The 288,358-nt window shown below is 44.4% G+C and overlaps 1 protein-coding gene and 1 pseudogene across 1 annotated transcript; both read right to left on the reverse strand.

Moving 5' to 3' along the window:
- Positions 1-51,819: 51,819 nt before the first annotated feature.
- On the reverse strand, positions 51,820-51,938 carry LOC147087191 (5S ribosomal RNA; annotated as a pseudogene).
- Positions 51,939-68,838: 16,900 nt separating this feature from the next.
- On the reverse strand, positions 68,839-239,182 carry LOC147087192 (putative G protein-coupled receptor 139). The gene is made up of 2 exons (XM_085978084.1): positions 238,296-239,182; positions 68,839-69,106 (listed from the first exon to the last, which is right to left on the reverse strand). Exons 1-2 carry the CDS (start codon positions 239,114-239,116, stop codon positions 68,839-68,841), a joined length of 1,089 nt encoding a protein of 362 aa, XP_085834210.1. The 5' UTR covers positions 239,117-239,182.
- Between the last annotated feature and the right edge of the window lie 49,176 nt (positions 239,183-288,358).

Here is a 288,358-nt window from a genome sequence, read left to right on the forward strand (position 1 = left end):
TACACTGACGTGTTTATTAACACAGTGAGCTGAAAAACCAGGGGAGAACTCAAAGTGTCAGACACGGAGCGCATTACACTGAGGTGTTCATAAACACAGTGAGCCGACACTCCAGGGGAGCGCTCACAGTGTCGGACACGGAGTGAATTACTCTGAAGTGTTTATAAACACAGTGATCTGACACAGCAGGGGAGAGATCACAGTGTTGGACACGGAGTGAATTACACTGATTTGTTTATAAACACAGTGAGCTGACACACCAGGGGAGAGCTCACACTGTTGGACACGGAGTGAATTACACTGAGGTGTTTATAAACACAGTGAGCTGACACACCAGGGGAGAGCTCACAGTGTAGGACACGGTGTGAAATACACTGAAGTGTTTGTAAACACAGTGAGTTGACACACCAGGGGACAGCTCAGACTGTTGGACACGGTGTGAATTACACTGAAGTATTTAAAAACACAGTGAGCTAACATACCAGGGGAGAGCTCACAGTGTTGGACAAGGAATGAATTACACGGAAGCGTTTATAAACACAGTGAGCTGACACACCAGGGGAGAGCTCACAGTGTTGGACACGGAGTGAATTACACTGATGTGTTTATAAACACAGTGATCTGACACACCAGGGGACTGCTCAGAGTGTTGGACACGGAGTGAAGTACACTTAACTGTATATAAACACAGTGATCTGACAAACCAGGGGAGAGCTCGCAGTGTTGGACACGGAGTGAAATACACTGAAGTGTTTATAAACACAGTGAGCTGACACACCAGGGGAGAACTCACAGTGTTGGACACGGATTGAATTATACTGAAGTGTTTATAAACACAGTGAGATGACACACCAGGGGAGCGCACACAGTGTGGGACATGGTGTGAATTAAACTGACGTGTATCTTAACACAGTGAGCCGACACACCAGCGGAGATTTCACACTGTCTGACACAGAGTGAATTACACTGAAGTGTTTATAAACACAGTTAGCTGACACACCACGGGAGAGCTCAATTTGTAAAGACACGGAGTGAATTACACGGAAGTGTTTATAAACACAGTGAGCTGGCACTCCAGGGGAGAGATCACAGTGTTGGACACGGAGTGAGTTACACTGAAGTATTTATAAAGACAGTGAGCTGACACACAAGGGGAGAGCTCACAGTGTTGGACACGGAGTGAATGACACTGAAGTATTTATAAGCAAAGTGAGCTGACACACCAGGGGTGCGCTCACAGTGTCGGACATGGTGTGAATTACACTGACGTGTTTATTAACACAGTCAGCTGACACTCCAGGGGAGCGCTCACAGTGTCGGAAACGGAGTGAATTACTCTGAAGTGTTTATAAACACAGTGAGCTGACACACCAGGGGAGAGATCATAGTGTTGGACACAGAGTGAATTACACTGAAGTGTTTATAAACACAGTGAGCTGACACACCAGGGGAGAGCTCACACTGTTGGACACGGAGTGAATTACACTGAGGTGTTTATAAACACAGTGAGCTGACACACCAGGGGAGAGCTCATAGTGTTGGACACGGTGTGAATTGCACTGAAGTGTTTACAAACACAGTGAGTTGACACACCAGGGGAGAGCTCACAGTGTTGGACACGGTGTGAATTGCACTGAAGTGTTTAAAAACACAGTGAGCTGACATACCAGGGGAGAGCTCACAGTGTTGGACACGGAATGAATTACACGGAAGCGTTTATAAACACAGTGAGCTGACGCACCAGGGGAGAGCTCACACTGTTGGACACGGTGAGAATTACACTGAAGTGTTTATAAACACAGTGAGCTGACACACCAGGGGAGAGCTCACAGTGTTGGACACTGAGAGAATTACACTGAAGTGTTTATAAACACAGTGAGCTGACACACCAGGGGAGAGCTCACAGTGTTAGTCACGGAGTGAATTACACTGAAGTGTTTATAAACACAGTGAGCTGACACACCAGTGTAGAGCTCACAGTGTTGGACATGGAGTGAGATAAACTGAAGTGTTAATAAACACAGTGAGCTGACATACCAGGGGAGAGCTCAAAGTGTTGGACACGGTGTGAATTACACTGATGTGTTTATAAACACAGTGAGCTGACACACCAGGGGAGTGCTCAGAGTGTTGGACACGGAGTGAAGTACACTGAAGTGTGTATAAACACAGGGAGCTGACAAACCAGGGGAGAGCTCGCATTGTTGGACACGGAGTGAAATACACTGAAGTGTTTTTAAACACAGTGAGCTGACACACCAGGGGAGAACTCACAGTGTTTGACACGGAGTGAATTATACTGAAGTGTTTATAAACACAGTGAGCTGACACACCAGGGGAGCGCACACAGTGTGGGACATGATGTGAATTACACTGATGTGTTTATTAACACAGTGAGCTGACACACCACGGGAGAGCTCAATTTGCTGGACACGGTGTGAATTACACTGAAGTGTTTATAAACACAGTGAGCTGGCACTCCAGGGGAGAGCTCACAGTGTTTTACACGGAGTGAATTACACTGAAGTATTTATAAAGACAGTGAGCTGACACACCAGGGGAGAGCTCACAGTGTTGGACACGGAGTGAATTACACTGAAGTATTTATGAAGACAGTGAGCTGACACACCAGGGGAGAGCTCACAGTGTTGGACACGGAGTGAATGACACTGAAGTATTTATCAGCACAGTGAACTGACACACCAGGGGAGCGCTCACAGTGTCGGACATGGTGTGAATTACACTGACGTGTTTATTAACACAGTGAGCTGACATACCAGGGGAGAGCTCACAGTGTTGGACAAGGAATGAATTACACTGAAGTTTTTATAAACACAGTGAGCTGACACACCAGGGGAGAGATCACACTGTTGGACACGGAGTGAATTACACTGAAGTGTTTATAAACACAGTGAGCTGACATACCAGGGGAGAGCTCACACTGTTGGACACGGAGTGAATTACACTGAGGTGTTTCTAAACACAGTGAGCTGACACACCAGGGGAGAGCTCACAGTTTAGGACACGGTGTGAAATACACTGAAGTATTTGTAAACACAGTGAGTTGACACACCAGGGGAGAGCTCACAGTGTTGGACACGGTGTGAATTACACTGAAGTGTTTAAAACAACAGTGAGCTGACATACCAGGGGAGAGCTCACAGTGTTGGACAAGGAATGAATTACATGGAAGCGTGTATAAACACAGTGAGCTGACACACCAGGGGAGAGCTCACACTGTTGGACCCGGTGAGAATTACACTGAAATGTTTATAAACACAGTGAGCTGACACACCAGGGGAGAGTTCACACTGTTGGACACGGAGTGAATTACACTGAGGTGTTTATAAACACAGTGAGCTGACACACCAGGGGAGAGCTCACAGTGTTGGACACGGTGAGAATTACACTGAAGTGTTTAAAACAACAGTGAGCTGACATACCAGGGGAGAGCTCACAGTGTTGGACACGGAGTGAAATACACTGAAGTGTTTATAAACATAGTGAGCTGACACACCAGGGGAGAACTCACAGTATTGGACACGGAGTGAATTACACTGATGTGTTTATAAACACAGTGAGCTGACACACCAGGGGAGTGCTCAGAGTGTTGGACACGGAGTGAAGTACACTGAAGTGTTTATAAACACAGTGATCTGACAAACCAGGGGAGAGCTCGCAGTGTTGGACACGGAGTGAAATACACTGAAGTGTTTATAAACACAGTGAGCTGACACACCAGGGGAGAACTCACAGTATTGGACACGGAGTGAATTATACTGAAGTGTTTATAAACACAGTGAGATGACACACCAGGGGAGCGCACACAGTATGGGATATGGTGTGAATTAAACTGACGTGTTTCTTAACACAGTGAGCTGACACACCAGGGGTGAGATCAAAGTGACGGAAACAGAGTGAATTACTTTGAAGTGTTTATAAACACAGTGAGCTTAAACACCAGGGGAGAGATCACAGTGTTGGACACGGAGTGACTTACACTGAAGTGTTTATAAGCACAGATAAGTGACACACCAGAGTAGAGATCACAATGATGGACACGGAGTGAATTACATTGAAGTGTTTATAAACACCGTGAGCTGACACACCAGGGGAGAGCTCACAGTGTTGGACATGTCGTGAATTACACTGAAGTGTTTAAACAACAGTGAGCTGACATACCAGGGGTGCGCTCACAGTGTTGGACACGGAATGAATTACACGGAAGCCTTTATAAACACAGTGAGCTGACACACCGCGGGGGAGCTCACAGTGTTTTACACGGAGTGAGTTATACTGAAGTATTTATAAAGACAGTGAGCTGACTCACCAGGGGAGAGCTCACAGTGTTGGACACGGAGTGAATGACACTGAAGTATTTATAAACACAGTGAGCTGACACACCAGGGGAGCGCTCACAGTGTCGGACATGGTGTGAAATAAACTGACGTGTTTATTATCACAGTGAGCTGACACACCAGGGGTGAGATCAAAGTGACGGAAACAGAGTGAATTACTCTGAAGTGTTTATAAACACAGTGAGCTGACACACCAGGGGAGAGATCACAGTGTTGGACACGGAGTGACTTACACTGAAGTGTTTATAAGGACAGATAAGTGACACACCAGAGTAGAGATCACAATGATGGACACGGAGTGAATTACATTGAAGTGTTTATAAACACCGTGAGCTGACACACCAGGGGAGAGCTCACAGTGTTGGACATGGCGTGAATTACACTGAAGTGTTTAAACAACAGTGAGCTGACATACCAGGGGTGCGCTCACAGTGTTGGACACGGAATGAATTACACGGAAGCCTTTATAAACACAGTGAGCTGACACACCGGGGGGGAGCTCACAGTGTTGGACACGGAGTGAATTACACTGATGTGTTTATAAACACAGTGAGCTGACACACCAGGAGAGAGCTCACAGTGTTGGACACGGAGTGAATTACACTGATGTGTTTATAAACACAGTGAGCTGACACACCAGGGGAGTGCTCAGAGTGTTGGACACGGAGTGAAGTACACTGAAGTATGTATAAACACAGTGATCTGACAAACCAGGGGAGAGCTCGCAGTGTTGGACACGGAGTGAAATACACTGAAGTGTTTATAAACACAGTGAGCTGACACACCAGGGGAGAACTCAGAGTGTTGGACACGGAGTGAATTATACTGAAGTGTTTATAAACACAGTGAGATGACACACCAGGGGAGCGCACACAGTGTGGGACATGGTGTGAATTAAACTGACGTGTTTCTTAACACAGTGAGCTGACAAACCAGCGGAGATTTCACACTGTCTGACACAGAGTGAATTACACTGAAGTGTTTATAAACACAGTTAGCTGACACACCACGGGAGAGCTCAATTTGCTGGACACGGAGTGAATTACACGGAAGTGTTTATGAACACAGTGAGCTGGCACTCCAGGGGAGAGCTCACAGTGTTGGACACGGAGTGAGTTACACTGAAGTATTTATGAAGACAGTGAGCTGACACACCAGGGGAGAGCTCACAGTGTTGGACACGTAGTGAATGACACTGAAGTATTTATAAACAAAGTGAGCTGACACACCAGGGGAGCGCTCACAGTGTCGGACATGGTGTGAATTACACTGACGTGTTTATTAACACAGTCAGCTGACACTCCAGGGGAGCGCTCACAGTGTCGGACACGGAGTGAATTACTCTGAAGTGTTTAGAAACACAGTGAGCTGACACACCAGGGGAGAGATCACAGTGTTGGACACGGAGAGAATTACACTGAAGTGTTTATAAACACAGTGAGCTGACACACCAGGGGAGAGCTCACACTGTTGGACACGGAGTGAATTACACTGAGGTGTTTATAAACACAGTGAGCTGACACACCAGGGGAGTGCTCATAGTGTAGGACACGGTGTGAAATACACTGAAGTGTTTATAAACACAGTGAGCTGACACACCAGGGGAGAGCACACAGTGTTGGACAAGGAATGAATTACACGGAAGCGTTTAAAAACACAGTGAGCTGACACACCAGGGGAGAGCACACAGTGTTGGACAAGGAGTGAATTACACTGAAGTGTTTGTAAACACAGTGAGCTGACACACCAGGGGAGAGTTCACACTGTTGGACACGGAGTGAACTACACTGAGGTGTTTATAAGCACAGTGAGCTGACACACCAGGGGAGAGCTCACAGTGTTGGACACGGAGTGAATTACACTGAAGTGTTTATAAACACAGTGAGCTGACATACCTGGGGAGAGCTCACAGTGTTGGACACGGAATGAATTACACGGAAGCGTTTATAAACAGTGAGCTGACGCACCAGGGGAGAGCTCACAGTGTTGGACACTGAGAGAATTACACTGAAGTGTTTATAATCACAGTGAGCTGACACACCAGGGGAGAGCTCACAGTGTTGGACAAGGAATGAATTACAAGGAAGCGTTTATAAACACAGTGAGCTGACACACCAGGGGAGAGCTCACAGTGTTGGACACGGAATGAATTACACGGAAGTGTTTATAAACACAGTGAGCTGACACACCAGGGGAGAGCTCATACTGTTGGACACGGAGTGAATTACACTGAAGTGTTTATAAACACAGTGAGCTGACACACCAGGGGAGAGCTCACAGTGTTGGATACGGAGTGAATTACACTGAAGTGTTTATAAACACAGTGAGCTGGCACACCAGGGGAGAGCTCACAGTGTTGGACACGGAGTGAATTACACTGAAGTGTTTATAAACACAGTGAGCTGACACACCAGGGGAGAGCTCACAGTGTTGGACACGGAGTGAATTACACTGATGTGTTTATAAACACAGTGAGCTGACACACCAGGGGAGTGCTCAGAGTGTTGGACACGGAGTGAAGTACACTGAAGTGTGTATAAACACAGCGATCTGACAAACCAGGGGAGAGCTCGCAGTGTTGGACACGGAGTGAAATACACTGAAGTGTTTATAAACACAGTGAGCTGACACACCAGGGGAGAACTCACAGTGTTGGACACGGAGTGAATTATACTGAAGTGTTTATAAACACAGTGAGATGACACACCAGGGGAGCGCACACAGTGTGGGACATGGTGTGAATTAAACTGACGTGTTTCTTAACACAGTGAGCTGACACACCAGCGGAGATTTCACACTGTCTGACACAGAGTGAATTACACTGAAGTGTTTATAAACACAGTTAGCTGACACACCACGGGAGAGCTCAATTTGCTGGACACGGAGTGAATTACACGGAAGTGTTTATAAAAACAGTGAGCTGGCACTCCAGGGGAGAGCTCACAGTGTTGGACACGGAGTGAGTTACACTGAAGTATTTATAAAGACAGTGAGCTGACACACCAGGGGAGAGCTCACAGTGTTGGACACGGAGTGAATTACTCTGAAGTGTTTATAAACACAGTGAGCTGACACACCAGGGGAGAGACCACAGTGTTCGACACGGAGAGTATGACACTGAAGTGTTTATAAACACAGTGAGCTGACACACCAGGGGAGAGCTCACACTGTTGGACACGGTGTGAATTACACTGAAGTGTTTAAAAACACAGTGAGCTGACATACCAGGGGAGAGCTCACAGTGTTGGACAAGGAATGAATTACACGGAAGCGTTTATAAACACAGTGAGCTGACACACCAGGGGAGAGTTCACACTGTTGGACACGGAGTGAACTACACTGAGGAGTTTATAAACACAGTGAGCTGACACCCCAGGGGAGAGCTCACAGTGTTGGACACGGAGTGAATTACACTGAAGTGTTTAAAACAACAGTGAGCTGACATACCAGGGGGGAGCTCACAGTGTTGGACACGGAATGAGTTACACGGAAGTGTTTATAAACACAATGAGCTGACACACCAGGGGAGAGATCACAATGATGGACACGGGGTGAATTACACTGAAGTGTTTGTAAACACAGTGAGCTGACGCACCAGGGGAGAGCTCACACTGTTGGACACAGTGAGAATTACACTGAAGTGATATAAACACAGTGAGCTGACACACCAGGGGAGAGCTCACAGTGTTGGACACGGAGTGAATTACACAGATGTGTTTATAAACACAGTGAGCTGACACACCAGTGTAGAGCTCACAGTGTTGGACATGGAGTGAAATAAACTGAAGTGTTAATAAACACAGTCAACTGACACACCAGGGGAGAGCTCACAGTGTTGGACACGGAGTGAATTACACTGATGTGTTTATAAACACAGTGAGCTGACACACCAGGGGAGTGCTCAGAGTGTTGGACATGGAGTGAAGTACACTGAAGTGTGTATAAACACAGTGATCTGACAAACCAGGGGAGAGCTCGCATTGTTGGACACGGAGTGAAATACACTGAAGTGTTTTTAAACACAGTGAGCTGACACACCAGGGGAGAACTCACAGTGTTTGTCACGGACTGAATTATACTGAAGTTTTTATAAACACAGTGAGCTGACACACCAGGGGAGCGCACACAGTGTGGGACATGGTGTGAATTACACTGACGTGTTTATTAACACAGTGAGCTGACAAACCAGCGGAGATTTCACACTGTCGGACACAGTGTGAATTACACTGAAGTGTTTATAAACACAGTTAGCTGACACACCACGGGTGAGCTCAATTTGCTGGACACGGTGTGAATTGCACTGAAGTGTTTATAAACACAGTGAGCTGGCACTCCAGGAGAGAGCTCACAGTGTTTTACACGGAGTGAGTTACACTGAAGTATTTATAAAGACAGTGAGCTGACTCACCAGGGGAGAGCTCACAGTGTTGGACACGGAGTGAATGACACTGAAGTATTTATAAACACAGTGAGCTGACGCACCAGGGGAGCGCTCACAGTGTCGGACATGGTGTGAAATAAACTGAAGTGTTTATAAACACAGTGAGCTGACACACCAGGGGTGAGATCAAAGTGACGGACACAGAGTGAATTACACGGAAGTGTTTATAAGCACAGATAGGTGACACACCAGAGTAGAGATCACAATGATGGACACGGAGTGAATTACATTGAAGTGTTTATAAACACCGTGAGCTGACACACCAGGGGAGAGCTCACAGTGTTGGACACGGCGTGAATTACACTGAAGTGTTTAAACAACAGTGAGCTGACATACCAGGGGAGCGCTCACAGTGTTGGACATGGAATGAATTACAAGGAAGCCTTTATAAACACAGTGAGCTGACACACCAGGGTGAGAGCTCACAGTGTTGGAGACGGTGAGCATTACACTGAAGTGTTTATAAACACAGTGAGCTGACACACCAGGGGAGAGCTCACACTGTTGGACACGGAGTGAATTACACTGAAGTGTTTATAAACACAGTGAGCTGACACACCAGGGGAGAGCTCACAGTGTTGGACACGGAGTGAATTACACTGAAGTGTTTATAAACACAGTGAGCTGACACACCAATGGAGAGCTCACAGTGTTGGACATGGAGTGAAATAAACTGAAGTGTTAAAAAACACAGTGAGCTGACACACCAGGGGAGAGCTCACAGTCTTGGACACGTAGTGAATTACACTGATGTGTTTATAAACACAGTGAGCTGACACACCAGGGGAGTGCTCAGAGTGTTGGACATGGAGTGAAGTACATTGAAGTGTGTATAAATACAGTGATCTGACAAACCAGGGGAGAGCTCGCAGTGTTGGACACGGAGTGAATTACACTGAAGTGTTTATAAACACAGTGAGCTGACACACCAGGGTAGAGCTCACAGTGTTGGAAACGGAGTGAATTATACTGAAGAGTTTATAAACACAATGAGCTGACACACCAGGGGAGCGCTCACAGTGTGGAACATGGTGTGAATTACACTGACGTGTTTATTAACATAGTGAGCTGACACACCAGCGGAGATTTCACAATGTTGGACACGGAGTGAATTACACTGAAGTGTTTCTAAACACAGTGAGCTGGCACTCCAGGGGAGAGCTCACAGTGTTGGACACGGAGTGAGGTACACTGAAGTATTTATAAAGACAGTGAGCTGACACACCAGGGGAGAGCTCACAGTGTTGGTCACGGAGTGAATGACACTGAAGTATTTATAAAGACAGTGAGCGGACACACCAGTGTAGAGCTCAAAGTGTTGGACATGGAGTGAAATAAACGGAAGTGTTAATAAACACAGTGAGCTGACACACCAGGGGAGAGCTCAAAGTGTTGGACAGGGAGTGAATTACACTGATGTGTTTATAAACACAGTGAGCTGACACACCAGGGGAGTGCTCAGAGTGTTGGACACGGTGTGAAGTACACTGAAGTGTGTATAAACACAGTGATCTGACAAACCAGGGGACAGCTCGCAGTGTTGGACACGGAGTGAATTACACTGAAGTGTTTATAAACACAGTGAGCTGACACACCAGGGTAGAGCTCACAGTGTTGGAAACGGAGTGAATTATACTGAAGAGTTTATAAACACAATGAGCTGACAGACCAGGGGAGCGCTCACACTGTGGGACATGGTGTGAATTACACTGACGTGTTTATTAACATAGTGAGCTGACACACCAGCGGAGATTTCACAATGTCGGACACGGAGTGAATTACACTGAAGTGTTTATAAACACAGTGAGCTGGCACTCCAGGAGAGAGCTCACAGTGTTGGACACGGAGTGAGTTACATTGAAGTATTTATAAAGACAGTGAGCTGACACACCAGGGGAGAGCTCACAGTGTTGGTCACGGAGTGAATGACACTGAAGTATTTATAAAGACAGTGAGCGGACACACCTGTGTAGAGCTCACAGTGTTGGACATGGAGTGAAATAAACTGAAGTGTTAATAAACACAGTGAGCTGACACACCAGGGGAGAGCTCACAGTGTTGGACACGGAGTGAATTACACTGATGTGTTTATAAACACAGTGAGCTGACACACCAGGGGAGTGCTCAGAGTGTTGGACACGGAGTGAAGTACACTGAAGTGTGTATAAACACAGTGATCTGACAAACCAGGGGAGAGCTCGCAGTGTTGGACACGGAATGAAATGCACTGAAGTGTTTATAAACACAGTGAGCTGACACACCAGGGGAGAACACACAGTGTTGGACACGGAGTGAATTATACTGAAGTGTTTATAAACACAGTGAGCTGACACACCAGGGGAGCGCACACAGTATGGGATATGGTGTGAATTACACTGACGTGTTTATTAACATAGTGAGCTGACACACCAGCGGAGATTTCACACTGTCGGACACAGAGTGAATTACACTGAAGTGTTTATAAACACAGTTAGCTGACACACCACGGGAGAGCTCAATTTGCTGGACACGGAGTGAATTTCACTGAAGTGTTTATAAACACAGTGAGCTGGCACTCCAGGGGAGAGCTCACAGTGTTGGACACGGAGTGAGTTACACTGAAGTATTTATAAAGACAGTGAGCTGACACACCAGGGGAGAGCTCACAGTGTTGCACACGGAGTGAATGACACTGAAGTATTTAAAAACACAGTGAGCTGACACACCAGGGGAGCGCTCACAGTGTCGGACATGTTGTGAATTACACTGACGTGTTTATTAACACAGTGAGCTGACAAAGCAGGGGCGAACTCAAAGTGTCGGAGATGGAGTGAATTATTCTGAAGTGTTTATAAACTCAGTGAGCTGACACACCGGGGGAGAGATCACACTGTTGGACACGGAGTGACTGACACTGAAATGATTATAAACACAGTGAGCTGACACACCGGGGGAGAGCTCACACTGTTGGACGCGGTGTCAATTACACTGAAGTGTTTATAAACACAGTGAGCTGACACACCAGGGGAGAGCTCACAGTTTTGGACACGGACTGAATTACACTGAAATGTTTATAAACACCGTGAGCTGACACACCAGGGGAGAGCTCACAGTGTTGGACACGGAGTGAATTACACTGAAGTGTTTAATAACACAGTGAGCTGACATACCAGTTAAGAGCTCACAGTGTTGGACACGGAATGAATTACACGGAAGCGTTTATAAACACAGTGAGCTGACACACCAGGGGAGAGCTCACACTGTTGGACATGGTGAGAATTACACTGAAGTGTTTATAAACACAGTGAGCTGACACACCAGGGGAGAGCTCACAGTGTTGGACACGGAGTGAAATACACTGAAGTGTTTATAAACACAGTGAGCTGACACACCAAGAGAGAGCACACAGTGTTGGACACGGAGTCAATTACACTGATGTGTTTATAAACACAGTGAGCTGACACACCAGGGAAGCGCTCACAGTGTCGGACACGGAGTGAATTAGACTGAAGTGTTTATAAACACAGTGAGCTGACACACCAGGGGAGAGCTCACAATGTTGGACACGGAGTGAACTACACTGAAATGTTTATAAATACCGTGAGCTGACACACCAGGGGAGAGCTCACAATGTTGGACATGGAGTGAATTACACTGAAGTGTTTAAAAACACAGTGAGCTGACATACCAGGGGAGAGCTCACAGTGTTGGGCAAGGAATGAATTACACGGAAGCGTTTATAAACACAGTGAGCTGGCACACCAGGGGAGAGCTCACACTGTTGGACACGGTGAGAATTACACTGAAGTGTTTATAAACACAGTGAGCTGACACACCAGGGGAGAGTTCACACTGTTGGGCAGGGAGTGAATTACACTGAGGTGTTTATAAACACAGTGAGCTGACACACCAGGGGAGAGCTCACAATGTTGGACATGGAGTGAATTACACTGAAGTGTTTATAAACACAGTGAGCTGACAAACCAGGGGAGAGTCACAGTGTTGGACACGGAGTGAAATACACTGTAGTGTTTATAAACACAGTGAGCTGACACACCAGGGGAGAGCTCACAGTGTTGGACACGGCGTGAATTACTCTGACGTGTTTATACACACAGTGAGCTGACACACCAGAGGAGTGCTCAGAGTGTTGGACACGGAGTGAAGTACACTGAAGTGTGTATAAACACAGTGATAGAGTCATAGAGTCATAGAGTCATAGAGTAATACAGCACGGATAGAGGCCCTTCGGCCCATCGTGTCCGCGCCGGCCATCAAGCCCTGTCTAATCTAATCCCATATTCCAGCATTTGGCCCGTAGCCTTGTATGCTATGGCATTTCAAGTGCACATCCAAATGCTTCTTAAATGTTGTGAGGGTTTCTGCCTCCACAACCCTTTCAGGCAGTGAGTTCCAGACTCCAACCACCCTCTGGGTGAAAAAGTTCTTTCTCAAATCCCCTCTAAACCTCCCGCCCTTTACCTTGAATCTATGCCCCCTAGTTATCGACCCCTCTACTAAGGGAAAAAGCTCCTCAGCATCCATCCTATCTATGCCCCTCATAATTTTGTACACCTCAATCATGTCACCCCTCAGCCTCCTCAGCTCCAAGGAAAACAAACCCAACCTGCCCAGTCTCTCTTCATAGCTGAAGCGCTCCAGCCCTGGTAACATCCTGGTGAAGCACCTCTGCACCCTCTCTAACGCGATCACATCCTTCCTGTAGTGTGGCGACCAGAACTGCACACAATATTCCAGCTGTGGCCTAACCAGAGTTTTATACAGCTCCATCATAACCTCCTTGCTCTTATATTCAATGCCTCGGCTAATGAAGGCAAGTATCCCATATGCCTTTTTTACCACCTTATCCACCTGTTCCGCCGCCTTCAGGGATCTGTGTACTTGCACACCCAGATCCCTCTGACCCTTCGTCTTGCCTAGGGTCTTTCCATTCATTGTGTATTCCTTTGCCTTGTTAGTCCCCCCAAAGTGCATCACCTCGCACTTTTCCGGGTTAAATTCCATTTGCCACTGTTCCGCCCATCTGACCAACCCATCTATATCGTCCTGCAGACTGAGGCTACCCTCCTCGCTATTTACCACCCTACCAATTTTTGTATCATCCGCGAACTTACTGATCATACCCTTTACATTCATATCCAAGTCATTAATGTAGACCACAAACAGCAAGGGACCCAGCACCGATCCCTGTGGTACCCCACTGGCCACAGGCTTCCAGTCACAAAAACACCTTCGACCATCACCCTCTGCCTTCTGCCACGAAGCCAGTTTTGTATCCAATGTGCCAAGGCACCCTGGAAGCCATGGGCTCTTACCTTCTTGACCAGTCTCCTGTGCGGGACTTTATCGAAGGCCTTACTGAAATCCATGTATACCACATCCACTGCGTTACCCTCATCCACACACCTAGTCACCCCCTCAAAAAATTCAATCAAATTAGTCAGACATGATCTTCCCTTGACAAAGCCATGTTGACTATCCCTGATTAATCCTTGCCTCTCCAAGTGGAGACAAATTTTGTCCCTCAGGATTTTTTCCAATAATTTTCCTACCACTGATGTTAGGCTCACTGGCCTGTAGTTCCCCGGTTTTTCCCTACTACCCTTCTTGAATAATGGTACTACATTAGCGGTTCTCCAGTCCTCTGGCACATCCCCTGTGGCCAGAGAGGTCCTGAATATATGTGTTAGAGCCCCCGCAATCTCCTCCTTTGCCTCACACAGCAGCCTGGGATACATTTCATCCGGGCCTGGGGATTTATCCATTTTTAGGCCAGCTAAAACCGCCAATACCTCCCCCCGCTCGATGTTAATATGTTCGAGCATATCACAGTCCCCCCGCCCTATTTTTATGTCTACATCGTCCTTCTCCATAGTGAAAACAGACGCAAAAAATTCATTCAGAACCCCTCCTACATCTTCCGGCTCCACACACAGATTGCCACTTTTGTCCCTAATGGGCCCTATTTTTTCCCTAGTTATCCTCTTAACCTTAATATACTTATAAAACATCTTCGGATTTTCCTTTATTTTGCTCGCCAGTGTTATTTCATGGCCCCTCCTTGATCTCCAATTTCTTTTTTAAGTATCCCCCTGCACTTTTTGTACTCCTCTAGGGCTTCCTCCGTCTTTAGCCTTTTGTATCTACCAGAAGCCCTCCTTTTTTTCCTAATCCATTCCCGTATATCCCCTGACATCCAAGGTTCCCTGTGGTTTTTGGAACCACCCTTGACCTTTACGGGAACATGTTGCCATTGTATGATCTCAATCTCCCTTCTGAAAGCCTCCCATTGCTCCGATGCGGATTTTCCTACAAGTAGCTGATCCCAGTCCATTTTGGCCAGATCCTGCCTTATCCTATCAAAATCGGCCTTCCCCCAATTTAGAACCATTATTTCCGGCCCATCCCTGTCCTTTTCCATGGCCACCTTAAATCTTACCATATTATGGTCACTATCACCAAAGTGCTCACCTACTAGCACTTTTTCCACTTGGCCGGCCACATTCCCTAGAATTAGGTCCAGTACCGCCCCCTCTCTTGTAGGACTTTCTACATGCTGGCTCAAAAAGCTCTCCTGGATGCACTTTAAGAATTCTACACCCTCTGAGCCTTTCACACTCTGACTATCCCAGTTAATATTGGGGAAGTTGAAATCCCCCATTATTATTACCCTATTATTTGCACATTTCTCTGAGATTTGCCTACATATCTGTTCCTCTATCTCCCCCTGACTGTTTGGAGGCCTATAGTACACTCCCAGCAAAGTGCTTGCCCCCTTTTTGTTTTTAAGCTCCACCCATATGGCCTCATTGGAGGACCCTGCTAATATATCATCCCTCCTTACTGCAGTAATTGACTCCTTAATTAATATTGCGACACCCCCTCCTCTTATACCTCCCCCTCTGTCTCGCCTGAAGATTCTGTACCCCGGAATATTGAGCTGCCAGTCTTGCCCTTCCCTCAACCATGTCTCCGTGATAGCAACAATATCATACTCCCATGTGTTTATCAACACCTTCAGTTCATCCACCTTATTCGCAAGACTCCTTGCATTAAAATAGATGCCATCCAGCCTTGCCCTTATATATTTGCCCTGTCTACCAAGCTGACTTGTTTTTTTCTCTATAATTGGCAGCACATCCCCCCCTATTTCAGCTCCCCTCTGTATCCCATCCCCCTGCCAAGTTAGTTTAAACCCCCCCCAACAGTGCTAGCAAATCTCCCCGCAAGGATATTTGTCCCGCTCTGGTTCAGGTGCAACCCGTCCGACTTGTACAAGTCCCACCTTTCCCAGAAGCAGGCCCAGTGATCCAGGAAAGTAAAACCCTCCCCCCTACACCAACTCTTTAGACACGCATTCATCTGCTCTATCCTCCCATTCCTATACTTACTAGCACGTGGCACTGGGAGTAATCCAGAGATTACAACCTTTGAGGTCCTGCTCTTTAATCTGTTACCTAGCTCCCTAAATTCTTGATGCAGGACCTCATCCCTCTTTTTACCTATGTCGTTGGTACCAATGTGGACCACGACCATTGCCTGTTCACCCTCCCCCTCCAGAATGCCCTGCAGCCGCTCAGTGACATCCTTGACCCTGGCACCAGGGAGGCAACAAACCATCCTGGATTCACGTCTACGGCCACAGAAACGCCTATCTGTTCCCCTTACTATAGAATCCCCTACCACTATTGCTCTCCCACTCTTTTTCCCCCCTTCCTGGGCAGCAGTAGCACCCCCAGTGCCAGGAAGTTGGCTGCTGCTGCCTTCCCCTGGTGAGTCATCCCCCTCAACAGTATCCAAAGCGGTATACTTGTTTGAAAGGGGGATGCCCGCAGGGGTTCCCTGCACTACCTGCCTGCCTTTGTTGCTCCGCCTGATGATCACCCCCTGTGCCGCCCTGCCCTGAGGCGTGAACAACTCGCTAAACGTGCTATCCACGAGCCTCTCAGCATCGCGCATGCTCCAAAATTCATCCACCTGCAGCTCGAGCGCCGCAATGCTGTCTGCAAGTAGCTGCAGCTGGATGCATTTCCCGCACACATGGTCGTCAGGGACACTGGCAGCTTCCCTGATTTCCCACATGGAGCAAGAGGAGCAGAACACGGGTCTGAGCTCTCCTCCCATGACTTACTCCTTTAATTAATTAAAAATTTTATTCAATACCCCAGTTACAGGTATACTCTCGGGCGTTTATTTACCAACTGTCCCCACTACACCACAGAAATGTAACACCACAGAATTCAAGCTTGTATTGAAAAGAGAGAAATACTCACCAACCAATCACTTACCTGCTCCCTGGTGACGTCACACTTGGATTACTTTTTACCTCTCTCCTCTGCTGTTGATTTGGTGTGCCTCTGCCTTGGCGCCGGTTTTTATACCGGGCTCACCTCCGCTGCTGCTGCTCTCCCCCGAACTGGTCGGGCCTCTGTCTTCGCGCCGGTTTTTATACCGGGCTCACCTCCGCTGCTGCTGCTCTCCCCCGAACTGGTCGGGCCTCTGCCTTCGCGCCGGTTTTTATACCGGGCTCACCTCCGCTGCTGCTGCTCTCCCCCGAACTGGTCGGGCCTCTGCCTTCGCGCCGGTTTTTATACCGGGCTCACCTCCGCTGCTGCTGCTCTCCCCCGAACTGGTCGGGCCTCTGCCTTCGCGCCGGTTTTTATACCGGGCTCACCTCCGCTGCTGCTGCTCTCCCCCGAACTGGTCGGGCCTCTGCCTTCGCGCCGGTTTTTATACCGGGCTCACCTCCGCTGCTGCTGCTCTCCCCCGAACTGGTCGGGCCTCTGCCTTCGCGCCGGTTTTTATACCGGGCTCACCTCCGCTGCTGCTGCTCTCCCCCGAACTGGTCGGGCCTCTGCCTTCGCGCCGGTTTTTATACCGGGTTCACCTCCGCTGCTGCTGCTCTCCCCCGAACTGGTCGGGCCTCTGCCTTCGCGCCGGTATTTGTACCGGGCTCACCTCCGCTGCTGCTGCTCTCCCCCGAACTGGTCGGGCCTCTGCCTTCGCGCCGGTTTTTATACCGGGCTCACCTCCGCTGCTGCTGCTCTCCCCCGAACAATCCAGCGAAGAGCTCACAGTGCTGGACACGGAGTGAATGACACTGAAGTGTTTATAAACACAGTGAGCAGACGCGCCAGGGGAGCACTCACAGTGTCGGACACGGTGTGAATTAAACTGACGTGTATATTATCACAGTGAGCTTACACACCAGGGGAGAGCTGAATGTGTCGGACATGGAGTGAATTACTCTGAAATGTTTATAAACACAGTGAGCTGACACACCAGGGGAGAGATCACAGTGTTGGACATGGAGTGACTTACACTGAAGTGTTTATAAACACAGTGAGCTGACACACCAGGGGAGAGCTCACAGTGTTGGACACGGAGTGAATTACACTGAAATGTTTATAAACACCGTGAGCTGACACACCAGGGGAGAGCTCACAATGTTGGACACGGAGTGAATTACACTGAAGTGTTTAAAAACACAGTGAGCTGGCATACCAGGGGAGAGCTCACAGTGTTGGACACGGAATGAATTACACGGAAGCGTTTATAAGCACTTTGAGCTGACACACCAGGGGAGAGCTCATAATGTTGGACACGGAGTGAACTACACTGAAATGTTTATAAATACCGTGAGCTGACACACCAGGGGAGAGCTCACAATGTTGGACATGGAGTGAATTACACTGAAGTGTTTAAAAACACAGTGAGCTGACATACCAGGGGAGAGCTCACAGTGTTGGACAAGGAATGAATTACACGGAAGCGTTTATAAACACAGTGAGCTGGCACACCAGGGGAGAGCTCACACTGTTGGACACGGTGAGAATTACACTGAAGTGTTTATAAACACAGTGAGCTGACACACCAGGGGAGAGTTCACACTGTTGGGCAGGGAGTGAATTACACTGAGGTGTTTATAAACACAGTGAGCTGACACACCAGGGGAGAGCTCACAGTGTTGGACACGGAGTGAATTACACTGAAGTGTTTATAAACACAGTGAGCTGACACACCAGGGGAGAGCTCACAGTGTTGGACACCGAGTGAAATACACTGTAGTGTTTATAAACACAGTGAGCTGACACACCAGGGGAGAGCTCACAGTTATGGACACGGAGTGAATTACTCTGACGTGTTTATACACACAGTGAGCTGACACACCAGAGGAGTGTTCAGAGTGTTGGACACGGAGTGAAGTACACTGAAGTGTGTATAAACACAGTGATCTGGCAATCCAGCGAAGAGCTCACAGTGCTGGACACGGAGTGAATGACACTGAAGTGTTTATAAACACAGTGAGCTGACGCGCCAGGGGAGCACTCACAGTGTCGGACACGGTGTGAATTAAACTGACGTGTATATTATCACAGTGAGCTTACACACCAGTGGAGAGCTGAATGTGTCGGACATGGAGTGAATTACTCTGAAATGTTTATAAACACAGTGAGCTGACACACCAGGGGAGAGATCACAGTGTTGGACATGGAGTGACTTACACTGAAGTGTTTATAAACACAGTGAGCTGACACACCAGGGGAGAGCTCACAGTGTTGGACACGGAGTGAATTACACTGAAGTGTTTATAAACACAGTGAGCTGACACACCAGGAGAGAGCTCACAGTATTGGACATGGAGTGAAATACACTGGAGTGTTTATAAACACAGTGAGCTGAAACACTAGGAGAGACTCACAGTGTTGGACACGGAGTGTATTACACTGATGTGTTTATAAACAGAGTGAGCTGACACAACAGGGGAGTGCTCAGAGTGTTGGACATGGAGTGAAGTACACTGAAGTGTGTATAAACACAGCGATCTGACAAACCAGGGGAGAGCTCACAGTGTTGGACACGGAATGAAATACACTGAAGTGTTCATAAACACAGTGAGCTGACACACCAGGGGAGAGCTCACAGTGTTGGACACGGAGTGAATTACACTGAAGTGTGTATAAACACAGTGACCTTACAAACCAGCGAAGAGCTCACAGTGTTGGACACGGAGTGAATTACACTGAATTGTTTATACAGACATTGAGCTGACACACCAGGGGAGAGCTCACAGTGCTGGACACGGGGTGAATGACACTGAAGTGTTTATAAACACAGTGAGCTGACACACCAGGGGAGAGATCACGGTGTTGAACATGGAGTGACTTACACTGAATCGTTTATAAACACAGAAACGTGACACACCAGGGGAGAGATCACACTGATGGACACGGAGTGAATTACACTGAAGTGTTTATAAACACAGAGAGCTGACACACCAGGGGAGAGCTCACAGTGTTGGACCCGGATTGAATTACGCTGAAATGATTATAAACACAGCGAACTGACACACCAGGCGAGAGCTCACACTGTTGGACGCGGTGTGAATTTCACTGAAGTGTTTATAAACACAGTGAGCTGACACACCAGGGGAGAGCTTACAGTGTTGGACAGGGAGTGAATTACACTGAAATGTTTATATACACCGTGAGCTGACAAACTAGGGGAGAGCTCACAGTGTTGGACACGGAGTGAATTACACTGAAGTATTTAAAAACACAGTGAGCTGACATACCAGGGGAGAGCTCACAGTGTTGGACACGGAATGAATTACACGGAAGCGTTTATAAACACATTGAGCTGACACACCAGGGGAGAGCTCACACTGTTGGACACGGTGAGAATTACACTGAAGTGTTTATAAACACAGTGAGCTGACACACCAGGGGAGTGCTCACAGTGTTGGACATGGAGTGAAATACACTGAAGTGTTTATAAACACAGTGAGCTGACACACTAGGAGAGAGCTCACAGTGTTGGACACGGAGTGAATTACACTGATGTGTTTATAAACACAGTGAGCTGACACAACAGGGGAGTTCTCAGAGTGTTGGACACGGAGTGAAGTACACTGAAGTGTGTATAAACATTGCAAAGGAATATCACTTCACAATATATTCTTAATTTGCAATGCAATAGAACATTGCAATGGACTATCACTTTGCAATTCAATAGTCATTTGCAATGCAACAGCACATCGCAATTGAATATAAATGAAGCATACTGTAGTCATTTGTAATTTAATAGGACATTGTGATTATGTATCACTTTTCAATGTATTCTTCATTTTTACTGCAATCGAACATTGCAATGGAATATAACTTTGTAATAGAATCGTCATATCCAATTCAATAGAACATTGCAATGGAATATCACTTTGCAATAGAATCACCACTTGCAAAGCAATAGAATATTGCAATGGAATATCACATTGCAATATAATAATCATTTGCAACGCATTAGGTCATTCTAATGGATTATCGGTTTGCAACATAATAGTCTATTGCAATGCAATAGCATAATGCAATGGGATATAACTTTGCAATATTGTCATTTGTACTGCAATAGCATATTGCAATGGAATATCGCTATGCAACATAAAAATTATTTCCAATGCCATAGATTGTTGCAATGGAATATCTGTTTGCAATATGACCGCCATTTGCAATGCAATACAACATTGCAATGGAATATCACTTTGCAATATAATAGGCATTTGCAATGCAAGAGCACATTGCAATGGAATTTCAGTTTGCAAAGTAAGTAATTTGCAATGCATTAGCACATTGCAAATAATTATCAATTAACAGCATATTAGTAATTTCTAATGCAATAGATCATTGCAATGGAATATCACTAAGCAATGTAATAGTCACTTGCAGTACAATAGCAAATTGCAATGGAAGATCGATTTGCAAAATAAGCGTTACTGCAATGCAATATAACATTGCAATGGAATATTACTTTACAATATAATAGTTATTTGCAAAGAAGTAAAACATTGCAATGTAATATCAATTTGAAATATAATAGTCATTTGCAATGCAAGAACACTTTGCAATGGCATTTCAGTTTGCAATGTAAGTCATTTGCAATGCATTGGTACATTGCAGTTAATTATCAATTAACACCATAGCTGTCATTGCAATGGAATATCAATGAGGAATGTAATAGTCACTTGCCATGCAATAACAGATTGCAAAGAAATATCGATTTGCAAAATAAGCGTTATTTGCAATGCAATATAAAATTGCAATGGAATATCACTTTTTAATATAATAGTATTATGCAATGCAATAGAATATTACAAAGGAATATCACTGCAATAAAAATCGTCATTTGCAACGCAATAGAACATTGTAATGGAATATCACTTTGTAATATAACAGACATTTGCAATGCAATAGCACATTGCAGTGGAATATCACTTATGAATATAGCAGTCATTTGTAATGCAATAGAAAATTGCAATGGAATATCCCTTTGCAATATATTCGTCCTTTGCAAAGCAAAAGAACATTGCAATTGAATATCACTTTGCAATATAGTTTTCATTTGCAAAGCAAACGAATATTGCAATGGAATATCTCTATGCAATTTAATAATCATTTGAAATGCAATAACATATTGCAATGGAATATCAATTAAGGATATAGTAGTCATTTGTAATGTAATAGGACATTTAAATAAAATATCACTTTGCAATGTATTCTTCATTTGCAATGTAATTGATCATTGCAATGGAATATAACTTTGCAAAAGAATCGGCATATCCAAAGCAATAGAACATGTCAATGGAATATCACTTTGCAATAGAACTGTCATTTGAAAAGTAGGAGAACATTGCAACGGAATTTCTCTTTCCACTGTAATAATAATATGAAATGCAATAGATTATTGCAATGGAATATCACTTAACAGTATCTCTTCTTCTTAGGCAGTCCCTCGGAACTGAGGATGATTTGCTTCCACATTACAAATGAGCTCTCAGGTGACTGATGAGTCCAATGCGGGACCTACAGTCTCTGTCACAGGTGGGGCAGACGGTGGTTGCAGGGGTGGGTGGGTGGGGTGCTTGGGTTGATGTGCGCTCCTTGTGCTTGGCTTCTGCTTGCTCCCGGCGAAGAGACTGGAGGTGTTCGGCGCCTTCCCGAATGATTCTCCTGCACTTTTTGCGGTCTTGGGCCAGGGATTCCCAGGTGTCGGTGGGGATGTTACACTTTTTCAAGGAGGCTTTGAGGAGATCCTTGAAGCATTTCCTCTGCCCACTTGGAGCTCTCTTGCCGTGCCGGAGCTCCAAGTAGAGTGCTTGTTTGGGAGTCTCGTATCGGGCATGCGGACAATGTGATACGTCCATCGGAGCTGATTGAGCATGGTCAGAAGTTCGATGCTGGGGATGTTGGCCTGAGCAAGAACACTGATGCTGGTGCGCCTATCCTGCCAATGGTTTTGCAGGATCTTGCGGAGGCAGCATTGATGGTACCTCTCCAATGCTTTGAGGTGTCTGCTGTACATGGTCCATGTCTCTGAGGCATACAGCAGGGCAGCTATCACTGCTGCCCTGTAGACCGTGAGCTTAGTGTCGGGCTTGAGGTGCTGGTCTTCAAACACTCTGTTCCTCATGCGACCGAAGGCTGCACTGCCAGTATAGTAGTAATTTGTAATGCAATAGAAAATTGCAATGCAATATCAGTCTGCAATATAATATTCATTTGCATTGCAAGAGCACATTGAAATGCAATTTCAGTTTGCAATGAAAGTCATTTGCAATGCATTAGTTCATTGCAATGAATTATCAATTAACAGCCTAGTAGTCATTTCTAATGCAATAGCATTTTGCAATGGAACATCACTTTGCAATGAAATAGTCATTTGCAATGCAATGGAACATTGCAATGGAACACAGCTTTAAATATAATAGTCATTGTAATGCAATAGAACATTGCAGAGAAATAGCAATTTAAATATAATAGTAATTGTAATACAATAGATAATTGCAGTGAAATATCACTTTGCAATATATTCCTTATTTACAAAGCAAAATAACATTGCAATGGAACAGCACATTGCAATATAATACCCATTTGCAATACAATGTAACATTGCAATGGAACTTAACTTTAAATATAATTGTCATTGTAATGCAATAGATCATTGCAATGGAATATCACTTTGCAATATATTAGTCATTTACAAAGCAATAGAAGATTACAATGGAATATCACTTTGCAATATATTAGTCATTTGCAAAGCAATGGAACATTGCAATGGAATATCACTTTGCAATATAATAATCATTTGCAACGCATTAGCTCATTCTAATGGATTATCATTTTGCAACATAATCGTCAATTGCAATGCAATAGCATATTGCAAAGGAATATCACTTTGCAATTTAATAGTCATTTGCAATGCAATGGCACATTGCAATGGAACATCATTTTAATTTAATAGTCATTGTAGTGCAATACGTCATTGCAATGCCAAATCACTTTTCAATATATTCGTCTTTTAGAAAGCAATAAAACATTGCAATGGAATATCACTTTGCAATGTAATAATCATTTGCAACGCATTATCTCATTCTAATTGATTATCGTTTTGCAACCTTATCGTCAATTGCAATGCAATAGCATATTGCAATGGAATATCACTTGGCAATGTAATAGTCATTAGCAATGCAATAGCACCTTGCAATGGAATATCACTTAAGAATATTGTAGACATTCGTATTGCAATAGTACATTTCAATGGAGTATCACTTCGCAATATAGCAGTTATTTCCAAACCGATAGAACATTGCAATGGAATATCGCTTTGCAATATGACCATAATTTGCAATGCAATAGATCATTGCAATGAAATAGCAACTTGCAATATAATAGTCATTTGTAATGCAAGAGCACTTTGCAATGGGATTTCAGTTTGCAATGTAGATTGTAGTGTCCGTGTGTTGATAAAGACACTGAAGACAGGAGTTGGTTCATAGGTATTTACTAAGCAAAGTCTGGGGGGGGGTTCTAAAGGATATACATAATACATAGGCTTATATAGCCCAAGTGGCAATTACCGGCATTACGCACACCTGGGGCTCTTAAAGGCAACTACACCAGAATTCCTCCCCTTTTAGCTAACCAGTACATCACATTTTAAGAAATTATTAATTACATGTTATATGCAAAATAATATACATTGCTGTAATTAATTAATTATAAGTTAGTCTCTCAGGAGGCTTCCTGACTCGGTCCAGATAACGCCTCGGGGGTGTAGTAGTTTCTGGTGGTGTAGTAGGTTCTTCTGGCAAGGCTGATTCGGCTACAATGCCAGTGTCGGGTTCATCGGTTCCAGTATCACTGGATCGGAGGTAGATATGGGTATCTCGACTTCATCATTAGATGTATAGCGTGGTGGTGTAGGTTGTCCCTTTTCGGATGACTTTATGATTTGTTCAGCATGGCGCCTTATTATGCTTTCTCTGATGTCCACGGTATACATCAGTGGTCCTAGTCATGTGCAGATAGTTCCAGGCTGCCATTTCTTGGTACGGTAGTCCTGGGCCAAAACCTGTTGGCCTATCTGGAAGGCCCTAGTTGGCCTTTCATTCATGCCTTGAAACTGCCGGTTCTCCACGTCCCTTCTGATGTTGGGCTTGACCAAATCCAGCCGGCATCTTAGGTTTCTATTGGTAACCATATGAGTTGCATTCCTGTATGCGAATAAGAAGTTATCCACCTTGAGCTGAAGTTTTATGTCTTCATTACCCATGGCCTTTATGGCCTTCTTGAAGGTCTGGACAATTCTTTCAGCCAATCCATTGGTGGCCGGATGGTATGGGGCGGACGTGTAGTGCTTTACCTCATTGTTTTTTAAGAACTTTCTGAATTATTCGGACACAAATTGCGGTCCATTATCAGAACATATCTGTTCTGGCAGCCCATTCCTGGCAAATATGGTCCTTAATTCTGTGATGGTTTTTTCTGTGGTGGTGGAGGACATCTTTATTACCTCTGGCCACTTGGAGTGTGCATCAACCGCGATTAAGAACATTGTGTCCATAAATGGACCTGCAAAGTCGATGTGCACCCTTTGCCAGGGAGATGAGGGCCACTCCCATGGATGTAGAGGGGCCTGTGGTGGAGCGTTTTGGACCTTCTGGCATCCTAGGCAGCTCCTGGTCATGTCTTCGATGTCTCCATCGATAACTGGCCACCATACAAACGCCCTAGCTAGGTTCTTCATTTTCACTCCACCCAGATGCCCCTCGTGAAGCTCCTTTAGCACTTTATCCTGGAGTTTGGGTGGAATCACCACTCTGGATCCACACATCAAGGTTCCTCGGCACACTGACAGCTGTTCTCTTCTTTGCGAGAATGCTGGCAACAGTGGTTCGCCATGTGCTGGCCATCCCTTCACTGTTAAATCATAGTCCCGTGAGAGAGTCGGGTCATTTCTTGTCTCCCTTTCATTGGCAGAATTTGTCACTGGTAGACATTCCACTATGGTAGAGTGGAATATCTCTACTGGGTCTACTGTAGGTGCCTCTTCTATCATTGGCAATGGTAGGTGCGATAAACCGTCAGCATTCCCATGCTGTTTTGATCCTTTGTATTCAATGTTGTATTGGTGTGCCCCTAGAAAAAGGGACCACCTCTGTAGCCTTTGTGCTGTCATAATGGGAACACCTTTTTTAGGGTTGAATATGGAGATGAGGGGTTGATGGTCAGTCAACAAGTTAAATTTTTGTGTGTGTAGGTAATGGTTGAATTTCTTCACTCCCCATACCAGGCTGAGTGCTTCCCTGTCTATTTGGGCATAGTTATGCTCAGCTGAGATTAATGAGCATGACGCAAAAGCTATCGGCCGTTCTGAGCCAACAGGGAATTTATGGGATTGTACTGCTCCTATGCCGTAAGGGGATGCATCGCACGCCAGTCTGATTGGTAGTGATGGGTTGTAACGAGCAAAAACTTCTTCGGATATGATTAAGTCTTTGCATTTATGGAAGGCACGTTTACAGTCTTCGTTCCATTTCCAAATCACTCCTATCTGTAGAAGTTCATTAAGAGGGTGTAGAAGAGTTGGTAAGTTCGGTAAAAATTTATGATAGTAATTTATTAATCCCAGGAATGACCTTAATTGTGAAACATTTTCAGGTGCTGGGGCTTTTATAACTGCTTCAATTTTTTCAGGTGACTTATGCAACCCTTCATTATTAATTATTTGGCCACAATATGATATCTGATTTTGGAAAAATTCGCACTTGGGGCGATTTGCTCGTAGGCCCCGTTCTTTCAGCCTAGTGAGCACCTGCTCCAAATTGGCAAGGTGCTCGTTGTCATTTTCACCTGTTATAAGGATGTCGTCTAGGTAGCATTGAGCCCCCGGAATGCCTTGCAGGACTTGCTCCATAGCTCTTTGCCAGATAGCTGGAGCTGATGCTACTCCAAAAACCAGTCGATTGTACTGGTACAGGCCTTTGTGTGTGTTTATTGTGAGATACTTTTTAGAGTCGTCCTCAACTTCCATCTGCAGATATGGCTGTGCCAAGTCAATTTTGGTGAAACGTTTCCCTCCGGATAGTGAGGTGAAAATATCTTCTATCCTCGGAAGAGGATACTGTACTGTGTGAAGGATCGGGTTTACAGTCACCTTGAAGTCTCCACAGATGCGAATTTTTCTCTGTTCTTCAGATTTATCATTATTCAATGCTAGTTTCTCTTGAAACAATTCTTTGGCGTTGGCCAGGATGTCTTTTAATCGTTCAGGTATGATGTCATCATTGTTTTTTTCCTTACTGGTCACCATCAGTGCCTGAATGGAGTGCCAGTCTAAACGTATCTTCCTGATCCATTCACGTCCCAACAACGGTGGACCACCATCTTGTAGAATGTATAAATACAACTTTTGTATTTCTTTGCCGTTGTATACAACAGGCACCCTTATTTTTCCTTTGGGGTATACTTTCTGCCCCGTATATGTTTTTAATTTAAAGGATGTGCCTTTTAGAGGTATATGCGAAAATAGCCTCTCGTAATCTCGTCGATTTATTACGGTTAGAGCTGACCCTGTATCTAGCTCCATTTCAACTGGGGACCCCGCTATTGTGAGGGTAACCCAAATGGTTTGGTAATCCTCGTTGGCAAGTACATTATGTAATTTGAGACAGCTTAGTCTCTTGTTTTTGAAGTCACTATCGCTCTTCTGGTCTTCGGAGCTACTGTCCGTCATCATTTGTACCTTCCTGTACTTTTCTTTATTGATTTTTTGTTTTCTGTCAGTGGATTTATTTTGTCCAGTTTGGCATACCCGTGCAATGTGTCCAATCTTCCCGCATTGCCTGCATGCTTTGTCCTTGAACCAGCAGTCCCTCTGGTTATGGGTGGATCTGCCGCAGCGATAACATCTTCCGAACCCATGTGTCATTTCATGGGTGCCGAAGTCCTGTGTCTCTTGTTGTATCTCTGCAGCTCCTTTTGCTGCTGCTTCGTATGATACAGCCATACTGAAAGCTTTGTCCAATGTTAAGTCTTTTTCAGAAAGCAGTCTTTTTTGTGTTCCTTCACTTAAGAGATTGCAAACGAATTTGTCTCGAAGATAATCTGATAGTCCTGCCCCAAATTGGCAGTACTTTGATAGCTTTCTTAATTCGGTTCGGTAATCAGCGTTACTTTCATTCTTGTGTTGATTTCTCTTGAAGAACTTGAATCGTTCCGCTATTAGCAGCGGTGTTGGGTTTAAGTGCTCCTGCAGGGTATCAACAATTTCTTTAAAATTCTTGTCCTTTGGTTTGGCTGGAGTGATTAAGTTTCATAACAGCACGTATGTCTTTGCGCCCATTAAGTTCAGAAGTACTGAAGCTTTTTTTTTAATCTTCTATTCCATTTGCAGTGCAATATACCTCTACTCTTTCCACATATGTGGTCCAATCCTCTATTTCGCTATCAAAAGCATCAATATTACCAGATTTAGGCATTTCAGAAAAGATATGGTGCTTCCCGCGCTTTTTTTTTCTGTAGCAAAGATATGGCGCTTCCCGCGCTTTCCCGCCGCTGCTGCCGATAACAACGCTGTTTTTACTGCAGTGTCCGTTTATTCACTGTTGGAGACTCGTTCCCGCAAAAGGTCTGAACGCTGACCTGCTTGCTGCGCCGGCCGTCTCCCGAGTGCTCCCTCCCAGTCCGTTATTGCTTGCCTCCGATGTCGCTGCCTGTCTCAGCTGTAGAGCCAGCCACTGGAGCCCCAGCCTGACGCCCAGGAAGGATTAGCGCAGTACCTGCCACCAGCTTGGCCAGCTGGTGAAACCACAGTTTCTCTCACTTCCTTGAGCCTTCTGGACGCCCGAGGAATCGATGTCCTTGAGGTGATGCCGAATTACAGATAAGTCTGTTTCCACTTCGTCGCCACTGTAGTGTCCGTGTGTTGATAAAGACACTGAAGACAAGAGTTGGTTCATAGGTTATTTACTAAGCAAAGTCTGGCAGGGGGTTCTAAAGGATATACACAGGCTTATATAGCCCAAGTGGCAATTACCGGCATTATGCACACCTGGGGCTCTTAAAGGCACATACACCACATAGATAATTTGCAATGCATTAGTAAACTGCAATTAATTATCAATTAACAACATAGTAGTCATTTGTAATGCAATAGATTATTGCAGTGGAATATCACTAAGCAATGTAATAGTCATTTACAATGCAAAAGCAAATTGCAATGGAATATCGATTTCCAAATTAAGCGTTATAGAAGATGGCAATCTAATATCATGTTGTGATATAAAATTCACTTGAAATGCAATTGCATTTAGTCATGGAATTTCACTTATCATTATAATAGTAATTTGCAATGCAACAGAATATTGCAATGGAATATCACTGCAATGTAATCGTCATTTGCAAAGCAATAGAACGTTGCAATGTGATATCACTTTGCAATATGATAGTCATTTGCAATCCATTGCCTCATTTTAAATCAAATCAAATCAAATCAAATCAACTTTTATTGTCATTGTTCATGCACAAGTGCAGTACAACGAAATGTAGGCTTGCGGCTCCTGAGAGTGTACAATTTGGATTAGGACACTTCAACATTTCAACATACATTTGTACATATATATTAGCATAAATATGACCATAATAAAGTGCAGTGGCAGATATGCAGGCTTTAGTGTTTATTTGTGGAGTTCAGTAGGATGACAGCCCTGGGAAAGAAGCTGTTCCTAAATCTGGTCGTATGGGTGTGAATGCATCTGTAGCTTCTTCCAGATGGTAGGAGGGCGAACAGGCTGTGGCTGGGGTGGGTAGGGTCTTTGATGATGGACCGTGCCCTCCGTAGGCAGCGTTTCTGATATATATGTTCTATGGTCAGTAGCCGGGTGCCGGTGATGCGTTGGGCAGTTTTGACTACCCGCTGCAGGGCTTTCCGGTCATGGGAGCTACAGCTGCTGTACCATACCGTGATACAGTTTGTCAGGATGTTCTCTATAGTGCAGCGGTAGAAGTTAGAGAGGATCGGGGGTGACAGATTACATCCCTTCAGCCTCCTCAAGAAATATAGGCGCTGCTGGGCCTTCTTCACCGGAGAGGAGTTGTTGAGGGACCAGGAGAGGTCTTCCGTGATGTGGACTCCGAGGAACTTAAAGCTGGCCACCCTTTCCACCTCCACCCCATTGATGTGGATGGGGATGTGACTTCCGCCTTTGGACTTCCTGAAGTCCACGATTATTTCCTTTGTTTTCATGGTGTGAAGGGCCAGGTTGTTGTCCGCGCACCACTTCACGAGATGCTGGACCTCCTCCCTGTAGGCTGACTCATCGTTGTTGGCGATCTGGCCTACTACCGTGGTGTCATCTGCGAACTTGATGATGGTGTTGGAACCATTAACAGCCACACAGTCGTGGATGAAGAGGGAGTAAAGGAGTGGGCTCAGCACACATCCTTGTGGGGCCCCCGTGTTCAGGGTCGGGGGGGGGAGGTGTGGTTACCTAATTTGACAGACTGGGGTCTGTTTGTTAGGAAGTCAAGGGTCCAGTTGCAGAGGGAAGTGTTCAGGCCAAGAGTTTGGAGTTTGGTGGCCAGCTTGTTGGGGACGATAGTGTTGAATGCTGAGCTGCAGTCTATAAACAACATTCTGATGTAGGTCTCCTTACCATCTAGGTGATTCAGTGCCGAGTGTAGAGCAGTTGTGATTGCATCCTCCGTTGATCTGTTTGCCCGATAGGCAAACTGGTGTTGGTCAAGGGAGGCAGGAACACTGGCTTTGATGTGGGCTAAGACCAGTCTCTCGAAACACTTCATTATGATGGGTGTGAGTGCGACAGGTCGATAGTCGTTCAGACACGTCACAGCCGCTTGTTTAGGCACAGGAATGATGGTGGCAGTCTTGAAGCATGTAGGGACTACTGCCTGGGCCAATGACAGGTTGAAGATGGCGGTGAAGACATCAGCCAGCTGATCAGCACATTCCTTGAGTACCCGTCCAGGGATGCTATCTGGTCCAGTAGCCTTTCATGTGTTCACTCTGCGTAGAGCGCCCCTTACGTTGGAGGTCGACAGAGTGAGCACCTGATCTTCCGGGGGTGGCAAGGCTTTGGTAGCCGGCTCCATGTTGTCCCTGTCGAAGCGAGCGTAGAAGTTGTTAAGCTCCTCCGGAAGGGAGGCGTCGCTGACCGGGGGACTGGTTTTTTTGCCCTTGTAGTCAGTGATCGACTGGATGCCTTGCCACATGCGCTGGGGGTCCGAGTTGTTGCGGAAGTGATCCTCTATCCGCAATGTCTGTTTCCATTTGGCATGGAATATCACTTTGAAGTGTCATAATCATTCGCAAAGCAAGAGCACATTTCAATGGAATTTCAGTTTGCAATGTAAGCCATTTGCAATGCAATAGTACATTCCAATGAATTATCAATTAACAGCATAGTATTCACTTGTAATGCAATAGAATATTGCAAAAAATATTGCTTTGCATTAAAATAGTCATTTGCAAAGCAATCGAACATTGCAATGGAATATTACTTTAGAATATAGTAGACATTTGCAATGCAATAGCGCATTGCATGGAATATCACGTAAGAATATAGCAGTAATTTGTAATGCAAAAGAACATTGCAATGGAATAACACTTTGCAATACATTCTTCATTTGCAATGCATACAATATTGCAATTGAATATCACTTTGCAATATAATAGACATTTGCAATGCTATAGCACAATACAATGGAATATCACTTAAGAATATAATAGTCATTTGTAATGCAATGGAATATTGCAATCTAATATCACGTTGTAATATAAAATTCACTTGAAATGCAATTGCATTTAGTAATGGAATTTCACTTTGCATTATAATAGTAATTTGTAATGCAACAGAATATTGCAAATGAACACCAATGCAATATAATCGTCATTGGCAATGCGATAGAACATTGCAATGGACTATCAGTTTGCAATCTAATATTCATTTAAAATGAAATGTCACCTGGCATTGGAATATTGCTTTAAAATATAACAGTCATTTGTAATGCATTGGAAGATTTCAATTGAATATAAATTTGCAATATAATAGTCATTTGCAATGCAATAGCACTTTGCAATGGAACATCGTTTTGCAATGTGACCTTCATTTGCAATGCGATACAACATTGCAATGGAATATCACTTTGCCTTATAATAGTCATTGGCAATGTAATAGAACATTTCAATTGAACATCCCTGCAACATAATCATCATTTGCAATGCGATAGAACATTTCAGTTTGCAATATGATAGTCATTTGCAGTGCAATTGAACATTGGAATGGAATTTAATTTTCCAATATAATTGTCATTTGCAATGCAATAGCAAATTTCAAGGCGATATCACTTTGCAGTATTATCGTCATTTGCTATGCAACAACACATGCAATGTAATGTCAGTTTGCATAGTAATACTCATTTGCAATGCATTAGAACATTGCAGTGAAATATCACATAATAGCCAAGTAGTCTGTTCCACTGCCATTGAACATTGCAATGGTAAATAACTTAGCTATTTATTAGTCACTTACAATGCAAAGCACATTGCAATGGAATATCACTTTGCAGTATAACAGTCATTTGGAATTCAATTTAACATTGCAATAGAATATCACATTGCAATATAATCGTCATTTTCAATGCAATAGAAGATTTCCATGGAATTTCGCATTGCAATATAATACTTATTTGCAATGCAATAGAACATTGCAATGGAAAATTACTTTAAAATAAAGCAGTCCTTTGCAATGCAATAGAGTATTGCAATGGAATATCACTTTCAAATATAATAGCCATTTGCAATGCAATACAACATTGCAATGGAATATCACTTTCCAATATGACAGTCATTTGCAACACATTAGCTCATTCTATGGAATATCGCTTTACAATATAATAATCATTAGCAATGCAAAAGCACATTGCAATGGAATTTCATATGGCAATGTAATATTCATTTGCAAAGCATTAGAACATGGCAATGAAATATCACTTAACAGCATATTAGCTAGTTGTGATACAATAGAACATTGCAATGGAATATCACTTAGCAATGTAATAGCCATATGCAATTCAAAGTAGCATTGCAGTGGAGTAAAAAGAAATGTTGTAGTGGTAGGGGATAATATCATTAGGGGGTAGATAGGGTTCTCTGCAGTCGAGAGCGGGAGTCCTGAAGGCTGTGTTGACTGCCTGGTGCCAAGGTTAAGGACATCTCTTCTGGGCTGTAAAGAAACTTGGAGTGGGAGGGGGAGTATCCAGTTGTCGTCGTCCATGTTGGTACAAATGACGTAGATAGGACAAGGAAGAAGGTTATGTTAAAGGAGTATGAACAGCTAGGGGTCAAAATTAAAAAGCAGGACCTCAAGGGTAATAAATTACCTGAGCCACGAGCGAATTTGGCTATGTTAAATAAAATTAGAGAGTTAAATGCATGGCTCCAAGTCTGGTGGGTGAAAAATGGGTTTTGCTTCTTGTGACAGTGGCACCAGTACTGGGACAAGAGGGAGCTGTTCCGTTGGGACAGACTTCACTTGGCTAGTGCTGGGACTAGAATCCTGGCGAATCATATAACTAGGGCGGTAGAGAGGGCTTTAAACTAATTAGTGGGTGGGAGGTTTCTAGAGAGCAAACAATAAAAATGAGAACGGAGAAGGTCATAGACTTAGGTAGCAGTGGGGGAATTAAAAAACAGAGTGTGTCAGGTACGGACAGAAGGTATGGAGTTAAAGGTAAAAAAGTAAAAGGGGAAAAAGCAGGAACTAAGTGTCACAATACATATTTGAAAGTTCTTTATCTGAATGCACGTAGCATTCATAACAAAATGGACGAGTTAACAGCATAAATAACTTCATATGGGTATGATCTTGTGGCCATTACAGAAACATGGCTGCAGGGTGACCATGACTGGGAATTAGATATACCAGGTTATTTAACAATCAGGAAGGACAGGCCGGAAGGAAGGGGAGGTGGGGTGGCTATGTTAATAAAGGAAGGAATCACTGTAATACAGAGAAATAATATTGGGTCAAAGGATCAGAATAGTGAAACAGTTTGGGTGGAGATAAAGAATAATAAGGGGGAAAAAAACTAGTGGGCATAGTATATAGGCCTCCGAACAGTTGCAGCTCTGTTGGACGGAGTATTAATCAGGAAATAGTTGAGGCTTGTAATAAGGGAACAGCTATAATTATGGAGGATTTGAACTAACATATTAACTGGACAAATCAAATTGGGCAGGGCAGTCTTGAGGATGAGTTCATTGAGTGTATTATGGATGAATTTCTTGAGCAGTATGTAACTGCACCGACGAGGGGGCAAGCAAACTTAGATTTGGTCCTGTGTAATGAGACAGAATTAATTAAAAATGTCCTAGTAAAGTATCCCCTTGGAGTGAGTGACCATAAAATGGTTGAATTCCATATTCAATTAGAGGGTGAGAAGGTTGGATCTTAAACAAGTGTGCTGAGCTTGAATTAAGGAGCCTATGAAGGTATGAGAGCGGAATTGATTAGAGTGGATTGGAAAATAGATTAAAGGGTAAGACGGTACATGATCAGTGGTGTACATTTAAGAATTTATTTTACAACTTCCAGAAAATATATATTCCAATGAGGAAAAAATGGTGTAAAAGAAAAGATTGCCATCCGTGGCTAAGTAAAGTAATTAAGTTTAGTATCCGACTAAAAACAAGGGCATATAAGGTAGCCAAGTCTAGTGGGAAGATAGAAGATTGGGAAGTCTTTAAAAGACAGCAAAAAATAACTAGAAGATTGATTAGGAAAGGGATGATAGATTATAAAAGTAAATTAGCAAAAAATATAAAAACAGGTAGCAACATTTTCTATAGTTATATAAAAATAAAAAAGGGTGGCTAAAGTAAATGTTGGTCCCTTAGAGAATGAGACCGGGAAGTTAATGGTAGGAAACATAGAGATGGCAAAAACGCTGAACAATTATTTTGTATCAGTCTTTACGGTAGAGGAAACTAAGAATATCCCAACACTGGACAAACAGGGCGCTCTAGCGGGGGAGGAGCTAAATACGATTAAAATCACTAAGGAAGTGGTACTTGTTAAAATAATGGGACTCAAGGTGGATAAATCCCCTGGACCTGATGGCTTACATCCTAGGGTCTTGAGGGGTGTGGCGGTAGGGATTGTGGATGCATTGGTAATAATGTTCCAAAACTCCCTGGACTCAGCAAAGGTCCCAGCAGATTGGAAAACTGCTAATGTAACACACTTATTTAAAAAGGGTAGTAGGCAGAAGGCTGGAAACTATCGACCTGTTAGCCTAAAATCTGTGGTTAGTAAAATTTTAGAGTCCATTATTAAGGAGACAGTAAACGGACATTTGGATTAACATAATTTAACAGGAAAAATTCAGCATGGTTTTATGAAGGGAAAGTCATGTTTAACAAATTTGCTTGAGTTCTTTGAGGAAGTAACATACAGGGTGGATAAAGGGTGAGCAGTGGACGTAGTGTATGTAGACTTCCAAAAGGCATTTGACAAGGTGCCACACAAGATTGTTGCTCAAGATATAAAATCATGGGACTGGGGGTAATATTCTGGCATGGGTGGAGGATTGGCTATCTAACAGAAAGCAGAGAGTTGGGATAAATGGTTCGCTCTCAGACTGGCAATCAGTAACTAGAGTTGTTCCGCAGGGGTCAGTGCTGGATCCCCAACTCTTTTCAATCTACATTAATGATTTGGAGGAGGGGACCGAGTGTACCATATCAAAGTTTGCAGATGATACAAAGATGGGAAGGAAAGTAATGAGTGAGGTGGACTTAAAAAACCTGCAAAGGGACATAGACAAGCTAAGTAAGTTGGCAGAGATTTGGCAGATGGAATACAATACTGGAATGTGTGAGGTTATGCAATTTTGCAGGAAAAATCATAGAGCAAGTTATTATCTTAATGGCAAGAACCTGGAAAGTGCTGTCGTACAAAGTGATCTGGGGGTCCTGGTGCACGAAACTCAAAGTTAGTATGCAGGTGCAGCAAGTGATCAAGAAGGCCAATGGAATGATGGCTTTGATTGCTAGGGGGATAGAATGGAAAAACAGGGAGTTATTGTTGCAGTTGTACAAGGTATTGGTGAGAACGCACCTGGAATACTGCATACAGTTTTGGTGTCCATACTTAAGAAAAGACACACTTGCTCTCGAGTCAGTACAAAGAAGGTTCACTCGGTTAATCCCGGGGATGATGGGGTGGACATCTGAGGAGAGGTTGAGTAGATTGGGACTCTACTCATTGGAGTTCAGAAGAATGAGAGGCGACCTTATTGTAACATATAAGATTGTGAAGGGGTTTGATCTGGTGGATGTGGTGAGGATGTTCCCAATGATGGGTGAAACTAGAACTAGGTGGCATAATCTTAGAATAAGGGGCTGCTCTTTCAAATCTGAGATGAAGAGAAACTTCTTCACTCAGAGGGTAGTAGGTCTGTGGAATTTGCTGCCCTAGAAAGCTGTGGAAGCAACATCGTTAAATAAATTTAAAACAGAAATAGACAGTTTCTTAGAAGTAAATGAAATTAGGGGTAACGGGGAGCGGGCAGGAAATTGGACATGAGTCTATGTTCAGAACGGTCACGACCCTGTGGGTAACGGAGCAGACCCAGGGGCCATGTAGCCTTGTTCTGCTCCTACTTCTTGTGCTCTAATTACGTGTAAGATTTCAGGAGATGGTTCTATTCCTGTTCCTGGCTGGGTTGGAGATCAACTTTTACAGAAGGTAAATACTGCAGAAAATATAGGGACAGTGATCTCCTGGACGAATTTCGATCACCTAGATGGGTCGGAGAGGAATTTCCCAGATTTTCTTTCCCCAAATTGGCCATTGGGTTTTTTATCTGGTTTTTCGCCTCTACCAGGAGATCACATGGGTTCAGGAGCGATGTAGAGTGAAAGTAGATTTGAGGTTAGGATCTGATCGGCCATGGTCTTATTGAGTGGTGGAGTTGGGGGGCTGATTGGCCTACTCCTTATCCTATTTCTTATGTTCTTATGTTATTATGTTATAGTAGGGTCACCACCAGTAATGATAGAGTAGATTCACCCCCAGTAATGTTAGAGTAGAATCTCCACCAGTAATTTTAGAGTAGGGGCACCACCTGTAACGTTAGAGTAGATTCCCCACCAGTAATGTTAGAGTAGATTCAACACCAGTAATGATGGAGTAGGGTCCCCACCAGTGATGTTAGTGCAGAGTCACCACCAGTGATAGTGAAGAGTCACCACCTGTAACGTTAGGGTAGAGTCAACACCTCTAATGTTAGAGTAGAGTCACCAACAGTAACGTTATAAATAGTCAACACCAGTAAAGTTAGAGTAGAGTCACCAACATTAATGTTAGAGTAGATTCACCACCAGTAATGTTAAAGTCGGGTCACCACCAGTAATGATAGAATAGTGTCAACACCAGTAACGTTACAGTAGAGTCATCACCAGTAATGTTATTGTAGATTCACCACCAGTAATATGAACTAGAGTCTCTACAAGTAATGTTACAGCAGGATCACCACCAGTAATTTTACAGCAGGATCACCACCAGTAATGTTAAATTAGGATCACCAACATTAATATGACAGTAGAGTCAACACCAGTAATGTTAGTATAGGGTCACCACCAGTAATGGTAGAGTAGAGTCAACATTAGAAATGTTAAAGGCGATTCACCACCAGTAATGTTTTAGTAGTGTCACAACCAGTAACGGTAGAGTAGAGTCTCCACCAGTAATGTTAGAGTAGAGTCTCCACCAGTAATGTTAAAGGAGAGTCACCACCAGTAATGTTAAAGCAGGGTCACCACCAGTAATGATACTGTAGGGCCACCACCAGTAATGTTAGAGTAGGTTCACCACCAGTTATGTTAGAGTAGAGTCACCACCAATAATGTTAGAGTAGGATCACCACCAGTAATGTTACAGTAGGGTTACCACGAGAAATGTTAGAGTAGGGTCACCACCAGTAATGTTAGAGCAGATTCACCACCAGTAATGTTAGCTTAGAGTCACCACCAGTAATGTTAGAGTAGAGTCACCACCAGTAATGTTAGAGTAGAGTCACCACCAGTAATGTTAGAGCAGATTCACCACCAGTAATGTTAGAGTAGGGTCACCACCAGTAATGTTAGAGCAGATTCACCACCAGTAATGTTAGCTTAGAGTCACCACCAGTAATGTTAGAGTAGAGTCACCACCAGTAATGTTAAAGGAGAGTCACCACCAGTAATGTTAAAGCAGGGTCAGCACCAGTAATGATACTGTAGGGTCACCACCAGTAATGTTAGAGTAGGGTCAACACCAGTTATGTTAGAGTAGATTCACCACCAATAATGTTAGAGTAGGATCACCAGCAGCAATGTTAGACTAGAGTCAACACCAGTAATGTTAATAGAGTCACCACAAGTAATGAAAGAGTAGAGTGAGACCCAATAACGTTAGAGTAGAGTCTCCACCAGTAATGTTGAGTAGGGTCACCACCAGTAATGATAGAGTAGAATCAACACCAGTAATGTTAGCATAGAATCACCATCAGTAATGTTAGAGTAGAGTCACCAGCAATGATGTTAGAGTAAATCACCACCAGTAATGTTAGAGTAGAGTCACCACCAGCAATGTTAGCGTAGAATCACCACCAGCAATGTTAGCGTAGAGTCACCACCAATAATGTTAGAGTACGGTCACCAGCAGCAATGTTAGACTAGAGTCAACACCAGTAATGTTAGAAGAATCACCACCAGTAATGAAAGAATAGAGTCAGCCCCAGTAACGTTAGAGGAGAGTCTCAACCAGTAATGTTGAGTAGGGTCACCACCAGTAATGATAGAGTAGAGTCACCACCAGTAATGAAAGCGTAGAGTCATCACCAGTAATGTTAGAAAACAGTCACCACCAGTAATGTTAGAGTAGGATCACCACCAGTAATGTTAGAGCAGATTCACCACCAGTAATGATAGAGTAGAGTCACCACCAGTAATGATAGCGTAGAGTCACCACCAGTAATGTTAGAAAACAGTCACCACCAGTAATGTTAGAGTAGGATCACCACCAGTAATGTTGGAGCAGAGTCACCACCAGTAATGTTAGAGTAGAGTCACCACCAGTAATGTTAGAGTAGAGTCACCACCAGTAATGTTAGAGTAGGGTCACCACCAGTTATGTTAGAGTAGAGTCACCACCAGTAATGTTAGAGTAGGGTCACCACTAGTTATGTTAGAATAGGGTCACCACCAGTAATGTTACAGTAGGGTTACCGCGAGTAATGTTAGAGTAGGGTCACCACCAGTAATGTTAGCTTAGAGTCACCGCCAGTAATGTTAGAGTAGGGTCACCACCATAATATTAGAGTAGAGACACCACCAGTAATGTTAGCATAGAGTCACCACCAGTAATGTGGTGTAGGGTCACCACCAGTAATGGTAGACTAGGGTAACCACCAGTAATGTTAGAGTAGAGTCAACACCAGTAATGTTGAGTAGGGTCACCACCAGAAAAGTTGATTAGGGTCACCACCCATAATGTTAGAGTAGAGTCACCACCAGTAATGTTAGAGTAGAGTCGACACCAGTAATGTTGAGTCGGGTCAGCACCAGTAATGTTGGGTATGATCAACAGCAGAAAGTGTAGAGTAGGATCACCACCAGTACTGTTAGAGTAGTGTCACCACCAGTAATGTTAGCATAGAGTGACCAGCAGTAATGTTGAGTAGAGTCACCACCAGTGATGTTAAGTAGGGTCACCACCAGTAATGTTAGAGTTGAGTCACCACCAGTAATGTTGAGTAGGATCACCACCAGTAATGTTAGAGTAGAGTCACCACCAGCAATGATAGAGTAGAGTCACCACCAGTAATGTTAGAGTAGAGTCACCAGCCGTGATGTTAGAGTAATGTCACCACCAGTAATGTTGGAGTAGCGTCGCCATCATTAACGTTACAGTAGTGTCATAGAAACATAGAAACATAGAAGATAGGATCAGTATTAGGCCAGTCGGCCCCTCCAGCCTGCTGCACCATTCGATGATATTATGGCTGATCATCCAAACTCACTACACCGTACCTTCCTTCTCCCCATATCCCTTGACACCTTTAGGTCTAAGAAATGTATCTAAGTCGTTCTTGAATATATTTAAGGACATGGCCTCGACCGCCTTCTCTGGTAGGGAATTCCACAGGTTCTCCACTCTCTGGGTGGGGAAATTCTTCCTCATCTCTGTCCAAAATGGCTTACCCCTTATCCGTAGACTATGACCCCTGGTTCTGGACTCTCCGACCATCGGGAACATTCTACCTGCAACTAGTTTGTCCAGACCTGTCAGAATTTTATAAGTTTCGATGAGATCCCCTCTCATTCTTCTAAACCCCAGCGAGTAAAAGCCCAATCGACCCAATTTCTCCTCATACGTCATTCCTGCCATCCCAGGAATCAGCGTTGTCATTCTTCACTGAACCCCTTCCATGGCAAGAACATCCTTCCTCAGATAAGGCGACCAAAACTGTACACAGTACTCAAGGTGTGGTCTCACCAAGTCCCTGTACAACTGCAGCAGGACATCCTTGCTCCTGTACTCAAACCCTTTCGCTATGAAGGACAACATAACATTTGCATTCTTCACCGCCTGCTGCATCTGCATGCTTACCTTCAGCGACTGGTGCACAAGGACACCCAGGTCTCGTTGCCCTTCCCCTTCTCCCAACCTATTGCCATTCAGATAATAGTCTGCCTTTCTGTTTTTGACATCAAAGTGGATAACCTCGCATTTATACACGTTATATTGCATCTGCCACGCTTCTGCCAAATCACCCAACCTGTCCAAATTATCCTGGAGTTTCTCGGTATCCTCCTTGCAGCACACACGCCCACCCAGCTTTGTGTCATCTGCAAACTTGGAGATATTACATCTAGTTCCCTTATCTAGATCATTAATGTATATTGTGAATAGCTGGGGTCGAAGGACCGATCCCTGCGGTTTTCCACTAGTCACTGCCTGCCACTCAGAAAAAGAACCATTAATTCCTACTCGCTGCTTTCTGTCCGCCAGCCAGTTCTCTATCCAAGTCAATACCTTGCCCCGAATCCCATGTGCTTTACTTTACACGCTAATGTCTTATGCGGGACCTTATCAAAAGCCACTTGAAACTCAAAATACACCACATCTACTGGTTCTTCCTTATCTATTTTCCCAGTTACATCCTCAAAAAATTCCAGTATGATTGTCAAGCACGATGTACCTTTTGTGAATCCATGATGACTTTGTCCGATCCTGTCACTGTTTTCCAAGTGCTCAGCTATTACATCCTTTATAATGGACTCTAGCATTTTCCCCACTACCGATGTCAGGCTTACCGGTCTGTAATTCCCCGCTTTATCTCTACCACCCTTTTTGAATAGTGGGAAAACATAAGCTACCCTGCAATCCATGGGTACAGTTCCAGATTCCAGTGAATTTTGGAAGATGATCAGCAATGCATCAACTATTTGTAGGGCCACCTCTTAAATAGCCTAGGATGTAGATTATCAGGCCCTGGGGATTTATCGGCCTTCAATCCCATCAATTTCCCTACAAATAATGATTTCTTTCAGTTCCTCCCTCTCATCATACCCTATGTTCTCCAACATCTCTGGGAGGTTATTTGTGTCCTACTTTGTGAAGACAGAACCAAAATATGCATTTAATTAGACTTCCATTTCTTTGTTCCCCATTATAACTTCCCCTGCTTCTCACTGCAAGGGACCTACACTTGATTTCACTAATCTTTTTCTCTTCACATATCTATAAAAGCTTTTAGTCAGTTTTTATGTTCCCTGCAAGCTTACTTTCATATTCTATTTTCCCCTTCTTAATTGATCCCTTTGTCATCCTTTGTTGAATACGAAACTGCTCCCAATCCTCAGGGTTACCGCTTTCTTGGCCAATTTATATGCCCTCTCCTTGGATCTTATGCTATCCCTAATTTCCCTTGTTAGGCATGGTTGAGTCACCCTTTTTGTTTTATTCTTATCCCAAACTGGGATGAACAACTTCTGTAGTTCATCCATGCGTTCATTTAATGTTTGCCATTGCCTATCCACCATCAACCCTTTGAGTGACATTCCCCAATCAATCCTACCCAATTCGCGCCTCATACCATCGCAGTTTCCTTTAATTAAATTCAGGACCCTAGTCTCCGAGTCAACTACTTCACTCTCCATCCTAATGAAGAATTCATCATATTATGATCGCTCTGACCCAAGGGGCCACCACCAGTAATGTTAGAGTAGAGTCAACACAATAATGTTAGAGTAGAGACACCACCAGTAACGTTAGAGTAGAGTCACCACCAGTAAAATTAGAGTAGTCACCACTAGTAGTGTTAGATTAGAATAACCACCAGTAATGTTAGAGTAAAGTCACCACTTTTAATGTAAGTGGAGAGTCACTACTAGTAATGTTAGTGTAGAGTCACCACCAGTAATGCTGAAGTACTGTCATCACCAGTAATGTTAGAGGAGAGTCACCACCAGTAACGGTGGAGCAGATTCACCGTCAGTAATGTTAGAATAGATTCGCTAACAGTAATTATAAAGTAGAGTCGTCAGCAGTAATGTTACAGCAGCGACTCCACCAGTAATGAAAGAGTAGGGTCCCCACCAGTAATGTTAGCGTAGAGTCACCACCAGTAATGTTAGAGTAGAGTCGCCACCAGTAATGTTATCGTAGTTTCACCATCAGTAATGGTAGAACACGGTCACCACCAGTAATGTTAGAGTAGAGTCACCACCAGCAATATTAAAGTAGAGTCATCACCAGTAATGTTAGAGAATGTCACCGCCAGTAATGTTAGAATATAGACACCAACAGTAATGATAGAGTAGGATCACCACCAGAAATGTTATCGTAGACTAACCAACATAACGTTAGAGTAGAGTCACCAGCAGTAATGTTAGCGTAGAGTGAACAACATTAAAGTTAGAGTAGAGACACCACCAGTAATTTAAGAGTAGGGTCATCACCAATGATGTTAGATTAGTGTCACCACCAGTAGTGTTAGAGTAGAGTCATCCTCTGTAATGTTAGTATAGAATCACCTCCAGTAATGTTGCAGGAGAGTCACCACCTGTAATGTTAGCGTAGCGTCACCACCAGTAGTGTTAGAGTAGAGTCACTTCCAGTAATGTTAGTGCAGAGTCACCACCAGTAACGTTAGGGCAGAGTCACCACCCGTAATGTAAGAGTAGAGTCAAAACCAGTGATATTAGAGGAGAGTCACCACCAGTAATGTTAGAGTAGGGTCACCACCAGTAATGATACTGTAGGGTTACCACCAGTAATGTTAGAGTAGTGTCACCACCAGTAATGTTAGCTTAGAATCATCACCAGTAGTGTTAGGCTAGAGTCAACACCTGCAATGTTGGGGTAGAATCACCAACAGTATTTTTACAGTAGATTCACCACCAGGAACGTTAGATTAAGGTCACCACCAGTATTGTTAAAAAAGAGTCAGCCCCAGTAACGTTAGAGTAGATTCACCACCAGTTACGATAAAGTAGGGACACCACCATTAATGTTAGTGTAGATTCACCACCAGTAATGTTAGAGTAGAGTCAACACCAGTAATGTTAGTGTAGAGTCACCATCAGTAATGTTAACGTAGGGTCTCCACCAGTAATGAAAGAGTAGAGTCATCACCAGTAATGTTAGTGCCATGTCACAACCAGTAATGTTAAAGTAGAGTCACCACCAGCAATGTTAGAGTAGAGTCACCACGAGTAATGAGAGTAGAGTCAACACCAGTAATGATAGATTAGGGTCACCACCAGTAAAGTTAGAATATAGTCACCACCAGCAATGTTACAGTAGGATCACAACCATTAACGGTAGAATAGATTCATCACCAGTAACGTTAGAGTCGAGTGACCACCAGTGATGTTAGAGTGGAGTCACAACCAGTAATGTTAGTGCAGAATCCCCACCAGTAATGTTAGAGTAGAGTCACCACCAGCGATGTTACAGTAGAGTCACCACCAGTAGTGGTAGAGTAGAGTCACCACCAGTAATGAGAGTAGATTCACCATCAGTAACATTTTAGTAGAGACACCAAGAGTAATATTAGGGTAACATCATCTCCAGTAATGTTAGAGTAGAGTCACCACCATTAATGTTAGCGTAGAGTCACCACCAGTAATGTTAGAGTAGGGTCATCACCAGTAACGTTAGAGTAGAGTCACCACCAGTAATGTTAGGGTAAGGTCACCACCAGTTATGTTGGGGTACAGTCACTACGATTAAGGTTAGACTAGAGTCACCACAAGCAATGTTAGCGTAGAGTCACCACCAATAACGTTAGAGTAGGGTCACCAGCAGCAATGTTAGACTAGAGTCAGCCCCAGTAACGTTAGAGTAGCATCTCCACCAGTAATTTTGGTTAGGGTCACCACCAGTAATGTAAGAGTAGATTCAACACCAGTAATGTTAGCATAGAGTCACCACCAGAAATGTTAGAGTAGAGTCACCACCAGTAATGTTAGAGTAGAGTCACCACCAGTAATGTTAGAGTAGAGTCACCACCAGTAATGTTAGAGTAGAGTCACCACCAGTAATGTTAGAGTAGAGTCACCAGCAGTGATGTCAGAGTAAAGTCACCAGCAGTAATGTTGGAGTAGAGTCGCCATCCGTAACGTTACAGTAGAGTCATAGAAACAAAGAAACATAGAAGATAGGAGCAGGAGTAGGCCATTCGGCCCCTCGAGCCTGCTCCGCCATTCAATGAGATTATGGCTGATCATCCAAACTCAGTACCCCGTACCTGCCTTCTCCCCATATCCCTTGATACTTTTAGCTCTAAGAAATGTATCTAACTCCTTCTTGAATATATTTAAAGACTTGGCCTCAACCGCCTTCTGTGGTAGGGAATTCCACAGGTTCACCACTCTCTGGGTGAGGAAATTCTTCCTCATCTCTGTCCTAAATGGCTTACCCCTTATCCGTAGACTATGACCCCTGGTTCTGGACTCTCCGACTATCGGGAACATTCTACCTGCATCTAGTTTGTCCAGACCTGTCATAATTTTATAAGTTTCGATGAGATCCCCTCTCATTCTTCTAAACTCCAGCGAGTATAAGCCCAATCGACCCAATCTCTCCTCATACGTCATTCCTGCCATCCCAGGGATCAGCGTTGTCAATCGTCGCTGAACTCCTTCCATGGCAAGAACATCCTTCTTCAGATAAGGCGACCAAAACTGTACACAGTACTCAAGGTGTGGTCTCACCAAGTCCCTGTACAACTGCAGCAGGGCATCCTTGCTCCTGTACTCAAACCCTTTCGCTATGAAGGCCAACATACCATATGCATTCTTGACCGCCTGCTGCACCTGCATGCTTACCTTCAGCGACTGGTGCACAAGGACACCCAGGTCTCGTTGCACTTCCCCTTCTCCCAATCTATTGCCATTCAGATAATAGTCTGCCTTTCTGTTTTTGACATCAAAGAGGATAATCTCGCATTTATCCACGTTATATTGCATCTGCCACGCTTCTGCCCAATCACCCAACCTGTCCAAATCATGCTGGAGTTTCTCGGTATACTCCTTGCAGCACACACGCCCACCCAGCTTTGTGTCATCTGCAAACTTGGAGATATTACAACTAGTTCCCTTATCTAGATCATTAATGTATATTGTGAATAGTTGGGGTCCAAGGACCGATCCCTGCGGTATCCCATTAGTCACTGCCTGCCACTCAGAAAAAGATCCGTTAATTGCTACTCGCTGCTTTCTGTCCGCCAACCAGTTCTCTATCCAAGTCAATTCCTTGCCCCCAATCCCATGTGCTTTACTTTACACGCTAATCTCTTATGCGGGACCTTATCAAAAGCCATTTGAAACACCAAGTAAACCACATCTACTGGTTCTCCCTTATCTATTTTCCCAGTTATATCCTCAAAAAATTCCAGTAGATTGTCAAGCACGATTTACCTTTTGTAAATCCATGTTGACTTTGTCCGATCCTGTCACTGTTTTCCAAGTGTTTAGCTATTACATCCTTTATAATGGACTCTAGCATTTTCCCCACTACCGATGTCAGGCTTACCGGTCGGTAATTCCCCGCTTTATCTCTACCACCCTTTTTGAATAGTGGGAAAACATAAGCTACCCTGCAATCCATGGGTACAGTTCCAGATTCCAGCGAATTTTGGAAGATGATCAGCAATGCATCTACTATTTGTAGGGCCACCTCCTTCAATAGCCTAGGATGTAGATTATCAGGCCCTGGGGATTTATCGGCCTTCAATCCTTTCAATTTCCCTACAAATACTGATTTCCTTCAGTCCTCCCTCTCATCAGACCCTATGTTCTCCAACATCTCTGGGAGGTTATTTGTGTTCTCCTTTGTGAAGACACAACCAAAATATGCATTTAATTGGACTTCCATTTCTTTGTTCCCCATTATAACTTCCCCTGCTTCTCACTGCAAGGGACCTACACTTGATATCACTAATCTTTTCTCTTCACATATCTATAAAATCTTTTAGTCAGTTTTTATGTTCCCTGCAAGCTTACTTTCATGTTCTATTTTCCCCTTCTTAATTGATCCCTTTGTCATCCTTTGTTGAATCCTAAACTGCTCCCAATCCTCAGGGTTACCGCTTTTTCTGGCCAATTTATATGCCCTCTCCTTGGATCATATGCTATCCCTAATTTCCCTTGTTAGCCACGGTTGAGTCACCCTTTTTGATTTATTCTCATCCCAAACTGGAATGAACAACTTCTGTAGTTCATCCATCCGGTCATTTAATGTTTGCCATTGCCTATCCACCGTCAACCCTTTGATTGACATTCCCCAATCAATCCTACCCAATTCGCGCCTCATACAATTGCAGTTTCTTTTATTTAAATTCAGGACCTTAGTGTCCGAATCAACGACTTCACTCTTCTTCCAAATGAAGAATTCATCATATTTTGATGGCTCTGACCCAAGGGGCCACCACCAATAATGTTAGAGTAGCGTCAACACAATAATGTAAGAGTAGACTCACCACAGTAACTTTAGAGTAGAATCACCACCAGTAATGTTAGAGTAGTCACCACTAGTAGTGTTAGATTAGAATAACCACCAGTAATGTAAGAGTAGAGTCACCACTTGTAATGTTAGTGGAGAGTCACTACTAGTAATGTTAGTGTAGAGTCACCAGCATTAATGCTAAATAAAGTCATCAACAGTAATGTTAGAGGAGAGTCACCACCAGTTACAGTGGAGCAGATTCACCGTCAGTAATGTTAGAATAGAATCGCCATCAGTAAATATAGAGTAGAGTTATCAGCAGTAATGTTACAGTAGCGACTCCACCAGTAATGTTAGATTAGGGTCACCACCAGTAATGTTGTAATGTTATATTAGGTTCACCACCAGTAATGAGAGAGTAGGGTCCCCGCCAGTAATGTTAGCGTAGAGTCACCACCAGTCATGTTAGAGTAAAGTCGCCACCAGTAATGATATAGTAGATTCACCACCAGTAATGGTAGAATACGGTCACCACCAGTAATGATATTGTAGAAACACCAACAATAATGATAGAGCAGATTCACCACCAGTAATGTTAGAGTAGAGTCACCACCAGCAATGTTAATGCAGAGTCATCACCAGTAATGTTAGAGAATGTCACCGCCAGTAATGTTAGAGTATAGACACCATCAGTAATGATAGAGTAGGATCACCATCAGAAATGTTATAGTAGAGTCACCAACATAACGTTAGAGTAGAGTCACCACCAGTTATGTTAGAGTAGAGTCACCACCAGTAACGTTAGAGTAGAGTCACCGCCAGTAACGTTAGAGTAGAGTCACCACCATTAATGTTAGAGTAGAGTCGCCACCAGTAATGTTAGAGTAGAGTCACCACCAGTAACGTTAGAGTAGAGTTACCACCTGTAATGTTAGAGTCGATTCACCACCAGTAACGTTAGAATAGACTCACCACCTGTAATGTTAGAGTAGAGTCTCCACCATTAATGTTAGAGTAGAGTCACCACCATTAATGTTAGAGTAGAGTCACCACCAGTAACGTTAGAGTAGAGTCACCACCAGTAACGTTAGAGTAGAGTCACCACCATTAACGTTAGAGTAGAGTCACCACCTGTAACGTTAGAGTAGAGTCACCACCATTAACGTTAGAATAGAGTCGCCATCGGTAATTATAGAGTAGAGTCATCACCAGTAACGTTAGAGTAGAGTCACCACCAGTAACGTTAGAGTAGAGTCACCACCTGTAATGTTAGAGTCGATTCACCACCAGTAACGTTAGAATAGACTCACCACCTGTAATGTTAGAGTAGGGTCTCCACCAATAATGATAGAGAAGGGTCACCACCAGTAATGTTAGAATAGAGTCGCCATCGGTAATTATAGAGTAGAGTCATCAGCAGTAATGTTACAGAAGCGTCTCCACCAGTAATCTTAGAGTAGGGTCAACATCAGGGATGTTAGAGAAGAGATTCCACCATTAATGTTAGAGTGTAGTCAACACCAGTAATGTTGGAAAAGTGTCCCCACCAATAATGTAGAGTAGGATCACCACCAGTAATGTAGAGTAGAGTCACACCTGTAATGTTAGAGTAGAGTCACCACCAGTAATGGTAGAGTGGAGTCACCATCAGTAATGATAGAGTAGAGTCACCACCAATAATGTTAAAGAAGGGTCACCACCAGTAAAGTTAGTGTAGAGTCACCACCAGTAAAGTTAGTGTAGAATCACCACCAGTAATGATGGAGTAGGTTTACCACCAGTAATGATGGAGTAGTGTCACCACCAGTAAAGTTAGTGTAGAGTCACCTCCAGTAAAGTTAGTGTAGAGTCACCACCAGTAATGTTAGTGTAGAGTCACCACCAGTAATAATGGAGTAGGTTTACCACCAGTAATGATGGAGTAGTGTCACCACCAGTAAAGTTAGTGTAGAGTCACCATCAGTAAAGTTAGTGTAGAATCACCACCAGTAATGATGGAGTAGGTTTACCACCAGTAATGATGGAGTAGTGTCACCACCAGTAAAGTTAGTGTAGAGTCACCATCAGTAAAGTTAGTGTAGAGTCACCACCAGTAATGTTAGTGTAGAGTCACCACCAGTAATAATGGAGTAGGGTCGCCACCAGCAATTTTAGAGTAGGGTCACCACCAGTAATGGTAAAGTGGAGTGACCATCAGTAATGTTAGAGTAGAGTCACCACCTCTAATACTAGAGTAGAGTATCTAACAGTAATGTTAGAGTAGGGATACCACCAGTGATGTTATAGTAGAGTCACCACCAGTAATGATGGAGTAGGTTCAGCATCAGTAATGGTAGAATGGAGTCACCAGTAGTAATGTTAGAGTGGAGTCACCACCAGCAATTTTAGACTAGGGTCACCACCAGTAATGTTAGAGTAGAGTCACCACCAGTAATGGTAGACTGGATTCACCACTAGTAATGTTAGAGTAGAGTCACCACCAATAACGTTAGAGTAGAGTCAACACCAGTAATGTTAGAGTATGCTCACCACCAGTAATGAGAGTACGGTCACCACCAGTAATGCTGATCTGTTTGCCGCTATGTCAATTTGTGCGTGGCTCAGGTAGCAATCCACAGACTATCACCTTTGAGGTTTTGCTTTAAAATTTGGATCATAGCTCCTCAAATTCCCTCATCAGAACCTCATTCCTTGTTCCACCTATGTTCTTGGATCCTACGTGGATCACCACAATTGGATCAAACCCCTTCCACATCCACGGTCTTCTCCAGCCACGAGGTGGTGTCTTTACCTGGCACTGGGCATGCAACACAACCGTTGGAACTTTCGGTCACGATGCAGAAAAAAATACCTACCCCCTGAATTTACTGTTGCCTACCACGACTACATTCCCTTTCACTTCTCCCACTTGAATTGCCTCCTACACATTGGTGTGAAGGTCAGCTTTCTCATCCATCCTGCAGATTTTCCCTCATTCACACAGGCAGCAAGAACTTGTTGAACATGTGCAAAGGCTGTGGCTCCTCCAGCACTGCACCTGGGCACTCCTCACCGGCCTGAGTTGCGGCCACATCCTCCTGTACCTGCCCACTAACCAGACCTGGAGCACTATCTAACTTAAGGGGTGTGACTGTCTTCTGGATCAAAGTGTCCTGGTAACTCTCCCCATCCCAGATGCCCCACAATGTCTGCAGCTCAGATTCCATTTCAAAAACTCTGAGCTGAATGTCCTCAAGATGCAGGCACTTACAGCAAAATTGATTGTCCGGGAAGACAATCATCTCCACAAACTACTAAATCTGAAGTTGTGGCTCATTACCCGCACTGCCATCCAATTTTGTTTTACTCATTTCTGGGATATTGCTGTCTGTGGCAAGGCCAGCATATATTTTTCATCACTAGTTGCACTATATGAGTTTGTTTTATCAAATTAAATTAACTTTGTAATTAGTTATCTTACCTAACAGTGTAGCTTGTTGATCGAGATTAATTTAAGGGTACTACCATCAAACATCTATCTGCAACACAAAGCACTATAAGTAGCGTCAGCAAAAAGCAACACCTCCTCCCCTCTCTTCTCCAAATTCCCACTCTTTCCAAATTCCCAAATAAAACACTCTGTTCAAGTCCACTCCACTTAATCCCTCTCTGTGCAGATCGCTCTGTGCTTTGCAGAAATGTTGAATTTTATACACTAGGAGCCTCCCCCAATTTAATAGTGCTGACTGGGCTCCCGTGCTCCTCGTCATTAGCGCTTATTCAAAACAAACACTTACAGATGACTGACAGTTAACTGACATTGGCAGGCAGCTTCTGTTAACTACACTTTCTACAGTTCTTCGTTGAAATCCAATTCTTCAACTAAGTTTCACTTTTTACAAATTCTACTTACACAATACTTTCCAGACATTTCCACTCTTTCCAAATTTCCGATTAAAACACGGTGTCCAATTTCACTCCGATTAATCCCGTTCTGTGACGACCAAGTTCAAACAGCTTTCTGCTGAGCCTGCATTGAAAATGGGCTGTGAGCATTCTGGGAATGGGTGACTTTAGGGGAAAGATAATAATAGGATGTGTAAGAGTCCCTCAGCCATATCTGAATGTGTCAACTTGATAATTCTGTTGAGGATGTATTGCGGCAAGAAAATAATTAGATGATTTGAGGGCCTGTTTTTTAGTTGATGTTGTTATTCTGTCGCATTTTTATGTACCATAATTTATTGGTAATATGCAATGAATGTAGTGATTAAAGGCAAAATTTAGTGTTTGAAATGTAAGGGAACACTGGTGAGCAACTCGCAGTGGAATCACGGAGAGAGTGTGTTTCAGCAGCTCTCAGGCTGGTTTGTCCAGTGTGAAAGAGACTTGTTAACTCATATTTTTTGTGAATAGCACGAGGTTTCAATAAAGGCCTGATCCTGCATTACAACAATTGAGAGTGTGTGCAATCTGACGTTTAAAGCAACGAAACGAAAAAGAACAGGAAAGCAGCACAACGCTGTGTCTCGACGTATTTCCTTCGTGAAGCAAATTGCAGCGAACAGATAGAGGGAGAGAGGGAGAGCGAGAGAAAGAGTGAGAGACAGAGAGAGTACTGCAAATAGTTTGATGATTGAAAGTAGCTTGAGTTTGCAGGGCTGAAAAAAGGACCAGCCGGCAAAAGAAGCCTACAGCACCTGGTATTCCCAGGCGGTCTCCCATCGAAGTACTAGCCAGACCTAACTCTGCTTTGCTTCCGAGATCAGACGAGATCGGGCTTGTCCAGAGTAACTCACCCGTAGGCGTCAGCTTTTCCTGGTTTTCCTCAGGTGACAGATTCCAGATTGATTTGCTGTTCTGTTTAGTGGTGCTGTGTCTCGACATCTACCTTTCGAGAAGCAAGTAACAGCGGACAGAAAGATGGAGAGAGAGAGAGAGCAATTCCAACAGTTTGGTGAGTGAACGCAGCATGATTTTTTTAGGGCAGCGAACTGCTTCTGCTGGCAAGAAAAGCCTAAAGCAAATGGTATTCCCATGCAGTCTCCCATCCAAGTACTAACTGGAGCTTGAGCTTGAGCACAGAAATTGGAGTTTCGCAAACGGAGTGCATTGCAATCAGAGTGAGGAATTTTATAATTGCAGGAATTGGTGATGAGGAGGAAGGTGGTGGAGATGTCTGTCTGAAAAGGAGGAGTGGAGCAACAGAACCCAAGATCTCTAAGTTAATAGACAGGAGAGCGGACCTGCATGACAGCGAGAGGAGCGGCTGCAGATAAAGGGATATCCGAGATCAGGGAGGGAGCGTGAGTGTTAAGGAGCGAGGGAAGTGACATCAGTGCAAGGGAAGGGGCTGATTGGTGAGAAGTTGGTCATTGTTTCTTTTAAGTCTTAAATTTATCACTCTAAGTTACTTTAAAAATAAGTTAGTTACTTGTCGAATAAATAAAACATGGCAGGGAAGCTCGGTCCAGCGGAATGCCCATCGTGTGCCGTGTGGGTAATTCAGGATGCTTCCCATGCCCTGGACAACCAGGTGCACAGGAGGTATCCTCAGATGGAGGGGCTCAAGCTCCGGTTTTGGCTCTTGAGCAATAGCTGGCGTCACTGAGGTACATCCGAGTGGCTGAGAGCTACTTGGATAGCATGTTTCAGGAGGTGGTCACCCAGCAGCTAAGGAGTGATCAGACAGAAAGGGAATGAGTGATTGTGAGACAAAAGAGGAGGACCAGGCAGACAGTGCAGGAGTCCCCTGAGTACATCACACTCTCGAACCAATATCCTGTTCTGAGACCTGATGAGGGTGATGTTCCTCTGTTAAGTAAAGCCTCTGGGGAATGAGGTAAAGCAAGTGGAGCAAATGTCAGTAGGGTAACATTTAGGGAACAGTGATCGTAGGTTTAGATTAGATACGGAAAAGGAGAGGGAGGAACCTGCAATAAAAATAATTGTGGAGGAAGACCAATTTCCATGTGTTGAGCACGGATCTGGCACGGTTAAATTGGAATCAAACATTGGCAGGCAAAACTAAATTAAACAGTAGTTTCCCTTAATGAGGAGATGGTTCGGGTACAGTGGGAAGGCATTCCCACTAGGCGAAAAGGTAGAGCAACTAAAGCCATAGATCACTGGATGATCAAAGGGATAGAGGAAGCTGAAGCAGAAAAAGAGCCCGTATGACAGATGTCATGTTGAGAATACAAGTGAGAGCCAGGCTGAATATAAAAAGTTCAGGGTGGAAGTGAGAAAGGAAATAAGAGGGGCAAAGAGAGAGCATGACAAAAGATTGGCAGCTAACATGAAAGGAAATTCAAACATGTTCTACAGACATGTAAATAATAAACGGGTAATAAGAGGAGGTGTGGGGTACTTTAGGGACAAAAAGGTGAACTACACATGAAGGCAGAACGCAAGTCTGAGCTACTAAGTGAGTAATTTGTATATGTCTTCACCAAGGAAGAATATGCTGCCAAATTCATAATGAAAGAGGAATTATTTGAGATATTGGATCGGAACATAATTGTTAAAGAGGAGATACTTGAAAGGCTGTCTGAACATAAATTTGATAAGTCCCCAGGACCAGATGAGATGCAACCTAGAATACCGAGGAAGGATAAGGAGGAAAACGCGGAGGTACTTGTCTCAATCTTCCAAGATACGGCTGTAAGAAAATAAGAAATAGCAGTAGGAGTAGGCCCTTCCGCCCTTCGAGCCTGCTCTGCTGTTCTATCAGATCATGGCTGATCTTCTGCCACAACTGCATTCACTAGCCCTATCGCCATATCCCTCGATGCCCTTACAAGTAAGAAATCTATAGACTTCTGTTTTGAATATACCCAATGATTGAGCCTCCACAACACTCCAGGGTTGAGAATTCTCCAGCCACTGTGTGAAGAAATTTCTTCTCATGTCAGGCCTGAAAGCCCTACCCTTTATCCTGAGGCTGTGGCCCCTGGTTCTAAAGTCACCAACCAATGGAAATTTTTTCCAGCATCCACCCTATCAAGCCCTTTAATGTAGGTGTATGCTTCATTGAGATCCCATCTCATTCTTCTGAATTCAAGAGAATATAGGCCTAGTTTATTCAATCTCTTCTCATATGACAGTCCCGCAATCCCAGGAATCAATCTCTTGAATCTTCGTTGCACTTTCCCTATGGCAAATATATCCTTCCTTTGGTAAGTAGACCAAAACTGCAGACAGCGATCACACCAAGGCCCTATATAAATGGAGTGAAATATCTTTACTCCTGTACCCAAATCCTCTTGTAATGAAGTCCAGCACACTATTTGCCTTCCTGATGGCTTGCTGCACCTGCACATTCACTTTCAGTGACTCATGCACAAGGACACCCAGGTTCGTTTGAGCATTCCCCAATCTTTAGAGTCATAGAGTCATAGAGTTATACAGCACAGAAAGAGGCCCTTCGGCCTATCACGTCTGCACCGGCCATCAAGCCCTGTCTATTTTAATCCCATTTTCCAGCATTTGGTCCGTAGCCTTGTATGCTATGGCATTTCATGTGCTCATCCAAATGGTATTGAATGTTGTGATGGTTCCTGCCTCTACCACCCTTTCAGGCAGTGAGTTCCAGAACCCAACCACCCTCTGGGTGAAAAAGTTCTTCCTCAAATCCCCTCTAAACCTCCTGCCCCTTACCTTGAATTTATGCCCCCTTGTTATTGACCCCTCTACTAAGGGAAAAAGTTCCTTTCTATCTATCCTATCTATGCCCCTCATAATTTTGTACAACTCAATCAGGTCCCCCCCTCAGCCTTCTCTGCTCCAAGGAAAACAACCCCAGCCTGTCCAGTCCTTCTTCACAGCTGAAGCGGTCCAGCCCAGGTAACATACGGGTGAATCTCCTCTGCACCCTCTCCAAAGCAATCACATCCTTTCTATAGTGTGGCGACCAGAACTGCACACAGTATTCCAGCTGTGGCCTAACCAGCGTTTTGTACATCTCCATCATAACCTCCCTGCTCTTATATTCTATGCCTCGGCTAATGAAGGCAAGTGTCCAATATGCCTTTTTAACCACCTTCTCCACCTGTTCTGCTGCCTTCAGGGATTCATGTCCATGCACACCAAGGTCCCTCTGATCCTCTGTCTTTCCTAGGGTCTTACCTTTCATCGTTTAGGAAATATTCTACCCTATTTTTTTACTACCAAAGTGGATAACTCCACATTTATCTACATTCGCTTCCTTCTGCCATGTTCTCGCCCACTCACTGAGCCTATCGTGATCCTCTTGAAGCCTCTTCACATCCACTTCACAACTGACTAGCTTTGTATTATCAGCAAATTTGGAAATGTTACATTTGGTCCCCTCATCCAAATCATTGATATAGATTGTGAATAGCTGAGGCCCAAACATCGATTCTTGCGGTATCCTACTAGTCACAGCCTGCCATCCTGAAACAGAACAGAGAGGTTTAATGTGGACAATATGGTTGAAGCAGTGTATATGGACTTTAGAAGGACATATGATATAGTGCCACATAATAGGCCTGTCAGTAAAGTTGAAGCCCATACACTAAAATGGATAGTGACAACATGGATACGAAATTTGCTAAGCGACATGAAACAGAGAGTAGTGGTGAACTCTTGTTTTTTGCACTGGAGGAATATTTACACCGTTGGAACCCTGGAGTCGGTACTAGGGCCACTGCTTTTCTTGATATATATTAATGATTTGGAAATGGGTATATCGGGGAAAAGTTCAAAATTTGCAGATGAAACAGAACTTTGAAGTACAGTGAATTGTTAGGTGGATAATGATAGATTTCAAAAAGATTCATGCAAATTTGTGAAATGGGCTGACAGGACGCAAGTGACATTTTATGCCGAAATGTGCGAGGTGAAAGATTTTGTTAGGAAGTACGAGGAGAGGCAATATAAACTAAAGGTTTCAATCCTAAAGGTTGTGCATGAAGAGAGAGACCTGGGGGGCGGGGGGGGGGCAGACATAATTGAAGGTGGCAGGGCAGGTTGAGAAAGCAGTTAAAAAGAAATACTGGATCCTTGCCTTCAACATATAGAATACAAGGCATAGAATCCAAAAGCATGGAACTTATGATGAACATTAATAAAACACTAGTTCGACCTCAACTGAAGTTCTATGCCCAATTATGGGCACCGAAATTTAGGAAGCATGTGAAGGTCTTAGAGAGGATTAATAAAAGATTTACGAGAATTATTGCAGGGATGAGAGACTTCAGTTACATGGATAAACTGGAGAAGCTGGAGTTTGAGAGGAGATGAGATTTGATCGAGGTATTGAAAGTCATGAGGGGACTAAACTGCGCAGAAAGATAGGTACTGTTCGCATTGGCAGAAGCGTCGAGAACCAGAGGACTCAGAATCAAGTTCATTGGCAGAAGAACCAAAGGCGATGTGAGGAAGAATTTGTTTACGCATCGAGTGGTTTGGATCTGGAACACCCTGCCTGAAAGCGTGGTGGATGCAGATTCAATCGTGGCTTTCAACGGGGAATTGGATAAGCAACTGAAAGAAAAAAAATATGCAGGGAATGGGTGGGGATGTGGGATTAGCTGATATGCTCTTGCAGAGAGCTGCCACGGGCTCGGCGGGTCGAATGGCCTCCTTCAGTGCTGTAACAATTCTATGATTCTATGAAGAGGAAAGATTGCCTCCTTGCTGCCTTGTTTCCATGGGAACGCTAGCTGTTTGAGATTCAGGACCAGGTCCGCTCCTTTGGGAAAGGCCCAGGTATTCCTGGGCTGATATAAATAGGTCATGGGCCCAGTGTTAATCATCTCCGATCTTACTTCCTGTCATTAACAGCAGGGGAGAATCAGCCCATTAATTTCCAGGTGTCAGGAGGTATCTACATAAAATTGTTGAAAGAAACCAGAGAGAAGCTGTACAGGGCTGCGGATACAGTAACGGATGGTTCATATATAATGAGCCCTAATTAACATAATATCCATTGGAATTCAGGGTAGCAGGCAGAACGAGTGAAGGAATTGGATTATAAACTAAGAAACAAGGAGTATTTATGAGAGGTGCAGCAGATCGATTTTGGAAGACCGCAGGCCCCGGTGAGGCCTCATGTACACAGGTGGAACAAAGCTCATGGGCCGGGCTTCCTGGGAGGTTGGAGGCAGCGTGGTTGAGAGATTTTGTAGGGTTCGTAAGAGCGCGGGTTCTGCGTGTCGATGGGTGGGCGAGTAGTTGGGGCAGGAAGCAAATCTGGCCGGGCAGGACGGCAGATGGGCAGCATTTCAAGCACTTGGGATGGGTGAGCAACGGGGCAGGAAGCCCCGAAACGGTTGGGAGGCCAGGAAGCTCTTGAAGTAATTGATGTGTGTAGAACCTCTCAGAATGGCCGGGTTGGTTGGACAAATCATAGAACGATAGAATTGTACAACACAGAAGGAGGGTATTCGGCCCATAGTGCCTGTGCCAGCCCTTTGAAAGTGATTTTCCAAATAATCCAGCTCCGCCTGCTCTTTCCCCATAGCCCTGCCAATTTTCCACTTCAAAATTTTAACCAATTCCTTTCTGAAATGCATTATTGAATCTCCTTCCACCGCCCTCTGAGGCAGTGCAGTCCAGACCACAGCAACTTGTTGCATAAAGAGTGTTTTCCACATGTTGCCTCTGGTTATTTGGCTATTAACCTTCAATCAGTGTCCTCAGGTTACCGACCATTCTGCCACTGGAAACAGTTTCTCCTTATGTATTAAAACATAAATTCTTGAGTTTATTTATGGTAAGTTTAAATAACAGTCTAATAATTAGAGGCATTTACTTTTGTTCATGTGTTTTCGTGTTTAGTGCAAGGTACTGTGCTAAAAAATGAAAACACTCTTAAGTAGGTATAAATAATATAAATATTCTAGACTATGTTATGGCCGAGCAGGTTTTGTGTCTGGACTGCAGTGTGTGGGTGTTTGTGGAGAGCGAGTCTGTCCCAAGCAAACACATCTGCAGTAGATGTCTCTGTGTCAAATCTCCCCGGCTCGAGCTGGAGCGCGAGTTCGGGTCACCCCAATGCATAAGGTAGGGAGAGGAGTTTCCTTTATGAGCTTATATTTTAAGCAGGATCCAGAGTCCCATATAGTATGTTGCCTAACTACTGCCACGGTGAGGGTCAGCTCGAACCAGATTGAAAATATATAGTAGAGGGGGGCAGGAGCCAGTCGTTGTGGTCCATGTTGGGACCAACAATGTAGAGAAGCGGAGGCAAGACCTCTTATTATTCTTTCCACGGATGTGGGCTTCCCTGGCTAGGCCAGTATTCATTGCCCATCCCTAATTGCCTTGGAAATGTGGTGGTGAGCCGCCCTCATGAAGCACTGTATTCCGTGTGGTGAAGGTTCTCCCACAGCACTGTTAGCGACGGAGTCCCAGGACTTTGACCCAGCGATGAGATGGTGTGTGACTTGGAGTAGAAATTGGAGGTGATGGAGTTCTCATGCGCCTGCTTACTTTGTTCTTCTAGGTGCTAGAATTTGCGGGTTTGGGAGGTGCTTTCGAAGAAACCTTGGCGAATTGCTGAAGTGCATAGATGGTACACACAGCAGCCAGGGAGCGAATGTTTCAGCTCGTGCATGGATGAACAAACAAGTGAGCTGCTTTTTCCTGGATGGCGTCGAGCTTCTTCAGTGTTGCTGGCGCTGCACTCATCCAGGCAAGTGAAGTGTATGCCATCAGACTCCGGACTGGTGCATTGTAGATGGCTTAGGGCAGTAAGGAGGTGAAACACACGCCACAGAATACCCAACCTCTGACCTGTTCTTGTGTCCACAATATTTATATGGCTGGTCCAGTTAAGCTTCTGGTCAATGGCGGGGGATTTGGCGATAGTAGTACTGTTGAATGTCAAGTGGTGGTGGTTCGCTGCTTCTCTTATTGGAGACTAGCTGGAGTGCCCGGCGGTGCCGAGGGAACTCAAGAACCCAGTGCCATGTTTATAATACTGTTTATGAGACAGTTGGATTTGAAGAACTCTTCCAAAGGACCCAGTCCTTTAACTTCGTTTTTTGTTAATGGACATCGCCAGTCACAAGTGATGCGTACAAGTCTGCTACGTTTTCTTGAGGGCATGCTGTTATGAAAAATGAAAAAAATAATTTTTATATATATAAATGAGCATGTCTGTGTGGGAAGAATAGAGAGAGAGAGGGAAAGAGATAGAGAGAGGGAAAGAGAGAGGGGGAGGGAGAGAGGGAGAGGAAAGGAGAGAGAGAGTGAGGGAAGGAGAGAGAGAGAGGGAAGGAGAGAGAGAGAGAGGGTAGGATAGAGAGAGGGAGAGGGAAAGAGATAGAGAGAGGGAAAGTGAGAGGGGGAGGGAGAGAGGGAGAGGAAAGGAGAGAGAGAGAGAGGGAAGGAGACAGAGGGGGGGGGAGGAGAGAGAGAGAGAGGGGGGAAGGAGAGTGTGAGAGAGGGGGAAGGAGAGAGTTAGGGGGAGAAGGAGAGAGAGAGGGGGAAGGAGAGAGAGAGAGAGGGGGAAGGAGAGAGAGAGGGCAGGAGAGAGATAGAGAGAGGGAAGAGGAGAGAGCGAGAGGGAAGGAGAGAGAGAGTGAGAGGGAAGGAGAGAGAGACAGAGAGAGAGGGAATGAGAGACAGATAGACAGAGAGGGAAGGAGAGAGAGAGAGAGGGAAGGAGAGAGAGAGAGGGGGAAGGAGAGAGAGAGAGAGAGGGAAGGAGAGAGCGAGAAGGAAGGAGAGATAGAGGGAGAGAGGGAATGAGAGATTGAGGGAAGGAGATAGAGAAGAGAGGAAGACACCCCAGGGAAGGGGCTGTACTCAGAGCCCGGCGGGTGAAGAAGTGCGGCCGCCATTTTTTGAGGTCGGCGGGAAGTTTGAATAGCGGCGGCCGAAGGAAGGAAGGAAGAAGGCGAGCTTGTGTGTTTAAAATTTAAAAAAAAGCATCCAGAGAGATGAGATGTAGGTGAAGCCGAAGGTTCTCATCGCTCGGGCTGAGTGTGTGTTGTGTGAGGAGATTGAGACTCCCTACCCGCGCTTCTTCTCTCCCTCCCTTTCCCACCACCTCACTCTTTCCCTCCTTCATGCACTCTCTCTCTCTCCCTCCCCCTCTCTCTCCCTCCCCCCTCTCTCTCCCTGCCCCTCTCTCTCTCCCCACTCACTCTCCCCTATCCCTCCCTCTCCACCCTCCCCTCCCTCCCCGCTCTCTGTCCCTCCCTCTCTCTCCCTCACTCCCCTCTCCCTATCTCTCCCCTCTCCCCCTCCGTCCCTGCTCTCTCTCCCTCCCTCCCCTCTCTCTCTCCCTCTCCCCTTCTCCTCTCCCTCCCTCTCTCACTCCCTCCCCCTTTCTCTCTCCCTACCCCTGACTCTCCCTCCCCCTCTCTCTCCCTCCCCCCTCTCTCTCCCTGCCCCTCTCTCTCTCCCCAGTCACTCTCCCCTATCTCTCTTTCTCCCCTCTACCCCTCTCTCTCCCTCCCTCTCTCTCCCTCACTCCCCTCTCCCTCTCTCTACCCTCTCCCCCTCCCTCCCTGCCCTCTCTCCCTCCCTCCCCACTATCTCTCTCTCCCTCTCCACCTCCACCTCTCCTCTCCCTCCCTCTCTCCCTCCCTGCCCCTCTCTCTCTCCGTAACCCTGACTCTCCCTCCCCCTCTCTCTCTCCCTCCCCCTGTTTTTCCCTCCTTTCCTCACTCTCCCTCCCTCCCTTCTCCCTCCCTAGTGCCTCAGGCCCGGATCGACTCACCTCAGCTGAGCTCCTGCCCCGGCCCGAGCCCCCGTGCGCAGCCTAGCTCCTCAGGCCCGACCCATCTCACCTCAGCTGAGCTCCCGTTCCGACCCGATACCTCGTGCGCGGCCTAGCGCCTCAGGCTCGGCCCGAGTGAGCACTGATGAGCTCCCACTGCGGGCCACCGATGCCTCTCCGCTGCTGGATTTATTTTGGGATTAGCCTGGAGAGAGAAGAGGGTAAGAACGCTTCAGGCCTGGCCCGATGGACCCCTGGTTTTTCGCACTCCCGCACTAACGGCAGGCTTTACAATTAGGCCCCGACCACACACACCATGAAACGCCCCCGTGAGGCAGCGTGCTCCCCCCGTAGGATTGGTCAAGCTTCACGTCACTCAACGCTAATGAGCCATAGGATTGGTCAACCACTAATGAGCGGTTTTGTCCGTTTTTTGAAAGTTTTTTCTCTAGTGACCGAACAATTTTTGTCTGACCAAAAAATAAATACGCCTATGACACACCCCTAATCATAAGCTTTCTTTTGATATAGCGTATGTGTAGGTATGCTCCATAACTTTGAGTTAACCGCGGACATACATACAGACAGACAGATAGACAGACAGACACCACCATCCTTTTATATCACAGAATCACAGAATCACAGAATCTACAGTGCAGATAGAGGCCATTTCGGCCCATTGAGCCTGCACCGACACATATCCCACCCTACCCCCGTAACCCCACGTATTTAATCCCCTAACACTAAGGGTCAATTTATCATAGCCAATCAACCTAACCTGCACATCTTTGGACTGTGGGAGGAAACCGGAGCACCCGGAGAAAACCCACGCAAACACGGGGAGAATGTGCAAACTCCACACAGTCGCCCGAGGCCAGATTTGAACCCGGGTCCCTGGCGCTGTGAGGCAACAGTGCTAACCACTATGCCATGCGTGGCACAAATATTACTTGCCACTTATCAGACCAAGCCTGAACATCGTCCATGTCTTGTTACATTCAGGCATGAAATGCTGCATTATCTAATTAGTTGTGAAAAGTAGTGAATACATTGCAATCATCGGCAGACAATCCCATATCTGTCATATGATGGAGGAAGGGTCAGTGATGGAGCAGTTGACGATGGTAGTGCCTCGGCGTCTGCCCTGAGGAACTACTGCAGTGATATTCTGGGGGTGTGGTGATTGGACTCCAAGAACCACAATCATCGTCCTTTGTGCTAGGTATGACTCCTGCCAGTGCAGAGCTTTCCCCTGATTCCCAATGACTGCGATTGTATTAGGTCTCCTCCATGCCACACTTAGTCAAATATTGCTCGATGTATAGGGCAGTCAATCTCACCTCACCTCTGGAATTCAGCTCTTTTGTCCATTTTTGGACCAAAGCTGTAATGAGGTCTGGAGTTGAGTGGTCCTGGCTGAACCCAAACTGATCACCGGTGAGCAAGTTATTGAGTTAATAATTGGTGCTCGACAGCACATTAGAACTTAAGGACAGGTTACGTTCTGTTGCTCAAATAACCATTCTTTATATCAAAGCACGGGGTATAAAGAATCAATTTACTGAACTGCAGGCGCAAATTCAACTTGGAAGATATGGCATGGTAGCCATGACTGAGTCATGGATGCCAGTCGGCCAGGACTGAGAACTAACTGAATCAGGTTATCAGTTATATAGGAAGGAAAAGGGAAATGTTGACGGGGAGCAGTAGCCTTTGTGATTGAGGATGAATTCACTTCAATGGTAAGAGAGGACATAACGAGAGATCGGCAGGCAGTGGATATTTTATGGATAGACTTAAGAAATAGAAACAGGTTTTAAGACTGTATACTGTGATGCGAGGTGTGTGCGGGCCTCCTAGTAGCTGCTGTGAAGTGCGGGATTGTATAAATGCAGTGATCAGAAAAGCGTGTAGTAAATGCAGTGTGCTTTAAATGGGCGATTTTATCTTTCATGTAGATTGGGATAGGCAGACTAGAACCTGTCAGAAAAGTAGTGAATTTCTTGAGTGTGCCCGGGACAGTTTTCTACAACAATATATCATAGAAGCTACTAGGGTTGAGCCGGATTAGGTGTAGTAATCAGTAATGAGCCAGATTTCTTTAACTGCCTAACTGTGTGAACATTTAACGAACAGCGATCATAACATGATCGACATCAAAGTAGCTTTTGAAAGGGAAAAGAGCAAAGCAGCTAATGTTCTAGATTTGAGTAAGACCGACTTCAAAGCGATGAGACAGAGACTGTCCACTGTAAACAGGGCCAATCTGTTTATCGGTAAAACGGGAACGGAGCATAGTGGTAATGTCACTGGGCTAGTAATCCAGTGACCTGGGCTATTGATCCACAGACGTGAATTCACATCCTGCCACGGCAGCTGCGGAATTTAAATTCAGTTAATTAGATAAATTTGGAATCATCATTACGAGTATCTGTAATGGTAACCATGGAACTATCAGACTGCCATACAAACCCATCTGGTTCACTTTAGGGAAGGAAATCTGTCATACTTAACTGGTCTGGCGTATATATGACTCCAGACCCAGAGCAATGTGGTTGACTCTTAATTGCCCTCTGAAATGACCTAAGAAGCTACGAAACAAAATACTAAAAATGAAACCGGCTTCAGGTCAAGCATGGGCAAGGTTACCAGCTACCGCCCTCCCGCAGCGAATGAATCAATACTCCTCCATGTTGAACACCACTTGGAAGAAGCACTGAGAGTAGCAAGGGCACAGAATGTACACAGGGCAGGGGACTTCAATGTCCATCACCTAAGAGATGCTCGGTAGCATCACTACTGGTCGAGTCCTGAAGAAAATAACTGCCAGTTTGGGCCTGCAACAGTTGGTGGGAGATCCAACACGAGGGGAAAACCTGTCGCAGATGCATTTGTCCATGACAGCATTGGTATCACTGGCCACCACACCGTCATTGTGGAGACGAAATTCCACCTTCATGTTGAAGACACCCTCCATCGTGTTGTGTGACACTGCCACCGTGCTAAATCGGATAGATTCAGGGCAGATCAATTTGGGTATCAATGAGAGACTGTGAGCCATCATCAGCAGCAGAATTTTATTCCACAACAATCTGTAACCTCATGGCCCGGCACATGCGTCACAGTACCATAAAAATCAAGCCAAAGGACCAATAAGGATTGTAGAAGACCATGCAAGGAAAAGCACCAGGCGTAGCTAAAAATGTTGTGCCAATCTGGGGAAGACGCAACACAGGATTACAAGCATTCTAAAAAGCGGAAACAGCACAGTATAGACAGGGTTAAGCAATCCCACAATCAACGGATCAGATCAAAGCTCTGCAGTCCTGCCACATCCAGTCGTGAATGGTGGTGGACCTATAAACAACTAACGGGAGGAGGAGGCTCCAAGAAAATCCCCATCCTTAATGATGGTGGAGCCCAGCACGTCAGTGCAGAAGACAAAGCTGAAGCGTTTGCAACCATCTTCAGCCAGAAAAGCTGAGTGGATGGTCCATATCGGATTCCTCCTACGGTCCCCAGCTGTCTTCAGCCAATTCGATTCACTCCACGTGATATCCAGAAACGGCTGGGTGCACTGGATAAAACACATGCTAAGGGCCCTGGCAACATCCCGGCTATCGAGCTGGAGACTTGTACTCCAGAACTAGACCCGCCTCTAGCCAAGCTGGTCCATAAAATCTAAAACACTGGCATCTAACTCACAAAGTGGATAACTGCCCAGGTGTGTCCCGTTCACAAAAAGCCGGACAGATCAAAACCAGTCAACTACTGCCCCAGCAGTCTAATCTCAATCATCAGCTAACTGATGACGGTGTCATCGACAGTGCTATCAAGCGGCACTAACTCACCAGTAACTTGCTCACTGATGCTTAGTTTGGATTCCACCAAGACCACTTAGCTGCCGAACTCGTTACAGTCTGGTTCCAAACATGGACAAAGGAGCTGAATTCCAGAGCTCAGGTGAGAGTGGCTGCTCTTGACATCAAGGCAGCATTTGACCGAGTTTGGCATGAAGGAGCCCTAGTAAAACGGACGTCATTGTGAATCGAGGAGAAATCTCTGCATTGGCTCTACTCATACCTAGCACAAAGGAAGATGCTTGTGGTAATTGAAGGTCAATCTTCACAGCCCCAGGTGCTCGCTGCAGGAGTTCCTCAGGGCAGTGCCCTATGTCTAACCATCTTCAGCTGCTTTATCAATGACATTACTTCCAACATAAGGTCAGAATTCGCGATGTTCGCTGATGACTGCAAAGTGTTCAGTGCCATTCAAAACCCCTCAGATAACGAATCAGTCCATGCCCGGATGCAAAAAGACCTGGATGACGTTCAGCCTTGGGCTGATTAGTGGCAGGTAACTTTCCCGCAACAGACGTGCCAGGCAATGATTATCTCCAACACGCAAGATGCTAAACACTGGCCCTTGACATTCAATGGCATTGCCATCACCGAATCCCCAAGCATCAACAAACTGGAGGTTATCATTGACAAGAAAATTAACCGGACCAGCTACATAAATAATGCAGCAACAAGAGAAGCTCAGAGGTTAGGTACTCTGCAGCGAGTGTCCCCACTTCTGACTCCCCAATTCCTTTCTACCGTCTACAAGGTACAAGTAAGGAATGTTTTGGAATGCACTCCACTTACCTGGATGATTGCAGCTCCAACAACACTCAAGAAGCTCGACACCATCCAGGACAAAGCAGCCCGCTTGATTGGCACCTCATCCACCACCGTAAACATTCACTCCATCCACCACTGGCGCACTGTGGCTGCAGAGTGTACCATCCACAAGATGCACTGCAGCAACTCGAGAAGGCTTCTTCAGCAGCACCTCCCAATCCCGCGACCTCTTCCACCAAGAAGGACAAGGGCAGCAGACGCATGGGAACTCCACCTCCTCCAGGTTCCCCTCCTAGTCATATGTCATCCTGACTTGGAAGTATATAGCTGACACTTCATCAGCGCTGGGTCAAAATCCAGGAACACCCAACCTAACAGCAATGTGGGAGTACCTTCACCACATGGACTGCAGCGTTTCAAGAAGGCAGCTCACCACCACCTTCTCAAGGGAAATTCGTTAATACTCCATCATCACATAAAAACGAAAAATTACAAAAAACGAGAGAAGATCAGTGGGAAATGTTCAAAAATCTTTTAACGTGAAACATAACTAGTTTATACCCCTGAGGGGCAAGAGCTCTACTTGCCCAGAAACAGTAAAGAACGGCAAACGAGGAAAGGGTCGGCTAACAACTCAATGAAAGTCATACAAAAATGCCAAAAGTTGCACAGATACTGGCGAATGAGAAAGGTGCCAAAAAAACAAAGCATAACATAGCCGACAATTAGAGCTACAAAAAGGAGTATGAAACAAAACCTGCAATGAATATCAAATTCAGCAGAAAATGTTTTTACAATTATTTTAATCACAAGTGTGTATTCAGGAGCAATGTTGGGATCTGATAAACTGAAACGGCGATGTTATCAATGATAATATGGAAATGGCAGACGTTTCAATTAGTTAATTTGCATCAGTATCTACAGGAGAGGAAGATAATAGTATGCCAGGAATCCCACAAAAACGAAATTAGAGAGAGGGACACAATAAAATTACCGCAAGTAAAATAACATTAATGAAGAATATTATTGTACAAAGGAGTGAAAAATCCCAAGGACCAGATGGTTTCCATCCCAGGATTTAAAAGGAATAAAATCTGCCTAACTATAATCTTTAAAAGCTCCGTCGATTCAGAAACCATTCCTTTAGATTGGCAAATTGTGCATGTCACGATATTCATGGAACATTCTCCTGCTTGTCGCTGTTTAATTGTACAACACCATTCATGACCGGATGTGACAGGACTGCAGAGCTTTGATCGGATCCGTTCATTTTGGAATCGCTCAGCTCTCTCTATAGCATACTGCTTCATAGAAACATAAAAATATTGAAGATAGGAGCAGGTGTAGGCCATTCGGCCCCTCGAGCCTGCTCCGCAATTCAATGTGATCATGTCTGATCAGTCAAGTTTAGTACACTGTCCCTGCTTTCTCCCCATATCCCTTGATCCTTTTAGCCTTAAGAAATATATCCAACTCCTTCTTGAATATATTTAATGAATTGGCCTCTACTGCCTTCTGTGGTAGAGAAATCCACAGGTTCACCACTCTCTGGGTGAAGAAATTATTCCTCATCTCTGTCCAAAATGGATTACCCCTTATCCTTATACTGTGACCCCTGGTTCTGGACTCCGTTACCATCGGGAACATCCTTCCTGCATCTAGTCTTTCTAGTCCTGTTAGAATTTTCCAAGTTTCAAAGAGATCCCCTCTAATTCTTCTAAACTCCAGCGACTACAAGTCCAATCGACCCAATCTCTCCTCATACATCATTCCTGCAATCCCAGGTGTCAGCCTGGTGAATCTATGTTGCACTCCTTCCGTGGCAAGAACATCCTTCCTCAGAAAAACGACCAAAACTGCACAGAATACTCAAGATGCGGGCTCACCAAGGCCCTGTACAGCTGCAGCAAGACATCCTTGTTCCTGTACTCAAACCCTCTCGCTACAAAGGTCAACATGGCATTTGCCTTCTTAACCGCCTGTTGCACCTGCATGCTTACCTTCAGCGAATGGCGCACAAGGACGCCCAGGTCTAGTTGCACTTCCCATTCTCCCAATCTATTGCCATTCAGATAATAATCTGCCTTCTTGCCTTTGACACCAAAGTGGATAACCTCGCATTTATCCACGTTATGTTGCATCTGCCATGCTTCGGCCAATCACCAAACCTGCCCAAATCATACTGGATTTTCTCGGCATCCTCCTCACTGCACACAGGCCCACCCAGCTTTGTGTCATCTGCAAAATTGGAGTTATTTCCTCTAGTTCCCTTGTCTAGATCATTAATACATATTGTGAACAGCTGGGGTCCAAGGAACAATCCCTGTGGTACCCCACTAGTCACTGCCTGCCACTCGGAAAAAGTGCCATTTATTCCAACCCTTTGCTTTCTGTCTGCCAACCAGTTCTCTATTCAAGTCAATACCTTGCCCCCAATCCCATGTGCCTTAACTTTACACGCTAATCTCTTATGCGGGACCTTATCGAAAGCCTTTTGAAATGCCAAATACACCACATCCATTGGGTCTCTCTTACCTATTTTACCAGTTAAATCCTCCATAAATTCCAGTGGATTAGTCAAGCACTATTTACCTTTTGTAAATCCATGTTGACTTTGTCTGATCCGGTCACTGTTTTCCAAGTGCTCTGCTCTTTCATCTTTTATAATGGACTCTAGCATTTTCCCCACTACCGATGTCAGGTTTACCAGTCTGTAATTCCCCATTTTCTCTCTACCTCCTTTTTTGAACATTAACTGCCCAGCAATCCATGGATACTGTTCCAGATGCTATCGAATTTTGGAAGATGACCAGCAATGCATCTACTATTTCTCGGGCCACTTCATTTATTACGCTAGGACGCAGATTATCTGGTGGTGCTCATGTTGGAGATGGATGCCCCTATTCTCTGACCATTTGCAGACATTGTGGCTGAAAACGATGCCAGAAATTTAAGCAATTATTGCTGCCCCTTCAAGATGACCCACTTTCTGGATGTCCCCCGAGCTTCAGGGTCTGCATGGAGCTCACCAGAGTTTGGAGCGTCCTGGGCCCTCCGGCGAGGAGTCTCCACTGCTATCCCTGCCAACACAACCTGCTCTTGCTCACTTGTGAATTGTGAGATACCAGGTGACAACTCGACATTATGGCGCAAAGGACCCAGTGATGTGTCTGCGCTGGTGCTGGCTCAGCTTGTACCTTCTGACGGTGAACCCTCAGAGGCTGGAGGTTCCTCGAAGGTGTCGTCCTCCCCCACAGGCAGGTCAGTTGAGCGTGAGCACTTGATGGACCGGTGGAAGGGTAAACAGATGAATTAGAAGTGAAATAATAAGAATGATTAAAGTTAACATAATGAATACGAAACATTTCATTGGCTGATGTTAATCGTCACCATGTGGCTTTATCGGACGTTATTCTCTCACCAGGTTGCTGGATTGTTTGCCTTTCTCTGTCTCCCACTGCCAGTGTCTTTCGAGGTCCTGGAATTTCCAGAGCCGCCTCCTCTGCTGCTGTAAGATGTACAATTACTGGTGGGCCACCTCCAGTTCGCTCCTTCTCAAAGTTGTTTTGGCACTCTTCCCCTGCAAGGAGGGAAACATGACAAGTTTGAGTGAGATTATTAGAAGGATCATCAAATGAGTTGAAGTGCGTTGAACTAAATAACAAAAAAGTGGAAATCACACTGCTGGAATTGTACTATAGACACCCAAATAGTCAGAGGAAAATAGAAGAAAATATATGTAGGCAAATTTGTGAGGTGTTCAATAACAAAATGTCAATGATAGTAGGGGATTTCAACTGTCCCAATAGAAGCTGGAATAGAATCCGTGTGAAAGGTACAGAGGATGCATAAATCTTATAATAATTCAGGAGAACGTTTTTATCCTATAGTTAGCAAGCCCAGCAAGAAAGCACAGTATATGGTGTGGATGGGAGCAGAAAGTTGCAATGGGACATTCATTAAGTGAGTGAGAAATAACTGCGGCAGATGGACTTGTTGCCCTTTATCTCAAGTCGCTGGAATACAAAAGATTGGAAGTTTTGTTACTGTTGCATAAAACACCGGCTAGACACCATTTAGAGTATTGTGTTCAGTTCAGGGCACGGCAGAGTCTGCAGAATGATACCGGGACTGAAAGCATTAAATTATGAGGCCAGATTACACAGACTGTGCTTTTATTCCCTTGAGTACAGAAGGTTAAACAGTGATCAAATTGAAGTGTTTAGGATGATCAAAAGGTGCTCGGAGTGTAGCTTGAGAGAAAGATTTGCTGCTGCTGGAAGATTCGAGATCAAGGGTGCATAATTTGACAAACTAATTACAGATTTTGAGTTTGTAACTAGCAGGGTAGATAAAGGAGATGTAATATATTTCATTTTTGGAAAAGCATTCGATAATGTGACTCATAAAATGCTGTTCCGCAAGCTAAGCACTCATGGAGTTGGGTTATATATTAGCATGTATAACGGATTGGTTAGCAGACAGAAAACAGAGAGGTGGGATTAATGGATCCTTTTCAGGTTGGCAGGCTGTAACTAGTGGTGTGCCGCAGGCATCAATTTTTGGACTTCAGCTACTCACATTCTCCATAAATTAGGTAGAGGAAGGCACCGAGTGCAAGGTATCTGGAGCTGAGTGGTGGACCTGTGAGAGGCAAGATTCAGCGAGCGGACTAGAGAATTAAAAAGTATTCGAAGTGTGACTTCACCAGAAAGAAGGTAAGTGATTGGTTGGTGATTATTTCTCTCTTTCTCACCTTTTCCAAACTTAAATTTTGTGGTTTACAGTTTCTGGGGTCTCTGTTGTTTAGCCGGGACTGCTGGTAAATAAGGTCCCGTGTGTATATCATTTAATAGTAGGGTGGGATTAATTTGATTTAATTTTATTTTAATAATAAAAGGTTAACTCATGGCAGCACAGCTCGGCGCTGTGGTATGCCCCTCCTGCACTATGTGGGAAACCAGGGACACTTCCTGTGTCCCTGCTGATCATGTGTGTGGGGAGTTTTTCCAGCTGCAGCTACTGGCAGAATGCATTGCAGCGCTGGAGCTGCGAATGGATACATACTGGAGCATTCGCGATGCTGTGGACGTCATGGATATCACGTTTAATGAGTGGGTCACAACACAGGAAGTCAATTGGTGACCACCAGGCAGAGTAGTAGGCACAGTCAGGTAGTGCAGGGGTCCCCAGTAGCCGTCCACCTCTCAAACAGATATACCGCTTTGAACGTTGTTTGGGGGAGATGGCTTATCAGGGGAAGACAGCGGCAGCCAACTTTCTGGAAGCATGGGTGGTTCTGCTGCACAGGACGGGAGGAAAAAGAGTGGGAGAGCTATAGTAATAGGGGATTCTATTTTAAGAGGATTAGATAGGCGTTTCTGCAGCCGCAAATGAGACTCCAGGATGCTATGTTGCCTCCCTGGTGCAAGGGTCAAGGATGTCTCAGAGCGGTTGCAGAGCATTTTGGAGGGGGAGGATAAAAAGCCAGTAGTCGTGGTGCATATAGGTACCAAAAATATAGGTAAAAAACGGGTTGACGTCCTAAAAGCTGAATATAGGGAATTAGGAGGTAAATTAAAAATAGGACCTCAAAGGTAGTAAACTCAGGATTGCTGCCAGTGCCACATGCTAATCAGTGTAGAAATAGAAGGATATTTCAACTGAATATATGGCTAGAGGAATGGAGCAAGGCGGAGGGATTCAAATTCCTGGGACATTGGAACCGGTTCTGGGGGATGTGGGACCAGTACAAACTGGACGGTTTGCACCTGGGCAGGACCAGGACCGATGTCTTAGGTGGAGTGTTTGCTAATGCTGTGGGGGAGGGTATAAACTAAAATGGCATCTGGTTTGGTACCTGTGCAGGAAGACAGAGGAAAGGTAAACAAGGATAGAAGCAAAAGACAGGAAGGAGAAAAGCAAAAGTGGCAGTCAGAGAAATCAAGGGAGTAGATTAATCATGGCCACTGTAAATAATAATTCTAAATGGTCTAAGGGTGTTAAAAAAAACAAGCCTGAATGCTTGTGTCTTAATGCGAGGAGCGTTCGTAATGAGGTGAATGAATTATCACAGAAATCACAGAAACCACACAGTGCAGATAGAGGCCATTTCGGCCCATCGAGCCTGCACCGACACATATCCCACCTGATCCCCGTAACCCCTACACCAACACATATCCCACCCTATCCCTGTAACCCCACGTATTTAATCCCCCCAACACTAAGGGTCAATTTATCATAGCCAATCAACCTAACCCGCACATCTTTGGACTGTGGGAGGAAACCGGAGCACCCGGAGTAAACCCACGCAAACACGGGGAGAATGTGCAAACTCCACACAGACAGTCGCCCGAGGCTGGATTCGAACCCGGGTCCCTGGCGCTGTGAGGCAACAGTGCTAACCACTATGCCACCGCAAATAGATGTAAACGGAAATTATATGATTGGGATCACAGAAACATGGCTCCAGGATGACCAAGGCTGGGAAATCAACATCAAGGTGTATTCAATTTTCAGGAAAGACAGGCAAAAAGGAAAAGGAGGTTGGGTAGCATTGCTGTTTAAAGAGGAGATTAACACAATTGTAAGGAAGGATATTAGCTCTGATGATGTGGAATCTGCATGGGTAGAGCTGAGAAATACCAAGGGGCAGAAAATGTTAGTGGGATATGTATACAGACCCCCAAACAGTAATGCGGGCGTTGGGGATGGCATTAATCGGGAAATGAGAGATGCGTGCATTAAGTGCACAGCAATTATCATGGGTGACTTTAATCTACATATCGATTGGGCTAACCAAATTAGTATCAATATTGTGCAAGAGAAAATCCTGGAGTGTATACGGCATGGATTCCTGGACCAATATCTCGAGGAACCAACTGGAGATCAGGCCATCTTAGACTGGGTATTGTCTAATGAGAAAGGAATAATTAGCAATCTTGTTGTGCGAGGCCCCTTGGGGCGGAGCGATCATTGAATGATAGAGAGTGAAGTATTTGACTCAGAGACGAGGGTCCTGAATTTAAATAAAGGAAATTACGATGGTATGAGGTGCGAGTTGGGTAGGATGGATTGGGGAAAGTTACTCAAAGGGTTGACGGTGGATATGCAATGGCAAACATTTAAAGATCGCATGGATGAAGTACAGAATGTGTTCATCACCGTTTGGCATAAAAATAACACAATAAAGGTGATTATACCGTGGCTAACAAGGGAAATTAGGGATAGCATAAGATCTAAGGGAGGACATATAAATTGGCCATAAAAAGCATCAAACCTGATGATTGGGAGCAATTCAGGATTCAGCAAAGGAGGACACAGGGGTTAATTATGAAGGGGAAATAGAGTATGAGTGCAAGGTTGCAGGGAACATAAAAACTGTAAGTATAAACTTCTATGGATATGTTAAGATAAAAAGATTGGTGACGTCAAGCATAGGTCCCTTGCAGTCAGAATCAGGGGAATTTATAATGGGGAACAAAGAAATGGACGCCAATTAAGTACATGCTTTGGTTCTGTCTTCACAAAGGAGAACAAAAATAACCTTGCAGAGATGTCAGGGAAGATAGAGTTTACCGAGAAAGAGGAACTAAAAGAAATCAGCATTTGTAGGGAAATGGTGTTAGGGAAATTGACGGGAGTGAATGCCGATAAATCCCCAGGGCATGATAATCTACATCCTAGGGTACTTAAGGAAGTGGTCCCAGAAATAATAGATGCATTGCTGGTCACCTTCCAAAATTCTATCGACTCTGGAACAGTTCCCATGGATTGGGGAGTAGCTAATGTTTCCCCACTATTCAAAAGGGTTGGTAGAGAGAAAACGGGGAACTTACTTCCTTACTTCTGTAGTGGGGAAAATGGTAGAGTCCATTACAAAAGATGTAATAGCAGACCACTTGGAAAACGGTGACAGGATCGGACAATGTCAACATGAATTTACAAAAAGTAAATCGTGCTTGACTAATCTACTGGAATTTTTTGAGGATGTAACTGGTAGAAGTGATAAGGGAGAACCAGTGCATGTGGTGTATTTGGACTTTCAGAAGGCTTTCGATAATGTCAAGCATAAGAGATTAGCGTGTAAAAATAAGGCACATGGGGTTGGGGGCAAGGTAATGACTTGCATAGAGAACAGTTTGGCAGATAGGAAGCAAAGAGTTGGAATAAACGGGTCTTTTTCCGAGTTGCATTCAGTGACTAATTGGGAACCGCAGGGATCGGTCCTAGGACCCCAACTATTCACAATATATATTAATGATATAGACGAGGGAATTGGTGTAATATCTCCAAGTTTGCAGACGGCACAATGCTGTGTGGGCATGTGTGCTGTGAGGAGGATGCTGAGAAACTCCATTATGAATTGGACATGTTGTGTGATTGGGCAGTTGCATGGCAGATGCAGTATAATTTGGATAAATGCGACGTTATCCACTTTGGTAGCAAAAACAGGAAGGCAGATTATTACTTGAACGGCAATAGATTAGGAGAAGGGGAAGTGCAAAGAGACCTGGGTGTCCTTGTACACCAGTCGCTGAAGGGTAGTATGCATGTGCAGCAGGCGGTTAAGAAGGCAACTTGTATTGTGGCCTTCGTAGCGACAGGATTCGAGTACAGGAACAAGGATGTCTTGCTGCAGTTGTACAGGGCCTTGTTGAGACGACAACTTGAGTGTTGTGTGCAGTTCTGTTCGCCCTATTTGAGGAAGTATTTTCTTGCCATGAAGGGCGTGCAACGAAGATTCACCAAACTAATACCTGGGATGGCAGGAATGACGTATGTGGAGAGATTGTGTCGATTGGGCTTATACTATCTGGAGTTTAGAAGAATGAGAGGGGATCTCATTGAAACTTATAAAATTCTAACAGGACTAGAAAGACTAGATGCAGGAAGGATGTTCCCGATGGCCGGGGAGTCCAGAACCAGGGGTCGCAGTCTAAGGATAAGTGGTAAGCCATTTAGGACAGAGATGAAGGGGAATTTCTTCACCCAGAGAGTGGTGAACCTGTGGAATTCTCTACCACAGAAGGCAGTTGAGGCCAATTCATTAAATATATTCAAGAAGGAATTCGATATATTTCTTAAGGCTAAAGGGATCATGGGATATGGGGAGAAGGCAGCGACAGGGTGCTGTGTTTGGATGATCAACCATGATCATGTTGAATGGCGGAGCAGGCTCGAAGGGCCGAATGACCTACTCCTGCTCCTATCTTCCATGTTTCCATGTTTCTATCCAAATTTGCTGACGATAGAAAGCTAGGTGGGAAAGTAAACTGTGAGAAGAACGCAAACAGCCGGCAAAGGGATGTAGTCAGGTTTATTGAGTGGGCAATACGGTGGCAGATAGAGTATATTGTGGCATATGTGAGTTTACTCACTTTGCTGGGATTATAGGTAAACAGAATATTTTAAATAGTGAGAAACAATTAAACTGTTGGTGTTCAAAGAGATATCGGAGTCATAATAAAAGAAGAATGGAGAGTTAGCATGCAGGTACAGCAATCAATTAGGAAGGAAAATGGCATGTTGTTCTTTATTGGGAGAGGGTTGGAATACAAGGCTACAGTTGTACAGGGCCTTGGTGTGACCAGGCTGGAGTACTGTATACGGTATTTTTCTGTTTATCTAAGGGATGACAGACTTGCCGTAGAGGTGGTGCAACAAATGTTCACTTCCTTGTTCCCTGGGATGAGAGGAATGTCCTATGAGCAGAGGTTGAGTAGATTAGGCCTATATCCTCTGGAGTTTTGAATAATGAGAGGTGATCTCAATGAAACAGATAACATTCTGAGATGATTGGCAGGATAGATGCTGAGAGATTGTTTCCTTTGACTCGAGAGACTCAGGATAATGTGTCGGCCTTTCAATGCTGATATTGTGACGGATTTCTTCACTCAGAGGATTGTGAATATTTGGAATGTTCTGCCCCAATGTTGTTGCTGATTAATCGTTGAATATATTCAAGGCTGAGATGGATAGATTTCTGAACTGTAGTGGAATAGAGGGAGATGGGGTTAGGGCATGCATTGTGGGATTGAGATCAATGTTCAGCCATGATCTCACAGATTGTCGGAGCAGGCTCGAGTGGCCGTATGGCCGATTCCTTCAGCTAATTCTTATATTCTTTTAATCTCATAATTAGAGCGGGTATATTCCAGAGTGATGACAGGAAGCAGTTCTTCACACAAAGGCGAGTGAAATCTAAAACTCTCAACTCAAAACTCTGATGAGGCTATGTTATTGAAAATATAAAAATGTTGGTAGATTATTGTTAGGCACATCTGTTAATGGGTATGGAATCAAGGCGAGTAAATGGAATTAAGACAGACGTTTATCTTGCAATCACAGCAGGAACAATCGTTTTATGTGAATCAAGTCCATATATTCCTCTTCTATGCGCTGGGGGATGCTTAGATCCAGTTGCAAAGGAGAGGAAATTATGCAGAGATATTGGGAGATGGGGAAATTGAAGAGTGCGACCTCATATTGGGGAGTTAGAATGGAAGAATCATAAAACCTACTGTTGGAGACTTTGCTCTCTGCCTTAGGCGCCATTGGCCGGGAGCGGGGCTCGAAGCCAGGGCCATAGATTAATGGACCAATTCTGCAACGTATGCTGCAATCCAATATGGCTGCATCAGGAGCAGACCCTGGCCATATCACACGAACATACTGCCAGTGGGCGGGGACTGCGCTGGCTGCTGTTTGACTGGCTGATGGCTCCTTTGTGATGTTACCTGGAGACTGGTATAAGCCCCTGGTTATAATTCATCAGTTGTAGTTACCGTGGGCACGTACTGGAGTTGGCGGCTGACACGTCATATATGGACAGGAGGGGGAATCGGTGGACATGAGACAGAGCCGAATCTTGCTCTTCTATGGGACTGGAAAATGTCTAGTTCTCGGTGGCAAAGGCAAGAAAAGGGGTGGAGCCTCTTGATGTTGCCCTTCACCCTGGGATTCTCAACGATTCCCCTGGGGATGTGGAGTGGAACATTTGTGCCCACAACATGCACAGACATTGTAATGACAGGAAAATGTTTTGAAGGTGCCAAATGGTCCCTGCCAGATAATGATTCTTCAGTTCGGGGCCCAGTTGGAAGGGTGCCTGTTAAACTGCCAGTTGCCATTCTCTCTGCTCCACTCTGATTGGGCGTTCTGAGAGGGACTGGCAACATTGAAAAGGAGGTCTGAAATTGTAAGTGTATGTTTTCTCGTGGCTGGAATGCAGGAGATCTTTGGTGATGTGTAAAAACAGCAGCCATAATTCTTCAACCCCGAGGTTGGAGTTAATGGGTTGTAAAGACAAAGTACTCACACTTTTAACAATCACTGACACACTGACGGCAGGCACTCCAGCACATTAGTGGATAAATTCCATTCATTCTTCAGTGCAAACATTTTGTTTTCCACGAAATTCTTTCTCCATCTCGTGATAACATTGATTTTTTCCCGCTACATTGGACCTCTAGTATTTGTCCCAAAGATCTATGGGGTTCATGTTGGATTCTGCAGCAAATCAGGCTGGTTCTGTACATCGCTGGAGGAAAATAAGGGCAGTAGCAGCAAGGATATAAAATTGGCTTATAGATAGAAACAAAGAGTTTCGGGGAGTCGCTGTTTTTGAACAGGAGGGAGCTATACTTTGGTGTTCCCCGGGGTTCTGTGCAAAGACCACTGCTGCTTTGATATACATTAATGATTGGACTTGGGGGTCAAGGGCACATTATCAAAATTTGCAGATGACACGAAACATTGTAATGTAGTAACAGATGAGTGAGCGGGTAATAGAATTCAAGAGGAAATAGACAGGCTCGTGGGATGGGTGGACAGGTGGCAGATGTAATTCGATGCAGAAAGGTGTGAGGTGATACATTTTGGTAGGAACAATGGGGAGAGACAGTACAAGCTAAATGTTACAATTATAATTTGAGTGCAATAACTGAGAGACCTGGGGGTGCTTTTGCACAAGTTTTTGAACGTGGCAGGGAAGGTTAACAAACCAGTTAATAAAGTGTTATGTATTTTGTGTTCCATTGTGTGTTCTCCTCCCACCTGTGGTGGCGCTGTCACAGGAGATAAATGGTTGGGTGTTGTCTGTTAAGTTTAGCTCTCTTTGTTCGGAACCTGCCAGAACTTCCTTTCCTTCCAATAAAGCACTTCATGTTTGAATCTCTGAATTCTGTGTCCTAAATTGTGTCTAGGTAGAAAGGTACCGACACAATGAGTGGCAACGAGGAGCGGATGTTACGGGTGCAGTGAGTAAACAGAATTTTTTATTTGAAACGTGAGATGGCTACTATATTAGGAAACATCGGTGGTTTTGATGAAAATGTGGAGCAATGGAGCGCATATACGGAACATTTTGACCTGTACCCGTACGCACCCATACGACCAGATTTAGAAACAGCTTCTTTCCCAGGGCTGTCATCCTACTGATCTCCACAAAAAAACTCTAAATCCTGCACATCTGTCAATGCACTTTATTATGGTTATGTTTATGTTAATGTATTACAAGCCAAATGTATGGTGAATGTTTAAATGTCTTAATCTAAATGTACACTCTCGGGAGCTGCAAGCTTACATTTCATTGTACTGCACTTGTGCACTAACAATGACAATAAAGTTGATTATTATTATTATTAATATTATTATTTTGTATTGGCGAATGCAGTGGCAAATGAAACGTTTGTGCCTACCTTTTTGAGTGTAATCGGGTCGAAGACATTCAATTTATTTTGCAGCCTCATGAAGCCAGATAAGCCAGGAACTAAAACATATAAGCAACTAGTGGAAATTCTTGGAGCACATTTTTCACCAAAACCTCTGGTTATTGATGAGAGATTTAGATTTCACAAACGGAATCAAGAGGAGGGGGAATCATTGACGATGTTTATTGCTGCTTTAAAAATGTTATCAGAACACTGCGAGTTCAAGGAGGTGCTGAAGGACACCATTAGAGAAAGACTCCTGTGTGGTCTGCAAAATGCAGCCACAAAGAAGCGCCTTCTTACTGAGGACAACCATACTCTTGAAAAGGCCATTGAAGTTAGTGTCTCCATGGAGCTGGCGGAAAAGGAGGCTCACCAGTTGAGTTCAACAGGGAGAGTTCACAAGGTGTCGTCTGAGCCTAAAGGTGCACAGAACGGCACGTGTTACCGTTGTGGGAAAACGGGCCATCATGCTAATGACTGCTGGTGTACAGAGCTGGAATGCCGAAATTGTGGCAAAAAGGGTAACATTGAACGCGCCTGTAAAGGTATAAAAGAACAGACAGAGCTGGGAAGCATGGAAGCAAAATGTCTGTATTTGGACAAGAGAGGAAAAAGAGTGCTCATTCAGTGCAGTATGATGGACAAGCAAAACAGAGGGGAGCGACACCTCTGAGGAGGAAGAGCTGCACATACTGACGGTTGCAGGTGATTCAAATGGCTACTGGGTGTCACCACTGGTGGAGGGACAATCAGTGCGGATGGAGGTGGACACAGGAATGGCTGTGTCCCTTGTTTCAGACACTGTCTACAACAAAATGTTAAAGCATCTTACCCTTCAGCCAAAAACATTGTGCTAAACATGTATACCAGCGAACCTGTGGCCATGAGAGGCGTCATTGAGGTGACAGTTAAATTGAACAGACAGACTGCAAATCTGCCACTATATGTGGTAAAGGGAAATTACCCATCGCTACTGGGAGGTGCGTGGCTAGAGAAAATCACGCTGGACTGGCTTGCATTCCGCATGATGTCAAAAGGGGAGTCAGGTCTGACTGCAGTGTGAAACAAACATGCAGAACTCTTCAATGGGGAACTTGGAAGCATGAAAAAGATCAGCGTGAGACTGGACATTAAACCTGACAGCAAGCCGAAGTTTCACAAAGCCCGAACTGTACCCTATGCAATTAGGCCAAAAGTTGAGGCTAACTTGGAGGCCTTAGACGGGAATGGAGTCCTGGACCCTGTGAGTGTGAGCAAATGGGCCACACCCATTGTTCCGTTCCTGGAAAAGAATGGGTCTGTTCGAATCAGCTGGGATTTTAAAGTGACTATTAATCCGGTGCTGTCTGCAGAATAATACCCTCTTCCCCTCATTGATGATCTTTTTACGGGCCTGGCCGGAGGGCAAAAGTTCAGCAAAATAGACTTATGCCAGGCTTATCTGCAAATGCAAGTCGATGACGAATCAAAGGAGCTGCTGACAATTGTGACACACAAGGGGCTATACAGGCACTGCCGCCTTCCATTTGGAGTTAATTCGGCCCCTGCTCTATTCCAAAGGGCAATGGATCAGATTTTGAATGGACTGCCAGGAGTCCAGTGCTACCTGGACGACATCCTTCTCACTGAGACAAATGAGGAGAATCATCTTCTGAACTTGGATGCGACACTACAACGACTGAAAGAGTACGGACTCAGAGTTCGTAAAGACAAATGAGAATTCTTTCAGTCTTCAGTTGAGCATCTGGGGCATGTGATAGACGCTACTGGCCTGCATAAGGCGCCGTCAAAGGTCAAGGCGATCGTGGAGGCCCCAGCACCCCAGAATGTGATCCAGTTACGTTCATTTCTGGGGCTACTTAACAACAATGGGTAGTTTATTCCAGACTTAGCAACATTGCTGAAGCTGTTACATCAGTTGCTATGTTAAGGCAAAACATGGAAATGGACTGAAATGTGCAACGAAGCTTCTGCCCAAGCAAAGAAAGCATTGCTGAAATGGGAGGTCCTGACACACTTCGACCCAAAGCTACACGTGCAGCTAGCATGTGATTCATCACCATATGGTGTGGGAGCAGTCACATCCCACATCATGCCTTCGGGTGAAGAGAAACCTATCGCCTTCACATCACGCACCTTGACCAAGGCCGAGAGTAACTATGCGCAGATCGAGCGCGAGGCCTTGGGAATCGTTTTGGAATTCGAAAATTTCATCAGTACCTGTTTGGGAGAAGGTTCACACTCCTGACGGACCACCGTCCATTGACTGCAATCTTCGGGCACCACACCGGAATTCCGTCTCTCGCTGCAAGCAGGATGCAAAGGCGGGCTTTGCTGTTGTCAGGACAAACATACGACATCAAATATCGCAAATCAGACTTGCACGGCAACGCAGACGGTCTCTCGAGGCTACCCTTGCCTGTTACTCCCCCAGAGCATCGTCAGATAGAAATCTTCTACTTTAGACAAGTGGAGGGAGCACCTGTCACTGCAGTTCAGGTGCGAAGGTACACCCGCAACGATCAAGTCCTGTCTGAAGTAATGGACGATGTCATTCGAGGGAGAGCTATAGGAGATTCTCCTAGTTTGAAATCTTACGTTTCAAAAAGAAATGAGCTCTCCATCCAGGCAGGTTGTCTTATTTGGGGACGCCGTGTCATCATTCCGCCACCTCTGAGGGAACCTATACTGCAACAACTTCATGCAGGCCACAGTGGGATGGTTCGGATGAAGGAAATGGCAAGAAGCTACTTCTGGTGGCCAGGTCTCGATGGGAATATTGAGGAGAAAGCCAAAACATATTCCCCATGTCAAAGGGTCCGGAATGTTCCACAGCTGGCAAACCTACACCCCTGGGATTGGCCTGCAGAAGTGTGGCAGCGAGTACATGTGGACTTCGCTGGTCCTTTCGAAGAGAAGTTGTTTATGGTGGTTGTAGACGCTCGTAGCAAGTGGCTGGAGGTCGCTGTGATGAGGTCTACCACGGCAGAGAAAACAATTGAGAAACTTGGTGAGATGTTCAGCCGTTATGGCTCACCGGAACAACTCGTAAGTGACAACGGTCCACAAATTGTATCACAGGAGTTTGCAACCTTCCTGCATGTGAGTGGTGTCCAACACATCAGGTATGCACCCTATCATCCCTCTAATAACGGCCAGGCAGAAAGGTTCGTGCAAACTTTGAAGCACGCCTTGAAGGCATTGCAAGGTCAGGGCTCAATCCACCAACGTCTGAGCAGCTTCCTGTTGTCCTACAGGAACGAGCCGCACGCCACAACCAAAACTTCCACCGCTTCGCTCATGATGAAGAGGCAGTTGCGGACAAGTTTTGACTTACTCAAACCTCCAAGGGCAGAGCAGGTTGTCCATCGTCAACAACAAGCTCAAGTTGAAAAGAGAGAGAAAAGAGCCAAGGAGAGACGGTTTCATCCAGGAGAGCACGTCCTAGCTGGAAACTACAACACTGGACCGAAATGGGTTCCTGCTATGGTGATCGTGCAGACGGGCACTGTGTCTTATGCGGTTGAGACTGCCGAGGACGTCGTCTGGAGAAGACACACAGCTCAACTGTTGCTAGGAGCAGAGACAGCCACCGAGGCTCCAACGGCTGGTTGGCCTGAACTGTTTCCGGATGATACCGCAAACCAGCATCCTTTGCCACAGTGCTCTTCTCCAACACAGGAAGTCAAAGAGACTGTTGCACCTGTGCAAACTCCTGACTTTCGACTGACACAGGCACCTTCTCCATCCAGGCCTGCGTCAATGCCTACTGCTGTGGAAGCCAGCGATGACCGCCGGTATCCTGTCAGAGAGTGGCGGCCTCCAAGACGCTTGGATCTGTAGGCTTAGTGACTTAACCACAAGACTGGGGCTGAATAAACCCCAGGGTAAAGTCAGGGGTTGAGGCAGTCTACCTCTACCCTAGGTTCGTTGAGTGCATTGAAAGTAACTTACCTGTTGAGCAATAATCTGGACCTTCCATTTAAGAGGGGAGGAAATGTTATGTACTTTGTGTTCTATTGTGTGTTCTCCTCCCACCTGTGGTGGCGCTGTCACAGGAGATAAATGGTTGGGTGTTCTCTGTTAAGTTTAGCTCTCTTTGTTCGGAACTTGCCAGAACTTCCTTTCCTTCCAATAAAGCATTTCATGTTTGAATTTCTGAGTTCTGAGTCCTAAATTGTGTCTAGGTAGAAAGGTACAGACACAAAATAAAGCATACCGGATCCTGCTCTTTTCAAATAGAGGCATCAAGTACAAAAGCCTGGAAGTTATTCTAAACGTATAAAAAACACTAGTTGGGCAGCCAGCTGGAATATTGGCCCATAAATCCCGTTCCCTGCGGGTGTACACGTGCTGTGTACTAACCGGAGGGCCAAAGGAAGTGCCGGTTTCATGCATGCACTGCGCATGTGCTGGAAACTGAAACTTCCGTTCTCTGATAAAGGGGTTCACAGGTCAAAAGCCTGCACTGGAGAGAGAGCGTGTACGCCGGGAACTTCCATTTTTTTTGAGCTTGATGCAGTCCGGGTAAGTCGGTAGCAGCTGCGCCTGGAAAAGCAGGTGCAAGGCCTGCTTTTAACAAGCTATGAGGTGATATCAGCAAAATATTTTTTAACACTTATTTATCATTTTAAAATAATTTACAAAAAGGTAAGTTTATTTTTAGCCCCGTTAAAAACTTCAATTATTTTTTTCAAGAATTTAAATTTTTGTTTCAAATATTAATTTACGTAATTTATAGTCATTTTAAAAATGTGATTATATTTTAAATTTATTTGAAATGTTACTAAAGTTTTGAGGGTGATCTCTATTGATAGATTTGACAGGTCTTCCTGTCAAATCTATGAAGGCGATTCCCTGCTCTGATTGGCTCCCCATGGCCCCCGGGATCTCAGGGATGCTGCGAACTAGCTGCGCCCCTGGGATATGTGTGCCCTGCACACCGGCAGTTTAAGGAGGCACATCAATGGAATTCCATGCCAGCGCAGGACATTACAGTCGGCACGGTGCATTTGAGCAGGTCGGGTGCCTACGCCCACGGGAAGCCTCCGACCGGAATTTCAGGGCAATTGTGTCCAATTCTGGTCACCACATTTTAAAAAGGACGGCAAGGCTTTGGAGAGGGTACAGAAGAGATTTACCATGATATTTCGAAGGCTGAGGGATTGCAATTAGGTGGATAGAGTGATGAAGCTGGGGTTATGCTACTAAGAGCATAGAGCACTAAGAAGGGAATTGATGGAGGTGCTTAAAATCATGAATTCTTTAGACAGAGTAAATAAAGAGAAACAGTTTCCAATGGCTGAAATGTCAATAACCAGAGAGGAAAGACTTAAGTTGATTGGCAGCATAACCAAAGGCGACATGAGGTAAACATTTTCACATAGCGAGTGGTTAGGGTTTTGAATTCACTGCCTGAAAGAGGGTTGGGTACAGTTTCAATAGTAGCCTTCAAAAGGGAATTGGATAAATGCTAGAAGGAAAGTCATTACAGGGATATGGAGAAAGAGTGTGGGAGTGGAAATAACAGAATGTCTCCTATGAAAGAGTAGACGTAGACTCCAGGGGCCGAATGGCCTTGTTCTGACAGAAAGACAGACTTTCATTTCAATAACGCCTGTCACGACCTCAGGATGCCCCAAAGCGCTTTACAGCTAATCAAGTACTTTTCAAGTGTAGTCACTTTGGTAAGGTAGGAAAAGCAGGGTAATTATGCACACAGCAAGCTGCGACAAACAACAATGTGATAATGACCAGATGATGTGTTTGTTAGGGTTTTTTATTCATTCACTTGAGTGGCCGTCGCTTGCAAGGCCGGCATATATTGCTAATCCCATCTGCCCTTGAGTAGGTGGTGGCGAGCTGCCTTATGAACCGCTGGAGTCCATTTGGTGAAGGTACTCCCACATTTCTGATTTTCTCGTAGCGATTTGGTACAGCTGAATGTCTTCTGAGGCCATTTCAGGGGGCAGTTAAGATTCAAACACATTGCTGTGGGTCAGGAGTCATATATAGGCCAGACCAGGTAAGGACGGCAGATTTCTTTGCCTAAAGGACATTATGTAGCAGATGGGCTTTTAAAAAATCCACTAGTTTCATTTAGACCATTACTAAAACTCACTTTTATATTTCCAATTTATTTAATGAACCGAATTGAAAATCCCCTGCTACCAGGGAGAGACTTGGACTCATGTCTCCAGGTTATTGGTCTTGGCCCCTGGATTACTAGTCATGGAAAAGGACAAAGCAGGACTGGAAATAAATGTTCTAATTTGGGGGATCTGGCCAAAGTGGACTTCGATCAGCTACTTGCAGGAAAATCTACATCCTAGTAGTGGGAGTCTTTCAGAAAGGAAATAGAGAGTACAATGCCAACATGTACCCGTAAAGGTCATGCGTGGGACCAACATGCCGAGGGAACCCAGGATGTGAAGGGATATACAAGAATGTACAACGAAAAAGGGAGGCTTTTGTCAGATACAAAGGACTAAAAACAGTGGAAGCTCCAGAGGAGTGTAGAAAGTTCAGGGGGTATTTAAAAAAGAAATTACGAGAGCGAAGTTGGGGCATGGAAAAACACTGGAGGGCAAAATAAAGAAAATCCCAAGGTGTTTTATAAGTATATTAACGGCAAGAGGATAACCGGGGAAAGAGTAGTGCCCAATACGGAACAAAGTCGCAATCTGTGCGTAGAGCAAGAAGATGTAGGTGAGGTGTTAAATGGACGTTTTGCATCTGAGTTCACTATAGAGAAGGACGATGTAGGCATAGAAATCAAGCAGGGGTATTGTGATATACTTGAACAAATTAGTATTGAGAGGGAGGAGGTACTAGCGGTTTTAACGGGCTTAAATGTGGAAGAATCCCCAGGGCCAAATGAGATGTATCCCAGGCTTCTTTGTGAGGCAAGAGAGGAGATTGCAAGGGCTTTGACACACATTTTCAGAACCTTTCTGGCCACAGAGAACGTGCCAGACGACTGGAGACCAGCTAACGTAGTACCATTATTCAAGGGTAGGAGGGATGAACCAGGGAATTACAGGCCAGTGAGCCAAATATCAGTGGTAGGGAAATTATTGGAAAACATTCTGAGGGACAGAATTAGTCTCCACTTGGAGAGGCAAGGATTAATCAGGAATAGTCAGCATGGCTTTGTCAAGGGAAGATCATGCCTGACTAAATTGATTGAATTATTCGAGGGGGTGACTAGGTGCGTGGATGAGGGTAGTGCAGTGGATGTGGTATACATGGATTTTAGTAAGTCTTTCAATGAAGTCCCGCATAGGACACTGGTCAAGAAGGTAAGATCCCATGGGATCCAGGGTGCCTTGGCACATTGGATCCAAAACTGGCTTTGTGGCAGAAGGCAGAGGGTGATGATCGAAGGTTGTTTTTGTGACTGGAAGCCTGTGTCCAGTATTGTACCGCAGGGATCGGTGCTGGGTCCTTTGTTGGTTGTAGTGTACATTAATTATTTAGAGATGAATTTAGGATGTATGAACACTAAGTTCGCAGATGACACAAAAATTGGTGGAGTGGGAAATAGCGAGCACGGCAGCCTTAGGCTACAGGACGATGCAGATGGGTTGGTTAGATGGGCAGAACAGTAGCAAATGGAATTTCACCATGAAAAGTGTGAGGTGATGCGTTTTGGGAGGAATAAAAAGGCAAGGGAATATACAATGATTGGTAGGAACCTAGGAAAGACAGAGGATCAGAGCGTCCTTGGTGCACATGTACATAGATCACTGAATGCAGCAGGACAGGTAGATAACGTGGTTAGAAAGGCATACGGGATACTTGCCTTCATTAGCCAAGGCATAAAATATAAGAGCCGGGGTGTTATGATGGAGCTGTACAACACGCTAGTTAGGCCACAGCTGGAATACTGTGTGCAGTTCTGGTCGGCACATTATAGGACGGATGTGATTGTATTGCAGATGGTGCAGAGGAGAGTCACCAGGATGTTACCTGGGCTGGAGCGCTTCAGCTATGAAGAGAGACTGGACAGGCTGGGGTTGTTTTCCTTAGAGCAGAGAAGGCTGGGGGGGACCTGATTGAGGTGTACACAATTATGAGGTGCATAGATAGGGTCGATAGAAAGGAATACTTCCCCTTAGTAGAGGGGTCAATAACCAAGGGACATAGTTTCAAGCTAAGGGGCAGGAGGTTTAGAATCTTTTTCACCAAGAGGATGGATGGAACCTTGAACTCACTGCCTGAAAGGGAGGTAGAGGCAGGAACCCTCACAACATTCAAGAAGCGATTAGATGAGCATTTGAAACGCTGTCACTTACAAGGCTACTGATCAAGTGTTGGAAATGGTCTTAGAATAGACAGGGCTTGATGACCGGCGTGGAAACGATGGGCCGAAGGGCCACTTTCTATGCTGTATATCTCTATGACTCTATCTTTAAATCTATCAACATAACCTTCTGTTCCCTTTTCCCTCATGTGCTTATCCAGCCTCGCCATAAATTCATCTGTATTATTTTCCTCAACCACTCCCGGTGGAAGCTGGGTAAAGTAGCTTCCTTTACTCGCTGGGTAAAGTAGCTTCTTCTGGATTCACTATTTGATTTCTTGGTGAATATCTTATACTTAAGGCCTGTAGGTTTTCTCTTCCGCACATCTGGAAACACTCTCTCCTTAGCTACGCTATCATAAACTTCCATCATTTTAAATACCTCAATTAGGTCACACATCAACCTACTCTTTACAACAGTAAAGAGACACAGCCTGTTCATCATATCCTGACAGTTATAAGCTGGCATTTCTGGTATCATCCTTGTAACTCTTTTTTATAAATCCTTTTCCTGATTCTATATTATTTTTCTAATATGCCGACCAGAACTAAACATCCTAGTCCAGGTGTGGTTTAGCCAAGGTTTGATACGAGTTTCGCTTAACTTCTCTACTTTTCATTACTATCCCTTTAGTAATAAACCTTAGCACGTGGTTTGCTTTGTATGATTTATTAAACTGTGCCTCTAATTTAACGATCTGTGTATTTGTACTCCCAGATCGCTTTGTTTCACTATCCTACTTAGATTCTTATTTGCCAAGTAATATATGACCTCCTTAATTTTCTTCACAATATATAATGCATCACACTTACCTTGCTGAAATGTGTTTGACAATTATGCACACATTTTGCAAGTTTGAGGTGCTGAATTCATTTTAGGAGTTTTGTTCCTTTGAGGTGCTGAATTAGTTTGATGTGCTGTATTACGTTGATGTGCTGCATTTGTTTGAGATGGTGCATTAGTTTCAGATATTGAATTCCTATGAACGGCTGTATTAGTTTGAGGAGCTGCATTAGTTTGAAGTGCTGCATTAGATTTATGGGCTGTGTTTCGTTGAGCAATAGACATGTACGGGTATTCATGTGACGTGATTCTTAATTAGAAATACAATAATTCTTTATTATGAAATTGCAGAATCTTATAAGGATTGGTAAGGCGGTTTAATTCTCCAGATCAGAGAATCAGACACTGTAATTTCAGCTGAAAATTAAATTGCACCAACTAAGTTGATCACACCAAAACAGAAATACAGTAAACAGCCACGAGAGAGGAACAAAAAAATGAAATAGGCTTTTGACTTAACACAGAAGGGTGCAGAACATCACGGAAGAATGTGAGGGCAACTGAGCAGCCCCAACTTGGTGAAATAAACAACATATTGCAGCGATAAAATTTACAATAGATCCCGAATATTATCATGAATAATCCAGCCTTTTGGGCTTTCATCACAGCAGGGAGTCAAATCGGTAACAAATATTTTTTTGAACAACAAGAGCTCAGTTAAAATATGTTGTTACCCGACAATCCCAGTGGAAATCCTGCAGTGTATAAATGGAAGGTTCTGGGAATGGATTGCCACAGAGATTAATTAAGAGAGATTAACTGCAGCACGAAGGGACAGATCGCTTCAGATAGAAAATGTTGGCAGCACTTTACACCATCAGAAATATATACTACATCATCCTTGCAGTCACTGGTGTTCCAGGTGAGTGACTAAAATCAATTGATCTTGGTAAGTCTGTGTGCTTTGTACTCGGAGTTTGGCTATTAGCTTGACTTGCTGTATTAGATTGAAGTGCTGTATTAGATTGAAGTGATGTATTAGATTGAAGTGCTGTATTAGATTGAAGTGTTGTATTAGATTGAAGTGCCGTATTATATTGAAGTGCTGTATTAGATTGAAGTGCTGTATAAGATTGAAGTGCTGCATTAAATTGAAGTGTTGTATTAGATTCAAGTGTTGTATTAGATTGAAGTGCTGTATTAGATTGAAGTGCTGTATTAGATTCAAGTGCAGTATTAGATTGAAGTGGTGTATTAGGTTGAAGTGCTGTATCAGATTGAAGTGCTGTAGTGGATTAAAGTTCTGTATTAGATTGAAGTGCTGAATTAGATTGAAGGGCTGTATGAGAAGGAAGTGCTGTATTAGATTGAAGTGCTGTACTAGATTGAAGTTCTGCATTAGATTGAAGTGCTGAATTAGATTAAAGGGCTGTATCAGATTGAAGTGCTGTATTAGATTGAAGTGCTGTATTCAATTGAAGTATTATATTAGATTGAAGTGCTGTATTATATTGAAGTGTTGTATTAGATTCAAGTGCAGTATCAGATTGAAGTGCTGTATTTGATTGAAGTGCTGTATTAGATTGAAGTGCTGTATTATATTGAAGTACTGTATTAGATTGAAGTGCTGTATTAGATTGAAGTGCAGTATTAGATTGAAGTGCTGTATTAGATTCAATTGCTGTATTAGTTTGAACTTCTGTATTAGATTGAAGTGCTGCATTAGGTTGAAGTGCTAAATTAGATGTAAGTTCTGTGTTAGATTGAAGTGCTGTATTAGATTGAAGTGCTGTATTAGATTGAAGTGCTGTATTAGATTGAAGTGTTGTATTAGATTAAGTTGTTGTATTAGATTGAAGTGCTGTATTAGATTGAGGTGCAGTATTAGATTGAAGAGCAGTATTAGATTAAAGGTTTGTATTAGATTGAATTGTTGTATTAGATTGAAGTGCGGTATTAGATTGAAGTGCTGTATTAGATTGAAGTGCTGTATTGGATTGAAGTGTTGTATTAGATTGAAGTGCGCTATTTGATTGAAGGGCTGTAAAGATTGAAGTGCTGTATTAGATTGAAGTGCTGTATTAGTTTGAAGTACTGTATTAGATTGAAGTCCTGTATTAGATTGAAGCGCAGTATTAGATTGAAGTGTTGTATTAGATTGAATTGTTGTATTAGATTGAAGTGCTGTATTAGGTTGAAGTGCTGTATTAGATTGAAGTGCTGTATTAGATTGAAGTGCTGTATTAGGTTGAAGTGCTGTATTAGATTGAAGTGTTGTGCTAAATTGAAGTGCTGTATTCGATTGAACTTGTGTATTAGATTGAAGTGCTGTATTAGGTTGAAGTGCTGTAATAGATTGATGTGGTGTATTAGATTGAAGTGCTGTGTTAGATTGAAATGCTGTATTAGATTGAAGTGCTGTATTAGATTGAAGTGCTGTAGTAGATTGAAGTGCTGCGTTAGATTGAAGTGCTGTATTAGATTGAAGTGCAGTATTATATTGAAAGTTCGTATTACATTGAAGTGGTGTATTAGGTTGAAGTGCTGTATTAGATTGAAGTGCTGTACTAGATTGAAGTGCTGTATTAGATTGAAGTGCTGTATTAGATAGAAGTGCTGTATTAGATGGTAGTGCTGTATTAGATTGAAGTGCTATATTAGATTGAAATGCTGTATTAGATAAAAGTTTGTATTAGATTGAAGTGCTCTATTAAACTAAAGTGCTGTATCAGATTGAAGTGCTGTATTAGATTGAAGTGCTGTATTAGATTGAAGTGCTGTATTAGATTGAAGTGTTGTATTAGATTGAAGGGCTGTATTAGATTGAAGTGCTGTATTAGATTGAAGTGGTGTATAATATTGAAGTGCTTTATTAGATTGAAGTGCTGTATTAGATTGAAGTGCGGTATTAGATTAAAGTGCTGTATTTGATTGAAGTGCTGTATTGATTGAAGTGCTGTATTAGATTGAAGTGCTGTATTAGATTGAAGTGCTGTATTAGATTGAAGTGCTGTATTAGATTGAAATACTGCATTAGATTGAAGGGCTGTATTACATTGAAGTGCTTTATTAGATTGAAGTGCTGTATTAGATTGAAGTGCTGTATTAGACTGAAGTGCTGTATTAGATTGAAGAGCTGTATTAGATTCAATTGTTGTATTTCATTTAAGCGCTATATTAGATTGATGTGCTGTATTAGATTTAAGTGCTGTACTAGGTTCAAGTACTGTATTAGATTGAAGTGTTGTATTAGATTGAAGTGTTGTATTAGATTGAAGTGCTGTATTAGATAGAAGTGCTGTATTAGATTGAAGTGTTGTATTAGATTGAAGTGCTGTATTAGATTGAAGTGCTGTATTAGATTGAAGTTCTGTATTAGATTGAAGTGGTGTAACAGATTGAAGTGTTGTATCACATTGAAGATCTGTATTAGATTGAAGTGCTGTATTAGATTGAAGTGCTGTATAAGATTGAAGTGCTGTATTAGATTGAAGTGTTGTGTTAGATTGAAGTGCTGTATTAGATTGAAGTGCTGTATTAGATTGAAGTGCTGTATTAGATTGAAGTGTTGTATTAGATTGAAGTGCTGTATTAGACTGAAGTGCTGTATTAGATTGAAGTGCTGTATTAGATTGAAGTGCTGTATTAGATTGAACTGCCATATTATATTGAGGAGCTGTATTAGATTTATGTGCTATATTAGATTGACGTGCTGCATTAGATAGATGGGCTGTATTACATTGAAGTGCTGTATTAGATTGAAGAGCTGTATTAGATTGAAGTGCTGTATTAGATTGAAGTGCTGTATTAGATTGAAGTGCTGCATTAGATTGAATTGCTGCATTAGATTGAAGTGCTGAGTTAGATTGAAGTGCTGTAGTAGATTGAAGTGCTGCATTAAATTGACGTGCTGTATTAGATTGAAGTGCAGTATTATATTGAAAGTCCGTATTAGATTGAAGTGTTGTATTAGATTGAAGTGCTGTATTAGACTGAAGTGCTGTATTAGATTGAAGTGCTGTATTAGATTGAAGTGCTGTATTAGATTGAACTGCCATATTATATTGAGGAGCTGTATTAGATTTATGTGCTATATTAGATTGACGTGCTGTATTAGATAGATGGGCTGTATTACATTGAAGTTCTGTATTAGATTGAAGAGCTGTATTAGATTGAAGTGCTGTATTAGATTGACGTGCTGTATTAGATTGAAGTGCAGTATTATATTGAAAGTCCGTATTAGCTTGAAGTGCTGTATCAGATTTAAGTGCTGTATTAGATTGAAGTGCTGTATTAGATTGAAGGGCTGCATTCGATTGAAGGTCCATATTAGATTGAAGTTCTTTATTAGATTGAATTGTTGTATTAGATTGAAGTGCTGCATTAGATTGAAGTGCTGTATTAGATTGAAGGTCCGTATTAGATTGAAGGTCCGTATTAGATTGAAGGTCCGTCTAAGATTGAATTTCTGTATTTTATTTAAGTGCTGTATTAGACTGAAGTGCTGTGTTAGATTGTAGTGTTGTATTTGATTGAAGAGCTGTATTAGATTGAAGTGCTGTATTAGATTGAAGTGCTGTATTAGATTGAATTGCTGTATTAGATTGAACTTCTGTATTAGATTGAAGTGCTGCATCAGGTTGAAGTGCTAAATTAGATGTAAGTTCTGTGTTAGATTGAAATGCTGTATTAGATTGAAGTGCTGTATTAGATTGAAGTGCTGCATTAGGTTGAAGTGCTGTATTAGATTGAAGTGCTGTACTAGATTGAAGTGCTGTATTAGATAGAAGTGCTGTATTAGATGGTAGTGCTGTATTAGATTGAAGTGCTATATTAGATTGAAGTGCTGTACTGGTTGAAGCGTTGTATTAGATTGAAGTTCTGTATTAATTTGAAGTGCTGCAGTAGATTGAAGTGCTGAATTAGATTGAAGCGCTGTATTAGATTGAAGTGCTGTATTAGATTGAAGTGTTGTATTAGATTGAAGTGCTGTATTAGATTGAAGTGCTGTATTAGATTGAAGTGCTGTATTAGATTGAAGTGCTGTATTAGATTGAAGTGCTTTGTTCGATTGAAGTGCTGTATTAGAATGAAGTGATGTATTAGATTGAAGAGCTGTATTAGATTGAAGTGCTGTATTAGATAGAAGTGCTGTATTAGATGGTAGTGCTGTATTAGATTGAAGTGCTATATTAGATTGAAGTGCTGTATTAGATTAAAGTTTTGTATCAGATTGAAGTGCTGCATTAAACTGAAGTGCTGTATTAGATTGAAGTGCTGTATTAGATTGAAGTGCTGTATTAGATTTAAGTGCTGTATTAGATTGAAGTGTTGTATGAGATTGAAGGGCTGTATTAGATTGAAGTGCTGTATTAGATTGAAGTGCTGTATAATATTGAAGTGCTTTATTAGTTTGAAGTGCTGTATTAGGTTGAAGTGCGGTATTAGCTTAAAGTGCTGTATTTGATTGAAGTGCTGTACTGATTGAAGTGCTGTATTAGATTGAAGTGCTGTATTAGATTGAAGTGCTGTATTAGATTGAAGTGCTGTAAAAGATTGAAATACTGCATTAGATTGAAGGGCTGTATTATATTGAAGTGCTGTATTAGATTGAAGTGCTGTATTCGATTGAAGTGCTGTATTAGATTGAATTGCTGTATTAGATTGAAGTGCTGTATTAGATTGAAGTGCTGTATTAGATTGAAGTGCTGTATTAGATTGAAGTGCTGTATTAGATTGAATTGCTGTATTAGATTGAAGTGCTGCATTAGGTTGAAGTGCTAAATTAGATGTAAGTTCTGTGTTAGATTGAAATGCTGTATTAGATTGAAGTGCTGTATTAGATTGCAGTGCTGCATTAGGTTGAAGTGCTGTATTAGATTGAAGTGCTGTACTAGATTGAAGTGCTGTATTAGATTGAAGTACTGTATGAGATAGAAGTGCTGTATTAGATGGCAGTGCTGTATTAGATGGAGTGCTATATTAGATTGAAGTGCTGTACTGGTTGAAGCGTTGTATTAGATTGAAGTTCTGTATTAAATTGAAGTGCTGCAGTAGATTGAATTGCTGAATTAGATTGAAGTGCTGTAATAGAATAAAGTGCTGTATTAGATTGAAGTGTTGTATTAGATTGAAGTGCTGTATTAGATTGAAGTGCTGTATTAGATAGAAGTGCTGTATTAGATTGAAGTGCTGTATTAGATTGAAGTGCTTTGTTCGATTGAAGTACTGTATTAGACTGAAGTGATGTATTAGATTGAAGAGCTGTATTAGATTGAAGTGTTGTATTCGATTGAAGTGCTGTATTAGATTGAAGTGCTGTATTAGATTGAAGTGCTGTATTAGATTGAAGTGTTGTATTAGATTGAAGTGCTGTATTAGATTGAAGTGCTGTATTAGGTTGAAGTGTTGTATTGGATTGAAGTGCTGCTTTAGATTGAAGTGCTGTATTAGATTGAAGTGCTGTATTAGATTGAATTGCTGTATTAGATTGAACTTCTGTATTAGATTGAAGTGCTGCATTAGGTTGAAGTGCTAAATTAGATGTAAGTTCTGTGTTAGATTGAAGTGCTGTATTAGATTGAAGTGCTGTATTAGATTGAAGTGCTGCATTAGGTTGAAGTGCTGTATTAGATAGAAGTGCTGTACTAGATTGAAGTGCTGTATTAGATTGAAGTGCTGTATTAGATAGAAGTCCTGTATTAGATGGTAGTGCTGTATTAGATTGAAGTTCTGTATTAAATTGAAGTGCTGCAGTAGATTGAAGTGCTGAATTAGATTGAAGTGATGTATTAGATTGAAGTGCTGTATTAGATTGAAGTGCTGTATTAGATTGAAGTGCTGCATTAGGTTGAAGTTCTGTATTAGATTGAAGTGCTGTACTAGATTGAAGTGCTGTATTAGATTGAAGTGCTGTATTAGATAGAAGTGCTGTATTAGATGGTAGTGCTGTATTATTGAAGTGCTCTATTAGATTGAAGTGCTGTACTGGTTGAAGCGTTGTATTAGATTGAAGTTCTGTATTAAATTGAAGTGCTGCAGTAGATTGAAGTGCTGAATTAGATTGAAGTGCTGTATTAGATTGAAATGCTGTATTAGATTGAAGTGTTGTATTAGATTGAAGTGCTGTATTAGATTGAAGTGCTGTATTAGATTGAAGTGCTGTATTAGATTGAAGTGCTGTATTAGATTGAAGTGCTTTGTTCGATTGAAGAGCTGTATTAGACTGAAGTGATGTATTAGATTGAAGAGCTGTATTAGATTGAAGTGCTGTATTAGATAGAAGTGCTGTATTAGATGGTAGTGCTGTATTAGATTGAAGTGATATATTAGATTGAAGTGCTGTATTAGATTAAAGTTTTGTATTAGATTGAAGTGCTGTATTAAACTGAAGTGCTGTATTAGATTGAAGTGCTGTATTAGATTGAAGTGCTGTATTAGATTGAAGTGCTGTATAATATTGAAGTGCTTTATTAGATTGAAGTGCTGTATTAGGTTGAAGTGCGGTATTAGATTAAAGTGCTGTATTTGATTGAAGTGCTGTATTGATTGAAGTGCTGTATTAGATTGAAGTGCTGTATTAGATTGAAGTGCTGTATTAGATTGAAGTGCTGTATTAGATTGAAGTGCTTTATTAGATTGAAGTGCTGTATTAGACTGAAGTGCTGTATTAGATTGAAGAGTTGTATTAGATTCAAGAGTTGTATTACATTTAAGTGCTATATTAGATTGATGTGCTGTATTAGATTGAAGTGCTGTATTAGGTTCAAGTACTGTATTAGATTGAAGTGTTGTATTAGATTGAAGTGTTGTATTAGATTGAAGTGCTGTATTAGATAGAAGTGCTGTATTAGATTGAAGTGTTGTATTAGATTGAAGTGCTGTATAAGATTGAAGTGCTGTATTAGATTGAAGTTCTGTATTAGATTGAAGTGGTGTAACAGATTGAAGTGTTGTATCACATTGAAGATCTGTATTAGATTGAAGTGCTGTATTAGATTGAAGTGCTGTATAAGATTGAAGTGCTGTATTAGATTGAAGTGTTGTGTTAGATTGAAGTGCTGTATTAGATTGAAGTGCTGTATTAGATTGAAGTGCTGTATCAGATTGAAGTGTTGTATTAGATTGAAGTGTTGTATTAGACTGAAGTGCTGTATTAGATTGAAGTGCTGTATTAGATTGAAGTGCTGTATTAGATTGAACTGCCATATTATATTGAGGAGCTGTATTAGATTTATGTGCTATATTAGATTGACGTGCTGTATTAGATAGACGGGCTGTATTACATTGAAGTGCTGTATTAGATTGAAGTGCTGCATTAGATTGAAGTGCTGTAATAGATTGAAATACTGCATTAGATTGAAGGGCTGTATTATATTGAAGTGCTGTATTAGATTGAAGTGCTGTATTAGATTGAAGTGCTGTATTAGATTGAATTGCTGTATTAGATTGAAGTGCTGTATTAGATTGAAGTGCTGTATTAGATTGAAGTGCTGTATTAGATTGAATTGCTGTATTAGATTGAAGTGCTGCATTAGGTTGAAGTGCTAAATTAGATGTAAGTTCTGTGTTAGATTGAAATGCTGTATTAGATTGAAGTGCTGTATTAGATTGAAGTGCTGCATTAGGTTGAAGTGCTGTATTAGATTGAAGTGCTGTACTAGATTGAAGTGCTGTATTAGATTGAAGTACTGTATTAGATAGAAGTGCTGTATTAGATGGCAGTGCTGTATTAGATGGAGTGCTATATTAGATTGAAGTGCTGTACTGGTTGAAGCGTTGTATTAGATTGAAGTTCTGTATTAAATTGAAGTGCTGCAGTAGATTGAATTGCTGAATTAGATTGAAGTGCTGTAATAGATTGAAGTGCTGTATCAGATTGAAGTGTTGTATTAGATTGAAGTGCTGTATTAGATTGAAGTGCTGTATTAGATTGAAGTGCTGTATTAGATTGAAGTGCTGTATTAGATTGAAGTGCTTTGTTCGATTGAAGTACTGTATTAGACTGAAGTGATGTATTAGATTGAAGAGCTGTATTAGATTGAAGTGTTGTATTAGATTGAAGTGCTGTATTAGATTGAAGTGCTGTATTAGATTGAAGTGCTGTATTAGATTGAAGTGTTGTATTAGATTGAAGTGCTGTATTAGATTGAAGTGCTGTATTAGGTTGAAGTGTTGTATTAGATTGAAGTGCTGCATTAGATTGAAGTGCTGTATTAGATTGAAGTGCTGTATTAGATTGAATTGCTGTATTAGATTGAACTTCTGTATTAGATTGAAGTGCTGCATTAGGTTGAAGTGCTAAATTAGATGTAAGTTATGTGTTAGATTGAAGTGCTGTATTAGATTGAAGTGCTGTATTAGATTGAAGTGCTGCATTAGGTTGAAGTGCTGTATTAGATAGAAGTGCTGTACTAGATTGAAGTGCTGTATTAGATTGAAGTGCTGTATTAGATAGAAGTGCTGTATTAGATGGTAGTGCTGTATTAGATTGAAGTTCTGTATTAAATTGAAGTGCTGCAGTAGATTGAAGTGCTGTATTAGATAGAAGTGCTGTATTAGATGGTAGTGCTGCATTAGGTTGAAGTGCTGTATTAGATTGAAGTGCTGTACTAGATTGAAGTGCTGTATTAGATTGAAGTGCTGTATTAGATAGAAGTGCTGTATTAGATGGTAGTGCTGTATTATTGAAGTGCTCTATTAGATTGAAGTGCTCTACTGATTGAAGCGTTGTATTAGATTGAAGTTCTGTATTAAATTGAAGTGCTGCAGTAGATTGAAGTGCTGAATTAGATTGAAGTGCTGTATTAGATTGAAATGCTGTATTAGATTGAAGTGTTGTATTAGATTGAAGTGCTGTATTAGATTGAAGTGCTGTATTAGATTGAAGTGCTGTATTAGATTGAAGTGCTGTATTAGATTGAAGTGCTGTATTAGATTGAAGTGCTTTGTTCGATTGAAGTGCTGTATTAGACTGAAGTGATGTATTAGATTGAAGAGCTGTATTAGATTGAAGTGCTGTATTAGATAGAAGTGCTGTATTAGATGGTAGTGCTGTATTAGATTGAAGTGATATATTAGATTGAAGTGCTGTATTAGATTAAAGTTTTGTATTAGATTGAAGTGCTGTATTAAACTGAAGTGCTGTATTAGATTGAAGTGCTGTATTAGATTGAAGTGCTGTATTAGATTGAAGTGCTGTATAATATTGAAGTGCTTTATTAGATTGAAGTGCTGTATTAGGTTGAAGTGCGGTATTATTTTAAAGTGCTGTATTTGATTGAAGTGCTGTATTGATTGAAGTGCTGTATTAGATTGAAGTGCTGTTTTAGATTGAAGTACTGTATTAGATTGAAGTGCTGTATTAGATTGAAGTGCTTTATTAGATTGAAGTGCTGTATTAGACTGAAGTGCTGTATTAGATTGAAGAGTTGTATTAGATTCAAGAGTTGTATTACATTTAAGTGCTATATTAGATTGATGTGCTGTATTAGATTGAAGTGCTGTATTAGGTTCAAGTACTGTATTAGATTGAAGTGTTGTATTAGATTGAAGTGTTGTATTAGATTGAAGTGCTGTATTAGATAGAAGTGCTGTATTAGATTGAAGTGTTGTATTAGATTGAAGTGCTGTATAAGATTGAAGTGCTGTATTAGATTGAAGTTCTGTATTAGATTGAAGTGGTGTAACAGATTGAAGTGTTGTATCACATTGAAGATCTGTATTAGATTGAAGTGCTGTATTAGATTGAAGTGCTGTATAAGATTGAAGTGCTGTATTAGATTGAAGTGTTGTGTTAGATTGAAGTGCTGTATTAGATTGAAGTGCTGTATTAGATTGAAGTGCTGTATCAGATTGAAATGTTGTATTAGATTGAAGTGTTGAATTAGACTGAAGTGCTGTATTAGATTGAAGTGCTGTATTAGATTGAAGTGCTGTATTAGATTGAACTGCCATATTATATTGAGGAGCAGTATTAGATTTATGTGCTATATTAGATTGACGTGCTGTATTAGATAGACGGGCTGTATTACATTGAAGTGCTGTATTAGATTGAAGAGCTGTATTAGATTGAAGTGCTGTATTAGATTGAAGTGCTGTATTAGATTGAAGTGCTGCATTAAATTGAATTGCTGCATTAGATTGAAGTGCTGAGTAAGATTGAAGTGCTGTATTAGATTGAAGTGCTGTATTAGATTGAAGTGCTGTGGTAGATTGAAGTGCTGCATTAAATTGACGTGCTGTATTAGATTGAAGTGCAGTATTATATTGAAAGTCCGTATTAGATTGAAGTGCTGTATCAGATTTAAGTGCTGTATTAGATTGAAGTGCTGTATTAGATTGAAGGGCTGCATTAGATTGAAGGTCCATATTAGATTGAAGTTCTTTATTAGATTGAATTGTTGTATTAGATTGAAGTGCTGTATTAGATTGAAGGTCCGTATTAGATTGAAGGTCCGTATTCGATTGAAGGTCCGTCTAAGATTGAATTTCTGTATTTTATTTAAGTGCTGTATTAGATTGAAGTGCTGTGTTAGATTGTAGTTTTGTATTAGATTGAAGAGCTGTATTAGATTGAAGTGCTGTATTAGATTGAAGTGCTGTATTAGATTGAATTGCTGTATTAGATTGAACTTCTGTATTAGATTGAAGTGCTGCATTAGGTTGAAGTGCTAAATTAGATGTAAGTTCTGTGTTAGATTGAAATGCTGTATTAGATTGAAGTGCTGTACTGGTTGAAGCGTTGTATTAGATTGAAGTTCTGTATTAAATTGAAGTGCTGCAGTAGATTGAAGTGCTGAATTAGATTGAAGTGCTGTATTAGATTGAAATGCTGTATTAGATTGAAGTGTTGTATTAGATTGAAGTGCTGTATTAGATTGAAGTGCTGTATTAGATTGAAGTGCTGTATTAGATTGAAGTGCTTTGTTCGATTGAAGTGCTGTATTAGACTGAAGTGATGTATTAGATTGAAGAGCTGTATTAGATTGAAGTGCTGTTTTAGATAGAAGTGCTGTATTAGATGGTAGTGCTGTATTAGATTGAAGTGATATATTAGATTGAAGTGCTGTATTAGATTAAAGTTTTGTATTAGATTGAAGTGCTGTATTAAACTGAAGTGCTGTATTAGATTGAAGTGCTGTATTAGATTGAAGTGCTGTATTAGATTGAAGTGCTGTATAATATTGAAGTGCTTTATTAGATTGAAGTGCTGTATTAGGTTGAAGTGCGGTATTAGATTAAAGTGCTGTATTTGATTGAAGTGCTGTATTGACTGAAGTGCTGTATTAGATTGAAGTGCGGTATTAGATTGAAGTGCTGTATTAGATTGAAGTGCTGTATTAGATTGAAGTGCTTTATTAGATTGAAGTGCTGTATTAGACTGAAGTGCTGTATTAGATTGAAGAGTTGTATTAGATTCAAGAGTTGTATTACATTTAAGTGCTATATTAGATTGATGTGCTGTATTAGATTGAAGTGCTGTATTAGGTTCAAGTACTGTATTAGATTGAAGTTTTGTATTAGATTGAAGTGTTGTATTAGATTGAAGTGCTGTATTAGATAGAAGTGCTGTATTAGATTGAAGTGTTGTATTAGATTGAAGTGCTGTATAAGATTGAAGTGCTGTATTAGATTGAAGTTCTGTATTAGATTGAAGTGGTGTAACAGATTGAAGTGTTGTATCACATTGAAGATCTGTATTAGATTGAAGTGCTGTATTAGATTGAAGTGCTGTATAAGATTGAAGTGCTGTATTAGATTGAAGTGTTGTGTTAGATTGAAGTGCTGTATTAGATTGAAGTGCTGTATTAGATTGAAGTGCTGTATCAGATTGAAATGTTGTATTAGATTGAAGTGTTGAATTAGACTGAAGTGCTGTATTAGATTGAAGTGCTGTATTAGATTGAAGTGCTGTATTAGATTGAACTGCCATATTATATTGAGGAGCAGTATTAGATTTATGTGCTTTATTAGATTGACGTGCTGTATTAGATAGACGGGCTGTATTACATTGAAGTGCTGTATTAGATTGAAGAGCTGTATTAGATTGAAGTGCTGTATTAGATTGAAGTGCTGTATTAGATTGAAGTGCTGCATTAGATTGAATTGCTGCATTAGATTGAAGTGCTGAGTAAGATTGAAGTGCTGTATTAGATTGAAGTGCTGTATTAGATTGAAGTGCTGTAGTAGATTGAAGTGCTGCATTAAATTGACGTGCTGTATTAGATTGAAGTGCAGTATTATATTGAAAGTCCGTATTAGATTGAAGTGCTGTATCAGATTTAAGTGCTGTATTAGATTGAAGTGCTGTATTAGATTGAAGGGCTGCATTAGATTGAAGGTCCATATTAGATTGAAGTTCTTTATTAGATTGAATTGTTGTATTAGATTGAAGTGCTGTATTAGATTGAAGGTCCGTATTAGATTGAAGGTCCGTATTCGATTGAAGGTCCGTCTAAGATTGAATTTCTGTATTTTATTTAAGTGCTGTATTAGATTGAAGTGCTGTGTTAGATTGTAGTGTTGTATTAGATTGAAGAGCTGTATTAGATTGAAGTGCTGTATTAGATTGAAGTGCTGTATTAGATTGAATTGCTGTATTAGATTGAACTTCTGTATTAGATTGAAGTGCTGCATTAGGTTGAAGTGCTAAATTAGATGTAAGTTCTGTGTTAGATTGAAATGCTGTATTAGATTGAAGTGCTGTATTAGATTGAAGTGCTGCATTAGGTTGAAGTGCTGTATCAGATTGAAGTGCTGTACTGGATTGAAGTGCTGTATTAGATTAAAGTGCTGTATTAGACAGAAGTGCTGTATTAGATGGTAGTGCTCTATTAGAGTGAAGTGCTATATTAGATTGAAGTGCTGTACTGGTTGAAGCGTTGTATTAGATTGAAGTTCTGTATTAAATTGAAGTGCTGTATTAGATTGAAGTGTTGTATTAGATTGAAGTGCTGTATTAGATTGAAGTGCTGTATTAGATTGAAGTGCTGTATTAGATTGAATTGCTGCATTAGATTGAAGTGCTGCATTAGATTGAAGTGCTTTGTTCGATTGAAGTGCTGTATTAGACTGAAGTGATGTATTAGATTGAAGAGCTGTATTAGATTGAAGTGTTGTATTAGATTGAAGTGTTGTATTAGATTGAAGTGCTGTATTAGATTGAAGTGCTGTATTAGATTGAAGTGTTGTATTAGATTGAAGTGCTGCATTAGATTGAAGTGCTGTATTAGATTGAAGTGCTGTATTAGATTGAATTGCTGTATTAGATTGAACTTCTGTATTAGATTGAAGTGCTGCATTAGGTTGAAGTGCTAAATTAGATGTAAGTTCAGTGTTAGATTGAAGTGCTGTATTAGATTAAAGAGCTGTATTAGATTGAAGTGCTGCATTAAGTTGTAGTGCTGTATTAGATAGAAGTGCTGTACTAGATTGAAGTGCTGTATTAGATTGAAGTGCTGTATTCGATAGAAGTGCTGTATTAGATTGAAGTGCTGTGTTAGATTGAAGTGCTGTATTAGATTGAAGTGCTGTATTAGATTGAAGTGCTTTATTCGATTGAAGTGCTGTATTAGACTGAAGTGATGTATTAGATTGAAGAGCTGTATTAGATTGAAGTGCTGTATTAGATTGAAGTGCAGTATTATATTGAAAGTCCGTATTAGATTGAAGTGCTGTATCAGATTGAAGTGCTGTATTAGATTGAAGTGCTGCATTATGTTGTAGTGCTGTATTAAATAGAAGTGCTGTAATAGATTGAAGTTCTGTATTAAATTGAAGTGCTGCAGTAGATTGAAGTGTTGTATTAGATTGAAGTGTTGTATTAGATTGAAGTGCTGTATTAGATTGAAGTGCTGTATTAGACTGAAGTGTTGTATTAGATTGAAGTGCTGCATTAGATTGAAGTGCTGTATTAGATGGAAGTGCTGTATTAGATTGAATTGCTGTATTAGATTGAACTTCTGTATTAGATTGAAGTGCTGCATTAGGTTGAAGTGCTAAATTAGATGTAAGTTCTGTGTTAGATTGAAGTGCTGTATTAGATTGAAGTGCTGTATTAGATTGAAGTGCTGCATTAGGTTGTAGTGCTTTATTAGATAGAAGTGCTGTACTAGATTGAAGTGCTGTATTAGATTGAAGTGCTGTATTAGATAGAAGTGCTGTATTAGATGGTAGTGCTGTATTAGATTGAATCTCTGTATTAAATTGAAGTGCTGCAGTAGATTGAAGTGCTGAATTTGATTGAAGTGATGTATTAGATTGAAGTGCTGCATTAGATTGAAGTGCTGTGTTAGATTGAAGTGCTGTATTAGATTGAAGTGCTGTATTAGATTGAAGTGCTGTATTAGATTTAAGTGCTGTATTAGATTGAAGTGCTTTATTCGATTGAAGTGCTGTATTAGACTGAAGTGATGTATTAGATTGAAGAGCTGTATTAGATTGAAGTGCTGTATTAGATTGAAGTGCAGTATTATATTGAAAGTCCGTATTAGATTGAAGTGCTGTATCAGATTTAAGTGCTGTATTAGATTGAAGTGCTGTATTAGATTGAAGGGCTGCAGTAGATTGAAGGTCCATATTAGATTGAAGTTCTTTATTTGATTGAATTGTTGTATTAGATTGAAGTGCTGTATTAGATTGAAGTGCTGTATTAGATTGAAGGTCCGTATTAGATTGAAGGTCCGTATTAGATTGAAGGTCCATCTAAGATTGAATTTCTGTATTTTATTTAAGTGCTGTATTAGATTGAAGTGCTGTGTTAGATTGTAGTGTTGTATTAGATTGAAGAGCTGTATTAGATTGAAGTGCTGTATTAGGTTGAAGTGCTGTATTAGATTGAAGTGCTGTCCTAGATTGAAGTGCTGAATTAGATTGAAGTGCTGTATTAGATTGAAGTGCTGTATTAGATTGAAGTGTTGTATTAGATTGAAGTGCTGTATTAGATTGAAGTGCTGTATTAGATTGAAGTGCTGTATTAGATTGAAGTGCTGTATTAGATTGAAGTGCTGTATTAGATTGAAGTGCTGTATTAGATTGAAGTGCTTTATTCGATTGAAGTGCTGTATTAGACTGAAGTGATGTATTAGATTGAAGAGCTGTATTAGATTGAAGTGTTGTATTAGATTAAAGTGCTGTATTAGATTGAAGTGCTGTATTAGATTGAAGTGCTGTATTAGATTGAAGTGTTGTATTAGATTGAAGTGCTGTATTAGATTGAAGTGCTGTATTAGATTGAAGTTTTGTATTAGATTGAAGTGCTGCATTAGATTGAAGTGCTGTATTAGATTGAAGTGCTGTATTAGATTGAATTGCTGTATTAGATTGAACTTCTGCATTAGATTGAAGTGCTGCATTAGGTTGAAGTGCTAAATTAGATTGAAGTGCTGCATTAGGTTGAAGTGCTGTATTAGATAGAAGTGCTGTACCAGATTGAAGTGCTGTATTAGATTGAAGTGCTGTATAAGACAGAAGTGCTGTATTAGATGGTAGTGCTGTATTAGATTGAAGTGCTGTATTAGATTGAAGTGCTGTATTAGATTGAAGCTTTGTATTAGATTGAAGTGCTGTATTAAATTTAAGTGCTGCAGTAGATTGAAGTGCTGAATTAGATTGAAGTGCTGTATTAGATTGAAGTGCTGTATTAGGTTGAAGTTTTGTATTTGATTGAAGTGCTGTATCAGATTGAAGTGCTGTATTAGATTGAAGTGCTGCATTAGATTGAAGCGCTGTATTAGATTGAAGTGCAGTATTAGATTGAAGTGCTGTATTAGGTTGAAGTGCTTTATTCGATTGAAGTGCTGTATTCGATTGAAGTGCTGTATGAGATTGAAGTGCTGTATTAGATTGAAGTGCTGTATTAGATAGAAGTGCTGTATTAGATGGTAGTGCTGTATTAGATTGAAGTTGTGTATTAAATTGAAGTGCTGCAGTAGATTGAAGTGCTGAATTAGATTGAAGTGATGTATTAGATTGAAGTGCTGTATTAGATTGAAGTGCTGTATTAGATTGAAGTGCTGTGTTAGATTGAAGTGCTGTATTAGATTGAAGTGCTGTATTAGATTTAAGTGCTGTATTAGATTGAAGTGCTTTATTCGATTGAAGTGCTGTATTAGACTGAAATGATGTATTAGATTGAAAGTCCGTATTAGATTGAAGTGCTGTATTAGATTGAAGTATTGTATTAGATTGAAGTGCTGTATTAGATTGAAGTGCTGTATTAGATTGAAGTGCTGTATTAGATTGAAGTGTTGTATTAGATTGAAGTGCAGTATTAGATTGAAGTGCTGTATTAAATTTAAGTGCTGCAGTAGATTGAAGTGCTGAATTAGATTGAAGTGCTGTATTAGATTGAAGTTCTGTATTAGGTTGAAGTGTTGTATTAGATTGAAGTGCTGTATTAGATTGAAGTGCTGTATTAGATTGAAGTGCTGTATTAGATTGAAGTGCTGTATTAGATTGAAGTGCAGTATTAGATTGAAGTGCTGTAATAGGTTGAAGTGCTTTATTCGATTGATGTGTTGTATTAGATAGAAGTGCTGAATTAGATTGAATTGTTTTATTAGGTTTAAGTGCTGTATTAGATTGAAGTGCTGTATTAGATTGAAGTGTTTTATTAGATTGAAGTGCTGTATTAGATTGAAGTGCTGTATGAGATTGAAGTGCTGTATTAGATTGAAGTGTTGTATTAGATTGAAGTGCTGTATTAGATTGAAGTGCTGTATGAGATTGAAGTGCTGTATTAGATTGAAGCTTTGTATTAGATTGAAGTGCTGTATTAGATTGAAGTGCTGTATTAGATTGAAGTGCAGTATTATATTGAAAGTCCGTATTAGATTGAAGTGCTGTATCAGATTTAAGTGCTGTATTAGATTGAAGTGCTGTATTAGATTGAAGGGCTGCAGTAGATTGAAGGTCCATCTTAGAATGAAGTTCTTTATTTGATTGAATTGTTGTATTAGATTGAAGTGCTGTATTAGATTGAAGTGCTGTATTAGATTGAAGGTCCGTATTAGATTGAAGGTCCGTATTAGATTGAAGGTCCATCTAAGATTGAATTTCTGTATTTTATTTAAGTGCTGTATTAGGTTGAAGTGCTGTATTAGATTGAAGTGCTGTACTAGATTGAAGTGCTGTATTAGATTGAAGTGCTGTACTGGATAGAAGTGCTGTATTAGATGGTAGTGCTGTATTAGATTGAAGTGCTATATTAGACTGAAGTGCTGTACTGGTTGAAGCGTTGTATTAGATTGAAGTTCTGCATTAAATTGAAGTGCTGCAGTAGATTGAAGTGCTGAATTAGATTGAAGCGCTGTATTAGATTGAAGTGCTGTATTAGATTGAAGTGTTGTATTAGATTGAAGTGCTGTATTAGATTGAAGTGCTGTATTAGATGGTAGTGCTGTATTAGATTGAAGTGCTATATTAGACTGAAGTGCTGTACTGGTTGAAGCGTTGTATTAGATTGAAGTTCTGCATTAAATTGAAGTGCTGCAGTAGATTGAAGTGCTGAATTAGATTGAAGTGCTGTATTAGATTGAAGTGCTGTATTAGATTGAAGTGCTGTATTAGATTGAAGTGCTGTAATAGATTGAAGTGCTTTATTCGATTGAAGTGCTGTGTTAGACTGAAGTGATGTATTAGATTGAAGAGCTGTATTAGATTGAAGTGCTGTATTAGGTTGAAGTGCTTTATTCGATTGAAGTGCTGTATTAGACTGAGGTGATGTATTAGATTGAAGAGCTGTATTAGATTGAAGTGTTTTATTAGATTGAAGTGCTGTATTAGATTGAAGTGCTGTATTAGATTGAAGTGCTGTATTAGATTAAAGTGTTGTATTAGATTGAAGTGCTGTATTAGATTGAAGTGCTGTATTAGATTGAAGTGTTTTATTAGATTGAAGTGCTGTATTAGATTGAAGTGCTGTATTAGATTGAAGTGCTGTATTAGATTAAAGTGTTGTATTAGATTGAAGTGCTGTATTAGATTGAAGTGCTGTATTAGATGGAAGTGTTGTATAAGATTGAAGTGCTGCATTAGATTGAATTGCTGTATTAGATTGAAGTGTTGTATGAGATTGAAGTGCTGTATTAGATTGAAATGCTGTATTAGATTGAAGTGCTGTATTAGATTGATGTTCTGTATTAGCTTGAATAGTGTAATAGGTTGAAGTGTTGTATCACATTGAAGTGCTGTATTAGATTGAAGTGCTGTATTATATTGAAGTGCTGTATTAGATTGAAGTGTTGTATTAGATTGAAGTGCTGTATTAGATTGAAGTGCTGTATTAGATTGAAGTGCTGTATTAGATTGAATTGTTGTATTAGATTGAAGTGCTGTATTCGACTGAAGTGCTGTATTAAATTGAAGTGCTGTATTAGATTGAAGTGCTGTATTAGATTGAAGTGCTGTATTAGATTGAAGTGCTGTATTAGATTGTACTGCCATATTATGTTGACGAGCTGTATTAGATAGAAGGGCTGTATTACATTGAAGTGCTGCATTAGATTGAAGTGCTGCATTAGATTGAAGTGCTGTATTAGATTGAAGTGCTGTATTAGATTGAAGTGCTGTAGTAGATTGAAGTGCTGCATTAGATTGAAGTGCTGTATTAGATTGAAGTGCAGTATTATATTGAAAGTCCGTATTAGATTGAATTTTTGTATTAGCTTGAAGTGCTGTATTAGATTGAAGTGCAGTATTAGATTGAAGGTCCGTATTAGATTGAAGGTCCGTATTCGATTGAATTTCTGTATTTGAGTTAAGTGCAGTATTAGATTGAAGTGCTGTGTTAGATTGTAGTGCTGCATTAGATTGAAGTGCTGTATTAGATTGAATTTCTGTATTAGATTGAACTTCTGTATTAGATTGAAGTGCTGCATTAGGTTGAAGTGGTAAATTAGATGTAAATTCTGTGTTAGATTGAAGTGCTATATTAGATTGAAGTGCTGTATTAGATTGAAGTGCTGTATTAGGTTGAAGTGCTGTATTAGATTGAACTGCTGTACTAGATTGAAGTGCTGTATTAGATTGAAGTGCTGCATTAGATTGACGTGCTGTATTAGATTGAAGTGCAGTATTATATTGAAAGTCCGTATCAGATTGAAGTGCTGTATTAGATTTAAGTGCTGTATTAGATTGAAGGGCTGCATTACATTGAAGGTCCATATTAGATTGAAGTTCTTTATTAGATTGAATTGTTGTATTAGATTGAAGTGCTATATTAGATTGAAGTGCTGAATTAGATTGAAGTGCTCTATTAGATAGCAGGCTGTATAAGATTGAAGTGCAGTATTAGATTGAAGGTCCGTATTAGATTGAATTTTGTATTTGATTAAAGTGCTGTATTAGATTGAAGTGCTGTGTTAGATTGTAGTGTTGTATTAGATTGAATTGCTGTATTAGATTGAACTTCTATATTAGATTGAAGTTCTGTGTTAAATTGAAGTGCTGTAGTAGATTGAAGGGCTGAATTAGATTGAAGTGCTGTATTATATTGAAGTGCTGTATTAGATTGAAGTATTGTATTAGATTGAAGTGCTGTATTAGATTGAAGTGCTGTATTAGATTGAAGTGCTGTATTAGATTGAAGTGCTGTATTAGATTGAAGTGCAGTATTAGATTGAAGTGCTGTATTAGATTGAAGTGCTTTATTCGATTGAAGTGCTGTAATATACTGAAGTGATGTATTAGATTGTAGAGCTGTATTAGATTGAAGTGTTGTATTAGATTGAAGTGCTGTATTAGATTGAAGTGCTGTATTAGATTGAAGTGCTGTATTAGATTGAAGTGTTGTATTAGATTGATGTGCTGTATTAGATTGAAGTGCTGTATCAGATTGAAGTGTTGTATTAGATTGAAGTGCTGCATTCGATTGAATTGCTGTATTAGATTGAAGTGTTGTATTAGATTGAAGTGCTGCATTAGATTGAAATGCTGTATTAGATTGAAGTGCTGCATTAGATTGATGTTCTGTATTAGATTGAATAGTGTAATTGGTTGAAGTGTTGTATCACATTGAAGTGCTGTATTAAATTGAAGTGCTGTATTATATTGAAGTGCTGTATTAGATTGAAGTGTTGTATTGGATTGAAGTGCTGTATTAGATTGAAGTGCTGTATTAGATTGAAGTGCTGCATTAGATTGAAGTGTTGTATTAGGTTGAAGTGCCGTATTAGATTGAATTTCTGTATTTGATTGAACTTCTGTATTAGATTGAAGTGCTGCATTAGGTTGAAGTGCTGTATTAGATTGAAGTGCTGTACTAGATTGAAGTGCTGTATTAGATTGAAGTGCTGTATTACATAGAAGTGCAGTATTAGATTGAAGTGTTGTATTAGATTGAAGTGCCGCATTAGATTGAATTGCTGTATTAGATTGAAGTGTTGTATTAGATTGAAGTGCTGTATTAGATTGAAATGCTGTATTAGATTGAAGTGCTGTATTAGATTGATGTTCTGTATTAGATTGAATAGTGTAATAGGTTGAATTGTTGTATCACATTGAAGTGCTGTATTAGATTGAAGCTTTGTATTAGATTGAAGTTCTGTGTTAAATTGAAGTGCTGTCGTAGATTGAAGTGCTGAATTAGATTGACGCGCTGTATTAGATTGAAGTGCTGTATTAGATTGAAGTGTTGTATTAGATTGAAGTGCTGTATTAGATTGAAGTGCTGTATTAGATTGAAGTGCTGTATTACATTGAAGTGCTTTATTAGATTGAAGTGCAGTGTTAGATAGAAGTGCTGTATTAGATTGAAGTGCTTTATTCGATTGAAGTGCTGTATCAGACTGAAGTGATGTATTAGATTGAAGAGCTGTATTAGATTGAATTGTTGTATTAGATTGAAGTGCTGTATTAGATTGAAGTGCTGTATTATATTGAAGTGCTGTATTAGATTGAAGTGTTGTATTAGATTGAAGTGTTGTATTAGATTGAAGTGCTGTATTAGGTTGAAGTGCTGTGTTAGATTGAAGTCTTGTATTAGATTGAAGTGCTGTATTAGATTGAAGTGCTGTATTAGATTGAAGTGCTGTATTAGATTGAAGTGTTGTATTAGATTGAAGTGCTGTATTAGACTGAAGTGCTGTATTAGATTGAAGTGTTGTATTAGATTGAAGTGCTGTATTAGATTGAAGTGCTGTATTAGATTGAAGTGCTGTATTCGATTGAATTTCTGTATTAGATTGAACTTCTGTATTAGATTGAAGTGCTGTATTAGATTGAAGTGCTGTATTAGATTGAAGTGCTGTACTAGATTGAAGTGCTCTATTAGATTGAAGTGCTGTATTAGATCGAAGTGCAGTATTAGATTGAAGTGTTGTATTAGATTGAAGTGCTGCATTAGATTGAATTGCTGTATTAGATTGAAGTGTTGTATTAGACTGAAGTGCTGTATTAGATTGAAATGCTGTATTAGATTGAAGTGCTATATTAGATTGATGTTCTGTATTAGATTGAATAGTGTAATAGGTTGAAGTGTTGTATCACATTGAAGTGCTGTATTAGATTGAAGTGCTGTATTATATTGAAGTGCTGTATTAGATTGAAGTCTTGTATTAGATTGAAGTGCTGTATTAGGTTGAAGTGCTGTATTAGATTGAAGTGCTGTATTAGATTGAAGTGTTGTATTAGATTGAAGTCCTGTATTAGACTGAAGTGCTGTATTAGATTGAAGTGCTGTATTAGATTGAAGTGCTGTATTAGATTGAGGTGCTGTATTAGATTGAAGTGCCATATTATATTGACGAGCTGTATTAGATTTATGTGCTATATTAGATTGACGTGCTGTATTAGATAGAAGGGCTGTATTACGTTGAAGTGCTGTATTAGATTGAAGTGCTGTATTAGATTTAAGTGCTGTATTAGATTGAAGGGCTGCATTAGATTGAAGGTCCATATTAGATTGAAGTTCTTTATTAGATTGAATTGTTGTATTAGATTGAAGTGCTATATTAGATTGAAGTGCTGAATTAGATTGAAGTGCTGTATTAGATAGCAGGCTGTATAAGATTGAAGTGCAGTATTAGATTGATGGTCCGTATTAGATTGAATTTCTGTATTTCATTAAAGTGCTGTATTAGATTGAACTTCTGTACTAGATTGAAGTTCTGTGTTAAATTGAAGTGCTGTAGTAGATTGAAGGGCTGAATTAGATTGAAGTGCTGTATTATATTGAAGTGCTGTATTAGATTGAAGTATTGTATTAGATTGAAGTGCTGTATTAGATTGAAGTGCTGAATTAGATTGAAGTGCTGTATTAGATTGAAGTGCAGTATTAGATTGAAGTGCTGTATTAGATTGAAGTGCTTTATTCGATTGAAGTGCTGTAATAGACTGAAGTGATGTATTAGATTGTAGAGCTGTATTAGATTGAAGTTTTGTATTAGATTGAAGTGCTGTATTAGATTGAAGTGCTGTATTAGATTGAAGTGCTGTATTAGATTGAAGTGTTGTATTAGATTGAAGTGCTGTATAAGATTGAAGTGCTGTATTAGATTGAAGTGTTGTATTAGATTGAAGTGCTGTATTAGATTGAAGTGCTGTATTAGATTGAAGTGCTGTAATAGATTGAAGTGCTTTATTCGATTGAAGTGCTGTATTAGACTGAAGTGATGTATTAGATTGAAGAGCTGTATTAGATTGAAGTGTTGTATTAGATTAAAGTGCTGTATTAGATTGAAGTGCTGTATTAGATTGAAGTGCTGTATTAGATTGAAGTGTTGTATTAGATTGAAGTGCTGTATTAGATTGAAGTGCTGTATTAGATTGAAGTTTTGTATTAGATTGAAGTGCTGCATTAGATTGAAGTGCTGCATTAGATTGAAGTGCTGTATTAGATTGAATTGCTGTATTAGATTGAACTTCTGCATTAGATTGAAGTGCTGCATTAGGTTGAAGTGCTAAATTAGATTGAAGTGCTGCATTAGGTTGAAGTGCTGTATTAGATACAAGTGCTGTACTAGATTGAAGTGCTGTATTAGATTGAAGTGCTGTATTAGATAGAAGTGCTGTATTAGATGGTAGTGCTGTATTAGATTGAAGTGCTGTATTAGATTGAAGTGCTGTATTAGATTGAAGCTTTGTATTAGATTGAAGTGCTGTATTAAATTTAAGTGCTGCAGTAGATTGAAGTGCTGAATTAGATTGAAGTGCTGTATTAGATTGAAGTGTTGTATTAGATTGAAGTGCTTTATTAGATTGAAGTGCTGTATTAGATTGAAGTGCTCTATTAGATTGATGTTCTGTATTAGCTTGAATAGTGTAATAGGTTGAAGTGTTGTATCACATTGAAGTGCTGTATTAGATTGAAGTGCTGTATTAGATTGAAGTATTGTATTAGATTGAAGTGCTGTATTAGATTGAAGTGCTGTATTAGATTGAAGTGCTGTATTAGATTGAAGTGTTGTATTAGATTGAAGTGCAGTATTAGATTGAAGTGCTGTATTAAATTTAAGTGCTGCAGTAGATTGAAGTGCTGAATTAGATTGAAGTGCTGTATTAGATTGAAGTTCTGTATTAGGTTGAAGTGTTGTATTAGATTGAAGTGCTGTATTAGATTGAAGTGCTGTATTAGATTGAAGTGCTGTATTAGATTGAAGTGCTGTATTAGATTGAAGTGCAGTATTAGATTGAAGTGCTGTAATAGGTTGAAGTGCTTTATTCGATTGATGTGTTGTATTAGATAGAAGTGCTGAATTAGATTGAAGTGTTTTATTAGATTTAAGTGCTGTATTAGATTGAAGTGCTGTATTAGATTGAAGTGTTTTATTAGATTGAAGTGCTGTATTAGATTGAAGTGCTGTATGAGATTGAAGTGCTGTATTAGATTGAAGTGTTGTATTAGATTGAAGTGCTGTATTAGATTGAAGTGCTGTATGAGATTGAAGTGCTGTATTAGATTGAAGCTTTGTATTAGATTGAAGTGCTGTATTAGATTGAAGTGCTGTATTAGATTGAAGTGCAGTATTATATTGAAAGTCCGTATTAGATTGAAGTGCTGTATCAGATTTAAGTGCTGTATTAGATTGAAGTGCTGTATTAGATTGAAGGGCTGCAGTAGATTGAAGGTCCATATTAGAATGAAGTTCTTTATTTGATTGAATTGTTGTATTAGATTGAAGTGCTGTATTAGATTGAAGTGCTGTATTAGATTGAAGGTCCGTATTAGATTGAAGGTCCGTATTAGATTGAAGGTCCATCTAAGATTGAATTTCTGTATTTTATTTAAGTGCTGTATTAGGTTGAAGTGCTGTATTAGATTGAAGTGCTGTACTAGATTGAAGTGCTGTATTAGATTGAAGTGCTGTACTGGATAGAAGTGCTGTATTAGATGGTAGTGCTGTATTAGATTGAAGTGCTATATTAGACTGAAGTGCTGTACTGGTTGAAGCGTTGTATTAGATTGAAGTTCTGCATTAATTTGAAGTGCTGCAGTAGATTGAAGTGCTGAATTAGATTGAAGCGCTGTATTAGATTGAAGTGCTGTATTAGATTGAAGTGTTGTATTAGATTGAAGTGCTGTATTAGATTGAAGTGCTGTATTAGATGGTAGTGCTGTATTAGATTGAAGTGCTATATTAGACTGAAGTGCTGTACTGGTTGAAGCGTTGTATTAGATTGAAGTTCTGCATTAAATTGAAGTGCTGCAGTAGATTGAAGTGCTGAATTAGATTGAAGTGCTGTATTAGATTGAAGTGCTGTATTAGATTGAAGTGCTGTATTAGATTGAAGTGCTGTAATAGATTGAAGTGCTTTATTCGATTGAAGTGCTGTGTTAGACTGAAGTGATGTATTAGATTGAAGAGCTGTATTAGATTGAAGTGCTGTATTAGGTTGAAGTGCTTTATTCGATTGAAGTGCTGTATTAGACTGAGGTGATGTATTAGATTGAAGAGCTGTATTAGATTGAAGTGTTTTATTCGATTGAAGTGCTGTATTAGATTGAAGTGCTGTATTAGATTGAAGTGCTGTATTAGATTAAAGTGTTGTATTAGATTGAAGTGCTGTATTAGATTGAAGTGCTGTATTAGATTGAATTGTTGTATTAGATTAAAGTGTTGTATTAGATTGAAGTGCTGTATTAGATTGAAGTGCTGTATTAGATTGAAGTGTTTTATTAGATTGAAGTGCTGTATTAGATTGAAGTGCTGTATTAGATTGAAGTGCTGTATTAGATTAAAGTGTTGTATTAGATTGAAGTTCTGTATTAGATTGAAGTGCTGTATTAGATGGAAGTGTTGTATAAGATTGAAGTGCTGCATTAGATTGAATTGCTGTATTAGATTGAAGTGTTGTATGAGATTGAAGTGCTGTATTAGATTGAAATGCTGTATTAGATTGAAGTGCTGTATTAGATTGATGTTCTGTATTAGCTTGAATAGTGTAATAGGTTGAAGTGTTGTATCACATTGAAGTGCTGTATTAGATTGAAGTGCTGTATTATATTGAAGTGCTGTATTAGATTGAAGTGTTGTATTAGATTGAAGTGCTGTATTAGATTGAAGTGCTGTATTAGATTGAAGTGCTGTATTAGATTGTACTGCCATATTATGTTGACGAGCTGTATTAGATAGAAGGGCTGTATTACATTGAAGTGCTGCATTAGATTGAAGTGCTGCATTAGATTGAAGTGCTGTATTAGATTGAAGTGCTGTATTAGATTGAAGTGCTGTAGTAGATTGAAGTGCTGCATTAGATTGAAGTGCTGTATTAGATTGAAGTGCAGTATTATATTGAAAGTCCGTATTAGATTGAATTTTTGTATTAGCTTGAAGTGCTGTATTAGATTGAAGTGCAGTATTAGATTGAAGGTCCGTATTAGATTGAAGGTCCGTATTCGATTGAATTTCTGTATTTGAGTTAAGTGCAGTATTAGATTGAAGTGCTGTGTTAGATTGTAGTGCTGCATTAGATTGAAGTGCTGTATTAGATTGAATTTCTGTATTAGATTGAACTTCTGTATTAGATTGAAGTGCTGCATTAGGTTGAAGTGGTAAATTAGATGTAAATTCTGTGTTAGATTGAAGTGCTATATTAGATTGAAGTGCTGTATTAGATTGAAGTGCTGTATTAGGTTGAAATGCTGTATTAGATTGAACTGCTGTACTAGATTGAAGTGCTGTATTAGATTGAAGTGCTGCATTAGATTGACGTGCTGTATTAGATTGAAGTGCAGTATTATATTGAAAGTCCGTATCAGATTGAAGTGCTGTATTAGATTTCAGTGCTGTATTAGATTGAAGGGCTGCATTACATTGAAGGTCCATATTAGATTGAAGTTCTTTATTAGATTGAATTGTTGTATTAGATTGAAGTGCTATATTAGATTGAAGTGCTGAATTAGATTGAAGTGCTCTATTAGATAGCAGGCTGTATAAGATTGAAGTGCAGTATTAGATTGAAGGTCCGTATTAGATTGAATTTTGTATTTGATTAAAGTGCTGTATTAGATTGAAGTGCTGTGTTAGATTGTAGTGTTGTATTAGATTGAATTGCTGTATTAGATTGAACTTCTATATTAGATTGAAGTTCTGTGTTAAATTGAAGTGCTGTAGTAGATTGAAGGGCTGAATTAGATTGAAGTGCTGTATTATATTGAAGTGCTGTATTAGATTGAAGTATTGTATTAGATTGAAGTGCTGTATTAGATTGAAGTGCTGTATTAGATTGAAGTGCTGTATTAGATTGAAGTGCTGTATTAGATTGAAGTGCAGTATTAGATTGAAGTGCTGTATTAGATTGAAGTGCTTTATTCGATTGAAGTGCTGTAATATACTGAAGTGATGTATTAGATTGTAGAGCTGTATTAGATTGAAGTGTTGTATTAGATTGAAGTGCTGTATTAGATTGAAGTGCTGTATTAGATTGAAGTGCTGTATTAGATTGAAGTGTTGTATTAGATTGATGTGCTGTATTAGATTGAAGTGCTGTATCAGATTGAAGTGTTGTATTAGATTGAAGTGCTGCATTCGATTGAATTGCTGTATTAGATTGAAGTGTTGTATTAGATTGAAGTGCTGCATTAGATTGAAATGCTGTATTAGATTGAAGTGCTGCATTAGATTGATGTTCTGTATTAGATTGAATAGTGTAATTGGTTGAAGTGTTGTATCACATTGAAGTGCTGTATTAGATTGAAGTGCTGTATTATATTGAAGTGCTGTATTAGATTGAAGTGTTGTATTGGATTGAAGTGCTGTATTAGATTGAAGTGCTGTATTAGATTGAAGTGCTGCATTAGATTGAAGTGTTGTATTAGGTTGAAGTGCCGTATTAGATTGAATTTCTGTATTTGATTGAACTTCTGTATTAGATTGAAGTGCTGCATTAGGTTGAAGTGCTGTATTAGATTGAAGTGCTGTATTACATAGAAGTGCAGTATTAGATTGAAGTGTTGTATTAGATTGAAGTGCCGCATTAGATTGAATTGCTGTATTAGATTGAAGTGTTGTATTAGATTGAAGTGCTGTATTAGATTGAAATGCTGTATTAGATTGAAGTGCTGTATTAGATTGATGTTCTGTATTAGATTGAATAGTGTAATAGGTTGAATTGTTGTATCACATTGAAGTGCTGTATTAGATTGAAGCTTTGTATTAGATTGAAGTTCTGTGTTAAATTGTAGTGCTGTCGTAGATTGAAGTGCTGAATTAGATTGACGCGCTGTATTAGATTGAAGTGCTGTATTAGATTGAAGTGTTGTATTAGATTGAAGTGCTGTATTAGATTGAAGTGCTGTATTAGATTGAAGTGCTGTATTACATTGAAGTGCTGTATTAGATTGAAGTGCAGTGTTAGATTGAAGTGCTGTATTAGATTGAAGTGCTTTATTCGATTGAAGTGCTGTATCAGACTGAAGTGATGTATTAGATTGAAGAGCTGTATTAGATTGAATTGTTGTATTAGATTGAAGTGCTGTATTAGATTGAAGTGCTGTATTATATTGAAGTGCTGTATTAGATTGAAGTGTTGTATTAGATTGAAGTGTTGTATTAGATTGAAGTGCTGTATTAGGTTGAAGTGCTGTGTTAGATTGAAGTCTTGTATTAGATTGAAGTGCTGTATTAAATTGAAGTGCTGTATTAGATTGAAGTGCTGTATTAGATTGAAGTGTTGTATTAGATTGAAGTGCTGTATTAGACTGAAGTGCTGTATTAGATTGAAGTGTTGTATTAGATTGAAGTGCTGTATTAGATTGAAGTGCTGTATTAGATTGAAGTGCTGTATTCGATTGAATTTCTGTATTAGATTGAACTTCTGTATTAGATTGAAGTGCTGTATTAGATTGAAGTGCTGTATTAGATTGAAGTGCTGTACTAGATTGAAGTGCTGTATTAGATTGAAGTGCTGTATTAGATCGAAGTGCAGTATTAGATTGAAGTGTTGTATTAGATTGAAGTGCTGCATTAGATTGAATTGCTGTATTAGATTGAAGTGTTGTATTAGACTGAAGTGCTGTATTAGATTGAAATGCTGTATTAGATTGAAGTGCTATATTAGATTGATGTTCTGTATTAGATTGAATAGTGTAATAGGTTGAAGTGTTGTATCACATTGAAGTGCTGTATTAGATTGAAGTGCTGTATTATATTGAAGTGCTGTATTAGATTGAAGTCTTGTATTAGATTGAAGTGCTGTATTAGGTTGAAGTGCTGTATTAGATTGAAGTGCTGTATTAGATTGAAGTGTTGTATTAGATTGAAGTCCTGTATTAGACTGAAGTGCTGTATTAGATTGAAGTGCTGTATTAGATTGAAGTGCTGTATTAGATTGAGGTGCTGTATTAGATTGAAGTGCCATATTATATTGACGAGCTGTATTAGATTTATGTGCTATATTAGATTGACGTGCTGTATTAGATAGAAGGGCTGTATTACGTTGAAGTGCTGTATTAGATTGAAGTGCTGTATTAGATTTAAGTGCTGTATTAGATTGAAGGGCTGCATTAGATTGAAGGTCCATATTAGATTGAAGTTCTTTATTAGATTGAATTGTTGTATTAGATTGAAGTGCTATATTAGATTGAAGTGCTGAATTAGATTGAAGTGCTGTATTAGATAGCAGGCTGTATAAGATTGAAGTGCAGTATTAGATTGATGGTCCGTATTAGATTGAATTTCTGTATTTCATTAAAGTGCTGTATTAGATTGAACTTCTGTACTAGATTGAAGTTCTGTGTTAAATTGAAGTGCTGTAGTAGATTGAAGGGCTGAATTAGATTGAAGTGCTGTATTATATTGAAGTGCTGTATTAGATTGAAGTATTGTATTAGATTGAAGTGCTGTATTAGATTGAAGTGCTGAATTAGATAGAAGTGCTGTATTAGATTGAAGTGCAGTATTAGATTGAAGTGCTGTATTAGATTGAAGTGCTTTATTCGATTGAAGTGCTGTAATAGACTGAAGTGATGTATTAGATTGTAGAGCTGTATTAGATTGAAGTTTTGTATTAGATTGAAGTGCTGTATTAGATTGAAGTGCTGTATTAGATTGAAGTGCTGTATTAGATTGAAGTGTTGTATTAGATTGATGTGCTGTATTAGATTGAAGTGCTGTATTAGATTGAAGTGTTGTATTAGATTGAAGTGCTGCATTCGATTGAATTGCTGTATTAGATTGAAGTGTTGTATTAGATTGAAGTGCTGCATTAGATTGAAATGCTGTATTAGATTGAAGTGCTGCATTAGATTGATGTTCCGTATTAGATTGAATAGTGTAATTGGTTGAAGTGTTGTATCACATTGAAGTGCTGTATTAGATTGAAGTGCTGTATTATATTGAAGTGCTGTATTAGATTGAAGTGTTGTATTGATTGAAGTGCTGTATTAGATTGAAGTGCTGTATTAGATTGAAGTGCTGTATTAGATTGAAGTGTTGTATTAGGTTGAAGTGCCGTATTAGATAGAATTTCTGTATTTGATTGAACTTCTGTATTAGATTGAAGTGCTGCATTAGGTTGAAGTGCTGTATTAGATTGAAGTGCTGTACTAGATTGAAGTGCTGTATTAGATTGAAGTGCTGTATTAGATAGAAGTGCAGTATTAGATTGAAGTGTTGTATTAGATTGAAGTGCCGCATTAGATTGAATTGCTGTATTAGATTGAAGTGTTGTATTAGATTGAAGTGCTGTATTAGATTGAAATGCTGTATTAGATTGAAGTGCTGTATTAGATTGATGTTCTGTATTAGATTGAATAGTGTAATAGGTTGAAGTGTTGTATCACATTGAAGTGCTGTATTAGATTAAAGCTTTGTATTAGATTGAAGTTCTGTGTTAAATTGAAGTGCTGTAGTAGATTGAAGTGCTGAATTAGATTGACGCGCTGTATTAGATTGAAGTGCTGTATTAGATTGAAGTGTTGTATTAGATTGAAGTGCTGTATTAGATTGAAGTGCTGTATTAGATTGAAGTGCTGTATTACATTGAAGTGCTGTATTAGATTGAAGTGCAGTGTTAGATTGAAGTGCTGTATTAGATTGAAGTGCTTTATTCGATTGAAGTGCTGTATTAGACTGAAGTGATGTATTAGATTGAAGAGCTGTATTAGATTGAAGTGTTGTATTAGATTGAAGTGCTGTATTAGATTGAAGTGCTGTATTATATTGAAGTGCTGTATTAGATTGAAGTGTTGTATTAGATTGAAGTGCAGTATTAGATTGAAGTGCTGTATTAGATTGAAGTGCTGTATTAGATTGAAGTGTTGTATTAGATTGAAATGCTGTATTAGGTTGAAGTGCTGTATTAGATTGAAGTCTTGTATTAGATTGAAGTGCTGTATTAGATTGAAGTGCTGTATTAGATTGAAGTGCTGTATTAGATTGAAGTGTTGTATTAGATTGAAGTGCTGTATTAGACTGAAGTGCTGTATTAGATTGAAGTGTTGTATTAGACTGAAGTGCTGTATTAGATTGAAGTGCTGTATTAGATTGAAGTGCTGTATTAGATTGAATTTCTGTATTAGATTGAACTTCTGTATTAGATTGAAGTGCTGTATTAGATTGAAGTGCTGTATTAGATTGAAGTGCTGTACTAGATTGAAGTGCTGTATTAGATTGAAGTGCTGTATTAGATCGAAGTGCAGTATTAGATTGAAGTGTTGTATTAGATTGAAGTGCTGCATTAGATTGAATTGCTGTATTAGATTGAACTGTTGTATTAGATTGAAGTGCTGTATTAGATTGAAATGCTGTATTAGATTGAAGTGCTGTATTAGATTGATGTTCTGTATTAGATTGAATAGTGTAATAGGTTGAAGTGTTGTATCACATTGAAGTGCTGTATTAGATTGAAGTGCTGTATTATATTGAAGTGCTGTATTAGATTGAAGTCTTGTATTAGATTGAAGTGCTGTATTCGATTGAAGTGCTGTATTAGATTGAAGTGCTGTATTAGATTGAAGTGTTGTATTAGATTGAAGTGCTGTATTAGACTGAAGTGCTGTATTAGATTGAAGTGCTGTATTAGATTGAAGTGCTGTATTAGATTGAGGTGCTGTATTAGATTGAAGTGCCATATTATATTGACGAGCTGTATTAGATTTATGTGCTATATTAGATTGACGTGCTGTATTAGATAAGAAGGGCTGTATTACGTTGAAGTGCTGTATTAGATTGAAGTGCTGTATTTGATTGAAGTGCTGCAGTAGATTGAAGTGCTGAATTAGATTGAAGTGCTGTATTAGACTGAAGTGCTGTATTAGATTGAAGTGTTCTATTAGATTGAAGTGCTGTATTAGATTGAAGTCCTATATTAGATTGAAGCGCAGTATTAGATTGAAGTGCTGTATTAGATTGAAGTGCTCTATTAGATTGAAGTGCTGTATTGGATTGAAGTGCTGTATTAGATTGAAGTGCCGTATTAGATTGAAGTGCTGTATTAGATTGAAGTGCTCTATTAGATTGAAGTGCTGTATTAGATTGAAGTACTCTATTAGATTGAAGTGCTGTATTAGATTGAAGTGCTGTATTAGATTGAAGTGCCGTATTTGATTGATGTGCTTTATTTGTTTGAAGTTCTGTATTGGATGGATTTGCTAATTGGATTGAAGTGTTGTATTAGATTGCTGTGCTGTAATTGATTAATGTTCTGTATTACATTAAAATGCTCCATTAGATTGAAATACTCTATTAGATTGAAGTAGTAAATTAATTTGAAGTGTTTTATTAGATTTTAGTGCAGTATAAGATTGAAGTGTTTATCCTCTTCTGCCACTGTTATTCCTACAATTTACAGGCCATGAACATAATTTTAATGTCTGATTATTCTGCACTGGATCTATATTTAGTGCCTCTTCCACAATATTAATTTATACTGGTTGATCTAAAAAGTTCTGTCCCATGTTTCAGAGGGGATATTTTTGCATTCAGCACTTGGACTGCAGGCATTTGTCTTCTTCAATAAATAAGGTCTTTCAATAATTGATTTATATCAATGAACTGATGAATGTGTTTAACGAGTATTCATACTTTGTGATGCATTCATCCAGTTATTGTTAGTATGTTCCGTTCTTCTCTTGTCAGAACTCCATCGCCGCTCCTGGCTCTGAATACACATGCACCGGTTAATTCTGCACCGAATCTCAAAGGACAGTGGAGTCTATCTGATGGGGATACTGCTCAACTCCTGATTTTCATTTACTTTGCTGGCCAGATGCAGAACACAGCGGATGCTGGAAATCTGTAATATAAAGAGAGCATGCTGGAACCGCTCAGCAGATGAGATAGTATCTGTGGAGAGAGAAACAGAGTTAACGTTTCATATCAGAGAACTTCCGTTTGAAACTGGAAAAAGTTAGAGATGTGACAGGTTATAAGCAAGTACAGAAGCTGGGAAAGTGGAGGAGGGGAGGAAAGAACACATGTGACAGGATGAAAGGCAGGAGAGTTTAAATTACAAAGGGATGATGCAGCACAGCAAATTTTGGAGATAATGGGACAAGTTAAGAAACAAAAGATGGGTCTGGAGGAATTGTAAATGGCAACAGCACAATTATTGCTGCAGCTGCTTTCCGACAAAATGGGAGCAGTGGTTACGAACTGAAATTGTTGAACTCTGTGTCAAGTCTGGAATGTTGTAAAGTGCCTGATCCAAAGAGGAGATGCAGTTCCTCGAATTAACTTTGAGCTTCATTATGCAGTGTAGGAGACCGAGGACAGAGAGGTCAGAGCGGGAGTGGGGTGGAGCATTAAATTGGCAAGATTCCGGAAGCTCAAGCTGCTGCTTGCGGACTGAACAGAGGTGTTCAGCAAAAAACAACATTTATAAAGGACATTTAACAGCAGAAAACATCACAAGGAGCTTAGAAAGAGCGATATCAATAAAAAATATGCTGGCTCCAAGCTACTTGAGATATCACCGCAGATGGCATATAGCTTGCTCAGAAACGTAGGCATTAAAGTGGCATCTTAACAGAGGAACGAGAGTTAGAGAGGCGGAGAGATTTAAGAAGGTATTTCCAGAGCTTAGGGACAAGGCAGCTAAAAGCACAGCCTCCAAAGGTGGAGCGCTTAAAATTGAGAATGTACAAGAGGCCAGAATTGAAACAGTGCAGATATCTAGGAGTCTCGTAGGGCAGGACAAGGTAACAATGATATGGAGGGTCGAGGATATTGAGGTATTTGAAAAGAGGGATGAGGATTTTAAAACTGAGGTTTGTTGGCCAGGAGCAAGTGAAAGCCAGCGAGCACAGGGGTGATGGCTGAATGCGATTTCGATCGATTTAAGATAGCGGCAGCGGTGTTTTGGATTAGCACAAATTCGTGCAGGGTATAATGTGGGACGCCAGCCAGGAGTGATTGAAATTGTCAAGTCTAGAGGTAACAAAGGCATTTTTGAGTTTTTCAGCAACAGATTATCTGAGGCATGATCAGAGTCGAGCGATGTTTCGGAGATGGACGTAGGCTGTCTTTGTGATGGTGCGGATATGCGGTCAGAAACTCATCTTGGGGTCAAACACAACGCCACGGTGTCGATCGGTCTGGCTTAACCTAAGACAGTTGGCAGGGATGGAAAAGTTGGTCAGGGAATATGTACCAGGAACCAAGGGGTTCTGTCTTCCCAATAATTAGTTGGAGAAAATTTCTGCTCATCCAATACTGGCTGTCGGGCAAGAAGTGTGCGGAATCATAGACAGTGGGTGGAGCGAGATAGGTGGTGGTGATGTAGAGCTGAGTGTCACCGATATACTAATGGTACCTGTTGTTGAGTTTTCTGATGCTATCATCGCGAGGTAGCATGTAGGTGAGAAGTAGAAGTGGGCCAAGCATAGCTGCTTGCGGGCCTACAGAGGTAACAGCGCGGGATTGGGAAGAGAAGGCATTGCAGCTGATTCTCTGGCTATGATTAGATAGTTAAGAATTAATCAAGCAAGGGAACGTCAATCCAGCTGGATGGAGGGGAGGCATTCGTTGAGGATAATGTGGTCTACTGTGTCGAAGGCTTCAGAAAGCTTGAGAAGGATGAGGAGGAATAGTTTATCAGGGGCACACTCAGAAAATTATCATTTGTGACTTTGATAAGGGCTGTTCCAGTAGCCAAGACTGAAATCTGATTAGAAGGATTCAAACATGTAATTGCTGGAAAGTTGTGCAGGGAATTGGGAAGTGACAAAACGTTCAATTGCATTGGAGGGCGAGGGGAGATTGGGGATGTGAAGGCAGTTTGCAAGGACAGAGGGGTCAAGCGTAGGTTTTTTGAGGATATGGCTGATGACAGCAGATAGGAAGGCGGGAAAAGTATCTAAGGAAAGGGAACCATTAAAATATCAGGTAAAATGCGACCCAATAATTAAAGTTCAATGGTCAACAATTTGTTCAGAATAGGATCGAGGGAGCAGAAGGTAAGTCTCTGGTACAAGATGATGTCGGAGGGAACATTGCTGGAGATGGGATTGAATCTTGAGAAAGACGTGAGTTCAATGGTAGGGCAGTTGGGAATACGTGGGCAAGTTTGTCGCCATGGCCTAGTGGAAGGGATGGAAGCAGCCGAAGCAGCTGACCTGATGATCTCCATCTTTGGACAAAAACTCCTTGAGCTCCTCCGACTTATTGTCGGAGTTGTGGGTGGAGGAGCTGTGGGAGGTTGGTTTAAGAAGACATTTTGTGCTGGAGAAGAGAAGCTGGGGATTATATTTGCTTTCCTGGATGAACTTTGTAAATTGAGTACCTTTGGCGACGGAGAGCTTAACCCAATAATGCTTTAAGTGGTCCAGACAGATCTGCTTATGGATAATTAAACCAATTATTCGCCAAAGACGTTCAAATCAGCTCGCATCGCCTTATGGGAGTGGCAGTGAGGGGTATACCAAGGGGAACGATCATGGTAAGAGAGTGTAATAGTTCTAATGAGGACAAGGCCATTGCTGGTGGTGGAGCGGGTGTGACATAGCAAACCAGTAGCTGCATAAATGTTCTGATGAATGTTAGGCCAAAGGCTAGAGAGTTGATAATTTGAAAGCATAGTGGTAAGTGACATGAGGGAGATATTTTTTCCAGTGGTACACACAGAATGAAGTGGGGTTGGAAGGGGGAAGGGGAATATGGTTAAAGATCGATACCAGGAAATGATAAAAGATTGCAATATCAGTAGTGCGAGTAGTGAGCTCACGTGAGATGACAAGATCGTGGGGGTGGCCGTGCATGCGAGTAGGGGAGTTTATATGGAGGGAGAGATTTAGGGAGGACAGGAGATATTGCCTGACCAGTGTAGTGCTTCCAGCATTTGCTATTTATATTTGATATTTCTGCCCATGTCAGTCCCCCTGCTCTGGTCCAATGTTGATTGAACTCTTGCTCCTCTGAAACTCACTGTGGATGGTATCTGCCCTGACATACTTCATGAAGTCATAGCCCGGACAGTTGGTCTCCATTGTCCCCCGCTGTTACATTCCGTGAACTCCACTTCTAATTCCCTGATTGCTTTTTCTTCACTCGCCATTCCCACTGGAACACCTCTGACCTATATTTTGTTTCATTTGCATGTTTCTTGTTCATCCAGTGACCACCCAGTAGTAGATTTTTATATTACAGTGACATAACTCTGCTACCACGTGCAGTAAGGCGAAATTCCGATCTCCGATGCAGCCAGAATGCATTGAAGGTGAGAATTTCATACAACTTCCTGTCCATCGCCCCGGGCATGGTTTGGGAATGGGACAGGAAACCTAATTGACTCTGGGATGGGAAGGACAAATCCTCCCAGATTGATGATTCTGATCCCTGTGCAATGACGCTGCAGCTCAGTGAAGGTTTATGGACTCTGGGGAGAACAATGGAATATCCCTGCACTCAAATAAATAGTCTATACCCTCAGGTGTGTAGAATGCCCTGTCGCAATTGATCAGTAATGTCCTGTCTCTTTTCCCTTCTCTCTCTTACAGTTAACTTGATTGCGATTGTTATCCTATCCAGAGCAAGGTGCGGACTTTCCGAATGTATCACTTGCTACCTGCTAGGAATGGTGGTGACGGATCTACTGGTCATTATCACCGAGGTCATACTTGTTCGGATCAGCTATTACCTTTACCCAGTATCTTTTCTGTCCATCACCCCTGTATGCTGTGTTCTTGCTGCCCTGACTCGTGCATCCAGAGACAGTTCTGTCTGGTTAACAGTTGCTTTCTCCTTTGATCGCTTTGTTGCTATTTGTTGCCGAAAGCTGAAAACGAAATATTGCACAAAGAAAACTGCAGCTGTGGTTATAGCAACAACCTGCATTCTGCTGGGTTTGAAAAGTGCTGCTTGGTACTTTATATATGAATCTATGGAGATCATCGACAATGTACCGTGGTTTTGTGTTGTAAAACCTAGCTATTTTACTGAGCCCGGATGGGTGGCATTTGACTGGTTTGATACGGTGTTAGTCCCATTTCTCCCATTTGCTTTAATTTTGCTGCTCAACGCTCTGACCATCAGACACATTTTAGTGGCCAGTCGGGTCCGGAAGGGACTGAGGGTTCAGAGCAAGGGAGAGAATGTCAGTGATCCCGAGATGGAGAGCAGAATTAAGTCCGTCATCTTACTCAGCACAATTTCTGGCAGCTTCATACTTTTGTGGTTGCCATATGTTATTGAATTCCTTTATTATACCTTTGCAGAAACAAATCCATTAGATTACAATGATTCATTAATTATTTTTAGACAAGTCACAGCAATGCTGCAGAATTTAAGTTCCTGCACAAACACATTTATTTACGGGGTGACTCAGGCTAAGTTCAGAGAGCAGTTTAAGCGCATGGTGAAATATCCGGTTTCCCTGATGATTAGATTAATTAATAAAACACAACTGAGCTAATCACAGAGTTGGTCCCGAGTGTTTCCGGTTCACTAATATAATATTGATGCCTAGAAGTCCCTCTCGTGCATTGCAGCAGGAATCGCTCGATACCTGCATTACATTCAGGGAAAGGATAGAAATTAGATTCGGGTCGGGGCGGTATTTTGTTGAGTTTCAGCTGAGTCAGTTCATCCATTTCTTGCACCAATCCGTGTGTCTCATCCACAGTGATATCTGCTAAACAGGGATACAGGCAAAGCTGGGCTATAGTTTAGAGAACATGAGATACAGGTTAGAGATAGATTTAAAAATTCAGTTTTATTTACGTATTGATGATAAGAGAAATCTGAAAATGAAGGTTTTCTTTGAATATTAATAAATAAACATGACGATTTATTGAACCGTTCGACTCCTTACTTGGCAACTGGAACTTTCTAATGTTCGCTTTCTATGAAATGTGTGAGCTTTTATTTTTTAAATTGATAGGTCCTGCTGCCTCTCAGCTGCACACTCTATTTGTACTATTCGCTCTCTATTTCTGAATCTCTAAACTTCCGTTTTGTTTTTCAATCACTTGTCTTGTTTCTTGTTATAACTGCTTTCTACTTCTCACTGATTCACTTGTAGTTGCGTTTCCTGTATTCATCTGCCACTCTTTCTCTTTCTTTAATGCCGTAGTTCCTGCACTCACTAGATGTACCAATTAGAGATAACATATTAGTCGCAGAATTAAATGAGATATCAATCAGTAAGAATGAAGCATAATTCATATGGATTGTGATAAAGTATGAGAAGGGATCGCTCACACTAATAGGGGTAAATTACAGATCACTTAATAGTGGAAGGGAAGAGGAGTGAGATATAACCATGCAGATCTATGAAAAGTGTAAAATACATAGGGCTCGATTTTCAGTTGATAGCGCCAGCAGTTAGTGCCTTAAGAGAAGTGATTTCCGGGCGCTATGCGTGTAGCGCCCGTGCGCAGTGCAGTTTGTGCCCCGCCCCAAATTAAGTTGCCCGTTAGCGCCGGCGCAAAGTTTAGCGCCCGCCCGGATGCGCGCGCAGAAAATGACGTCACATCCTCGTGCAACGCACTTTGTGCGCCCCGATTCCAAACTTCAGTCGGACCGCCCCATTGTGCGGCTGGCGGCCGGAGCGTTTGGAAAAAGGAACGCAACACAACCAGCGCGGGCCCCGGGGGGCGCTAATTAAAGGGAACGTCCTCTCCAGTATAAAGGCCATCCTTTTTTCAGAAAACAGTCTTGTGCAACGCATTTCTGGAGACACAACAAGGAGGATAGCTAACTGGTTTCAAGCAGCAAGAGCCAGGTATTTTTGGACTCAGGCAACAGCGCTGCAAGTGGCCATTTGGAAATTAGAGTGTTTGCCAGGATTTGATGGGGGTTGCATGGGGTGCCAACGCGGAGCTGCAGCTCCATGTCCGTAGGGCTCGCAGACGCATTGTGAGAGGGGCAGCCCTGGCTAGAGGCAGAGGGGGCTACAGGCGTCGGCCACGTAGGCCTTACCCAGTCAGGCTATACCGCCAGCAGCGCTCCTACCTAAACATGAGTGCCGCGCGATGTGTTAAAAGGCTCCGATTCCGAAAGGGGGTGATTGCAGAGATCTGCCACCTGCTTCGCCGAGATCTGCGGCCAAAGCTCAGGTGCAGGACGTCTCTGTCGGTGGAAGTGAAGGTGACGGTGGCATTGAACTTCTATGCCACCGGCTCCTTCCAATACGCTGCTGGGGACATAGTAAACATCTCCCAGTACGGCGCGCATCGCTGCATCCGCCAGGTGACCGAAGCACTGTTCAGAAGGAGAAGCCAATTCATCTCCTTCCCCATGGCCCTGGAGAGCCAGCATCAGCACGCATTGGGATTTTCCAGACTCGGGGAATTCCCCTTGGTGCAGGGCGCCATTGACTGTACGCATGTGGCTTTGCGGGCCCCTCTGGAGCATGGCGAGCAGTATCGCAACAGGAAGGGCTACCATTCTCTGAATGTGCAGCTGGTCTGTGACCACAAGCAGCGCATCATGGCAGTCAATGCCAGCTTCCCAGGCAGCAGCCACGATGCCTTTATCCTGCGGCAGAGTACTGTGCATGACATGTTCCAGGCACAGCCTCCCCCAAGAGGATGGCTACTCGGGGACAAAGGCTATCCTTTGTGCACCTGGCTCATGACCCCGCTCCGCGCGCCCAGGACCGCTGCTGAAGAGGCCTACAACGAGAGCCATCAAACCACCCGCAACATCATCGAGCTAACTATTGGGGTCCTCAAGCAGCGGTTCCGCTGCCTTGATCGCTCCGGAGGAGCTCTCCAGTATTCGCCGGACCGGGTCTCCCAATTTGTGGTGGTTTGCTGCATGCTACACAACCTGGCTATCCGCAGGACTCAGGCACTGCCACCTGACGTTGGACCAGCACCTCAGGAGGAGGAGCAGGAGGAGCATGAGGAGGAGGAGGAGGAGGAGGAGGAGGAGCAGGAGTACGTTCCCAGGAGGGAGCGACCAGGGCCAAGGGCCGCACGACGCCACCTTATTACACGGTACGTCTAAGCCCCCTGTCAGGGAATGGCCAGGGGCCATGAGGGAAGATGAATGCAGCCGCTCCGCAAGCCCTCAGCCGGCGAAGCCAACAAACACTAAGAAGAACAACCATGGAGATTGCATGAATAAAGATAATTTTTTTTTACACAAAAATGAAAAGCCCTTCCCACATGAATCCCCAAAAACAATAAACGGGCCCCACAAAAAGCCCAACAAACGACTCACTCCCACAAACTGGGGAGGAGCCACTCCACCTTTATTGAAACCGGGCCTCAACGTCGGCCTAACGCAAAAAAGAAGCCCTCCAAAAGCACAACCATGGGCAAAATAAAGATGGCCACCGCCATATTAAAGGAAAGCTGGCCACACCCTCTACTGAGTGGCCCGCGAGGGCGAGACCTTGGCCAGCATTTTGCCTCCCCTGCCCTGCCTGCTGCTCCTTCGCAAGCTCTGCCCAGTGGCTGCTGCGAGGCTGGGGGAAGGCGCCTGAGGCTCAGATGCCCTTCCGCCAGATGCCGCTGGGGGGCGGCCTACACGGCGTTTGGGCCTCGAGGGGCCGTCTGCTGAGTGGCGCACCTGAGCCTGGCCACCATCAGCTGCAGCCGCTTGCCCTTGACGCCGCAGAGGGGGAATGGCGGCGACGGATGGCGCAATGTGGGCCAGCTGGCGTCTGGGATGCGCTGGCTGGTGCTGTGGCACGGTGGCACTCGGCCGGGCCCGCACTGCAGGATCCGCAGCTATCAGCCGACGGCCGGCTTGCTGGGATGGTCCAGCGCGGCGCCTGCCCTGGCGATGCCTGCCTGAGACAGCGCGTGTGGCAGCAGTGAGTGGCCCTGTGGTCCTGGTGTGCGCGCGCATCACATCCGCCAGGGTCTTGACGGCATCAGTTAGCATGCGGCCAGTCGCGGCAGTTGCTGCCCCGAACTCGCGCACACTGGTCGCCAGCGACTCGATGGCCTCAGGCATGCGCCCCACCACGCTCATGTGCTCCGTGTGCCGCCGGTCCGAGTCGTCGGCCATCTGATCGAGCTTCCGCACCTCCTCCGAAGTGAAGGTGTCCGGACTGGAGTCGCGACTCTCCCGCTGGGGAGGAGGGGGCCGGACTAGGGGACCCTTGCCGCGTTGGTGACGGCGAGTGTGCCGATCAGCAGCACTCCCCTCTGATCCTTCCCCCCTTTGGGGGGAAGGCCGCGGGCCACGCGCACGGCTGCTGGGTGGCTGGACGCCACTGGTCCCAGAAGCTGCATTGCCCTGCGACAGTTCCTCCAGGCACTCGTCCAGTGAGGAGGTGTCAAGCATTTCCTCCTCTCCTGCGGGACGTGACTGTTCCCCCGAAGGTCCGGCTTGCTCCTCCTCCTCCTCCTGGTTGGAGGTGCTGTCACTGGCAGCCTCAGGGTCCTGGTCGTCACCAGCTGAAAGCAGGAATGCACAAGAGTCGCTTCAGAGTGAGGAGACGGCGTCAGCGAGGGAGTTAGGACTGGTGGGATTCAGCGCATTGGTGGGACAGTGGCAAAGGAGGTAGCTCGGATGGGCCAGTGCGACGCGAGAGGGCCAAAAGGCGAGGTCCTTACCATTGCCGGGCAGTGGAGGGTCGGATACACCGCACGCTGTGGGGACAATCACACGGGCTCCCATGAGCACACACACGCGCTCCTCCAGCCGAGTGAGCTTCTGCAGCTTGGCGCGGCCACCCCTGGCACGGGCCTGGCGATTAAACGCTACTTTAGACTGCAAGAGAAAGGACGGGCTGTAAGTGCGCAGTGAAGCCCTGATGTAGTGTGCACTGCCTCCCTTGGTGGAATAGCTTGGACAGAGTGGAGCCCTGATGTAATGTGCACTGCCTCCCATGGTGGAATAGCTTGGACAGAGTGAAGCCCTGATGTAGTGTGCACTGCCTCCCATGGTGGAATAGCTTGGACAGAGTGAAGCCCTGATGTACTGTCCACTGCCTCCCATGGTGGAATAGCTTGGCCAAAGTGTAGAGTGCCAAATGGCCATTTGATGCTCATGACTGTCCCAATGCTGCTGGCTGAGGGCTGGCCAAAAGGACTTTCAGGTCCCTTTGCCCATCATGTCAGGTGTACATGCAAGAATGAGGAGGAGACTGGAAAGGCTACTCACCCTCACAATCCTGGTCAGATCGTTGTATTTCTTATGGCATTGTGTGTGGGTCCTGGGGGCCTCGCCGGTGAACGTCACCCTCTGGGCGATCTGCTTCCAGGCTTTGGTGTAGTCGTGGTGGATTGGATTCCTCCCACTCTCTGGAAACAAGATCTTGCGCCTCACCTCCAGAGCTGTGACCATTATGTCCAGATCACCCTCTGAGAAGCGCAGGGCACGCTGACGGGCCTTCTCTGGCGTTGCCATGATTCCCTAGGGCTGAGCAGTAGTGTTGAGGCCTCTTTGCAAGGCTGCAGTGTGCAGGGCGTGGCAGCAGACCAATTCGTCCCTTCCCCCTTTAAGAGCTGGTCGGCACCACGGGGTCTGCTGTCAGTGCAAAAATGACCGCACCCGTGCTGCGCCCCGCCTGGGCGCTATCCCTCTGGACCGCCGGCTTAGCGCCTAAAGAGAGTAGTGGAACGCCTCTTTTAGCGCTCCACCAACCTCTTAGGGCGAAGCCACTGAATTCCCGGCAACGGGGCGTTACTTTGGGGCGGGCGCTAACTTCGGGCGGGCGCTAAGGTTAGCGCCCCAAAACTGCCTATACTGAATATCTAGCCCATAGAGTTTTACAGCACAGAGGGAGGCCCTTCGGCCCATCGTGTCTGCGCCGCCCATCCATCCCTGTCCAGTCTAATCCCATTTTACAGCATTTGGTCCATAGTCTTGTATGCAATGGCACTTCAAGTGCTCTTCCAAATGCTTCTTGAATGTTGTGAGGGTTCCTGCCTCTACCACCCTTTCAGGGAGTGAGTTCCAGATTCCAACCACCCTCTGGGTGAAAAAGTTCCTCCTCAAATCCCCTCTAAATCTCCTGCCCCTTACCCTGAATCTATGCCCCCTTGTTATTGACCCCCCTACTAAGGGGAAAAGTTCCTCTTTATCTATCCTATCTATGCCCCTCATCATTTTGTACACATCAATCAGGTCCCCCCTCAGCCTTCTTTGCTCCAAGGAAAACAACCCCAGCCTGTTTATTCTTTCTTCATAGCTGAGGCGCTCCATCCCAGGTAACATCCTGGTGAATCTTCTCTGCACCCTCTCCAAGGCAATCACATCCTTCCTATAGTGAGGCGACCAGAACTGCACACAGTACTCCAGCTGTGGCCTCAGCAGCGTTTTGTACAGCTCCATCATAACCTCCCTGCTCTTATATTCTGTGCCTCGGCTAATGAAGGCAAGTATCCCATATGCCTTTTTAACCTCCTTATCTACCTGTTCCGCTGCCTTCAGGGATCTATGTACATGTACACCAAGGTCCCTCTGACCCTCTGTACTTCCTAGGGTCCTACCACTCATTGTGTATTCCCTTGCCTTATTTGTCTGTCCGAAATGCATCACCTCGCACTTTTCAGGGTTAAATTCCATTTGCCACTTTTCCGCCCATCTGATGAACCCGTTTATATCGTCCTGTAGCCGAAGGCTTTCCTCCTCGCAATTTACCACCCCACCAATTTTCGTGTCATCTGCGAACTTACTGATCATACCTTTTACATTCTCATCCAAATCATTTATGTAGATCACAAACAACAAGGGACCCAGCACCGATCCCTGAGGTACCCCACTGGACACAGGCTTCCATTCACAAAAGCAACCTTCGACTATCACCCTCTGCCTCCTGCCACTCAGCCAGTTTAGGATCCAATGCACAAAGGCACCCTGGATCCCATGGGCTCTTACCTTCTTGACAAGTCTCCTATGCGGGACTTTGTCAAAAGCTTTACTGAAGTCCATGTAAACCACATCCACAGCATTTCCCTCATCCACCCCCCTAGTCACTCCCTCGAAAAATTCAATCAGATTTGTCAGACATGATTTACCCTTGACAAAGCCATGCTGACTATCCCCGATTAATCCTTGCCTCTCCAAGTGAAGACTAATTTTGTCCCTCAGAATTTTTTCCAATAATTTCCCTACCACAGATGTTAGGCTCACTGGCCTGTAATTCCCTGGTTTATCCCCGCTACCCTTCTTGAATAATGGTACTAAATTAGCTGTTCTCCAGTCCTCTGGTACATTCCCTGTGGCCAGAGAGGTTCTGAAAATTTGTGTCAGAGCCCCTGCAATCTCTTCCTTTGCCTCCAACAGCAGCCTGGGATACATCTCGTCCGGGCCTGGGGATTTATCCACTTTTTGGCCTGCTAAAACTGCTAGCACCTCCTCCCTCTCGATGCTAATATGTTCAAGTATGTCACAGTCCCCTTGCCCGATTTCTATGTCTGCCTCGTCTCTCTCCATAGTGAACACAGATGCAAAAAATTCATTTAAAACCCCGCCTACATCATCTGGCTCTACACACAGATTGCCACTTTGGTCCCTAATGGGCCCTACCCTTTCCCTGGTTATCCTCTTGCCCTTAATATACTTAAAAACATCTTAGGATTTTCCTTTATTTTGCTCGCCTGTGTTATTTCATGGCCCTTCCTCTCCCTCCTAATATCTTCTTTAAGTATGCCCCTGCACTTTTTATACTCCTCTAGGGCTTCTTCCGTCTTTAGTCTTTTGTAACTTCCAAAAGCCCCCCTTTTATTTCTAATGCATTTTTGTATATCCCTTGTCATCCAAGGTTCCCTTTGCTTGTTGGTCCCCCGCCTTGACCTTTACAGGAACATGTTGGCGTTGTACTCTCTCTATTTCCCTTCTGAAAGTCTCCCACTGTATTGATGTGGATTTTCCTATAAGTAGCTGCTCCCAGTCCACTTTGGCCAGATCCTGCCTTATCATAATAAAATCGGCCTTCCCCCAATTTAGAACCCTTATTTCTGGGCCGTCTTTGTCTTTTTCCATGACCACCTTAAATCTCACCGAATTATGGTCACTGTCGCCAAAATGCTCTCCTACTGACACTTCCACCACTTGCCCGGCTACATTCCCCAGAACTAGGTCCAGTTTCGCCCCCTCTTGTAGGACTTTCTACATGTTGGCTCAAAAAGCTCTCCTGGATGCACTTTAAGAATTCTGCACCCTCTAAACCTTTCACACTCTGACTATCCCAATTAATATTGGGAAGTTGAAATCCCCCACTATTATTAACCTATTATTTTCGCACTTTTCTGAGATTTGCCGACATATCTGTTCCTCTATCTCCCCCTGACTGTTTGGGGGTCTATAGTACACTCCCAGCAAAGTGCTTGCCCCCTTTTTGTTTTTAATTTCTACCCATATGGCCTCATTAGAGGAAGCCGCTAATATATCATCCCTCCTTGCAGCAGTAATTGATTCCTTAATTAATATTGCAACACCCCCTCCCCTTTTACACCCCCCTCTGTCTCGCCTGAAGATTCTATACCCCGGAATATTGAGCTGGCAGTCCTGACCCTCCCTCAACCATGTCTCCGTGATAGCAACAATATCGTACTCCCATGTGTTCAACAACAACTTCAGTTCATCCACCTTATTTGCAAGACTCCTTGCATTAAAATAAATGCCTTCCAGCCCTGCCATGTTCCCTTTTGCCTTCACATATTTGCTCTGCCTTGTTTTTTCCTCTGTATTTGGCTGTAAATCACCCCCTGCTATAGCTCCACTCTGTAGCCCATCCCCCTGCCAAGTTACTTTAAACACCCCCCAGCAGTGCTAGCAAACCTCCCCGCAAGGATATTGGTTCCCCTCTGGTTCAGGTGTAAACCGTCCGACTTGTACAAGTCCCACCTTTCCCAGAAGCAGACCCAGTGATCCAGGAAACTAAAGCCCTCCCCCCTGCACCATCCCTTTAGCCACGCATTCATCTGTTCTATCTTCCCATTCCTATACTCACTAGCACGTGGCGCCGGGAGTAATCCAGAGATTACAACCTTTGAATCAAATACATAATTATATTCTGATACAGCAATTCAATCTAATGCAGTAATTCAATGAAAAACAGTACTGCAATCTACAAGATCATTTCAATCGATTGCAGCAAACATTCTAATACAGCAGTTCAATCTAATACAACACTTCAATCTTATACAACACTTCAATCTAATACAGCACTTCAATCCAATACAATACTTCAATCTAATACAAAACTTCAATTTAATACAGCATTTCAATCTAATACAACACTTCAATCTAATACAACTCTTCAATCTAATACAGCACTTCAATCGAATACAGCACTTCAATCTAATACAATTCTTCAATCTAATACAGCACTTCAATTGAATACAGCACTTCAATCTAATACAACACTTCAATCTAATACAACACTTCAATATAATACAACACTTCAATCTAATACAACACTTCAATCTAATGCAGCACTTCAATCTAATACAGCACTTCAATCTAATACAGCACTTCAATCTAACACAGCACTTCAAGCTAATACAACACTTCAATCTAATACAGCACTTCAATCAAATACAGCACTTCAATCTAATACAACACTTCAATCTAATACAGCACTTCAGTCTAATACAACTCTTCAATCTAATACAGCACTTCAATCGAATACAGCACTTCAATCTAATACAGCACTACAATCTAATACGGCACTTCAATCTAATACAGCACTTCAATCTAATACAGCACTTCAATCTAATACAACACTTCAATCTAATGCAGCACTTCAATCTAATACAGCACTTCAATCTAATACAACACTTCAATCTAATACAGCACTTCAATCTAATACAACACTTCAATCTAATACAGCACTTCAATCTAATACAGCGCTTCAATCTAATACAATACTTCAATCTAATACAGCACTTCAATCTAATACAACACTTCAATCTAATACAGCACTTAAATCTAATATAGCACTTCAATCTAATACAGCACTTCAATCTAATACAACGCTTCAAACTGATACAGCACTTCAATCTAATACAGCACTTCAATCTAATACAGCACTTCAAACTAATGCGGCACTTTAATCTAATACAGCACTTCAATTTAATACAGCACTTCAATCTCATACTGCACTTCAATCTAATACAGCTCTTCAATCTAATACAATACTTCAGTCTAATACAGCACCTCAATCTAATACAGCATTTCAATCTCATACTGCACTTCAATCTAATACAGCATTTCAATCTAATACAACACTTCAATCTAATACAGCACTTCAGTCTAATACAGCACTTCAATCTAATTCAGCACTTCAATTAATACAGCACTTCAATCTAATACAGCACTTCAATCTAATACAGCACCTCAATCATTACAGCACTTCAATCTAATACAGCACTTCAATCTAATACAGCACTTCAGTCTAATACAGCACTTCAATCTAATACAACACTTCAATCTAATGCAGCACTTCAATCTAATACAAAACTTTAATCTAATACAGCACTTCAATCTAATACAGCACTTCAATCTAATACAGTACTTAAATCTAATACAGAACTTCAAAGTAATGCAGCACTTCAATGTAATACAGCACTTCAATCTAAAACAGCACTTCAATCTAATACCGCACTTCAATCGAATACAGCACTTCAATCTAATACAACACTTCAATCTAATGTAGCACTTCCGTCGAATACAACACTTCAATCTAATACAACACTTCAATCTAACACAACACTTCAATCTAATACAGCACTTCAATCAAATACAGTACTTCAATCTAATATAGCACTTCAATCTAATACAAAACTTCAATCTAATACAACACTTCAATCTAATACAGCACTTAAATCTAATACAGCACTTCAATCTAATACAACACTTCAATCTAATACAACACTTCAATCTAATACAGCACTTCAATCTAATACAACACTTCAATCTTATACAGCACTTCAATCTAAGACAGCACTTCAATCTAATACAGCACTTCAATCTAATACTGCACTTCAATCTAATACAACAATTCAATCTAATACAGCACTTCAATTTAATATAGCACTTCAATCTAATACAAAACTTCAATCTAATACAACACTTCAATCAAATACAGCACTTCAATCTGATATAGCACTTCAATCTAATGCTACACTTCAATTTAATACAACACTTAAATCTAATACAACTCTTCAATCTAATACAACACTTCAATCTAATTCAACACTTCAATCTAATACAGCTCTTCACTCTAATAGAGCACTTCAATCTAATACCACACTTCAATCTAATACAGCACGTCAATCAAATACAACACTTCAATCTAATGCAGCACTTCAATCTAATGCAGCACTTCAATCTAATACAGCACTTCAATCTAATACAGCTCTTCAATCTAATCCAGCACTTCAATGTAATACAACACTTCAATCTAATACAAAACTTCAATCTAATACAGCACTTCAATCTAATACAGCACTTCAATCTAACACAACACTTCAATCTAATACAGCACTTCAATCTAATACAGAATTTCAATCAAATACAGCACTTCAATCTAATACAGCACTTCAATCTAATACAACACTTCAATCTAATACAGCACTTCATTCTAATGCAGCACTTCAATCTAATACAGCACTTCAATCGAATACAACTCTTCAATCAAATACAGCACTTCAATCTAATACAACACTTCAATCTAATACAGCACTTCAATCTAATACAGCACTTCATTCTAATACAGCACTTCAATCTAATACAGCACTTCAATCGAATACAACTCTTCAATCTAATACAGCACTTCAATCTAATACAGAATTTCAATCAAATACAGCACTTCAATCTAATACAGCACTTCATTCTAATACAACACTTCAATCTAATACCACACTTCAATCTAATACAGCACTTCATTCTAATACAGCACTTCAATCTAATACAGAATTTCAATCGAATACAACTCTTCAATCTAATACAGCACTTCAATCTAATACAGAATTTCAATCAAATACAGCACTTCAATCTAATACAGCACTTCATTCTAATACAGCACTTCAATCTAATACAGAATTGCAATCGAATACAACTCTTCAATCTAATACAGCACTTCAATCTAATACAACAGTTCATTCTAATACAACTCTTCAATCTAATACAGCTCTTCAATCTAATACAGCACTTCAGTCTAATACAGCACTTCAATCTAATACAACTCTTCAATCTAATACAGCACTTCCACCGAACACAAAACTTCAATCTAATACAACACTTCAATCTAATACAGCACTTCAATCTAATTCAAAACTTCAATCTAAATCAGCACCTCAGTCTGATACAGCACTTCAGTCGAATAAAGCGCTGCAGTCTAATACAGCACCTCCAACTAATAGCCAAACTCCGAGTCCAACTCACAGTGGTTTTTATAACACAATTGTTTGCTGTCACTTACTTGGAACAGCAATTACTGCAATGATGATGTAGTATATGTTTCTAAAAGTGTAAAATTTTGCCAACATTTTCTGCGTTAAGAGATCTGTCCCTTCGTGCTGCCAGCAATCTCTCCGATTTAACCTCGGAAGGAATACATTCCCAGAGCCTTCCATTTATACACTGTAGGATGTCCACTGGGACAATCGGGTAACAACATCATATAAATTAGTTATTGTTGTCTGAACAAATATACTTCACGGATTTCAGTCCCTGCTATGATGCAAGTCTCAAAGGCTGGATCATTTCGATATTATTCAGGAGGGAATTTTAAACTTGACACTGCATTCGCACAACAATGAGTAGTAATTTATCCGTATTGGGGTCATCAATAGATCTCACATTATTCTGTCTAACATAATTGTTGGAATTTTACTTCCAAATTAAATTACAGGGTGTGATTCTCATGTCTGGAGAATTAAACTGTCCTGTCTTTTCTGACAGGATTGTGCAAATTAATATTATATTATTATTGCATTACTAGCAAGGAATTACATCACAGCAACACCTGTGTATCTCTAAACCTCAAACTAACAGAGTGCTTGAATCTAATACAGCGCTTCCAACCCATACAGCAATTTCAAAAATACATCACCTTACTCAAACACAGCAATTCAAACTAACACAGCAACTCAGGCTAACACAACAATTCATACTAACACAGCACTTCAATAATAACACGGCATCTCAAAAATAATACAGCACCTCAATCTAACGCAGCAATTCAAACTAACACAGCAATTCAAACTAACACAGCAACTGAGACTAACACAACAATTCATACTAACACAGCACTTCAATAATAACACGGCATCTCAAAAATAATACAGCACCGCAATCTAATACAGCAATTCAAACTAACACATCAATTCAATTTAACACAGCACCTCAGACTAACACAGCAATTCATACTAACACAGCACTTCAATAATAACACGGCATCTCAAAAATAATACAGCACCTCAATCTAACGCAGCAATTCAAACTAACACAGCAATTCAAACTAACACAGCAACTGAGACTAACACAACAATTCATACTAACACAGCACTTCAATAATAACACAGCACCTCAAAAATAATACAGCACCGAAATCTAATACAGCAATTCAATTTAACACATCAATTCAATTTAACACAGCACCTCAGACTAACACAGCAATTCATACGAACACTGCAATTCAAACTAACAAAGCAATTCAAACTAACACAGCACGTCAGACTACCACAGCAAATGAAACTAACACAGCAATTTAAACTAACACAGCAATTGAAACTGATTCAGCACCTTCAACGAATAAACTTGCAGAATGGGCAGGTAATTGGGGAATAAATTTCAACGCAGATAATCTCATGTTTTATTTTGTTTAGAAAAATAAGGAGGTTCTGTATTATTTGGAATTTATTTATCTAAATAGGATATAGAAACAAAGAGATCTGGGAGTACAAATACACAAATCATTAAGAGAAGAGACATAGGTTAATAATGTCACAAGAAGCTAACTATGCACTAGGGCTTATTTCAGGAGGGATAGTATTGAAAATTAGAGAAGTTATACTAAACTTTAATCAAATATTGATTAGAACATACTTGGCTGCTGTGTATAGATCGGGTAGCCATGTTATAAAGGAATTTAGAGACGCTGGAGAGCGTGAAAAAACGTGTTTGCAAGGATGATACCAGAACTGTGACGTTATACCTATCAGGATAGGATGACCAGCCTGGATCTCTTTACTCTTGAAAGAACAGGCTGAGGTCTGAGCTAATTGAGTTCCTTAAAAGTATGAAAGTTTTTGATGGAGTAGACTCAGAGACATTGTTGCCACTTGTGGGGAAGAGCAAAACTATAGGCCTTAATGTAATGTAGACACCAAGAAGTTCAATAAGTAAATCAGAAGAATTTTCTTCACCCAGCAAGTGGTGAGAATGTGGAACTCGTTGCCACAGATAATATTTGAGGCGATTAGCTTACATGAATTTAAGCACATGCGGGAGAAGTGACTAGAGGTTATGTTGATTGAGTCAGTTAAGGAAGGATAGGAGAAGGCTCGAGTGAAGCATAAATGCTGTTATGGTCAGGTTAGGCCACGTGTCCTCTTTCTGTTCTGTATATTCTTTGTAATTTTATGTAGCAAAAGAATCAAAAATTAATACATAACAGACGTGTTTGTACGCCCAGTTCTCTGTTCTCCACTATCCTATTTCGATTCTTATTTTCCAAGTAATATGGGACCTCCTTATTTTTGTTAACAAAATGTAAGTGTCAGCCGTGGCTCAGTGGATAGCACTCTCCCCTGTGTGGCAGGAGGTTGTGGGTTTACAGTCCCACTGCAGAAATTTGAGCACAGGCATCTAGGCTGACACTTCAGTGCAGTGCGAAGGGAGTGCTGCTCTTTCGTCAAACGAAGACCCCGTCTGCTCTCTCAGGCGGAAGTAACAGATCCCAAGGCACTATTTTGAAGACGAGCAGGGGAGCTCACCTCGGTTTTCTGGCCAATATGTATCCATCAATCAACATCACTGAAAAAACAGACTCTCTGGTCATTATCGCATTGCTGTTCGTGGGAGCTGGCTGTGTGCAAATTCACTGCTGCATTTCCTGCATTACAACAATGACTACGCCTAAAATGTACTTGATTGGCTGTAAAGCGCTTTGGGACGTCCTCAGATCGTGATAGGCGCTATATAAATTAAAGTATTTCTTTGGATCAAAACGATGTCTTTCGGCCCATGGAGTCTACATCTACGCTTTCGAAGGAGATATCTAGTTATTCCCACGCCCTCACTCTTTCCCCATATCAATGGAATTATTCTCCTTCAAGAAGTTATTAAATTTCCTTTTGAAGGGCACTATTTAATCCATACCCACCACCAGATCAGGCAGTGCATTACAAATCCTAACCACTCGTGTGAAAATGTTTTAGCTCATGTCACCTCAGGTCCTTCTGCCAATCACCTAAAATCTTTGGCCTAGAAATTCATTGTAGCCACTTTTGGGGCGGTAAAGTGGGGCAGCCGCTAAAGTTTGTGCCCGCCGCCAAATCGAGGCCACTTCTCCGATATTCATTAGCTTCGCCCTAAGAGTTCGCTCGAGCGCTAAAACTGGTGTTGGTCACCTCTGTTTGGGTGCTAAGCCGGAGGTGCTGATCGATAGCGCCGAGGCCGGGCGCAGCGCAAGTGTGGCCATCTCGTGATTGACAGCAGACACCCTGGTGCCGGCCAGCTCTTAAGAGGGAAGGGTCGACTGTGTCTGCTGCCACGCCCTGGATAGTGGAGCCCTGCAGCTCGGCCTGAACACTGCTGCTGGACCCAAATAGCGCCTGAAGCCATGGAGATGGCCCGTGAACGTGCGCAGCGCTTCTCAGAGCTTGATCTGAGTGTGCTGGTTGGTGCTGTGGAGAAGAGGTGCCATGTTTTGTACCCGCACAATGGCAAGAGAGCGCCGTTCCGCGTCTACAGGAGAGCCTGGAGGCATGTCGCCAGCAAGCTGTCAGCCAACAGCGAGGTCCCCAGGAGCGGTGTCCAATGCCGCAAAAGGTTTAATGACCTCACGCGGATTGTCAGGGTGAGTACCCTTTCCAGTGACCTCAACATCCTTGCATGTGCACCTCACATTATGGGCAAAGGGACCTGAAAGCGCTAATGGCCAGCCATCATCCAGCAGCGATGGGACAGGCAAGAACATCAATTGCACAATCTGCACTTAACACACTGGTCAGGCTATTCCACCATGGGAGGCAGTGCACACAAGATCAGGGCGACACACTGGCCAGGCTATTCCACCATGGGAGGCAGTGCACACAAAATCAGGGCGACACACTGTACTTAGAGGCCGTCCTTTCTCTTGCAGGCCAAGCTGGCAAATAATCGGAAGAGCCGAACTGCGACCGGGAGAGGCCGACCCCAGATCCAGCCACTCACCGAGCTTCAACATCGTGTGGAGAACATCATGGGTGCCCGGGTGATTGGCCCTCTTGCATGTGGAGATGCCGACCCTGTTCTGGCCACCAATGGTAAGGACATCCACGTTTGGACCTCTCTCGTCCCACTTGCGCATCAGATCTACATCCTTTGCCTCTGTCCGACCAATGCGCTGAATGCCACCACTCATGCATCCCTTGCTGACGCCCTCTCCTCAGTCTAAAGCTACTCTTGTGCCTTCCTGCTTTCAGATAGTGAGGAGGAGGTCCCTGAACTTTCAGTGACAGCCCCTCAGAAGAGGAGCAGGAGGAGGAGCAAGAGGAAGGCGGCCCATCAGGGAAACCCTCAGCCGCGGCCACCCAGGCCAATGTAGGGGACACGTCTTCCCTGGAGGGGAGCGTGGCGGAGGTTTCGAAGGGCAGGGGAGCTCATGGGACCTGCGGCCTGCAGAAACGCGGGAGGGGGGTGGAAGTTCGGCGGCCTTCTCCCCAGAGGGGGGATGCGTCGGAGGGGAGTCCAATTGCTGGGCCCAGCGGCGAACAGCAACGCAGGAAGGGTCGGCCAGCTCGGCGGCCTTCTCCCCAGAGGGAGAGTCCTGCCCCCAGTCCGGAGATGGTCTTCGCCGACGAGATGGAATGCCTCGAGGACTTGTCCGCGGATTCGGAGCGCCGGCACACGGAGCTCATGGCGGCAGTGGCACGGTTGCCTGAGGCCATCGAGTCCCTCTCTCGGAGTGTGACCGAGTTCGGGCCCTCAGAGGCCATCAGTCGGGCGGAATTCCGGGCAGATCAGGCAGCGAGTCGGGCGGAATTCGGGGCAGATCAGGCAGCGAGTCGGGCGGAATGCGGGGCAGCTCTGGCAGTGACTGGCCAGGTGATCAGTGGTGCCGTCCAGTCAATGGCTGCTCTGATGCGGTCAGTGAACAGGTCAACACGGGCACTCACTGCTGCCACACTCGCTGTGTCAGCTAGGCATCGCCAGGGCACCCGGCGCGCTGCAGCAGCACAGCGGTCTGTCCCTCGGCAGATTGGTGCGCATGCTGCAGTGCTGGCCCGGGCGAGTGCCAGTGTCTCAGGTGACCAGCGAGTGCTTGCCATCCACCAGCTTGCCCGCATTCCTCCAGCCGCCACTGCCACTCCCCCAGTGGAGCTGGCAGGAGCTACTGCAGCGATTGATGCTGGCCAGCCACAGCTGCAGCATTCAACAGCCGACTGCTCGACGGCCAGACCTCGACTAGGCCGACCCCCACGGGCATCTGCCATCATGACATGTGCCCCTCAGGCGCCTGCCCCCAGCTTTGCAGCAGCCAATGGCCTTACTTTGAGGAGGAGCAGCAGGGCGGGCAGGGGCCACACAAAGATGGCCCAGGCATCGCCCTAGCGGGCCAAATAGTCGAATGTGTGGCCAGTTGTGTTTCTTTTTTGAGGCCGAGATTTGCATGTTTGTTTTTTGAAGGCCGATGATGTGATTTTTGTTTTTTACGAAGGCCGAGAATGACGGCCATTTTCGTTGCACTATTTTGTTAATCCTCTCCAGGTTGTGGGAGTGAGTAATTTGTTTGAGTGTTTTTTGGGGGTTTCGTCTGTTTTTGGTTTTCATGTGGGAAGGGAGCTGAGTTTGAACAATAAAGCATTTTATTTATTAACATTGTCCATGTTTGATCTTTGAAGTGTTTGTTGCCTTAACCGGCTGAGGGCTTGCGGAGCGGCTGCAATCATGTTCTTTCATTGGCACATGCCATTCCCTGACAGGGGGCATAGAAGTGACGTTCAATAAGCCGCCGACGGGCGGCCCTTGGACCTTGTGCCTCCCTCCTGGGCTGATACTCCTCGTCCTCCTCCTCCTCATGCTCCTCCTGCTCCTCCTCCTGAGGTGGTGGTCCAACGTGAGGTGGCAGTGCCTAAGTCCTGCGGATCGCCAGGTTGTGCAGCATGCAGCAAACAACGACGAATTGGGAGACTCGATCCTGCGAATACTGGAGGGCTCCCCCTGAGTGATCGAGACAGCAGAACCATTGCTTGAGGATGCCGATTGTTTGTTCTATGATGTTCCTAATCGCTTGATGGCTCTCGTTGTATGCCTCTTCAGCAGGGGTCGTGGGCACGCGGAGCGGGGTCATAAGCCAGGTACACAAAGGATAGCCTTTGCCCCCGATAAGCCATCCTCTTGGGGGAGTCTGCGCCTGGAACATGTCAGCCACAGTTGTCTGTCGCAGGATGAAGGCATCGTGGCTGCTGCCTGGAAAGCGGGCATTGACAGCTGGGATGCGCTGCCTGTGGTCACACACCAGCTGTACATTGAGGGAATGGTAGCCCTTCCAGTTGCGGTAATCCTTGGCATGCTCAAGAGGTGCCCGCAAAGCCACATGCATGCAGTCAATGGCGCCCTGCACCATGGGGAAGCCCGCTGTTCTTGCAAATCCCACTGCATGCTGCTGCTGCTTGTCCAGGGTCATGGGGAAGGAGATGAATTGATGTCTCCTTGTGAAAAGGGCTTCTGTCACCTGGCGGATGCAGCAATGCATGGCGAACTGGGAGATGTTAGCGATATCCCCAGCAGCAGATTGCAAGGAGCCGGTGGCATAGAAGTTGAGAGCCACCGTCACCTTCACTGCCACCGACACAGACGTCCTGTGCATCAGCTGTGGCTGCAGATCTCTGTGAAGCAGCTGGCAGATGTCTGCAACGATCTCCCTTCTGAATCGCAGCCTCCTAACACATACCGCGGCAGACATGGTCAGATAGGAGGACTGCTGGCGGTATACCCTGGGTGGGTAAGGCCTCAGTTGGCGACGCCTGTTGCCCCTCTGCGTCTAGCCAGGGCTGCCACTCTCTCACGGCGTCTGTAAGCCCTTCTGGCATAAGGCTGAAATTCAGCGTTGGCACCCAATGCAGCCCCCATTATATGCTGGCAAACACTGAGCTCTCACTGAAGGCAAAGATAATTGCTAAGCTCTGGCCTGAGCCAAAAATACCTGTCCTAGTGTTGGTCCAAACCAGTAAGCTCTCCTCCTTTGTCTCTGTCCAAACAACCGTGGCACAGGAGTAAATGCTGCAAAATGGCTGGCCTTTATAGTGCAGGGTATTTCCCTTTAATTAGCGCTCCCCGCGGCCCGGCTCAGCTGTGTACCATTCCACTCCACAGTCGTTAGGGCCGCCCAGCGCACAATGGGCCGGTGCGAGTGAAGTTCCGGTTTGGGGTGCATAAAGGGTGTTGCACTATTAAATGACGTCATGAACTGCGCGCGCAGCAGGGCGCGCACTAAGACTTTGCGCCGGCGCTAAGTGTGTCCTGAAGTTGGGGAGAGGCGCAGATCGCGCTGCGCCCGGGCGATAAGCACCTAGCGCTCGAGATCTACTCCTCCTAAGGCGCTAATGGCTGGCGCGCCCAACTGAATTTCTAGGCCTTCGACTCTGGTTATTCAGCCTTTGGAAACAATTTCTCTTGATTTAATTTGTCTAAATATTTCATGATTTTCAACACGTGCATCAAATCTCTTCTTAGCACTCTCTGCTCTATGGAGAACAACCCCAGATTCTTGAAAGTCTCCAAGTAATAGCAATCCCTCATCTCTCGAACCCGTCTGGTAAATCTCGTCTGTACCCTCTCCAAAGCATTCCCATCCTTCCTAATATATGGTGAACAGAATTGGACACAATATTCCATCTGGGGCCATACTAGTTTCGGAATAAGTTCCTGGCTTTTGTACACCGGGTCTCTATTTATAAAGCTCAGAATCCTGTATGCATTACTATCTGCTTTGTTAACCTTTCCTGCCACCTTCAAAAAATTGTGCACAAACACCCGCAGATCTCACTGTTCCTGCACCCAATTTATAATTGTAATGTTTAGCTTGTACTGACTCTGCTAATTTTTCCTACCAAACTCTATCACCTCACACTTTTCTGCATTGAATTACATCTGCCACATGACCGCCCAGTCCAGTAGCCTGTCTATTTCCTCTTGAAGTCTATCCCTAGCTGCCACAATTCCTACAATTCACAGTTTCGTGTCATCTGCAAATTTCGAAATGTGCTTCTTATATTCATCCTGATTTTCCCTATTCAAGCTGACATCAACCATACGCCCCCTTTTTTCTGCTTCAACTCCTTCACCATCCAGGGAGCTCTGGCGTTGGTGGCCCTCCCTTTCCATATTGTAGTAATTATTGCAATGTGCCGGACCAATCTCCTCTCTAAAGGCCGCCCGTTGCTCCATTACATTTTCTTGCCAGTATTTGACTCCAATTCACCCGGGCCAGACACATCCACAATTCGCAGAAACTAGCCATCCTTCTGTTAAGTATTTTTACTGCAGATTGCTCCCCCACTGTGACATTCCCCACTTGACCCACTTCAATCCCCAGTACTGCATCTAGCAATGCGTCCTTCCTCGTTGTGCAGGAAACATTCTTATCAAGAAAATTCTGCTGAACTCTCTTCAGAATTTCTTCTCACTCCCTGCCCTTAACTCAGTTACGATCCCAGTCTCTACTGGTGTTGCTGGATTTTTGCATTATCTCTACTCTATTGTTCTTGCGCTCCTCAGTAATATCTTTGCAATTCTGCTCCTCTATCTCCATCGCACAGTTTGGCCCATAAATACAACAGGCAGCGTATCAGAAGATTTACATTTGCAATACAGAGGAGCAAGGAGCAATCTAGTGTGGAACGTCTAAAGTGGAATAAGGCTTACCTGAATGGGATGCAAAAGTATCAAGCCAAGGTAAAATGGAAACAATTTGAGCAAGAGATAAAGGGGGGATGTGCCGAAGAAACTTTTACACAGCGAGTGATGAGAACCTGTAACTCACTGTGGTGGAAGCGGAGACACTTGAGGGAAATAAACTTGCTGGGCTACGCAGATAGAGCGGGGGAATGGGACTCACTGGATTGCCCTACAGAGAGCCAGCACGGGCTCAATGAGTCGAATGTACTCCTTCTGTGCTGTTTTGACTCTATGATTCAATGTCCTTCTGCATTACTAATCTAACCCTTACACTACTATGCTCACTATTCCCGAGATGCTCCCCCACTGTTACATTCTCCAATTGACACACTTCATTCCCTAGATCCAGCAATGCATCCTTCCTCGTTCTGAAAAAATATATTGATCAAGAAAATACTCCTGAGCTCACTTCAGAAATTCCTCAACCTCCCTGCTCTTAACACAAAACTATCCCAGTCCATAATGGGGTAGCTAATGGCTCGCATTATCACTAATCTATTGTTGTTCAACCTTCAGTATTTTATTTGCAATTCTGCTCCTCTATCACCAACCCACTGTTTGGCCTATGAGTAAAACAGGCAGCGTAATAGCTCCTCTATTGTATGTCAACTCCAACTAAATAAATTATGTCTTTTAACCCTCAAGGACATTCTCACTTTCTATCACTGTAATATGTCCCTTAATCTAATGATCTACACCTCCTCCTTTTTTAGCATCCCTCTCTTTCCTGAATTCCTTGAACCCAGAAATATTATGTATAATAAGAACATAAGAAGTAGGAGCAGTAGTAGATCATTTGGCCCCTCGAGCCTACTCCGCCATTCAATAAGATCGTGGCTGATCTTATCTTGGCTTCACCTCCACCTCCCTGCCCGCTCCCCATTACCCTTCACTCCCTTACCTTTCAAAAATCTGTCTATATCCAACTTAAATATATTAAATCACCAAGCCTCCACAGCTCTCTGTGGACGAAAATTCCAAAGATTCACGACCCACTGAGAGAAGAAATACCTCCTCATTTCCAATTTTAAAAAATGCCCCCTTATTCTGAAATTATACCCACTAGTTCTAGATTCCCCCATGAGGAGAAACATCGGCTCTGCAAAAACCCTTTTAAGACCCTTCAGAATCATAAATGTTTCAATAAGATCCCTTCTAATTCTTCCAAACACCAATGAGTATAGGCCTAAACTTTCTTCATATGACATACGCTTCTTCTCCAGAATCAATGTCGTGGACCTTCTCTGACCTGCCTTCAATGCAAGTATATCCTTCCATATATAAGGAGACCAAAACTGCACGCAACACTCCAGGTGTGGTCTCACCAAGGCCCTGTGCAGTTGTAACAGAACGTCACTACTTCTATGCTGCATTCCATTTGTAATAAAGGGCAACAATCCATTCGCCTTCCAAATTATTTGCTGTTCCTGCATGTTAACTTTCTGGTGATTCATGTACAAGGACCCACAGATCCCGGAGTGCCTTGTGCATTGAGTGGTGCTGGAGTTTTGCTAAGTGGGAGAAAAATCATTTAAGTGTATTTTGTGAATTTTAGTGTGTTAAGAAGTCAATTATTTGAAGTTAGTTTAATTTTTTAAGGGTTTTTTAAACTCTTGGGCAGTTTAAACCGGAAGTAGAATCCCGGTATAAAAGGGGAGGGGCTGGTGCAGTGCACGGAGTGCCTTGTGAATTGATTGGTGCTGGAGTTTTGCTTAGTGGGAGAAAAATCATTTAAGTGTATTTTGTGAATTGTAGTGTGTTAAGAATTCAATTATTTGAAGTAAGTTTAATTTTATAAGGGTTTTTTAAACTCTTGGGCAGTTTAAACCAGAAGTAGAATCCGGCTATAAAAGGGGAGGGGCTAGTGCAGTGCACGGAGTGCCTTGTGCATTGAGTGGTGCTGGAGTTTTGCTAAGTGGGAGAAAAATCATTTAAGTGTATTTTGTGAATTTTAGTGTGTTAAGAAGTCAATTATTTGAAGTAAGTTTAATTTTTTAAGGGTTTTATAAACTCTTGGGCAGTTTAAACTGGAAGTAGAATCCGGGTATAAAAGGGGAGGGTCTAGTGCAGTGCAAGGAGTGCCTTGTGCATTGAGTGGTGCTGGAGTTTTGCTAAGTGGGAGAGCTCGGATAAGTGGGAGGTGAGGGTGTGTTTTCTGCTCTGTTTTGTTCCCCACTCCCAGGCTTAGACAACACGGCGGAGGCGGAGCAGCGAGACGAGTCAACCAAACAGGCCCCACAGACAGTATTCAAGGAGGAGGTTGGTGATCAGCTGGTTGGTTGGTTTTCTTCCTTCTCTTCTCTTTTATACCTTTAAGTTGGTAAGTCCTTTGAATAGTGGTGTGACATTATTGTCTATATCTGGGCAGGGTCTTCATAACTAATAATAAGAAATTTAATTAGTTACATAGAATGGAGCAGGTGATGTGTTACTGTTGCGAGATGTGGGAGCCGGTGGTCCCCATTGAGGCTCACGGTGATTACCTCTGCGTCAAGTGTTTGCTGCTAGAGGAACTCAAGTTCCAAGTTATGGAGCTTGAGACCGAGCTTCAGACACTGCGACACATCAGGGAGGGGGAGAAGTTCCTGGACTCTATCTTTCAGGAGGTGGTCACACCTATGAAGTTAATTACTGCAGATGTAGTCCGTGGTCAGGGACAGGACGGTGTGACTATGAGTGAGGAAGGTACAGGGATCCAGGATGTAGTGTTGAAGGAGATGCAGCCCTTGTTCTTGTCCAGCAGGATCGAGGTTCTTACTCCCTGTGAGGGTGGGAGCGGGGACTGCAGGGAGGATGAGCAACCTGGCCACAGCATCGTGGTACAGGGGGCCATTCAAGTGGAGGGAGTAAAAAGAAATGTTGTAGTGGTAGGGGATAGTATCATTACTGGGATAGATAGGGTTCTCTGCAGTCAAGAGCTGGAGTCCTGAAGGCTGTGTTGCCTGCCCGGTGCCAGGGTTAAGGACATCTCTTCTGGGCTGGAAAGAAACTTGGAGTGGGAGGAGGAGGATCCAGTTGTCGTGGCCCATGTTGGTACAAACGACATAGATAGGACAAGGAAGGCGGTTCTGTTAAAGGAGTATGAGCAGCTAGGGGTCAAATTAAAAAACAGAACCTCAAGGGTAATACTCTCTGGGTTATTACCTGAGCCACGAGCGAATATGGCTAGGATAAATAAAATTAAAGAGTTAAATGCGTGGCTCAAAGACTGGTGTGGGAGAAATGGGTTTTGCTTCTTGGGACACTGGCACCAGTACTGGGACAGGAGGGAGCTGTTCTGTTGGGACGGACTCCACTTGGCCAGTGCTGGGACTAGAGTCCTGGCGAATCATATAATTGGGCTGTAGAGAGGGCTTTAAACTAATTAGTGGGGGGGAAGTTTCTAGAGAGCAAATAATAGAAATGACAACAGAGAAGGTCACAGACTTAGGTAGCAGTGGGGGAATTAAAAAACAGAATGTGTCAGGATGGGACAGAAGGTATGGAGCAAAAAGTAAAGTAATAAAAAGGGAAAAAACAGGAACTAAGTGTTACAAAATATATTTGAAAGTTCTTTATCTGAATGCACATAGCATTCATAACAAAATGAATGAGTTAACTGCAGAAATAATGACATATGTGTATGATCTTGTGGCCATTACAGAAGCATGGCTGCAGTGTGACCATGACTGGGAATTAAACATACCAGGTTATTTAACAATCAGGATGGACAGGCAGGACGGGAGAGGAGGTGGGGTGGCTATGTTAATAAAGGAAGGAATCACTATAATAGAGAGAAATGATATTGGGTCAAAGGAGCAGGATAGTGAAACAGTTCGGGTGGAGATAAGGAATAATAAGGGGAAAAAAACACTAGTGGGTGTAGTCTATAGGCCTCCGAACAGTTGCAACTCTGTTGGACGGAGTATTAATCAGGAAATAGTTGAGGCTTGTAATAAGGGAACAGCTATAATTATGGGGGATTTTAATTATCATATTAACTGGACAAATCAAATTGGGCAGAGCAGCCTTGAGGATGAGTTCATTGAGTGTATTAGGGATGGGTTTCTTGAGCAGTATGTAACTGAACCGACCAGGGGGCAAGCAACCTTAGATTTGGTCCTGTGTAATGAGACAGGATTAATTAAAAATGTCCTAGTAAAGGATCCCCTTGGAATGAGTGACCATAATATGGTTGAGTTCCATATTCAATTAGAGGGTGAGAAGGTTGGATCTCAAACAAGCGTGCTGAGCTTGAATAAAGGAGACTATGAAGGTATGAGAGAAGAATTGATTAGAGTGGACTGGGAAAATAGATTAAAGGGTAAGACGGTACATGATCAGTGGTGTACATTTAAGGATTTATTTTACAACTTCCAAAAAATATATATTCCACTGAGGAAAAAAGGGTGTAAAAGAAAAGATAGCCATCCGTGGCTAAGTAAAGTAATTAAGGATAGTATCTGACTAAAAACAAGGGCATAAAAGGTAGCCAAATCTAGTGGGAGGATGGAAGATTGGGAAGTCTTTAAAAGACAGCAAAAAATAACTAAAAGATTGATTAAGAAAGGGAAGATAGATTATGAAAGTAAATTAGCAAAAAATATAAAAACAGACAGTAAAAGTTTCTATAGTTATATAAAAAGAAAAAAGGTGGCTAAAGCAAATTTTGGTCCCGTAGAGGATGAGACCGGGAAATTAATGGTGGGAAACATGGAGATGGCAAAAACACTGAACAATTATTTTGTATCAGTCTTTACAGTAGAGGACACTAAGAATATCCCAACATTGGACAAACAGGGGCTCTAGCGGGGGAGGAACTAAATACGATTAAAATCACTAAGGAAGTGGTACTTGGTATAATAATGGGACTCAAGGCGGATAAATCCCCTGGACCTGATGGCTTGCATCCTAGGGTCTTGAGGGAAGTAGCGGTAGGGATTGTGGATGCATTGGTAATAATTTTCCAAAACTCACTGGACCCTGCAAAGGTCCCGGCAGATTGGAAAACTGCTAATGTAACACCCTTATTTAAAAAGGGTAGTAGGCAGTAGGCTGGAAACTATAGACCTGTTAGCCTAACATCTGTGGTTGGTAAAATGTTAGAGTCCATTATTAAGGAGACAGTAACGGGACATTTGGATAAACAAAATTTAATAGGACAAACTCAGTATGGTTTCATGACGGGGTAGTCATGTTTGACAAATTTGCTGGAGTTTTTGAGGAAGTAACATACAGGGTGGATAAAGGGGAACCAGTGGATGTAGTGTATTTAGACTTCCAAAAGGCATTTGACAAGGTGCCACTCAAAAGATTATTGCTCAAGATAAAAAATCACCGGATTGGGGGTAATATTCTAGCGTGGGTGGAGGATTGGCTCTCTAACAGAAAGCAGAGAGTTGGGATAAATGGTTCGTTCTCAGATTGGCAGCCAGTAACTAGTGGTGTTCTGCAGGGGTCAGTACTGGGTCCCCAATTCTTTACAATCTATATTAACGATTTGGAGGAGGGGACCGAATGTAACATATCAAAGTTTGCAGATGATACAAAGATGGCACGGAAAGTAGCGAGTGAGGAGGACATAAATAACTTGCAAAGGAACATAGACAGGCTAAGTAAGTGGGCAGAGATTTGGCAGATGGAATACAATACTGGAAATTGTGAGGTTATGCACTTTGGCAGGAAAAATCATAGAGCAAGTTATTATCTTAATGGCAAGAAACTGGAAAGTACTGCAGTACAAAGGGATCTGGGGGTTCTGGTGCACGAAACTCAAAAAGTTAGTATGCAGGTGCAGCAAGTGATCAAGAAGGCCAATGGAATGTTGGCTTTTATTGCTAGGGAGATGGAATATAAAAACAGGGAGGTATTGCAGCAGTTGTACAAGGTATTGGTGAGACCTCACCTGGAATACTGCATACAGTTTTGGTGTCCATACTTAAGAAAAGACATACTTGCTCTCGAGTCAGTACAAAGAAGGTTCACTCGGTTAATCCCGGGGGTGAGGGGGTGGTCATATGAGGAGAGGTTGAGTAGATTGGGACTCTACTCATTGGAGTTCAGAAGAATGAGAGGCAATCTTATTGAAACATATAAGATTGTGAAGGGGCTTGATCGGGTGGATGCAGTGAGGATGTTCCCAATGATGGGTCAAACAAGAACTAGGGGGCATAATCTTAAAATAAGGGGCAGCTCTTTCAAAACTGAGATGAGGAGACACTTCTTCACTCAGAGGGTGGTAGGTTTGTTGAATTTGCTGCCCTAGAATGCTGTGGAAGCTACATCATTAAATAAATTTAAAACAGCAATAGATAGTTTTCTAGAAGTAAAGGGAATTAAGGGTTACGGGGAGCGGGTAGGAAATTGGACATGAATCTAGGTTCGGAATGGTCATGGCCCTGTGGGTAGTGGAGTGGGCCCAGGGGCCGTGTAGCCTGGTTCTGCACCTACTGTGTTCTAATTCTGTGTTAGATTTCAGGAGATGGTTTTATTCCTGTTCCTGGCTGGGGTGGAGATCGCCTTTACAGAAGATAAGTACTGTAGAAATTATAGGGACAGAGTGATCTCCTGGAAGAATTTCGATCGCCTAGATGGGGCGGAGAGGAATTTCCCAGATTTTTTTATCCCAAATTTGCCATTGGGTCTTTATCTGGTTTTTCGCCTCTCCCGGGAGATCACATGGGTTTGGGTGGATGCACTGTGATAGAAGATTTGAGGTTAGGATCAGATCAGCCATGATCTTATTGAATGGTGGAGCAGGCTCGAGGTGCTGATTGGTCTACTCCTGCTCCTATTTCTTATGTTCTTTTGTTCTTATGTTCTCTGTACCTCAGCATTTTGTAATTTCTCACCATTTCAATGTCCCATATATTCGGGTCCGGGGCTTCCCGCGGGTGTAAGCCCGTGACCTGCACTTACGTTGCGTGCCAGCAGTTGAGCTGTAGGCCGCCATGGAATCCTGCTCCGGGGACTGGCCCAGCTGCCGGCATCCTGTGCTTGCGTGTCCCAGGGTCATAGATAGTGTGATGCATCCCCTGGGATCACGTGAGCCATGGGCACCCAAATATCTTTTTTTATATTTTTCCTATCAAAGTGGGTAACCTCACATTTTCCCACATTAAACTCCATCTGACATATTTTTCCCACTCACTTAGCCTATCTATATCTATTTGGACATTTTTTGGGTCCTCCACACAAGTTGCTTTCCCACCTACTTTTGTATCATCTGCTAATTTGCTTACTTTACATTCAATCCCTTCACCCAAGTAATGCATATAGATTGTAAATAGTGGAGGCTCCAGCAATGAACCATGTGCCATCCCACTAGTTACAGTTTGCCCAGCTGAAAAGGACCCATTTTTCCCGACCTTCCTTTTTCTGTTAGTTAGCCAATCCTCTTTCCATGCTAATATATTACCCCAACCCCGTGAGCTCTGATCTTGTGTAATCACCTTTTATGTGGCACCTTAATGAATGCCAATCTGGAAAGCCAAATACACCACATCCACCCTACCCGTTACATCCTCAACGAACTCCAGCAAATTTGTCAAACATGATTTCCCTTTAATAAAATCATGCTGACTCTGCTTGGCTATTCTAAATGTCCTGCTACGAATTCCTTAATGATGGATTACAGCATTTCCGCAATGACAGATATTAGGCTAACTGGTGAATTGTTGCACTCTTTCTGTCTCCCTCCTTTTTTAAATAGAAGCATTACATTTGCGCTTTTCCCATCCGCTGGGACCTCTCCAGAATCCAAAAAATTTTGTTAGATTACAACCAATGCATCCACTATCTCCGCAGCCACCTCTTTTATGACTCTGGGATGCAGGCCATCGGGTCCAGGGGACTTGTCCACGTTTAGTTCCATTAGTTTGGCTAGTACTTCCTCTCTAGTGAAAGTGATTGTTTTAGGTTCCCCCTTCCACCCAACAGCCCCTGATTATCCGTTATTGGGATGTTTTTAGTGACTTCTACAGTGATGACCGATACAGAATATTTGTTCAAAGTCTTTGGCACTTCCCTGTTTCCCATTATGCATTCCCTAGACTCATCCTCTAGGAGACCAACGTTTACTTTAGCTATGCTCTTCCGTTTTATATACCTGCAGAAGCTCTTACTTCTAAGACAAAGTCATCATTGATTTACGAAAGGAAATTGTGTTTGACAAACCTACTGGAAATGTCTGAGGATGCAACTGGTAGAATAGATAAGGGAGAACCAGTGGATGAGGTGTATTTAGATTAACAGGAGGCCTTTCATAAAGTCCCACATAAGAGATTAGTGCGCAACATTAAATCACATGGGATGGGGGAAATATACTGGCATGGATTGAAAATTGGTTAACAGACAGGAAACAGAGTACGAATAAATGGGTCTTTTAAGGGAAGCAGCCGGTGACTAGTGGGGTACCGCAGGGATCAGTGCTTGGGCCCCAGCTATTCACAATATATATCAATGATTTAGGTGAGGGAACCGAATGTAATATTTCCAAGTTTGCTGACGACACGAGACTAGATGGAATTGTTGGTTGTGACGAGGATGCAAAGAGGCTTCAAGGCGATTTATACATGTTGAGTGAGTGGGCAAATAAATGACAGATGCTGTATAACGTGGATAAATGTGAAGTTATCCACTTCGGTAGGAAAATTAGAAAGGTAGAGTATTATTTAAATGGTGATAGATTGGAAATGCTGATGTACATGGGTGTCTTTGTCCACCGGTCACTGAAAGCAAACATGCAGGTGCAGCAAGCAGTTCGGAAAGCAAATTGTATGTTGGCCTCCACTGCAAGAGGATTTGGGTACAGGAGCAAGGATGTCTTAGTACAGTTGTACAGGACTTTGGTAAGATCACACCTGGAGAAAGGAGCTTTGGTCTCTTTACCTAAGAAAGGATATACTAGCCATAGAGGGATGCGGCGAAGGTTCACCAGGTTGAATCCTGGGGTGGCAGGGCTGTCCTATAAGTTGAGATGTGGTCGACTAGGCTTGTATTCAGTAGCGGTTAGAAGCATGAGAGGGGATCTCATTGAACCGCATAACATTCTGACAGGGCTAAATGGACTGGATGCAGGGAGGATGTATCCCCTGGCTGGGGGTCAAGCACGAGGGGTCACAGTTTCAGGATATGGTGTAGGAATTTTAGGACTAAGATGAGGAGACATTTCTTCTCTCAGATGCTGGGGTACCTGTGGAATTCTGTACCACAGAACGCTGTGGTGGCCATGTCACTGAATATATATAAGAAGGAGATTGATATATTTCTAGACACAAATGGCATCAAAAGGTATGGGGAGGGAGCGGCAATATGCTATTGAAATAGAGGATCTGCCATGAACATATTGAATATTGGAGCAGGCTCGAAGGGCCGAATGGCCATCTCCTGCTCCTACATTTCTCGGTTTCGATGCTTCTATTCACTCTTTTTATATTTTTGCTAGCGTACTCTCATAAGCTATCTTCTCTCTCTTTATCATATTTAGTCGTCCTTTTGCTGGTCTTTAAAAAATACCCATCCTGTGGCCTTTCACTATCCTTTGCAACATTGTATGCTTTTGTTTTCAATTTGATACCTCCTTTACTTCCTTAGTTAGCCATGGATTGTTCATCCTTCTCTTAGAATCCTTCTTTCTCACTGGAATATATAATATATCTTTCATTTGCGTTATGATATATCTCCTTAAATGTTTGCAACTGCTTTTCGACAGCCTTATCCTGTAATATATTTTCCCAGTCCAATTTTACCAAGTCTGGTTTCATACCTTTTTAATGACCTTTTATTTAAGTTCAGGACACTGGTTTGAGATCTAGCTTTCTCACTCTCAAACTGATTTTGAAATTCTACCATGTTATGATCACTCTTCCCAAGAGGATCCTTCACTTGGTGATCATTAATAAATCCAGCCTCGTTACACATTTCCAGATCTAAAATCGTCTTTGTCCCTTCCTGTCACAATCTGGATTTCATTAACTTTATCGGTACACTGCACTTTTGCCTTCTCATTCTCCTTTGACTATTTAAATTACTGTTCAGCATGTCGCCCCGCTCCCCCCCCCCAACTCTTTAGTTTAAAGCCCCATATACTGCCCCAGTTATTTGATTCACCACGACACTTGTTTAAATGAAGCCCGTCCCGATGGCACAGCTCCCTCTTATCCCAGTACTGGTGCCAGTGCCCCAGCAATCGAAACCCATTTCTCCCACACGAATTTTGATCCACACTCGTTCTTCGCTCTGATCCTATTTCCCTTAGGCCAATTTGCACTTGGCTCAGTTAGTAATTTGTAGTTTGCGGTTCTGCTTTTTAATTTAGACCCTTGCTGCTCATACTCGCTCAGCAGAATCTCTTTATTTGTTACCTATGTAGATGGAATCTACATGTATCATGGGAACTGGATCTTTCCCCTCCCAATCTCAGTTCCTCTCCAGCCCAGAGGAGATGTCCATTACCCTGTCACCGGGCAGACAACACAGACTCCGGGACTCATGCTCCAGCCTGCAGCAAACATTATCCTCTGGTCGCCTGTCACTTTAATTCTCCACTTCACTCCCACACTAATCTCTCTGTCCTCGGCCTTTAACATTGTTCTAATGAAGCTCAATGTATGCTCGAGGAACAGCACCTCATCTTTCGATTAGGTACTTTACAGTCTGCCGGACTCAACATGGAGTTCAACAGTTTCAGATAGTTATCCCTGCCCCCATTTTTCATGCAGTATGATTTTGCCAGTCCCATTTGCAACATTTTCACAGCATGTTCTTTCAATTCCTTCCTCCCATCCTAAAACCCCACCCCCGTCTTTGCGCCTGCTTAATATCTGTTACATTTCCAGCTCTTTCCCGTTCTGATAAAGGGTCCCAGACCTGAAATGTTAACCCTGTTTCTCTCTCCACGGATGCTGCCTGGCCTGCTGAGTATTTCCAGCATTTTCTGTGGTTATTTTTTATTCCCCTACATGACTCTCCCCTATAAATATCAAATTTATTTTTTTGCCTCCATTGAAGACTCCCTGTACCATGGTGCTGCGTTCAGTTTGCTCATGCGCGCTGCAGTCCCTGCTCTCGCCCACAAAAGGGGTGTGACTACCTCTTGGAATAAATCCCACAGGTAACTCTCCCCTTCCTGATATGTTGCAGTCTTTGAAGCTCGGAGGCCAGCTCACCAACCCGGATCCGTAGTTCCTCGATCAACCTTCAAATGTGGTTACCATGGACATCAATGCTGTCCACCAGCTATAAATTGAAAAAAAATGCCCAAGAAAAGAGAGAAATACTGACCAACCAATCACTTCCCTGCTTTTCTGTGCATTCTCACCTTTTTTTTTGTCAGGTTCGCTGCCTCTGCTGTGAAAACCTCCACTTTTTTTGCCAAGTCTCCGTTATTGCAAAAACATCATATTCCAACGAGGCTATTAGCGCCTGCAGCTCACAAAACTTTTTAACCACACATTATCTTTTTACACATTTAGAACTCTTAAAAATAAAACCGTCTCTCCCAGTCCTCTGTGCACCTTGATTCTACTTTTTAATGGAATATCCTGGTGCCCAAACACCGGGTGAAATAGATTGAACCTATAACAACTGCACTCGTCAATGTGCCCACAAGGATATTGGTCCCAACGAAGTGTAGTTCAGGAGCAGCCTGTCCATGCTGAGCAGGTACATCCTGCCAGAACTGGTCCCATTGTCCCAGTAATCTGAAGCCCTCCTTCCTGCACAATGTATCTACCCACGCATTAACCTTCCATATCTTCCTATTTCAACATTCACTCGCGCATCCTGGCACTGGCAGTAATCCAGATATTACCATATTTGAGATCCTGCTTTTTAACATCCTCCCTGGCTCATTAAACTCTGACTGCAGGACCACAGCCCTCTTTCTCACTTTGACGTTGGTTCTGACATGGACAACGATGTCTGGCACTTGCCCTTCCCCCCGAAGAATGTTCTGCACTCTCTCCATGATGTCCCTTACCAAAGCAGCAGGAAGGCAACATTACATATGGGTCTCACATCGACGATTGCAAATGCTGCCTGTCCGTCGCCCTGACTTTCGGCTTCACAAATTCTGTTGCATTCCTACACATTCCTGTCGCACTGAAAAGTCCTTTGCCTGACGGTGCCAGGCTCTGCACTGCAATTTTTAGAGGTTTCGTCACTCTCAGCAGTAACCAATGGTGAATATTTGTTTGAGGGTGCCACACTCCCAGAGGATATCTGAACTGCCTGCCTCGTCCCACCCTTGTGAGTGGCCACCTAATTGACACACTGAATTCCATCTGGCGGTGCAGTATCAGAATACACCTCTAGCAATGCCTGATTCTGCTTTGCTTCCTAGATCAGACGAGATCGGGCTTGTACAGTTTAGCTCATCCATAGGCATCAGCTGCTCCTGGTTTACCTTAGGTTAAAGATTCACGATTGATTACCGGTTCAGTTTAGTGGTGTTGTGTCTCGACCTCTTCCATTCGTGAAACGAATACAACGAGCAGTAGGAAGGAGAGAGAGAGAGGGAGAAAGAGAGAAAGAGAGAGAGCGAACTGCAAACAGTTTGGTGACTGAAATCAGCGTGAAATTGCAGGGCTGAGAACAGCTTCTGCTGGCAAGAAAAGCCTACAGCACCTGGCATTCACAGGCAATCTCCCATCCTAGTGCTAACTTGAGCTTGAGCTTGAGTACAGAGATTGAATATCGCAAACAGAGTGCATTGTAACAGAGTGAGGAATGATTGAGTGCAGGAATTGGAGGCGAGGAGGAAGGCGCTGGAGATGTCTGTCTGAAAAGGAGGAGTGGATACAGAGAGCCCAAGGTCTCTAAGTTAATAGACACGAGAGCAGACCTGCGGGGCAGCGAGAGAAGTGGCCACAGATAAAGGGAGGTCCGAGAGCCTGGAGCGAGCGTGCGTTTCAGGGAGCGAGGGGAGTGACGTCAGCGCAATTGAAGGAGCTGATTGGTGAGAATTTCGTCGTTGTTTTTCATATTGTAGTACGTTTATTTCTGTAAGTTACTTAAAAAAAGTAAGTTAGTTGATCGTCGAATAAAATAAAGCATGGCAGGAAAGCTCGGTGCAGTGGAATGCACATTCTGTGAAATGTGTAAAATCCAGGATGCTTTTCATGTCCTGTACAATCACATGTGCAGGAGAAGCCCTGAGCTGGAGGGGCTTGAGCTCCGTGTGTTGGCGCTTCAGCGGCAGCTGGCGTCACCCAGTTGCATCCACACAGCTGACAGCTACGTGAAAAGCACGTTTCAGGAAGTGGTCTCCATGCACCTAAGGAGTGGGCAGGCAGAGAGGGAGCGGATGACTGCCAGACAACAGAGGATGACCAGGCAAACAGTTCAGGAGTCCCCTCAGTGCATCTAGCTCTCCAAACAATATTCTGTTCTGAGTACTGGTGGGCGTGATGGTTCCTCTGTTGAATATAGGCTCTGGGGAATGAGGTGGGTTAAGTGGAGCAAGTTTCAGTAGAGAAACATTTAGGGAACAGTGATCATAGTATAATAATGTTTCGATTAGCTTTGGAAAAAGACAGGGAGCAATCTAGATTAAAAAATGCAGGAAGGCCAATTTCAGTGGGATGATCTGGCCCGGGTAAATTGGAATCAAAGATTGGCAGGCCAAACTGCAATCGAACAATGGGCTGCCTTTAAAGAGGAGTTGGCTCAGGTACAGTCAAGTTACACTCCCACTAGAGGGACAGGTAGGGCAACTAAAAATACAGCTCCCCAGATGAGGAAAGAGATAGAAAAATCGGAATCAGAAAAGGAGCGCGTATGACAGATGTCAGGTTGAGAATACAAGTGAGAGCCGGGTTGAATATAGAAAGTTCAGAGAGGAAATGAGAAAGGAAATAAGAGAGCCAAAGAGAGAGTATGAGAATAGACTGGCAGCTACCATAAAATCGAATTCAAATATCTTCTATAGGCATATAAATATAAGCAGGTACTAAGAGGAGGATTAGGGCTGATTAGCGACCAAATGGAAGCCAAACACATGAATGCAGAGGGCATGGCTGAGGTACTAAATGAATACTTTGCATCTTTCATCACTAAGAAAAATATGCTGCCAAAAATATAGTGAAAGAGCAGGTAGATGAGATACTGGATCAGATAAACTTGTTAAAGTGGAGGATCTAGAAAGGCTGTCTGAACTTAAAGTTGATAAGTCACCAGGAGCGGATTGGATGCATCCTGGGATGCAGTGGAATTTTAAGCAGGAAATCGCGGAGAAACTCACAATATTCTTCTAAAATGTGGGTGTGGTGTCAGAGGACTGGAGAATTGAAAATGTTACATTCTTACTCAAAAAAATATAAGGATATACACAGCAGCGAGAGGCCAGTCAGTTTGAATTCGGTAGTTGGGAAGTTTTTGGAAACGATAATCTGGGACAAAATTAACAGTCAGTTGTACAACTGTGGATTGATTAATGAAGGCCAGCATGGACTGTTAAAGTCAAATCGTGTTTACCTAACTTGATCGAGTTTTTTGATGAGGTAAAGAGAGGATTGATGAGGGCAATGCGGTTGACGTGTTGTACATGGATGTCTAAAGGTTTTTGATGTAGTGCCACTTAATAGGCTTGCCAGCAAAGTTGAAGCTCATGTAATAAAAAGGGACAGTGACAGTCTGGATAGGATATTGGCTAGGTGACAGGAAACTGATTAGAGGTGAATGGTTGTTTTTCGGACTGGAGCAAGGTATACATTGGTTTTCCCTCGGGTTCGGTACTAGGACCACTGCTTTTCTTGATATATTTAAATGACTTGGACTTGGGTATAAAGGGCACGATTTCAAAATTTGCAGCTGAAACTCAACTTGAAAGTGTAGTGAACTCTGAGGAGGACAGTGATGGATATCCGTCGAAACACTTCAGTGATCTCCCCTCGGCCTTCATGGCCGATGGCGAAATGCAGGGAAGAACTGCAACATATGGAATGGATCTTTATCGCGGACGCTGGAGAACATAATTGATTACTGCCCTCAGAGGATATTCACAGGCAGCCTACAAGATATCCATGCTGTTACACCAGAAGCTTTGGCACGAATATTCATCTTAGATAACGACATTTGATTTGCTTTGCTACTACAATGCAAAGGAATAAGAGTGGCCCCGTTAACCCGGGTCACAGTCCCATTAACCGGGGTCGCAGTGGCATTAACAGTGGTCTCAGTCCCATTAACTGGGGTCACGGCCCCATGAAATGGAGCGGCGGGCCCCATTAACCGGGATCCCGGCCCCATTAACATTTTTCCGCAGCCTGGAATGAGAGGAACCCCTCCGGCAACCTTCGCCAGTGGATAGAGAGCTGTCAATCAAAGGAGCCGCAATGAGCAGCCACTGCGCACTGGATGATCATGAACAAAGGCAAATGCAAAATCCGCAACTAAGAAATATAAATAAAAATTTACAAGAACACACCGGAAGAAAACTGTACATTCTTCAGTGGAGAGGAAGGGAGGATTAACTCTTAGGTCTACAGAAGTGTCATACACCTGAACCATTATCCCGAGCTTCCCTTCTCCACAGATGCTGCACGACCTGTTCAGTCATTCCAGCATTTTCCATTTCTAATTTACTTTATTATTTCTTTATTTCACCCCTTTCCATTTTGATTATTTCCTTTGAAACTTTCAGCATTGCGCTCAGTTTTATTCATTTTGATGATTAGTTTATTTAAAGCATTGTAAATAATGTCCTGAGAAATCATACAGAAAGCATACTTAATGTATATTAAAGGATAATGCGACAAATTCACAACTAACGAATTGACAACTAGGGAGCCCGGACAATGCCCAGCTTTACATCATACAATGCCAGCAGGAGGAATTTTTGGATGTGACACAAGTCGCTATATTCCTCTTCCATATGCCTGGTTAATGCTTAGATCCCAGTTGCAAAGAAGAGGGAAGGTACGTGGAGATATTGGGATGTGGGCGACATTGAATAGTGGGATCTCACATTAGGTGGTTGCGATGCAAGAGTCATTAAACCTAATATTGTGGGATGTGCTCTCTGCCTGAGGTGTCGATTGGTGGGAGCTTCGTTCGGACACAAAGCCATAACACTAATGGGAAGAAGATGCAAAATGTGCTCCAGTCCAGTGTGACTGCACCAGGAGCAGAGCCTGGCAATGTCACCCTGTAATAAAGACAGAGGGCAGTGCCAGCGCCGGCGGCTGTGTGATTGGCTCCTGGCTCCTTTGTGATGTCACTTGGAGTTAGCTTTTTGCCCCTGCTTACAATTCATCAGTTGTAGTTACCGTGTGCAGGTGCTGGATTTGGGAGCTGGCACATCAGACATGGACAGGAGGAGGAATCGATGAACATGAGAGAGAGACCAATATTCCTATTGCATGGGTCTGGATGATGCTTAATTCCCCGGGACAAAGGCGAGGAAAATTGAAGGAGCCTTGTGATGTTATCCCTCGACCCCTGGGTTCCTGAGACGTCCTCTGAGGAAATGGGGTGGAGCACCTGTCCCCACAACATGCACAGACATTTTAATGGCAGTGAAATGAGGGAGCGGGTCCTAAAGGTTTCTCCAATTTGATGTTTCACTCAGTGGCAGCCCATGTGGCAGGATGCATGAGGAAGTGACAGTAGTCCTTGTGGCTGCTCCGCTCTGATCAGGAGCTCTGAGAGAGACGGACAACAGATTGAAGAAGCTGTAAAGAGGTAAGTATAATGCTTCTAGCCAAATAATTCAATAGAACTTTGATGCTGTCAGAAGCAACAGCCTGAAGCCTCCTGCTCGGAGGACGGTGTCAGGTTTCTGTAAAGGCAAAGTACTCTCACTTTTCACAGACCGTGACACACTGAAAGAAGGCTTTCAAACTGTAGAATGGTATAGATTCCATTCCGTTTTAAGTGCAAACATCCTGTTTTTCAAAAAGTTACTCCTCCCTCGCTTGGAAAATAAACAATTTATCCTGGGTCCCGAAACACTTACAATCTATATTAATGAATTTGATGAATGGGCCGAGCGTAATACAGCCAAGTTTGCTGATGATACAAAGATAGGTGGGAAAGCATGCTGTGAGGAGGATACAGAGAGTCGACAAAGGGATATAGATAGGTTAAGTGAGTGAGGAAAAATTTGGCAGCTGGAGTATAATGTAGGAAAATATAAGGTTATCCACTTTAATAGGCAAAATCAAAAGCACATCTTTATTTTCATGGAGGGAGACTACAAAATGCTCCGGTACAGATGAAACTGGAGGTCGTCGTACATGAAACACAAAAAAGTAGTTAGCAATTAGGTACAGCAAGAAATTAGGAAGCAAAATGGAGGGTTGAGAGTCTTTGGAATTCTATACCCCAGAGAGCTGCGGGGGTAGAGTTATTAGAAATATGCTGGGCGGAGACGGACAGATATTTGAGCTATAGGGGAGTCAAGGATAAGGGGAGCGGGCAGGAAAGTGATGTTGAGGTCAAGTTCAGGTCAGCTGTGATCTTACTGAATGGCGCAACAGGCTCGAGCGGCTGAATGACCTACTCCTGCTCCTATTTCTAATGTTATTCCGTATTTATCCTCCTACATTTGTGTTTTTAGAACATAAGAACAATAGAACTATTAGCAGGAGTAGGCCATATGGCCACCCGAGCCTGTTCCGCATTTCAATAAAATTATAGCTGATCATCCACCTCAGCTCCACTTTCCTGCCCGATCACCTTGATTATCTAAAGTCCAAAAACCCATCAATCTCAGCCTTGGTCATATTGAAAGATTCAACCTTCGCAGCCCGCTGGGGCAAAGAATTCCAAAGATTCTCAACTCACTGAGTGAAGAAATTCCTCCTCATCTCGATCTTTAAAGGCATACCACTTATTGTAAGACTATGCCCCCTAGTTCTAGACACTCCAGCCAGGGGAATCAACCTCTCATCATCTACCCTGTCCAGCCCCTTCAGAATCTTGTCCAGCCAGGGGAAACAGCCTCTCAGCATCAAACCTGTCAATCCCTTTCCGAAACTTGTATGTTTCAATGAGATCACCTCTCATTCTTCTAATCTTCAGAGGATAGGGCTATGCTTCACACTCTCTCATCATAGAACAGCCTTCTCATCCCAGGAATCAATCTAGTGAACATTCGTTCCACTGCCTCTGAGGAAAGTAAAACCTTCCTTAGATAAGGAGAGCAAAACTGTGCACAGTGCTCCATGCGTGGTCTCAGAAAGGCGCTGTACAATTGCAGCAGGACTCCCTTTCTCTTATACTCCAACCCCCTTGCAATAAAGGCCAATATGCCATTTGCCTTCCTTATTGCTTGCTCTACCTGTATGCCAACTTTCTGTGTATCTTGCACGAGGACTTCCAAATCTCTCTGAACAACTACACTTGAAAGTTTCTCACCATTTAAAAATATTCAGTGTTTCTATTCTTCCTACCAAATTGAATCACCTCACATTTACCCAGATTTTGCCCAACATCTTTGGGGTTTTATGTTGGATTCTGATACAAATCAGGCTGGTCGACCCCATCACTATTCTGCTCCGTTCTTTTCTACAGATACTGACCTGGCATTAAAACAAATCTTGAATGGAAAACTATATGAGTTAAAATGTTGGTCATGGATTGGCACGGGGGTGGAATCTGTTCCCGGGGATCGACCAGCAAACCAAGGCTCCTAGATTTCCAAAATACTTACTTTGCAACGGTCTTCACTGTAATGGGTGAAGATAAAGTACCAGAGATACAAAGATAACGAGCAAAAAGTCAAGGCGGCAGCAGTGATATAAAGCGAGGTGCTGGCACAGGAAGGCCCACAGCAGTGGCGGCAGTTGACCTGTGAGGTGTGGCGAGGTGGCGGCGGCGATGTAATGCGAAGCGGCAGAGCAGGTAGGTTTACCAATCTCAGAGCTCTGAGAGAGGGAGAGAGAAGTAAAAAGTAATCGAAGTGTTATGTCACAAGAAAGCAGGTAAGTGATTGTTTGGTGAGTATTTCTCTCTTGCTCCTATTTTCCAAAATTACATTTTGTGGTTTATAATTGATAGGGTTTCTGTGGTGTAGCGGGTACTGCTGGTAAACAAGGGTCCTTCAGTATATCATTCAATTGTAGCGTAATTGGTGGATTGATTTGATTTAATTTAATTTGAATTAATTCAAGGGTAATCATGGCAGGAGAGCTCTGTGCCGTACTATGCTTTTCCTGCACTATGTGGGAAATCAGGGACACTTCCTGTGTCCCTGACGGGAACGTGTGCAGGAAGTGTATCCAGCTGCAGCTCCTTACAGACAGATGGCATTGCGGCGCTGGAGCTGCGAATGGATACATACTGGAGCATTTGCGATGCTGAAGATGTCGTGGATTGCATGTTTAGAGAGTTGGTCACACCGCAGATAAAGGCTACACAGGCAGGACGAAAATGGGTGACCACCAGGCAGATTAGTAGGCGCAGGCAAGTAGTTCAGGGGTCCCCTGTGACCATCGACCTCTCAAACAGATATACTGCTTTTGATATTGTTGGGGAGGATGGCTTATCTGGAGTAGGCAATAGCAGCCAACTTCTTGGCACCATGGGTGGTTCTGCTGCACAGGACGGGAGGAAATAGAGTGGGAGAGCTACAGTAATAGGGGATTCTATTGTAAGGGGAATAGATAGGCGTTTCTGCGGCCGCAAACCTGACTCCAGGATGGTGTGTTGCCTCCCTGGTGCAAGGGTCAAGGATGTCTCAGACCGGCTGCAGAACATTTTGGAAGGGGAGGGTGAACAGTCAGTTGTCGTTGTGCATATAGGTACCAAAGCTATAGGCACAAAACGGGATGAGTTCCTCAAAGCTGAATATAGGGAGTTTGGAGGTGAATTAAAAAATAGGACCTCAAAGGTAGTAATCTCAAGATTGCTACCAGTGCCACGTGATAGTCCGAGTAGAAATATTAGGATATTTCAGCTGAATATGTGGCTAGAGGAATGGTGCAAGGGGAAGGGATTCAAATTCGTGGGACATTGGAACAGCTTCTGGGAAATGTGGGACCAGTAGAAACCGGACGGTTTGCACTTGGGCAGGGCCGGGACCGATTTCCTAGGGAGAGTGTTTGCTAGTGCTCCGGGGAGGGTTTAACTAAAATAGCGGAGGGTTGGGAACCTGAGCAGGGAGACAGAGGAAAGGGAAACAATTATAGAAGCAAAAGACAGGAAATCAAGGGTGTCGCTCAAACATGGCCACAGTACATAATAATTCTAAAACGTGTAAGAGTGATAAAAAAACAAGCCTGAAGGCCTTGTGTCTTAATCCGAGGAGCATTCGTAATAAGGTGGAAAAATTAGATGCGCAAATAGAGGTAAATGGATATGATATGATTGGGATTGTGGTAACATGGCTCCACGGAGACCAAGGCTGGGAACTCCACATTCAGGGGTATTCAATATTCAGGAATGATAGGCAAAAATGAAAAGGTGATGGGGTAGCATTGCTGGGTAAAGAGATCATTAACACAATTGAAAGGAAGGATATTAGCTCTGATGATGTGGAATCTGCTGGGGTAAAACTGAGAAATGCAAAGGTGCAGAAAACGTTAGTGGGAGTGGTATACAGACCTCCACACAGTAATGCAGAGGTTGGGGATGGCATTAAACGGGAAATTAGAGACGCGTGCAATAAGGGCAAAGGAGTTATCATGGGTGACTTTAATCTAAATATAGATTGGGCTAATCAAATTAGTAATAATACTGTGGAGGAGGAATTCCTGGAGTGCATACGGGATGGTTTCCTGGACTAATATGTCGCGGAACCAATTGAGACCAGGCCATCTTAGACTGGTTATTATGTAATGAGAAAGGATTAATTAGCAATCTTGTTGTGCAAGGCCCCTTGGATCGGAGCGATCATATGATAGAATTCGTCATTAAGATGGAGAGTGAATTATTTGACTCAGAGACTAGGGTCATGAATTTAAATAAAGCAAATTACAATGGTATGAGGTGCGAGTTGGGTAGGATTGATTGAGGAATGTTACGCAAAGTGTTGACGTTGGATAGGCAATGGCAAACATTCAATGATCACATGGATGAGCTACAGAATTTGTTCCTCCCGGTTTGGCATACAATTAAAACAAACAATGTGAATCAACCGTGGCTATCAAGGGAAACTAGGGATAGTGTAAGACCCAAGGAGAGGACATAAAAATTGGCAAGGAAAAGTAGTAAACCTGAGGATTTGGAGCAGTTTAGAATGCAGCAAAGGAGGACAAAGGGATTAATTAAGAGGGGGAAACTTGAGGATGAGAGTAAGCTTGCATGGAACATAAAAACTGACTGTAAAAACTTTTATAGATGTGTGAAGAGAAAAATATTGGTGAAATCAAGCATAGGTCCCTTGCAGTCAGAATCAGGGGAATTTATAATGGGGAGCAAAGAAATGGCTCACCAATTAAATACATACTTTGGTTCAGTCTGCACAAAGTAGGACACAAATAACCTCCCAGAGATGTCGGGGAATATAGGGACTAATGAGAGGATGGAACTGAAATAAATCAGTATTTGTAGAGAAATGGGGCTAGGGAAATTGACGGGATTGAAGGCGGATAAATCCCGAGGGCCTGATAATCTACATCCTAGGGTACTTAAGGAAGTGGACCTGGAAATAGTAGATGCATTGCTCATCATCTTCCAAAATTTGAAATACTCTGGAACAGTTCCCATGGATTGGAGGGTAGCGAACGGTAACACACTATTCAAAAAAGGTGTTAGAGAGAAAACGGGGAATTACAGACCGGTAAGACGGACATCGGTAGTGGGGGAAATGTTAGAGTCCATTATTAAAGGTGTAATAGCAGAGCACTTGGAAAACAGTGACAGGATCGGACAAAGTCAACACGGATTTACAAAAGGTAAATCGTGCTTGACTAAACTACTGGAAACTTTTGGCGATATAACTGGTAGAATAAAGAAGGGAGAACCAGTGGATGTGGTGTATTTGGACTTTCAGAAGGCTTTATATGAGGACCCGCATAGGAGATTAGCGTCTAAAGTTAAAGAACATGGGATTGTGGGCAAGGTACTGACATGGTTAGAGAACTGGTTGGCAAACAGGAAGCAAACAGCTGGAATAAATGGGTCTTTTTCCGAGTGGCAGGCAGTGACTAGTAGGGTATCGCAGGGATCGGTCCTTGGACCCCAGCTATTCACAATAAATATAAATGATCTAGACGAGGGAACTAGATGTAATATCTCCAAGTTTGCAGACGACATAATGCTGGGTGGGCGTTTTTGCTGTGACGAGAAAGCCGATAAAATCCAGTATGATTTGGACAGGCTGGGTGATTGGACAGAAGCATGGCAGATGAAGTATAATATGGATAAATGCGAGGTTATGCACTTTGGTGGCAAAAATAGGAAGGCAGATTATTATCTGAACGGCAATAGATTGGGAGAAGGGTAACTGCAACGAGTCATGAATGTCCTTGTGCAGCAGTCGCTGAAGGTAAGCATGCAGGTGCAGCAGGTGGTTAAGAAGGCAAATAGCATGTTGGCCTTCGTAGCGAGAGTGTTCAAGTACGGGCACAAGGGTGTCTTGCTGCAGTTGTACAGGGCCTTGGTGAGACCACAACTTGAGTATTGTGTGCTGTTTTGGTCGCCATATCTGCGGAAAGATATTCTTGCCATGGAGGGAGTGCAGCGAAGATGCACCAGACTGATACCTGGGAGGCAGGAATGACGTATGAGGAGAGATTGGGTCGATTGGACTTGTACTCGCTGGACTTTAGAATAATGAGAGGGGATCTCATTTAAACTTATAAATTCTAACAGGACTAGACAGACTAGACGCAGGAAGAATGCTCCAGATGGCCGGGGAGTCCAGAAACAAGTGTCACATTCTAAGGATAACGGGTAAGCCATTTAGGGCAGAGATGAGGAGGAATTTCTTCACCCAGAGAGTGTTGTTCCTGTGGAATTCTTTACCACAGAATGCAGTAGAGGACAATTCATTAAATATATTCAAGAAGGAGTTGGATATATTTCTTAATAAGAACATAAGAACATAAGAAGTAGGAGCAGGAGTAGGCCATACGGCCCCTCGGGCCTACTCCGCCATTCAATAGGATCATGGCTGATCCGAATCTAGACTCACATCCACTTCACTGCCCTCTCCCCATAACCCCTAATTCCCGTATCTGCTGGGAAACTCCCTATCTCCATTTTAAATGTATTTAATGTTGCAGCTTCCACAGTTCCCTGGGGTAGCAAATTCCATAGATTTACTACCCTCTGAGTGAAGAAGTTTCTCCTCATCTCTGTTTTGAAAGGGTAGCCCCTTATTCTTAGATTATGCCCCCTAGTTCTAGTCTCACCATCAGTGGAAATATCCTCCCCGCATCCACCCGATCGCAACTCATTCTTCTGAACTCCAATGAGTAGAGTCCCAACCTACTCAACCTTTCCTCATTCATCAACACACTCATCTACGGAATCAACCGAGTGCACCTTCTCTGAACCGCCTCGAGAGCAAGTATATATTTTCTTAAATATGGAAACCAAAACTGCACGCAGTATTCCAGGTGTGGCCTCACCAATACCCTGTATAACTGCAGCAAGACTTCCCTGTTTTTATACTCCATCCCCCTTGCAATAAAAGCCAAGATTCCATTGGCCTTCCTGATCACCTGCTGCACCTGCATATTAACTTTTTGTGTTTCATGCACCAGGACCCCCAGATCCCTTTGTACTGTAGCACTTTGCAGTTTCTCTCCATTTAGATAATAACTTGCTCTTTGATTTTTTCTGCCAAAGTGCATAACCTCACACTTTCCAACATTATGTTGCATCTGCCAAATCTCTGCCCACTCACTGAGCCTGTCTATGTCCTTTTGCAGGTTTTTTTTGTTCTCCTCACTCACTGCTTTCCCTCCCACCTTTGTATCGTCGGCAAGCTTGGATATGTTGCACTCGGTCCCTTACTCAAATCGTTAATATAGATTGTAAGGAGTTGGGGTCCCAGCACTGACCCCTGCGAACACCACTAGTTACTGATTGCCAGCCCGAGAATGAACCATTTATCCCAACTCTTTGTTTTCTGTGAGATAGCCAATCTTCCACACATGCCAGTATATTACCCCCAATCCCGTGATTTTTTATCTTGATCTTCAATCTAATACAGCTCTTCAATCTGATACAGGACTTCAATCTGATACAGCACTTCAATCTAATACAGCACTTCAATCTTATAAAGCACTTCAATCTAATGCAGGAATAAAGTCTAATACAGCACTTCAATCTAATACAGCACGTTAATTTAATACAACATTTCAATCTAGTACAGCACTTCAATCTAATACTGCACTTCAATCTAATACAGCACTTCAATCTAATACAGCACTTCAGTCTAATACAGCACTTCAATCTAATACAGCACTTCAATCTAATACCGCACTTCAATCTAATACCGCACTTTAATCTAATAGAGAACTTCAATCTAATAGAGCAGTTCAATCGAATACATCACTTCAATCTAATACAGCACTTCAATCTAATAAAGCACTTCAATCTAATACAACACTTCAATCTAATACAGCACTTCACTCTAATACAGCACTTCAATCTAATACAGTACTTCTTTCTAATAATGCACTTCAATCTAATAATGCACTTCAATCTAATACAACACTTCAATCTAAGACATCACGTCTATCTAATACAGCTCTTCAATCTAATACAGCACATCAATCTAATATAGCACTTCAATCTAATACAGCACTTCAATCTAATACAGCACATCAATCTAATATAGCACTTCAATCTAATACAGCACTTCAAGCTAATACAGCACTTCAATCTAAACAGCACTTCAATCTAATACAGCACTTCAATTTAATGCAGCACCTCAATCTAATACAGCACTTCAATCTAATACATCACTTCAATCTAATACAGCATTTCTATCTAATACAGCACTTCAATCTAATACAGCACCTCAATCTAATACAGCACTTCAATCTAATACAGCTCTTCAGTCTAATACTGCACTTCAGTCTAATACAGCACTTCAATCTAATACAGCACTTCAGTCGAATACAGCACTTCAATCTAATACAGCACTTCAATCTAACACAACACTTCAATCTAATACAACACTTCAATCTAATACAGCACTTCAATCTAGTACAGCACTTCAATCTAGTACAGCACTTCAATCTAATACAGCACTTCAATCTAATACAGCACTTCAATCTAATACAAAACTTTAATCTAATACAGCACTTCAATCTAACACAGCACTTCAATCTAATACAGCACTTTAATCTAATACAGCACTTCAATCTAATACAGCACTTCAATCTAATACAGCACTTCAATCAAATACAACACTTCAATCAAATACAGCATTTCAATCAAATACAGCACTTCAAGCTAATACAGCACTTCAATCTAAAACAGCACTTCAATCGAATACAGCACTTGAATCTAATACAGCACTAAAATCTAATACAGAACTTCAATCTAATACAGCACTTCAATCAAATACAACACTTCAAGCTAAAACAGCACTTCAATCTAAAACAGCACTTCAATCTAAAACAGCATTTCAATCTAATAAAGCACTTCAATCGAATACAACACTTCAATCTAATACAGCACTTCAATCAAACACAACACTTCAATCTAATACAGCACTTCAATCTAATACAGCACTTCAATCTAATGCATCGCTTCAATCTAATACAGCACGTCAATCTAATACAGCACTTCAATCTAATTCAGCACTTCAATCAAATTCCGCACTTCAATCTAATACAGCACTTCAATCTAATACAGCACTTTAATCTTTTACAGCACATAAATCTAATACAGCACTTCAATCTAATACTGCACTTCATCTAATACAGCACTTCAATCTAATACAGCACTTCAATCTAATACAGCAATCAATCTAATACATCACTTCAATCTAATACAGCACTTCAACCTAATACAGCACTTCCATCTAATGCAGCAATTCCATCTAATACAGCACTTCAGCCTAATACAGCACTTCAATCTTATACGGCACTTTAATCTAATATAACATTTCAAACTAATACAGCACTTCAATCTAATACAATACTTCAAACTAATGCAGCACTTCAATCTAATACAGCACTTTAATCTAATACAACATTTCAATCTAATACCGCACTTCAATCGAATACAGCACTTCAATACAATACAAAATTTCAATCTAATACAGCATTTCAATCTAATACTGCACAGGAAGAAAGGAAATGGGTGACCACTCGGCAGAGCAATAGAAGCAGGCAGGTAGTGCAGTAGACCCCTGTGACCATTCCCCTCTGAAACAGGTATACCGATTTGGATACTGTTGAGGGGGATGACTCACCAGGGGAAGGCAGCAGCAGCCAACTTCCTGGCACTGGAGTTGCTCCTGCTGCCCTGGAAGGGTGGAAAAGGAGTGGGAGAGCAAAAGTGGTAGGGGATTCTATAGTAAGGGGAACAGATAGGCGTTTCTGTGGCCGTAGACGTGAATCCAGGATGGTTTGTTGCCTCCCTGGTGCCAGGGTCAAAAATGTTACTGAGCGGCTGCAGGGCATTCTGGAGGGGGAGGGTGAATAGCCAGAGGTCGTGGTCCACATTGGCAACAACGACATAGATAAAAAGAGGGATGAGGTCCTGCAGCAAGAATTTAGGGAGCTAGGTGGAAGATTAAAGAGCAGGTCCTCAAAGGTTTAATCTCTGGATTACTCCTGGTGCCACGTGCTAGTGAGTATAGGAATAGGAAGATAGAACAGATGAATGCGTGTCTAAAGGGATGGTGCAGGAGGGAAGGCTTTAGTTTCCTGGATCACTGGGTCTGCTTCTGGTAAAGGTGGGACTTATACAAGTCGGACGGTTTACACCTGAACCAGAGGGGGACCAATATCCTTGCGGGGAGGTTTGCTAGCATTGCTGGCGGGGGGTGGGGTTAGACTAACTTGGCAGGGGGATGGGATACAGAGTGGAACTATAGCAGGGGGTGATTTACAGCCAAATACGCAGGATAAAACAAGTCAGCAGGGAAGGCAGAGCAAATATGTAAAGGCAAAAGGGAATATGGCAAGTCTGGAAGGCATTTATTTTAATGCAAGGTGTCTTGCAAATAAGGTGGATGAACTGAAGTTGTTGTTGAACACATGGGAGTACGATATTGTTGCTATCACGGAGACATGGTTGAGGGAGGGTCAGGACTGGCAACTCAATATTCCGGGGTATAGAATCTTCAGGCGAGACAGAGGGGGGTGTAAAAGGGGAGGGGGTGTTGCAATATTAATTAAGGAATCAATTACTGCTTTAAGGACGGATGATATATTAGCGGGTTCCTCTAATGAGGCCATATGGTAGAACTTAAAAACAAAAAGGGGGCAAGCACTTTGCTGGAATGTACTATAGGCCCCCAAACAGTCAGGGGCAGATAGAGGAACAGATATGTAGGCAAATCTCAGAGAAGTGCGAAAATAATAGGGTATTAATAGTGGGGGTTTTCAACTTCCCCAATATTAATTGTGATAGTCAGAGTGTGAAAGCCTTAGAGGGTGCTGTATTCTTAGAGTGCATCCATGAGAGCTTTTTGAGCCAACATGTAGAAAGTCCTACAAGAGAGGGGGCGGTACTAGACCTAATTCTAGGGAATGTAGCCGGGCAAGTGGTGGAAGTGTCAGTAGGAGAGCATTTTGGCGACAGTGACCATAATTCGGTGAGATTTAAGGTGGTCATGGATAAAGACAAAGACGGCCCGGAAATAAGGGTTCTAAATTGGGGGAGGTCGATTTTAATATGATATGGCAGGATCTGGCCAAAGTGGACTGGGAGCAGCTACTTATAGGAAAATCCACATCAAAGCAGTGGGAGACTTTCAGACGGGAAATAGAGAGACTACAACGTCAACATATTCCTGTAAAGGTCAAGGGTGGGACCAACAAGCAAAGGGAACCTTGGATGATAAGGGATATACAAAAATGCATTAGGAAAAAAAGGGGGGCTTTTTGCAGTTACAAAAGACTAAAGACGGAGCAAGCCCTAGATGAGTATAAATAGTGCAGGGGCATACTTAAAAAAGAAATTAGGAGGGCGAGCAGGGGCCATGAAATAACACTGGCGAGCAAAATAAAGGAAAATCCAAAGATGTTTTATAAGTATATAAGGGCAAGAGGATAACCAGGGAAAGGGTAGGGCCCATTAGGGACCAAAGTGGCAGTCTGTGTCCAGCCAGATGATGTAGGCGGGGTTTTTAATGAATATTTTGCATTTGTGTTCACTATGGAGAAAGATGATGTAGACATAGAAATCGGGCAAGGGGACTGTGACACACTTGAACATATTAGCATCGAGATGGAGGAGGTACTAGCGGTTTTAGCAGGCCAAAAAGTGGATAAATTCCCAGGCCCGGACAAGATGTATCCCAGGCTGTTGTGTGAGGCAAAGGAGGAGATTGCAGGGGCTCTGACACAAATTTTCAGAACCTCTCTGGCCACAGGGGATGTACCAGAGGACTGGAGAAAAGCTAACGTAGTACCATTATTCAAGAAGGGTAGCAGGGATAAACCAGGGGATTACAGGCCAGTGAGCCTAACATCTGCGGTAGGGAAATTATTGGAAAAAATTCTGAGGGACAAAATTAGTCTCCACTTGGAGAGGCAAGGATTAATCGGGGATAGTCAGCATGGCTTTGTCAAGGGTAAATCATGTCTGACCAATCTGATTGAATTTTTCGAGGGGGAGACTAGGTGTGTGGATGAGGGAAATGCTGTGGATGTGGTTTACATGGTATCAGTAAAGCTTTTGACAAAGTCCCGCATAGGAGACTGGTCAAGAAGGTAAGAGCCCATGGGATCCAGGGTGCCTTTGTGCATTGGATCCTAAACTGGCTGAGTGGCAGGAGGCAGAGGGTGATGGTCGAAGGTTGCTTTTGTGATTGGCAGCCTGTGTCCAGTGGGGTACCTCAGGGATCGGTGCTGGGTCCCTTGCTGTTTGTGATCTACATAAATGATTTGGATGTGAATGTAAAAGGTATGATCAGTAAGTTCGCAGATGACACGAAAATTGGTGGGGTGGTAAATTGTGAGGAGGAAAGCCTTAGGCTACAGGATGATGTAAACGTGTTGGTCAGATGGGCGGAAAAGTGGCAAATGGAATTTAACCCTGAAAAGTGCGAGGTGATGCATTTTGGACGGACAAATAAGGCAAGGGAATACACAATGAGTGGTAGGACCCTAGGAAGTAGAGGGTCAGAGGCACCTTGGTGTACATGTACATAGATCCATGAAGGCAGCGGAACAGTTAGATAAGGTTGTTAAAAAGGCATATGGGATACTTGCCTTCATTAGCCGAGGCATAGAATATAAGAGCAGGGAGGTTATGATGGAGCTGTACAAAACGCTGGTGAGGCCGCAGCTGGAGTACTGTGTGCAGTTCTGCTCGCCTCACTATAGGGAGGATGTGATTGCTTTGGAGAGGGTGCAGAGAAGATTCACCAGGATGTTACCTGGGATGGAGCGCCTCAGCTATGAAGAAAGACTAAACAGGCTGGAGTTGTTTTCCTTGGAGCAAAGAAGACTGAGGGGGAACCTGATTGAGGTGTACAAAATGATGAGGGGCATAGATAGGGTAGATAAAGAGGAACTTCTCCCTTAGTACTGGGGTCAATAACAAGGGGGCATAGATTCAAGGTAAGGGGAAGGAGGTTTAGAGGGGATTTGAGGCGGAACTTTTTCACCCAGAGTGTGGTTGGAATCTGGAACTCACTGCCTGAAAGAGTGGTAGAGGCAGGAACCCTCATAACATTCAAGAAGCATTTGGATGAGCACTTGAAATGCCATTGCATACAAGGCTATGGACCAAATGCTGGAAAATGGGATTAGACTGGACAGGGATTGATGGACGGCGCAGACACGATGGGCCGAAGGGCCTCTTTCTGTGCTGTATAACTCTATGACTCTATGACTATGACTTCAATCTAATACAGTACTTCAATCTAATACAGCACTTCAATCTAATACAGCAATTCAATCGAACACAACACTTCAATTTAATACAGCACTTCAATCTAATACAGCACTTCAATCAAACACAACACTTCAATCTAATACAGCACTTCAATCTAATACAGCACTTCAATCTAATACATCACTTCAATCTAATACAGCACGTCAATCTAATACAGCACTTCAATCTAATTCAGCACTTCAATCTAATTCAGCACTTCAATCTAATTCAGCACTTCAATCTAATTCAACACTTCAATCTAATTCAGCACTTCAATCTAATTCAGCACTTCAATCTAATACAACACTTCAATCTAATACAGCACTTCAATCTAATACAGCACTTCATCTAATACAGCACTTCAATCTAATACAGCACTTCAATCTAATACAGCAATCATTCTAATACATCACTTCAATCTAATACAGCACTTCAACATAATACAGCACTTCCATCTAATACAGCAATTCCATCTAATACAGCACTTCAATCTAATACAGCACTTCAATCTTATACAGCACTTTAATCTAATAGAACATTTCAATCTAATACAGCACTTCAATCTAATTCAGCACTTCAATCTAATACAGCACTTCAATCTAATACAGCACTTGAATCTAATACAGCACTTCCATCCAATACAGCACTTCAATCTAATACAGCACTTTAATCTAATACAACATTTCAATCTAATACCGCACTTCAATCTAATACTGCACAGGAAGAAAGGAAATGGGTGACCACCAGGCAGAGCAATAGAAGCAGGCAGGTAGTGCAGGAGACCCCTGTGACCATTCCCCTTTCAGCCTTGTCTCCCCCGGGGGCCCTCCCTTTAGGAGGTCATTTAGAGGGCTTGCCAATTCGGTGAAGTCGGCTACGTAGGTACGGCAATAGTTAAACAATCCCATCACACTTCGCATGCCAGAAACAGTGAAGGTTCACGGCATCTGCTAGAGTGCTTGAACCCTTTCGGGGGTCAGGGTCCCACCCTCTGTGGAGATGAACTGACCAAGGTAGGTAACCCGAGGAAGCCCAATTTGAGCTTTGATCGGATCAAGTTTGAACCACTCTGGAACAAAGTCACCAGAACACACGTCAGGGCGTTCAGATGAGTTGAGGGAGAGGGACTGACAATGAGAATGTCATCTACATATTGAAGACAGGCCGAATCTTGCATTCAGGTATCTGCTAATGCTGGCTGGAGAGCCTTGTCCAGGCTCTCGTGAAAAATAGTAAGGGCATTGTGAAATCCCTGAGGCAACTGGGTCCAAGAATACTGGTTGGACCGGACAGTGAAAGCGAAGCAGTCTTCAGACCCGGGATCCAAAGGACATGTACAAAATACTTTTTGGAAGTCCAGTGTCATGAATATGGACAGGGATGGGTGGAGGTGTTTTAAAATGGTGGCGGGAATCGCCACTAAGACAGGGAGCTTGGGAGTGACCCGATTCAGAGCCGCAAAATCAATGGTCTTTCTGCACGATCCATCTGGTTTCTGCACTGGACATTTTGGGGAGTTGGTACAGGAGCGGGTCTTTATCACTATACTGGTTTCTAATAAATCCACTACGATAGACTCAACGGCTCTTTGAGCTTCTGATCAGAGGGGGTATGGTCGGTGGGCCTCGTGTTAGGGACCGTGGACACTCACTAGGTGCATCTCCGCTCTAACACAGTCTAATTTGTGGGTGGCCCACGTGAGAGGGTAAGCCTCGCAAACTCTCCCCCATGGTCCTTGCTCCACCCATGTGAAATGGGTAAGTCTCACAAACTCTCCCCCATGGTCCTTCCTCCGCCAATGTGAGAGGGTAAGTCTCACAAACTCTCCCCCATGTTCCTTCCTCCGCCAATGTGAGAGGGTAAGTCTCACAAACTCTCCCCCATGTTCCTTCCTCCGCCAATGTGAGAGGGTAAGTCTCACAAACTCTCCCCCATGGTCCTTTCTCCGCCAATGTGAGAGGGTAATTCTCACAAACTCTCCCCCATGGTCCTTCCTCCGCCCATGTGAGAGTGTAAGCCTGGCAAACTATCCCCATGGTCCTTCCTCCGCCCATGTGAGAGGGTAAGTCTCACAAACTCTCCCCCATGGTCCTTCCTCCACCCCTGTGAGAAGGTAAGTCTCATAAACTCACCCCCATGGTCCTTCCTCTGCACATGTGAGAGGGTAAGTCTCACAAACTCTCCCCCATGGTCCTTCCTCCGCCCATGTGACAGGGTAAGTCTCACAAACTCTCCCCCATGGCACTTCCTCCGCCCATGTGAGAGGGTAACTCTCACAAACTCTCCCCCATGGTCCTTCCTCCACCCATGTGAGAGGGTAAGTCTCACAATCTCTCGGCCATGGTCCTTCCTCCGCCCATGTGAGAGGGTAAGTCTCACAAACTCTCCCGCATGGTCCTTTCTCCGCCCATGTGAGAGGGTAAGTCGCACAAACTCTCCCCCATGGTCCTTCCTCCGCCCATGTGATAGGTAAATCCTCACAAACTTTCCCCCATGGTTCACCCTCCGCCAAAGTGAGAGGATAAGTCTCACAAACTCTCTCCCATTGTCCTTCCGCCGCCCATGTGAGAGGGTAAGTCTCACAAACTCGCCCCCATGGTCCTTCCTCCGCGCATGTCAGAGGGTAAGTCTCACAAACACTCCCCCATGGTCCTTCCTCCGCCCATGTGAGAGGGTAAGTCTCAAAAACTCTCCCCCATGGTCCTTCCTCCGCCCATGTGACAGGGTAAGTCTCACAAACTCTCCCCCTTGGACCTTCCACCGCCCATGTGAGAGGGTAAGTCTCACAAACTCTCCCCATGTTCCTTCCTCCGCCCATGTGAGAGGGTAAGTCTCACAGACTCTCCCCCATGGTCCTTCCTCCGCCCATGTGAGAGGGTAAGTCTCATAGACTCTCCCCCATGGTCCTTCCTCCACCCATGTGAGAGGGTAAGTCTCACAAACTCTCCCCCATGTTCCTTCCTCCGCCCATGTGAGAGGGTAAGTCTCACAGACTCTCCCCCATGGTCCTTCCTCCGCCCATGTGAGAGGGAAAGTCTCACAAACTCTCCCACATGTTCCTTCCTCCGCCCATGTGCGAGGGTAAGTCTCACAAACTCTCCCCCCATGGCCCTTCCTCCGCCCATGTGAGAGGGTAAGTCCCACAAACTCTCCCATGGTCCTTCCTCCACCCATGTGAGAGGGTAAGTGTCATAAACTCTCCACAAACGAACTTCCTCCGCCGATGTGAGACGGTAAGTCTCACAACCACGCCCCCATGTTCCTTCCTCCGGGAATGTGAGAGGGTAAGTCTCACAAACTCTCCCCATTGGTCATTCCTCCGCCCATGTGAGAGGGTAAGTCTCACAAACTCTCCCCCATGGTCCATTCTCCGCCCATGTGAGAGGGTATGTCTCACAAACTCTACCCCATGGTCCTTCCTCCGCCCATGTGAGAGGGTTAGTCTCAAAACTCTCCCCCATGGTTCTTCCTCCGCCCATGTGAGAGGGTAACTCTCACAAACTCTCCACCATGGTCCTTCCTTCGCCCATGTTAAAGGGTAAGTCTCACAGTCTCTCCCCCATGGTCCTTCCTCCGCCCATGTGAGAATGTAAGTCTCACTAACTCACCCCCATGGTCGTTCCTCCGCCCATGTGAGAGGATAAGTTTCACAAACTCTCCCCCATGGTCGGTCCTCTGCCCATGTGAGAGGGTAAGTCTCACTAACTCTCCCCCATGGTCCTTCCTCCGCCCATGTGAGAGGGTAAGTCTCACAAACTCTCCCCATGGTCCGTCCTCCACCCATGTGAGAGGGTAAGTCTCACAACTTCTCACCCATGGTCCTTCCTCTGCCCATGTGAGAGGATAAGTCTCGCAAACTCTCCCCCATGGTCCTTCCTCCGCCCATGTGAGAGGGTAAGTCTCACAAATTCTCCTCCATGGTCCTTCCTCCGATCATGTGAGAGGGTAAGTCTCACAAACTCACCCCCGTGGTCCTTCCTCCGCCCATGTCAGAGGGTAAGTCTCACAAACTCACCCCCATGGTCCTTCCTCCGCCCATTTGAGAGGGTAATCTCACAAACTCTCCCCATGGTCCAATCTCCGCCCATGTTAGAGGGTTTGTCTCGCAAACTCACCCACACGTTCCTTCCTCCACCCATCTGAGAGGGTAAGTCTCACAAATTCTCCTCCATGGTCCTTCCTCCGCCCATGTGAGAGGGTAATTCTCACAAACTCTCCCCCATGTTCCTTCCTCCGCCCATGTGAGAGGTTAGGTCTCACAACATCTCCCCCATGGTCCTTCCTCCGCCCATGTGAGAGGTTAAGTCTCGCAAGCTCTCCCCCATGGTCCTTCCTCCGCCCATGTGAGAGGTTAAGTCTCACAAACTCTAACCCATGGTCCTTCCTCCCCCATGTGAGAGGGTAAGTCTCAGAAACACTCCAGATAGTCCTTCATCTGCCCATGAGAGAGGTTATGTCTAACAAACTCTCCCCCATGGTCCTTCCTCCACCCATGTCAGAGGGTAAACCTCGCAAGCTCTCCCCCATGAACCTTCCGCCGACAAAGTCAGAGGATAAGTCTCACAAACTCTCCCCATTGGTCCTTCCTCCGCCCATTTGAGAGGGTAATCTCACAAACTCCCCCCATGGTCCAATCTCCGCCCATGTGAGTGGGTTTGTCTCGCAAACTCACCCACACGTTCCTTCCTCCGCCCATGTGAGAGTCTAAGTCTCACAAACTCTCTCCCATTGTCCTTCCGCCGCCCATGTGAGAGGGTAAGTCTCACAAACTCGCCCCCATGGTCCTTCCTCCGCGCATGTCAGAGGGTAAGTCTCACAAACACTCCCCCATGGTCCTTCCTCCGCCCATGTGAGAGGGTAAGTCTCAAAAACTCTCCCCCATGGTCCTTCCTCCGCCCATGTGACAGGGTAAGTCTCACAAACTCTCCCCCTTGGACCTTCCACCGCCCATGTGAGAGGGTAAGTCTCACAAACTCTCCCCATGTTCCTTCCTCCGCCCATGTGAGAGGGTAAGTCTCACAGACTCTCCCCCATGGTCCTTCCTCCGCCCATGTGAGAGGGTAAGTCTCATAGACTCTCCCCCATGGTCCTTCCTCCACCCATGTGAGAGGGTAAGTCTCACAAACTCTCCCCCATGTTCCTTCCTCCGCCCATGTGAGAGGGTAAGTCTCACAGACTCTCCCCCATGGTCCTTCCTCCGCCCATGTGAGAGGGAAAGTCTCACAAACTCTCCCACATGTTCCTTCCTCCGCCCATGTGCGAGGGTAAGTCTCACAAACTCTCCCCCCATGGCCCTTCCTCCGCCCATGTGAGAGGGTAAGTCCCACAAACTCTCCCATGGTCCTTCCTCCACACATGTGAGAGGGTAAGTGTCATAAACTCTCCACAAACGAACTTCCTCCGCCGATGTGAGACGGTAAGTCTCACAACCACGCCCCCATGTTACTTCCTCCGGGAATGTGAGAGGGTAAGTCTCACAAACTCTCCCCATTGGTCATTCCTCCGCCCATGTGAGAGGGTAAGTCTCACAAACTCTCCCCCATGGTCCATTCTCCGCCCATGTGAGAGGGTATGTCTCACAAACTCTACCCCATGGTCCTTCCTCCGCCCATGTGAGAGGGTTAGTCTCAAAACTCTCCCCCATGGTTCTTCCTCCGCCCATGTGAGAGGGTAACTCTCACAAACTCTCCACCATGGTCCTTCCTTCGCCCATGTTAAAGGGTAAGTCTCACAGTCTCTCCCCCATGGTCCTTCCTCCGCCCATGTGAGAATGTAAGTCTCACTAACTCACCCCCATGGTCGTTCCTCCGCCCATGTGAGAGGATAAGTTTCACAAACTCTCCCCCATGGTCGGTCCTCTGCCCATGTGAGAGGGTAAGTCTCACTAACTCTCCCCCATGGTCCTTCCTCCGCCCATGTGAGAGGGTAAGTCTCACAAACTCTCCCCATGGTCCGTCCTCCACCCATGTGAGAGGGTAAGTCTCACAACTTCTCACCCATGGTCCTTCCTCTGCCCATGTGAGAGGATAAGTCTCGCAAACTCTCCCCCATGGTCCTTCCTCCGCCCATGTGAGAGGGTAAGTCTCACAAATTCTCCTCCATGGTCCTTCCTCCGATCATGTGAGAGGATAAGTCTCACAAACTCACCCCCGTGGTCCTTCCTCCGCCCATGTCAGAGGGTAAGTCTCACAAACTCACCCCCATGGTCCTTCCTCCGCCCATTTGAGAGGGTAATCTCACAAACTCTCCCCATGGTCCAATCTCCGCCCATGTTAGAGGGTTTGTCTCGCAAACTCACCCACACGTTCCTTCCTCCACCCATCTGAGAGGGTAAGTCTCACAAATTCTCCTCCATGGTCCTTCCTCCGCCCATGTGAGAGGGTAATTCTCACAAACTCTCCCCCATGTTCCTTCCTCCGCCCATGTGAGAGGTTAGGTCTCACAACATCTCCCCCATGGTCCTTCCTCCGCCCATGTGAGAGGTTAAGTCTCGCAAGCTCTCCCCCATGGTCCTTCCTCCGCCCATGTGAGAGGTTAAGTCTCACAAACTCTAACCCATGGTCCTTCCTCCCCCATGTGAGAGGGTAAGTCTCAGAAACACTCCAGATAGTCCTTCATCTGCCCATGAGAGAGGTTATGTCTAACAAACTCTCCCCCATGGTCCTTCCTCCACCCATGTCAGAGGGTAAACCTCGCAAGCTCTCCCCCATGAACCTTCCGCCGACAAAGTCAGAGGATAAGTCTCACAAACTCTCCCCATTGGTCCTTCCTCCGCCCATTTGAGAGGGTAATCTCACAAACTCCCCCCATGGTCCAATCTCCGCCCATGTGAGTGGGTTTGTCTCGCAAACTCACCCACACGTTCCTTCCTCCGCCCATGTGAGAGTCTAAGTCTCACAAATTCTCCCCCATGGTCCTGCCTCCGCCCTTGAGAGGGTAAGTCTCACAAACTCTCTCCCATGGTCCTTCCTCTGCCCATGTGAGAGAGTAAGTCTCGCAAACTCTCCCCCATGGTCCTTCCTCTGCCAATGTGAGAGGGTAAATCTCACAAACTCGCCCCCATGGTCCTTCCTCCGCCCATGTGAGAGGGTCAGTCTCACAAACTCTCCGCCATGGTCCTTCCTCCACCCATGTGAGAGGTTAAGTCTCGCAAACTCTCCCACATGTTCCTTCCCCTGCCCATGTGAGAGGGAAAGTCTCACAAACTCACACCATTTTCCTTCCTCCGGCCATGTGAGAGGGTAAGTCTCACAAACTCTGCCCCATGGACCTTCTTCCGCCCATGTGCGAGGCGGAGTCTCACAAAATCTCCCCATGGTCCTTCCAGCACCCATGTGTGAGGGTAAGTCTCATAAACACACCCATGGTCCATCCTCCGCCCATGTGTGAGGGTAATCCTCACAAACTCTCCCCATGATCCTTCTTCCGCCCATGTGAGAGGCTAATTCTCACAAACGCTCCCCCATGGTCCTCCCCCGCCCATGTGAGAGGTTAAATCTCGCAAACTCTCCCCCATAGCCTTCCTCCGCCCATGTGAGAGGATAGGTCTCACAAACACTCCCCCTTGGCCCTTCCTCCGCCCATGTGATAGCGAATGTCTCACAAACTCACCACCATGGTCCTTCCTCCGCCCATCTGAGAGGGTAAATCTCACAAACTCTGCCTCATGGACCTTCTTACACGCATGTGAGACGCTCAGTCTCACAAATTCTCCCCATTGTCCTTCCTCCGCTCATGAGAGAGGGTATGTCTCACAAGCACACCCAAGATCCTTCCTCCGCCCATGTGAGAGGATAAGTCTCGCAAACTCTCCCCAATTGTCCTTCCTCTGCCCATGTGAGAGGGTAAGTCTCACAAACTCTCCCCCATGATCCTTCCTCCGCCCATGTGAGAGGGCAAATCTCACAAACTCTCCCCATGGTCCTGCCTCCGCCCATGAGAGAGGGTATGTCTCACAAACACACCCAAGACCCAATGCCTTGTGCATTGAGTGCAGCTGGAGTTTTGCTAAGTGGGAGAAAAATCATTTAAGTATATTTTGTGAATTTTAGTGTGTTAAGAAGTCAATTATTTGAAGATATTTTAATTTTTTAAGGGCTTTTTAACTCTTGGGCAGTTTAAACCGGTAGTAGAATCCGTGTATAAAAGGGGAGGGGCTAGTGCAGTGCAAGGAGTGCCTTGTGCATTGAGTGCAGCTGGAGTTTTGCTAAGTGGGAGATTTCGGATAAGTGGGAGGTGAGGGTGTTTTTTTTTGCTCTGTTTTGTTCCCCACTCCCAGGCTAAGACAGCACTGCGGAGATGGAGCACCGAGGCGAATCTACCAAACAGGCCCCACAGACAGTATTCAAGGAGGAGTTTGATGATCATCTGGTTGGTTGGTTTTCTTCCTTCTCTTCTCTTTTATACCTTTAAGATGGTAAGCCGTATTGAATAGTGGTGTGATATTATCATATACATCCGGGCAGGGTCTTCATAACTAATAATAAGAAATTTATTAATTATATAGAATGGAGCAGGTGATGTGTTACTGTTGCGAGATGTGGGAGCCGGTGAACCCCATTGAGGCTCACGGTGATTACATCTGCGACAAGTGTTTGCTGCTAGAGGAACTCAAGTTCCATGTTATGGAGCTTGAGACCGAGCTTCAGACACTGCGACACATCAGGGAGGGGGAGAAGTTCCTGGACTCTATGCTTCAGGAGATGGTCACACCTATGAAGTTAATTACTGCAGATGTAGTCCGTGGTCAAGGACAGGACTGTGTGACTACGATTGAGGAAGGTACAGGGATCCAGGATGTAGTGTTGAAGGAGACGCAGCCCTTGTTCTTGTCCTGCAGGATCGAGGTTCTTTCGCACTGTGAGGGCGGGAGCGGGGACTGCAGGGAGGATGAGCAACCTGGCCACAGCAACGTGGTACAGGGGCCCATTCAAGTGGAGGGAGTAAAAAGAAATGTTGTAGTGGTAGGGGATAGTATCATTAGGGGGATAGATAGGGTTCTCTGCAGTCAAGAGCGGGAGACCCGAAGGCTGTGTTGCCTGCCCGGTGCCAGGGTTAAGGACATCTCTTCTGGGCTGGAAAGAAACTTGGAGTGGGAGGGGGATGATCCAGTTGTCGTGGCCCATGTTGGTACAAACGGCGTAGATAGGACAAGGAAGACGGTTCTGTTAAAGGAGTATGAGCAGCTAGGGGTCAAATTAAAAACCAGAACCTCAAGGGTAATAATCTCTGGGTTATTACCTGAGCCACGAGCGAATTTGCCTAGGATAAATAAAATTAACGAGTTAAATGCGTGGCTCAAAGACTGGTGTGGGAGAAATGGGTTTTGCTTCTTGGGACACTGGCACCAGTACTGGGACAGGAGGGAGCTGTTCTGTTGGGACGGACTCCACTTGGGCAGTGCTGGGACTAGAGTCTTGGCGAATCATATAACTAGGGCTGTAGAGAGTGCTTTAAACTAATTAGTGGGGGGGGGGAGGTTTCTAGAGAGCAAATAGAAATGACAACATAGACTTAGGTAGCAGTGGGGGAATTAAAAAACAGAATGTGTCAGGAAGGGACAGAAGGTATGGAGTAAAAAGTAAAGTACTAAAAAGGGAAAGAACAGGAACTAAGTGTTACAAAACATATTTGAAAGTTCTTTATCTGAATGCACGTAGCATTCGTAACAAAATGAATGAGTTAACTGCACAAATAATGACATATGTGTACGATCTTGTGGCCATTACAGAACCATGGCTGCAGGGTGACCATGACTGGGAATTAAACATACCAGGTTATTTAACATTCAGGAAGGACAGGCAGGAAGGGAGAGGAGGTGGGGTGTTTATGTTAATAAAGGAAGGAATCACTATAATACAGAGAAATGATTTTGGGTCAAAGGAGCAGGATAGTGAAACAGTTTGGGTGGAGATAAGGAATAATAAGGGGAAAAAACAGTAGTGGGTGTAGTCTATAGGCCTCCGAACAGTTGCAACTCTGTTGGACGGAGTATTAATCAGGAAATGGTTGAGGCTTGTAATAAGGGAACAGCTATAATTACGGGGGATTTTAACTATCATATTAGCTGGACAAATCACATTGGGCAGAGCAGCCTAGAGGATGAGTTCATTGAGTGCATTAGGGATGGGTTTCTTGAGCAGTATGTAACTGAACCGACCAGGGGGCAAGCAACCTTAGATTTGGTCCTGTGTAATGAGACAGGATTAATTAAAAATGTCCTAGTAAAGGATCCCCTTGGAATGAGTGACCAAAACATGGTTGAGTTCCATATTCAATTGTAGGGTGTGAAGGTTGGATCTCAAACAAGCGTGCTAAGCTTGAATAAAGGAGACTATGAAGGTATGAGAGCGGAATTAATTAGAGTGGAATGGGAAAATAGATTAAAGGGTAAGACGGTACATGATCAGTGGAGTACATTTAAGGAGTTATTTAAAAACTTCCAAAAAAATATATATTCCACTGAGGAAAAAAGGGTGTAAAAGGAAAGATAGCCATCCGTGGCTAAGTAAAGTAATTAAGGATAGTATCTGACTAAAAACAAGGGCATATAAGGTAGCCAAATCTAGTGGGAGGATGGAAGATTGGGAAGTCTTTAAAAGACAGCAAAAAATAACTAAAAGATTGATTAAGAAAGGGAAGATAGATTATGAAAGTAAATTAGCAAAAAATATAAAAACAGACAGTAAAAGTTTCTATAGTTATATAAAAAGAAAAAGGGTGGCTAAAGTAAATGTTGGTCCCTTAGAGGATGAGACCAGGAATTTAATGGTGGGAAACATGGAGATGGCAAAAGCACTGAACAATTATTTTGTATCAGTCTTTACAGTAGAGGACACTAAGAATATCCCAACACTGGACAAACAGTGGGCTCTAGGGGGGGGGGAGGTACTAAATACGATTAAAATCACTAAGGAAGTGGTACTTGGTAAAATAATGGGACTCAAGGCGGATAAATCCCATGGGCCTGATGGTTTGCATCCTAGGGTCTTGAGGGAAGTAGCAGTAGGGATTGTGGATGCATTGGTCATAATTTTCCAAAACTCACTGGACTCAGCAAAGGTCCCAGCAGATTGGACAACTGCTAATGTAACACCGTTATTTAAAGAGGGTAGTAGGCAGAAGGCTGGAATCTATAGACCTGTAAGCCTAATATCTGTGGTTGGTAAAATGTTAGAGTCCATTATTAAGGAGACAGTAACAGGACATTTGGATAAACATAATTTAATAGGACAAACTCAGCATGGTTTCATGAAGGGGAAGTCATGTTTGTCAAATTTGCTTCAGTTCTTTGAGGAAGTAACATACAGGGTGGATAAAGGGGAACCAGTGGACGTAGTGTATTTAGACTTCCAAAAGGCATTTGACAAGGTGCCACACAAAAGATTATTGCTCAAGATAAAAAATCACGGGATTGGGGGTAATATTCTGGCGTGGGTGGAGGATTGGCTCTCTAACAGAAAGCAGAGAGTTGGGATAAATGGTTCGTGCTCAGATTGGCAACCAGTAACTAGTGGTGTTCCGCAGGGGTCAGTGCTGGGTCCCCAACTCTTTACAATCTATATTAACGATTTGGAGGAGGAGACCGAGTGCAACATATCAAAGTTTGCAGATGATACAAAGATGGGACGGAAAGTAGTGAGTGAGGAGGACATTAAAAACCTGCAAAGTGACATAGACAGGCTAAGTAAGTGGGCAGAGATTTGGCAGATGGAATACAATACTGGAAAGTGTGAGGTTATGCACTTTGGCAGGAAAAATCATAGAGCAAGTTATTATCTTAAAGGCAAGAAACTGGAAAGTACTGTAGTACAAAGGGATCTGGGGGTCCTGGTGCATGAAACTCAAAAAGTTAGTATGTAGGTGCAGCAAGTGATTAAGAAGGCCAATGGAATGTTGGCTTTTAATGCTAGGGGGATGGAATATAAAAACAGGGAGGTATTGCTGCAGTTGTACAAGGTGTTGGTGAGACCGCACCTGGAATACTGCATACAGTTTTGGTGTCCATACCTAAGAAAAGACATACTTGCTCTTGAGTCAGTACAAAGAAGGTTCACTCGGTATATCCCGGGGATGAGGGGGTGGTCATATGAGGAGAGGTTGAGTAGATTGGGACACTACTCATTGGAGGTCAGAAGAATGAGAGGCGATCTTATTGAAACATATAAGATTGTGAAGGGGCTTGATCAGATGGATGCAGTGAGGATGTTCCCAATGATGGGTGAAACTAGAACTAGGGGGCATAATCTTTAAATAAGGGGCTGCTCATTCAAAACTGAGATGAGGAGAAACTTCTTCACTCAGAGGGTGGTAGGTTTGTGGAATTTGCTGCCCCAGAAAGCTGTGGAAGCTACATCATTAAATAAATTTAAAACAGAAATAGATAGTTTCCTAGAAGTAAAGGGAATTAAGGGTTGCGGGGAGCGGGCAGGAAATTGGACATGAGTCTGGGTTCGGAATGGTCATGGCCCTGTGGGTAGTGGAGTGGCCCAGGGGACGTGTAGCCTTGTTCTGCTCCTATTGTGTTCTAATTCTGTGTTAGATTTCAGGAGATGGTTTTATTCCTGTTCCTGGCTGGTATGGAGATCGCCTTTACAGAAGGTAAGTACTGTAGAAAATATAGGGACAGAGTGATCTCCTGGTAGAATTTCGATCGCCTAGATGGGTTGGAGAGGAATTTCCCAGATTTCTTTCTCCCAAATTGGCCATTGGGTCTTTATTTGGTTTTTCTCCTCTCCAGGGAGATCACATGGGTTCGGGTGGATGCAGAGTGATAGAAGATATGAGGTTAGGGTCAGATCAGCCATGACCTTATTGAATGGTGGAGCAGGCTCGAGGGGCCGATTGGCCTACTCCTGCTCCTATTTCTTATGTTCTATGTTCTTATGGTCCTTCCTCCGCCCATGTGAGAGGGTAAGTCTCACAAATTCTCGCCCATGGTTCTTCCTCCGACCATGTGAGAGTGTAAGTCTCACAAACGCTCCCCCATGGTCCTCCCCCGCCCATGTGAGGGGGTAAATCTCGCAAACTCACCCCCATGGTCCTTCCTCCGCCCATGTGAGAGGATAAGTATCACAAACTCACCCCCTTGGTCCTATCTCCGCCCATGTGAGAGGGTATGTCTCGCAAACTATCCCACATGTTCCTTCCTCCGCCCATATGACAGGAAAATGTCTCACAAACTCACCCCATGTTCCTTCTTCCACCCATGTGAGAGGGTATGTCTCACAAACTCTGCCCATGGACCTTCTTCCGCCCTTGTGAGAGGCTAAGTCTCACAAATTCTCCCCATGGTCCTGCCTCCGCCCTTGAGAGAGGGTATGTCTCACAAATACTTCCATGGTCCTTCCTCCGCCCATGTAAGAGGGTAAGCCTCACAAACTCTCCGCCATGGTCCTTCCTCCGCCCATGTGTGAGAGTAATCACACAAACTCTCGCACATGGTCATTCCTCCGCCCATGTGAGAGGTTAAGCCTCACAAATTCTCCCCCATGGTCCTTCCGCCGCCCATGTGAGAGGGTAATTCTCACAAACTCTCCACAATGGTCCTTCCTCCGCCCATGTGAGAGGGTAAGTCTCACAAACTCTCCACAATGGTCCTTCCTCCGCCCATGTGAGAGGGTAAGCCTCACAAACTCTCCCCCATGGTCCTTCCTCCGCCCATGTGAGAGGGTAAGCCTCACAAACTCTCCCCCATGGTCCTTCCTCCGCCCATGTTAGAGGGTAAGTCTCACAAACTCTGCCCCATGGACCTTGCTCTGCCCAAGTGAGTGGGTAAGTCTCACAAACTATCCCCCTTGGAACATCCTCCATCCATGTGAGAGGGTGCTCCACATAAACTCCCCGCCATGGTCCTTCCTCCACCCATGTGAGAGGGTAAGTGACACAAACTCTCCCCAATGCTCCTTCCTCCGCCCATGTGAGAGGGTAAGTCTCACAACATCTCCCCCATGCTCATTCCTCCGCCCATGTGAGAGGTTAAACCTCACAAACCCTCCCCATGTTTCTTCCTCCGGCCACGTGAGAGGGCCAGTCTCACAAACTCTCCCCCATGGTCCTTCCACCACCCATGTGAGAGACTTAGTCTAACAAGCTCTCCCCCATGTTCCTTCCTCCGCCCATTTGACAGGGTAAGTCTCAAAAACTCTGCCCCATGGACCTTCTTCCGCCGATGTGAGTGGCTAAGTCTCACAAACTCTTCCCATGGTCCTGCCTCCACCCATGAGAGAGGGTAAGCCTCACAAATTCTCCCCCATGGTCCTTCCTCCGCCCATGTGAGGGGGTAAGCTTCACAAAGTGTTCCCCATGGTCCTTCCTCCTCCCATATGAGAGGGAAAATCTCACAAACTCTCCACCATGGTCCTTCCTCCGCCCATGTTAGAGGGTAAGTCTCACAAACACTCCAACATGTTCCTTCCTCCGCCCATGTGAGAGGGTAAGTCTCAAAAACGCTCCCCCATGGTCATTCCTCCGCACATGTGAGAGGATCAGTCTCACAAATACTCCCCCCTGGCGCTTCCTCCGCCGATGTGAGAGGATAAGTCACACAAAATCCCCCCCATGGTCCTTTCTCCACCCATTTGAGAGCGTAAGTCCCACAAAATCTCCCCCAAGGTCCTTCCGCCGCCCATCTGAGAGGATAATTCTCACAAACTCTCCACGATGGTCCTTCGTCCGCCCATGTGAGAGGGTGAATCACACAAGATCTCCCCAAATGACCTTCCTCGGCCCATGTGAGAGGGTAAGCCTCACAAACTCTCCCCCATGGTCCTTCCTCCACCCATGTTAGAGGGTAAGTCTCAAAAACTCTGCCCCACGGACCTTGCTCTGCCCATGTGAGTGGGTAAGTCTCACAAACTATCCCCCATGGACCTTCCTCCATCCATGTGAGAGGGTGTGCCACACAATCTCGCTGCCATGGTCCTTCCTCCGCCCATGTCAGAGAGTAAGTCGCACAAACTCTCCCCAATGCTCCTTCCTCCCCCCATATGAGAGGGTAAGACACGCTAACTCTCCCCCATGGTCCTTCCTCCGCCCATGTGAGAGGGTAAGTCTCACAAAATCTCCCCCATGGTCCTTCCTCCGCCCATGTGAGAGGGTAAGTCTCACAAACTCTCCCCCATGGTCCCTCCTCCGCCCATGTGAGAGGGTAAGTCTCACAAACTCTCCCCATGTTCATTCCTCCGCCCATGTGAGAGGGTAAACCTCACAAACCCTCCCCATGTTTCTTCCTCCAGCCATGTGAGAGGGTCAGTCTCACAAACTCCCCCCATGGTCCTTCCTCCACCCATGTGAGAGACTTAGTCTCACAAAAGCTCCCCCATGGTCCTTCCTCTGCCCATGAGAGAGGTTAAACCTCACTAACTCTCACCCATGGTCCATTCTCCGCCCATGTATGAGGGTAGGTCTCACAAACTCTCCCCATGGTCCTTCCTCCTCCCATATGTGAGGGAAAGTCTCACAAACTCTCCACCATGGTCCTTCCTCCGCCCATGTTAGATGGTAAGTCTCACAAACACTCCAACATCTTCCTTCCTCCGCCCATGTGAGAGGGTAAGTCTCACAAACGCTACCCCATGGTCCTTCCTCCGCCCATGTGAGAGGTTAAGCCTCTCAAACTCTCCCCCATGGTCATTCCTCCGCCCATGTGAGAGGGTCAATCTCACAAACTCTCCCCCATGGTCCTTCCTCCACCATGTGAGAGACTTAGTCTCACAAACTCACCCCCATGTTCCTTCCTCCGCCCATGTGATAGGGTAAGTCTCAAAAATTCTCCCCCATGGTCCTTCCTCCGTCCAAATAGAGAGGGTAAGTCTCACCAACACTCCCCCATGGCCCTTCCACCGCCCATATGAGAGGTGAAGTCTCACACACTCTCCCCATGGTCCTTTCTCCGCCCATGGGAGAGGGTAAGTCTCAGAATCTCTCCCACATGGTCCTGCCTCCGACTGTGTTAGAGGGTAAGGCTCACAAACTCTCCCTCATGGTCCTTCCTCCACCCATGCGAGAGGGTAAGTCTCACAATCTCTCACCAAATGTCCTACCTCTGCCCATGTGAGAGTGTAAGTCTCACAAATTCTCAGCCATGGTCCTTCGTCCACCCATGTGAGAGGGTAAGCCTCACAAATTCTCCCCCATAGTCCTTTCTCTGCCAATGTGAGAGGGTAAGTCTCACAAACCCACCCCCATGGTTCTTCCTCCCCCCACGCGAGAGGGTAAGTCTCACAAACACTCCCCATGGTCCTTCCTCCGCCCATGTATCAGGGTAAGACTCACAATCTCTCCCCAAGGTCCTTCCTCCGCCCATGTGAGAGGGTAAGTCTCACAAACACTCCAACATGTTCTTTCCTCCGCCCATGTGAGAGGGTAAATCTCACAAACTCACCCCCATGGACCTTCGTCCTCCCTTGTGAGAGGGTAAGAATCACAAGCACTCCCCCAGGGATCTTCTTCCACACATGTGAGAGTAAGTCTCACAAACTCTCCCCGATGGTCCTTCCTCCGTCCATGTGAGAGACTAAGTCTCACAAACGCTCCCCCATGGTCCTCCTCCACTCTTGTGAGAGGGTAATCCTCACAAACTCTCCCCCATGGTCCTTCCTCCGCCCATGTGAAATGATAATCTCACAAACACTTCCCATGGTCCTCCCTCCGCCCATGTGATAGGGTAAGTCTCGCAAACTCTCTCCCAAGGTCCTTCCTCCGCCCATGTGAGAGGGTAAGTCTCACAAACTCTCGCCCATGGTTCTTCCTCCGACGAAGTGAGAGTGTAAGTCTCACAAACTCTCCCCCATGGTCCTCCCCCGCCCATGTGAGAGGGTAAATCTCGCAAAATCTCCCCCCATGGTCCTATCTCCGCCCATGTGAGAGGGTATGTCTCGCAAACTATCCCACATGTTCCTTCCTCCGCCCATATGACAGGAAAATGTCACACAAATTCACCCCATGGTACTTTTTCCGCCCATGTGAGAGGGTAAGTCTCACAAACTCTGCCCCATGGACCTTCTTCCGCCCTTGTGAGAGGCTAAGTCTAACAAATTCTCCCCATGGTCCTGCCTCCGCCCTTGAGAGAGGGTATATCTCACAAATACTTCCATGGTCCTTCCACCGCCCATGTGAGAGGGTAAGCCTCACAAACTCTCCGCATGGTCGTTCCTCCACCCAAGTGAAAGGGTAAGTCTCACAAAAACACCCCCATGGTCCTTCCTCCCCCCATGTGATTGTGTAAGTCTCACAAACTCTCCCCCATGGTCCTTCCTCCACACATGATAGTGGGTGTGGCTCACAAACTCTCCCCCGTGGTCCACCCTCCACACATGTGAGAGGGTAAGCCTCACAAATTCTCCCTCATGGTCCTTCCTCCGCCCTTGTTATAGGGAAATCTCACAAAATCTCCCCCATGGTCCTTCCTCCGCAAATGCGTGAGGGTAAGTTTCACAAACTCTCACCAAATGTCGTTCCTCTTCCCATGTGTTAGTGTAAGTCTCACAAAATCTCATCCATGTTCCTTCCTCCGCCCATGTGAGAGGGTAAGCCTCACAAATTCTCCCCCATGGTCCTTCCTCCGCCCATGTGAGAGGGTAAGCCTCACAAAATCTCCCCCATGGTTCTTCCACCCCCCATGTGAGATGGTCAGTCTCACAAACTCTCCCCCATGGACCTTCCTCCGCCCAGGAGACAGGGTGAGTCTCACAAGCTCTCACCCATGGTCCTCCCTCTGCCCATGTGAGAGGGTAAGCCTCACAAAGTCTCCCCCATAGTACTTCCTCCGCCCATGTGAGAGGGTAAGTCTCACAAACTCTCCCACATCGTATTTCCTTCGCCCATGTTAGAGGATAAGTCTCACAAACACTCCAAAATGTTCCTTCCTCCGCCCATGTGTGAGGGTTATTCTCACAAAGGCTCGCCCATGGTCCTTCCTCCGCACATGTGAGAGGGTATGTCTGACAAACACCCCCCATGGCCCTTCCTCCGCCCATGTGAGAGGATAAGTCTCACAAACTCTCCCCCATGGTCCTTCCTCCGCCAATGTGAGAGGGTAAGTCTCACAAACTCTCTCCCATGGTCCTTCCTCTGCCCATGTGAGAGGGTAATTCTCACAAACTCTCCCCCATGGTCCTTTCTCCGCACATGTGAGAGGGTAATTCTCAAAAACTCTCCCCCATGGTCCTTCCTCCGCCCATGTGAGAGGGTAATTCTCACAAACTCTCCCCCATGGTCCTTCCTCGGCCCATGTGAGAGGGTAATTCTCACAAACTCTCCCCCTTGGTCCTTCCTCTGCCTATGTGAGAGGGCAAGTCTCACAAACTCTCCCCCATGGTCCTTCCTCTGCCTATGTGAGAGGGTAATGCTCACAAACACCCCCCATGGTCCTTCCTCCGCCCATGTGAGAGGATAAGATTCACAAACTCTCCCCCATGGTCCTTCATCCGCCCATGTGAGAGGGTAAGTCCCACAAACTCTCCCCCATGGTCCTTCCTCCGCCCATGTGCGAGGATAAGTTTCATAAACTCTCCCCTATGGTCCTTCCTCCGCCCATGGGAGCGTGTAAGTCTCACAAAATCTCCCCCTTGGTCCGTCCTCCGCCCATGTGAGAGGATAAGATTCACAAACTCTCCCCCATGGTCCTTCATCCGCCCATGTGAGAGGGTAAGTCTCACAAACTCTCCCCCATGGTCCTTCCTCCGCCCATGTGAGAGGATAAGTCTCACAAACTCTCCCCCATGGTCCTTCCTCCACCCAAGTGAGAGGGTAAGTCTCACAAACTTGCCCCCATGGTCCTTTCTCTGTCCATGTGAGAGTGTAAGTCTCACAAACTCTCCCCCATGGTCCTTCCTCCGCCCATGTGAGAGGGTAAGTCTCACAAACTCTCCCCCATGGTCCTTCCGCCGCCCATGTGAGAGGGTAAGTTTCACAAACTCTCCCCCATGGTCCTTCCTCCGCCCATGTGAGAGTGTAAGTCTCACAAACTCTCCCATGGTCCTTCCTCCGCCCATGTGAGAGGATAAGTTTCACTAACTCTCCCCCATGGTCCTTCCTCCGCCCATGTGAGAGGGTAAGTCTCACAAATTCTCCCCCATGGTCCTTTCTCCGTCCATGTGAGAGGATAAGTTTCACAAACTCTCCCCCATGGTCCTTCCTCCGCCCATGTGAGAGGGTAAGTCTCACAAACTCTCCCCCATGGTCCTTCCTGCGCCCATGTGAGAGGGTAAGTCTCACAAACTCTCCCCCATGGTCCTTCCTCCGCCCATGTGAGAGGGTAAGTCACACAAACTCTCCCCCGTGTTCCTTCTTCCGTAATTGTGAGAGGGTAAGTCTCACAAACTCTTATCCATGGTCCTTCCTCCGCCCATGTGAGAGGGTAAGTCTCACAAACTCTCCCCCATGGTCCTTCCTCCGCCCATGTGCATATAACCGCTTGGAGGCCTTGTACTCTGCATTGTCGGACTTTATATTCCTGGAAGGGAATTTTCCCCCCTTGGGGCTCCCCTATAATCCTAATAAACTATAGAGGGATATTTCACCTCGATAATGGGGCAGTAATTCCTCCCCAAACGCGTGAGTACGGAAGGGGTACTCACGCGTCTGGCCGGAGGAAATGCCGGTTTTCAGCATGCACAGCGCATGCGCTGTAAACCGGCATTTCCTCTCCTCTAACCCAAGAGTTGAAGAGGCTAGCACGTGCGCTGTAGGGGGCAGCACGTGCGTCTTGGATTTCCTCTGTTTTGGGGGATTTGCGCATGTCTAAAGGCCTCCGGTCTTTACGCTTGTAAAAAGCCCACAAAAGTATTTATTTTTACAGTTAATATGTGTTTTAGTGTAATTTAGAATTTTTTTTCCCACAGGTTTGTTATTTTAAAGAATCTACAATAAGGAAAGTTTAGTTTTGCACCGTTTTTATTAAAAATTTGTTTTTTTCAACAAAAAAAAATTATTGTTTAAATAATTTTTTATAACTTATTTGTGCTTAATTTAATGATTGGGATGTTTTATAAATTTTTATTTAATGTTTAAATAGTGTTTTGGGCCCCCGTACTTTTCATGAGTTTGACAGATCTTACTCTCAAACTCATGAATGATCCTTCCCCTACCCTGATTGGTTGTACATTGCTCACCTGATCCCAGCCGGCACATCGCACTAACTACGCTGCTGGATCAGGTAAGCACAGCGCGCTGACATCTGAACCGGGCCTGTGACAGGAAATGCAAGCATGCCTGGGCTTCAGATGTCAGTGCGCAGGGTGAGTGCAGATCGGGGGCTTGCACGAGCGGCAAGCCCCCGACACCAAGTTCTGGGCCATTATCTTTTATGTCTTGTGTGGCCAAACTAAAGTGCCGAGCAGCACTTCGTGTTTTTGCCCATACCTCGACGTTGGTATTGTGTCTTTTGAGGTCGGGAATGAGAAGGATGACGCTGGATCTCTCCTGGGGCGTAAAAGGCTGTGCCTCGCACATCGTACAACGTCCACCTCTATCTGGATTTTGGGCTCTACCGTCTGGTTTACTCTGACGGGGGCCACGGGATTGGATTTTTCGGCCCCTGACTGAAGCGGTAAGTGGGTGTAGATAAGAGTGTGTTCGGGCGGGTAAGTGGGTTGGGTGGTCTCGACTAGTTGAACTTCTACAGTCCCCGACCGGGGCCTGGGATTTAAGGTCGATGTATCTCGAGTCTCTTTTTGTCGAGCCTCGACAATGTTACCCCAGCATTTTAAGTTGTCTAGATTCTCCGTCACTGGTGGCTTGAGGTGCAGGAGACTACGGAATTGGACTTTAGCCTCCTGCACGGGTCTCAAGAATTCTTGTAACAGATCCGGTCTCCCCCGCCCCCCCACCTTGTCCACAATTATGGTTCCCATCTGATCCATCCAACTAGCACACAAAACCGCCCCGTAATAGGCTTGTTTGGCCTGCTTTTGTTACTCCCGCCACTTTATCTGGTCTACTACTGGGCTTTTTTATTTACACCCCTTTTTAGTCATCTCAGTTTGAAATTTCAAATTAGCCTCTCGGACCCATTGAACAAGAGTGACACTGGTGGGCATAGCAGGAACGTCTGGTGAAGGAGGTCTCCCATCTTCACCCATGTGACCTGTGTTAATTGTTACGTATATTCTTATACACTATCAGCACAAAGGTATCACCTTATACTCTAAGTGAGAAATATACATTTATGTCTAATCAACTCCGTCAGTCCACGGTCTCCATGAGGAATAATTTACCACGTGGGTAATTTAATACTGACTGGCCCATACACGGTTTTAACCCCACTGGTGAACGAGCGTGTCCTTGTTACTTCTAAAAAGCTTACTATGACTTCTTCCCTTAGGACGCGATGCGGCTCTCGCCTCAGTCGTCAATTCCAGGGTTGTTTAACTCCTATGGTCCTTACCTGCAGTATCCCAATTCTGACACCAACTGTTAGATTCGAATTTGGAGAAGCTCCAGATGGAGACGGAATTGAGGACAAGTACAGAATTTATTAAAACAAATAAGAGAAAATTGTGCACAAGGGAGAGCCACTCAGCTTCCTCAAGCTAGGGGTGCACTGTCAGGGGACAAGCAGTTGTTCATTCCAGTTATGCAATTCTATAAGCAACGCCCACGTACCATAGAATGGGGGCATACACGTACAAACAGTGTCACAACTGTTGCTCTTTATTGCTTTACGTGGTTAGTCGCTCAACTGTCGGGCCCACCCCTTGAACTCGGGTACACTCTGACCATGCCAGTCACAATGTTGGTCGTCTAATCCTACATCACACATTCCTGCTGTTATCTCTTCCCCGTTGTTGGCATAGTTTATAGTTTGAGAAAACATGTTCATATATAAATCAAATTGCCAAAAATGTGCACATTCACTTAATCTATGAACATCTGGTCAAATTTCTTGCTTCCATCTCAACTGATGATAATGACGCCTATCTTTTTTGTCATCGTCAAACTTGGATGTGTTGCTCTCAATCCCATCAATTAAGTCGTTAATAAAATCGGTGAATAGTTAAGGTCCCAAATCTGAACCCTCAGAGACACCACTCTTCATATGCTGCCAATTAATGGAAATGCTCATTATCCATAAACTTTGTCTCCTGTCGCACAACCAATTTCCAACCAGGTCAATAATTTGCCTTCACTTACATGAGTTTCAACTTTAGCTAAAAGTCCCTTATTCGTGACATTCGCAAATGTATTTTGCTCCATGTCTACTAACTAATCATGATTTATGAACTGGGACTCAGAAAACTCTTTGCTCCTCAACAGTTAATAGCTTCCCATTAATTAGAAAATACACTGAACTGTCTTACTTTGTTCCAAAGTGTATGCTTGCAAATTTGCACACAGTGAACTCGATTGCCTTTGTTTTGCCAGCTTACTTCGTCTTTCTCTGTCCCTTTGGTTACCGCCATTTCCCAACTGCACTATGAACGGACTGTCTAACTTAGTGCGATCTTCAAAATATGATCTACAGCGCTCTTTTGCTCCATCCAAGTCAATCATAAATACGGTGAAAAGTTGACGATCGAATACAGATATCTAGGTGATGGCACTTGTCAGGTCTGACGCCGCTGCTAACGAGCATGTCGTTTGTGCGAGGGATAATCTTTCTGAAGTGATGGAGGTCTGAGGCAGTCAGTCTGGATTTGTGGCAGAATTGTGCTGAACAGGCTGGATTATGGACAAGAAAATTGAATTTCTAGGCGGTGCGCTGATGCTATGCAGCCAATGAAAATACTTCTGTGAGCTTCGGTTGGCAAGTGCCCGGATAGCTCAGTCGGTAGAGCATCAGTCTGTTAATTTGAGGTTGTAGGGTTCAAACCCCTGTTTGGGCGCTGCTTTAAAATTGCAATACTCATCTCTACGTTCGTGCTTTGATCCTTTAACAAAGAGAATAACAGCGTCTGTAGGCCTTTCTGCCATTCAAATAAATCTGTGATCGAAATCCCTTTGCTCCAGATACCTTTGGTTGACAAACATCTCTCAATCTCAAGTTTACACTTGACCCAACTATAACTGCTGTTTGCGGAAGTGTGTTACAAATTTCTGCCACACAAACTCCGCTCCTGAAAGGCTTGGATCGAATTTTGAAGCTATGTCCCCAACGCCTAGATGGGGCAAACATCAGAAATAGCATCTGTTTATCGACACCATCAGTTCCACTTAATATCGTGAATACGTCAATCAAATCACCACTTAAACTGCTAAGTTCCCAGAAATATAGCCCGATTTTTTGCAATCTCCCATTGTAATTAGTCCCTTGGTCTCTATGTATCCTTATGGTAAATCTACACTTCACTTTTTATACCTAATACTACCTTCCTAAGCTGTCATGCAAAGAACTGAATACAGTACCGCAGGTGTGGTCTAACCAGTGCTTTCTATAGCTGTGGCATAATTTCTCCCTCTTACATTGTATCCTACAGATTAAAGTATCACTTTTCAATTAGCCTTTTTTTAATCATTTCTGTACCTGTCCATGACCATTTAATGATATATGAACGGGAACCCTTAAGTCTATTAGGTTCTCGACTGTTTCCAGCTTAACATTATATGGAGTGTATTCTAAACGCCCCTATTCAGATCCATAGTGGATGATGTCACACTTGCTAATATTTCAATGAATTTGCCAAAGATTTGCCCATATACTATGAATATCTGGTCAAATGTCTTGCTTCCATCTAAACTGCTTATAACGCTGCCAATCTTTTTTGTCATCGTCAAATTTGGATGTGTGGCTCTCAATCCCATCAAGTTGGTCAGTAATGAAATCGGTGAATATTTGAGGCCCCAAAAGTGATCTCTCGGATACTCCGCTCATCATGTGCTGCCAATTAATGGACAAGGTCGCTATCCATAAACTTTGTCTCCTGTTGCAAAGCCAATTTCCATCCAGGTCAATAATTTGCCTTCACTTACATGAGAGTCCAATATTCGTGACTTTTTCAAATGTATTTTGCTCCATGTCTACTAGCTAAGAATGATTTGTGACCTGGGACTCATAAACCGCTTTGCTCCTCAACAGTTAATAGCTTCCCCTTACTTAGAAAATACTCTGAACTATCTTACTTTTTCCAAAGTGGATTGTGTCACACTTGCGCACAGTTAACTCGATTGCCTTTGCTTGCCAGCTTAATTCGTCTTTCTCTGTCCCTTTGTATACCTCAATTTCCCAAATGCACTAGGAATGGACTGTTTAACTTACTGCGATCTTCAAAATACGATCTACAGCGCTCTATTGCTCCATCCAAGTCAATCATAAATACGGTGAAAAGTTGAAGATCCAATACAGATATCTGGGGGACGGCACTTGTCAAGTCTGATGCCGCTGCTAAAGAGCATGTCGTTTGTGCGAGGGATAATCTTTCTGAAGTGATGGAGGTCTGAGGCGGGCAGTCTTGATTTGAGGCAGAATTGTGCTGAACAGGCTGGATTATGGACAAGTAAATTGAATTTGTAGGCGGAGCAATGATGCACTGCAGCCGAAGAAAATACTTTTGTGAGCTTTGGTTAGGAACTGCCCGGGTAGCTCAGTCGGTAGAGCATCAGGCTTTTAATCTGAGGGTCCATGGTGCAAATCCCTGTTCAGGCGCTGCTTTTAAATTGCAATACTCGTCTCTACATTCGTGCTTTGATCCTTTAACAAAGAGAATAGCAACAGCTGTAGGCCTTTCTGCCATTCAAGCAAATCTGTGATCGAAATCATTTTGCACCCCTTTGCTCCAGATCCCTTAACACCCTTGGTTGACAAACATCTCTCAATCTCAAGTTTGAAATTGACAATTGACCCAGCTATAACTGCTGTTTGCGGAAGTGTGTTACAAATTTCTGCCACACAAACTTCGCTCCTGGAAGGCTTGGATCTAATTTTGAAACTATGTCCCCAACGCCTAGATGGGTCAATCATCAGAAATAGCATCTGTTTATCGACACCATCAGTTCCACTTAATATCGTGAATACTTCAATCAAATCGTCACTTAAACTGTTAAGTTCCCAGAAATATAGCCCGATTTTCTGCAATCTCCCATTGTAATTTGTCCCTTGGTCTCTATGTATCCTTATGGTAAATCTACGCTTCACTTTTTATACCTAATACTACCTTCCTAAGCTGTCATGCCAAGAACTGAACATAGTACCGCAGGTGTGGTCTAACCAGTGCTTTCTATAGCTGTGGCATAATTTCTCCCTCTTACATTGTAATCCTACAGATATAAGTATCACTTTCCAATTAGCCTTCTTTAATCATTTCTGTAGCTGTCCATGCCCATTTAATGATATATGAACAGGAACCCTTAAGTCTATTTGGATCTCGACTGTTTCCAGCATAACATTATATGGAGTGTATTCTAAATGCCCCTATTTAGATCCATAAGGATGATGTCACACGTGCTAATATTTCAATGAATTTGCCAAAGATTTGCCCATAAACTATGAATAGCTGGTCAAATGTCTTGCTTCCATCTAAACTTCTTATAACGCTGCCAATCTTTTTTGTCATCGTCAAATTTGGATGTGTGGCTCTCAATCCCATCAAGTTGGTCGGTAATGAAATCGGTGAATATTTGAGGCCCCAAAAGTGATCTCTCGGATACTCCACTAGTCATATGCTGTCAATTAATGCACAAGATCATTATCCATAAAATTTGTCTCCTGTCGCAAAACCAATTTCCAACCAGGTCAATAATTTGCCTTCACTTACATGAGAGTCCCATATTCGTGACTTTTTCAAATGTATTTTGCTCCATGTCTACTAGCTAAGAATGATTTGGGGCCAGGGATTCATAAACCTCTCTGTTCTCAACAGTTAATAGCTTCCCCTTATTTAGAAAATACTCTGAACTATCTTACTTTGTTCCAAAGTGGATTGTGTCACACTTATGCACAGTTAACTCGATTGCCTTTGTTTTGCCAGCTTACTTCGTCTTTCTCTGTCCCTTTGGTTACCTCCATTTCCCAAATGCACTACGAATGGACTGTTTAATTAGTGCGATCTTCAAAATACGATCTACAGCGCTCTATTGCTCCATCCAAGTCAATCATAAATACAGTGAAAAGTTGAAGATCCAATACAGATATCTGGGGGACGACACTTGTCAGGTCTGATGCCGCTGCTAACGAGCATGTCGTTTGTGCGAGGGATAATCTTTCTGAAGTGATGGAGGTCTGAGGCAGTCAGTCTTGATTTGTGGTAGCATTGTGCTGAACAGGCTGGATTATTGACAAGAAAATTGAATTTGTAGGCGGTGCAATGATGCACTGCAGCGTCAGTGACCCTCTCTCTCTCTCCCTGGCAACTTTCTGAGGCCGAAGCAGGCTATTCGCACTCCAGCTGTTATATTTGACCACGAGGGGGGCTTCTGGGCACATGTCTGCTCCCTCCTCAAGACCGCATATTTCCACCTCCGTAACATCGCCCGACTCCGTCCCTGCCGCGGCTCACCTGCTGCTGAAGCTTTCATTCACGCCTTTGTTAACTCTAGACTTGGCTATTACAATGCACTTCCGGCTGGTATCCCACATTCTATCCCCAGTAAATCTGAGGTCACGCAAAACGCTGCTGCCCGTGTCCTAACTCGCACCATGTCCCGTTCACCCATTACAGCTGTGCTCAGAACAGGGACCTGGGAAGCTATGGAAAACCAGAGCGAACGAGAATAGTTTTCATTTTGAGTCCATATTATGACAAAGTAGAATCGCTGAATGGCAGCTTATGGCCAATTATGCTTATGGAGCCTGACAGTACAGGCAGGTCCTGCTATAATAATGACGCATTAACGATGTGCGTCATTATTATTACATCAATGCTGCAGCAAGCACGAGGCGAAATGCGTCTCGCTGCACCATAAACTTAAGTTTTTTCAATAAAATGGGGAAATACAGCGCTCGTCCGGGATTTGAACCTGAAGCTTCTAACATATCAGTCAGCTGAAACCCTGGAGCGAAAATCACACCGCTAGAACAACAAGTCACTGGCAACATTACCGTTCAGCCAGTGCAAAATTTAGCGGCCCCCCACATCCTATCAGCCAGTCTATGACACCAATTCTCTCCATCCAATCTCGGTTTTTCTTCCACAACATTCCTCTCCGCCCTAACTAGGCGATCAGAAATAGTCCAGTAAATCACTCTGGCCCTGTATTCCTTGCAGTACCTACCGTTTGTAAAAGGTGGACTCGGTCCCTGACAAAACAGGTGCCGCTCTCGCTGGAAGGAATTCTGTGAATCGATGTCCACTGCCTGAGGTGGCAGATTGTTCCAGACCTCCACTATTCTCTGGGGTAAGAACCACCTCCTGACATCTGATCTAGATCTTGACCTATACAACTTAACATCGTCACCCCAGGTCATCCCTCAACTATTGAACTGGAACAAAATGTCAATTCGAAAAAATCTATTCACTTTACCATCTTATAAACCTCCAACAGATCAGCCCTAAGTCTATAGAGTCTCAAATCATTTAGCCTATCTTGATAACTAAGATGCATAATAATAGGAATTCGTCTAGTGGCCCTCCTCTGTACCCTCTCCAAAACACGTTGGCCTTTATCTCAAGGGGTGGGAAAAAATGTGGAGGAATATATTCTCCAGTTGTATAAAGTTTTAGTTAGGCCACATCTGGAGTATTGCGTTCTGTTCTGGGCACCACACGCAGGGAGGATATAGTGGCCTTGGAGCAGTACAGCGCAGATTTACCAGATTAATACGGAGGCTTACAGGGTTAAATTATGAGAATTGGTTGTATAAACTTGGCTGCTGCTCCCTTGAGTTTAGAAGATTAGGGGATGTTTTGTAAATGGTGGTAAAAGTGTTTAAATGTGTAACATGGTAGATAGAGATAAACTATTTCCTTTGCTTGTCGAATCACGTACAAGGTGGAAATAACTGAAAATTAGAGCCGCCTCATTCAAAAGTCAAAACCGAAGCCATATTTTCACAAAAGGTTTGCAAAAATCTGGAATGCTCTCTCCGAAAAGGCTGTGGATGCTTGGGGTCAATTGTTGCTGCCAAGACAGAGATCGACACGCTGCTGTTTGGTAAGCGGATCAAATTATATGGAGCAAAGGCAGAAAAATTTAGCTGAAGTGCAGATCAGCCATGATCTAACTGAGAGTCGGTGCAAGTTGATGCTGAAAGGTTTACTCCCATCACTATTTTCCTGCAATCGGTTCTCTGCCCTCTCACTTAAATTTACCCTACATTAGCTGTCAGCAGACTGGATCAAGCAATCGTCTTTTCACCCCTTCTATTCTGGGAGGACCGCTCCTCACGAAGCAACTCCACTCTTCATTCTCCTCTTCCAGTTGTGACACAGCTGAAAGCAGAGGAGCTCGAGGTTGTACCAGGCTCAACCATACACAGCAGGACTGTAGCATTCACACCTAATCTGAGCCGTCTTTATCTCCACTAGTCCGATTACCATCTCGTCTGGTTTTGAATACCTCTTAATGTCTCTTTACATCTTTTGTTCTATCGCAGCTCAGCCTTTCGATCTATTTCATTTCCTTCCCAGTTTTGAAAAAGGGTTAAACCCGAAACGTCGAATCTAATTTCCCTCCATGGATGTTGCCTGGCCTGCTGAGTTTTTCCAGCATTTTCTGTTGTTATTTCACAGCAGCACTGTGCAGCAGCCAGCAGAAGGAGCAGGTGATGCAATACCATGCAGCGGCCAAAGGGGGAGCAGCACTTCCAGGTGGTGCAATAAAGCACAGCGGCCAGAGGAGGGAGCAGCAGTACCAGACCCACTCCGATCACTTAGAACAAACGCACACGCGGGGAGGGATTTTACCCGATGGAAGTTAAAATCGACACATTGGATATCTCAGCCTAAAATTGAGGCATCTCTGACATGTTATTACAAGTTAGTAACTTGTGTGGAATGCAAGTTTAAATTACATTGTGGGAGAAATAACGAGGTGGAACAGGCTCCAAAGTAAAAGTGAACTCTTTCAGACTGATATCAGGAAAGTGATCAACACTCAGAATGGACTCCAGGCCGAGCGATGGTGGTGACAGCCCTTGAATAATTTAGGAAACAACTGGATTAAGCAATGGTGTGAAGACTGCAGTTGTTCTGGAGGGCTGAATTAGAATGGGCTGAATGGTCTTCCTCACGGGGGAGGATCTTGTGATCAGTGCGGGTAGGTGTGAAAAATGGTTCCTCCCCAGTCTCCATTATTTACCTTAATGACAAATCAAATCAACTTTTATTGTCATTGTTAGTGCAGAAGTGCAGTACAACGAAATGTAGGCTTGTGGCTCCCGAGAGAGTACATTTGGATTAAGACATTTAAACATTCAACAAACATTTGGCTTGTAGTATATTAACATAAATATAACCATAATAAAGTGCATTGGCAGATGTGCAGGCTTTAGAGTGTATTTGTGGAGTTCAGTAGGATGACAGCCCTGGGAAAGAAGCTGTTTCTAAATCTGGTCGTATGGGTGCAAATGCATCTGTAGCGTCTCCCAGATGGCAGGAGGGCGAACAGACTGTGGCTGGGGTGGGTAGGGTCTTTGATGATGGACCGTGATCTCCGTAGACAGCGTTTCTGGTATATGTGCTCTATGGTCGGTAGCCGGGTGCCGGTAATGCGTTGGGCAGTTTTGACTACCCGCTGCAGGGCTTTCCGGTCATAGTAGCTACAGCTGCCATACCATACTGTGATACAGTTTGTCAGGATGCACTCTATAGTGCAGCGGTAAAAGTTAGAGAGGATCAGGGGTGACAGATTACATCCCTTCAGCCTCCTTAGAAAATATAGGCGCTGCTGGGCCTTCTTCACCAGAGAGGAGGTGCTGAGGGACCAGGAGAGGTCTTCCTTGATGTGGACTCCGAGGAACTTAAAGCTGTCCACCCTTTCCACCACAGCCCCATTGATGTGGATGGGGGTGTGACTTCCGCCTTTGGACTTCCTGAAGTCCACAATGGTTTCTTTCGTTTTCTTGGTGTTAAGGGCCATTTTGTTATCGGCGCACCACTTCACGAGATGCTGGACCTCCTCCCTGTAGGCTGACTGTCTGCAAACGGAGTATGATTTGGATGCCAATCATCCTGGGCAATATTTATCCTTCAATCACCATCACATAATACAGATAATCTGGTCCTGATCTCACTGCTGTCTGTGGGAGCTTGCTGTGAGCAGATTGGCTGCTGCGTTTCCTAAATTATAACAGTGATGTACTAAAGTACTTCAGTGGCTGTAAAGCCCTTTGGGACGTCCGGAACATTTTCACTGACCCTCTTGTCAAAGTGCTGGAGATTCACACGGATTGATTTGAAAACTTCTCTTCCATCTTTCCAAAAAGTTCAACGGCAGTTCAAGGTCAAAAGTCGAGTGCAAAATGAAGGCATGTCCAGGACCTCTCGCATAGTCCAGCAATTAGAACCAAAGCGAGAATCGTACCCCTAGACAAACGAGTCCGCTGCTGGTAGCTAGGACACTCAAAACATTTCCAGAATCAAACCATGTGTTGGCCATTCTTGACACCCAGAGCAATTGCGAACGAGCCAGCTCTGACTATTCCTTCTCTACCTATCTTCTAATGTGCTGCACTGTTCAACTCAGACAGTTAATGTGCTGATAGGACCGTAATGTTTCGAGGCAGCAGGTGCCCATCACTAGTACAACAGCGGAATTTCTGCATTAGATTAGCCTGAGGTCTCAGATTTGGGCAACGCAACAGCAAAGGCAGCGAGAGGACATGGAGGCAGCACATGACGCAACAACCGCCCCGGAAGTGATCATTCGATTCTATGACTGTGGCCAGTTTTGATTGGGGGAGAGCTTTACCGTCAGTTCAAAGCCCACCAACTCTCCACCGTCCATCGTGTTTTCTGATAAATTCGCACATTCAGGGTCAGGCCCGGGCAGATTCACTCCTGTATCACCCGAGGTCTCTGAGGCTCCTCTTGCCCTTGATTACCAACTCAACCAGTCTGTAAATTTAAACCTGATAAACGCCCTCACAAAGCGCCGGAGCAGATGGGGAGGCTGTGAACTCTGACCAAATCTCAGCTAATAAGGGATGATAGACATTCTATAAAGATCAAATTAGTTGCCACAAAGACCCAGACTGCTTCTACATAGACCAAGGGAGATTACCTGTAACAGGGTAGGGCCAACACATACACAGGCACTGACAGGCAGTACGCAGACACAGACAGCGCCTACAGTGCTCCAGGCAGCCCTACACAGCCACAGACAGCTCCTACAATGACGAAGGAAGGTTAATCAGAACAACGGAGGGCCGACACATGCACAGACTCAGACAGCTCCTACACTGACACAGACAGCGCCTACTCAGATTAAGGGAGCTTACTAGGACCTTGGGAGGGCCGACCCATACACAGACACAGTCAGGCCTTGCACAGAACCATACAGCTCCTACACAGACCCGGACAGTTGCTGCTGAGTCTCAACGGCTGCTAGACAGACCCAGCCAACTGCTGCACAGACGAATACTGCTCCTGCACGAAAAAAGGCACTACTGCATAAACCCTAATAATCCTATGCAGACGTAGCCACCTTGATGTGTGTAGCGCAGTGTTAATGGGAATGTTGTTGAAAAACGCTGTAGCTATGATGGAAGCCTTGAATTAGACTGCCAACATAATTACAAGGCATGATGGGAAGCTTGGCCATGCTGACAGAAGCATAGTGTCAGCAGTTAATAAGTAACAGTTGGTATGAATATGTTTCATGAAACCTTGTGTAAGGGGCAATAGGCAAGGATGAAACCTTGTTTAAGGGGCAATAGGCAAGGATGAAACACTGTTACAGGGACAATGGGCAAAGATGAAACCTCGTTACAGAGAAAATGGGCAAGGATTAAACCTAGTTACAGAGACAATGGGCAAAGATGAAACCTCGTTACAGAGATAATGGGCAAGGATTAAACATTGTTACAGAGACAATGGGCAAAGATGAAACCTCGTTACTGAGAAAATGGGCAAAGATGAAACCTCGTTACTGAGAAAATGGGCAAAGGTGAAACCTTGTTACAGAAACAATGGGCAAAAATGAAACCTTGTTACACATTGGGCAAAGTGAAACCGTGTCAATGGGCAAAGAATACAGAATACGTCTTCTAATGCTTACGTGATCAATAATTAACAATTGAGCAACTGTCAGCATCCTTGTCAACTGTCGAGTTTCGCTTGATTATGTATACATACATTGCCACAATTACTATAAAGTTGAGAGAGTCGGTATGCCGAAAGCTTTCCCCTGCATGCTTGTATTAAAGAATTATCGTATCGTGGACTATATGTGACTCGAGTGGTGATTTTTCCCACAACATAACTCCTACAGTGTCCCAGACTGATCCTACACAGACCCAGATGGCTGCATTCACAGCTCAAGCATCACCTACCCAGCACCAGACAGCTCCTACGCAGACCCAAACAGCAAATACAGAGAACCTGACAGATACTTTCACAGTTCCAGCATCAACTACACAGAACCAAACATGTCCGAATCAGCCACAGACAACACCTACACTGAAATCTACCCTGAAGTTCCGTTTAGGAGCATTCATCATCATCAGCATCATAATCATCATCATTAGCATAATCATCATCATCATCATGCTAATGATGATGATGAAAGCTCCTATATAGAACCAGGCAGCTCCTACACAGATGCAGAGAGTTGCTACAATGACACAGACATTAACTATTACAGGTCGGGAATAAATCCTGGGCCCTTCCGGCTCTGTGTGGCTCAGTACCACACGAGTGAGCTGAACCAACATCCCACAGGCTGGCAATGACGCCTGGGCCCTTCCTGCTCTGTGTGGCTCAGTAACACACGAGTGAGGTAATGTAACATCCCACAGGCCGGCGATGGAGCCTGGTCCCAACCTGCATTGTGTGGGCTCAATATCATGCTAGGAGAGATCAGCTAATGCAGCACCGGCCAGTTTTGGAATCTCGGCTCCTCCTACTCCTTGTGAGGCCCACTGGATGAGATAATGGATCTCAGCACAGGGCAGGGATTAAACTTGGGAATTTCCTATTCTGCGGGGCTCAGTACCACACCACGAGGGATCAGATAAATCAGCTCAGAATGTGGTTGGCTCCTGGGCCCAACCTGATTTTTGTGCGGTTCAGTCCCATACCGAATGAGATGAACTAACATAGCACAGGCCTGCAATGCAGCCGGGACCATTCATGCTCTATGCGACTCAATGTCACTCAGGGCGAGTTTGAGCCTCCCTGCTCAACCAGCAAATTTTAAATCGCGTTCCTTTCGAACAGACACAGACTGAGAATGTGCGTTCCCAATTTAAATAGACACAGAATGATCCAGGAGCGACAACATTCCCGTGTTAAACAAGAACATTAATACCCAATGACAGCACATCCCTTTTAAACAGACACAGAATAATCCGGGTCGAACAGCACATCCCTTTTTTAAATCGACCGCCCATTTTAGAAACTGTCTGATTTTCATTCCTTATGAATTCGAAGGCAGCATAAATCAGGCGTTTCCTATAACAGGCGGCCGATTACGATGCCCGGTTTATTCTTGGGTGCCAAGTCGAAGATTTACTCCACTATAATTTTTCCCTTTATTTCCGTCATTTCACGCCGGCTGAATGAATTGAGTTCAGGTGTCAGCCGTGGCCCAGTGGCAGCAAACTCAAGCCCCACTCCAGAGACTTGGGCCTAGAAATTCAGTGGGTTGCGCCAGCCGCTAACGCCATAAAAGGGCTATATTTCCGGCGCTAGACACTTAGCGCCTGAACGCAGTCCGATCTGCGCCGACGCCCAAATTCAGTTGACATTTAGCGCCGGCGCAAAGTGTTTGCGCCCGCACAGGTGCGCGCGCAGCTTATGACGTCATATCGTCGCGCAACGTTGTTTGTGCGCCTCAAACCGGAAATTCAGTGGCGCCCACCCAATGTGGGCCTGGCGCTGCTAAGAACTGTGAGGTGGAACGCAAAAGAGGCCCTGTGGGCCTCAGGGAGCGCAAATTAAAGGGCACTTACACTGACCTATAAAGCCCAGCCATTTTGCTGCAATGACTTTACTGCTTTGGATTTCTGGACAGAGACCAAGGGACAGAGGTTACTGATTTGGGACAACATAGGAGAGGTATTTTTGGCTTCTGGCCAGTGCTTTGACATTTGATTCATTGTGATTTATCTGTTCTTAACTTTATTATGGGGGCTGTATGAGGAGCCAACCCTCAGTTGCAGCATTATGTGCGAAGGGCTCGCAGACGCTGTGAGAGAGGGACAGCCATGCCTAGACGCAGAGGGGCCATCAGGCGTCGGCAAAGTAGGCCTTACCCACTCAGGCAATACCGGCAGCAGGTGTCCTATCTCACCATGACTGCGGCGCATTGTGTGAAGAGGCTGCGCTTCAGAAGGGAGGTGGTTGCAGAGATCTGCCAGCTGCTTCACACAGATCTGCGTCCACAGCTGATGTGCAGGACGTCTCTCTCAGTGGAAGTGAAGGTCACGGTGGCTCTGAACTTTTATGCAAGCGGCTCCTTCCAAGCCGCTGCTGCGGACATAGCGAACATCTCCCAGTTCGCCGCTCATCGCTGCATCCGGCAGGTCACCGATGCACTTTACGCGAGGAGACACCAATTCATCTCCTTCCCCATGACACGACAGAGGCAGGAGCAGCGTGCAGTCGGATTTGGCAGGATCGCGGGCTTCCCCATGGTGCAGGGTGCCATTGACTGCACGCATGTGGCTATGCGGGCACCTATCCACAATGCCGAGGATTACCACAACCGGAAGGGCTACCATTCCCTAAATGTACAGCTGGTGTGTGACCACAGGCAGCGCATCCTAGCTGTCAATGCCCGCTTCCCAGGAAGCAGCCACGATGCATTTATCCTGTGCCAGACTACTGTGGCTGACATGTTCGAGGCACAGCCTCCACCAAGGGGATGGCTTATTGGGAACAAGTGCTACCCTTTGTGTACATGGCTCATGACCCCGCTCCGCGCGCCCAGGACCCCAGTGGAGGAGGCATACAACGAAAGCCATCAAGCCACCAGGAACATCATCGAGCAAATGATAGGCATCCTCAAGCAACGGTTCCGCTGCCTGGATCATTCTGGAGGATCTCTTCAGTATTCGCCAGATAGAGTCTCCCAGTTCGTCGTCGTGTGCTGCATGCTGCACAACCTGGCTATCCGCAGGACTCAGGCACTGCCACCTGGCATTGCACCACCAGCCCTGGAGGGAGCGACAAGGGCCAAGGGCCGTCCGCCGGGGGCTTATTGATCGACACTTCTAGGCCCCCTGTCAGGGAATGGCCTGTGGCAATGAACGCACCTGAGGCAGCTGCTCCGCAAGCCCTCAGCCGGTTAACGCAACAACCACTTCAAACATGACACCTGGACATGCTGAATAAATCAAAAGCTTTATTTCTCAAACTCAGGGCCCTTCCCACATGAAACAGAAAAACAGACAAGACACCCAAAAAACAGTCAAAAACATCTGTCACTCCCAAAACCTGGGGAGGACTAACAAAACATGCCCATCCAAAAGGCCTTCAACAGCGGCCTTACAAAAATAAGCCCCCCCCCACAACAGAGACACATCCATGAAAACAAAAAATGCCTTGATCCTCGGCCTTAACAAAATAATGCCCCCCACAACACAAGCCCCCCAATATAAAAGAAACCGCTCTCACCACACTCTAATGGGTGTGCCGAGAGGGCGAGTCCTTAGACAGGCTTCTCCGGCCCCTGGCCGACCTGCTGCTCCACCTCAACCTGGGCCCTGCGGGTGTGGCGAGGCTGGGGGAAGGCTCATGAGGGCCACAAAGCGTGCCGGCAGATGCCCTTGGGGGTCGGCCTAGACGAGGCCTGGCCCGGGAGGGGCCGGCTGCTGACTGCTGCAGCTGTGGCTGGGCAGCATCAGTCTTAGCAGCAGCTCGTCGCACCTTGGCTGGGGGAGTGGCAGTGTCGGCAGCACCATTGGGGGCAAGCTGGCTGATGGCAGGTGCGCGCTGCTCGCCAGAGACACTGGCACTGGGCCTGGCTGGCAGTGTAGCAAGTGCAGCAATCTGGGGGAAGGCCAGACCGCTGTGCTGCAGCAGGGCGGCGGGTGCCATGGCGATGCCTCCATGCCACAGCGAGTGTGGCAGAAGTGCGTGCCCGAACTGCCCTGGTATGTGCCCGCATCAGCTCTGCCAGTGTCTGGACGGCACCACTCATCTCGCGAGTCGCGTCCTGCGCTGCCGCCAGTTGCTGCAAACCCGCGTCCTGCACTGCCGCAAGTTGCTGGACACCCCTGTCGTGCGCTGCCGTGAGTTGTTCGAACCCCCTGGCCTGTGATTCCCCGAAAGCCACCACACTCTGAGCCAGGGACTCAATGGTGTGAGGCATCTGTTTGACCACCCCATGAACTCTTGGTGGCGCCGCTCATACGCCGCCGACATCTCATCGAGGACGCACACCTCCTGGGCGAGGACCGTGTCCGGACTGGAGGGCGGGCTCTCCCTCCGGGGAGAAGGCCGCCGAGCTGGCCGACCCTTCCCATGTGCGTCCACCCTACTGGGACCAGCTTCGGCCCTCCACTCCAACACCTCCCCCCTCTGGGGAGAAGGCTGGCGTGCTGCCGGACCCTTCCCACGTGCGTCTACCCTACTGGGACCAGGTTCGGCCCTCCCCTCCAACACCTCCCCCTGGCTCTCCTGCAGGCCAGACATCTCCACTCCATTGCCATCCCCTGGCACGGAGGAGGGTTCCCCCGATGTGCCGCCTTCCTCCTGGTCCTCGACGTCCTCCTCCTCCAAGGGCCTGGCTCTCTGCGCTTCAGGGACCACCTCCTCCTCACCAGCTGAAAGCAGGAAGGCACAAGAGTAGCTTTAGAGTGAGGACAGGCCGTCAGCGAGGGAGGCCTGAGTGGTGCATTATGTGCATTTGTCGGTCAGTGGGAAAGGATGTAGATCTGAAGCGCGAGGGCAACGAGAGAGGTGCAACCAGTCATGTCCTTACCAGTGGGTACCAGTACAGGGTCCGCCTCACCGATCACGACAGGGCCAGTCACCCGACCACACATGAGTCGTGCCACGCTGTCCTCCAGGTCAGTGAGCGCCTGGTACTAGGGACGGCCTCCACCAGTGACAGCCTGGCTCCTTACATTGCTCGCCAGCTTGGCCTGCAAGAGAAAGGACGGCCTCTAAGTACAGTGTGGTGCCCTGCCGCTGTGTGCACTGCCTCCCATGGTGGAATAACTTGGCCAGTGTGGTGCCCTGCTGCTGGGTGCACTGCCTCCCATGGTCGAAAAGCTTGGCCAGGTTGGTGCCCTGTTGCTGGGTGCACTGCCTCCCATGGTCGAATAGCTTGGCCAGTGTGGTGCCCTGTTTCTGGGTGCACTGCCTCCCATGGTCGAATAGCTTGGCCAGTGTGGTGCCCTGTTGCTGGGTGCACTGCCTACCATGGTCGAATAGCTTGGCCAGTGTGTTAAGTGCAGAAAGTGCTATTGATGAACATGCAAGTGCCATTGCTGCGGGAGGAGGGCTGCCCATTAGGCCTTTGAGGTCCCTTTGCCCATAATGTGAGGTGCACATGCAAGGATGCGGGGGACACTGGAAAGGGTACTCACCTTCACCATCCGAGTGAGGTCGTTGAAATTCTTGCGCAATTGGTCCGCACTCCTGGGGACATCACAGGTGGATGACACCCTGCGGGCGATTTTGCCCCAGGCTCTCCTGTACTGGCTCCTGGGAGCCTTCCTGCCACTGTCCAGGCACAGGATCTCTCTTCTCTTCTCCACACCATGAATGAGCACACTCAGAGCATGCTCTGAAAAGCGCTGCGCTCGATCACGGGCACTCTCCATTGCTCCAGGCGCTATTTTGACACACCAGTAGCGCTGAGGCCTAGCTGCAGGGCTCCAGTATGCAGGGCGTGGCAGCAGTCAAAGTTGACCCTTCCCCCTTTAAGAGCTGGCCGGCGTCAGGGTGTCTGCTCTCAATAAAAACATGACCGCACCTGCGCTGCGCCCGGCTTTGGCGTTATTAGGCCGATCGCCGGCTTAGCGCCAGAACACAGCATTTCAACGCCAGTTTCAGCGCTCGGCCAAACTTAGGGCCAACTCTACTGAATTTCGGCGATGTGGCCTACACTTTCCGGCGGGCGCTAACTTTAGCGAGCGCCCGACTTTAGCGCCCCAAAAGTGTCCAAACTGAATTTCTCGGCCTGACACTCCAGAGCAGCACTGGGGGAGAGCTGCACTGTTGGCAGTGCTGCCTTTCTGACAAGACATTAAACTGACGTGTCAGATGCCATGAGAGTAAGTCAAAAAGAGCAAAGATTTCTCCCCATTGCACTGCTCATTATTTAGCAATCAACCAAGGCCAAGAAATTCAGTTGGTTGCACCAGGGATTAGTGCCTAAAGATGGCAATATCTGGGGCGATAGCCAAATTCCGGTGGGGCACAAGGCGTTTAGCACCTCGCCCCATATTGAGTATGCATTTAGCGCCGGCGCTAACGCTTAGCGCCCGCTCATGGGAGCAGGCTACTTATGATGTCATCTGAGTGTGTAATGCCTTTTCGGCGCCTCAGACGGGAAATTCAGTGGCGCCCCCCTCCGTAGCGCCTGGCGCTATTAGTGACAATTTTCCTGGGCCTTACCAAGTCACTTTCGGGCTGGAGGAGCGTTATTTAAAGGGGACTGGTGTGGTTTAAAAACGGCACACATTTCTGGTGCACAACTTCCTCGAGAGCTACAAAGAGTTGCTCACCTGCACACTGAGAGCCATTTGACCACTGGGCCCACGCTGGCAGAGGAACAGCAGCCTTCTGACCATCGCCTTGCTGTTGGTGAGCTTTGACAACGGGGAACCTTCCTGTGGGCACTTATTATGGGTCCTGCATTGGAGGGGAACGTCCTGCTGCTGAATCACCTGGAAAGGGCACTGAGATGCTGGGAGAGGGGGGCGGGCATGGCTAGACGGAGGAGGGCCAACAGACGTCGCCACAGCAGACCTTACGCTGGCAGGGTTTTCCGACAGCAGTTTTCCTACATGAACCTGCTGGAGGAGCACTGTGTCAGAAGGCTGTGATTCAGAAAGGATGTGGTGACTGAGCTGTACCAGCTGCTTCAGCCAGATCTCCAGCCGGCCTGACACCCCGAAGCCTGTGAAGGGCAAGATGCATGTAAATAGTAGGCATGGCCATTGTAAATGAAGAAAGTGTTTCATTACACAAAATGTGGTTCCTTCAAACATGAGAAAGCTATGGCAACAGAAAGCAAAACTAATACATTGACACATAACTGGCACTCACACCTGGGAGACTGTCCAAAACATAAATCACATTCTGACAATCTTCCTTGGCCTTGATTCCACTGCGCCAACCAAAGCATCCAATGCCCCATCAGTGAGGCATTCCGCCCTCTGCCTCACCCTTTCCATTTCTTGCTAGGCTGGTGCACCACAGGTAGGCTGCCACCGCTTTGAAGGCCTACAAGGCAGTGAGTGTGTCTGGTGATGCCAAATGACCTGCCCCTTTAAGAGCTGGCCGGCGCCAGTGTGTCTCAGGGAAAGTGATTATTGAAAGCACCTGCGCTGCGCCCCGACGCAGCGATATTGGGCAGCGCCTCTGCGTTAATGCCGTAAGAGCCACGTGCAGCGCCTGATTTACCGCCGCAAACACCATCAGGGGTGCAATGACCCAATATCGTGCCAGGTGGTGCTAAGTCGCAGCTGGCTATACTCTTAGCGCTTTGCCAGATCTAACGCCCCAAACGGGGCTATACCGAATTTCTAGGCCTAATTAATCACGTCATTAATGTTGATAAATATTTTTGAGAGGCCTAGAAATTTGGTTAGTAGCGCCAGTGATTAGCGCCTAAGGAGCCCGAGAATTGGGGCGTTACCCAATTTTCGGGTGGGCAAGTGAATATAGTGCCACCTCCCATATTGAGTATCGTTTTAGCGCTGACGCTAACACTTTGCACTCGCCCGCGGGCGCAGGTAGATCATGACGTCATTTCAGTGTGCAATGGCTTTTTGGCGCCCCAGACTGGATATTCGGTGGCGCCTGCAACTTTTCCGCCTGCCGCTATTAGTGAGCATTCCCAGGCCCTTCTCGGACTCGGGGGGCGCTATTTAAAGGGGACAGCACTAGTATAAAAGCTGCAGCCATTTGGGCTGGCCATTCTGATCGTTGCTGGAGAGAGTTGCTGACCTTCTGTTGGACAGTAATTTTCTCATTGAGCTTTCGGAGGCACTGGCACTGGCAGCTTGATGGCCCGGCTCTCAAGCTGGTGCTGCAGCATCTGAAAGCAGGGAGGTGGAAGAGTGGCTTTAGCATTTGGACAGCTTGGCAGCAAGGGCTGCCAGATTGCGGCAAGGCTATGACATGGGTCCACAGTGAGAAAGCATGCTGGCGGGGGGAACAAGTGGAAGGAGACAGTTGTAAAAGGTGAGAACCTTACCATCGCTGTCGACAATGGGGTCGGCAGCTGCAGCGGTTACAGGACCACTTAGACATCCTCCAAGAATCTGGTGGACTCTCTCCTCGAGATCCATGAGAGTGACCACTTTTGGAGGTCCTCCACCGGTGCGAAGCTGGTCTTTGCCAATCCTCGCCAGCTGGCACTGCAGGGGAAAGGAGAGGAAGTTATGTTACCTGAAGCCATGAGTGATCATCTCATGCCCTCCATGGTGGACGAGCCCTTACATGATGCCCTGAGTGATCATCTCATGCCCCCAATGGTGCAAGAGCCCTTACATGACGCGGTGAGTCAAATGTGCATGTGTGTGCCCAGAAATGGCGATGGGTGTTTGCTGGCAGACGGCCAATGGGCACAGCCCACCCTTTAGCCATAAAGTCAGGTGCAAATGAAGGGATGCAGAGGTTTGCAGAAACAAAACTCACCCTCATGACCCGAGTGAGGTCGTTGAATTTCTTTGTGCATTGGACAGGGCTCCTTGTCACCATGCTGCTGGAGTTGACCCTCTGGCATACATCCCTCCAAGCTCGTCGGTAGTCCTAATGATTCGGCCTCCTGCCATTGTCTGGGCAGAGAACATCTCCCTGGCACTACACTGCGGCCACCAATTGCTCCAGAGCCTCATTGGTGAAGCGCTCTGCTCTCTGTCTCACCTTCCCCATCTGGTTTTTAGCGCCAGAGAAGGGCCTGCGCCGATTCTGAGGCCTTCAAGGTGCAGAGTGTGGATGCTGAAGCTGACTTTAAGAGCTGGCCGGCGCCTGGAAGTATCGTGGTCATCAGTAATTGAGAGCACCTGCGCTGCGCCCGTCCGCTCTGATATTGGGTTGCACCGGAAGTTTAGCTCCTTAGGAGACCCGTGTAACGCCTGAATTCGCGCCTCAATCAACTTTAGGGGTGATGCAACCCAATATCGCGCCATGTGGTGATAAGTTGCGTCTGGTAATAAACATTGCGCTGCGCCAATACAAACGCCCCAAGCGGGGCTATACCCATTTTCTAGGCCTATATTTCTTCCTAAATGACAAAGTTATGTTTTTGATCCATAATTATTTGTTTTCTCGCTCGTCTTTATTTCGGTGCCTATGTCAGAGGAATAAAGGGAGATTTCTATCTCCGACTCGCGATCGCTGTTCCACGTTTATTCAAGGAGTTGAAGAATTCCAGTGGTCTTTTTTAATTTTAACAAGATATGAACAATGCAAGGGTACAGTCCAGTATCCACAGTGTGGTTTTAATGAGTCACCTTCACCGCTTGTCCTGCCCGTGCACCTAGATCTACAATGTTGAAAATTTACAATCAGCTTCTCTATGCAAAAGGCCTTCTGTTACTTCAGATGAGGGATTGTCAGAAATGGTCGGTTTGAAAACAGATTCAGAACAGAGAAGAGTGAGTGCCGCTCTGTGACTGGGAAAACTGCACTCGAATCTGCAATGTTTTAATAACTTAACGATTCACACCGAACTCAAACGCCTTCTCCATTAGGCCACATGGCCAATGCTTCCGCTGTGCCTCTTGTTGTGGGAGAACTGCGAGAAGATTCAGGGCAATAGCTCTTCTAAAAAGTGGATTCCGGTTTAAACAGACAAAGAATGATTCGGGACTGTGAGCACTCCCAGTTTAAACAGACAAGCAATGATCCGGGACTGTGAGCACTCCCAGTTTAAAAAGACAAAGAATGATCCGGGACTGTGAGCACTCCCAGTTTAAACAGACAAGCAATGATCCGGGACTGTGAGCACTCCCGTTTTAAACAGATAAAGAATGATCCGGGACTGTGAGCACTCCCAGTTTAAACAGACAAGCAATGATCCGGGACTGCGAGCACTCCCGTTTTAAACAGATAAAGAATGATCCGGGACTCTGAGCACTCCCAGTTTAAACAGACAAGCAATGATCCGGGACTGCGAGCACTCCCGTTTTAAACAGATAAAGAATGATCCGGGACTGTGAGCACTCCCAGTTTAAACAGACAAGCAATGATCCGGGACTGCGAGCACTCCCGTTTTAAACAGACAAAGAATGATCCGGGACTGTGAGCACTCCCCGTTTAAACAGACAAAGAATGATCCGGGACTGTGAGCACTCCCAGTTTAAACAGACAAAGAATGATCCGGGACTGTGAGCACTCCCAGTTTAAACAGACAAAGAATGATCCGGGACTGTGAGCACTCCCAGTTTAAACAGACAAGCAATGATCCGGGACTGCGAGCACTCCCGTTTTAAACAGATAAAGAATGATCCGGGACTGTGAGCAATCCCGATTTAAACATACAAGCAATGATCCGGGACTGTGAGCACACCCGGTTTAAACAGATAAAGACTGATCCGGGACTGTGAGCACTCCCGATTTAAGCAGACACAGAATGATCCAGGACTGTGAGCACTCCTGGATTAAACAGATAAAAAATGATCCGGGACTCTGAGCACTCCCGGTTTAAACAGACACAGAATGATCCAGGACTGTGAGCACTCCCCGTTTAAACAGATACAGAATGATACAGGACTGTGAGCACTCCCCGTTTAAACAGATACAGAATGATCCAGGACTGTGAGCACTCCCGGTTTAAACAGACACAGAATGATCCAGGACTGTGAGCACTCCCGGTTTAAACAGACACAGAATGATCCAGGACTGTGAGCACTCCCAGTTTAAACAGACACAGAATGATCCAGGACTGTGAGCACTCCCCGTTTAAACAGATAAAAAATCATCCGGGACTCTGAGCGCTCCCAGTTTAAACAGACACAGAATGATCCACAACTGCCCACGACAACGCCCATTATAGAAACGGCCTGATTGTCATTGCTTATGAAATCGATGGCAACATAAATCAAACGGTTTCTATAATGGATGGTCGATTACGATGCCCGGTTAATTCCTGGGTGCCAAGTTGAAGTTTTACTCCACGATCATTGTTCCCATTATAAGAACATAAGAATTCAGAGCAGGGTAGGCCACACAGCTCCTAGAGCCCGTTCCACCATTCAATAAGATCATGGCTGATCATCGACCTCAAGTCCAATTTCCCGCCGATCCCCATGTCCGTTGTCTCCCCAAGAGCCCAACAATCTCTCTATCTCCGCCTCGAAAATAATCAAAGACTCAGCATTCGCAGCTCTCTGGGGCAGAGAATTACAAAGATTCACAACTCTGTGAGTGAAGAAATTCCTCCTCATCTGAGTCTTAATAGGCTTACCCCATATCCTGAGACTATGCCCCCTACTTCAAGATATTGCACCCAGGGGAAGCAACCGCTCAGCATCTACTCCGCCAATCTCCTTCAGGAACTTGTATGTTTCAACGAGATCACCTTTCATTCTTCTAAGCTCCAGCGTGTATACGCCCATTCTACACAATCTCTCATCATAGGACAGCCATCTCCTCACAGGAATCAGTCTCGTGAACCTTCGTTGCACTGCCTCGAAGGCAAGTATATCCTTCCATAGATAAGGGGGCCATAATGGTGCTCAGTACTCCAGGTTTGGTCTCACCTTGGCACTGTAAAATTGTAGCAAGACTTCATTACTCTTACACTCCAACCCCCTTGCAATAAGGCCAACAGGCCATTTGCCTTCCTTACTGCTTGCTGACCCTGCATGCTAGCTTTCTCTGTTCCTTGCACGAGGACACCCAAATCTTTCTGAATACCAACACTTGAAAGTTTCTCACGGTTTAAAAACTATTCTGTATTTCTATTCTTCCTATCAAACTGAATAACCTCACATTTCCCTACATTAAACTCCATCTGCCACCTTACTGCCCACTCACTTAGTCTACCTATATCCCTTTGCAATCCCTTTGTGTTCTCCTTACAGCTTACTGTCCCACCTAGCTTTGTATCATTAGTAAACTTGGATACATTACACTCGGTCCCTTCATCTCTGATATTAAATAGGTTGTAAATAGCTAAGACCCAACACTGATCCTTGCGGCATCCTACTAGCAGCAGCCTGCCAACCTGAAAAAGATCCGTTTATCACACACTTTGATTTAGAATCCTAGGGTCATAGAGTTATACAGCACAGAAAGCGACACTTCAGCCCATCGTGTCTGTGCCGGCCATCAAACCCTGTCTAATCTAATCCCATTTTGCAGCACTTGATCCATAGCCTTGTATGCTATGACGTTTCAGGTGCTCATCTAAATGCTTCTTGAATGTTGTGAGGCTTCCTGCCTCTACCACCCTTTCAGGAAGTGAGTTCCAGATTCCAACCACCCTCTGAGTGAATTTTTATTTCCTCAAAACCCCAATAAACCTCCTACCCTTACATTTAATCTATGCCCCCTGGTTACTGGCACCTATACTAAGGGGATAAGTCCCTTTCTCTCTACACTATCGATGCCCCTCATAATTTTGAACAACTCAAGTTCCAGGAGAATTGTCGGATTTAGTCCCATTAGTTTCGCTAGTATGTTTCCTCTACTTACATTAATTACATTAAGTTCATCATCCGTATTAGACCGTTGGTTCCCCATCATTTTTGTAGTGTCCGTGTGTAGATAAAGACACTGAAGACAGGAATTGGTTCATAGGTATTTACGAAGCAAGTCTGGGGGGGGCGTTTCTAAAGGATACACACAAAACACAGGCTTATATAGCCCAAGTGGCAATTACCGGCATTACGCACACCTGGGGCTCTTAAAGGCACATACACCATAATTGCTCTTAAAGGCACATACACCACAATTCCTCCCCTTCTAGCTAACTAGTACATCATATTTTAAGTAATTATTAATTACATGTTACATGCAAAATAATATACATTGCTGTATTAATTAATTATAAGTTAGTCTCTCAGGAGGCTTCCTGACTCGGTCCGGATAACGCCTCGGGGGTGTAGTAGTTTCTGGTGGTGTAGTAGGTTCTTCTGGCAAGGCTGATTCGGCTTGAAGGCCAGTGTCGGGTTCATCGGGCTCCAGTATCACCGGATCGGAGGTAGATATGGGTATCTCTACTTCATCGTTAGATGTATAGAGTGCTGGTGTAGGTTGTCCCTTTTCGGATGACTTGATGATTTGTTCAGCATGGCGCCTTATTATGCTGTCTCCGATATCCACGGTATACATCAGTGGTCCTAATCGTGTGCAGATAGTTCCAGGCTGCCATTTCTCGGTACGGTAGTCCCGGGCCAAAACCGGTTGGCCTATCTGGGAGGCCCTAGTTGGCCTTTCATTCATGCCCTGAAACTGCCGGTTCTCCACGTCCCTTCGGATGTTGGGCTTGACCAAATCCAGCCGGCATCTTAGGTTTCTATTGTAGAACATCATGGCGGGAGTTTGGTTAGTAACCATATGCGTTGCATTCCTATATGCAAATAAGAAGTTATCCACCTTGTGCTGAAGTTATATGTCTTCATTACCCATGGCCTTGATGGCCTTCTTGAAGGCCTGGACAAACCTTTCAGCCAATCCATTGGTGGCGTGATGGTATGGGGCGGACGTGTAGTGCTTTACCGCATTGTTCTTTAAGAACTTTCTGAATTCTTCGGACACAAATTGCGGTACATTATCAGAACATATCTGCTCCGGCAGCCCATTCCTGGCAAATATGGTCCTTAATACTGTGATGGTTTTTTCCGTGGTGGTGGAGGACATCTTTATTACCTCCGGCCACTTGGAGTGTGCATCAACTGCGATTAAGAACATTGAGTCCATAAATGGACCAGCAAAGTCGATGTGCACCCTTTGCCAGGGAGATGAGGGCCACTCCCATGGATGTAGAGGGGCCTGTGGCGGTGCATTTTGGACCTTCTGGCATCCTAGGCAGATCTTGGTCATGTCTTCGATGTCTCCATCGATACCTGGCCACCATACAAACGCCCTAGCTAGGTTCTTCATTTTCACTCCACCCAGATGCCCCTCGTGAAGCTCCTTTAACACTTTATCCTGGAGTTTGGGTGGAATCACCACTCTGGATCCACACATCAAGATTCCTCGGCACACTGACAGCTGTTCTCTTCTTTGCGAGAATGCTGGCAACAGTGCTTCGCCATGTGCTGGCCATCCCTTCACTGTTAAATCGTAGACCCGTGAGAGAGTAGGGTCATTTCTTGTCTCCCTTTCAATGGCAGAATTTGTCACCGGTAGACATTCCACTATGGTAGAGTGGAATATCTCTACTGGGTGTACTGTAGTTGCCTCTTCTATCGTTGGCAACGGTAGGCGTGATAAACCGTAAGTATTCCCATGCTGTTTTGACACTTTGTATTCAATGTTGTATTGGTGTGCCCCTAGAAAAAGGGACCACCTCTGTAGTCTTTGTGCCGTCATAATGGGGACACTTTTTTTAGGGTTGAATATGGAGATGAGGGGTTGATGGTCAGTCAGCAAGGTAAATTTTTGTCCATGTAGGTAATGGTTGAATTTCTTCACTCCCCATACCTGGCTGAGTGCTTCCCTGTCTATCTGGGCATAGTTACTCTCAGCTGAGTTCAATGAGCATGACGCAAAAGCTATCGGCCGTTCCGAGCCATCAGGGAATCTATGGGACAATACCACTCCCGTGCCGTAAGGGGATGCATCGCACGCCAGTCTGATTGGTAGTGATGGGTTGTAATGAGCCAAAATTTTCTCGGATGTGATTAAGTCTTTACATTTATGGAAGGCACGTTTACAGTCTTCGTTCCATTACCAAATCACTCCTGTCTGTAGAAGATCATTAAGAGGGTGTAGAATAGTTGATAAGTTCGGTAAAAATTTATGATAGTAATTTATTAATCCCAGGAATGACCTTAATTGTGAAACATTTTCATGTGCTGGGGCTTTTATAACTGCTTCAATGTTTTCAGGTGACTTATGCAACCCTTCCTTATTAATTATGTGGCCACAATATAATATCTGATTTTTGAAAAATTCGCACTTGGGGCGATTTGCTCGTAGGCCCCGTTCTTTCAGCCTAGTGAGCACCTGCTCCAAATTTGCAAGGTGCTCGTTGTCGTTTTCTCCTGTTATAAGGATGTCGTCTAGGTAGCATTGAGTCCCCGGAATTCCTTGCAGGACTTGCTCCATAGCTCTTTGCCAGATAGCTGGAGCTGATGCTATTCCAAAAACCAGTCGATTTTACTGGTACAGGCCTTTGTGTGTGTTTATTGTGAGATACTTTTTAGAGGTCTCCTCAACCTCCATCTGTAGATATGCCTGTGCCAAGTCAATTTTTGTGAAACGTTTCCCTCCGGATAGTGAGGCGAAAATATCTTCTATCCTCGGAAGAGGATACTATACCCTGTGAAGGACCGGGTTTACAGTCACCTTAAAGTCCCCACAGATGCGAATTTTTATCTGTTCCTCAGGGTTATTTTTCAATGTTTTTTTCATGACTGGAACGATGGGTGTTGCCCATTCGCTCCAATCTATTTTGGATAATACGCCTGCCTTTTCCAAATTCTTCAGCTCTGCCTCGACTGCCGGACGTCTTGCCTTAAAAATTTTTGGAATTGCTGTATCTTCCACTTTTATTGAGGCGGTGATGCCTTTCAAGGTTCCTAGTTTCTCTTGAAACACTTCTTTGGCGTTGGCCAAGATGTCTTTTAATCGTTCAGGTATGATGTCATCACTGTTTTTTTCCTTACTGGTCACCGTCAGTGCCTGAATGGAGTGCCAGTCTAAACGTATCTTCCTTATCCATTCACGTCCCAACAACGGTGGACCACCATCTTGTAGAATGTATAAATACATCTTTTGTATTTATTTGCCGTTGTATACCACCGGCACCCTTATTTTTCCTTTGGGGTAGACTTTCTGCCCCGTATATGTTTTTAAGATAATGGATGTGTCTTTTAGAGGTATATGCGAAAATAGCCTCTCATAATCTCATCAATTTATTATGGTTAGAGCTGATCCTGTATCTAGCTCCATTTTAACTGGGGACCCTACTATTGTGAGGGTAACCCAAATGGTTTGCTAATCCTCTTTGGCAAGTACATTATGTAATTTGAGACAGCTTAGTCTCTTGTTTCCGGAGTCGCTATCGCTATTCTGGTCTTCGGAGCTATTGTCCGTCATCATTTGTACCTTCCTGTACTTTTCTTTATTGATTTTTTGTTTTCTGTCAGTGAATTTATTTTGTCCAGATTGGCATACCCGTGCAATGTGTCCAATCTTACCACATTGCCTGCATGCTTTGCCCTTGAACCAGCAGTCCCTCTGGTTATGGGTGGATCTGCCGCAGCGATAACATCTTCCGAACTCCTGTGTCATTTTATGGGTGCCGAAGTCCTGTGTCTCTTGTTGTATCTCTGCAGCTCCTTTTGCTGCTGCTTCGTATGATACAGCCATACTGAAAGCTTTGTCCAATGTTAAATCTTTTTCAAAAAGCAGTCTTTTTTGTGTTCCTTCACTTAAGAGACCGCAACAAATTTGTCTCGAAGATAATCCGATAGTCCTGCTCCGAATTGGCAGTACTTTGATAGCTTTCTTCATTCGGTTAGGTAATCAGCGTTACTTTCATTCTTGTGTTGATTTCTCTTGAAGAACTTGAATCGTTCTGCTATCAGCAGCGGTGTTGGGTTTAAATGCTCCTGCAGGATACCAACAATTTCTTTAAAAGTCTTGTCCTTTGGTTTGGCTGGAGTGATTAAATTTCGTAACAGCCCGTATGTCTTCGCGCCCTTTAAGTTCAGAAGTATTGAAGCTTTTGTTTCTTCTGTTATTCCATTTGCAGTGCAATAAACCTCTACTCTTTCCACGTATGTGGTCCAATCTTCTATTTCGCCATCAAAAGCCTCAATATTACCAGATTTAGGCATTTCAGAAAAGATATGGCGCTTCCCGTGCTTTTTTTTTCTTCTGTAGCAACGATATGGTGCTTCCCGCGCTTTCCCGCCGCTGCTACCGATAACAATGCTGTTTTACTGTGGTTTCCGTTTATTCACTGTTGGAGACTCGTTCCCGACGGAGGTCTAAACGCTGACCTGCTTGCCGTGCCGGCCGTCTCTCTAGTGCACCCTCCCAGTCCGTTATTGCTTGCCTCCGATTTCACTGCCTGTCTCAGCTGTAGAGCCCGCCGCTGGAGCTCCAGCCTGACGCCCAGGAAGGATTAGTGCAGTACCTGTCACCAGCTTGGCCAGCTGGTGAAACCACAGTTTCTCTTACTTCCTTGAGTCTTCTGGACTCTGGAGGAATCGATGTCCTTGAGGTGCTGCCGAATTGCAGTTAAGTCCGTTTCCACTTCGTCGCCACTGTAGTGTCCGTGTGTAGATAAAGACACTGAAGACAGGAGTTGGTTCATAGGTATTTACTAAGCAAGTCTGCGGGGGGGGATTTCTAAAGGATATACACAATACACAGGCTTATATAGCCCAAGTGGCAATTACTGGCATTACGCACACCTGGGGCTCTTAAAGGCACATACACCATAATTGCTCTTAAAGGCACATACACCACAATTTTTGATATGCTTTAGTTGTCTTCTGTGAAAACAGATACGAAATATTTGTTTATAATTTATGCTATTTCTTTATTCCGCATAATTATTTCTCCTGTTTCAGCCTCTAAGGAACCAAGGATTACATTTGCATCTCTTTTCCTTTTTCCATACTTGTATAGGCTCTTACAATCTGCTTTTGTATTTCTTGCTAGTATTCCCCCATATTCTATTTTAACCGTATTTTCAATTTTTTGGTCAAACTTTGCTGGTGTCTGAAACTCTCCCAATCCTTAGGCTTACTATTATTCTTTGCTACATTATAAGTGTCTTCTATCAATCTAATGCCATACTTAATTTCTTGAGTTAGCCATGGATGGATAACTTTTCACATGCATTTTTTCTTCCACAATGGAATGTATTTTTGTTGAGAAATTAGAAATATTTCTTTAAATGCTAGCCACTGCTGATCTACCACCATACATTTTAATCTATTTTTCGAACCTACTTTAGCTAACTCGCCCTAATACCCATGTAATTGGCTTTATTTAAGTTTCAAACTCTAGTTTCGGACATGGGCAAATCACTCTCAAAGTTAATGTAAAAATCTATCATTTATGATCACTCTGCCCCAGAGGATCCTTTACTATGAGATTACTAATTAACCCTGTCTTATTACACAATACAATATCTAAAATAACCTGCTCCCTGGTTGGTTCCATAATACACTGTTCCAGGAAACTGTCCCGAATGCATTCCATGAACTCACCCTCCAGACTGCATTTGCCAATTTGATTTGTCCAGTCCATATGAAGATTCAAGTCCCCTAAATTATGGCATTACCTTTGTTGCAAGCTCCCTATTTCTTTATCAATATTCTGTACAACGGTATAGCTATTGTTAGGGGTATTATATAACATAGACACGTAGAAACGTAGAAGATAGGAGCAGGAGTAGACCATTCGGACCCTCGAGCCTGCTCCACCATTCAATACGATCATGGCTGATCATCCAAATTCTGTACCCTGTCCCTGCATTCTCCCCATATCCCTTGATCCCCTTAGCCTTAAGAAATATATCTAACTCCCTCCTGAATATATTTAATGAATTGGCCTCTACTGCTTTCTTTGATAGGGAATTCCACAGGTTCACCACTCTCTGGGTGAAGAAATTCTTCCTCATCTCAGTCCTAAATGGCTTACCACTTATCCTTAGACTGTGACCCCCTGGTCCTGGACTCCACCGCCATCGGAACAGCCTTCCTGCATCTAGTCTGTCTAGTCCTGCTGGAATTTTATACGTTTCAATGAGATCCCCTCTCATTCTTCTAAACTCTAGCGACTATAAGCCTAATCGAACCCACTCTCTCTTCTTACATCATTCCTGCCATCCCAGGTATCAGCCTGGTGAATCTTCACTGCACTCCCTCCATGGCAAGAACATCCTTCCTCAGATAAGGCGACCAAAACTGCACACATTACTCAAGGTGCGTTCTCGCCAAGGCCCTGTATAACTGCAGCAAGACATCCTTGCTCCTGTACTCGAATCCTCTCGCTATGAAGGCCAATATGCCATTTGCCTTCTTAACCGTCTGCTGTACCTGCATGCTTAACTTCAACGACTGGTGCACAAGGACACCCAGGACTCCTTGCACTTCCCCTTTTCCCAATCTATAGTTTTCAGATAATAATCTGCCTTCCTGTTTTTGCCACCAAAGTGGATAACCTCGCATTTATCCACATTATACTGCAGCTACTCCTACCAGTGTTTTCTGACCCTTGTTATTCCTTATCTTTCGATAAAGTCCTGCATAGGAGACTGGCCAAGAAGGTAAGAGCCCATGGGATCCAGGGTGCCTTGGCATATTGAATCCAAAACTGGCTTAGTGGCAGAAGGCAGAGGGTGATGATCAAAGGTTGTTTTTGTGACTGGAAGCCTGTGTCCAGTGTGGTACCGCAGGGATCGGTGTTGGGTCCCTTGCTGTTTGTGGGCTACATCAATGATTAGGATGCGAATGTAAAAGGCATGATCAGTAAGGTCGCAGAAGACACGAAAATTGGTGTGGTGGTAAATAGCGAGGAGGGTAGTCTCAGTCTGCAGGATGATATAGATGGTTGGTCAGATGGGTGGAACAGTGGCAAATGGAATTTAACCCTGAAAAGTGTGCGGTGTTGCATTTTGGAGGGACTAACAAGACAAGGGAATACACAATGAATGGTAAGACCCTAGGAAAGACAGAGGATCAGAGGGACCTTGGTGTGCATGTACATAGATCCCAGAAGGCAGCAGAACAGGTGGATAAGGTGGTTAAAATGCATATGGGATACTTGCCTTCATTAGCCAAGGCATAGAATATAAGAGCAGGGAAGTTATGATGGAGCTGTACAAAACGCTGGTTAGGCCACAGCTGGAATACACTCTGCAGTTCTGCTCGCCACACTATAGGAAGTATGTGATTGCTTTGGAGAGGGTGCAGAGGAGATTCACCAGGATGCTACCTGGGCTGGAGCGCTTCAGCTATGAATAAAGTCTGGACAGGTTGGGGTTGTTTTCCTTGGAGCAGAGAAGGCTGAGGGGGGACCTGATTGAGGTGTACAAAATTATGAGGGGCATAGATAGGGTAGATAGAAAGGAAATTTTTCCCTTAGTAGAGGGGTCAATAACAAGGGGGCATAGATTCTAGGTATGGGGCAGGAGGTTTAGAGGGGATTTCTGGAAGAACTTTTTCACCCAGAGGTTGGTTGCAATCTGGAACTCACTGCCTGAAAGGGTGGTAGAGGCAGGAACCCTCATAACATTCAAGACGCATTTGGATGAGCACTTGAAATGCCATAGCATACAAGGCTACGGACCAAAAGCTGGAAAATGGGATTAGATTAGACAGGGCCTGATGGCCGGCGCAGACGCGGTGGGCCAAAGTGCCTCTTTCTCTGCTGTATAACTCTGGAAATTGGTTATAGCCCCATTTGGGGCGTTAGTCCTGGTGATGCGGAAAGTTTAGCGCCAGGCACAATTTAGCGCCACCTACCGCGATATTGGGTTGTAGCGCCCCTAAGGTGATTGCGGCGCTAAATCAGGCATTACACGGGACTCTTAAAGCGCTAATCCAGTGGCGCAACACAATTTTCTGGTGGCGGGGTGCAGTGAAGGTGCTGTCAATAATCACGTGCCCCAACACACACTGGCGCCGGCCAGCTCTTATAGGGGTGTGTCATCAGCCATGGGCACAGATGATAGCCCTTGTCCCCGAGAAGCCAGCCTCCTGCGTGAGTCGGGGCCTCGAAAAGGTCTGTTCCAGAAGTCCTGCGAACGATGAAGGTTTTGTGGCTGCTGCCTGGGAACTGTACATTCACTGCAAGGATCAGCTGTCGGTGGTCACAGACCGGCTGCACAATCAAGGAATGGAACCCCTTGCAGTTGCGGACCTCCTCCTGATTGCGTACAGGCGACTGCAAAGCCACGTTCTTGCAGTCAATGGCACCCTGCACCATGGGGAAGTCCACCATTGCAGCAAAGCCCTCTGCGCGCTCCCGCTGCTTGTCCAGGGTCATTGTAAAGGAGATGTACTGCCGCCTCCGTAAAACAGGGCATCAGTGAGTTGACGGCTGCAGCAATGCTCCGCAAACTGCGAGATGTTGGCTATGTCCCCAGATGCAGCATGAAAAGAGCCGCTCGCGTAGAATTTCAGGGCAACAATCATACTCACAGCCACCGACAGAGATGTCCTGCACCTTATCTGAGGCTGCAGATCCTGCCGAAACAGGTGGCACAGCTCAGTCACCACCTCCTTTCTAAATTGCAGCCTTCTGATACACGGCTCCTCTGACATGTTCATGTAGGAAAACTGCTTTCGGAAATCCCTGCCAGTGTAAGGTCTGGAGTGGCGATGTCTGTTGCCCCTCCTCCGTCTGGCCATGCCTGCCCCCCTGTCCCTGCATCTCAGTGCCCTTTCAAATGATTCAGCAGCAGGACGTTCCCCTCTAATGCAGCCCCCATAATAAGTACGCACAGCAAATTTTCCCGTTGTAAAATCTCACCAACAGCAAGGCGATGGTCAGAAGGCTGAAGTTCCTCTGGCTGCGCGGGCTCAGTGGTCAGAAGGCTCTCTGTGTGCAGCTCAGCAACTCTTTGTAACTGTCGAAGAAGTTTTGCTCCTGAAATGGCTGCTGCTTTTAAACCACACCAGTCCCCTTTAAATAACGCCCACCCCCTGGCCGAGAAGAACTTGGGAAGGTTCCAACAAGCTGTCACTATTTGCGCCAGGTGCTACAGACGGGACGCCACTGAATTTCCGGTCTGGGGCGTCCAAAAGGCGTTGCACACTCAAATGACATCATAATCTGCCTGCGCCCGTGTGCTGGCGCTAAGATATTGCGCCGGCGCTAAATGCATGATCAATATGGGGCGAGGCGCTAATCTCCTTGCGCATGTGCCTGCCAGAAATTGGCTGGCGCCCCAATTCTCGGCCTCTTTAGGTGCTAATCGCTGGCGCTAACAACCGAATTTCTCCCCATATGACACTGCGCCCAGACTGATTCTACTTCCTGATCTTCTGTGCCAAGATCCTTTCTTGCTACTATCCTTATTTCATCCGTGATTATCAGCGCTACTCCCCCTGCTTTTCCATTCTTCCTGCATTTTCGAAACGTCCAGTTCCCTGTAATATTTAGTGCCTTGGTCACTAAATGTTCCAGGAACCTTGGCCACCTTGCAACCATGTCCCTGTAATGGCTATTAGATCAAACCCATTTATCTCTATTTGTAGCATTTGTTTGTTTCTCTTGTTACGAATGCTTCATGCATTCAGATAAAGGGCCTTTATTTTAATTGTTTTACCATTATTCCCTGCTTTGACCTTATTCTCGGTGCACTGCTACCAGTCAACTCTTTGTCCCTTCCAGTCATACTCTGCTTATTTTTACCCAAGTCGCTACACTGCTCTATTGACTTGACCTCTTCCTTTAGAATTCTAAATTTCCCCTCACCTGACCCCCCCCTTTTTTACTTTAAAGCCCTATCTACAGCCCTAGATATTCGATTCGACAGGACGCTGGTCCCAGCCCAGTTTAAGTGTAACCCGTCCAGATGGAACAGCTCACTCTTTCCCCAGTACTGGTGCCTGTGTCCCATGACGTGAAACTCCTTTTTTCCACACCACACTTTGAGCCACGCATTGAAAGCTCTGATCTGCTTGACCCTATTCCAACTTGTGCGTGGCACAGGTATTAATCCAGAGTTCATTACCCTTGTGCTTCTGCTTATTAATTTAGAACCCAGCTCCTCAAACTTCCTCAGCAGATCCTCATTCTTAGTTCTCCCTATATCACTGGTTCTGTCATGGACCATGACAACTGGATCCTCTCCGTTCCACTCCACGTTCTTCTCCAGCCATGAGGCTACATCCTTAACCTTGGCACTGGGCAGGCAACACAGCCTTCTGGACTCTCTTTCAGGCAGCAGAGAACAGTATCTTTCCCCCTGACTATAGTGTCCCCTATTACTACCACATTCCTACTGTCTCCCCCCATTTGGACGGTCCCTGTCCCACAGTGCCGTGGTCAGTTTGGTCATCCTTCCTGCAGTGCTTTTCCTCATCAATACAGGTAGAAAATACCTCGTGCCTGTTGGACAAGGTCCAGGTTCGAGGCTCCAGCATCACTCCATCCTGGGTCTCCACACATCTCGACTAGTAGTTTTCGGCAATAGATACAGGGGTGTGTGAGGAAAACCCTTTTTGCACAGCGAGTGGTGAGAACCTGGAACTCGCTGCCGATGGAAGTGGTGGAAGTTATGACAGCAGGACTCTATGACTGAACGCTCCTTTTTGCTTCCCTGTTCAAAGGCTGGTGATATTCAGGTCCCAATGAATCGAGTGACTGTCAGATCTTGACCTCATGTTTAGGTTGAGCTTCCTGTTTACAACTGCTCCCCCTCTGATACCCTGTAAAGTGAAGCTAAAACAGGAAACAGGAGCGTGAGAGAGAACTCACAAAAACATCAATGCAGGTTGTGAAATTAAGCATAATGAGTCTGGGAATTTGTGGGTCCGACACTAGAAAAAATTGACCATTGAAAGCTGCCGATTGTCATAAAACCCAACTGGTTCACTACTGTCCTTCAGGGAAGTGAATCCGGCACCCTTTCTGGGCCTACAGAAGACTCTGACCTCTATGGCAGGTGAGAAAGAGAGAGTTGGAAGGGGCGAAGGATAGTTACTTTTATATCTGCAACTGGACGAAGAATTTGACAGCACCTCCCTAACCAGCGACCTCCACCAGCTAGAAGGTCAAGTGACATAGTTACATGGGAACACCTTCACCTCCAAGCTCTCCTCGAAGCGACACGCCATCCTGACTTTGAAAGATTTCGCTGTTCCTTCATTGTCGATGGGACAAAATCCTGAAATTCCCACTCTAACAGTATTTTGGGAGTACCTTCACCACACGGCCTGCAGCGTTACCAGAAGGCGACTCACCACCACCTTCTTCAGGGCAATCAGAGATGGGCAATAAATGACCGGTTTGCCAGTGCTGCCCATATCACAAGAATAAATTAAATGTGGATTGAAAGCATTTACAGAAGTACTTGTTCCTGAAACAATACTCTTTTACACTGTACGGACAGTGTCTGTTTAGCAACCTAATCTCCCCTAGAATCCACCTCCCTTGACAGTCCCCTACTGGCCTCAAAAGTACTCGGGGTTTAACCCAGCAGCCCGTCCCCCATCTCCATTCCAACACAAACTGACGCAACAAAAAAGACCTACACAGGAGGCCAGTGACTGGCTTCTGCACCCAATGCCCACCCTGATGCAAACCGGCTCCTAATTGGTTCGCCTGTGATTCCAGACTCGGTTCTGTGAGCAACGCCTACAATAAAATCACAGCAAAATACTGTGGATTCTGGAAATCTGAAATAAAATGAGAAACTGCTGGCAATACTGAGCAGCTGATACATTATCGGTGAAGAGAGAAACAGAGTTAACAGCCTGAATTTTAATACGTTGGCAGGTTGGAGCGGTGGGGCATTGTGGGGGCGGCCAGAAGCGGTCAGGATACCCGGGAGAACGGGTTCCCACAAGCCCTGCCGAATTTAACTTCCACTCTGGTTCTTTTGCCAATCACCTTAAGTCAGTGTCCTCTGGTTACAAACCCTTCTTCCATGGAAACTGTGTCTCCTTATTTACTCATCCATTGAATCTCCTCTTAACCTTCTCTGCTCTAAGGAGCACACACCCAGCTTCTCCAGTCTATCCTCACCACCAAAGTCCATCACCCCGTTACCATTCTAATCACCTCTGCACCGTGTCTAATGCATTTACATCCTTCCTAAAGTTTGGCGACCAGGACTGGACACAATTTTGCAGCTGAAGATTAACCAGTTTTTTAAAAGGTTTAGCACAGCTCAACACCAAATACTGCTTTTTCAGTGATGGGGTTTAGAAGGGCGAGTTTAACCCAGTCAGTTGTATGTGTGACTGAGAGCTTGAGCTGAAAGAAATGCAGTTGGAGCAGAGAGCCAGAGACACGCAGTGTAAGCAGGCACAAGCACTCCTGCAAAGCCGAGACATCACTATTTCCTACTTGGCACAAAATGCATATATTAATTGCAACAATTCATTAGAATTGATTTGAAATGGTTTAGTTTATGAATTGAATCATGCTTCTCTAATTGTATTTCACAACTCAGAATCAAGGCCTCACTTCCTTTCTTCCTCTGGGCCCCTGAACCTCATCTGGCAGTGTAATGCTGGCAAGTGGTGATCGATTGCCCTGGGAACCAACAAGAAGAGAGTTCAGAGGCCGGAGGGCCAAGGGAGCAGCGGGTTCTGCTACCCATCGCGATGCTTGAGTCGACCAGTCAGGTGAATCAGTGAGAACCCCTGTTAAACTATTTATCTTCTAAAATGTAAACCGAGATTTATTTGTCAAGGGAACAGTTTTAAATGTGTCAGTATTGGGTTTTCCTGGAGTTCCGATTATGAGTTTCAGACACTTCAGTGCCAAGCGCACCATATAATCATAGAATGGTTACAGCACAGAACGAGGCCATTCGGCCCGTCGAGCCCGTGCTGGTTCTCCACAAGAGCACTTAAGATAGTCCCAGTCCCCCACGGTTTCCCGAGAACCCTGCATTTTTCCCTTTCGGATACTTATCCAATTCCCTTTTGAAAGCCAGGAATACATCTGCCTCCATTATCCTTTTAGGCAGTGCATTCCAGATCATAAACAATCGCTGCATAAAAAGGTTTTTTCTCATGTCGCCTATGAACCTTCTGCCAATCATATTAAATCTGTGTCCTCTGGCTCTCGACACTTCAGCCAATGGGAACATTTTCTCTCTATCTACTCTGTCTAGACGCTTCATGATTTTGAATAACTCTTTCAAATCAACTCTTAACATTCTCTGCTCCAAGAAGAACAATCCCAGCTTCTCCAGTCTATCCACGTAACTGAAGTCCCTGATCACTGGAATCATTCTCGTATTTCTTTTCTGCACCCTCTCTGAGGCCTTCATATCCTTCCTAAAGTGTGGTGCCCAGAATTGGACACAATACTCCAGTTGAGGCCGAACCAGTGATTTATAAAGGTTCATCATAACTTCCGTGTTTCTGTAATCTATGCCGCTATTTATGAAGCCCAGGACCCCCTTTGCTTATTTAACCGCTTTCTCAGCCTGCCCTGCCACCTTCAACGATCTGTGCACATATACCCCCAGGTCTCCCTGTCCATGCACCCCGTTTAGAATTGTACACTTTAGTTTATATTGCCTCTCCTCGTTCTTCCTACCAAAATGTATTGCATCGCTGTTTTCTGCGTGAAATTTCATCTGCCATGTGTCCACCATTTCACCAGCCTGTCTATGCTCCCTGAAGTCAATCCCTATCCTCCTCACTGTTCACTATAATTACAAGTTGTGTGTTCGATGAAAAATTTTAAATTTTCCACTCTGTACCCAAGTCCAATTCATTAATATCTATCAAGAAAAACAGGGGTCCTAGAAATAACACCTGGGGAACACCACTGTATACCTTCCTCCTGGCCGAAAAACAACCGTTCATCATTACACTCTGTTGCCTATCTCTTAGCCAATTCCGTATCCATGCTGCCACTGTCCCTTTTATTCCATGTGATTCAACATTGCTGGCAAGTCTATTATGCTGCAAATTATCAAACGCGCGTTGGAAATCAATATACGCCACATCAACCACAATGCTCTCATCAACCCTTTCTGTGACCTCATGAAAAACTCAATCAAGTTAGTTAAATACGATTTGCTTTTAACAAATCCGTGCTGGTTTTCCTTAATTAATCCAAAGTTGTCCAAGTGACTTTTGATCTTGTCTCTGATTATCGAACAGGTGTTTGAAGGCCATTCATTTCCCTCTTTATTGTAGCTGTTAGTTGAAGGTGCAGATTTCCCCTCATTATGCATCTAGTTGTGATATTTAGAGGGACAATGTCTCACCTTTCTGCATCTTTAGCAGTTAAAGTAACATCCTTCCTGTTCATAGTGAATCACATTATGTACTGAGGGAGAGGGCTGGTGACTTCAGCATTTAAAATTCTCATCGTCTTGTTCAAATCCCTTCATGGCCTGTCAACTCTCTACCTCCAGCCCTACAACTATCTTAATAAGGAGAAACTGTTTCCAGTGTCAGGAGGGTCGGTAACCAGTGCACACAGATTTAAGGTAATTGGTGACAGAGCCAGAGGTGACATGAGGGGAACTTTTGTACCCATCCTGCTGCTATGCCCTGGAATGCACTTCCAGAAAGGCTGTGCTGCTCCCCGTGATCGAAGTACTGGCAGATCGCTGTATGAGCTCACAGCTCAGAATTACCACTTGGCAAGGCATTGGAGTGAAAACAGTGACTGGGTCTGAAATCCATCGTCACACAGTTCCTTCAGTATAGGCTCACAGCTCAGAATTACCACTTGTCAAGGTACCTATACAGCAGACGTTTCCATTCCAGATAAGAAGGAAAAAGAACGTAAGATATAGGAGCAATTCGGCCCCCGAGCCCACTCCGCCATTCGATAAGATCAGGCTGATCGTGTACCACAACTCCTATTTCCTGCACTATCACCATATCCCTTGAAACCCTTAATATTCAAAAACCTATCGAGCTCTGTCTTAAAAATACTCAAAGATTGAGCCTCCACAGCCCTCTGGGGTAGAGAATTCCAAAGATTCACCAACCTCTCAGTGAATAATGTTCTACTCACCTCAGTCCTAAATGGCCGACCCCTTATTCTGAGATTGTGACCCCTAGTTCCAGATTCCCCAGCCCGGGAATTCATCCTCACTGCATCTACACAGTCAAGCCCTGTAAGAATTTGTATGTTTCATGAGATGCGGTGGGAGATGGAGAGAGAGAGATCAACAAGGGGGATAGAGAAAGAGAAATCCGGTGGGAGATAGAGATAGAGAGACCAATAGGGGAACAGAGATAGAGACATATGGTGGGAGACAGAGAGAGAGAGACTGACTGTGGACAGAGTGTGAGAGAGAAATACGGTGGGAGGAAGAGAGAGATAGACCAACAGGGGACAGAGAGAGAGACATACGGTGCGAGATAGAGAGAGAGAGAGACCAACAGGAGCACATAGAGAGAGAGAGAGAGAGACATATGGTCCGAGATAGTGTGAGAGAGAGAGCAACAGGAGAACAGAGAGAGAGAGAGAGATACGGTGTCAGACAGAATAATTGAATATTAATTAAATCAAGGGATATGGCATTCATGCAGGAAAGTGAAGTTGACGTAGATTCTTGAACCGTTGCATTCTGTGTGGCGTTTGGAGTTCCAGGATGACAATGAATAATCTGCAATATATTTCTAAGTCAGGATGGTGCGTGACTTGGAGGGGAACTTGGAGGTGGTGGTGTTCCCATGCACCTGCTGCCCTTGTCCTTCTAGGTGGAAGATGTCGTGGGTTTGGCAGGTGCGGCTGAAGAAGCATTGCTGAGTTGCTGCAGTGCATCTTGTAGATGGTATACACTGCAGCCACGGTACGCCAGTGGTGGAGGGTGTGAATGTTTAAGGTGCAGAATGCGGTGCAAATCAAGTGGACTGCTTCGTCCTGGATGGAGTCGAGCTTTTTCAGTGTTGTTGGAGCTGCACTCATCCAGGCAAGTGGAGATTTTTCCATCACACTCCTTACTCATGCCTTGTAGATGGTGGAAAGTCTTCGGGGAGTCAAGAGGTGAGACACATGCCGCAGAATACCCAGACTCTGACCTGCTCTTATTGCCACAGTATTTATGTGGCCGGTCCAGTTTCTGGTCAATGGTGATGCCCAGGATTTTGAACGTGCTGGATTCTGTGACAGTAATACCGTTCAATGTCACAGGCATTACATGTAGATTTCGTTTGGGTCCTTAATGGGCCTAGAAGTTGATGGTGCGGGATTCGTCGAAGGTAATGCCCTTGAATGTTAAAGGGCGGTGGTTACACTGTCGCTTATTGGAGTTAGTCATTGGCTGGCACTTGTGTGACGTGAATGTTACCTGCCACTTACCAGACCAAGCCTGAACTCTTACGAATTCTGTAGCCCAGAGGGCTGTGGAGGCTCAGTGACAGGGTATGTTCCAGACAGAGATCGATACATTCCGAATATTAAGGGAATCAAGGGATATGGAGACAGAGCAGGAAATTGGAGATGAGGTCAAAGATCAGCCATGATCTCAATCAATGGCGGAGCAGGCGTAGAATGCCAAATGGCCGACTCCTGCAACTATTTCTTATATTCTTAAACATTTGCAGGATTGAAACAGGGACAGGCTGTTGGCCATCCCATTCAGAGCAGAGCAGCGCTCATGCGGAGCGAGGCTGGTAAGCAGTGAGCAGGGGTAGGGCGTGCCCTTGGCCAGGTGTCGGGCCTCCTCCTCCCCGGGCAGGGCTACTCCACTCGCCGTCCGTTCACACAGTAATCGGGCCTTTAGCTGCTGACCTCCGGACTTTCATCTGCCGCTGCCACTCCCCGGCCTAGCTGCTGGGAAAAACAAAACCTCATTGGCGGCAACCCATGCGCTAGGGAAAGATCCCGAGCGATACAGTGCTGCCGTCTTTCTGAGGGGCCTTTCCCCAGCTTTTCCCGCTGCGTTGGTCTTTGAGTGGCGCTGCTATCTTTGTCTAGGTCACAGCGACCGCAATCTTAGTGCAGGCAGGATATACGCTGCTTCCGGCGGCACTTTCTGGGCGGCCATCTTTCTCTAGGGCATTGGTGCCTTTCCAGAGGGGCTTGGCAGATGGCCGTGCACCTTGCAGAATGACCAGTGTAGACAGTGTGTGAGTGAGCGTGTGAATATCCCCGATCACCAGCCCTTGGGCGGCCCGGGGGTGAGCGCTCGCAACAATATCAAGCACAGGGACCTCTCAGGCTGCAATATCTTCGCTTCTTCTCACCCTTTAATTAATTTTACAATTAGAGTAAAGGGATATTTCCCCACATTCTTCAACTGCTCTCTGAACATAGTCTGGGTAACGGCATAAATCCCAGTGTTTGTGCAGCAACTCAGCAGCTGCAGCATCAATCCAATTTCCATTACATAATCAGGTAGATATACAGACTCATAGCCCATAAAGTACATTCGGCTCCATATAAAATACACCATAAACACTGACCATAACAGGATGAAATTGCTCGAGATAACAAGCAGTAAAATTATGGATTTCCTGCGGCTCTCCATCTCTGGGTCTCTTGGATTGTCCCCACTGCTGGAACCCCGGAGTCTCCTGCGGGCTCTGCTGGCCAGTAAAATGTGTCTGACGGTGACAGCATTGAGTAGCAGAATCAGAACAAATGGGACACACGGGGTGAGAATATAATGAAGGAACTCGATTGATCCCCAGACCCGTGATAACAAAATATCCATTGTTATATCACAAAACCAGGGGTCGTTCGAAAGGTAATACTCATTTGTGAACATAAAATACCAGAACATGTTCTTTAAAGCGCTCAGCACAGTCACTGTTCCCAGAACCACGGCGACGGTTTTCTCGGTGCAATATTTAATTTTCAGCTTCTGGCAACAAATGGCCACAAATCGATCAAAGGTGAAAGTGACGGTGAACCAGACAGAACAATCTGTGGCTGCATAAAGCAGGACGGCATGGATATTACACACTGGGATGGACGCCAGGAAATCAAAGTGATCCACGTAAACAATCGGAATGTGCCTCAATATCAGGTCGAGAATTACGACGAGTAGATCCGCCGCTGCCATGGCCACCAGGTAGTGAGTGACACATTTGGAGAGACCGCACTTTCCCCGAGACAGTATCACAATCGTCACTAAGTTCACTGTGAGGAAGGCAAATAAACAAGGGAAATTATACATCAGGCTGGGAGCAAGAAGAGCAGTTTGATGGAATTCGGGGTGAAATCTGCAAAGCATTAGCGACATTCGATTATATAATCTCATTCTATTACCTGTGCAGCTGACTATAGGGTTTATTGTAACAATAATCGATAATACATAGTGGAATTAATAAATTATTGTAACATATGTCTGTTCAATGAGAGATTAAATGATAGATCTACATTTAGCCCAGCAGATAAAAGAACCAGCTGAGGTACCAGGGACACAAAGGACCAGAGTCTCTCAGAAAGCCCTTGGTCCCGTGATCAGTCACAATTTGGAGCGGTGCAATTCGCTTCTCTGACCCTGTGTTAGGAAGGGGGAAATCCCACTTTGATTCCTGCTCCTGGTTCGAATATCCATTATATTTATAACTGAAAATGAATGCAATGGCAAAATACAGAAACTGCTAACTTGGCGTGCAATAATTACAGGCAATGTAAAATGTACGGATACAATTTCACAATGCTTAGGTAATAAACACAGGTTGACTGCAGTTATACAGATCACCGGGCTGTCAGAAGTTTTATAAGATTGAACGTTTACATATTTGTTGAAATACACAAGTTGTTGCTCATTGAAATGAAGATTTTCCAAATAACAGTAAGAGGAATCATTGACCAGGTAATGCCCCACTAAATGCATTTATCAGCATCAAAATTAGAAGCCTTAAACCACAGGCAAAGGGCCGCCAAAAGCTTTTGCAAAATATCTAAACACAAGTGGAAGAGATTGTACTTTTACACCTGTTGGTTTCCAACATATGTGGAGAAAATTAGACGAGAAAATATCAGAGAATGTTCTTATCCTCAGTACTTCAGTTACAATCAGCTGGGATTCTTTATGCTGAAGTACAACAGGAGGCAATAGAGAATCGCTCTGGGACTCACTGACAGATCCACTGAACTGTGATAGACGTGCATGGGAGCCAATAGTACATTCAAAACAATGATGGGAAATAATAGTATTGAAATCTGGCTGAATAAACACTTTCTGAGTACATAAATTATCCTTGTAATTCTAATTTAACCAGCAGAAGCAGTGCCGCTAGTTCAGAACTGCAGATGATGGGAGATGAAGGAATGATATTTCAGATATTAAATGATGTGTATATGATCTGCCAGGATTTGTGCCTGTGACACTGTAAGTAACTATACAGAGCATTAAATGAAAACAAAAGCAAAATATTGCTCTGACTGGAAATCTGAAATTAAAACAGAAAATGGAGGAAATACTCAGCAGGTCAGGCAGCATCTGTGGAGAGAGAGAGAGAAACAGAGTTAACGTTTCAGCAAGATGGCCTTTCGTCATTAGGTGAAATGTCTCCTAGACCAAGAGAGCATTCTTCTGATCTGTTACAAATGTTCAGTGTAGATGACAGACTGGAATTCGTTCAATAAAGAGTCACGTCCAATAAATTTGGCTGAGTTGAAAACGCAACATTTGAATCTTGGCAACACGATATCACCTTCAGAATCAATCGCCGACAGCAGCGTGGATATCATGGGGAATGACAAAGAGAGACATACAGTTAAACTTGGTCTACAGAATTAATAGCTGGATACAGAGATTACCAGGGACACCAACAGCAGCCAGGGTGGGGGTTGGTGGAGTAAATGACAAGAACAGTAATGCAGTTAAACATGGTTTATTGCATTAAGAGCTGGATAGAGAGACTTACCAGGAACACCAACAGTAGTGAGCATGTGTCAGTATGTCAGCAACCCATGCGTTAACAAAGATGCAACAACTTGAAGCACAGAATACCATTAATAACTGAACATCCCACGGTAAATAGCAAGGATAATATTACAGTGTAACATGGTTTGTAGAATTAATAACTGGACATAGATACTTACTGGGAAGACCAACAGCAGCGTGGAGGGGATAGTATATCTTTTGTATATCATAACATATTCCTAATATCCAAAACTATTCACCCCAATCCATGCCTTCCCTTCTGTGAGTGTCGGTTGGTGTTTGTGCTGGAGGCAGCGTGCTGACAGTGTGAGGTGACACAGTGAAGAGAGTTCCTCATTTAGAGCAGTGGGAAATCCCTGAGTGACATCATTAGGCCTCACTGTAACGGGCATTAATTACAGTCATTGAGCCAACAGACTCATTGAAGTATTGCCACCAGAACGCTTTGCTGCACCACAATCTAGTTCACCTTATTGTACACAGTTTTAAATTAAAAGTTAGCGAATGCACAATATTTCACCCGCCCATAAGCATAATAATATAATAATTAGTTGCAAGTTTAGGCCATATAGCCCTTCGAGACTGCTACGCCATTGAAAAAGATGATGGTTGATCTTCGACCACAAATCGACATTCCCCCACCCATCCCCATCCCAATATCCATTGATATCTGTCGAGTCCAAAAATACAGAGGAAAGAACAGAGAGAACGGAGTGTCACTAGCTGTATTGATAGAAAGCTGAGATCAAAAGATGCTCAAAGGATAACAACCCCAGCTTCTCCAGTCTATCCAAATAACGAAAGTCCTTCATGCCAGGACCCATTCTTGTAAATCCTTCCTGCACCCTCTCTAAGACCTTCAAATACTTCCTAAAGTGCGGTGCCCAGAATTGGACACTGTATTCCAGTTGTGGCCAGACCAGTGTTTTACAAAGGTTCATCATAACGTCCTTTTACTCTGTGCCTCTATTTATGAAGCCCAGGAGCCCATAATCTATTTTAACCGATTTCTCAACCTGCCCTGCCACCTTCAACGATTTCTGCACATATACACACAGGTCTCCCTATTCATGCAACCACTTTAGTATTGTACCCTTGATTTTATATTGCCTCACCTCATTCTCCCTATCAAAATGTATCACATCACACTTTTCTTTGCTAAATTACATCTGCCACGTGTCCGCCCATTCCAAGAGGCTGTAAGTGGCACCTTGAAGTCTATCAATATATTCCTCACTGTTCACTATACTTCCAATTTTTTTGTCACCTGCAAATTTCGAAATCGTGCCTTGTATGCCCAAGTCGAAGTCATTAATATATATCACAAAAAGCAATGTCCTAGTCCCAACACCTGGTAACACCACTCCTCCAGTCTGACACAACCGTTCACCCACCGTTCTGTTTCGTGTAAATTAATCAATTCCGCATGTTGCCACTGTCCCTTTTATTCCATGGGCTTCTACTTTACAGGCAAGCCTATTTTGCGGAATTTTATCAACGCCTTTTTGAAAGACCATGTACATCCGATCAAAGACATTGCGCTCATCAACCTTCTCAGTTAGTTTATCAAAAAACTCAATCAAGTTCATTAACACGAAATTGCCTTTGAAAAATCCGTGCAGCTTTCTTTAACTAAACCACACTTGTCCAAGTGACTTAATTTTGTCCCGGATTGTCGTTTCTAATAGCTTCGCCACCACCAAGGTTAATCCGACTGGCTCATAGTTGCTGGGTTTATCCTTACGCCCATCTTTGAACAAGGGTGTAATATTTGCAATTCTTCCTTCCTCTGGCATCACACCATATCTAAGGAGGATGGGAAGATTATGGCCCGTTGCTCCGAAATTTACACCCTTACCTCCCTCAGCATCCTAGGATGCATCCCATCCGCTCCTGGTAACGCATATACTTTAAGTACAGCCAGTCTTTCTAGTACCTCGTCTTTATCAATTTTATCCCATCCAGTTTCTCCACTACCTCATCTTTCACTATGACTTTGGCAGCAGCCTCTTCCTTGGTAAAGACAGATGCAATGTATTCATTTAGTACCTCAGCCATGATCTCTGCCTCCATTCGTAGGTCTCCTAATTGTTCCTTAATCGGCCCCACCCATTGTCCCACTACCCGTTTACTAGTTATATGCCTAGAGAAGAATTTTGGCTTACATTTTATGTTCGCTACCAATCTATTCTCATTTTCTCTCTTTGCCCCTCGTATTTCCCTTTTCACTTCCTCTCTGAACTTTCTATATTCAGCCTGGTTCTTAACGTATATTCTCAACTTGACATCTGTCATACGCCCCTTTTTCTGCTAAATCTCACTCTCTATCTCTTTCGTCATCCATGGAGCTCTGGTTTTGGTTGCCCTAACGTTCCCCCTCGTGGGAATGTACCTCTATTGTACCTGAATGATCCCTACTTTAAAGGCAGCCCATTGTTCAACTATAGTTTTGCCTGCCAATTTTTGTGTCCAATTTACCCTAGCCAGCACTGTTCTCAACCCACTGAAATTGGCCCTCCCACAATTAAGTAATTTACTCTAGATTGCTCCCAGACTTTTTCCATAACTAATCTAAACCTTATAATACTATGATCACCGTTCCTTAAATGTTCCCTTACTGACATTTGCTCCACTTCACCTATCCCATGTCCCAGAACCAGATCCACCAATGCCTTCATCGTGTTTGGGCCAGAGATGCAACAATGAAGAAAGTTCTCTTGAACTCACTTCAGAAATTTTTCCAACTGTCTGCCCTTTATACTTTTACTATCCCAGTCTATATTAGGATAATTGAAGTCTCCCATTATTACTGCTCCTTATTTCTTCCATCTCTCTGTAATTTCCCTGCAAATTTGCTCCTCTGTATTCTTCCCACTAGTTGGTGGCCTATAGAATACACCCAGCAGTGAAATGGTACCTCTACTGTTTCTTAACTCTAACCAAATACATTCTGTTCTTGACCCCTCCAGGAATTCCTCTCTCTCCTGCACTAATATTCTTCTTAATCGACACTGCTACCCCAACTCCTTTCTTTCCTTCACTATCTTTCTCGAACATCTTTTATCCAGGAATATTTCGTACCAAATCCTGCCCTTTTTAGAACCAGGTCTCTGTTATCGCCATGTTTTCATTTTCCTATGTCTCTGGAGGTGCCGTCTTTTGGATGAGACATTAAACTGAGGACCCGTCTGCTCTTTCAGGTGGACGTAAAAGATCCTATTGCACTAGTTCGAAGAGATGGGAGCCATACTTGATATCCTGGGGCCAATATTTATCCTACAATCAATATAACAGAAACAATTTATCTGGTTATTATCATATTGTTGTTTTTGGGGCTTGCTGTGCATAAATTGGCTGCCGCGTTTCCCACATTATAACAGTGACTGCACTTCAAAAGTACTTCATTGGCTGTAATGTGCTTTGAGGCTTCCGCTGGTTGTGAAAGGCGCTGTATAAATGTAAGTTTTTAAAATTTTCTCTTAGACCTTACAATACTGTGGCTGCTGGAAATTTAAAATAACAACAGAAAATGCTGGAAACATTCAGCAGGTCAGGCTGCATCCGTGGAGAGAGAGACAGAGTCAGCGTTTCAGGGCTGTGACCCTTCGTCAGAACTGGCAACATTTATTGATGTAACAGTTCTAAAGCTGGTGCAGGGGCATGGAAAGGGGGAGGGGAGGAATGGACAAACTGGACGGTCTGAGATAGGGTGGGAGGCGGGAGTGGTTAAATGTGGCAAATGGGGATGGCAGAATCATTTTCTGTTTCACTCTTACACCTTCCTGGATTCTCATTTAGTCTGACCCCACTTAATACCGTACTATTGCATACTCTACTACTACCTGTCTCTCCCAATCATTTGTGCACCTTGTTTCTCGTTTCTAATGGAAGGACACAAAATATACTTTGGTTTGGAGGGGGGTAAACTTTAATGTTCATCACCGAGAGTGGCTCTCATTAACTGAGCCCTGAAGAACACAGCTAGCAGACTGGGATATAACCAACTTGATATAACAGCCTGATTGACCTCGTCCTCACCAAACTACCTATCGCATATGTATCTGTCCATGACGATATTGGTAGGACTGACCACTGCACAATATTTGTGGAGATTATGTCTCGCCTTCACCCAGAGGACACACTCCATCATATCATGTGTCACTACCATCGTGCTCAGTGGGATGAAATTGGACAGAGACAATCGATCACACAAACAACAGATCAAATTATTTCAAATCTGTCATATCCAGTCGTGAATGGTAATGAAAATCTCTCCTTTTCAAATCTATATTCAAATGCCTGTTGAAAGTTTCTATTAACAAAGAAAGACTTGCATTTATAGAGTGCCTTTCAAAACCTTGGGATGTCCCAAACCACTTTAAAGTCAATGAAGTTATTTCGAAGTGCAGTCAGTGTTATACTGTAGGAAACACGGCAGTTAGTTTGTGAACGTCAAGATCCCATAAACAGCAATGTGAAAATGACCAGATCATCTGTTTGAGTGATGTTGATTGAGATAAATATCGGGCAGAACACTGAGGATAACTCCACTGCACTTCTTCGAACATCCACCTGAGAGACAGCAGATTGTCCCTCGGTTTAACATCACATCAGAACAATGGCACCACGGCCAACACAGCGCTATCCCAGTACTGCACCACCGACAATATAGCTTTCCACCAGTACTGCACCTCCGACAATGCAGCGCTCCCCCAGTAATGCACCGCCGACAATGTAGTGCTCCACCGGTACTGACACTCCGACAATGTAGCACTCCATCAGTACTGACACTCCGACAATGTAGCGCTCCCCCAGTACTGCACCTCTGACAGTGTAATGCTCCCTCAGTACTGACACACCGACAATGTAGAGCTCCCCCAGTGCTGACCCTCCGACAATGTAGAGCTCCCCCAGTACTGCACCCTCCGACAATGTAACGCTCCACCAGAACTGACACTCCAAAAATGGAGAGCTCCCCCAGTACTGCACCTCTGACAATGCAGCGCTCCCTCAGTACTGCACCTCTGACAAATTAGCGATCCCCCAGTACTGCACCTCCGACAATGTAGCACTCCCCAGTACTGCACATCTGACAGTATAGCGCTCCCCCAGTACTGCATCTCCGACAATGTAGGGCTCCCCCAGTACCCCCAGCCACAGTCTGTTCGCCCTCCTACCATCTGGAAGACGCTACAGATGCATTCGCACCCATACGGCCAGATTTAGGAACAGCTTCTTTCCCAGGGCTGTCATCCTACTGAACTCCACAAATAAACACTAAAGCCTGCACATCTGCCGATGCACTTTATTATGGTCATATTTATGCTAATATATATGTACAAATGTAGGTTGAAATTTTAAAGTGTCCTAATCCAAATTGTACACTCTCGGGAGCCGCAAGCCTACATTTCGTTGTACTGCACTTGTGCACTAACAATGACAATAAAAGTTGATTTGATTTGATTTGATTTGATTTGATTTGATTTGACAGTGCAGCGCCCGCTCAGTACTTCCCCTCCAACAGTGCAGAGCTCCCTCACTGCTGCCCCTCGGACAGTGCAGCCCTCCCTCAGTACTGAAACTACAACAGTGCAGTGCTACCTCAGTACTGCCCCTCGGAAAGTGCAGCACGCCCTCAGTACTGCCCATCCGACAGTGCAGCCCTCCTTCCGAACTGACATTCCGACAATGCGGCGCTCCATCAGTACTGCCCCTCCGACAGTGCAGCGTTCACTTGGTACTGACCCTCCAACAGTGCAGTGCTCCCTCAGTACTGCCCCTCCACTCTCTAAATACTGCACTGAAGTGTTAGCCTAGGTTTTTGTACTCACGTCACTGGAGTGGACGTGAACACAGGTCCTCCTCACTTAGAGGCGAGTGTGCTACGACCTGATCCTATTGAATCTGCTTCCAGCAGCCTTGCTGAGAGTTAATTCCAGATCATAAAACTCACTGCGTGACCAAAGCTCCTCCTTTTGGTGCAGACAAGTAAGCCAGTGATATCTGTGTCTCTTTATTTCCGGTATCAATCTTCATCTTAGGCAGTGCCTTGGAACCGAGGATGACTTGCTTCCACACTAAAAATTAGTTCTCAGGTGACTGATGAGTCCAATGTGGGACCTACAGTCTCTGTCACTGGTGGGGCAGATGGTGTTTTAAAGGGCGGGTGGGTGGGAAGCTTGGGTTGATGTGCGCTCCTTCCGCTCTTTGTGCGTGGCTTCCACTTGCTCTCTGCAAAGAGACTCGAGGTGTTTGCTGCCTTCCACTGTTCGTCTCATCCACTTTGTGCGGCCTTGAGCCGGGATTTCCCAGGTGTCGGTGGGGATGTTGCACTTTTCAAGGAGGCTTTGAGCGTGTCCTTGCAGCGTTTCCTCTGCCTACCTCGGGCTCTCTTGCCGTGTTGGTGTTCCGGGCAGAGGGTATCCATACCCATATCATTTTGAGCACTTCAATTCAATCTCCCCCTAACCTTCGCTGCTCTAAGAAAAACAATCCCAGTCTCTCCATATTACTGAAATCCCTCAACTCTGGTGTTATTACGGTAAATTCTCTCCAATGAAGCAGCAGACGATGACCACTTCCAACCAGAGATCATCTAACCTCCTCCCCTTGCCAGTCAATGGCATTTCCATCACCCAATCCTCCACCATCAAAATTGTAGGGGTCGCGATCGATCATAAAATCATCTGGACCAGCCACATAAATGCCGTGGTTACTACACGAGGTCAGAATCGTGTATTCTGAGGTGATTAACTCACCTCCTGCATCCTGCAAACATCTCCAACACCTACAAGGCACAAATCAAAGGTGTGGTAGATTACTCTCTGTAGACATTGCGTAAATTAGCTTAGTGTTTGTTACTGGACCGGTAATCCAGAGGACAGGGCTGATAATCCCACCACACCAGCTGGGGAATTTAATTTCACATAGTACATTTGAAATAAAATATAGAATCAATAATGGAAGATTTTTGGAAAAACCTAGGAAAGGAAGCCTGCCATCCTTTCCTGGGCTGCCCACATGTCGTTCACTCTTAACTGCCCTCTGAAATGTCCAAGCAAGCCATTCAGTTGTAGTAAAGTCAGCACTGTGGGAATACATTCACCACAAGGACTGCAGCAGTTCCAGAAGGCTGTTCCGCACCACCTTCTCCAGGATTAGGGATCCCAAGAAATAGGTATTGGCTTGCCTGGCCAGCAGTGCCAACATTCCGTGCATAAATAAAAAAAGAGATAGGCAAGACATGTGGGTAAGAATCTAATTGTCCTTAATACTGAGAAATGTTTAACAAGGTATTCGAAATGTTTATTAAACATTTCACAATAAAACACATCAAAACTAAGACTTTCCAAAATAAGCAAGTTGTAAGGGTCTTAAACAGTACAAGATTAGAATTTGTCAACGAACGTTAATGATCTAATAATCTGTAAGGAGATATATGGGGTCCAAGAATTTCGGATCCGAAATCGTGTGTTTCGAGCCTCTGCCCAAGAGGATTTTCTACGCACTTGGGTTTTCAGCTTTTTTTCTCCTTCAAAAGACTGTGTCCCTGGTCCTGTGTGACCTGTTGTTTCTCTTTAAAAAGCCTGAGTAACTGGTCCTGCCTCTTTACAAAGCCTGTGTGACTGGTCCTGTCACTTTACAAAGTCTGTGTGACTGGTCCTGTCTCTTCACAAAGCCTGTGTGACTGGTCCTGTCGCTTTACAAAGTCTGTGTGACTGGTCCTGTCTCTTCACAAAGCCTGTGTGACTAGTCCTGACTCGTTAAAAAGCCTGCGTGACTGGTCCTGTCTCTTTATAAAGCCTGAGTGACTAGTCCTGTCTCTTTGTAAAGCCTGTGTGACTGGTCCTGTCCCTTTATAAAGCCTGTGTGACTGGTCCTGTCTCTTTATAAAGCCTGTGTGACGGGTCCTGTCCCTTTACAAAGCCTGTGTGACTGGTTCTGTCTCTTTATAAAGTCTGTGTGACGGGTCCTGTCTCTTTATAAAGCCTGTGTGACGGGTCCTGTCTCTTTATAAAGCATGTGTGACTGGTCCTGTCTCTTTATAAAGCCTGTGTGACTAGTCCTGTCTCTTTATATAACCTGTGTGACTGGTCCTGTCTCTTTACAAAGCCTGTGTGACTGGTCCTGTTGCTTTACAAAGTCTGTGTGACTGGTCCTGGCTCTTTATAAAGCCTGTGTCACTGGTCCTGTCTCGTTATAAAGCCTGAGTGACTGGTCCTATCTCTTTATAAAGCCTGTGTGACGGGTCCTGTCTCATTATAAAGCCTGTGTGACTGGTCCTGTCGCTTTACAAAGTCTGTGTGACTGATCCTGGCTCTTTATAAAGCCTGTGTCACTGGTCCTGTCTCTTTATAAAGCCTGAGTGACTGGTCCTGTCTCTTTATAAAGCCTGTGTGACGGGTCCTGTCTCATTATAAAGCCGGTGTGACTGGTCCTGTCTCTTTATAAAGCCTGTGTGACTGGTCCTGTCTCTTTATAAAGCCTGTGTGACTGGTCCTGTCTCATTACTAAGCCTGTGTGACTGGTCCTGTCTCTTTAATAAGCCTGTGTGACTGGTCCTGTCGCCTTCAAAAGCTTGTGTGGCTGGTCCTGTCTCTTTAAAAAAAAGCCTGTGTGACTGGTCCTGTCCCTTTAATAAGCCGATGTGACTAGTCCTGTCTCTTTAATAATCCTGTGTGATTGGTTCTGTCTCTTTAATATGCCTGTGTGTTTGTTCGTGTCTCTTTAAAAAGCCTGTGTGTTTGGTCCTGTCACTTAAAAAGCCTTTGTGTTTGGTCCTGTCTCATTAATAAGCATGTGTGACTGGTCCTGTCTCTTTAAGAAGCCTGTGAGTTTGGTCCTGTAAATTTAATAAGCTGTGTGACTGGTCTGTCTCTTTAATAAGCCTGTGTGACTGGTCCTGTCTCTTTAACAAGCCTGTGTGTTTGGTCCTGTCACTTTAATAAGCCTGTGTGTTTTGTCCTGTCTCTTTAATAAGCCTGTGTGACTGCTCCTGTGTCTTTCAATGGACTGTGTGACTGGTCCTGTCTCTTTAATAAGCCAGTGTAACTGTGCCTGTCAGATGAAAAGGCCTGTGTGACTGGTACTGTCTCTTTAATAAGTCCGTGTATCTTGTCCTGTCACTTTAATAAGCCTGTGTGACTGGTCCTGTCACTTTAATAAGCCTGTGTGTATGGCTCTGTCTCTTTAATAAGCCTGTTTGTCTGGTCCTGTCTCTTTCAATAGACTGTGTGACTGTGCCTGTCAGACGAAAGAGCCCGCATGACTGGTTCTGTCTCTTTAATAAGCCTGTGTGTCTTGTCGTTTATCTTTTAAAAACCCTGTCTTAATGGACGTGTCTCTTTAAAAAGACGTTTTAACTGGTTCTGTCTCCTTAAAAAGCCCGTGTGTCTGGTTCTGTTTCTTTAAAGAGCCTGTGTGACTTGTCCTGTCGTCTATTAAAAGCCTGTGTGACTGATTCTGTGTCAATGGCTGTGGTTCAGCGCTCTTGATCAGGTGTTCATTGCCTGCTAAACACTTAACCCCTTTGCGTCTCAAGAAAATAAGAAAAAATAAATAGGGGCAGGAGTAGGCTATTTGGCCGTTCGAGCATGCTCCACCATTAAATAAGATCATAGCTGATCTTCTAACTCACCTCCACTTTCCTGCACTATCCCCATATCCCTAGATTCCCTTAATATTCAAATACCTATCGATCTTTGTCTTGAGTATACTCAATGACTGAACCTCCACACCCCTCTGGTGTAGAGAATTCCACAGATTCACCACCCTCCGAGTGAAGAAATGTCTCCTCATTTCAGCCCTAAATGGCCGACCTGTTATTCTTAGACTATGACCCCTGGTTCTAGACTCCCCAGTCAGGGGGAACATCCTCCTTACATCTACACTGTCAATTCCTGTCAATATTTTCTATGTTTCAATGAGATCACCTTTCATTTTTCTAAACTCTTGATAATGTGGGCCTAGTCCACTCAATTTCCCCTCATAGGACAATCCCCCCATTCCAGGAACCACTCTGGCGCACCTTCTTTGCACTCCATCGATGGCAAGTGTATCCTTCCTTAGGAAAGGAGACCAAAACTGTACACATTTACCCCCTTGCCTCTCTTATCATCTGGGATACTCTTCTTCTGGGCTTCGTGATTAATCTACCTTCAAAGTTGGTAAGCACCTAAACATTTCCTCTCTCTCTATATTTATCTAAGCTAATATTTCACACGCCTCCTTAACTACAATTTTCTGCATCATCCCTCTCTCCTGTGAAGACAGGCACAAAGTATGTATTAAGAGTCATATCCACGTCATCCACCTCCACACACAGCTTACCATTGTGATCTCTAATAATCCCTATTCTTTCCTTAGTTATCCTCTTACTCTTTATGTATTTATAAAATATATTTTGGATTCCCTTGATTTTACATGCCAATATTTTGTATGCCCTCTCTTTGCTTTCCCAATTTACATTTTAACTTCACCCTGTCACTTTCTATATTCCTCTAGGTTTTCTGAAGTTTTGAGCTCTCAGTATCTGACAAAAGCTTACCTTTTTTCCCTTATCCTACACTGTGTGTTCCTTGACATCCAAGGGGTTTAAGGTTTGGGTGTTCCCCCTTTTTATTTGTGGGAACATATTTGCACTGAACCCTCACTATCTCCTCCTTGAAAGCTTCTCACTGCTCTGACACCGATTTCCCTTCAAGCAGCTGTTCCCAGTCCATGTTTGCTAAATCTTATCTCATCTTAGTACAATTGGTCTTTCCCACATTGAGACCTTTTACTTTATCTTTGTCCTTTTCCATAAGAGGATATTTAACATGGATGTTTGAAATCAATATGGGTTTCGATAAAGTAAGTAAGACTATTTCTAGTGGCAGAATGGTGGGTAAGCAGAGGACACAGATTTAAGGTAATTGGCAAAAGAACCAGAGAGGAGATGGAGAATTTTCTTTATGCAGTGGGTTGTTGTGTTCTGGAATGCTCTGTCTGAGAACGTGGTGGAAGCAGATTCAATAGCAAATTTAGACAGGGAATTGGACGATAGGTTGAAGTGGAAATTTTTACAGGGCTCTGGCTAAACAGTAGGCCTAATTAGATAGCACTTTCAAAGAGATGGCACAGACACAGTGACCTGAATGGGCTCCATCTGTGCTATATCACTGTATGATTCTATGAGCAAGACACAGAGAGAGAAGAGGGATAGAGAGAGAGAGAAAAATGGAAAGAAAAATAGAGACAGAAATACTGGGAGAGGTACAGAGGGCAATAAATTAACTTGAAAAGGGGAATTGGATAAATAATTGAGGGGAGCAATTTGCAGGACTATGGGAAAGAGCAGGGGAATGGGACTAACTGGACGGGTGAGGACATGGAGGGATTTGAACACAAGGATGAGAATATTAAGATCGAGATGTTGCTGGATCGGGAGCCAATGTATGTGAGTGCTCACAGGGTTGATGGGTGAACGGGTCTTGTGCGAGTTAGGATATGGGCAGCAGAGTTTTTGATGCGGTCTAGTTTATGGAGGCTTGTAACGGGGAGGGCGGCCAGGGGAGCATTGGAATTGTCGAGTCTGGATTTAACAAAGGCACAGATGGGGGTTTATGCAGCAGAATGGCTGAGGCGGGGTGGAGATGGGAGACGTTATGGAGGGGGTAGTAGGCAGTCCTGGTGATTCACAGGAAATCAGGTCGGAGCTCAGCTCACATTCAAAGAGAATGACGAGGTTGTGAACAGTCTGGTTCAGCCTCAGACATTGGCCAGGGTGGATGACTGAATCGATAGATAATGGAGTTTGTGACGAGGAACAGCGGCAATGGCTTTGGTCATCCCAAGATTTAAATGTCAACCACAGTAATACAGTGAAACGTGGTTTACAAATCTAATTGCTGAATATAGAAATATAACAGGGATACCAATACCAGCAAAGAGGGGAGAGTAAATGACAAGAACAGTAATAAAGTTAGGAAAAGTTTGCAGCGTTAATAGTTGGATACGTAGATTTGCCAGGATCAACAACAGTAGCAAGGAGGGGCGAGTAAATGATAAGAACAGTAATACAGTAAAACATCATTAATAGAATAGCTGGATAGAGACACTTACCAGGAAGGCCAACAGCAGCAAGGAAGGGATAGTAAATCCATTGAATAGTCAAAAGTGCGGAATAGATCTGCTCATCCAATGTGAGATAATCAGAATATTCAGAAAGATAATCAACCACCAAGGAGAAACTCCTGTCCATTATTGTAACATTCCAATCCACTGTTGTTAGCTTCCGATCCATTGTTGCAACATTAAATCTACTATTCTCAGATTCTGACTCCCACTCTGCGTACTGATCCCTGTCAGTGCCAGATGTGATGCTCTCCCTGACACTATGGGATAACACATTGAAAGGAGTCCCTTATTAATAGAAGAGGGAAACCCTGGACTGATACAATAATGTCCATTAACACTGACATTAATTACAGTCAATGAACAAGCAGCCTCAGTTAACCAGTGGCGACTGACATTAATTAGTCACTGAACAAACAACTTCAGTTAACCCATGGAGACTGACATTAGTTACAGACACCGAACAAACAGCTTCAGTTAACCCGTGGACACTGGCATTAATTAAAGTCACTGAGCAAACAGCTACGGTTAACCCTTGGAGACTGACATTAATTACAGGCACTGAACAAACAGCTACGGTTAAGCCTTGGAGACTGACATTAATTACAGTCAATGAACAAACAGCTTCAGTTAACCCGTGGGGACTGACATTAATTACAGTCAATGAACAAACAGCTTCAGTTAACCCCTTTCATACATAGGAACATAAGAACAAAAGAAAAAGGAGCAGGAGTCGGCCATTTGGCCCCTCGAGCCTGCCTGACCATTCAATAAGATCATGGCTGATCTGATCCTGGCCTCAACTTCAATTTCCCACACGCTTTCCATAACCCTTGACTACCCTATAGCTAAAATTTATGTCTATCTCCACCGTGAATATATTCAATGATTCCAACTAATGAGCTCTTTGGGTGAAGAATTCCAAAGATTCGCGACCCTCTGAGAGAAGAAATTCCTCCTCATCTCAGTTTTAAATGGGCGACCCCCTATCCTGAAACTATGCCCCCTAGTACTAGATTTCCACACATGGGGAAACATCCGCCCTGCATCTACGCTTTCCAGCCCCATCAGAATCTTTTATGTTTCAATAAGATCACCTCTCATTCTTCTGAACGCCTATGAGTATAGGCCAAGCCTGCTCAACATTTCTTCATAAGACAACCGCTTCATCTCAGGAATTAACCTAGTTAACCTTCTTTGATCTGCCTCTGATAAATGTCTATCACTCCTTAAATTAGGAGGCCAAAACTGTACGCAGTTCTCAAGGTGCGGCCTCACCAGTGCCCTGTACAATTTTAGCAAAAGTTCCCAAGTTTATACTCCAACCCCCTTTCAATAAAGGCCGACATTCCCATTGTCGTCCTAATCACTTGCTGTACCTGCATGCTAACTTCTTGTGATTCATGTACAAGGTCCACCAGAACCCTGTGTAGAATAGAATTTAGAAATTTGAGAAGCCTAAACGTAAATAAATGCAATTACAATGGGATGAAGACAGAGAAAAAATATTGTGGGGTGAACAGAAGGAGTTTTTTAGTAACAGCATTGACCAATAGAAACACAGTCTCTGAGTTTAATGCTCAGGAATTTGAGGCATGGGGAATAGAAAGCATCGGAGTTTAAATTGCTCCTCTGGCAGGCACAGCACGGGCTAGATACAGTGTACAACTCCCTATACACAGACCCGTCAAACACAACCAGAGCAGATACAGCAATGGCTAGATACAGTGTACAACTCCCTATACACAGACACGTCAAACAGAACCAGGGCTGGTACAGCACGGGCTAGATACAATTCGCAACTCCCTATACACAGACCCATCAAACACAATCAGGGCAGATACAGCACGGGCTAGATACAGTGTACAACTCCCTATACACCGACCCATCAAACACAACCAGGGCAGATACAGCATGGGATAGATACAGTGTACAACTCCCTATACACAGACCCGTCAAACACAACCAGGGCAGATAAAGCACGGGCTAGATACAGTGTACAACTCCCTATACACAGACCTGTCAAACACAACTAGGGCAGATACAGCACGGGCTAGATACAGTGTACAACTGCCTGTAAACAGACCCGTCAAACACAACCAGGGCAGATACAGCACGGGCTAGATACAGTGTACAACCCCCTATACACAGACCCGTCAAACACAACCAGGGCAGATACAGCACGGGCTAGATACAGTATACAACTCCCTATACACAGACCCGTCAAACACAACCAGGGCAAATACAGCACAGGCTAGATACAGTGTACAACTCCCTATACACAGACCCGTCAAACACAACCAGGGTAGATACAGCACGGGTTAGATAGAGTGTACAACTCCCTATACACAGACCCATCAGACACAACCAGGGCACATACAGCACGGGATAGATACAGTGTACAACTCACTTTTCACAGACCCGTCAAACGCAACCAGGGCAGATACAGCACGGATTAGATACAGTGTACAACTCCCTCTACACAGACCCGTCAAACACAACCAGGGCAGGTACAGCACGGGCTAGATACAGTGTACAACTTCCTATACACAGGCCCATTAAACACAACCAGGGCAGATACAGCACGTGCTAGATACAGTGTACAACTCCCAATACACAGACCCATCAAACACAACCAGGGCAGATACAGCACGGGCTAGATACAGTGTACAACTCCCAATACCCAGACCCATCAAACACAACCAGGGCAGATACAGCAAGGGCTAGATATGGTATACAACTCCCTATGCACAGACCCGTCTAACACAACCAGGGCAGGTACAGCACGGGCAAGATACAGTGTACAACTCCCTGTACACAGATCCATCAAACACAACCAGGGCAGGTACAGCACCGGCTAGATACAGTGTACAACTCCCTATACACAGACCCATCAAACACAACCAGGGCAGATACAGCACGGGGTTCGATAAAGGGTAATGCGCCCTCTGCACTTTCCCATCAAACACTCCCAGGGCAGGTACAGCACGGGTTAGATACAGAGTAAAGCTCACTCTACACAGTCCCAGCAAACACTCTCAGGGCAGGTACAGCACGGGGTTACAAACAGAGTAAAGCTCCCTCTACACTGTCCCATCAAACAATCCGACGCCAGGTACAGCACGGGTTAGGTACAGAATATAGCTCCCTGTACACAGTCCCATCAAACACTCTCAGGGCAGTTACAGCACGGGGTTCGATAAAGGTTAACGATCCCTCTACACTTGCCCATCATACATATGCTGCATGTACAGAACGGACTAGATACAGTGTAAAGCTCCCTCTGCACTCTCCCATCAAACACTGCCATGGCCGGTACAGCACAGGTTAGATCCAGAGTAAATCTCGCTCTGCAGTGTCCCATCAAACAATCCTAGGGCAGTGAAGCACAGGTTGGATACAGAGTAAAGCTCCCTGTGCACTGTCCCTTCAAAAAAAAACCATGGGCGGAAAAGCATATGTTAGAGACAGAGTAAAGATCAGACTACACTGTTGCATTAGACACTCCAATGGCTGGTCAAGCACAGGTTATTTAGAGAGTAAAAATCCCTCAGCGTTTTCCCATCAAACACTCCCAGGGCAGTTCAAGAACGGGTTAGATACTGAGTAAAGGTCCCTCTACACTGTCCCTTCAAACATTCCCAGGGCAGGTACAGCATGGGTTAGATACACAGTAAAGCTCCGTCTACACTGTCCCATCAAACACTCACAGGGCAGGTACAGCTCTGGTTAGATACAGAGTAAAACTCCCTCTACACTGTCCCATCAAACACTCACAGGCAAGGAACAGCATGGTTTCGAAACAGATTAACGATCCCTCTGCACTCTCCCATCTCACACTCACAGGGCAGGTACAGCATGGGTTAGATACAGAGTAAAGTCCCCTCTACATTGTCCCACCAAACACTTCCAGGGCAGGTGCAGCACGGGTTAGATACAGAGTAAAGCTCCATTTACACTCTCCCATCAAACACTACCAGGGCTTGATCAGCCCGGGTTAGATACAGAGCAAATCTCCATCTAAACTGCCCCATCAAACACTCACAGGGCAGGAACAGCACGGGTTAGATATGGAGTAAAGCTCCTTCTACACTGTCCCATTAAACACTCGCAGGGCCGGAGCAGCACGGGTATGATACAGAGTACTGCTCCTATACACGATCGCGTCAAACTCACCTTGAGCAGGTACAGCACGGATTAGATACAGAATAAAGCTCCCTCTGCATTCTCCCATCAATCACTCCCACGGCAGGTACAGAAAGGGTTAAATACAGAGTAAACCTCCCTATACACTCTCATATTAAACACTACCAGGGCAGGTACAGCACGGGTTAGATACAAAGTGAAACGCCCGCTACACTGTCCCCTCAACATTCCCATGGCATGATACAGAGTAAAGCTCCCTCTAAATTGTATCATCAAACACTCCCAAGGCAGGAACAGCACGGGTTTGATACAGCGTAAATCTCCCCCTAAAGGGTCACATCAAATTCTCCTAAGGCAGGTATAGCACGGGTTACATACCGATTAAATCTCCCTCTGCACTGTCCCATCAAATAATCCCGGGGCAAGTACTGCAAATGTTAGATGCAGAGTAAATCTCCATCTCCACTGTCCTATCAAACACTCACAGGGCAGGAACAGCACGGGTTAGATATGGAGTAAAGCTCCTTCTACACTGTCCCATTAAACACTCCCAGGGCAGGAACAGAAGTGTTAGATATAGAGTACAGCTACCACAACATTGGCCCATCTAAAATTCCAAGGGCAGGTACAGCACGGGTTAGATAGGGATTAAAGCTCACTCAACACTGTCCCATCAAACAATCGCAGGCCATGTACAATAGGGATTAGATACAGATTAAGGCTCCCTCTGCAATTTTCCCGCAAACAATCCAAGGACATGTACAGCATGGCATCGATACAGAGTAAAGCTCCCTTTAAACTGCCCGATGAAACAATTCTAGGGCAGGTACAGCACGGATTAGATACAGAGTTAATCTCCTTCTAGACTGCACCATCAATCACACCCAGGGCAGAAACAGCACGGGTTAGATACAGAGTAAATCTCCCTCTACAGCGACCCATCAAAAACTCCCAGTGCAGGTACAGCACGGGTCAGATACAGAGTAAAGCTCCCTCTACACTGTACTATCTAACACAAATGGGGCAGGTACAGCACGGGTTAGATACAGAGTAAATCTCCCACTACACTGTCCCATCAACCACTTCCAGGACAGGCACAGCACAGGTCAGCTACAGAGTAAAGCTCCCACTACACTGTTCCCATCAAACACTCCCAGGACAGGTACAGCATGGGGTTAGATACAGAGTAAAGATCCCACTACACTGTCCCATCAAACACTACCAGGGCAGGTACAGCACAAGTCAGCTACAGAAGTAAAGCTCCCTCTACACTGTCCCATCAAACACACCCATTGCCGGTTCAGCACAGGTTAGATGCAGAGTAAATCTCGCTCTGCACTGTCCCATTAAACTCTCAAAAGACAGTTGAAGCACAGGTCGAATACCGAGTAAATCTCCCTCTACACTGTCCCATTAAACGGGTAAAGCATATGTTACAGACAGAGTAAAGCTCCGTCTACACTGTCGCATTAGAGACTCCAATGGCCGGTTGAGCACAGGGTAGATACAGAGCAAAAATCCCTCTGCACTTTCCCATCTAACATTCCCAGGGCAAGTACAGCACGGGTTACAAACAGAGTAAAGCTCCCTCAACACTGTCCCATCAAAAATTCCAGGGTCAGGTATGCAAGGCTTAGATACAGTGTAAAGCTCCCTCTACACTGTCCCATTAAACACTCGCAGGGCAGGAGCAGCACGGATATGATACAGAGTACAATTCCCATACACGATCGCGTCAAACTCATCTTGAGCAGGTACAGCACGGGTTAGATACAGAATAAAGCTCCCTCTGCACTCTCCCATCAATCACTCCCACGGCAGGTTCAGAAAGGGTTAGATACAGAGTAAACCTCCCTCTACACTGTCATATTCAAGACTACCAGGGCAGGTACAGCACGGGTTAGATACAGAGTGAAACACCCGCTACATTGTCCCCTCAAACATTCCCAGGGCAGGTACAGCACGGGTTAGATACAGAGAAAAGCTCCCTCTGAATTGTATCATCTAATACTCCCAGGGCAGGAACAGCACGGGTAGATACAGCGTAAATCTCCCTCTACAGGATCACGTCAAATTCTCCTAGGGCAGGTACAGCACTGGTTAGATACAGAGTAAATCTCCCGCTACTCTGACCAATCAAACACACCCAGGGCAGGTACAGCACGGCTTAGATACAGAGTAAAGCACCCTCTACACTGCCCCATCAAACAGTCCCAGGGCAGGGTCAGAACGGAATAGATACATGTTAAATCTCCCTCTACACTGACACATTAAAAACTTCCAAGACATGTACAGCACGTGTTAGGTACAGTTTGAAGCTCCCTCTACACTGTCCAATCAGACAATCACATGGCAGGTACAGCACGGATTAGATACAGAGTAAAGCTCCCTCGAAACTGTTCCATCAAAAACTGCCAGGGAATGCACAGCACGGGTTAGATACAGAGTGAAACACCCGCTACATTGTCCCCTCAAACATTCCCAGGGCAGGTACAGCACGGGTTAGATACAGAGTAAAGCTCCCTCTAACTTGTATCATCATACACTCCCAGGGCAGGAACAGCATGGGTTTGATACAGCGTAAATCTCCCTCTGCAGTATGGCGTCGTAGTCTCCTAGGGCAGGTACAGCACGGGTTAGATACCGAGTAAATCTCCCTCTGCACTGTCCCATCAAATGCTCCAGGGGCAAGTACTGCGAATGTTAGATACAGAGTAATGCTCCATCTACACTGGCCCTTCAAACACTCCCAGGGGAGGCACAGCACGGGTTTGATACAGAGTAAAACTCTATCTACACTGTCCCAACAAACACTCCCAGGGCAGGGTCATAACGGGAAAGATAAAGAGTAACACTCTGATGCGCTATCAATTACTCATAAAAGACTGAGAGTTAAGAGAGTAACTAAAGGCTTTTATTAACAAAAGAATGAAGGTCTGCCTCGAGTGGTCGACCGGTCCAGAAATACAAAGGGCTGGGGAGCAGTCACCTTTATACTAGGACTTGTGGGAGGAGTCAGCCGAGGCATGTCCAGGCATGTACACAGTGGAATACAAACAGTGGTTTACCACATTCACCCCTTGTTTAAAATTGAGTCCGGCGGGGTGAAGTGTATTAAAAGTTAGTGTATTGGAGTCTCTCCGGAGGTCTTGTCTGCCGCTGTGATCGGCGTGATGACGGCAGGGGTAGTGGAACTTCCGGCGTTGAGTCCTGCGTGGGCTGTGGCACAGGCGTGTCGTCCTCGTAGATGTCGAGTGGGTCGCGGGGCCCAGGCCTGCCGCCTGCTGGGGCTGGATATCGGATCGTGGGGGGGGGGTGGTAGTGAGTAGTGGGTTACTGCGGCCCCCGAGGGTGCAATGTCTCTTATGCAGAGTGTGTCCTCCCGCCCGTCCGGGTATGCAATGTAAGCATACTGGGGGTTGGCGTGGAGGAGGTCGACCCTCTCGACCAGGGGGTTCGTTTTATGGGTCCTCACGTGCCTTCTCAGTAGGACCGGCACTGGGGACGTCAGCCATGGTGATAGCGATGTCCTTGATGTGGACTTCCTTGGGAAGACAAACATTTTCTCATGAGGGGTGGCGTTAGTGGCAGTGCAGAGCAGTGACCGAATAGAGTGGAGTGCATCGGGGAGCACATCCTGCCAGCAGGAGGTTGGAAGGCCCCTAGACTTTAAGGCTAGCAGGGCGGCCCTCCAAACTGTCGCATTTTCTCTTTCCACCTGCCCGTTCCCCCGGGGGTTGTAACTGGAGGTCCTGCTTGTGGCAATACCCCTAGTTAGCAGGTACTGACGGAGTTCGTCGCTCATAAACGATGAGCCCCGGTCGCTATGGATTTAGCTGGGGAAACCGAACAGGGTGAAGAGGTCGTTCAGACATTTAATGACCGTGGCACTGGTCATGTCCGGGCAGGGGAAGGCGAACGGGAAACGGGAGTACTCATCAATAATATTGAGGAAGTACACATTGCGGTCAGAGGAGGGGAGAGGCCCTTTAAAATCAACGCTCAGGCGCTTGAAGGGGCGAGTGGCTTTTATCAGGTGGGCCCTGTCTGGTCTATAAAAGTGTGGTTTGCACTCAGCGCAGACTTGGCAGTTCCTGGTCATGGTCCTGACTTCCTCAATAGAGTAAGGCAGGTTGCGGGCCTTGATGAAGTGGAAGAACCTGGTGACCCCCGGGTGGCAGAGGTCATTGTGGAAGGCCCGCAGTCTATCGATCTGCGCGCTGGCGCAGGTGCCACGCGATAGCGCATCCGGGGGTTCCTTGAGCTTCCCGGGCCGGTACAAGATCTCGTAATTGTAGGTGGAAAGTTCGATTCTCCACCTCAAGATCTTGTCATTTTTGATTTTGCCCCTCTGCTTGCTGTTAAACATGAAAGCAACTGAACGTTGGTCAGTGAGCAGGGTAAATCGTTTTCCGGCCAGGTAGTGCCTCCAATGACGCACAGCCTCCACAATCGCCTGGGCCTCCTTCTCAACAGTGGAGTGTCTGGTCTCCGGGCCTTGGAGGGTTCGTGAAAAGAAGGCCACGGGTCTCCCCGCCTGATTGAGGGTAGCGGCCAGGGCAAAGTCGGACGCGTCGCTTTCCAACTGGAAGGGGATGGATTCATCCACTGCGTGCATGATGGCTTTGGCAATGTCTTCCTTGATACGGTGGAAGGCTAAGCGGGCCTCTGCCGTCAAGGGAAAAGAGGTGGACTTGATCAGCGGATGGGCCTTGTCCGCATAGTAGGGGACCCACTGGGCATAATAGGAGAAAAACCCTAGGCACCTCTTCAGGGCCTTGAGGCAGTGGGGCAGTGGGAGTTCCATAAGGGGACGCATCCGGTCGGGGTCGGGGCCGATGACTCCGTGTTGCACAACACAGCCAAGGATGGCGAGGCAGTTTGTGCGGAATATGCACTTCTCCTTGTTATATTTCAGGTTCAGGAGTTGGGCGGTGCGGAGGAATTTTTCGAGGTTTGCGTCATGGTCCTACAAGTCACGGCCGCAGATGGTCACATTGTCCAGATATGGGAAAGTGGCCTGCGACGCATTTTGCTCTACCATCCGGTCCATCTCCCTTTGGAAGACGGAGACGCCAAAGGGAACCCTAAGGAAGTGGTAGAGGCGGACTTGCCTCAACAGCAGTATACTGGCGGTCCTCAGGGTGGATAGGGAGCTGGTGGTACGCTGATTTCAGGTCAATGGTCCAGAAGACGCGGTACTGCGCAATCTGGTTGACCATATCAGCTATGCGGGGGAGTGGGTAGGCGTCCAGCAGGGTGTAGCGATTTATTATCTGGCTGTAGTCGATGACCAGGCGCTGCTTCTCGCCGGTCTTAACGACCACAACCTGGGCTCGCCAGGGGCTTCTGCTGCCCTCAATAATCCCTTTCTTCAGGAGGAGCCCCACTTCGGTTTTAATGAAAACCCTGTTCCCGGCACTGTATCGCCTGCTCTTTGTGGTGATGGGCTTACAGTCGGGGGTGAGGTTAGCAAAGAGTGGGGGGGTGGTGACTCTGAGTGTGGAGAGGTTGCACCTGGTGCGCGGCGGGCAATTTGGGAGCTGCTGGCTGCGGACTGTGAGTGGGGGTAGGGGTCCACCGTACGCCATCGTAACTCTTTTAAGGTGGCACTGTAAATCTAACCCCAGCAGGACGGCAGCGCAGAGGTCGGGCAGGACCAGAAGTTTAAAATGATCGTACACGGTCCCATCTACTACGAGTGTCACTACGCAATAGCCGCCGATGTCCGCCGACTGGGACTCGGAGGCCATAGAAATCCGCTGGTGCGCAGGCAGGACTGGGAGAGAGCAACGCCGCACCGTGTCGGGGTGGATGAAGCTCTCCGTGCTCCCAGAGTCAAAAAGGCAGATTGTATCGTGGCCATTTACCTTAATGGCCATTGTGGAACTGGCCAGCTGGTGCGGTCTCGCTTGGTCCAGTGTAACGGATGCCAGTGTAGGGGTCGGTGTGTCGCTGCGGGTATCAGATGAGGCAGTGTTGGGGGCCTGCTGCGTTCCAGCTGTCATCCAAGATGGCGGCGTCCATGATCCCCTTGTGGCTGGAGGCGTCCAAAATGGCTGCTGTACCGGTGATTCGCACATGGCCGGGGAGGCCCAAGATGGCGGCCCGCATGGCCCACACTCGGCGCTGTTGGGGTTCGGGGTGGCTTTGGCCCTGCAGACGTTAGCGTAGTGTCCCTTCTTCCCGCAGCCTGAGCAGATCGCGTTTTTCGCCGGGCAGCGCGCTCTGGGGTGTTTTGCCTGGCCACAGAAGTAGCATTTCTGGCCTTGGGGCACTGCTGTCTGGCCTTGGGACACTGCTGCGGTAGTTGGGCCGTTGCTGGGGTGTGGCTGGTGTGGCACGGCGCTATGAGGCGGTCCTACCGTGTCCCAGGCTGTCAATCCCCGCGGCGTCCACGGTGCAGAGGAGTAGGCATCCATGCCCCGGTAGGCTGCATCCAATGATAGTGCGAGTTCAGAGGCCTTGTTGAGGTCGAGGTCACTCTGCTCCAACAGTCGCTGTCGGGTGTAAGTGGATCTGTGGCCCGCTACCAAAGCGTCCCGGATAAGTTCCTCTTTGTACACGGCGGCCTTTTCATCCTTACAACCACAGGCCCGGCCAAGCACAGACAGTGCCTGAAGGTATTCCACGGTCGATTCCCCAGGTTGTTGTTTACGACTCCCCAGAAGGTGCCTGGCGTACACTTTGTTCACTGGGCGCATGTACTGGTCCTTGAGGAGCTTGATAGCGTACATGTACGAGGTCGCGTCTTGGATGACCGAGTACACTCGGTGGTTCACTTTGGAGGTCAGGACATCCAGTTTGTCCTCGTTCGATTTGATTGCTGCGGAGGCGGTCAGGAATTTTTCGAAACACTTAAGCCAGTGAGTAAACTTGGTGGATGAGTCCGCCTCCCGATGATTTAAGTCCAGGCATGCTGGTGTAAGGATCTTCTGCATTATAAAAATGTTGTTAATAAAATTGATGCGCTATCAATTACTCATAAAAGACTGAGAGTTAAGAGAATAACTAAAGGCTTTTATGAACAAAAGAATGAAGGTCTGCCTCGAGTGGTCGACCGGTCCAGAAATACAAAGGGCTGGGGAGCAGTCACCTTTATACTAGGACTTGTGGGAGGAGTCAGCCGAGGCATGTCCAGGCATTTACACAGTGGAATACAAACAGTGGTTTACCACACACTCCCTATACACTGGCACATTAAAAACTACCAAGACAGGTACAGGTCGTGTTAGATACAGAGTAAAGCTCCCTTTGCACTGCCAATCAGACAATCTCAGGGCAGGTACAGCACGGATTAGATACAGAGAAAAGCTCCCTCTACACTGTCCCATCAAACACTCCCAGGGCAGGCACAGCACGTTTTAGATACAGAGTAAAGCTCCTTCTACACTATGCCATCAAACACTCCCAGGGCATGGACAGATCGCGTTAGATACAGAGTTAAACACCCGCTACACTGTCCCCTCAAACATTCCCAGGGCAGGTACAGCACGGGTTAGATACAGAGTAAAACTCCCTCTAAATTGTATCATTAAGCACTCCCAGGGCAGGAACAGCACGGGTTCGATACAGCTTCCTCTCTCTCTTTCTCCACTGCCTATCTCTCCCCAACTCTCCTCAGCCATTCCCTCTCCCTCTGTCTCCAGTCTGTCTCTCTCCCTTTCCCTCCACAGCCTATCTCTCTCCCTCACTCTGCAGCGTCTGTCTCTGTCCATCTCTCCCCAGTCTGCCTCTATCCCTCTCTCTGCGCAGTTTGTGTCTCTCTCTCTATCTCCTCAGACTCTCTCTCTCCCTCTGTCTCCACAGTCCATCTCTCTCCCTTTCCCCACAGAGTATGTCTGTCTCTCTCTCTCTCAACCGTCTGTCTCTCACCCTCTTTCTCCACAGTCTATCACTCTGCAGTCTCCACAATGTGGCCAGCTCACTCTATCCACAGTCTGTCTCCCCCTGTCACTCCTCACTCTGTCTCTCTCCCTCTTTCTGCAAAGTCATTAATTCTCCCTCTATCTCCAAAGCCTTGCTTTCTCCATCTCTCTCCAGAGTCTGCCACTCTCCCTAACATAAGAACATAAGAAACAGGAGCAGGAGTAGGCCAATCGGCCCCTCGAGCCTGCTCCGCCATTCAATAAGATCATGGCTGATCTGATCCTAACCGCCAATCTACTATCACAGAACCATCTCCTGAATCTAACAGAATTAGACACACGAAATAGGAGCAGGATTAGGCTACACGGCCCATGGGCCTGCTCCGCTACCCACAGGGCCATGAACAATCCGAACCTAGACTCAAGTCCAAATTCCTGCCCGCTCCCCATAACCCTTTATTCCCTTTACTTCTAGGAAACTGTCTATTTCTGTTTTAAATTTATGTAATGATGTAGCTTCTACAGCTTTTTGGGGCAGCATATTCCATGGACCTGCCACCCTCTGAGTGAAGTAGTTCCTGCTCATCTCAGTTTTGAAAGAGCAGCCCCTTATTGTAAGACTATGCCCCCTAGTTCTAATTTCACCCATCATCGGGAACATCCTCCCCGCATCCACCCGATCCAACCCCTTCACAATCTTATATGTTTCAATAAGATCGCCCCTCATTCTTCTGAACTCCAATGAGTAGAGTCCCAATCTACTCAACCTCTTCTCATATGCCCATCCCCTCATCCCCGGGATTAACCGAGTGAACCTTCCTTGTACTGACTCGAGAGCAAGTATGTCTTTTATCAAGTATGGACACCAAAACTGTATGCAGTATTCCAGGTGCGGTCTCACCAATACCTTGTACAATTGAAGCAATACCTCCCTATTTTTATATTCTATCCCCCTAGCAATGAAAGCCAACATTCCATTGGCCTTCTTAATCACTTGCTTCACCTGCATACTAACCTTTTGAATTTCGTGCGCCAGGACCCCCAGATCCCTTTGTATTTCAATACTTTCCAGTTTCTTACCATTAAGATAATAAGTTGCTCTACGATTTTTCCTGCCAAAGTGCATAACCTCTCACTTTCCAGTATTGTATTCCATCTGCCAAATCTCTGCCCACTTACTTAGCCTGTCTATGTCCCCTTGCAGGTTTTTTATGTCCTCCTCACTCAGTACTTTCCCTCCCATCTAAGTATCATCTGCAAATTTTGATATGTTACACTCGGACCCCTCCTCCAAATCGTTAATATAGATTGTAAAGGGTTGGGGACCCAGCACTGACCCCTGTGGAACACCACTAGTTACTGATTGCCAGTCTGAGAATGAACCATTTATCCCAACTCTCTGCCTTCTGTTAGATAGCCAATCCTCTATCCATGCCAGAATATTACCCCCAATCCCGTGATTTTTTTTATCTTAAGCAGTAATCTTTTGTGTGGCACCTTGTCAAATCCCTGTTGGAAGTCTAAATACACTACGTCCACTGGTTCCCCTTTATCGACCCTATATGTTACTTCCTCAAAGAACTCCAGCAAATTTGTCAAACATGACTTCCCCTTCATAAAACCATGCTGACTTTCTCCTATTAAATTATGTTTATCCAAATGTCCTGTTACTGTCTCCTTAATAATGGACTCCGAAATTTTACCTACCACAGATGTTAGACTAACCGGTCTATAGTTTCCAGCCTTCTGTCTACTGCCCTTTTTGAAATTAGGGTGTTACATGAGCAGTTTTCCAGTCTGCTGGGACCTTTGCTGATTCCGGGGAGATTTGGAAAATTATTACCAATGCATCCACAATCCCTTCTGTCACTTCCCTCAAGACCCTAGGATGTAAGCCAACAGGTCCAGGTGATTTATTCGCCTTGAGTCCCATTATTTTACCGAGTACCGCTTCCTTAGTGATTTTGATCGTGTTTATCTCCTCCCCCACTATAGCCCCCTGTTTGTCCAGTGCTGGGATATTCTTAGTGTATTCTACTGTAAAGACTGATACTAAATATTCATTCAGTGTTACTGTCATCTCCATATTTCCCACGATTAATTTCCCGGTCTCATCCTCTAAGGGACCAACATTTACTTTAACCACCCTTTCTCTTTTCATATAACTATAAAAACTCTTACAATCTGTTTTTATATTTGTTGCTAATTTACTTTCATAATCTATCTTCCCTTTCTTAATCAATCTTTTAGTTATTTTTTGCTGTCTTTTAAAGTTTTCCCAATCCTCTATCCTCCCACTAGTTTTGGGTACCTTATATGACCTTGTTTTTAGTCGAATACTATCCTTAATTTCTTTACTTAGACACGGATGGCTGTCTTTTCTTTTACACCCTTTTCTTCTCAGTGGAATATATATTTTTTGGAAGTTGTAAAGTAACTCCTTAAATGTACAACACCGATCATGTATCGTCTTACCCTTTAATCTATTTTCCAATCCACTCTACACAATTCCACTCTCATACCTTCATAGTCTCCTTTATTCAAGCTTAGCACGCTTGTTTGAGATCCAACCTTCTCACTCTCTAATTGAATATGGAATTCAACCATGTTATGGTCACTCATTCCAAGGGGATCCTTTACTAGGATATTTTGAATTAATCCTGTCTCGTTACACAGGACCAGATATAAGGTTGCTTGCCCCCTGGTCGGTTCAGTTACATACTGCTCAAGAAAGCCATCCCTAATCCACTCAATGAACTCATTCTCAAGGCAGCCCTGCCCAATTTGATTTGTCCAATTAATATGATAGTTAAAATCCCCCATAATTATAGATGTTCCCTTATTACAAACCTCAACTATTTCCTGATTGATACTCCGTCCAACAAAGTTGCAACTGTTCGGAGGCTTATAGACCACGCCCACTAGTGTTATTTCCCCTTATTATTGCTTACCTCCACCCAAACTGTTTCATTATCCTGACCTTTTGACCCAATATCATTTCTCTGTATTACAGTGATTCCTTCCTTTATTAACATAGCCATCCCACCTCCCCTTCCTTCCTGCCTGTCCTTGCTGGTCGTTAAATAACCTGGTATGTTTAATTCCCAGGCATTGTCACCCTGCAGCCATGTTTCTGTAATGGTCACAAGATCATACCCATATGTAGTTATTTGTGCCATTAACTCGTCTATTTTGTTACGAATGCTACGTGCATTCAGATATGTTTTGTGACACTTAGTTCTTGCTTTTGCACTTTTTATTACTTTACCTTTTACTCCATACCTTCTGCCCCTTCCTGACACGCTCTGGTTTTTAATTTCCCCACTGCTACCTAAGTCTATGACCTTCTCTGTTGTCATTTTTATTATTTGCTCTCTAGGAACCTCCCCCCCCCCCACTAGTTAGTTTCAACTAGTGTCCTGATTTGTCCCGTGTTTTTCTTCTGAGGAGGTCTATGTGATTTTTCGCTGTGGCCCATCGGAACTGTCGATCGATGAGTTGAGCCTCATATCCCATTCATACAAGGTCGTCTTTCAGCGTCTGTAGGTGTCCATCATGTTCCTCCTCGTCTGAGCAGATGCTGTGTATTCGCAGGGCTTCTCCATAGGGGATGGCTTCTTTAACGTGGTTAGGGTGGAAGCTGGAGAAGTGGACCATCCTGAGGTTGTCCATGGGCTTGCGGTAGAGTGAAGCACTGAGGTGTCCGTCTTTGATGGAGATTCGTGTGTCCAAGAATGAACCTAATTCTGAGGAGTAGTCCATGGGGAGTTCGATGGTGGGATGGAACTTGTTGATGTTATCGTGTAGTCTTTTCAGTGATTCTTTGCCATGGGTCCATAGGAAGAAAATGTCATCGATGTATCTGTCGTATAGCGTTGGCTGGAGGTCCTGTGCCTGTGCAGAAGTCTTGATTGAATTTGTGCATGAAGATGTTGGCATATTGGGGTGCGAATTTGGTCCCCATGGTTGTTCTGTGTGTTTCGGTAAAGAACTGGTTGTTGAAGGTGAAGACATTGTGCTCAAGGATGTAACGGATGAGTTGTAGGATGGTGTCTGGAGATTGGCTGTTGTTAGTGTTGAGTACTGAGGCTGTCGCAGCGATGCCGTCATCTTGGGGGATACTGGTGTAGAGTGCGGAGACGTCCATCGGGGCGAGGAGTGTTCCTGGTTCAACTGATCCGTGGGTGCTGAGTTTCTGTAAGATGTCTGTAGTGTCGCAACAGAAGCTGGGTGTTCCCTGCACGATGGGTTTCAGGATGCCCTCGACGTATCCAGAGAGGTCCTCACACAGGTTTCCATTGCCTGATACGATGGGACGTCCGGGTGTGTTGGCTTTTTGTATCTTTGGGAGGCAGTAGAAGTCTCCCACGCGGGGAGTACGTGGGGTGAGAGAGCGTAGAATGCTTTAAAGGTCTGGATTGAAGGTTTGATCAGTCTGTTGAGTTGGCGGGTGTGTCCTTTGGTTGGATCTGTAGGTAACTGTCTGTAGTGTTCCTGGTTGTCCAGTTGTCGGTATACTTCTTTGCAATAGTCCATTCTGTTCTGTATGACGATGGCTCCTCCTATGTCTGCTGGTTTGATTCACGATGTTGTGGTTAGTTTTGAGAGCGTGGATGGCATTGTGTTCTGCTCGGGTGACATTCTGGACTGTCTAGTGAGTGCGGCTGATGAATCTGGCGTTGATGCATCTCCTGACAGCTTGAGCATACATGTCAAGCTTAGGGCAGCGACCCTCCAGAGGGTTCCAATTAGATTCTTTCTTCTTTGGTTGCTGCACTGCGGATTCCTCTGTCTACTGTTCCGGATCATTGGTTGTCTCATTGGGTTCACTGCTGACATTTTGGGTTTCACCTCATTGTTACTTGATGTAATGTTTTCCTGAGTGACCTATTTGAACACCATTCACACCTTTGATTGCAGTGATTATCTCTCTGCCGAGGTGTGATAAAGGGCAGTTAGGAGGATTACCTGTAATCATCTGGCATTATTCTCTGACTTTATATGCTGTGTCTTTAGGCATCTCTTCACTTCACCTGACGAAGGAGCAGCGCTCCGAAAGCTTGTGATTTCAAATAAAACTGTTGGACTATAACCTGGTGTTGTGTGACTTCTTGCAAGAATACGTTAGGCAGAGGGGCCTGTGAGGAGGGAGAACAGGTGCTACTGACAGAATGTTAATGCAATGGAGACCGAGTCCCATTTGACGAAGTGATAAACTTTATTCAGGAAAGTGTGGATCTAAAAAAGATTAAAATTGATAAGGCAACTAGGCTAGTTGCCTATGCAATATTTTACTGCGCTCAGAGAGATGATGAGTACTATAAGTAGCAAAGTAAAGAGGTAGAAGAGCTAAGAGCACAACACAATGAGTAAGAGGAAAAACATAGACAAGAGATAGAAGCCTTAAGGAATTAGCAAGAGCTGGAGATGGAAGACCTAAAAAGAAAGCAGCTTCAGGAAGTGGGAAAATTTGAAAAAGCGAATTACTGATTTAGAGAGCCTGACCTCTCAAGCTGCAGTAGTTCTGCAACAACAAAGCGTGTGTGCAGTCCAGGCAGGAAGCGCTATATGTGAACTTGAAGAAACCAAACAAGCGTTACAATCTTGTGAGATAGAGAGGGAGAATCTTGCATTAGATTTACAAGATGCCAGAGACGCCTTGAGGGAATCTCTCCAGCGCCCTCATAGAGAGATGGATCACACTCAGTGCAGGTTGAAGATATACCAACCAGAGGGAAAGCTGGGAAAACGACAGGCTGTTGTGGCTGCTGGTACTGCCAGATCATATGATTCAGCTGTGGGAGCAGCAGGAGGAGGAGAAATGATAGACTGGGATGCACTAGAAGGCAAGACATATCAGCACGGCTGACATGATGGTTGGGGAGACCCCGGGGTGTCCCCCATCCATGAGGAGAGGCGGTTGGCCACTGTGAGTGTCATAGTTAGAACCCTGGTGTATGATGACAAGGGGGAGGAAACCTCCTCCGAGAAGTGCTCCATTCCCCTCAATGCTGCCAAAGTACAAGATTGTGTTAATGAGCTGGGCCCCATAACACCATCCAGGTGCCGCATCGACGTTAAAGTTCGATGGACTGCTTGAAGCGGGGACACAGTGAATTGGAGGATGCTGATTTGAAACGCATCCTCCTCGCTTCCACCAACCCCAAGATACGGCAAAATCTTCCGTTCCTGGTTTTTAATATTGGCACTACGTCGACAGTGTGCATGGAGTCCATTCAGGAATAGTTAGGTATTAACAGCATGGATATGGCTAAGACATTTTATCAAACAACACAGGGACCAATAGAATCACACACTCTATACAGTGAGAGGCTCTACACAGTTTATGGTGGAAACCAAGGGCTTGCTCCTGATTCCGGTGATGAAGGGAAGGCCTGGGTACCATTCAAGACACAATACTTGAATGGCTTACAAAGCTGATTGAGGCACGCTCTGGGATACATGGTCTCACCTGTGACTGAGTGGACTGAACTACTCGAGACCACCAATCAGGCATGGACATTTCCAAGGGAGGAGTGTAAACCAAAAAAAAAACTGTTACTTTGATAGAAAAAACTGTCAATGTGGAAGAAAAACCTGTTAGTGTGGTAGAGGTGCCAGTTATGCCCACTGATTCCCCCTACACACGTCGATTAGAAGGAAATTGTTACAACTGTGGGAGACCTGGGCACTATTCTAAATTTTGTGAGAAACCCCAAAGACAGGGTCAATGGTACCATCTCCTTCAGGGAAATCTACCCCAACCACCACCAATAATATCCGCTGATCAACTGGAGACCAAGTTATATCAATTGGCCGGAGAAATGAGTAAAATAACAGCCACACTGAACACCCACATTGCTACAAGAGCTAATCAGGTGGCGGCCATCTCGGGTCCAGCTGGACGATAGCCACAGGGATCCCAGACATCGGCCCAATGAAGGGGACGGGCCTCTCTTGGTCAGAAGTGGGGTTCCAATGTGATGTTAATGCACGACCGGAAATGTTGGTTGTTGTACCGGGGGACCGACAATAAATCATGTTTATTGTCATCAGTTCATCCGTTACCTTCATCCATACCCCACACCCTGAACGCTATGCTGTGGCAGGCAAGGGCTGCTTGACGTTACAAGGTTTTGATGGGAGGTCAACCTTTGCTTTTAAGGGAGAAATGATAATTACGTGTAAAACGGGATCGATTTGAATGTTGATGACCCTGTCTTGATGACGACTCCTGATGGAAGGGGCACATTGCGAAGGATATTTTGGAAAGTTTCGGGACAATTATTGATTACAACCAGAGGTGTATTTGGATCGGGACAGGAGGTAGTGAATTGGTCGAAATCTCGGATGCCCACTCCGTATTTGCGATTAATTGAACTTGCTTGTACGAAGTGCTAGATCACACAGATGAGCGAGACAAAGTATTAATTAAAATGCACTCAGCCGCATTCGCCACCAGTAAGCATGACTGCCTTTGAATGGAGGGTGAGGAGACGATTAATGACCCAATTCCCAAAGAAAGTCATCCCTGTATAAGAGATGTCATGGACTCCCTCTTAAAACAGGGCATTCTGAGAACAGGCACTTACATGACCAAGTCATCAGCTTGGCCGGTTTGGAAGCCGGACAATAGCTGAAGGCTCACGATTGATTACCGAAGTCTTAACAAGGTTACGCCCAAGAGCGCCCCTATTGTTAACGATGCACCAACCTTATTATCAGAACTCCCAATAGACTCTAAATACTACATCACCCTAGAGATTGTGAAAGGCTTTTGGAGTATTCCCATCAGAACAGAGGATCAATATAAATTGGCCTTCAGCTTTGAGGACCAAGGCTTCCACAATGCACCGACCATTTTCCACACCAGAATGGTACGGATCCTGAAAGCTTTTTCTAAGCCCCAGTGTCTGCTTCAGTATGTCGACCACTTGCTGCTTGCTACTAGTATACTAGTACAATCGAGGAACACCTTGACCTGTTAGATGAACTTTTAACACTGCTAAGCAGTGCAAGGCTTGAAAATTAACCCTTGAAAAGCTCAGCTTTTGCAGGAGCAGGTCACCTATTTGTGAGTGACAATCTCACCGCAGGGACTAAGTCCTGAGGAGCACAAGATAGAGGTCATTCAATGACTCCCGCTTCCTGTATCCAGGACAGCGCTCCGATCGTTTTTGTGACTAGTGGGATACCAGCGTAGTTTTATTCCTGGATTTGCAGAATTTGCAAAACCCCTCTATGTACTGCTAAAAGGAAAAGGGGATCAAATATCCTCCTTGTGGGTGTCAGATCACACTGCTGCAGTGAAGCAATTGAAACAGGCTGTTATGCAGGCTACCTGTTTGCTATCAACCAACTCGACACAGCCATTCCATCTCGAGGTCACATCCACCGAGCATAGTCTGACTGCAATGCTATGTCAAGAATGACTGGACAGGTTACAGCCGATCGCATATGCCTCACGGGATTTGCAGGGGGCAGAACAGACATATTCAGCATGTGAGCGCCACCTACTGGCGACGTTCTGGGCCAGCCAACACTTTATCTACATTACGGGCTTCCAGAGGATCATCTTGCGTTCCCCTCACATCCCACTGAACCTACTTAAAAAAATAGGCAATTCTTTGATCTAATTCCAACGCACAAGTAAATGGACTTTAGAACTATTACAATGCGACATTGATATCACCTCCAAACAGACTACTCTTTTACCACAGATGCTTTTGTATGAGGGGCACCCTCACTGCCTATAATAGACTTTGAGTACCATCCTGTTTTGCGATCACCAATAGAAGGAGCCTCTGAAGAATATGTGGATGGTTCCTCCTACCACATACAGGGCTCACCTCACCATGTGCTGTGGTCCTAACTGAAAAGACTCTCAAATTTAAAAGTATAAAGGGATTAATTAAGAAAGGGAAAATCGAGTATGAGAGTAAGCTTCAGGGAACATAAAAACTGACTGTAAAATCTTTTCTAGATATGTGAAGAGAAAAAGATTGGTGAAGTCAAGCGTTGGTCCCTTGCAGTCAGAAACAGGGAAATTTTTAATGGGGAACAAAGAAACGGCTGACCAATTAAATACATACTTTGGTTCTTTCTTCACAAAGAAGGACACAAATAACCTCCCAGAGATGTCGGGGAACGTACGGTATAATGACAGGGAGGTAATGATAGAAATCAGTTTTTGTTGGGAAATGGTGTTAGAGAAATTGACGGGATTGAAGGCCGATAAATCCCCAGGGCCTGATAATCTATATCCTAGGGTACTTAAGGAAGTGGCCTTAGAAATAATAGATGCATTGCTGGTCATCTTCCAAAATTCGATAGAATCTGGATTAGTACCCAAGTATTGGCGGGCATCTAATGTTACCCCACTGTTCAAAAAAGATGGTAGAGAGAAAACGGGGGAATTACATTAAGGTAAGCCTGACAACGGTAGTTGGGAAAATTCTAGAGTCCATTTTAAAAGATGTAATAGCACAGCACTTGGCAAACAGTGAATGGATCGGATAAAGTCAACATGGATTTACAAAAGGTAAATCGTGCTTGACGAATCTACTCAAAATTTTTGAGAATGCAACTGGTAAAACAGATAAGGGAGAACCAGTGGATGTGGTGTATTCGGACTTTCAAAAGGCTTTTGATAAGGGCCCACATAATAGATTAGCGTATTGGTGGCAAGGTATTGACTTGGATAGGGAACTGATTGGCAGACAGAAAGCAAAGTGTTGTAATAAACGGCTCTTTTTCCGAGCGGCAGGCAGTCACTAGTGGTGTACCGCAGGGATCGGTCCTTGGACCCTAGCTATTCACAATATATATTAATGATCTGGAAGAGGGCGGGAGTACAGCGCAGCAGTTGGGCTATAAAATTCCCAGAGACCCAGGTAAGGCCTCACAGCGTCGGCGGGAATCTCGACCGGCAGCAGCGGGGCTATAAAAGCCCCAGAGACCAGGTAAGGCCTCACAGCGCCGGCGGGAACTCAGCGGCAGCAGCGGGGCTATAGAAGTCCCAGAGACCCAGGTAAGGCCTCACAGCGTCGGCGGGAACTCAGCGGCAGCAGCGGGGCTATAAAAGCCCCAGAGACCAGGTAAGGCCTCTCCAGTTTCGGAACTTGGAGGGAAGGAGAGAGGTAAAACGTAATCCAAGTGTGACGTCACCAGAAAGCGGCTAAGTGATTGGTTGGTAAGTATTTCTCTCTTTTTTCAGCTTAAAATCTATGGTTTATAGTTTGTAAGGTGCGATATTCATCTAGAATCGGGGCAGAGGGTATTTAAAAATAATATCAATAAATATAATTAATTACTGAAATGAAGAGTAGATTGGCTTTCAAAAGCTAGGCTTTATTAATCTTAAAAAACCAGCAAGTACATGTTGAGCACCCAGTCTCAACCAAACTGTCGAAAACTGAATTTAAGATGGCCACCACAGGTCACATGGAATCAACTAACCAATAAGTTTACAGCATATATCTCAAGGCAGGAAAACAGGCAGCCAATTACAATGCTTCTTATAAAACAAGAATAATCACCACATTCACTCCTCCTTTTAAAATATACTTCAACCTCGGTAGCCTTTACAGTTTACAATTAGTTATTTGTGACTAGAGCAATACTTGTATAATGCCTTCAACAATTTTAAAATGTTACTATTAAATTATTAGTTATTTTAAAAGTCCATTTTTAATCGGTCGACCGGATATCTTGTTTGTATCGACCTTCTTAGCCTTGGTGGAGTTCCTTGCCCTCCCACACCAGGAGACACAGAAATATCTTCTGCAGGGAAGCTACCAATATCCTGATTATCAACGGTTTCCGGATTGGAAGTCCCATTAGAAGGTAGACTGGGAGGGTTATGAACATCCATTGGGGGCAGACTAAGAGAATTGTAAGTGTCTGCAATAGGATTGGAAATGTTCGTAGTATCTGTGACGACATCAACATTTTCTGAATTATGGCTATTGTTAATGTCCTCAGGAGAGGGCTGGCCACCACAAGGAGCTAAGTCTTTTACTGAAACCGTACTTTCTTTCCCGCCTTGGAATCGAATGTGAGCATATTGGGAATTTGCCTCCAATAGCTGCACCTCCTCCACTAAAGGATCATACCTTGACAGTCTAACATGGCGTCGGAGCAGCACAAGTCCCTGCATAGTAAGCCATGAAGGTACCGAATATCCCATAGTGGATCTCCATGGATAGTTGAAGAGCCTTTCATGGGGGTCCACATTAGTAGCCGTTGAAAGCAATGATCTAATGGAATGCAGGGCATCAGGCAGTACCATTTCCCACTGTGTATTCTTAAGGTTCCAGGATGTCAAAGCCAAAATAACTGCCTTCCAGATCACCCCATTGTATCGTTCTCACTGTCCATTACCCTGGGGATTATATGGGGTAGTTCTGCAAGTAGAAGTTCCCCGAATCTGGAGGTATTCCTTCAACTGGGAAGACATAAAAGAACTTCCCTGATCCGAATGGATATACGCAGGCATCCCAAAGATGACGAAAAGTTGAGTCAGACATTTAATAACTGTAGCAGCTGATACATCTGCACAAGGAAAAGCAAAAGGGAACCTTGAAAACTCATCCACAACAGTAAATATATATCGATTCTGAGTCGTTGAAGGAAGAGGCCCCTTAAAATCAACGCTAAGGCGTTCAAAGGGAGAAGTAGCCTTTATAAGATGAGCTCATTGAGGCTTAAAGAAATTCGGTTTAGACCGGGCGCAGACAGAGCATGACGAATTCATCCGCTTGATGTCTTCAACTGAAAAGGGCAAATTCTTACTGCGTACGAAGTGTATCATCCTCCTAACACCAGGATGGCACAAAGCCTTATGAAGATTAATAAGCGTATCTCCGTGAAGCACCGAACAATAAGCCCTCGACAGCGCATCAGCGGCAACATTCTCCTTCCCCGGACGATAGACAATATCGAAATGGTAGCATGCCAACTCGATCCTCCACCTCATTATTTTATCATTCTTAATCTTTCCGAAATGTTTGACATCAAACATGAAGGACACAGATTTTTGGTCAGTTACTAACGTAAAATGTCACCCAGATAAATAATGTCTCCACTTACGCAGTGCTTCTACTATTGCGTACGCCCCTTTCTCTATTGATGAATGTCTCTGCTCACTATTGCTCAGAGTACTTGAGAAAAAGGCCACAGGTCTTCCATTTTGGTTCAGGGTAGCCCCAATTGCAAAATCGGAAGCGTCCATCTCAATCACAAAGGGAACCTGCTCATCAGTAGAATGCACAACTGCTCCAAGGATATCCTTTTTAAGATTATCAAAGCACATCCTGGCCTCCCCTGATAGAGGATACGTATTAACCCGAATAAGGGGCTGGATGTTCTGCGAGAAGTTTGCAATCCAATTAGAATAATAAGAAAACAGTCCAACAACTCGTTGCAAGGCCTTAGAATTAGTAGGGCAAGGTAAGTCAATCAGTGGTCGCAGCCGTTCTGGATCTGCTTTAATCTTGTTTCCGGAGATAATATACCCCAGTAAATTTACCTCGGTGGTCGAAAAGATACACTTCTCTTTATTGAAAGTTAAGCCAACTTTTTCCGCAACTTGAAGGAATCTTTCTAGATTAAAATCGTGCTCCACCCTTGATTTGCCACACACCGTGATGTCATCTAAATATGAGAAGGTGTCAGAGAGATAGTTATCACTTAGAAAAGCATCCATTGCCCATTGAAAACAGGCGACACCGTTAGTAACACCGAATCGTACTCGGCAAAACTGGTACAGCTTTCCGCCAGCTTCAAAGGTCGTATATGGTTTGTCCCTCTTAGCGATAGGAATCTGATGATAAGCACTCTTTAGGTCAATAGTGCTAAAAACCTTATATTGAGATACTTTATTGATAAGCTCATCAATCTTAGGCAGGGGGTACGCATCTAATTGAGTATACCTGTTAATAGTTTGAGAGTATTCTATCACCATTCGCTTCTTATGTCTCTCATTAGTGGTGACAACTACCTGTGCCCGCCAGGGCGAAAAACTAGGTTCAATGATTCCTTCCGATAAAAGGCGTTGAACTTCAGAATTAATAAATTCTTTATCCTGACTGCTATACCTTCTTGACTTGGTAGCAATTGGCTTACAGCCCGGCATCAAATTGGAAAAAAGTGATAATGGAGAAATGAATAAAGAAGTTAATCCACAAATAGACAAAGTTGGCTTGGTTCCTCCGAAAGAAAGACTGAGGGACTCATGTAATTGGAGCACATCATGACAAATCAAAATGTCCGCACAGAGATTAGGCAGAACGGATAGGCGTATATCAGTATACGTATTACCTAGGAGAATTAATTTCACAAGGCAACAACCAGCTACTTGTGAGGTGAGAGTCCTCTGAGCCATACACACCCGATAGGAAACAGGCGAAATTTTCAAACGCTTCTCCCTCACAAACTGAAGATTATAAAGCTCTCAGTACTGCCGGTATCTATAAGAGCCTTCACTTCTAACCCATTAACTTGGGTCATAACTATAGCTTTGTTTAGGCCATGGGGAAAGGCGGCAGAAACTAATGCAATAAACGCCCTATCTAAAGGCTGAATGGTCGCAGAGGAGGCAACTGATTTGCAAACACGTGCATAATGATCTCCCTTGCCGCATTTACTACACACAGCCTCCCAGGCAGGGCACTTCAGACGGAGGTGCCGGGCGTTCCCGCAAAAATAACACTTCTGAATCCTAGCGGCAACAGCTGCCGAAGTAGAAACTGTTTCGGAATTTAGTAAACCACTCCTATTAAATCCACGTAACTCCCTTTCATCCGGAACTGCCGAAACCACGGTCGCAGGCCGATCAAAAAGAGCATAAGAATCGGAACTTCTCTGAGCCATATCCAATGTAGAGAATTGCTCAAAAGCACTCTTAAGATCCAAGGTCTTATTTTCTAATAACCGCTGACGAATTGATCTAGACAGTAATCCATTAATAAATGCATCCCATACCGACTCTTCCCTATGTTCTTCTGCAGACACAGCCTTATAATTACAGTTAGCACCAAGGCGCCGGAGTGCTTGTAAATAAGCATCCAAGGATTCTCCCGCCTGCTGCCTACCGGCAGATAAAATGTGACGTGCAAATACCTCATTTTTGGGTTTAACAAATTTTTTTTCCAACGTAGCTATAGCCAATTCATAAGTTTCACAGTCCAAAATATAGTTATACACATCCGGAGCAATGTAGTTGATTAGTATATTCAACTTATTTAGAGATTGCTGATCCAACACACCCAAAAGGTTTTTAAATGTACGATACCAATTTTTCCATTGATCATCCACTCCTGCAGAATTAGGGTCAGCATTAAATCGTTCCGGTCGAAGATATCGTTCCATTATAGCAAAAGGTTAATAAATTGAAATGAAGAGTAGATTGCCTTTCAATAGCTAGGCTTTATGAACCTTAAAAAACCAGCAAGTACATGTTGAGCACCCAGTCTCAACCAATCTGTAGAAAACTGAATTTAAGATGGCCACCACAGGTCACATGGAATCAACAAACCAATAAGTTTACAGCATATATCTCAAGGCTGGAAAACAGGCAACCAATTACAATGCTTCTTATAAAACAAGAATAATCACCACAATTACATAGAATGGGTGATCAGGTGCTGCTGCAATATGTGGGAGCTGGTGGACACCATTGATGTTCACAGTGATCATATTTGCAGTAAGTGTTGGCTGCTCAAGGAATTCCGGCTCCGTGTTGAAGAGCTGGAGTCCGAGCTTCAAACACTAAGACACATCAGGGAGGGGGAGAGTTACCTGGACTCTGTGTAACACGAGGTAGTCACACCAATTAGATTAATTAATTCAGATGTAGTCCGTGGCCAGGTTCAGAATGGTGTGACTAGAAGTGAGGCAGGTACAGGGATCCAGGAGGTAGCATTGGAGGAGCCAACAGGTTTGAGGCTCTTACTCCCTGTGAGGATGGGAACAGGGACTGCTGGGAGGATGAGCAACCTGGACACAGCGCCATGGAGCGCGGGGCCATTCAAGTGGGGGAGTTAAAAGAAATGTTGTAGTGGTAGGGGATAGTATCGTTAGGGGGATAGATAGAGTTCTTGGCAGCCGAGAGCGAGAGTCCCGAAGGCTATGTTGCCTGCCCGGTGCCAGGGTTAAGGACATCTCCTCTGGGCTGGAGAGAAACTTGGAGGGGGAGGGGGAGGATCCCGTTGTCGTGCTCCATGTTGGTACCAACGACATAGATAGGACAAGGAAGGAGGTTCTGCTGAGGGAGTTTGAGCAGCTAGGGGCCCAATTAAAAAGCAGAGCCACAAGGGTAATAATCTCTGGATTACTACCTGAGGCACGTGCAAATTTGGCTAGGTTAAATAATATTAGAGAGTTAAATGCTTGGCTCAAAGACTGGTGTGGGAGAAATGGGTTTTGCTTCTTGGGACACTGGCATCAGTACTGGGACAGGAGAGGGCTGTTTCGTTGGGACGGACTTCACTTGGCCAGTGCTGGGACTAGAATCCTGGTGAATCGAATAACTAAGGCTGTAGAGAGGGCTTTAAACTAATTATTGAGGGGGTGGTTTTAAGAGAGCGAAAAATCAAAATGATAGTGGAGAAGGCAATAGAGCAAGGTAGCAGTGGGGGAATTAAAAACCAGAGCGTGTCAGGAAGGGACAGAATGTAAAATGATAAAGGTAAAGTAGTAAAAGGGGTAAAAGCAGGAATAAATAGTCAGAAAACATATTTGAAAGTTCTTTATCTGAATGCATGCAGCATTCGTAACAAAATTGACGAGTTGACGGTGCAAATAACTAGACATGGGTATGATCTGGCGGCCATTACGGAAACATGGCTGCAAGATAATCATGACTGGGAACTAAACATAAAAGGGTGTTTGACAATTCGGAAGGACAGAGAGGAAGGAAAGGGAGGTGGGGTTGCTATGTTAATCAAGGATGGAATCACTGCAATAGTCAGAAATGAAATTGGGTCAAAGGATCAGGATAGTGAAACAGTTTGGGTGGAGATAAGGAATAATAAGGGGAAAAAGTCACTAGTGGGCGTAGCCTTTAGGCCTCCTAACAGTTGCAACTCTGTTGGTCGGAGTATAAATCAGGAAATAGTTGGGGCTTGTAATAAGGGAACAGCTATAAACATGGGGGATTTTAACTTTCATATTGACTGGACTAATCAAGTTGGGCATGGCAGCATTGAGGAAGAGTTCATAGAGTGTATTAGGGACAGGTTCCTTGAGCAGTATGTAACTGAACCAACCAGGGGGCAGGCAATCTTAGATCTGGTCCTGTTTAATGAGACAGGATCAATAAAAAATGTCCTAGTAAAGGATCCCCTTGGAATGAGTGACCATAATATGGTTGAATTCCAAATTCAGTTTGAGGGTGAGACAGTTGGATCTCAAACCAGCGGACTAAGCTTAAATAAAGGAGACTATGAATGTATGAGAGTAGAATTGACTAAAGTGGACTGGGAAAACAGATTAAAGTATAAGACAGTACAAGAGCAGTGGTTTACATTCAAGGAGATATTTCACATCTTTCAAGATAAATATATTCCACTGAGGAAAAAGGGGAGTAAAAGAAAAGACAGCCATCCGTGGCTCAGTAAAGTAATAAAGGATAGTATTCAACTGAAAACAAGGGCATATAAATTAGCCAAATCTAGTGGGAGGATTGAAGATTGGGAAGCATTTTAAAGCCAGCAAACAATAACTAAAAGAATAATTAAGAAAGGGAAGATAAATTATGAAAGTAAACTAGCTAAAAATACAAAAACAGATAGCAAGAGTTTCTACAGCTATATAAAAAGAAAAAGGGTGGCTAAAGTGACCGTTGGTCCCTTAGAGGATGGGACTGGAAAACTAGTGGTGGGGCACATGGAGATGGCATATATGCTGAACAAATATTTTGTATCAGTCTTTACAGTAGAGGACACTAAAAATATCCCAACACTGGACAAACAGGGGGCAATTGGGGGGGAGGAGCAAAACACGATTTAAATCACTAAAGAGATGGTACTCAGTAAAATAATGGGACTCAGAGCGGGTAAATCCCCCGGACCTGATGGCTTACAACCTAGGGTCTTGAGAGAAGTTGTGGTAGGGATTGTGAATGCATTGGTGATCATTTTCCAGAACTCCCTGGACTCAGGAAAGGTCCCGGCAGATTGGAAAACTGCTAATGTAACACCTTTACTTAAGAAGGGAAGTAGACAAAAAGCTGGAAACTATAGGCCAGTTAGCCTAACATCTGTGGTTGGCAAAATGTTGGAGTCCATTATTAAGGAAACAGTATCAGAGCATTTGGATAAACATAATTTAATAGGACAGAGTCAGCATGGTTTTACGAAGGGGGAGTCATGTTTGACAAATTTGCTCGAATTCTTTGAGGATGTAACTTACAGGGTGGATAAAGGGAAACCAGTGGATGTAGTGTATTTGGACTTCCAAAAGGCATTTGACAAGGTTCCACACAAAAGATTACTGATCAAGATAAAAAATCACGGGATTGGGGGTAATATACTGGCATGGGTGGAAGATTGGCTATCTAACAGAAAACAAAGAGTTGGGATAAATGGTTCGTTCTCAGGCTGGCAATCAGTAACTAGTGGTGTCCCACAGGAATCATTGCTGGGAACTCAGCTCTTTACAATCTATATTAATGACTTGGAGGAAGGGACCGAGTGCAATATATCCAAGTTTGCCGACGATACAAAGATGGGAGGGAAAGCAGTGAGTGAGGGCGACATAAAAACCTGCAAAAGGACATAGACAGGCTAAGTGAGTGGGCAGAGATTTGGCAGATGCAATATAATGTTGGAAAGTGTGAGGTTATGCACTTTGGCAAATAAAATCAAAGAGCAATTTATTATCTAAATGGAGAGAAACTGCAAAGTGCTACAGTACAAAGGGATCTGGGGGTCCTGGTACATGAAACACAAAAAGTTAGTATGCTGGTGCAGCAGGTGATCAGGAAGGCCAATGGAATCTTGGCTTTTATTGCAAGGGGGATGGAGTATAATAACAGGAGCGCCTTGCTGCAGTTATACAGGGTATTGGTGAGGCCATACCTGGAATATTGCGTGCAGTTTTGGTTTCCATATTTAAGAAAAGATATACTTGCTCTCGAGGCGGTTCAGAGAAGGTTCACTCGGTTGATTCCAGAGATGAGGGGGTTGACGTATGAGGAAAGGTTGAATTGGTTGGGACTCTACTCATTGGAGTTCAGAAGAATGAGAGGCGATCTTATCGAAACATATAAGATTGTGAGGGGGCTTGATTGGGTCGATGCGGTGAGGACGTTTCCACTGATGGGTGAGACTAGAACTCGGGGGCATAATCTTAGAATAAGGGGCTGCCCTTTCAAAACTGAGATGAGGAGAAAATTCTTCACTCAGAGGGTAGTAAATCTATGGAATTTGCTACCCCAGGGAGCTGTGGAAGCTGCAACATTAAATAAATTTAAAATGGAGATAGACATTGTCCTAGCAGATATGGGAATTAGGGGTTACGGGGAGAGGGCAGGGAAGTGGATGTGAGTCTAGATTCAGATCAGCCATGATCCTATTGAATGGCGGAGCAGGCCAGAAGGGCCGTATGGCCTACTCCTGCTCTATTTCTTATGTTCTTATGTTCTTATGCTCATGCGGTACCCCATTAGTCACTGCCTGCCACTCGGAAAAAGATACATTAATTCCAACTCTTCGCTTTCTGTCTGCCAAACAGTTTCCTATCCAAGTCAATACGTTGCCCCCAATTCCATGTGCCTTATTATGGGAACAGCAGACAGAGAGGGAAAAGCCACTGTCGTATTGGCAGACACAGAGGGAAAAGCCACTGTCATACGGGCAGACAGAGAGGGAGAAGTGATTGTCGGATGGGCAAACAGAGAGAGAAAACAGACCTTCTGTTTGGCAGACAGGGAAGAAAAGAGGCTGTCGGATTGGCAGACAGTGAGGGAAAAGAGGATACCGGAGTGGTAGACAGAGAGGGAAAAGTGAATATCCGACAGGCAGTCGGAGAGGGAAAAGAGAATGTAGATTGTCAGGCAGATGGGAAGAAGAGGCTGTCAGACGGGCAGACAGAGGGAAAAGTGAATATCAGATGGGCAGTCAGAGGGGGAATAGTGACTGTCGGAATGTCAGACAAGGAGGGAAAAGAGTCTGTCGAATTGGCAGACAGAGATGGAAAAGAAAATTTCAGAAGGTCAGACAGAGGGAAAAGAGGCTGTCAGATTGCTGACACAGAGAGAAAAGAGTCTGATGAACGGGCAGACAGAGAGGGAAAAGTGACGGTTGGATGGGTGGACAGAGAGGAAAAAGGGACTGTCAGATGAGTAGACAGGGAAGGAAAAGAGACTGTCGGGTGGGGCAGACAGTGAGTGAAAAGAAACTGTCGGGCGAGCTGAAAGAGAGGGAAAATAGACTGTCGGATGGGCAGGCAGAGCGGTAAAAGAGGCTGTTGGTCGGGTAGACAGAGAGAGAAATGAAAATGTCGAATGGGCAGGCGGAGAGGTAAAAGAGGCTGTCGGGCGGCTAGACAGAGAGTGAAAAGACAATGTCTGATGGGCAGACAGAGAGGGAAATGTGGCTGTCGGACGTGAAGACAGAGAGAGATAAGAGCCTCGTGGAAGGGCAGACAGGGAGCTAACAGGGACTATCGGCACAGCAGATAGAGATGGAAAATAAACTGTCATACGGGCAGACAGAGAGTGAAAAGAGGCTGTCGGATTGGCAGACAGACAGGGAAAGGGTCTGATGAACTGGCAGGCAGAGAGGGAAAAGAGACTGTGGGATGGGCAGACAAAGAGGGAAAAGAGGCTGCGAGATGGGCAGACAGAGTGGGAAAAGGGACTGTGGGGCGGGCAGACATTGGGGAAAAGATGCTTTCGGATTGGCAGATAGAGAGGAAAAAGAGACTGTTGGACGGCAAGATAGAAAGGCAAAAGAGACAGTCGGACGGGCAGACAGAGGGAGAAAAGAGGCTCTCTGATGGGTAGACAGAGGTGATGAAGAAGTTATCGGATGGGAAGCAGAGAGGGAACAGAGACTGTGGGATTGGCAGAAAGAGAGGGAAAGGAGACTCTCTGATGTGTAGAATGAGGGAAAAGAGACAGTCGGACGGGAAGACAGAGATGGAAACCTGACTGTTGGATGTGAAGACAGAGAGGAAAAAAAGGCTTTCGGTTGGGCAGAGAGAGAAAGAAAAGTGGCTGTCGGATGGCCAGGCAGCGAGGGAAATGAGAATTTCGGAGAGGGAAAAGTGACTGTCGAATGATAGACAAGTAGGTAAATGAGTCTGTCGGATTGTCAAAACAGAGATGGAAAAGAGAAAGTCAGGTGGTCAGATAGCAAGGTAAAAGAGGCTGTCAAACTGTCAGACAGAGAGGGAAAAGAGTCTGATGAACAGGCAGATAGAGAGGGAAAAGAGACTGTCGGATGAGTAGACAGAGAAGGATATATAGAAACATAGAAACATAGAAGATAGGAGCAGGAGAAGGACATTCGGCCCCTCGAGCCTGCTCCACCATTCAATGTGATCATGGCTGATCATCCAAATTCAGTACCCAGTCCCTGCTTTCTCTCCATAACCTTTGATTCCTTTAGCCTTAAGAAATATATCCAACTCCATCTTGAATATATTTAATTAATTGGCCTCTACTGCCTTCTGTGGTAGAGAATTCCACAGGTTCACCACTCTCTGGGTGAAGAAATTACTCCTCATTTCTATCCTAAATGGCATACCCTTTATCCTAAGATTGTGACCCCTGGTTCTGGACTGCCCGACCACGGAAACATCCTTCCAACATCTGTCCGATCCTGTCAGAATTTTATAAGTTTCAGTGAGATCCCCTCACATTCTTCTAAACACCAGCGAGTACAAGCCCAATCGACCCAATCTCTCCTCATACGTCATTCCTTCCATCCCAGGCATCAGCCTGCTGAATCTCCACTGAATTCCTTCAATGGCAAGAACATCCTTCCTCAGATATGGCGACCAAAATTGCAAACAATACTCAAGATGTGGTGTCACCAGGGCCCTGCACAACTGCAGCAAGACATCCTTGTTCCTGTACTCAAACCCTCTCGCTACGAAGGAAAACATACCATTTGCCTTCATAACCGCCTGCTGCAAATGCATGCTTACCTTCAGTGACTGGTGCACAAGGACATCCAGGTGTCATTGCACTTCCCCTTCTCCCAATCTATTGCCATTCAGATAATAATCTGCCTTCCTGTTTTTGACATCAAAGTGGATAACCTCACATTTATCCACGTTATATTGCATCTGCCATGCTTCTGCCCAATCACTCAACCTGTCCAAATTATCCTGGAGTGTCTCGGCATCCTCCTCACAGCACACATGCCCACCCAGCTTCTAGTCATCTGCAAATTTGGAGATATTACATCTAGTTCCCTTGTCTAGATCATTAATATATATTGTGAATAGATGGGGTCCAAGGACGGATCCCTGCGGTACCCCCCTAATCACTGCCTGCCACTCAGACAAAGAGCCGTTTATTCCAGCTCTTTGCTTTCTGTTCGCCAACCAGTTCTCTATCCAAGTCAATACCTTGCCCCCACCCCATGTGCCTTATCTTTACACGCTAATCTCTTACGCGGGACCTTATCGAAGGCCTTCTGAAAGTCCAAATATATCACTTCCACTGGTTCTGCCTTAACTATTTCACCAGTTACATCCTCAAAAGTTCCAGTAGATTATTCAAGCACGATTTACCTTTTGTAAATCCATGTTGACTTTGTCCAATCCTGTTGGGCAGGCAGACAGTGAGTGAAATGTTTCTGTCGGGTGGGCCGACAGCGATTGAAAAGAGACTGTCGGACAGCCACACAGAGAGGTAAAAATGCTTTGGAACGGGCAGAGAGAGGGAGAGAGAAGAAACTGTTGGATGGGCAGAGAGAGAGAGAGAGAGAAGAGACTGTTGGATGGGCAGAGAGAGAGGTAAAGAGGCTGTTGGTCGTGTAGGCAGAGGGAAAATTGTCTGGTGGATGGGCAGACAGAGAGGAAAAAGTAAATATCGGACAGGCAGTCGGAGAGGGAAAAGTCAATGTCGGAATGGCAGAAAAGGAGGGAAACGAGTCTGTCGGTTTGCCAGACAGAGAAGGAAAAGTGAATGCCTGAAGTTCAGACAGAGATGGAAAAGAGGCGATCGGACGGGCAGACAGAGTGGGAACAGAGTCTGATGAACAGACAGACAGGGAGGGAAAAGAGATTGTTGGAAGTGTGGACAGAGAGGGAAAAATGACTCTCGGGCAGCCAGACAGAGAGGGAAAGGAGCCTGTCGATTGGCAGGTAGAGATAGAAAAGAGGATATCAGATGGGAAGGCTGGAGAGGAAAAACAGACTTTCAGACGACTAGACAGAGAGGGAAAATTGAATTTCGGATGGGCAGAAAGTGAGGGGAAAGAGACTGTCGGGCAGCCAGACAGAGAGGGAAAAGAGGCTTTCGATTGGCAGAGAGAGAGAGAAAATAGTTTGTCGGACAGGCAGACAGAGTGAGAAAAGAGGCTCTCGGTCGGTTAGGTCGAGGCAGAAAAGAGGCTGTCAGATGGGAAGCAGAGAGGGAACAGAGATTGCCAGAATGGCAGAGAGAGCGGGAAAAGAGACTGTCGGACGGGTAGACAGAGGGGGAAAAGAGATTTTCGAACGGGAAGACAGAGAGGCAAAAGTGACTGTCGGATGGGCAGATAAAGATGGATAAGAAGCTGTCAGGCGGGCAGACAGGGAGAGAAAAGAGGCTGTCAGATTGGCAGACAGAGTGGGACAACAAACACTCGGATGGGCAGACAGAGAGGGAAAAGAGAATGTCAGAAGGTCAGACCAAGAGGGATCAAAGGCTGTTGCATGGGCAGACAAAGAGGGAAAAGAGGCTCTCGGTCGGGAGGACAGAGGGGTAACATAGGCTGTCGGATGGGAAGCAGAGAGTGAATAGAGATTGTCTGAATCGCAGAGAGAGAAGGAAAAGAGACTTTCGGATTGGCAAACAGTGAGGGAAAAGATAATTTCTGATGGGTAGACAGAGAGGAAAGAGACTGTCAGGTGGCTAGACAGAGAGGGAAAAGAGACTGTCGGATGTGCAGGCAGGGAGTGAAAACAGGCTTTGTTGCGGGCAGACAGTGAGGGAAAAGAATCTGTCGGATTGGCAGACAGGGAGGGAAAATATGCTTTCGTATTGGCAGATAGAGCAGAAAAAGAGACTGTTGGATGGCTAGATAGAGAGAGAAAACCGACTGTCGGAGGGGCAGGC

Source organism: Somniosus microcephalus, unplaced genomic scaffold (genome assembly GCF_052327205.1).
Source record: "Somniosus microcephalus isolate GS21.2 unplaced genomic scaffold, FLI_Smic_1.0 unresolved_chr6, whole genome shotgun sequence".
Taxonomy (NCBI): domain Eukaryota; kingdom Metazoa; phylum Chordata; class Chondrichthyes; order Squaliformes; family Somniosidae; genus Somniosus; species Somniosus microcephalus.

Excerpts from the sequence above, each read along its gene's own strand:
- LOC147087192 (XM_085978084.1), bottom strand. The coding sequence starts at position 239,116 with ATGGCAGCGGCGGATCTACTCGTCGTAATTCTCGACCTGATATTGAGG. Across the intron at positions 69,107-238,295 it reads ATTGTAAAATTAATTAAAGG|TTCAACGCACTTCAACTCAT; the intron begins GTGAGAAGAAGC and ends TTTGTTATTTAG.